At 35.1% G+C, this 243,793-nt stretch overlaps 4 protein-coding genes across 10 annotated transcripts; all 4 read left to right on the top strand.

The window, feature by feature from the left end:
- The first annotated feature begins 877 nt into the window (after window positions 1-877).
- On the top strand, window positions 878-136,931 carry Vps13 (vacuolar protein sorting 13C). Of its 2 annotated transcripts, XM_071588676.1 has the most exons (58): window positions 878-1,368; window positions 1,613-1,699; window positions 8,899-9,090; window positions 9,648-9,874; window positions 10,449-10,587; window positions 17,491-17,604; window positions 19,466-19,592; window positions 20,824-21,052; window positions 21,146-21,266; window positions 21,546-21,807; window positions 22,512-22,790; window positions 22,885-23,037; window positions 24,109-24,283; window positions 27,589-27,769; window positions 29,487-29,563; window positions 32,350-32,497; window positions 36,434-36,690; window positions 38,010-38,250; window positions 39,713-39,945; window positions 43,250-43,396; window positions 44,504-44,638; window positions 45,433-45,602; window positions 49,886-50,039; window positions 52,983-53,145; window positions 56,201-56,352; window positions 56,803-57,049; window positions 58,434-58,690; window positions 60,444-60,566; window positions 64,032-64,134; window positions 68,467-68,616; window positions 69,159-69,352; window positions 73,655-73,795; window positions 77,705-77,812; window positions 78,489-78,668; window positions 82,567-82,716; window positions 84,313-84,495; window positions 86,203-86,363; window positions 86,950-87,061; window positions 87,814-88,038; window positions 88,326-88,541; window positions 89,930-90,133; window positions 94,068-94,346; window positions 94,427-94,575; window positions 99,717-99,828; window positions 100,771-100,994; window positions 103,127-103,280; window positions 107,349-107,565; window positions 109,764-109,939; window positions 112,755-112,874; window positions 115,395-115,516; window positions 117,097-117,292; window positions 119,817-119,934; window positions 120,674-120,795; window positions 120,883-121,052; window positions 124,081-124,195; window positions 127,208-127,339; window positions 131,109-131,264; window positions 136,128-136,931. In XM_071588676.1, exons 1-58 carry the CDS (start codon window positions 1,269-1,271, stop codon window positions 136,170-136,172), a joined length of 9,624 nt encoding a protein of 3,207 aa, XP_071444777.1. In that variant the 5' UTR covers window positions 878-1,268; the 3' UTR covers window positions 136,173-136,931. The 2 variants fall into 2 exon arrangements, with proteins under 2 accessions (XP_071444777.1, XP_071444778.1); XM_071588677.1 differs by lacking the exons at window positions 36,434-36,690; window positions 38,010-38,250 and having other exon boundaries at window positions 879-1,368.
- Window positions 136,932-141,004: 4,073 nt separating this feature from the next.
- orb (polyadenylation element binding protein orb) lies at window positions 141,005-184,085 on the top strand. Of its 3 annotated transcripts, none has more exons than XM_071587834.1 (13): window positions 141,005-141,143; window positions 147,482-147,629; window positions 151,822-152,003; window positions 153,292-153,428; window positions 153,907-154,072; window positions 160,236-160,421; window positions 168,967-169,228; window positions 173,080-173,156; window positions 175,161-175,316; window positions 178,084-178,173; window positions 178,966-179,131; window positions 183,063-183,190; window positions 183,315-184,085. In XM_071587834.1, exons 1-13 carry the CDS (start codon window positions 141,126-141,128, stop codon window positions 183,513-183,515), a joined length of 1,917 nt encoding a protein of 638 aa, XP_071443935.1. In that variant the 5' UTR covers window positions 141,005-141,125; the 3' UTR covers window positions 183,516-184,085. The 3 variants fall into 3 exon arrangements, with proteins under 3 accessions (XP_071443935.1, XP_071443934.1, XP_071443936.1); XM_071587833.1 differs by having other exon boundaries at window positions 153,289-153,428; XM_071587835.1 differs by having other exon boundaries at window positions 141,005-141,147; window positions 153,289-153,428.
- Window positions 184,086-186,504: 2,419 nt separating this feature from the next.
- On the top strand, window positions 186,505-191,389 carry LOC139690517 (thiamine pyrophosphokinase 1). 2 transcript variants are annotated; one of them, XM_071587978.1, is made up of 5 exons: window positions 186,505-186,979; window positions 187,093-187,266; window positions 187,341-187,594; window positions 187,670-187,940; window positions 191,152-191,389. In XM_071587978.1, the coding sequence occupies exons 2-5, from the start codon at window positions 187,122-187,124 to the stop codon at window positions 191,268-191,270; spliced, it is 789 nt and encodes a 262-aa protein (XP_071444079.1). In that variant the 5' UTR covers window positions 186,505-186,979; window positions 187,093-187,121; the 3' UTR covers window positions 191,271-191,389. The 2 variants fall into 2 exon arrangements, with proteins under 2 accessions (XP_071444079.1, XP_071444078.1); XM_071587977.1 differs by lacking the exon at window positions 186,505-186,979 and having other exon boundaries at window positions 186,997-187,266.
- Window positions 191,390-197,177: 5,788 nt separating this feature from the next.
- LOC139690245 (D-ribitol-5-phosphate cytidylyltransferase-like) lies at window positions 197,178-227,725 on the top strand. Of its 3 annotated transcripts, XM_071587581.1 has the most exons (8): window positions 197,178-197,247; window positions 197,335-197,394; window positions 198,066-198,161; window positions 207,562-207,766; window positions 211,765-212,015; window positions 215,244-215,394; window positions 216,283-216,551; window positions 220,054-227,725. In XM_071587581.1, the coding sequence occupies exons 3-8, from the start codon at window positions 198,069-198,071 to the stop codon at window positions 220,255-220,257; spliced, it is 1,173 nt and encodes a 390-aa protein (XP_071443682.1). In that variant the 5' UTR covers window positions 197,178-197,247; window positions 197,335-197,394; window positions 198,066-198,068; the 3' UTR covers window positions 220,258-227,725. The 3 variants fall into 3 exon arrangements, with proteins under 3 accessions (XP_071443682.1, XP_071443681.1, XP_071443683.1); XM_071587580.1 differs by lacking the exons at window positions 197,178-197,247; window positions 197,335-197,394 and adding an exon at window positions 197,605-197,645; XM_071587582.1 differs by lacking the exons at window positions 197,178-197,247; window positions 197,335-197,394 and having other exon boundaries at window positions 197,922-198,161.
- Window positions 227,726-243,793: the final 16,068 nt, after the last annotated feature.

Below are 243,793 nucleotides of genomic sequence, written 5' to 3'. Positions count from 1 at the left end.
ATTTACTAGTGAGCTATCGGGCTTTCTACAAATTTGCCTTTTAGTGTAACTTCCGAATCTCAAAATTGCATTGCAATGCAAATAATATATTCCCTCAGTTATAAATTCAACATGCATTTACAGCAAAGGAGTATACATGATCATTTATCTTTATTTAGTTATTTCCTCGAATTCAAACTGCACATACGTCTGTCAATTTTACCGAAAGAAAGTACTTGAGAACATTGATCATCAAAACATTACGTTGTTCGGACAACTTATTCACTGGCAATCAGTTACTCTAATGACATGTATTTTGCGTACCAATAAACAGAGTTTTTAACAATGGGAGCTTTATTTTGATAGAAGCGACCTAAGTCATAGGAGCCAAAGTGCTCAACAAGCACTAGTAAATAACTGTTGAATTAGTTTATGTGAATAAAATCTCTAAGCTTGGAGTAAAATAAATTTGTTGACAGTCTTGGAACATGCTAATGATGTCATTTAAATATGAAGGTGCGACTACGACTACTTACTGAATAATCGGTGTGTTTTTCCATTACCTACATAATTACTGGCATCTGACCTATACGTTTCCTAAGTTAAACTAACCAATATAAATCCGTCTATACTTATACCCCCCAATAAGAAAGATATTACATAATGAAAACAAACTCCCTAAAAGTGAATTGTAAATCTAAGCCCTGAAAGTATGATTTTAAAGTTTTATTTATCTGATGAAAATGACTACATAGAACAATTATATTAAATTTATATTATCATTCTGGCCCCGCGTTTTGCACATTCACGCCATGTTCGGCATTGTGGACACATTTCGAAACGGAATGCGGGAAAAAATAAATGTAATAATGCGTATGTTGTTTTCCTATCAGTGTATTCTGCTTTGCTTTTGTTGGCTGGTACGATTATAGATTAAAGGAGCCTTTCTTATCTCTTGGCCTGTTTATTTTCGATTTGATGTCAGCCACAGTCACGATCAAATTTAAAAACTGGGTGTGGTGACTGTAATTTAAATCGATTCATTAGACACATTGTAATACATAGTTACGTTTTCAAGTGCCAAAATTCTCTGTCATAAAATAATGAAAAGTGATGAACCGATAAAATAACTTGAATCTGTAAAAAAACGCCGTCATATGTGTTGTAGAATAACATGAGGATGACCTGCCCGCTCACATGAATATGAGTAGAGGATTGGGAATTACGTCATTTTTATCATTAGAAATTGCATCCAGATAGTCGTAGTAGGTAGCTGTTAAGGAACGAAAATGGTTTTTGAGTCAATCGTTGCAGATTTACTGAACAGATTTCTTGGGGACTATGTAGAAAATTTAGATGGGTCACAGCTCAAAATTGGAATATGGGGAGGTAAGTTTACCACCCAAACTAGAATGTGTTTGGGTCTACGTACGTATCAAGTAGTTACTCAAATATAAATTCAATATTTAACAGTGATTTTCGTGATAATAAATTTAAATGTATGTAACAGCACTGTGGTGGGTTAAAAATAAATATTTAGTTCCTTACCGTTTGTAAATATTTCTGTTCACAAATTATTTTATTGAAGAATCCTTGTACAGTGTATTTACTGTAACTATTATATTATTTTTAGGTGACGTGGTCCTTCATGATCTAATTCTAAAACAAAATGCATTGGATCAATTCGATCTACCCGTGAAGACGGTATCAGGAAGATTGGGTGAGTATATCAGTCGCTATTAATAAATAGAAATAAAATCTTGAGCCCCATTGCCACGAGGGCTTCTAGATAACAAAAGCAGGGTTTGGCGTTGAGAATGTCGCAGCTTTCATTAATTATAGTGCATGGAAAAGTGCCCAGTGAATATTGTTATTATCCAAGTTGATGGTATTTAAAATCAGGACCGTGCCTTAGGTAACATTACTGGATTTTATCCAAGGCTTTTCTTTATGGAATTCATGTCATAACGTAACCTTATATGATAGGAAAGCACTAAAGAGAAGTGGTGGTAAATGCCAATTTTTAAAGGAATTCGATATAGTGGCATTTTGGAATAAAAAATGCTTTTGGCGGGTGTTGAAATAGGTTTTTACGATGTTAGAAATAGGTTTTTAGGCTGTTAGATCCTTATAGCGTCCTGCTTACCTTCAAGCTTAAGCTATACAGAGGTACATAAAAAATGTATACCTACTCTAGTGCTTTTCGAGTATTTGATTTTGTAATCCCTTACAATAGGTAAACACAAACAAGAGACGGCAGTATTGGAAAAGGCAATTAAACTTTTTTTCTGTTACCATTTAGTATTATAGGCCATTGAGGATATAAATAACGTCTTTTACTGAATCAATTATTATCAATATCTGTGGTAATTTTAGTTCATGTGAATGGCCTTTTTCATTCTTAGTGAGTGGTTTTGTCGAAACGCAATCTGGCCAAGCTAGTATATTTTCATCCTTATCCATTCATTCCGGTATGTTTGTCATCCGTAGCATCATCCAATCCATGATGTTGTCAGCTTTTTTACACTTCCTTGATCACATAATTTCGCCATGGTCCTTAACAGTGAAAAGGAAAAAAGAACTGATGACAGTTTCTCAAGCATTTTTCCATCCGGGCCTTTATCTTCCAATTTTTCAGCTTGCTCATGAAAAATTTCAATGGATCCATGATATTTATGATATTATTCCTTCCTTGTGCCTGAGAGTCATTCATTTGGCTGTTCAAACAAGTGAGCAATATAATCCAGGCACATGGTATATTTCTCATTATCCAGCAACAACTCTTACCTGGAACTTAAAAATTAATGTGAATTCATCTCTGAGCTCAAATAATTGCTTAATAAAATTTCTTCTTGAAAGCCATCGATCATATTTCCCTGGAGAAGAAGCAAGAAAGATGGACTGCATCCATGCTGATGCCGGACTGAAAAGTTATGAGTTGAGAACTCCACCTTGGGTCAATACACATCTAATCAAATGATCTCAGTGCTTCACCATTTACAGTTTTTACTAAACTCCAAATTCTGATTGTATCTTTCGTGAAAATGATTCTTACTTTTTTAGATTTCTTTCACCGATCATTTTCTAGCTCCAGCTGTGAAAATTTATTAAAAAGTGAGGATTGGTATAGAATAGTTCGTAAATATTAATAATTTGGACCCTCATTTAGTTAGAAAGCTGATCAAAGTTGAATTTTATGCATCTTGAAATGGACCAGAACTTCATAATTGGTTTTCCTTTATGTCTATTTAATTTTGTTCATGCTTCTTTACACTCACATTGCCTCTAATCTAAGCTTATCCTCTTGCCTCAATGACCAAGTTTCTGAACCATATAAAAGTATGTTTCAGTTTCAAGTTTTCATTACTCTTTTTCAATATTTTCTTTAAAGTGCCTGTTATCTACCCTTGTCTCTTTATTTATTATTTTTAAGTAATATACTGGTTAAGGTAGGTTTTGCATAGACACAACTGCCAAATAAATATTTTGTGACTCCTAATGAAACACAATTCAGAACCTACTCTACATCATGCCCTTTATCTCTGTGTACTTCCTTCTTCCCTTCATCCCATCCAACATCCCTATCCTATCCTGCCCTTTCCTCGTTTGCTTAATATTCTCCCCTCTATTACACTCTATAACATCCCACTGCCGATCAATTAGCCCTTCATCCATTTTTCCTGCCTCCTTAGGATTTCTCCCAGCTAACCCCTCTCCTCGCCCACCATACTTAGTACTTCCTCATTAGATTTCCTTTCGGTCTACCTTATTTTCTCCATCCTTCTCCACACCCACATTTCAAAAGCCTCGAATCTACGTCTATCCTCCTGCTTCAGTGACCACGTTTGTGCGCTGTACATAGCTACGCTCCATATCAAAGTTTTTACGAGTCTTTCCTTAACATCCTTGTTCAACTTCCCTGCCATCAACTCCCTCCACCTTGTGAAAGCCTCTTTCCCTAGTGCAATTCTTCTTCTTACGTCCCTACTACTTTGACCATGTTGGTCCAAAACACTTGCGAGATAAGTAAAATGTTCTAATTGCTCTATTTTTTGCCCTCATATTTTAATGTCTAGCTTAGGCTTTTTACTATCTGGAAAATAGTGTAACCTTTGTTTTATTTATATTGATTCTCACCCCTTATCTATCACACTGAATTTCCTACTCGCTCATCCTTTAATTGACTGACTAAGTAGAGCTTTGTCAACAGCAAACCTGACTGATTTTTACGAATTCCCCTCCGACTTTCATTCCTACCTCCAGTTCTTCATATGTCTCTTAAATCATTTCCTCCAAATCCTGTCTCTTTGTAAAAGTGTTTTTACCTAATGCAATTGTGTATTTTATGTCTGTGCTACTCTACCTACCCTCCTCCAATACACTTCCTAAATAGATATTTTCTGTTGTATCTGTTTTGGTTTATGTCCTCCAAATTTAATTTTTATCTTAGCCTTCCTATGTTTTGAGAATCCTAACACCTCATTTTCTTATTATCAATTCTCATCCCATACCTATCGTACAGATTCTGCAATGTGCTGAGTAATGATTGTAGCCTCTTGGCTGGCTGACTAAATAATGGTTGTTTAGCTGCAAATTGATTTGATTAGTGACATACCTACTTTCACTTCTACCTCCAGCCCTTCCCATGCCTCCCTTGCCATTTCCCCTGCACATGTTGATTGAAAAGAATGGGTGATAATGAAATTCTCTGTCTTACTGTCCAACCTTGCAATCCCCATTCCAGCTCTCCATTCGCTATACTCACCTGAGCCATCTGAGGCATATATAGATTCCGATATGACATCTACCTCTCTTGTCTACTCTCCTATCTATCATCTGTAAAATGTTAATTAATGGTGCCCACTTTATTCTGTGGAATGCGATCACAAAATCTACAAAGCATACAAATAATCCTCTATGTTTCTTTCTACTATTACCTAATTATTAGTAGCGTATCACATGTACCATTCTCTTTCTGAACCCAAACTGATCTTAACCCAAATACTCATTTGCATGCTTCTCTATCTTTTTGTTGTTAATCCTTAGTGATACCTTTTCCATGTGTGAAATGTTAACTTATAGTCCTCACATGTTGCTGCTTTTCCCTGTTTGGAATGGGTATGAATATTGATCTAGTAAATCTGGCCAAATTCCTTCCTCATAAATGTTACGAATGATCCCACAGAAACTCCTCCTACCTTTTCCTTATTTCTTGTGTAATTCTGTGGTAATGTTATCTATTGCCACAGCCTTCTTCAATTCCATATCCTTTAATGCTTTTTCCATCTTACTTAAGTGTTTTTTGTCCTGATCTACCCTTATTGACATCTTCTCAAATCTAGCCTAATGTCTTTACCATATAGTTCATATTTATATTCTTTCCATCTTATCAAAACCTCTTGTTCAACTAATATTTTACCTGCTGAATCTCTAACTGTTTAAATGGAATTTTTTTCTTACACCCTGACACTTCTTTCTTATTACCATGTGGCTCATCCATTTTGCCTTGTCTCTGTAAACTCTCCATATCCCAAAATTGCTCTTTTCATCTTGCTTAGTACGATGTATAAGTTTTTCACATGATTTTGTTGTTTAATTCTTTTTCTTCTCCATAGTTCTGTATTCATGTTCATTTGTTTCCTTCTTTCATTCATTTTCCTAATTATTTCTTTTGTAATCCAAGGCTTCTTAACCCTTTTTTGTTTATCATTCCTGTTGTTTCATAGCCCACTTTCTTTATTCCTTGTTTGAGATGTTCACACCTTTCTGATATCATACTTGAACCCTTCTCCTTACTGCATTTATATGATCACTCATGGAGACGTAAGGCCTTACTGACATGCAGGTACTTCCTAAAAGAAAGCTTCTGATTTCACTGAAATGTCCCAAAACTTCTGCCACACAAAGTTTTTTATGTAGTTATAATATTTCCTCCAATTGCAGGAGACTCAAATGGAATATAAGGCATGCGTCATCTTATTCCTTGCTCCATTTACATCTGTATGTGTGCTGGACAGTGGCCAGTCTTCAGTCCCATTTTTTTTCTAAGTTGTTTCTTGTCATAGGTTGAAAATTTATTTGAAGCACCAGGGCTTGATCTGTCAATAAAAACCCCATATGCAACTTTGGCTTAGTAAGACATGCAGAAATAATGTAGAGACCTTGTGAATCTGATTGTATATCATTCTCTTTTAGGATTCAGCTTAATAAAAGGATAACCCTGCCATAGTTTATGGATAAATAGAGAATTCTGAAGATTGTCTTTAAATATAATAATGACTTTGTCACTGTTGTTATGTTGTAGTTTATTATTATTGGTATCCCACCATTTAAGGTAAGTTTTGGATGGAAAATGACTGAAAACACATTTCTTTGCCACTGCTAACAGAATACATCCTGAAATTTGACAATGCAATAAACCTAACTTCAATCTGCAAACTTCCCCCCTTCATTCCATCCAACAATTCTATCCTTTTCTTATCCATTCCTGGCTTGTCTAATGTTTTCCTCTAAATCATAGTGTTCAGCATCCGAACACTTATCAAAATGGTCTGCATCTACCTTTCTTGTCTCCTTGGGCTTTGTGCCAACTGTTCCCTTTCCTTTGCCGCCCTGCCTAAAATTTCCTTATTTTTTTCCTTTTCATCAATCTTACCTTTTCCATCTTTCTCCACACCCACACTTCAAAAGCCTCCAATGTTCTTTTATCATCTTGCTTCAATGATCTTATCCTCTCACCCAACAAAATCCTGCTTCATATCAAAGGTTTGATAAGTCTTTTCTTAGCATCCTTACCCCTATGTCCCTATCATCAACTCCTTACTCATTGTGAAAGCTAATTTGTCTATACAATTTTATCCTTACGTCATTAATAATTTTACCATATTGGTCCAGTACTCTGCCAAGATAGGTAAACTACTTACCTGCCCTAGTTTTTGCCCTCCTATTATAATGATTATCTTAGCCTTCCTCTGTCTCAAAAACCTTATTAATTTTATTTTGTTTACATTCATTCACATCCCATACCTATCACACTAGTTATCTAAGGTTCTCAGCAATGACTAACCTTTGCACTGAATGGCTAACTAAAACTTGATATCTGCAAACCTAAATGATTCCATGAATTCCCCACTGACTTACATTCCAATTTTCAGTTCCTCCTAATCCATTTTACCACATCTGCTGCATTTAAAAGTATGAGTGATAATTGACATTCTTGTCTTACTCCACTTCCTAACTCTGACCACTCTGACCACTCTGACTTTTCATCTACCCCTCACACCTGAGAATTCTTAGACATGTATATGTTCCAAAAGTACCACTTTAGCAGTCTGATAAATGGCATGTAGAGTTCTATGGTCCTCGCATATGGATGAATTTTCATTTTTTTAAGGATGGGAAGTAAAACTTATAAGATGAAATCTTCTGGCCAAATTCTTACCTCATAAATGGGCCCATAAAAAATATTCCTTCCACATTTCATAAACCTTCAAGTATTTCCACAGGAATATTATCCATCCCCATGGCCCCCATCCCCATTTGATTTCAATTCCCTTAATGCCGTCTATATCTCATTACCAATTATGTATGGACCTAAGAAATGCCCTTTCCATATCATATTCTCTATTTCTAAGCTTCCTGGCCTAAAATCTTTACCATGAACTCATTGATTCTGTATGTATTCTTTCCACCTCCCTTGAATATTTCCAGGTTCAATTAATAATTTTTTGGTGTTACTTTGTTGGTATTTATGGATTTTCCCATCTTACTTCCTAACAATGCTTTCTCCATCCTGTACAGCACACCAATTTTATCCTTCCTCTGTCTACTTTTCTTATCCTTGCACTGCATCTTCCTCCATGCTACTTTTTTGCCATATTAGTCTCTCGCCTCAGTTTATTTTTTATTTCTTTGTACTTTCTTCTGTCTAATTCTGTGCTTGCTTCACTTTGCAAAGATTTCATGAGATGATGGCTGTACAAGCCTTGACTCTTCCACTGCCAGCCATGGCACACAGCCCAGTGGATTCAGTCCCCTAGTTGCCAGGACCCATACTCAAATATGTCCCTTGTTGTTTCATGTGATAATCAATTGAGGTTATTTCTTGCTATCTTCCACACAAGTGTTTTTATTGTGACACCATCACTCAAATGGTCACCCCACTGAGATACAGGTGCTGCACAGACTAGCTTTTGTCTGGCTCGTACCTTTCGATCTATGTTGCATGGGAAATCCTTCTAGGAGTAATTCATTGCTTCCACCACTCTAGGGTCATCTGGATGCATATCCATCAAAATATTATTATAAAATGTAAATCTATCGACTTAGGTATAGATTACTTTGGGTCAAGGTCATGCAGCAAATTAGTAATGCATTGATGAAAATTTGTAAATGCATCCCTTTCATTTGGTACACCTGTCGGTGAACAACCTCCACATAAACATTAGCTGATTTTCTATGCACCAGATACTTCTGAGAATTCATTCTTTGCTATGGAGAAATAATGGAAATTGCCGATTTCACATGCTATACAGCTTAATGATGTGATATATGGCATTAATGTCAAACTATCAGGCTGTCGTTTTATTATTCCTTTTGTTTTTGTTGACTCTTATCATGCATAAAACCTGTCAATTATATAAATTATTTTTAAATGAGTTTCCATATTACTGCCTCTCACCGGCTAGTAATGAAAATTTATCTTACCATCTAGTTTTATATACAGGAGCGGCAACAATTCTTCCTTTTTTTAAACACAAAATACTTTAAAAAGAAAGTTATGTGGCTGCACCCTATAAATATGTACCCATTGAACATTTTGAGTGAAATTTAGACATGGTGGGAATAAAAACCGAAAGAATATAATGTTTGTGAAATTAGATTAGTATTAATTTTCATGGTTAATATTGTATTTTAAAGGTAAATTGACTTTGAAGATACCATGGAAGAACTTGTACACGGCTCCTGTGGAAGCTTGCATTGAAAGACTCTTCTTATTGGTCGTTCCAAATAATGATATCAAGTATGATCCTGTTAAAGAAGAAAAATATATGCAGGAAGCCAAACAAAAGGAGCTGGAAAGAATTGATAAAGCTAAGCAGGCTAGCAAAGGTAACAAAAATAGCAATGGTAAACAAAAAATTTTCAATGTTGTATCTACTCTGTATTATATCTTTGGTACATACTAGTATGCTGAACTGAGTGATTCATCAACCAACTGCAATCCTGTAAAAATCATCCTCTGCCCCCACAATTATTACTTGAATTAAAGTTGAGAAAAGCTCAAAACGTTCCAGTGACTGAAAAATGATTTGTACATTGCAGAAAATTATTCAGTTATGTGCTATATGGTTGTATCCTTTAAAGCTGGGAAATGTTCCAGTCTGAATTTTACATTGGAACTAGCGGATAATGTGAAATATGTTGCACCTAGAGCTTATTGTTCAAGCAGAACTAATGTATATTTTTTTGGTGAAGTCACTCTATCCACAAAGGACTGCTCTAGGTTAATGAGCTATGTTAATTTTGTGCCGTTACATAATGTTATTGTAGCATCTATGCTTATTAAATTACTGTTTTGTGGGTTGAATGAGTAAAATAATGTACATTTGTGATATTTCACTGCTTGTGTACTGACTCATTGAATGATATTTCTCTCTGCAAACAAGCTCTACCAGATAAGGCAAATGATACATTTGTGGAAAAGTTGGCTACACAAATTATCAGAAATTTACAAATCAAAATTCAAGATATTCATTTACGATATGAGGATAGAGTGACATGCCCAACTCAACCATTTTCAGCGGGATTTACTCTTCATTTATTATCCATGCAAACCACCGATGCTAACTGGAAGCCTTATATTGTTCAGGAGACTGAACCAAAATTTTACAAGGTAGGTGATGAATTTAATTTATTCTATCTGGGAGAGGTGTTCATTGTTTAGTTGTAAAAGAAAATTTTTAAGCATTTTGCTGCATGTTTGGATACAATCACCACATTTTTAGTTATATTGATTAATTATTATTCATTCTGAGTGCAGGACATTCTAAGTATGATGAGACTAAAAATTTTCAAACATGCATTTATTTTTTACTTTAATTCAGGGTAACCTAAACTAAGGTGAATTAAAGGGGCTGAAGGGTGTACTCTAGAAGGAGCATTTGATAGCAAAATTGTTCTTAGGCCACCCTGGTAGTGAGAATACCTTAGATAGAAAATACCAAGAGTGTGTAATCCCTTATTGGTAGTCTGTTAAAAAAATGGCACTTCCAACCCTAAAAAATAATGCTCCTGAATCCAATTCTATCCCCATGTTTTTCATCATGAAAATTTGCAGTCCTTTTTTTATGAGATTCACTCCTTAATTATTTAATGAATAATTGAAGTGGATGAATAATCGATTATTGCATACTGGGAACTCATTTGGCAACCTCTAATTAATTGTTTTGGGTGCATTGGCATTTCAGTTTGTTGAACTTATTGGCTTTGCCGTTTATTGGAATTGCCACACACGGTCATTCATGAATTTATTGGAAGACGACAGAATGAACTTCTTTCAAAAGGGAATTGCCTCCAGAAATTATCAACCAGAAGGATACTCATACTGTAAGTATTTGCTACTGATTGTTTTACTTTTATATACAAAGTCACTGATAAGTTATTCATGATTGTGTCTCTTACATCCTTCTTTATTTGTTGTCAAGAAGTTGCTATTTATGTCTGACTATAATATGAAGCTAAATCAACATATTCCAACTTTTGATCTTTAAAAGTTAGTGTGTGATGGTGTTTATCCAAGTCCTTTTGACGTAATCCTTTCCTGGGCTGTTTAAATATGATTACCAGTTGTTAAAATATACCCCACCTTCAAAGAGTTTATTCTGGTGGAGAGCTTGAACTTGAATGATGTGTCCATTTGAATACTTCTTCCTTCTGTTGTTATGTTAACTACCTGAAGGTTAATTAAACACTCAATTCCAACATGTTTTTACTTAGAGATCATTTCCATTATATTCAAAATTTAAGGCAGCTCTAAATTTTATAGTTTTGTTTAGATTCTCAATCTCTCTATTAACTGATGGTTGGTGTCCCAGCAATGAGCACTAATACTAGTTTTGACACATGCATTTGTCAGTGCTCAAGCTGAAATCTGGTTTATTTTTTTCATTATTTAAAAGGGAAATGAGCTCATAATGAGCTGGATGTGCATTGTTATTCAATATATGACAAAATATTTGCTCTGATTTAAAAGAGGCAACACCAAGAATTTTAGATCTTCTTAAGAAGAACAGGTAGTTGAAAATGTAAATAAAAAGAATATTTCCCAAAATGGAGTGTATTTGCAATTATATTTTTATTAAAACATACATATTGTTGAAGTGGGTGCTTATGAGGGGTAAAATACCTCGAGAAAAAACACTTCTTCTCAGTAAATTTATACTGTTAATTGCAGCAGTATTTTTCAACCAGTGTTTGGCCTGGACTTGATGTTCCATAAATTCTTGTAAGGTTTTCCATAATGCCCACTGATAAGTGGCTTGAAGGGTAACAAAAATGAATTAAATGAACACTTCTAATCACGGAGCCAATGGGGCCGTTAAATATGTACTCTATTTCAATGAATCTGCTTAAGAAAAAGATATTCTTATGATGAGGCTTATTCATGTTTTTGCTGTTTTTATTCAGTTTGTGTAATTTATGAGCAAGTTTATGTGCATATGTTGTCTGTTGTTTTAAGTTTAAATGGCAGAATTTGTAAACATGAAGTTATGAAGACCTGATTCGATAACTTGGCGTACACATGACATCAATTGTGATATTTGTCACCACGACGAATACTGAGCTGATTTTTTTTAAACTGCCATGGAGAAATCAAGATTTCCAAGACATTTTGGTAATAGTTTTTTAAAAATACATTTTGCTATTTTCTTGATTATGTATCACAAGTCATCATAATTCGTCTTTCAGCCTGAAAATTGGTTGACTGCATCCTCCATTCTTCCCTATTACGTACTAGTTGTACAACATGATAGCTTTCCATATTATATGCCATCCATGGTGGATTAGTACTGAAGATGCTATATTAAGCAATAAATTTGAAACTTTACTAGTAAATATATGTTAATATAATGGGCAATAATGAACAAATTTCTAGACTTTAAAAAATGGACCAAATCATTTGCAGAATAACTCTTAGCCATGTGCAAATCAAGCACAATAGACTTATCTTTATAACTGGTCAAACTTCAAAACCTTGTATTCTCCACCAATGTATCCCTTTCCATTGTGTTCCGGCATGAATCAGGAAGACAAAGTCATCTGGGTTACAGTTTACTGGGTGTGGATGTCTCATGTTAAATTATTCTTACACTGTGAAATTGTTGCATTGTAATGCACATTTAGCGGATGACTCCATGAAAAGTTATTGTTTTGGCATTTACCGAAGTTTCATGGTATTTCTCTTAACTTTTTGTAGTTTGCTCACATATTAGTATGTTTTTTATCACTGGTATTAAGTGCCCACTCATGGATTAATACGTGTTCATTTAGTCTTCAGGTTTTCATGCCCCTGGGGATTTTTCAGAACTATTAGGAGCTATTGCTTTGATTCTCAACAGTATAGAAGCTTTCCACGTTGTTTTTGTGAAAGTTCAAGTTGTTTTTGAGAGATATCATATTTATTTAAACTGTGAAATTTATCCCTAATGCAATTATGGCTGTATAGAATAGAAGGTGAATGAGCAAAAATGATATTTTAAATGACGTTTTTGCTGATAGTTTGTCTGATGCACCAAATCATGAAGGAACTCATTGAAGTGCTGAAGAAAGTAATGACAAAATCAGGAGAGACAGTAATGAAGATGTAATATTTATCAAGAAAACTGTTTGTTCTCTACCTTTGCAGTATTTCAGTGATTCTGAAGTTTATGACAGTAATGATAACTAATGCAACAAGTGTTGATGTTTATTTTTGTTGGGAAATGACATTATTCCTGCTTTAGAAACATTTTCTGGCACACCAGGTGTGAAAATTACCCTGCATGATCCAATAAATGAGTAACTAAGTTTGTTTACTCGGGTGACCTCCTTTCAATGGTGGCGGAGGAATCAAATCGCTTTCATGATAAATGCAAATTACTCATAAGTGCAAAGAATCTCCTTAAAGTTTGAAGTGGCATGATATAACCATTGGAGAAATGAAAATATTTTTAGGATTGGTTATCTGTATAGGGTAGGTGCATGAAAACAGAATAAGTGATTGCTGGACAATTGTGATTATTACACAATTATAATTTTATGTTATTGTACGCCATCTTTCATAACATTCACATATGCTTTTATAAATAAATCCCTGTGCTATTTATCTAAATAGTTTAGTGAGGAGTTGCAAAATACAAAAGGGTTATTCAAAAGGAAACATGTAACTATCTATTACATAACCAGACCACTGGTGAATTGAAAGGCTGCAATATCTGGGAAGTAGATGGCTTCTTAAATAATCTCCTTAAAGAGAATGTATTAATTACTCAACCATTAGCTGCAATCATAAATGATTGCCTGATAGTGGGAGTTTTCTCCAGATTTTTTAAAGTGTCTCAAAGTAATTAGATTGGAATTGGTGGTCTACTATTTAAAGTAGGTTTTGAATGAACTGAGACTTGATACTCTTGTACTTTTTAACATTGCCTAACAAAGCACAACCTGACACCCCACACTGTTGTTCAACTCTGTGTGCATTTTATCTCCCTTCATTCTGGCCAATATGCCTATCTTTTTTCTACCCCTAACTTGCTTGCCTAGCATCCTCCCCTCCATCGCAGCCTTCAGCATTCCATGGCCAATCAAAATGCTGTACATCTTCCTTTCATGCCCTCTTTGGATTTCTCACAACCTTTCTCCTTCCCCCCCCCCCCCCCCCCATCATGCCTAGTACTACTTTTTTGTTTTATTCCAAAGTGGTACCAGTCTTTAAAATGAAAGATGGAGACAACCCCTAGGCTATCTATTGTAGATACTCCTAAACTCTTTGAAACCATTATGAAAGAACATCTCTACAAAAATGTTAATACCAATGGCTTATTTTATCCTTCTCAATATGGCCTTCGATCTGGTAAATTGATAATGTTGGCTGTATTGTCTGTTATTAATAATATAATAACTGCCTTTAAAGATCATGAGAATGTTTACCTGATGTAATGTGACCTTTTAAAGCATTTGACTGTGTACCTTATATAATATAATTTAAAAAATTATAATATTCTGTGTTAACCCTCAGAATGGATTGATTAAATCTCATGTGTCATGTAGAAAGCAGTTTGTTAATTTAGGTGGTACATAATCAAAAACATGTGCAGTGCCCAATGTTGTCCCACAAGATTGTTTTGGTGCCAATGCTATTTCTTCAGATGGTCAATGGCATGGCATGTAACATTCCCTGTAAATCAGTGCTATTTGCTGATGACACTACTTTTACCCTTATGGATAAAAAAATAAAGTTGACCAAGGGTCTTTTATACATTACTCTTGACAATCTAAAAAATGGTTCTCTGATAATAATCCCTTCCTAAACAAGGACAAAACCCAATATCTGTTGTTCACCTTGTCTGAAAAAGGTATTTTAACATAGCCAACCAGTTCGACTATTAGGTATCATCATCATCAAGACTCTAAACTAAGCCGAAGTGATCATGTGTGTGTTGAATTATCTTGTGTCATAATCATATTCATGAAATTTAAACATTGCTGTCTAGGGCATTCATTGTCAAAGCATACTATGTATTTTTCAGTGCCATCTCTGATATGAATTGAAGCTAAAGGGAAATTCCTCTGATGTCAAACTTATCTTTCTGCAAAAGGAATCTATCAGAATAATCAGTAATGCAGCTTCAACACTGCAAACCACTGTACATTGATAATTGTATTGTGACAGTTAACAATATATATATATATAATATCTTCGAAATGGAACGCTCTTCGGCGACACACAAATATATAAAAAACACAGATGTAGATTTTTAGAATATAGAGACACAAAGAAAGGACACTCACAATTTGTTATTTTACGTTTCGACAGCACGGCTGTCGTCTTCAGAATGGCGTTCTCGGGGAAGAGCGGAGAGGATGTGCGGGGGAGAGGTGGGGGAAGGAGAGGTAAAGGGACCAATAGGAAATGAACAAGGGGGTGGGGGGGATATGTAGGCAGCCAATTGATGCATTCAGTGGGCTTGGTTCAGCCCGGGCGGTTTGAATGATTGGGCCACCCAGATATGCGCCATCTCGCGGGTTCTCACTTCTATTATACTCGCAGATTTGGGAAGGATTTCAATAACCGAAACAGAGAAGCAGTCGTCAAAAGATTGGTTGTGGGAAGCGGTGTGAGTAGGGATGGGGTAATTAAGAAAGGTGGGAGATTTGGTGGAATATCGGTGGTTATTCATGCGGAGGGAAAGTGCGGTCGTGCATTCGCCCACGTAGAAGGCAGGGCAGAAGTTACAGGAGAGGCGATATATAATATTTTTTGAGGTACAGGTGGCGAGTGGTTGGGAGTTGGTACTGAGTGAGGGGGAGGGTCTTAAAAGATGACAGCATTTGCAGCGTGGGCGGTTGCATGGTGCGGATAGGGGCGGGGGAGAGACGGGGGTGCTTGAAGTTGGATTTGTGGACTTAAAGATGTCTCGCAGGTTCGACGGGCGTTTAAATGAAACAGAGGGACAGTGTGGGAACAAAAGTGATGTGGACTGAGTGTTATTGATAATTGGGAAGAGGTCACGGATTAATCAAAAAATATTATATATCGCCTCTCCTGTAACTTCTGCCCTGCCTTCTACGTGGGCGAATGCACGACCGCACTTTCCCTCCGCATGAATAACCACCGATATTCCACCAAATCTCCCACCTTTCTTAATTACCCCATCCCTACTCACACCGCTTCCCACAACCAATCTTTTGACGACTGCTTCTCTGTTTCGGTTATTGAAATCCTTCCCAAATCTGCGAGTATAATAGAAGTGAGAACCCGCGAGATGGCGCATATCTGGGTGGCCCAATCATTCAAACCGCCCGGGCTGAACCAAGCCCACTGAATGCATCAATTGGCTGCCTACATATCCCCCCCACCCCCTTGTTCATTTCCTATTGGTCCCTTTACCTCTCCTTCCCCCACCTCTCCCCCGCACATCCTCTCCGCTCTTCCCCGAGAACGCCATTCTGAAGACGACAGCCGTGCTGTCGAAACGTAAAATAACAAATTGTGAGTGTCCTTTCTTTGTGTCTCTATATTCTAAAAATCTACAACTGTGTTTTTTACATATTTATATATATATATATATATATATATATATATATATATATATATATATAGACACAAAGAAAAATATATATATATATATATTATATAGCCATAGCCATAGCTTAAAATCGCTGGTGGCATGAATAGCTGTGGTTCTTCAGGAACTATACCAACGTAAAGGTTTCTCTTTTTCCCTTAATCACGGAAAGAATTTTAAAGAATGCTTACACCTTTACAATCGAGGTCTTATGGCATTAAGCCACTCCACTCCAATCTATATATATATATATATATATATTATATTATATATATATATTATATTATATATATATATATATATTATATTATATTTATATATTATATATATATATATATATATTATATTATATATATATTATATATATTATATATATTATATATATATATATATATATATATATATATATATATATATATATATATATATTATATATATATATACACACACACACACACACACTTGGTATGGTGGGCGAAGAGAGGGGTTTGTTGGGAGCAATCCTATGGAGGCAGGAAAAGTGGATGAAGGGGGTGTTGACTGGCGGTGGGATGTTGAAGACTGATAGAGGGTAGAATGTTGGGCAAAAGAGGAAAAGGAAGGAACAGGATAGGGATGTTGGAAAGGATGAAGGGAGGAAGAAAGCACTCAGAGATGAAGAGGGACCTGATATAGAGTAGGATGATGGATTTTGTGTTTTGTTAGGAGTAATAAAAATATTTGTTTGGTAGTTGTGTACATCCAAAAACCTACCTTAACCGGTAGATTACCTTAAAAAAAATTATATATATATATATATATATATATATATATATATATATATATATATATATATATATATAAATAAAATAACATGAACAAAACTGTTGGTAATCTCTTGACCAAGTCCAAATTAGAGCACCAGCATTTCAAAATTCAAAACCTAACGTTATTATTGGTTCCTGTCCAAGCCTTGTTTACTCTATCAATGAATTTCTTGAGGCTGTCACAATTGACTCGTAATCATTTAAAAGGTACATAGGTAATCTATTTTGTGTTTTTAATATTTTTGATCATATCTATTGTGGTATGTAACCATCTAATGATGAGTAGAGATTATGATTATGCATTCATACTTTCATCTATTGTACATGTTCTCATTCATACTGCTTTAAATAATTGTTTAAATTCAATTGCTTGACAGTGCTTGGACCCATAGACTCTTCTGCTCAGCTGTCTTTGGTCCCAAGGCCAGAAGTAAAAAATTATGAAGAGCCGAAAGTTCTGCTATCATTGAACATGCAAGAATTGGTATTAGGTAAGTAAGTTTATGCATTATTAAATGTACATTTATCAAGTTTATCTGACATTAATAATAAAGGAGCGAATTGCATGTTACCAAATGTATGATGCCTTATAACACTTAATTCATTGTATTATAGTTGCATAAATATGCAGAGCTTCCATAAGGTCATTTTAAAAAATAGTTGTTCATTACTTTGGAACGAGCTGTATAAAAGTTGCATGTTTCACACTGGATCCTAAAAAGTAATTAATTTCATTGCTAGAGTTGCTTTTGTTATTGTGAATTTATCAATTCCTTTTGAATGTACTAGTGCAGGGCTTAGAGAAAACTTTCTTCTTTTAAACTTTCTTTGGGCTAGTCTCATTTTCATAAAATGAAGAGAGGTTTCCATAATCAGCATTAAAATGGAAAATAGAACAATATACAAGGGTCATCCGGAAAGTAGTACCCGTTCGTGAAATAAAGACACAAAAGTAAATATTAACAAACATAAAAAATTTTATTTGAAAGAGGATACTTTAAACTACTTCTCAACATAATCTCCAAGCAAATTAAGGCATTGGTCATAACGTGTGACAAGTTTCTGTATTCCTGCTGCATAGTCCTTCGCCGCCAGCTCATTGAGATACGCGAGGGACCCATCTTGCACAAATTTTTGCATAATGCAGATGGTGTTTAACAATTTCATGAACAATTGTTCGAGAAACATTGGGAAAATGCTCACAGATGTCATCAATTGTGACGCGCCGATCGTTCCTCACGAATTCGTCAACTGAGCTCACCAGTTGGTCTGTAATGACAGACGGTCTCCCCGAACGCTCATCGTCGTGTGTGTTCCCCCTCCCCATGTTGAAGTTGCGACACCACCGCCGAACAGACGACTCGTCCATTACATTGTCTCCATACACCTCCTTTAATTGGCGATGAATATCACATGGGCGACCGTTTCTTGCATTGAGGAATTTAATCACTGCCCTCACTTCACAACTGGCGGCGTTCTCAATTTTTTTAAACATTGTAAACAATCACAGAAACAACACAGGCAATGCTAGCGTCACGCAACTTGGCTCAGAGAAGGCAGACAAGCCACTGAAGCTATCTGACCTCGTCCAGCGGCTACTCGCGTCATCAGCACTTCATGCGGCACGAACGGGTACTACTTTCCGGATGACCCTCGTATTTTTGCACAAACTTTAATGTTTTTTAAGTGGTATTTTTCAATTGGCTTTTCTAGGTTTTTTTTAAGTTTTTTCAATTTGTATCTTAAGGGATATCTGTATATACTAAAGTCTTTCTGTACCTAATTCTCTTATTCATTTCGGAGAAACGAGATCAATGTAGAATAGTATGTTCATGTCCATTTAGGTTTTATATAATTTAGTATAATGGTCAATTGGTTCATATTTTTCAATCAAGAGGTCATTTATTTTTCAATGGCTTGACCCACAGGGACCACTGGTAGTTTAATCCTAATTTATTGCTAGAGAAAGGAGTGTTATTTTTCAAATAAACGGATATTCATTATTTATTTAAGAAATTGGAATGCATCAGCTTCACAAGTGGGGTGCACGGAAAATATCTTACCTTTGTTAATTAGTATAATATACTTCTGTTACTTTAATTTTTCCCCTTTTATAAGACCTAATATTAGCCTGTTTAGTCCTATGTAGTTCTAAAACACAAAACACAAATTTTGAAGAATAATAATAAATTAAATTCTAATGTTAGGAATTGAAATTGTAAAATCCATAAAATTTACCATTAAAACATTGTATATAATTCTTCTCCATTAACAAAGGTATGATTATAAATTTTAATGGTTTTAAAGTATTGCTTTGGAATAAGTTCATTAGTAATCTCCTCTATTTCTCAGGTATAAGCAAGCACCAGTATTATGATCTGGTTCAAGTTTTGGATGCCTTTAATAGAATGAATGCTGCAACTCGCTACAGAAAGTATCGCCCAAATGTTTTCGGTTACAGGGGGCACTACAAAGAGTGGTAAGAATCAGCCTTCCTTTTTTTACTTTAGATTGATAAAAGTTTTAATTATTCATAGTTTATTAAACCTAGTTATTATATCAGCATGCAAAATGTGTTCCCGTTAATTATTTGGAAGGGCAGTACTCTTCTATTGTTCTTTTTTAAGGTGTTTGCTATTCCTGAGCTGATGTAGAGGATTTTAATGAAAAAGTAATAATTATTAAATACATATTAGCAAGCCACAATTGTAAACTTGCTAGCTTATTCTTGTACTATATGCCATGGCACCAGCAGATTTCTCCTCTTGCCCCTCCATCCTTTAATTAACAGTAGGGCACCCCCTCCAAACAGATGATGGCCAATGGGCAAATAAAGATAATTCAGCAAAGGCAATTTGGTATCAATGATGTTTCCTTTTCTGCTGAGAACCAATGAAGATATTTTGAATAGACAATGAAGGGAATGGGAGTCTTCTTTGCCCTCACATATGCCACCAAATGAAAGAACTTAGTCTGGCTGACCTTGAGACCAATACATGGAAAACAATGGAGCTGGGCCCAAGTGACCCCAAGACCTGTGGGGCTGGGGAGTGGTTCCATATATCTGTTCTTTCCAAAATCTTTGTGCAGGGCACTGTTTTTCAGACCTTCACTTTTGCTAGATAAGAGGGTTTTCTTTCAAGTTTTTGCCGAGTGGATCAGAAAGCCAGATTGTTAAATCATCATCAACTCTTGATTTAAAACAAGTTGTTACTGAGGTAACATTTTTAGGAGGTTCTGTACATAGCTGGGTTGATAATAGACCTTGGACATTTGCTAACTCATGCTCTCTTATTAATGAGTGAAATTGTAACATTTTACTTAACCCTAAGGTAAGATGGACGAATGATAAATATCTTATGCACAACTAGATGCATATTTATTGTAGGTTTTTTATTTTTCTTCTTGCATGGACAGACGTATTTTTGATGTTAGGCATTACTGTACAGGTATATGCTCTCTGTCCACATCTACCTATAATGTAAACCTTTCTCCATACTAAATAACATATTTTCATACTTTATAACTGCCTTTTACTGTCTAGAGATAAACTGGATAGAGTTTCTCTTTTTTAACCAGCTCATGAATAGATGGAAGATTTATAATTGTTGTGCACATGAGTGTCCTCTTTGCACAATGCTTACTTACTTTTTAAAGAGTCCAAACAAGCACTCTTCTTTATGCATATGAATTTAATTTTTCATTTATAGGTGGCGCTTTGCTTATAACTGTGTTCTTGAGGAAGAACTCAGGAGGCGATGGAATAACTGGGATTGGAAGCATATGAAAAATCATCGTTCCCTATGCCTGCGTTATGCTGAAGCATACACTACTATGTTGACATCTCCAAATGCAAAAACCAAACAAATAATTACTGAATGTGAAGCACTTCTTGATGTGTTTAATATTACTCTCATAAGGCAAAAGACAGAATTGGAGGTAGTCCTCTTTTATTTTATTGTTTATAATGTCTGCTCATGAAATTATAAAAAGTTTTGTGTCTCATTGCAATTTTTACTATTTTTCTTCTAGGTTGGAAGAAAAAGATCAAAAGAGACTGAAAATAAAGCTTCTCAAGGTTGGTTTTCTTCATGGTGGGGAGGAAAAGGCAAGAATGATACGGCCAAGCAAGATAGTTCTTCAAATGATGTTGGTGTGTTATTTTTATTTTGTCCATAGTTTAGGAGGTAGTAAACATTTTCAAATCAATTAAAGTAAATCATAATTATTAAATTATGAACTATTATGACTCATTTAAAATAAATGTTCAAATATGGATCAGTAACAAGAAAATGTTTTTATTTGTTTATCTCCACATAAAAAAAATAATATCCTTTTTAAACTTAAAATCATGTACTAAAGTTTGCCATATATTTGGTTATGATTTAATGATATATTATACTAATTGAGTCCTGTTCTACTTGATTTTCAGTGTCAAGGTTTGAAAATGCGATGACTCCAGAGGAAAGGGCCAAGCTTTTTAGTGCTATTGGCTATACTGAAGGTGCTTCAACCCCAGAAAATGTACCTCCAAGTTTTGTGGAGAACAAGGTTGACTTCACCCTAAAGAGGCTTGTTCTGGAAGTGCGTGACTGGACAGATGATGGACATGCTCCAATTGTTATCCCAATTTTGCATGCTCGTATGACAGATGTGCAATTCCATGTACAGCAAAGGCATACCACTGCTTTCAGGTTGGTATAATTTTTCGTGTGAGCTGGAAATTGCATGTATGAAATTTTAATATATTTTAAATTTACCTTGTTTTTTTTACTAACAGTCATATATCTTTTCACGACATATACAAAAAAAATATCAACATTCCATTTTATAATGAATGATTCTCCATTATTTTATCCGTTGGAAATTGGCAATCCTTTCTGAGCACTAATTTATGATCTGAATCCAAATACTCTCAGGAAACTAAACTAATTTTTCTGTTCCAAATTCTGCATCTTAACATAATGTGATCTAACTGGTAACTCCCAGAATCTCATGGAATTTTCCTTTTTATTGTGGCATTCAGCGCAAATGTTAGTTATAATTAAGACATTTTTCATGCCCAGCTCTAATTATTTTCTCCTTATGTTCATTCCTTTTGTCTAAACCTTTCTCACTTAACTTATTCCAGCTCTCTCTTTCACTACTTTACCATTCTAATCTCCCATCAATATCATGTGTTTCTTCCAGAAACATGTAATAATATTCTGTTTCAATAATAAGATTGAAATATAGATATATTTTTTCTGATAATGTAGAAAATCTTGTACTTAAGTTATAATTTACCCTTTAATACATTCTAATAGTTTGATTGAACCCATCTGATAAATACTTATGTCTTTATTTTGTTATCTTTGTGTTGAGGGAATACCATTATGAAATTATTTTAATTTGACAGGTTTGTTGCTGGCATAAGTCAATTGGAAGTGGCTGGACGTCCTCCTCCTGGAAGTGATGGTATAAGTCCCCTGCTAGTGGCTAGTGATGTTTCAACATCAGCAACCAGAGATTCTAGTTTTGAACTCCTTCATATTTTGTTTGAGACGGAACCGTTGGATGGAGATTGTGATCAACGCTTGAAAGTGCAGACAGCTCCTCTGCAGATTGTTTATGATGCCTTAACTGTTGAGTCTGTACTGTCAGTATTTCGTCCCCCAGAAGGTGTGGCTGTGGAAAGGTTTGTCATTGATCTTAAATTCTAATATGGATGAATTAGTGCTATATACTCTGTTAATATAACTACATAACTATTTTCTTTATTTCCAATTCAGATTGAGAGCAGCTGCAATGTCTGGTTTAGAAGATTTCAAAGAAAGGTCTTCAACTGGATTGCAATATGCCATTGAGAATCATAAAAAGCTTGACCTTGAAGTAGATTTCATGTCATCAAGGATCCTTGTGCCACAGAAGGGGATTCTCACAAAGTTAGTGTCACATTTTGATTGCATGTTATAAATTAGTTCGTTAAAATTAAAATATTTTTTACTTCTTTCGTATTAATCATTGATCACCAGTAATAATCCATCTTCCTATGGCATACACCCTCCCAGTACTGTGAATTTATGAAGATCACTTGAGTCACAAGCATGGGAGGTATGATTTTTATAAGGAATGATAATCTCTGTGCTCTGTAATTTTGTAAAATCAAGCACCAACCTGCGGCATGGAATAAAGATGATCATTTTGTGCCCAGTACAGTAGAAGCAGTGTGCAAACAGTAGAAGGCTGTGCTGATTTAAATGTTAATCTCTGTGATGAGTGAAATTTTCCTCAACCATCCCCACTACTCATTGCTTGACTGGTTCTGCCACAACAATGACCCCATTTCGCATCACTGTCATTCACTTTATCCCCAACATTCCAAATATCCCACCTCAACAAAGTGCCTCTTGACACCTAAGAGCACTACCAACTCTCCATAGGTTACGTTATTATGCTGAGCCCAACCAGTAAATTTTCCCCCTTCTCATCTGTACTGTGTTCTCATTGGTTTACATCCAAGAACATCATGTTTTATCAAATTATGTCTAACCTTTGAATTGACCCCTCGTCCTCATACTTTGTATACCTATACTTTAATCTTTCAGGCTTCAATTAGTGGAATTGATGTCTGTATGAAATGAGTTTGCAAGTCTTTTGATTAGGAGTGATTGGATTATTTTTAATGAAATCCAGGCAAAATAAAACTCTTAATCTGTATATCTACCCTAACCAAATTCTTCAAACCTAACCAAAATTTTGAATGTAATGATGCCATGAAGTGGTTACCTTAAAAAATATTTTCTCCGGCATAATACCAATTTTGTTGCAGTTGTTTTTTAATGAATATTCAAAACTGCTACCAAGTGAAGCTGAAAGCTGTACAATTTATAAGATGTTAACATTATTCTCTATGACTGATAGAATGGTCCTCTATTATTTATTTCCACAAGCTGGAAGGTCTATTAGATTGACTAATTGTCTTAGAGGGTAACATAGTCATTTTGATATTTCAGGGATTGTGCCCTTTTGGTGATTGTCCTTGGAAAATTTGGCATCAAGACTGTGGCTCAGAAGAAAAGGATAACTGTATCAGAATTATGGCGTTCTGGTGCTGACGAAAAAGAAATTTTTGAGCAAATGATGAAGTACTCTTATGACCATTTCAGTTTTCAACTCAGTAATATGCAGGTCAGTAATAATTGCTCATGAATATTAACCAAGTTCTATTAAGCCTAAACCTTTGCCTGTACTACTTGAAATGTTTCCCTAGTGTAGCACATCATTTACCTGTTTATTACATGTCAAATTCAATTAATATTGTTGCGGGTGCAACATAGAAAAATTCATTTGACTTGACATCCAGACCAAATAAAAGAAATTCTTTGAGGGGAATGCCATACATTAGGATATTAACCTGTGCACCGTACTACATGGCTTAAGTTTACTACATAAGTCTATGGTGGCCTTTATTCAGATGTACAAATAAGAAAGAGTGTTATCTATAGAAGTGCTTGTGAAGCTGTGTGTAATTGTGCTCTGACGATATATTCTAATGTGTCAGACACTGATGTTGGGTGTCCAACAGGGACGCTATTAAAATTTTAATTGAAAAATGAGATATGCTGTATTCAAATGCACTGACTGCATTTTTCTCCCAAAATTGCATCTCAAAGCATGATGTTTACATTAGTTGAATTGATATTGACAATGGCAAACGTGCTATTACCAAAAACTCTTTCCTTATCATAATGACTGATTGCTTTATCTTTTAATTATGAGTTCGTATGAGTTGAATGTAAAATAGAGTGGGGTAATATTAATAGGTGTTCACAATATGATGAATTCACTTTGCGACAGAAAACTCATACGAACATTTTCAAATTATTATCATATGGGATTTACTGTTCTCCCATAGCTTTTTCTCTACATTTCATACCACTATAATTAAATATATTGCTTTGATGGCTGTATTTTTGACCCAATGAACTCCACACATAAATTTGTGTGCCAAACACAGCCGTGGAAAATAGGAACTTGGTTTTTGAGCATTGAAATAAAGGCAGTACTCGAGCATTGGCAGAAAATTAGTTTTTGTGAGAACATTTGTAAGCAACTTTTATATATGCCTAGAGTTTGTGGGAAAAGTACTCATAATGTTAATGACTCTTTAATATCAAAAATTATCTATGAATAGCAATACTGTATCACTCCTGTTCATTTAGAAATATCCTGTGGTAGAAGAATCAATATATGATTTAGAAATCAAGCAATTTTTGAATCCTGCGGAGGAACATATTAATGAATATAAATGGTAGTATTAGTTTAAGGAAAGTGGAATGACAGCTGAAGTCATGTTTGCTCAATGAATAGAAGGAGGACCTTTTTTACTGATCATTAATCTTAGGCATTCATGTGATTGCTGCCTCTGGTGGAACTGGTGGTCAGCATAAACACGTTCACCCTTGCTCGTGGTACTTGAGGATCTAGGAATGATTCTGGATGTGTGCCATTTAACGTTAATATACCTCTTATTTTTATACCTTGCCAGACACAAATCACCAAAGTATTGAGAAAACTAATCTCTCTTGAAAAACATTGGTTGGAGAATAAAATTACGTTTCAGACAATGCCATAAAAAGTCAGATGAATGAAAGTAAAGGTGAGTGCTTGATGATCTTGAACTGGGATGCCCATCATCCTTAAGCCTGGAGACAGAGGAAAAAGGAGTCAAAAGAATTACCATCTTCTGAGTACCTTATGAGTTGGTTGAGTTGACAGAGGAAGAAACTTGACGTCTTGTTAGATGCACACCCTCATTCTTTAAAGTAGCTTCAGGGTAGAAAACTGTGCTTGATTTACAGGTTTATATTTTGTTTAATATAATATGTTTAGCCTGGCTGCATTAAAGACTGGCACAAGTATCTGTCACTGCAAACGGTAGGATTGTATGTTATTATTAAGTCGTTATGAGCTCTTGGACGGCCATTAAGATTTAGAGAATGTAAAGGCTAATTAAAAACCATGGGAGAGAATTAAACACTAAGAGAAACTACAATGTTGAGAAAATGGTTGGCAGTGGTAGTGGTGAGGAGGAAGTTGATAGTCTCATGTCATTATGACAGAGGACATAAGGAATTGCTTACTGCATAGGTCACAGTAAATGAATTGTCAAAAACCATCCTGACTTTGAAAGAAATCATAATGTGCCATTGGAGATATAATGTATGTAATTGTTCCAAAGAAAAAATTGCTTTATCATTTCTTGTGTTTTATTTACATTTCCCCAATTTAAACATTAAAAATATTTGTGGAATCCTTTGTTTTAAATGTAATCGTACTATAGAAAGCTCAGCATCAGATAATGCAATCTATGGTCTATACAGAAATTAGGGCACTTGTGGTAGGCTTTCCCCATGTTGCTATCACCACTGTAATTTTGGAAAGTCAGCAGTCCTTGAGAATGAACTTGTGCCAAGCAGATGAAAATAAAAACATTTCAAGGATGAGTTTTTCACATTTGCACACTAATGTTTATGCATACTCAATTAGGGCAGCTTACTCACTTAAAGTTTTCCACATTCCACTAAATGTCAACACTTTCTTATTACTCAGTGTTACTCTATTTTATTGTCTGCACTGGTAATATTTTTTTAATTCTACTAGAGTTCCCACTTACAGTTTATTTTATGAGTGCCTGCAATTTCATGACAATGAAACATCTCATTCAGTGTGGGGAAGATAGCAGGGGACTACAGAGGGTAGGCAAGTTTCAAAGTTGAGGTAATAACGTTTAACTTTAAAGCCATAAAAATCAGTCAAGCCTGTAAAAAATGCGGTAATAGGTTCTTTTCATTGTATTAAAATAAAAATGTATGGCTCCAATTTGGAATTATTAAGATTTTCAAGTCTGTAATCATGACTGAGATTTGGTTTGATTACTTTTAAATATTGTTGTTCGTTTTGGGAAGAGGCATCTGCTAAACATGTCACAATGCATAATAAAAGGACAAGCATAACTTATTGAAAATGTGGGGCAAATTATCCCAAACTTAGTTGAGCGGAATAGCTTAGTAGCAAGTCTGGATATCTATAGTGATTTGTGCTAAAAAGTTAAGATGTTAGTAGTCATTAATTATGGAGTAAGCATTATGTCAGGCACTACCCAAGTTAATGCACTTTATCTTTTGTTGTTGTTAATGTGTAGTTTGTATAATTCAAAGTACATATATGTATTTTTTTAAATCAAATGGATCAACGTGAATGAATTACAGGAAATCAATATATTGCTGATTTCACTTAATAATCAGTCATATAGAATGGATTAATAATATAAAGCAAATACTCACTCTATATCTAATGCATTTCCCAATTTGTTGAACTTTTCCCTGATCTGTGACTTGATTTTAAAACATTTTTGTCTGACTAACAGTTTCAATTTACAATCCTTAAGTATTTATTAATGTAGGCATTTAGACTATGTTCTTCATTTTTAGGTTCTAATGGTACGTGGAAAGGAAGATTGGGAAAGTGTTTTGGGTGGAAATTCATCTCTGCATCTTTTACATCCATTGGCCTTAGAAGTTCAGATTTCTTTGTGCCTAATAGCAGATGATCCACGATTGCCTCAGGTGAAAGTGAAAGTACTACTTCCCCCTGTCCATGTTCGGTTTTCAGGTGAGAATTTTTTGACTTAACTGTCTTATCAGTGTACATGTAAGGATGTTTAGAAGTTGATGTTCAAGCTTAAATATATTAGCAGATTTAAAAATGTTAAGCTTTAAGTTTAATGAAGTTAACACTCAAATCTTATCAAATGGGTTGATTGAAATCTTGAATTCATTTTATGCTGGTTTGTTGAGGGTTTAACAGACTGCAGAGGCACTTTGGGTTGATAATTGGTTATCAGGAATATACATGGGTGGTCTGAAAAGTTTCCAACCAAACTAAGATACAAGACGTTTTTTCTGAAATTTTTGAGGTCTGAAACTTTTCACACCACCCATGTATGTGTTGTCCCTGAACTGGGAAAGTTAAAATCGTAATTCAGCTGAATTCATTGAAAATTCCTTTCTTAGTAAATTGGCTAAAAATTGAACGTTGTCTAAAAAAAGGGATTTATTGGGGATGAACTGAATACTGGAAATAAAATTTTGATTTCAGATTATGCTGATGGTAGTGTGGTGAGCTTAATATCTTGTGCAACTCCCTAGGCTTTGTCATATTGGCTGTTTGCTTCATCTGCACCATGTGCAACGTTGTGTGTGATAATATTTTGTTGAACTGCATTGATGAATCAAGTTGACATATTTGTGAACTGTAAATGAAGACATTTGGTTTTATAGGAAGAACATGAGGTTAATGAAACTTCAAAATTTCTTCTGAACATCAGCTTGATTGTCTTAATATGATAGTGATTAGTTTAAGCCTGTGAATATTTTTCTGATGAAGTCTGGCTCATATAAGTGTTATTGTCATTCGTTCTTATGTAAATGAAGGAAAATAAATATAAGAAAAAATTCCCATGTAGCCAGTTATCCTCCGTTAAGCTGTGGAACAATTCAACCCAATATTAATTATCTTTATGAATGTGAACTAAAAGTTCACATTCTACAGGTTTTTAGTTAATTTTGGTTTCTTGAGCTTGAATATAATCTATAGTCTGCTTTCAAAAGAAGATCATGAGTGCTAACTGGTTCTTTTTGCTTGTGAACCAGTAAAATACTGCTTACCCCTCATTGCGTCCCTCTCATGTCTTCTCCCTCTTACCTCCAGCCTTCTTCATTCATACCTTGTAACTTCATTCATACCAACAGTAACCATGGAATTTCTGTCTTTGATGCTATTAATGATAAAGTAGTCCAGGATTTTAGACTAAAAAACTCCTATTTCAAAAAACTATTTTTTTGCCATGTTGAATGCTCCTTCCGTAGAATTATATTTAAAAAATCCAGTATATCCTTGATTTTACTGTTCTCTATGTTAAAAGGTGAGAATGCAAAATAATGCTCTTTAGAAAACCCAGTGTTTTGATATTCTGGTGTCCTCATATAGGTATGTGATAGTTAAAAAAATATTCTGTGAGAAATGTCAATACGAGTATTTATTTATTTCACATTAATCCTAAAACAGCATTTCAGTCTTTACATCGGACTTTTAGCAATAAAATTACAAAGACAATTACAAACACCCTAGCCTTTGGTGAAGGAAAACCCACCTAAGTGGTATTGAACCCAGGACCTCTGGGTTGGCAGGCAAAGATGTCACCCTGCCACCACTGGGTTCAGGGTTCTACCTTCTGGACTACCACATCCCCTTTAGTTCTAAATTTTGGAATAAGTTATTATTAAGTATTTTTAGATGAAGAATTGAAGTGCATCTCCTTTTCTTGCAGATGAACGCCTTGTAAGCCTTGCAAACTTATTTCAGAATCTACCATTGCCCGGACAAGAACAGAAAACAGGAAATATGGTTTGAACTCTTTAACTTTCTTTTAAATTTTTGTTAATATAGAAGTGCTATCTGTAGAATAGTGTATTGCTTGAATTTCAGATAGCAATGAATGTAAGAGGGTTGGGTTTTTAAGCTGTCTCTTTAGGAAAAAAATCTTTTGGTACATAGGAAATGTGCAGAAAGTTTACAGTAAAAATATTAAGTATGCAGATTTTATCTAAAAGTTGATAGATTCAACATGATAGACATGGTTTTCTGCAAAATGAACGTCTCTACTGCGTAGCAAAAATTGAGATTAACATGAATAATGCTTGTACAAATTCTTTCTAAATGACAATAAGCAAAAACAACCTAAGGAGATACAGTACGGTAAATTTCACAGTGATTAATTTTTTCACATTCACCCCAGGTCAGTCCCCTGGTGCTAATGTGGTACAGATAGGAGACTGTAGTATGGATTGGTTGAAATTTATGAGCCATTGTATCTTCAATGGAAAATTCACTCACATAAGTACTTCAATTTTATAAATCCATGCTTCCGGATATTCACGAAGTGAAAGGCTTTGATAAAACGAGCTAGCTTGGGTGGTAACTTCTATCACCATCTTTGTGTTGAAGAATATCACCTTTTGGGATGACAGAATCATTAGGGTTGTATTAAGTGAAGTCATATATCTGATGAAGTCTCGTCAGTGTTAATGAGAGGTATAGAAATGCCTCTTAGTATAATGCTATGTTTGGTTTACATGAACTTGATCCTTTTGGTCATTATCACAGTGGAATTAAGTTTGTATTCAATTTCACATTAAATAATAGTTACACATCTCACTCATTCTGTGCAGGTTATGTTCCTGGAATTGTATTCTTTGGGCTTGAAAATAAGCTCTTAATTTTTTATTCCTTGTAAATGAAAAAAATAACATTCTTACATTCAGGCCAATACTATTTATTTAATAAGTGATATCCATTCAATATAGCTGACGGAAAGGGCTTCTGTAAATGAAAAACATTGATTACATTGGTCAGGAATGGTACTCAACCTCCAATAGTTTTTTGATACTCCCATTGATTCAATTTTTAATCAGTCGTTGTAATATAGGTAATTTCTAGAAATAATATGCTAACACTTTCAAGTACAGGATTTTATTTATTTGTGAAGCATCAAAGTTTGCACATTTTTTTCCTACCAATCTCAATTTTACGGTTAACTCAATGTTTATATAATGGTTCACTTATCACCTCTAAAACATTAGTTTTCTCCATATTTTCTTAGTCCAAAGTTAAGTTGATGTTAACTACTGCCTCATAGTGTAATGACTTCTAAATTTGGAAATTGTAGTGCTAGATCAATAAATATTGACTCATTGGTTTCTCATAGGTGTCTTACTGTAGATTTCTTTTGTACATTGGTCAAATATCTAGCGTATGTTTTTGATAAGTGATCAGTACATTCATAAGATATTCAGTGCTTATTATTTTTATTTTCTGAGGATTTTAGTTATTATGCAGAAGCATCCAAAAAAATAATGAAAAAACTACAAAATTTTCAGACTTTGAGAAAATATTATGTAGTACCCATTAAAAAAATGCAAGAAGTCCTGAATGTGTATAATTAATGCTTCCCTAAATTTTCTAATTGTAAACCATTCTCTTTTGTTGTTGCACAAATCCAAAACTTAACACATTAAAGAATTATTTAAACATCTCCTGAAGGATTAACAACTAGGAAGTGTGATAGTTTATGGTTCATGAGGAAATAACTTCATAGTGATGTGAAATTAATAATTTTCATCACTGCCATGATACGTTTCAAATAGTTAATATGTATTGAAATGCGTATTAGCAGATGACTCCGTTAAAAGTTACTGTTGTGGCATCTCCCGCAGTTTTTTGGAATTTGTCGAAGGTAAAACTGTCCAAGTGTTTAAAGTTGGCTTTAACCCTGTGGACTGTGGCAGGTTATGCACGACTATGAATGCCTGTGACATCGTGTGTATGATATTTCATCAGAACATCTTGTTCCTTTTAAGTCCTCAAAATTTCAGGGTTTGAGAGGATGCCTCGATAGCTTAACTGGCTAAAGCACTTGGCCGGACATCAAGGGATCTGGGTTCTGATCCCAGTCAAGGCGAATGATTTTTACACTCTGAAATTGTTGCATAGTTTTAGTTAATTTTTCATTCAAATGACTGTTTCATTCATTTTTAAAGCACTCTTCTTTTTGTGCATTGAGGCCCTCAATGGGGTGATTACAATTGACTTGTTCCATTAAGTAAGCATGCAAATGTATGTAATTTTGACTGTTTGGATTGTGAAGTAGCTGTACAAATTATACATAGACAAATATAAGTTAGCATGCATCTATGGCCTCAAAGTCTGTCAAGTTATACGCTGTAATATGTGAGAATTGCTTGGTGTGTACTGATTTCAAAATTCATGGAAGATCAAAAAAGTAAATTTCTTAGTGATTTCATTTTTGATTTCCTATAGTTTTTCATTTAAAAAGAAACACAGTTGCATGTATGTGTCATTGGAAATTATGATGTCATTCATTGGCAGAAATACAAGCTTGAGAAGTCAGAATTGAAAAAGTTTTTGTCTTAGGAGTTTAGAATCACTTACATGAGTATTAGTTGAAGGAAATCAGTTTACCTGGAAATGTTGTTTTAATGATGATTTGGCAAATTGTTCAGCTAATATATTGTCTAAATTATCTCTTAGGAGTACTGGACCAAGGAGGGATATTTTGTCTTGTTGGTATATTTTATTTTATCAAATCACAAGTAGTATTCATTGCATTACAGGAAGCCCCTTCACTAGCTTCTAGTGTTCAGAGTCTTGCTTATGGTGAATTAGGTCCTGGCTCTAAAGCTATTGCTTGTATACAATTACCTGTTGCCTCTGAGTCAGTTCGCCAGACTACACTCTTGCATCTAAGCTTTGAAGCAAATGGTGAGTACTGCTTGATTATAGCATATTAGCATATTTGAACTAATCAACATCAGTGCCAGAATGGAGGTTAATATATTTAACTCACTTAAGTTGTATTTGTCATTAATTGGTTTGATCACCATCTTTGCTAAGCAATTAAATTAGCATAAGTGAGAGAAACTATATTGACATACTTTTCACCCATACCAAGTTGAAAGAACCTTTTAATATATTTAAATGTTTACTAGCACCGAATTACATCAGCAATCACCTTGACCGATTTTATTTCAAATATTGTCTTTGATAGTTTCGTATCAATAAAATGTAGCATCATATAACCACCTCTATGCAGTTTATTGTTTGATTTGTGAGTTTTAAAGTACTTAGTATGCTACTTATATTTTTAACTACTTAATAGGTTTCTATTATAAATGTTCATTGATAGTATGGAAATAAAAGTCTATTAGGAGTCACCTTTCTTGCTGGGGTCGCGTTAGTTCAGGGGTAGATCGTTGAACCACTGACCAGTGGACCCCGGTTCAATTCCCGGGCAAGCCTCTCTGAGCACCTGCAGCTCCGTCCATTCAGGTATCAGATCTTCCTGGGAAACCATAACCGGCACGGGGAAAGGATCTGGCCTCCCTACCCTGATTGTGAATTTCACATGCCGTTGGGCTTAGTGCTGGGTGAACTCTACCATCACCTACCAAACCGACCTTTGGGTTGATTACTGTGTGATTCGGGTTGATTACTATGGTTTTTATTCTTGCTGATGATTGAAAAAATCTGGTAGATTTGAACACTTCAATGAGGGGGTGGTGGTAGGCCAGAGGGAGTGTGTCTGCCTGTGGAGTCGAAGGTCGCTGGTTTGAATCCTGTGACCGGCGAAAATTTTTCAGCTAAGAAAAAATTTTTTAATGGTTTTATGGAATGAGGCAACCACACTAACAGAAAAACCACAACAATGATATTTCAGAATGAGAAAAATAGGCTCATAAAATACGCATAGAAAAAAACTACCCTGAACCCATGGTGAAATGCAGCAGTTTCACCATTAGGCACTGGTGGGGTAGACCGAGTGGTTCGGCCCGGCATCAGGTGCCACAACTGCAGGCGAGAGTGAAGTTCAAGGTATTGGCCGCAGTACTGCCATGTGGAAGGCAACGGGAAACCACCACATTATTCTCCCAAGAATATGCAGACTTGCATTCAAATATAATAGAATGGATAGCTGCAGTATACCAATCTTAGGATTGGAATACTGATGATGATGATGTAGAGTAAGCGTAGAAAATTACCGTGTGTTTTTCAATCATCATGAGTATTCCACAAAGTCACAGTGCATAAAATTGATTCTAACCATTGCTGCTGGCTGACATGCTTTTTGAATTTTGTAATGAGAATGCAATCCACAATGCACTGAATGCTGAATCATCCTAATTAAAAGCACCATTGGGTTTCATTACCCTCACTCCCCCAAGTTTTCACTTTACCTTCTTGTTCAATTAATGATGTAACGAGGTGAATTTATCTCCTTTCCAAGTGTGCCAGATTTTCACCCTTGTTCTTGTGAATGTAAGAGACCTAGGCAGAAGAAGGGTGATGTGAATTAAAAACATAAAACTAATTATTTATCTTATCCTCTTCACATTAGCTCAAGGGAATAATTTATTTTTATCAAACTTCAATTATTTCTCCTAATCTGAGCAGAATAAGAATACACATTGCTTTTGTAGTATATTCCTTGAGAATTTACAAGCTATAGTGGTATTAATATCTACATCCCTTTAACTTTTCTTTATTAATGTTGTTTTGAAGTTTTGATGGTGATTATTTTTGGTCAACCTCTAATCCATGCTTCTTTTCTTTCAAATTTTGTTGTTTAATATCATTAGATGATAACCGCAGGAAATGAAATTCTCAATATTGGTCTTGGTAGATCAGAGGTGTTGAAATGCAAAGGAAGTAGATTTTTAATTCTGTATTAAGAAAGCAAGCTGCACCAAGTCATAGCTTATATCATAAATTATACATAGCCTGTACTTCTACAGTACAGGAGGTTGCTGAAAAAATTATGTGGCTTAAAAACTTAATAATAGTTTTAGTTAGGCTAGTCAGAAGCAGAGTATACACATATCCAGTTCAAATGCAGTTGTAATGTTACACTAAGTAAAATCATTACCCAATTATTTTATATCACATGAGTCATATACTTATTAATATTTTTCGGTGTTGGAAGTACAGAACTGTGATTAAAGATATAATGAAATTCCACTTGAATCCTTAGGTTTTTAGGTAAGTTCTTATTTTTATATTAGATGACAAAGGTAGATTTTAAATTTCAGAACTATTATTATTTGTTATTCTACTGATACAGGTAGGTTTTGGATGGGCACAGGCTACACTACTGTACAAAGATGATTCCCTTGTCTCTCCTAAAAAAACACAATGTGGCATCCAACACTACAATTAACCCCTCGTCATCTCTGTATACTTCCTTCCTCTCTTCATTCCGTCTAACATGCCTATTCTATTTTTACTCCGTCCTGTTTGCGTAACATTCTACCCTCTGCTAATGCAGTCTTCAACATCCGATTGCTGTTCAAAATGCTGTGTCCATCGGTCTCCTTTGGATTTCTCCCAATAATCCCCTCTCCTTTCCCACCATGCCTAGATTTCCTTGTTTGTTTTCCTTCATTTTGTTTACAATTTTTTCACCTATTTTCACATTTCATCTATTCCATCCCTCTCCACCCCCACATTTCGAAAACCTCCAATCTGTGACTATTATCTTGCTTCATGTTTCCTTGCTGTATTGTACTATCAATTATAATGTGTAAAATTTTATGAGAAATATATGTGAATACGTATGACATGGCAATAACTGTTAGCCCTCTCCCTGATTTCTGATTTTGAGAACATAATGAAATTAAGAGAGTTAAATGAAATACATTGAAGTATTGAGGACAAGGTGATATAAGAAAGAAATTCTTCAGTATATACGAGGGTCATCCGGAAAGTAGTACCCGTTCGTGAAATAAAGACACAAAAGTAAATATTAACAAACATAAAAAATTTTATTTGAAAGAGGATACTTTAAACTACTTCTCAACATAATCTCCAAGCAAATTAAGGCATTTGTCATAACGTGTGACAAGTTTCTGTATTCCTGCTGCATAGTCCTTCGCCGCCAGCTCATTGAGATACGCGAGGGACCCATCTTGCACAAATTTTTGCATAATGCAGATGGTGTTTAACAATTTCATGAACAATTGTTCGAGAAACATTGGGAAAATGCTCACAGATGTCATCAATTGTGACGCGCCGATCGTTCCTCACGAATTCGTCAACTGAGCTCACCAGTTGGTCTGTAATGACAGACGGTCTCCCCGAACGCTCATCGTCGTGTGTGTTCCCCCTCCCCATGTTGAAGTTGCGACACCACCGCCGAACAGACGACTCGTCCATTACATTGTCTCCATACACCTCCTTTAATTGGCGATGAATATCACATGGGCGAACGTTTCTTGCATTGAGGAATTTAATCACTGCCCTCACTTCACAACTGGCGGCGTTCTCAATTTTTTTAAACATTGTAAACAATCACAGAAACAACACAGGCAATGCTAGCGTCACGCAACTTGGCTCAGAGAAGGCAGACAAGCCACTGAAGCTATCTGACCTTGTCCAGCGGCTACTCGCGTCGTCAGCACTTCATGCGGCACGAACGGGTACTACTTTCCGGATGACCCTCGTATTTTATCAATTACAAATTGATATTTTTTTACTTTTTAATGACTCATGAATAAATCAAGTATTTCAGTAATTGAATTTCATGAATTAAAAATTATTATAAAGTATCAAATGTAGGAACTTTCCCTAACATTGTTGTAGATATATCAAACGATTAGCAATGTAGTTGCAATTAAAAATTATTCTTACATGATAATATTCCAGAAATCTCTATCAGCTTGGGGAGAGAGAATGATGATTTGGACTCCTACATAGTCAAATTTTGTGTAAATTCAATGGAGGCTAAGATATGGCAGCGAACATTTGAGCTTAGTGCATCACTTCATATTGGAAATATATCCCTTAAGTTGGGTGATTTGGCAAGAAAGAAACCAATTGATGTTCTGATTGGTTTGATGGCCAATGCAAAAGATCTACCAGAGAACCAGAGTCATCACCATCTCACACTTGATTATGTGCAGGTCTGTTTAAAAGCATTGTATCTTAAATGTGTAATAGCATACACTTTCACTTTAAAATTATGGCGGTTGATGATTACAAAATTTATTTAGTCTACTTCTTAATTTTGCTTCTGCAATGTGATTGCAGTCATAATTTGGCTTTCATTTGTTTTTTAATATTTTAAAATACTACCTCTCATTGCATGTTACTCTTAATGTCTTGTTCAGTATGTATTTTACCCTGAGTTTGTTATTGCCTAATATCCCCTAGATAACTGCCTTCATGTTAAATGTTCTTAGTGATAATTCATCCATTTCTCATAGGTTCTTAACTTAATTACAGAAGTATGTTTAAATCTGCACTACAGTAGCAGAAGATGTTGTCTTCTACCATCATTAGATATTTTAAGTTTATATTGGCATAAATAGAAGTGACATTTCATAATAATTTGCATTGCACTTTTAAATAAGATTGTTTAGAAAGAACTCTTGGTATTTGGAAAATGATACATGCTATAGAATGATAAGATTAGTGCCTTTTACTTTTTAAATTTCTGTAAAATAAGTCAATTCTCTCAAGTTTATGGAGTGGTGCCTTCAAGATCAGAGTACCATATTTAATGCAGTAAAATGGGTCCTGTAAGATTTTCATTTCTACATTTATTGCTGTGCCTCACAAATTTTTTGTTGTCTTAGATGATGACACCTATTCTTGTACTTAAACAAAATGACCCAACTTAGAATGCTTGCTGTTCTGTTATGTGTCATCTGTTCTGTATTATGCAACTGTAAAGTATGTGGCACAAGAAATGTGTGACAGTAGTTTCACCCTGCGTTTGCAATCACAGTCCATTGAACTTTTTATTTATTTATATTTAAAGAGGGAGTTCAATTACAGGCATTTTCTAGTTTATTGGATGGTAGAATCCTGGATTACTTGAAACGGAAATATTAAAGAGTAATACTTTAGAGTGCATGTCTTAGAAAAAATTACCCTGCCATTATTATTTTTCCGAATTGTAATTAGGACACCCCTAACTTGCCCAATGTGGTATTTCCATTGTTGCATGCAATACATTTGAGTATATCTGCTTGATCCATCTGCAAAATCTGAAAAGCCTAAATGGCTCCTTTATACCTCTAGTTGAATGATCCACCATACATTTTTTAAATTTATCTCTTCTCTGCAGTGAGAGTTGTTCAATATAGCAATAGGTATATGTATGGACAGTAAGATAACAGTTTGATGTATTTTTGAATCATTGGCATTGACCATGTGCGTTTTAGCATTTAAAAGCTAAGTAGCACTTAGGATTTTTATAGATATTTATATTTACTAGGTGGATAAGAAGTCACCGGATTTTAAAACCAAATGGCAGTCAGTGGAACGTTCAGTGAATATTCATCATGCAGGAATTTTCCTGGCTGTTCATGCTGAAGCCATCATGGCACTAAAGGAGTTCGGGGAAAATTTAATGGAAAGAATCAATAAACAACAGCCACAAAAGAAGACACTCAATGAGTTGAGTTTACTTGTTCCAAGTCGTGCCGCATCAACATTAAATTTAAATTTACCCCCTGGTAATGTATTCCTACCTTTTTATTATAAGTTAATTCCTCTGTATTCCTTCCCATTTCATTGGTGGCACTGATCAATTGTCATGTCCTTCATCCATTTCTCTGTAATTCATTCATTCATTAGACTTACAGTCAGTGAGTAATTATTTTGTATGACATTTTTTTCAAATTCTCAAGCGATCTATTAAAGCTAATATGTGATGAAAAAAGTGCAATGAAAGTTTTCAGATGTTTATATAATTGCTCATTTAGCATTTTAAATTGAGTCTGCTATCTCTGAATTGTGTGCATAGCGTGTTAAGTATGATAGTAGGAAGTTTCCTGTTGTGATTTCTGAATGTTTCCTTCCACAATGCCAAAAACACTACAGTGTGTGCTGAAAAGTAATGCTGGTCATGGCGAATGGTTTTTACACTTTGCAATTTCTGCATTTCAATTTGAAATTTAAGGATCACGTCAAAAATTTAAAATAAATAATTTTTTTAAGACTAAGCAATGCAAAATGAATTCACTAGGTCATAAATGACAAGATTAGTGCCCATACTTTCATTTTATAAAGATTTTTGTAAAAACCCATTTTATTCATTTCATAAGAGCTCTCCAATAATCTTCCTTGACCATCTTTTTTTTTTACTGTCCAGATGAAAACAATTGAGGTTTATTATTATATTATACCTCTGCATAAGTGGTTCTTAATTCTCCTGTGTATGCACTTACTATGGGGAGCTATCTTGCAGGTGAATAAAGCTTGCTGTACTTCTTTCTAGGATGAGCACTGATAGACATACATTAAGGACTGACATGATGGTTTAACCACTTTGTCTTAACCCTTGAAGTCCTTCATTGAACATTTCTGAAATGATGCTGTTATTAAGATGACGTTGAAAAAATTTTGTTTTTATATTTTGAGTGAAATTGTTTGCATCATAGTGAATATACTAAGTGATTTTTTGTTTCAAACAAAAATAAGTCATAGAAACTCCTTTCTTCATGTTACACTGGTGTGGAAATCATTGCACTTTTGAGTCCCACGCATTGATTTTCCTGCAGAAATTGTTTCAAATATTTCATAAATTCTTTAATGCATGATTATTGCATTTTCTCAAATTGCAGCAGAATGAGTGATTCATACTAACTGCATTTGTCAAGCATTTTCAGGCATTATGAGTGTAAAATGTTTAGAAAAACACTTAAAAAATGTTGATCAATTTAGAAGAATGAAAAAACATTTACACAGTATCAAAGTGTGTGATGACTAAGTAGCAGCTGTGAAAAATGTTCCAATTAAATTGTGTACAAACTGAAACTTAAAATAGTTTTACTGTAAGGGGTTCAATTGTTTCATCGCATAACATTGCCCATTTTTTAAAATGAATGCATTATTTATAAATAGTATGAAGATTTTCTCTCCATGTGAAATTTTATGCCCATATTTACTGTTGCATATCTGTTATATTTTTTTCAGTTAAAAAGAAGCGACGTAGTAGAAACCCTGACTTGGTTCAGCTAAAAGTTGATATAAACTTTGAAGAGTTTGGAATCGGCTGTCATGTCGCGGCTGATGATGGGGCTCTAATGAGTTTTAAAATGAAAAGTCTCAAAGGGTCTGTTGTAATGAAAGAAACTTATACCAAATGCATGGCTTCACTGGGTAGTATTCATACCTATGATTTCAGGCCCAATACAATCCATAAAGAGGTAAGGCAATTTTATTTATGTTAATCAGTCACTATCACTCTCATTAGCTATTAGTGATAACTTATGAAATTTTTCAATTGAGAAGTAATAAAATATGTTACAAGGGTATTGGGCTGAACCTTGTGAACATTTATCTCGAGGCATGAGACAAACTTTGTAAATTCACAAAATTTTATTAATACGGTACTGCCAGTTTCATCGCATAGGTGACATTTTCAGATACAATTCTCCAGAAGGACATGTGCCAATATATACGCGTGAGGCTCCGAGAAAAAGGAAGGGGGGAATTGTGGTGGTGCGGTGCCTAACGTACAAGCTTCCCACTCTGAGGTTCCAGGTTCTAATCCTGGAAGCAACAGATATTTTTCAGTGGTATCCCGATCCCTACTTGAGGTGCTTTGCGGAGAGCACTTTGAGTGAGTACGATGTCCGTTGAATGGAACGTTAAGCTGTGGACCCCTTAGCACCTTTCGTTAAGAGTAGGCTAATGCCAATGCTGGGTTTCTCTCAACCCACTCATCTTTCTCATCCATTCCTAATGGTGCGAATGACCTCAGCTGTGAGTCGCCTCCCCTAAAAACTCCTACTACGAGAAAGGACAGGGGGGAGGGGGAGAGGTGAGGGGTGATTGGTCATGGCTCCAAGGAGGAATGGGGGAATGAGGATGGGAGGGTAAGGTGGGTGGGATAAGCTTGAAGGAGGGGTGTGGAAGTTGTTGGGTTGAACATAATGTCATTAGTAGGGCTGCGTAGGTATTGGGAGGAATTCCTACGTGGAACTAGAAGGGAGTAGTTAGGTGGTTGGAATGGTCTGGTTAGAGCCACTAATGTTTTAGTTTGAGGGAGATATGAAGTAAGGGAGCGGGTAAGAGAAAAAGGGTTGGTCGGCCAACTTGTCCTTAGTGTGGGCCTTCTAAATCTCCAATTGTTTGAGCGCATCCATCCTCCGCCCATTTCTCTCCTCATGTAGAATTTTCAGGATGAAGTCACTGGAGTGGCCCGCCAGTGACTTCAAGGTGGCTTCACCTCAGCTGTCATTCAGTTAGTAGAAATTATTGAGCTAAGCAGTGGTGTAGTCACTTAGCAGTGCAGATAATCCCTGAGTTACAGATACCTTCCTGAGGACTTGAGTTCAGTGACCTAGATTTCTTACCTCTGCAACAGGTGATAGGATTAGGCTGTGGCTATTGAGACCTCTGGGAGGTCATCTCAAAGTGGACAGTTTGGCCAGATCGCAACAGATAGCTCTGAAACTTACAAGATTTAGTGCAGTCAACTCTCGATTATCCATGTCTGGATTATCTGTTTTGCAGAAATATCCATACTCTTCCCAGTGCCTCGATATTTATGACATTTCAATTGTAAAGACAATTAAATCCTTACAAACTTTAAGATACATTTTTTTTTCAAAATATTCAAATTTGAAATACCTCAGCTTTCTTAAAAATTTTTAATTTCTCAAAATAAAACATTGTCTGGAGTATTTAATGTTTTGATTTTAACATTTTGAACTATCCGTACTTCCCCTTTTTCATTCCCCTCCAACTCATTAGCCCCGAGAATTTCATATTCTCCTCAATAAGATGAGCAAAAATATAATTTTACTATACAACAAATAAGTCAACACTGTCTACATTGCATTAGTATAACTGATATAATATGGCAAATATGAATCCATATCAGCGATCATTTTTTAAAATTCATCCTTTGTCAGTCATTTGTTTTTTCCTTGCTACATGATTGGTTTAGCTTTCTAAGGAAAATACATTCCGTCACTCACTAGAAGATAGTTGGGTTCTTGTATATCTATGATTCTATCCTTATAAAATGGCTGAAACCGTGTACTTTCCATTGCTAAATGTGAATTAATCATAAGGAATAAAAGTAGTTTCTGTATATATATTATGTACTTCACGTTAGTCCAGGGGGTAGAGCGTTGGACTACTGACCTTAGGGTCCCGGGTTCGATTCCCGGGCAAGTCTCTGGGCACCTGCAGCTCCACTCAAGCTATGTGATTTTTTCGGGTACCAGATCTTCCTGGGAAACCATAACTGGCACAGGGAAAGGAACTGGCCACCCTACCCTGATGTGTGAATTTCACACGCCGTCGGCCTTAGTACTGGGTGAACTCTACCATCACCTACCAAAGCAACCTTCGGGTTGATTACTGTTTTTAAAGAATTTATAGATTACATTAATCCAAAAAAATGCAATGAATTATGTTTGTGATATCATTGTCTGATGTCCATATTGACGTCTTGTAGCCAAACAGCTAGCTCACAAGTGGTTTCTTTTATCAGAGTATTATAGGTGTCAGCAATTTTTTAGGACTTTAACCTCTCTGGCCAGTAAAGGAGGGGGAGAGATATGCTGAAGTTGGCCTTCATCTCTCCCTCAAATTGCACTCTCAGAGAGTGGTGTAATAGATAAATATCATTAACCTTGCGAGCGGGCCCAATTTTTTATGAAAACATTAATGATGGCACATTTCAGTAAAAGTAGGGAAGAACAGTGAATGAAACAGGCAATATGCTACAATCAACAATTATTCTTGAAACATGACCTGTTCATATTTTTTTAAAATTAAGGGTTCAAATGGAAAGAGTGATGAAAGGTTGAATGTCCTTGCACTTACAATGAAAAGACAAAATGTTCGACTTACAAAATATGCAAAAAACTCATATTAAGATAGGAAGAAAGTGTAGGCTCCCTTTACAAAAAATTTTGCATTGAGAAAGTAGATGAGGTAAAAATATGCAAGCTGGAAGGTTGATAGGTGCCTATAATATGTGGGGATAAGATTTTATATTATGCATATGAAAACACAGTTGTGTCTTATAATTGTTGACTGTTAAAATTAGAAAATTACAGTGTGTCATAAAAAAAGGTGTGTTAATGTTGTATGTGTGGAATGTCTTATGCCACATTTCTGTATGCTTTTATGCATGATATCTTTCAAATTAAATTATAGATATGTAAAGTGAGCCCTTGCTTTCCTGTGGATAAGCAAAGCATTATTTCTCCTGTTCTGGTAAAATCTCATTTTCCCTATTTGATTAGACTGATAAACACATCATTACACTCACTATGAAAATAAAAAGAAATACAATAATGGCTCCTTAAACCAGTTTGCCTTTTTATCTTATCCCCCTATTCTCGAGCCTCACAATAATTTTGTTCCTTTATTCCACCATTTTCACCCTTTGTTCATACATATTCTCTGCCCTAGTATGGCTTTATCATGATTTCTATATTATTATTTTCACACTGAGAGATATTTGATTGTACAAATCATTTTTTTTAGGTACTGCGGCCCTTGGCTGAGAAAACATTAGCACTTGACTTGGTAATGTGGGAAAAGGGATTTGGTCACTCAGAGGATCTTAAAGTTAGTGTTCTCCTTGGCCGTGTTCAGTTTGTATTTCTGAACAGATTTATCAGTACTCTAATGGTAAGTTACGTATGATGTTATTTATTCTTATTTTTTTTTAAATAACTTAACTATAATGTCAATGAGTGAGTGATATAGCAGAAATTGTTGGGGCATCGGACATTGATACTTATTTATGCATATAGGGTGGTAATATAATATTAGGTGATTGGCTTATGACATATCTGGTTGGTTCAACATTACCATAATTAATACGGCAGCAGTGCTTAGATGTAATTGATATGTCTGACGTTTTCTCTAAAGGAATGAGACTCAATGACCATTTAGTGGGGAATATTAAGGTTATTTGCCCTATGCACTGTAGCATTAATCCTAGACTCCCTGACTAATGCTGCCACAAATTAAAATTTATTTATAGCATGTATTTTTATTTTTAAAATGTATGCATAAGGGTAATCACAAAATTAAGGTCTCCATGTTTTTAGAAATGGAAAGAAATGTTTATTTTCAATAATTCATGCATCATTGTAGAGCTTGAACATTCCTCTGTTTTTGTATACATTTACCGATTCGATCTATGCATTTTGTAGACAATGGGAAAGTGGCAGGATTAATATGGAGGGAATAAATTAGTTTTAGATTTTGATACAATTTGAGTATTAATTAGTTTTGGGAAACAATTGCTTGGAGGGAATTTTTAAATATGATATTATCTGGGAGAATGTAGTGAACCCTATTGATGTCACCTGAATAAATTGAATTATGACTAACTTGCCTTCATCATGAAGTTTTCTCGAGTGTTCCATTGGGTCAGGGGTTCCATATTGGCTGACGTTTCAATGCCCGACTGATGCTTCGTCCCCAGGGTAGATGAAGATCTACCCTGAGTTTCGATGCACAAGTCGGGCATCGAAATGTCGGCCAATATGGGGAACCCCTGACCCGGTGAAAGACCCGAATAAACTTCATAAAGCAAATATGCCGGGAAAGAACCAGATCTTACTTTGCCTTCATCAGCTGATATTTGTTTTACTGTCGGTTTCTAATAGTTTGTAGTTGAAATTAATGTTTAGGTAATGCTATTTTTTTCTTTTATTCTGTATGCATGGGAATAAGAAACAATTTATGATGATATTCATTAGTTAATGACGACTTTCTTCATGATAGAGTTTCATAAATAACTTCCAATCGACAAAAGAAGCAATAGTTCAAGCCTCTGCCAATGCAGCTGAAGCAGCAAAGCAGAATATGAAGGAAGCCTATAATCAAGCCATGCGGATTTCATTGGATGTAAAAGTAGAAGTAAGCACTTATTTCATACCTTACATTTTGTTTTATTGTTTGATATTAGTGTTTTGTAGAAAGTAGTAATGTAAAGGGTAGCATGTCAAAAAGGACAATTTAAAGTGAGACATTACTAAGAGATGCAACATTAAAAATTTTATAATGTGGAAATTATTGTAGAAAATTGATTGAAAATATCTTTTTAAATATTAAAAAATTGTGAATGCATGTCCTTTTGGATACATATCATGAACAAAAAATTTATTATTATATTAATTAAAGGTATCATTTAGAAGGCAGGTCATTGAACAAATATCGTTTGTCAAGGGCTTTCTAAACAAAGATGTCTGTAACTGTAATTCACACTTAATGGTAACTATCCAAACTACTCGACCAGTCTAATATTCTTTAAAGAGATGTAAAGCTTCAGAAGATTGTTCACGTAACCAATACCAAAGGAAGAAATTAAAAATAAGTATCAAAATATATGTATAAAATATTTTATATTGATTTTTTTATTCTTTGTGTTCATTGTACTTGAGAAAATACTTGTAAAATCCAGTGATAGTTTTTTGTTTTACTTTTTAATTTTGATACCTCTGGTGGCACACAAACCTCATGGGCTCAGATGCTCTTTCATTTGCTATCCAATTTCTCATTTGTTAAAATACTAGAATTTAAAAATGCTCTTTTCATCTGACCAAACTCAAATCTTCACTTTTGGGTTAATAAGTGGGCATATCAGGCACTGGACTAATTATGCCTGACCCTGGACTTTTTTTTTCTGTGGTACATGAAATTTTCTATTATAGGCCCCATTCATAATAATTCCAACTAAATCTACAAGCAAAGATGCCATCATTCTTGACATGGGAGTGTTGACCATTAAAAATACTTTTCGCACGCTTGCTGTTGAGGACGAGCGTAGCCCAGCTACATTGGATGAAATTTTAATAGACTTGCAACAGTTGAAATTAATGAGGTAAGCACTATCTAGTAATAGTATCTTGCTAATCCCCTCAGGTAAAGGAGTTTAATTAGAGTATGTAAATGGCATGTTGTTGTTTGCAATATGCTGAAATTAGTTTTCCTTTAGTGATGAATAAAAGATATTTGCAACCATGTTTCCTAGAATATGGTTTGCAAACATACTTTTTATTTCACTAAAGAGTCATGTTAACAGGTGCATGGGCAGAATGAAGCATTAGCAGAATAAACATTCATTCAATATTGTGCAAAATAAGCCATTTCCCTAAATCTTTCCCCTCCCCCTTTTCAATAGTCTTTTTGAGTTAGCTACTTGATTGCTGAGTTGAAAAAAAATTCAGAGTGGGATAATCATCATTGTCAATATTGAAATTTAGGTAATAAATATATTTGCTGAGTTATCACCATAACTGTAGGAATGAATGTGATACATAATGATTATGTATCCTTCGCAGTGTAAGTATATGTAGCATCATATTCTTTGTCTGTGCAATGTGGATAAGTACATACATTTCCTTTTAAAAGAAAAAGGAATAAATTTTTGGTGTGCAGTCTCTGGTTGCTTTTACTCAGCTGCTCAAACTTGGAATAGTCAGTATTGGCATCCTCATCTAAAAGTCCTATTTCTTCAACTTCCTTCCTCTGTTGGGTAATTTCCTTTTCTTCCATTCATTTCATAAAATTATCAAGAGTCATTTCAAATGATATGGAATTCCCTTGAATTACAAAAAATTCTCATACCAGCACTTGATTAAATCAGAGCCTATGGTCTCAAAAGATGCAGTAATCTCACTGGAGGGCACAAAACATTTGTGTAAATGCATGGATTTATCTTGGACTGCCAGAGTACTAAATGGAAATAATAATACTTTATTCATTTTGAAAAATGGTACAACCACATTAAATGTCGTCAATATAAATATTATTTAACATATAAATATAAGTTCTTAAATGTGATGAAGATTGTAACAAAAGAATTCATTCTATGAGTACAGTGAGTGAGTAAGTAACGAGGTACACACCCTATTCTTGAAACTCGGGATACCGTCTGATTTCAACTGAGTAGGCAGATAGTTATACAGTTGTATGTTCACATTATGAAATGTATTGTAAGTTGATGACAATCTACATTAAATAGTATTTATATTCACTTTACCCTTTGTGGTGTAGTTTTGGATGTGAGAACTTAATTGGTAAGTTCCTAAATTAACGTTCACTTGTATCAGAGCCTTCAAGATACATAAACTAAATACAGTCATTATTCCATACCTAAAAAAAAGGTTTGCAGGAATCACGTGGTGGTATATTAGCAAGAGAGCGGATAGCTCTCTAATGCAGTGGCAAGATTTGTTTAACATGTAGGGAATGACCCCTTAACTCAACACCATTATTCAAATGACATTGAAAGAAGGTATGGTAAAGTGTTAAACAATACTCATTTGAAATGAGAAAGTTGAGCTTTCTCAATATATAAACAGCTTGACTCAGTTTATTGCAGATCTGATTGATGTAGGTCTCCCAGTTAAGGTTTATATCAATATAAAGTCCTATATTTTAGTGGTTTCAATTTCATTTATTTTGTTTTAAGACTCCATAAAATATGCTGGGTAACTTGCAGCATTTAAATGTAAATTTTTAGTATCCAACCATTCCTTAGCCTGTCTTCGGGCATTACTGCATAGTGCCTTCTTCTATAAGTTGACATTTTTGTACAAAAGTAAAGTCATCAGCATATAAAACAGATTTATATTTCATATTAAAGGGCAAACCTTTGATCGTGATGACAAACAGTATTGAGCTAAGCACAAAGCCCTGTGGGACACCAAATTTTACTTAAAGAGCCACAGATTGACAGCCATCAAGTTCAACCAATTTTTGGTGATCATCCAAATATGACTTCATTAGTTTCAGTGCAATGCCCTTAACATCATAATATTCTAGCTTTGATAGTAATATTGAATGATTAACACAGTCAAAAGCCTTACTAAGATCTCATAGAGTCAAAGAGACTGATTCCCTCTCTTCAAATGCTTAAATGACATAATTAACTATGGACTCTGCAGCCATAATAGTAGATTCCTCATATCGAAAGCCATACTGTGATTTGGAAAAGAGATTACTTGACTCAAAAAAATTACATATTTAATCTTTCATATAGTTTCAAAAATTTGTCCAAAAACGGGGACTATGGAAATGGGAGAGTAGTTAGTTCAATCATCTTTATCACCTTTCTTATAAACAAGTACTATTTTGGAATATTTTAGAGCTGCTGGAAAATCTGTCTCAAAACATAAGTTGATTAACATAGCTAATACTTCCGCAATGAACACAATAATGTCCTTTATTAAGGAATTAGACAGACCATAAATATCCTTGCTGTTTGGTTTTTTAAATTTTTTAGTCAATATAACATCAAATGGGGTGGAAAAATTCCATTTAAAATTTAAATTACTTGGGAGAAGATTTTGCAAAATGTTGCCAATATTGGCATCTTCAACTTTTTCAGAGAAGAAATTGTCTTTTAAGAAACTGCTTTTAAGAAAAAATTGTTTACAGTATCTGGGGTGAAAGGAAGATTTTCTTTTCCATTACCATGACCAACTTCTTCATTGATTACTCTCTATGCTGCCTTTTGTTTATTTTTTGCATTGAAAAGAAAACCCTTAAATGCTTTATTTTTGTCACACCTAACCGAATTATAATAATCTCTCTTGTATTTCAAGTAAGCATCTTTGTAATGCAGGCTTTCACTGATTTTGTAAGAGTGGTTGTAACTAAGTAAATCATTCAACTCCTCAGTATACTAAGTCTAGTTCCAGTTAATTACAGAAATGTTCGAATACACCATGAGGGAGGGATACACAGAAGCAATGATCAGATGTAAGTCCTTCAGTATGATCACAAATATTTCTAAGTGCAATTCCATACAGTATTTGTCTAAATCAATTACTTCAAAAGGCATACCTTTCAAGGCATAAATATGGGCATCACCATTTTTGGATACAGATCGGCAGTAGAATGATACTAAGCTATAATCACTAATGCTGTACAGTAAATTTATTCTTTGTTAGTCAATGTTCATTGAGACATTGTAGAATATTGTAGTTACCATATTAAATATGCTGCTTCTGTCTCAGATATTTTATTTCTTATTTGAAAGAAGGGCTAAGAAGAATCACTCCTCTTCCTGTTTGCGTTCCAAGAAGGTCTGAGTTATCTGAGGAATTTGGCATGATGTAATACATGATGTAATATCTTCTTCACCTGTGATTACAGGAAAAAAAGTTGAATGTTGAGAAAATATTTATGGGTTAAATACTGGGAAAATGTTAAGAGAGGCTTGGGGAAAAGTTGGGACTCTTTCAGGTCGATTTTTCCATTTTACGAAATCTGCATCTCTGTCTTGAAAAGAAAGATGGCCCTGCCTGAGGTTGGCTATTTTTTTGGGTTTCAGAGCTGATTACAAAGTTTTGAAATCATGGCAGGTATTCCATAAACCTTGATAATTAATTACTATGTAATGCATTTGTAAAATTTAATGCACTTGACAAGAAATGAAACCATAATTGATCTTGTGTTGATTTTGTTAGACCTTGAAATAACTTTGAAAATGAATTGCCCAAGTGTTTTATGTATTGCATCGTGTTACTGCCTTTTTTTAAGAGATGTTAAAAAATTTCAGTTTCATGTTTTCCAGATATTTCCATTGTGTTATGGATATATCTTCTGTATCATAAAACTAAGTGGCATGTATGCATATTTGTCTTGCATCAATTTCAGAGCCAGTCATATAATTTTCTATTATGTATTTATCAAAATACTGAATTCCTAATTGCATCATTTTACTTTTTGATTTCAAATAAAGCATTGATTTTTTCAGGAATAACAACTTTTACCTATCAATTCTTAATGTTTTATGAATCGAAGTCATGTGTTATTAGATGCCGGGGAATAGGAGGAATCCAGGTATAATTGATTCATTCAGATGATAAGTGCCTACCAGTGAAAAAAATGATAAAGTCATCATTTTTTATGAAATATCTCCAAAAAATTTTGATATACGTTCTGGATAACCCAATGAAGTCTGCAATTTTTGGTTTCCATTTTGTTTTTGATTTGAACTCTGATTAACTACTCTTTCATATTTAAATAAAATTAATTTAAGTGGCAGGAATGTGGACTCTTTTGAGCATCACTTTAAAGCTAAATTAGAAAGAAAGGAATTACCCTAATTCTCTTCCCAGGTTTTTCAATACTTTTTCACTTAATTTTTTACAGAGTTAAACTTGCTGATGAAGGTGTTGGTGTGAGTGAAGAATGGGATTTACTTGATCCAATCAGTTTTGGATTTCGTCTGCAAAGAAATCTGTCTTCATCATGGTACAAAGATGAACCAGAATTGGAAATATCTGGGCACTTGGGATCAATTTTGGTATGTTCATTTTATTTTTTCATTTATTAAAAACCCTTAAGATATAATCGAATCAGATATTTCAAGAAAGGTAAAGCAGATATTATAAATTCATTTTCTATTTTATTCATGCTGTGAAGATATAAGATGTTATGATTTATTTAAATATTATTTTGAATAAATATTTAATTTAATGTTGTAATATTGTCAATTCTATGGCTATGAAATTTACATCGAGATAATGAACATTAATTCTATGCAAATATGGTCATCCGTTTTGCTCATCCATGCTTCCTCACTTGTTTTTCCTAACCCTACAACAATACATGTGTTTTTAAAGTGCCAAGTATGCCTGACTATGACATGAAAATTTGATGCCAACTTCCTCCTATCTTCTCGTGTTGTCCATTTGTGTGTGTCTATGTTTGAGTATGTGTGCTGTTTCCTTTAATCTTTCTCCTCCCTTTTCATCCCCTCCAACCTCTTTCCAGAAGGATGTTAGATTAGAATAAATGACTGTCTCCTAACAACATTCTTGCTGCTGAATACATTCTCAAATGAGATGTTATTCTCCAAGTATTTGTGCACGAACTTACTCAAACATTGGTTTAATTAATGGAGCTTTGTCCACCTAAGGACAGGTTCAGGGTTCTTACCCGGGAAGTGTCATATTTTTTTTCAAGTATACATCTACATCTACTTAATACCCCGCAAGGGCGTGTGGCGGGGGGTGCTAGGACACCACCCGTAATTTAGAAAAGAAAAAGAACAAAAAAACCGCATGCAATAACGACAAAATCATATATAAAAAAAAACATGGCATACATTCATGCATGAACACTTACACCCCACACACATGCAAACACTCAAACTACCAACTAACATACACATGCACCTGAAAGTATACCTAACATCTCTATAGTGTTAAATTTTGTTCCGACTTGTAAATTCAACGTTTTTAATATTTCTAAAGTGACTTCGGTTTCTTGCTATTATGATTTCTGATTGTTTGGGGAAAGAATGAGTATTTGTACCTATCTGTCTTGGAATCTATCTCCCTTAGTTTATCTTTGTGGTCTGATCTACCTAAGTAGTGTGGGGCCATTATAATTCCTTCAGTGTCATAGTTAAACTCGTTTATTCTGAACCTTTCTAAAAGTCTAAGCCTCGCTTGTTCTCTCCGCACTTCAAGTGGTTCCCAGCCTAAATCCCCTAAGAGACCTGTCACACTTGTGTCCTTATCATAACAATTTTTAACGAATCTAGCGGATTTTCTCTGGACTTTATCTAATTCTTTTTGCCAAATTTTCTCCCACGGATCCCAAATACTTGCGGCATATTCCAAATGAGGTCTAACTAGAGCAAAATAACACCTCTCTTTAACTTTTTCATTACATTTCCCCACCACCCATTTTATGAAGCCAAGTTTCTTTAAAGCTGATCCGCATATTGTCCTGATATGTGCTCCCCATGAAAGGCGTAGTGTTAGAACAACCCCCAAATATTTAACTTGATTTGCTGTAGTCAATACTGAACCCTCTATTTTGTAGTTTATATCCTGTTCCTCACTTCCTTTATTCCAAAATTTCAAAACTGCACATTTATCTATATTAAGATTTATCTATATTTAGATTTATTATATTAAGATAAGAAGTATATTTATTCGTTCTTTAAATTTATCCATGTTTCCTAACCTGATATCCCTTGCCTATACCTAATGTGTTTTGGAAGCATCAATTGTATCTTTCTAGGGCTTGAATACATGTCTATGGACATTTATTGAAGCCTTGATTTTAAAATTTGTTGTCTCAGGCGTAACTTTGTGGAATTTGCATAACATATTGAAATGTAATGAAATAATTGACTTTGTAATTCCACACACTTTATAAAGAACACGTCTTAAGTAATGCACAAAGTTCGCTTATAACTGGAACTGGGATGGATTTCCGGATGAGGATGTCTTCGGCAAGGTTCACCGCTTCCATGGGTGGCACGTTGATTTTAGTTCTGTCAAATTTATTCTTCGTTGGCATATCACATTTGTACTCTCCACCTTAAAAATTCATGATTGTTATTAATATTGAAAATAAATTGTTTACAGGGTCTGTACAATAAGTATCAGGACTGGTTCCAAAAACTAAAATTTATTTCAGTTATCATTACAGTTACTTAATAATCTTCAAAATGCATTGCTCCTGCATCGATACACTTGATTTGGCATTTCTTCAACTCCTCAAAAGCCCGCAGGAAGTCAGTTTCCGGAATACTGTTCAGAGCCTTTGTTGACGTTTTGTCAACTGATATCCTTTGAGCTCCTTTTGAGCTATCCTTTAAGGTAATAACATTGTCAAGAAAATCTTCGTCTTCCTGGACGCAGTCCAAAATTTCCTCCGGCGACAGTTTTTGTTCTTCGTTCAAGGCTTCGCACACTTTCATCATCGCAAGATTCTCTGTTACAATGGTGTGGATGGTTCCAACTGAAAGGCTGGTCTCCTCACTGACAAGGGCGATGGTTAAACGCCTGTCCGAGTCCAAAACTTTTTTCACTTTGGCTACCTGAGCATCAGTTCGAGCGGTCGTCGGGCATCCGTGCGGCTTAAGGCATCACCCCCATAAGCCTGTTTAATGAGTTCAAGGGTCTCCAACGCAGATTTCCCGAGTTTAACGCAAAACTTCACCGCGTAGCGTTGCTCGGCGGTGCGCTCCATGCTGGCGCGACGACACCACAAACAACCACATGTCGCAAAAATACACCTCCTGTCTCAATGCATACCTGGAGGCGACTGAATCAAAGGGCACCTGAGTGGTGGGGTACCCCTCTACCTAGCCGACCAGTTGGACCCCCATCCACCGCTGCAGCAAACTTTGAAAGTTGAGGCTACAGCCAACCAGTCACGATATTTATTGTACGGACCCTGTATGCTCACTTCCCTGTTTAACTGGTATAAAATATTTTTTTATCAGATAACTATATGTGAAGGGGACATGAATGTGATTAGAAGAATTTCTAGTGAAAATTTAAGTGAAACGGATGTCGTGTGCCAGAATGAAACAAATCCTGCAGTGGAGAATACAAGCATTGAGCAGTCCGAAGAAACTGCCCCTATTCGCCCAGGAACTTTACAAGGTAATTATGAATAAACATGCTTTAATAGAAATCTGTACCTCCCTCAGGTGTTATATAATATGAATTATAACAGGAAGTTCAAGGTAGAATGGTTTGTAAGTCAATTGTTAGCTGATTCATTTCAGCTGAAGCCTGTCAGAGAGATATGCATCTGGTTGCATTTTGGCATTGCCATTTTACCATATTTTCATGCTTGTGGTAGTGCCGGAAGGAAACAAAAGAGTATGACTGTGTGTTCACTGTGCACCCTTTTGATGGGAGATGAACAAATGACAGATGGCTCTACAACTTGCAGTGGCAGTCAGCATCATGAATGGTGGCATAGTCTACAGCATCACAAAACTGGATGCATGAAAATGTAGCTTAACATCATTGTAAATCCTGATTGTGTTATCATTAAGTTTTAACTTAGTTCACCTAAATAATGCATCATATGGTAACTTTTTGAAGTATACTCATTACACTGAGTAAATCTTTTATTTCAAAGATGGATGCTAAAATATGTGGTGGAAATCGGGACAGGATTTTTGTGATCACTATAATTCATGAGTATATGCCAGCATAGATCGCCAAGGTTGCTTTTTTACATCAATGTAAAAAAATATTGGATGGACTCTGTATGAATCAATGAAATACGCAGGCTGTCCAGGAGGTAACCTCCATTATGCTATAAAAAATACCCTGGAATAGATACAGAAAATTTATTATTTTCATCTCAAAACTACATATCTCTACCATTTTATATTTATTCACCAAACAGATTTAAACGTTTGTCATATTTTAAAAATCCTTTAGCATAAAATTCTGTCACCTGTGATAGCAGCCAACTGGTGATGGCATCTTGAAGTTCCTTGTCGAGATGAGCACAATTCATGTAGTGGTCCGACTTTTCAGTCGTTTTTCCATGCAACAGAGTTGTAAAAATCTTTGGAAAACTTTCTAAAGATATCAGTTATCATAATACTTCATTTTCACGAACTTTTTGTCAATATTCAGGTGGAGTTCATTGTTCACCACAGAGGGGTGGCCACTGCTGTCATCATTGTGGACATTTATACTTAAATGAAAGACAACACTGATGCAAAACTCTGTCACTCATCACATTTGATCCATACAAAACACAAATTTTCCAATGAATACCAACAGCTTTGAAGTTTTCTATCAGTAAAAACCTTATCACTGAACAAACTTCACATTTGGCAGAAATTTCAGTTGGATTGTTCATTTTGACTTGATATTGTAAAAAAATAACAAGCGGCATGACCTTCCAACCACTGCGGCTCAAGGGGTACTGACCTAGTGTGTGTGTCAATACAGTGACTATTTGGCTCCCTCCTCTAGTTCTCACACTACATGAAAATCGAGGTTACCTTCTGGATCCGAAGATCTGGGCCTTCATGCATCCAATTTGCTTCGTAAAATACCTCTTAATGCTCCTGGACATAACTGATCAATGGTTAGCATTATTCATCAATTCAACTTTCTTCTGCATGATAATGTTTAATATAACTTATTTGTCTAATTTTTTAGGGAAGTTAGTGTTGGAATTGTCAGTTGCTAGTATTCAGCAAAATTTTCTTTCTAAAAAAATTCCCATCACAGTCTACACATTTGTGATTCCATGTTTTCATGTAATTCAACTTCAATACTGAAAGGGGACAAGACATTAAGATAGCTATTTATGGTAAAGCTACAGTCCCTCCCATGAACCTTGACATAGTGGGAAGGTTTAAATTCCAATGACTCCTTGAGGTGTTTTGCAGAGTAATGATAATTGTCCCAATCACCTATGCCCAATAGGTCAAAGTGTATGAGGCAATGAAATGTAGTACAGGTAGCATCTGTTCCTTGGTGAAGTGACTGCCAAGGCATCTGACCTGAAATCGGGTGGCCATGTGAATAATGGAGTCGCATTAAAAACACGAATGAGGAAGGCAATGGAAAACCACCTCAATTGTTTCCCCAAGCAATCAATCTTGGACATAAACATAAGAATAATGATTCCTGGCAGCTATGAGAATTGGCTTGCTGTATTATGTTGTGCCCTGCAGCAGGAAAGGTAAAGCTTGAATGATGATGAGAACAATGGGAGTGATATAGAGTCACTCATATCAGTAGGGAGGATAGTGAGAATTCAATAGCTGTTGTCTGGGCAAAAAATAAAGGTGAATGGTAGTGAATATGGAGCATGGACTGAAAGGATATTATAAATATAGAGAAACATTATCACAATAATTTAGTTGATGCTCAGTTGGTGTAGATGTTGACAAGTAATCACCAATCCCCATCATGGCTAATGTACAGGCTTGCCAGAACAAGGGCCTGGCTTTAAATCTTTGCAGTGGGTAGATTTTTCCATGATATCAATGGTTTCACTTGTCCATTTGAGAATAGAGCCAGCAGATACACTTGTGATGCTGGTATATTTTAGAGATACTGAGGATAATTGGGGATTGGAAGAGCAGCATGTAATCGATTAACTCATGGACGCAAGGAATATTATAGAATTACATCAGGAAATAAATGATTTTGCAGAATTATTACAATGTTGCATTAAGGAATTGAGAAATGAAAATTTTATTGAACTGGAAGACCCAAGTATATTGTTCAAAGTTGTAAATTTTTGCAATGTTGCATAATGAGAGCTGGCTGGACTCTAAGAATATTGCATAAATTTGGAGTATGTTAATTTGACGTTTTACTGTATTTTTATTGACCTACTATGAAATTTGAGGAATAAATGCTGTTAACCAGATTTTTTTAAATATAATAAAATAATAATAAAAACAACAGAACAAGTGAAAATATTGCCCTGCTTGTCTTGGTAAGGCAAGTCCAATATTTGAGATACAGAGACTCCATGCATTATCAAATCCTCAAATTTCTCATGCTTTGATAAACACAGATCATTTATATGCAAAAATGACACTCGCACACAGTAGTATTAAAATCATTTTTTTAGGTACTTTAGGCTACATGCTTTAAATACATATGGTGTTCTTATTTTGTTATTAAATTTCATTGATTTGAATTTAGTTGATTATTCTATCTCTAGGAATAACAGCTGTAGAAGCGGGAGGAGATTTGACTGCAACAGAAAATCTAGGTGATTCTGGAGATACTTCACCAATTCCTTTATTGTCAATGAGATTGGCAATAGTGATGGATAGCCTTAAAATTGATCTACTTAGAGGAGAGAACAAACAGGTGAGAACCATTTGTAATGCAACATGTAGAAATAGATTTTTATCCTATTCAACTCTCTGATTGACATTATATGTTTGATATTCCCTTAGCACTCCCATTTAAATTTAATCAATAATGTCAATTGCATAGTTTTTACTGGTGTGAAACTTGCAATACATTTAATGAGGATAGCCTATGTTTTATTTAATGTTACCATCTCATGTGTGCCTTCTTGAAAAATTAGAAGTTGTTCGTAACAGTTGCATCATCCACCAATTTCAAGACACACGTTTCAACTTTTACACTATCTGGAAATTACATGGCATCGTATAGGAAGACATCTTGCAATAATCTAATAATCTTGAAGTTCTTGTGTTGAATTTTTAAATGAAATGCATTGGTAATGAAGAATAATTGATAATTTCAGGTAAGGTGGTCAAGTATAGTGATCTTTTTTCTTCTCCAATTCAGGAAGGTTCAGAAAATGGTCTTGCTTCATTAGAATTTGGCGTAATGTCTATTCGTGGCTGTGTATTTTCTGACTCTTCAGCATCCCTTTCCTTGAGGCTCATGCACTGTCTGATGGAGGACTCTCGCAAAGAGAGAGGTGCTATTGTCCGCCTGCTGTGTGCAGGTGCTTCTTTTCAACGAATTGCCAGTGAAATGCCAAAAGGCGTGATTGACATTACAGTTCGTAAGAAGAGTGATGATATATTCGGTATGCAATTATTTGATTTTCCTATATTCCTAGAGTGATGATATATTCGGTTTGCAATTATTTGATTTTCCTATATTCCTAAAATATTAATTATGAAATGAAAGTGTAATGAAATCATAATTATGCCATGTTATTGTATTAGAAATGATCTAATTTTGTCAATTCATTAAGAATTTTGATATTTGGGATTCTGTCAATTTTATGGGTTATCGCTGGTGTCTTGAAGGAGCAGTGATTTTCTGAACTGAATTAACATGACAAAATTTTTAAATTGAGAGCTCAAATACCATGAGAGATAAATTTTATTTACCAAAGCATGAGTTTTACAATGTGCAAATGAGCAGCCATTAATGTGTTTCTTCTTAGTCACATTGATGTTCATACAAGGTCTGTCCCAAAGGTAGTAGGATTTATTTTTTCTCGGATCGACGGATGGACAGGTGGCGATATCTCTGGCTGGGTTTGAGGGAGGAGAGTCTGAGGAAAAGCTGTAGGTCAGTGGAAGTTGGCTCCCAGCCTTTGTGGAGTGTAGATCATTCATTTGCGAAACCTTTATAATGTGACCTCGATATGCTCCGTCATGAACCAGTTATTGGAAGTGCTACCCCATCAAATTTTGCGTGAAACTGGGAAATAGACTCATGGCATGCTCAATGCAGCTAATATTGATAATGCCATGAGTAGATCGGGTTTTTTTGAGTGGTAAAAGTTGTTTCAGTAGGGTAGAGAAGATATCAAAGACTCCTAACATTCAGGACGCCCTTCAACCTCAAGAAGTGACGAAAATATTTCCTGAGTCAAGGCTTTGGTGGACAGAGATTGCAGATTAAGTGTTTGCATATTTTCTGATGAACTTGAAATTCCTAAAAGTTATGTAGATCGACTTGTGACTGAAAACATGGGCATGAGAAAGGGTGTTCAAAGTTGGTGCTGTGAGTGCTATCGAACAAACAACAGGAAACTCGCATGGGGATCCAGAGGAGTAAGGATCCAAATTTTTTAGATAATGTCCCATCAGACTTCTTCTCTTCCCCTGGCTCAAATCCATACTGAAAGGCTGTCACCATGGCTCAGTGGAAGTGTTACCATTCTCAGTGGAAGTGTTAGCATTCTGGTCACCGCCTTCCCGCAGGAGTACAAGGCGTGAAAAACCCACTGACAGTAGGGTGGACGTGCAAGGGTGTTACTTCAAAGACTTCTGAGTGAAAGTATCAATTCTGGCCGTACATTTTTTTTAAATTGACTCAGTGTTACTACTTTTGGGACAGCCTTGTATGTTTGCTTAATGTCAGAATATTTTTTAATGGCCTTGGCAAATGTAGCAATGTTATTAACTCTTTTTGAGTTTCACATTTTGATAAAAACTTAATTTGTATTCTTTCAGCCGATGTTCGCATCTTCGGTTTTGAAATGGTGGTCTGCCTACCATATCTGGCTGAGGTGGGTGCCTTTTTTGCGGGTTCAGAGAAAAAGCAAGAAGAATTGCCAGCTCCAGATTTAGCAAATATTTCACAAACAACTCCTCCTAAAGCACAAGAACCTAGCACAGGATCAATTCACCTTAACCTGAAAATTGAAAGGCCTGATATTGTTTTGATTGCAGACACCAGCAATATTGACACTGAAGCTCTAATATTACAGGTTAGCAATTTTGCAATCACATATTCCATGTAGTTCATAGATTGTTTAATTTATTGACTTTCTTACTGAATTTTGGTTATAGACATGGCAAAACTTGATGCCACGCTCTTGCATAAAACCAGACATGATGTAGGGGAAGGGTGCATGGAAGGTATTATTAGGCGGAGGGGAGAGGAGAAGCAATGGAAGGAAGAGTTGCAAAAGTACTCCGCAATGGAGGATGTGTAGTGCATTATAATATTCCTCCTGCTCACATCAACATTTACTAGCATAAACTAAATGTTATTCCTTTGATAAATGAAACAGTTTCTGGCGTCACTTGGTGGAAATTCTTCATATTGAAATTAAATTTAAAATACTTCGCCTTTCCACATAAACCTATGTGGAAAGGCGAAGTATTTTAAATTTAATTTCAGTTATTCCTTTGCATAATTTCATATGCTATTTTATAGTTTTTATTGTTTCCCTTTGTATCCATTACTGCCTTAGGGTATGTAGATAATTAATTTATTGCATGAGATTTACTTGAATCGTAACTCATTACAATGCAATTTATATTTTCACTTTCAAAACTTAGTAAATGTTTCCAATTCAATATTACTCTCATGCTGTGTGTTGGTCTTGCCCTTATTTTTCTCTAAAATTTCTGCTTAGCTCCCTTCTCTGCCATTTATATATTTTAATAAAAAATTTAGTTTTTAAATATTGCCAACCAAAAATTCCCCTCACAAATGGAGGATGTTGATAGAACATTCTAAAAAAAGGAGTATGAAGGATGATAGAAAGAAAAGATGCAAATGATGGCAGATGAAAAAGATATAAAAAAATAGAAATAATTCGGAAAAGAATTGTTAAGTAAGCATTAGAAAAAAATTGAAGTGAAGGAAGATGCACACAAGTCTAGCATGCAAATTGTATTTATGGTAAGGAGAGTGGTGTATCATGGTTCTCTTTCAGGTATTAGTGATCTGTATAGCAAATAGTCTTGCATAAGAAGAAACTTCCTTTAAGTTCTGCCATGATGAGTCATGAAACATCTGGTCTTATTTTCTGCAATACCTATGTTCAAAAATGTATGGAAGACATTTAAAAAAAATATTGGAAATGATGTTAGTCTACAAATTTTCATAGCAAATAGCTATTAGATATTTAGATATTATTTGGTAACTTCTTGAATAGCTATTTATTTTTCACAACAATATTCCAATTCCTCCGAAATTCACAACTTATTTTTGCTAGGGCAATAGTTGACATGAAATAATAATGAATATAATTCTAATAGATACAGCATTGATTGACTAAACTTACTATAAATTTTTCTTTGGTAAGTAATGTTGTAGGCTCTCCAACTTAATGACTTCTCCTCCCTCAAGGAAAGGAGGGCTCACCTATTAATTATAACTTACCGTCAGTTGTAAACATATTTTTAATTAATCTCTTATGTTGAGTCAGTGGATTTGGTAAATGAATGAGAAGTCCAGCTCATGTAAGGTGGGTTTTGAAAGCTGTAGCAGTAGCCTCTTGCAAGAGGGGTTGTAAGAGGTGGAGGTTATACCACAGAAGATAAGTAAATGATGAAAATCCCTTCCCTTCTATAATTTTCAAATATCTTGGTTATTTAAACAAGTCAGCAGCAAGAGTAAATGATTTTTAAGTTAATAATTCAAGTAGTGATTTAACACATATTGGTTGATGATACCAAAAGTATCTCATTCATTATTTTTCAAATGCGATGACGTTTCTGCTTTTTTAGGGTGAAAGTGAGCTGAAATATAGAGCAAATGCTGACCACTGGACTTTAAGTGGATCTGTGGAAGATTTGAAACTACTTTCCTGTCAGTATAATCCTCATCATGGAGGAAGGTCAGCTGTTGAGGTATGTATAAAAATGATCCTCATTGTATTGTAAATATTAGCAAATAAATTTTTCAAGAAAACATTTTGGTGCCTACCTCTATGAAAAGTTAGCATAGATATCTATAGCTGACAAATAGTTTAGTGACCAGAAAATGCAGGTAATGTATGCTATATTTTTATCAGAAAGAATTGTACTGGTTGAGTGAAATCCTCTTGGGTTTTCCGCTGGCTTAGTGTTTCCATTGCTGCCGACATTTCAAAAACCGAATCTGTCATTGTCCCAGGGTTTCTGAATGCCATTTTGCCAATTTTAGTCTGGTACATATATGTTTTTCTTGGGATCAGGTGTCTCCTGATTGGTCTGTGGACCAACTTTCATCCTAAGTACCACCGGCCAAAGTTAGGCACCAGCTGGTCAACGTGAAGGACTCGATTATCCTCAAGACCCCTGGGGTATATCAGATACCCTGTGACTGTGGTGAGGTTTATGTAGGTGAAACCGCACAATTGAAACTCAAATGAAAGTACACAAAAGGTACCTGAGATTGGGACAATTGGAAAAATCAGCTTTCACTGAACACAGCTTCAGCCAAGATCATGCCTTTAAATGGGATGAGGCATAAATACTTTGCCCCTTGCATTGATATGGGATCAGTTGGTCAAAGAGGCTATTGAGATCTGCCTTAAAAAGAAGAATTTGAATAAGAATTCAGTTTTTCAATTATGTAACACCGCGAGGCCTAGTCTAAAATGCATATCAGGAAGCAGGAAAAATGCTTGGCCAATCAGGAGATGCCATGATGAAAGTTGGTCTGCAGGCCAGTCATGAGATGCCTTATTCCAGGAAAACATATACTATATATGGGGCAAAAATTGATGGAATATCATTCAGTAGCCCTGAAGATGATGATTGAGTTGATTTTCGAAACGTGAACAGCAATGGTGACACTAACCCGTGGAATACCAGAGAGGATTTCACTCAACAGATACACTGGGAAAGCACAAGATCTTTCATATCGTAAAGGTATTTTTCAATCTCCCCATAAACTATGACCTTGATGCGGTAGGAGGGTTTGTGCGTTCTGCTGACCCCCAGCACTGTGGTGCTGGCTGTAGCAATGGTAATTAGTCCTACCAGGGTCACCTATGGCAGTTAAGTCGAAGGGTAGGAGCCTGATGAAAGAGAGTCCCTCAGTAAGGGGGCTGCCAAGGCACAGGAGGGGTGGATGATGCCCTAAGTCGCACAAGAGTTTTTGAGTGGCACAAAATGTTTAAGGAAGGCCAGGAGTTCGTCAAAGATGAGCACCGCATCAGATGCCCGATGACCGCTCGAACCGATGCTCAGCTGGCCTAAGTGAAAAAGGTTTTGGACTCTGAAAGGCATTTAACCATCGCCCTTGTCAGTGAATAGACCAGCCTTTCAGTCGGAACCTTCCACACCATTGTAACAGAGAATCTTGCGATGAGGAAAGTGTTCGAAGCTGGTGCCGGAAGTCTTGAACGAGGAACAAAAATTGCCGCGGGTGGAAATTTTGCAAGAAATTTTGGACTGCGTCCAGGAAGACGAAGATTTTCTTGACAATGTTATTACCTCAAAGGATAGCTCAAAAGGAGCTCAAAGGATATCGGTTCGACTCCATTGAGGCTTTTCATGTGGTGACGACAAAGGCTCTCAACAGTATTCCGGAAACTGATTTCCTGTGGGCTTTTGACGAGTGATAGACGCGCCAAACTAAGTGTATCAATGCAGAAAGAATGTGTTTTGAAGATTATTAAGTAATTGTAATGATAACTGCTATAAATTTTGATTTTTGGAACCAGTCCCGATACTTATTGTACAGACCCTGTATATCATTACAAACTTGTTGAGGGAATGATGAAATTTAGCATCAAACTCAAGAGTGTTGTCCCCCCACAGCTCTTCTGTGAGGCACGTCAAGAATTCCTCAATGTTTGTAGGATTAGAAAATCGTTGACTGATATGAGTAGGCTCACTAGAGCCAAGGACATCCAACTTCAGTCCAATGTCAAGAGTAAAGTGGTCCGAGAGTTGATGAAGGACAGTCTCACATGCAATCACGTTCATTGGTAACTTACATACAACCAGGTCAAGAAGAGTAGATGAGTGTGAGGATACTCTTGTTGGGTCCTTATTAACTACTGGTAAGCCAAAGAAATTAAATAGAGTTACTAATTCATCACACTGTGCAGAAGTATGAAACAAATCAGTGTTGAAATCACCAAAAATTATTAGGTTGCTAATTTTACTGTTAAATATAATCTGAATAGAATCACTAAGGCTATTTAGAAGTGCTGAAACACGGACTGGGCGATATATCGGCAAGTAGTAAACCTAAGCAAGTTTTTTTCAACCTTAGTATCACGGCAGCACACTCATATACTGTTCATATACTGCTCGTATACTGAAGTGACTGTTTAACTCACGTTGACATAGCACTAAAACATGTCTCCAAACTTCCGCTTCTCAAAATACACTGGATGTATGAAACAACCTCAAACCTGTGCATGCGTATTGAGGGGAATGTTACATCCACATACCACCAGGTGTACTTCTGAAGGTAATTTTGTTTGTGCTCTACAAACATGTGTGCATTAGTTTTAAGCCTACCCTCATATACGTAAAAGCTGAACCAATGAAGTTGGTTACTATTCAGGTCTAAATATTAGCCATAATAAAAAGTAAAAATAACCACCATAGAGAGGAAGAAATAGGGCATAAAGCCAATTAGAGGGAATAACTGCGAGTTTCCCTTGAGGAAATATTTCATAGTGATAGGCAAAAGAAGGGATAGCAGGTAGGTAGGGGAATATGGTTTAGGAAAAAGGATAAGCTTTTATCAACGCATTCACTGAATTAATAAGGTGGGAATCTGGCTGGAAGATTTGATGAGGTCAATGTTAGTTAACATCTCAAAAAAGGGTAAGAGAGCTGTATGTGATGACTTTAAAAATTACCTTTAATTTCACTTGAAGCTAAGGTGGCACTTTAAATCATCAATAAGGGGATGAAGAGGAGAGCCAATAATTATTCACAGGATGATTAATTTAGGTTCAAGAAAGTGAGAGCTATCCATGATGCCATAGCAGTAATGAGGTTACAATTAGAAAGGCAACATAAGAAGGAAGCTTATTCTCCCCATTTGTTCTCCCCTACATCTGTTCATCAGTTTGATATTTATTTCATTTTTATCACATGATTAATGCAATACTCATTTTTCCTCAATGTGTGCATATGCAAAATAATAAAATACCATTGAAATACCTTCCATTACTAAATTTTTATTTTAGTATAGGAAAGGCATTTTGGTTTAACCCAGTTAAAATTTGTGTGTTTGTTAGTATGTTTGACATTTTCTTAAGGCATTTCATATTTATGGATATTTTTTCCTAATTTGCTTTTGAAAATGAATACAATAAATCAAATAAACCTTTGTTTTTTCTCTATTTTTTGTTCATAACTTAGGTTCTGAGTCCTTGTCAGCTTACTTTGGCTGGATCGACCCCTGAGGGAACAGGTCCCCAGGTGGAAGTCATTATATCTGACCTAAGGCTTACCGTGTTTCCTGGTGAGTAGGCTGATGCCAAGTATTATCAATTCTTAGATAATCTGATAATCTCTTCTACACGATCTTCATTATTGATTTTGAAATTACAGCGTTGGACCTTATTGTAAATGTATATCATGTCTGCGTCTTAATGCTATTTTGGGATGCACGACAAGTGATAATTTTCCTTTTTTCATTGCAAACGAACTTCTTGGCTATCTCCCAGTATTACTTTTAGGCATTTCAGATACCCAGTTCCATGTGAATTGAAAGTTTCTTGTTGCATTATTCTAATGGGCATTCACTTATGTCTTGCAAAGCTTTTTTTAGCTGTTTTTGGATTATCATTTTGGGAGAAACCCCGGTTTTTTGTATCATCTTTCATTTTGTTTAGAAATTTATTTCAAGTGTTTACCTATCTAGTGTAATTCTTTAAAATAGATAGAAATATTTATGTGGGTATAATGAGCGTAATGCACAAAAATGATAGCAGGAAAGTGCTGAGTGCTGTCAGTAAAAGCCTTTTGTATCAAAAATACTCTTGGTTTTATGTTTAAGTACCTAAAATTTATCCTTGCTATATTTGTGTGATGTTTGTGTGGCCTAGTCCATAAAATGTAACAATTTTTCAATTCAATTCAAAGTCAATTCCAATTTGCTGTATTTTTAAATGCAGTAATGTCGAGAATCACTCCTATTCTTTTTTTACCAAGATTATATTAACACACAGCAATCATAGCTAATATTTTATTTTATTCTTTTTGATAAAACTGTAAGGCATACCTTGTAGCAACCACCTATCATTTGTTATAAAATAGAAAATAATTTCCTGTAGTTGCACATAGTATAGTTTATATTATCTCAGCTTAAAAGTAAGGCATTTCCTCTTCATATTACTGCAAATAGTACTAATCTGCACTGTACATCGTAACATAAAATAGTGACTCATCAAAGGGAATAAAAGTGGCAATGCCCAATCGAACTCCATCAATGCAAGCATAGGTCACTGTTTTCTTATATGTATTTATAAAGTGGAATAATATTGTGATAATAAAATAGGGAAATAGACATAATTTATGAGGGTGGTTTGAAATACTTATGGTGAAATGAAACCTAAACAATTTTTTTGGATAAACCATTTTATTTTTCAAGAGCCTCCATTTAGGCTCACACATTTTTTCCAATGCTTCTCCAATTTGTTGATTCCTTCCGAATAATGTGATTGTCCCAACTTTGCAAAATAGGCATTTGCTTTCGTATAGTAAAATCTCCTTCCCACCAGGCACCTCCTCACATTGGAGTACAGGTAGTTGTCCAAGGGAACCAAGTTGGGAGTATATGGGGATGAGGAATGAGATGGGTTTGTAACTCCATCAATTTTGTGGCTACAGCTGCAAAGGAGTAAGTTAGTACATTGTTTTGATGGGAAAGTTCTTTATTGTGGGCCAATCGTGGATATTTTTCCTGCAGCTAAGTATTCAAATGGTCTAATAATGAAGTTAATGAAGATTATTCTTTGCAAATCCCAAAAATCAGTCTCCATAATTTTCTCAGCTTAAGGAATGATCTTAAACATCTTTAATGCAGACTCCCTTCTGGCAGCCAATTGATTGGAGCATTCCTTTTAGAAGGGCCATCTTTTTCTTGAGTTTGACAACAAGCAGAGAAATTTGTCAAGGAAATGGGCATTCAAACATTCCAGACATGTTTGAGATGGCTTGATAACTTTAAAAATCAAACATAGATTGCTGAAAAGAACATTAGATCATTTCCATAGAGAGTGTAAATGTTTGTGAGGCTGACTCTAACGATGACCAAGATTTAGTGCTACCAGAACTCTTAAAAGTGTATAGTGCAGATAATGTGTTCATGCAGACAAAATGGGTCTTTTTTCAAATATTTACCTGAAAAGGCATTGACATTTAAGGGTGAAAAATGTCATGTGGGAAAAGGAAGCAATTAAAGGGCAATTGTGATGCTAGGGGCTAACATGAGTGGAACAGAAAATCTGAGGCTTCTCATTATCGGCAGAATGGTGAAGCCAAAGTCCTTTCCAGGAATTAAATAAGGGATGTGGAAGAAAGTTGAGTTTTCATTGTGCCATAGCACCTTCTGCAACTGAGGCAATGAAAGCTTTGACAGCATTTTACAGCTATGTTCTTGGTCACCCATCGTTAAATGTCAAAATTTTAATGCCATTGGATTGATAGAAACTTTTGTGGAAATAGGGAAGTTGCAAATTATGAAATAAACACCATAATGAACTATTTAAAATTTCTAAGTTTGACTTAAAAATCTTTCTATCACATTTTTATTTCTTATTTATACTTTCTGATTTTTATATACCCTTACTTCATTACACTTTTAGCTACTATGACTGCAGAATTTTGCCATTTGGTCGGTGATTTTTTTGTGGATCATTGAAAAGATAGCCAACCAAGAATTTTTTCATAGTTAAAATTTTATACTTGCATTTATTGTAAATGGGAACAATTTTTGCTCTATTTAATTGAAATGTTTTCTGTAATAAAACGTAAAATATCAACATGCTACGGCATGTCCATATTGTGAACTCTAATTGCTTTGATAGATTTATGTATTCTTGTAGTTGAAATTTTTAAAACTCAAACCAACTTTCAAACCAAGGCTGTTTGATTTATCGAAATAAACTGTTTATGTTGTTACACTCTGAAGAACTTACTTTTTGGTAGAACAAATGTTGATGTAGCCAATAAATGCTCTTGATAATTGAAACAGGCGATAAATATAGTTAACAAATTTGAGAGGATATGCAATGTTCCATTTCCTAATTTGACCTTGCCGATATAAAAAAAATAAGGAAAGAGTGTATTATATTCTACTTCAAAGGGAGGGGAGAAAATCCCTGCCTAGAAGGTATTTTTACAGAAACCATCCAGATCCTATAATGTCACTAATTTGCATTTTCCGAGGGGACTGGGCTAGGTGTATCGCAGACACTCAGTAAAATTTAATTAATATAAAAATGAGGTGTCAAAGTACACCTCATACTGTCATAATTTGTTTTTTTTTAGCTGTAAAATAATTGAAATCCTTTAATGCCACAATCGTTGATAAAATATTAACAAATTCCACAGTATCAAATATGCATAATTTGTGGGTAACCGGATATATTCCGTTGATAAATGAGGGAAGATTAATGTAGAAAAAACATGTAACTGAAGAATTTTTCTCTGTGGCTGTCATGTAAGAACAACCATATCAGCAGAAAAGAAAAGATTTGAATCCTTAGAAATGTGGTGCTACAGGGGAATGAGAAAGATGAAGAGGATGAACGAGCCAATGAAGGGGTTCTGAAAGGTAATAAGAAGAAAGAAGGCCTATTCTGAAAACATATTTAGAAGAAACAGTCTGCTGAAGAAGGTTGTTAAGGGAAAAGTAAGCAGGAAGAACTACATAGTAAAATCCTAGAATAGCTACCAGAAACAAGAATTGAAGGTTTCAGAGAAATAAATAGGTTTTCCTCTGGGTGAACTGAGAGAAGAGCTGAAACAAGCCAGATCATGGCCTGCGATAATGGTGATTATCTGAGTATTCAACATAGCTCAAAATATGATGTGCAAGAGAAAGATGCAAAACATAGCTTATTTGAAGAGGACTGTCTATGTTTTTATAAAAGTGGATCCCATCCCTGTTGTAGAGAAGATGTAACTTAAGTAAAATTCAAATTAAATTAGGGGAAGAAAAAAGAATGAAAAAGACAGTGTGTTGTAATGAATATATGTTCCGAAAACATTAGTGCATTCAATTCATTACTTACATTGATTGAAATCAGCAACTGTGGGCCAATTTTTGTTTGTGGTAAAATAGAACCATAGGTCATAGTTTTCTTACCAATAAATATTGAATTATGCAATACTTTTTACCGAGGACAGCAGTCTGGAAGTAGAAGTGTTTTTTTTTCTAAATATGATCTTCAAATCTTCTGTGCTGAATTTGTATGTTCTACAAAATGTGTAGATCATACTGACTCGGGTGTATTATTTTTTTATCTATATAATTTATTTTGAACCTCTGTTTTTGAAGTCTTCTATGTATTTTTAACTCCTGAGCTCAACCTAACTCAGCTATTAGGTTATAATTAATGTGTTTCAAATAATTGTTAGTACAGGAATTTATATATATACATAGGTACTTTATAATAACCTGACCCTAGAGTGTAGATTCTTATCCAATATAAATAATTTGAATTCTTTTTTAGAATAAATTAATTACATGTATTTGTAATAGTCTTAAGCTATTGTTCTGTAAAATTAGATAGGAATATTTTTATAGCAAAATGGAATTTGATTGACTTTTCTTTCAATGTCACAGGGACCATTGCTCTTCTTTCCAAAGTTAGTACATCACTTACAGTATCACAAGAAGATCCAGAGTTAGAAGGGCATGCAAAAGAGAAAGATTACGGTGATATTTGGTGTCCAAAAAAGTTCAAAGTGGAAGACTATTGGTTCTTAAAAACTGGTGAGTGCAATTTCATAGAGATAGGGTATGATTTAGCCTATGGAACGAATATTTGAGAATATGAATCATTCGCTTGACCCAATTTAGGCATAATAGAATTTATGTGAGTTTTACCTAACACCTCAATTAACTTTTGCTTATTTATATATGAATTTTTGATTTTTTCTATGTTTCTATATTTCATGTAATTCTTTGAATAAATATTACTATTAATTTTAATTCAATAAAGAATCATTCATATTAAAATGAGTATGTAAATGCAACATTTCAGTAAAATACCCTATGTCCATGTTCTGTTTTTAGTAAGTTGTTTCTCGGATAATAGTATAATAAGTGAATAAAAATGAGATGAAGTAAGGGCTATGGTATGATATTATGCTTAACTCGCATCCCAGTAAGTTGGTGCTGTATTGCAGTCATAAGTTTCCTGACATTTAAATGTTACTCTGGTCATTCTGTTTCAAGTTATTGCCATTTGAAAATTATAATATAAACTCATTAAACAGGAATTTAATTTTTACAAACATGATCTATATTTTCAGAGTATGGTGAAGATGCGGTTTTGCAAGCTGAAAAAAATATTCAGACATCCCCAGGCTCTGTTAAAAGTGAGCTGATTTTAGTCTCAGTGCCTTCTATCCAGATTGCCTTTGAAGCTGGGGTCGGTGGACGTGCCATTCCTTTACTCCTCATTCAAATGTCTCATCAAGGAAAAATATGTGATTGGAGTTCAAGGGTTTGTTATTTTGACTATATATTTACTTATATTATTTAATTTATAAAAAAGTTGAAGAAATTGAAAAAGCATACCATTTGTCTCTAATTAAAAATAATGCCCTAACTTTCTTTCTCATGAAGTCCAATTTTACACACATCTACAGTGACTACAATATTTTTTGTCTCCTTATGTTTTGTTTTATGTTGTAGAAAACTTCACAATAATGATTCTTATTATTTAATGTTAAGTAGAAAATATTTTTACTTTAGAATTAAGTTCCATTTAATACAGAAGTGCTATGATACCTTATGCTGGGAGGGATCGTGGGCTTATATTCTTTTAATTTATGTACAATGATTCTTTACAGAAATAATGACATGCCAATATTTTCTTTTATTAACAGGTCCTATATAGGTGACAATTATCACATGAGTTTGCTTGTAATTTTTTAATATACAAAATGGTGTAAATGAAAACCAAAAAAATGTTCATGTTGAGTTATTTTTTGCCAACTGGTGGAGCTATTAATCTCTTTAGCCCAAAAAATCGCTTCTGTTGATTTGATGATTTGTTAAAGTTGAAAATTTATAGATTTTTTCCTTATAAATTTGAAATGTTGATTTGTTTAACATTTTGATAAAAAGAGGATAGAGATTTGCCCTAGAAAATTCATCTTGATTTGATTAACAATGGAACTCGATTCTTTTGTTACCTATCACATAACCAGAACATCCCCATTTCCTTCAAGGAGATTTCTGTGACATGCATGCTAACCAGAGTTGCATGTCACTGTGATTTGTATGACATTGAAATACAGGGGTGGGATTCAGCTTTTGAGCCCTTTGGTTAGCACTGCGCAATGAAATCAATTTTTCTCTATAGTTATGTTTTCTTTTTAACTGCCTAATCAGTATTTAAGTACTCTTTGACTTCTCGTACCATATTATTATATTCTCTTTATCACTCTGAAATCCCACAGGATTGTTTTGCTTGCACACCAAAATTTTATGTGTATGCATTTAATGTATTGCACTTGAGCAGTGTGTGAATCGAGTAAGCCAAATTAATGTGGAGAATAAAGTATTGCATAAGTGAACTTAGTATGACATCTAAGGACTTAAAATGTTTGTCTCTCATGATAACTCGTAACTTCCTTTGTGGGGGTGTAGAAATAGGTTTTAATTGACCACTTTAAACCTCTTGATTACCTATTCCTTTATTCCATTACATCTCCAGTACATACTTCATTTGATCATTACTTGGTGTGTTTTTATCATATCTCAAGAAAGTTATAATAATTGAATTATAGTGTTGTAAGTGTTCTACTTTTAAGTAAAGTGGAACCTCATACAACAGGCATAATTTGTTCTGTAGTCCTTCTTGCAAAGTTAAACATGACAGCATTAAGTGATGCAATTTTTCCTAAATAATTTAATGTAAAATACAATAATGCATTCCATGCAGAAAAAATTATTACATGCAAGGTTTATTCAAAGGAAATTATATATTATTGTTTGGGATCATGAATTTTAAAAACTGCTGAGGGTCAGTCTTCAGAAAAACCTGCAATGAATCTTACCCATTAATCAAGATGACATTGAGCGCTAGAACATGATTACCCTACCACAGCTGTTTCAATTATGAGAATATTGTAATATCTTAAATGCAATTAAGTTCATGCAGGAAAAATTAAATCGCTCTGAGACCTTGAATTGTTGCAGGGGAAAACTGAGTAAAACATGTTAACTGTGCACAAATACCGATAATATGAAATAAATTATTATGCATAGATAGCCTTGGGCAATGTCTACAAAATGCATAAAAACTCACTGTCTGGGCATTACAGTCAAAGAAATTCACAGATGATATGACAAAGTAAGGCTTAAGGCCATCAGGAAATCAGGGAAAGTCTGATGTTTTAAGAATCCCAGAGGTCTGCCCTGCGATTTTTCAGCTTGCAAGAAAGCATGAAGTCCATGTTTGCAGAACCCCATAATTTTTAAAGCTACACATTTTACTATTTTATGGCACTGCATTTAGGTATAGAGTAAACGAGCCTTCATGAAATATCATACTCAATTCAATGAGTCATAATTTTAATTTGTTCAATGATTTCAATGATGATTAATAAAATGTAAGAGTGCCATACTGCTGACAAATAAATGAATAAAACTTGAATTAAGAAAAGACTCCTAAGTAAGACACTAGTATTTTTATACAGCAACTTTTAAGTTATCATCCGGCAGCTTTGCTCTTGGATAGTCTTGATTACACATGTGCACTTTTTCATTTATAGGTCACCCATTTGAGATGACCACTTCAGGGGTGCAATTTTTGCAAAATCTAAATTAATATGGGGAAAAAATCAAAATTTTTCTTTTATGTTGAGGTCTAGGCTTCCAAGTGGAAATCAAACTGATAAATGTCTAACTGCAATTTTTTCAGAAGGATCACAGTGAATAGTGACAGAATCATGGGAGTATAAATGCATAAGTACTGTAAGCTTATTATTTGGCAAGCCCAACGACAATCCAATTTTAAAATAAAACCCATCACAAGTTGAAGGTGCTTAATATGTAATAGATAGGCAATACCTCTTGAGTACGTGGATTTGATGTTAGAGTATTAACCAGTACGAATTGGTTTTGCAGGCTTGATGATTCAAATAAAACCAAAAAATCCTGAACAGGCAGGAAAGTGATGAAAGGAGGTGGAGTGAACTTAAAAAAAGATCCTAGAACCCTACAACTTCGAGCATGTCCTTGTACTTGTTAGTCAATGAAATCTAAATAATCTGAGATGACATAAGACCAAGGTCAATAGTTTTTCTGATTAAGAGTTAGATGGCATCCTTTAGTTGCTTGTGAAGAAAGCATAGACCTTCAAATGGTGAATTTTCTTTGTCTCCCTCAAGAAAAAAAGTAAATGCTCAAAATTCGCTGTGCCATTATAGTCATAGCTCTGGGGTAAATGACATTGCAACAAACTACATCTCAGACAATCTTCCAAATAATATCCTTATCAAAGGGTGTTTATTTTCCTATGCCTTAAAACTTTGTAATATTGTAGGTACTCATATATGTCGTATAATGTAGCACCTTATTAATAGATATCTTTACGTCTGTCATTTAATATACGTGGTCTGGATAATAAATGCGCGAACTAGTGCAATCTGGCGGCCATGACGCAGACTATAGCCTTGCCCACTGGTGGCGCTAGTTGCCTGAGACCCAATGAGCCACTTGTGCTTGGCGGATCGTCCAGCTGTGCATATGGTGCCAGTTATGTTAGTTTCTTTTGTCCTTGTTTTTACTACTTGTCGAAAATGGAAATTGACAAAATCATGGAGCAACGAATCAGCATCAAGTTTTTTGGTAAAGTGCAGTAGAAGTTATAAAGAAATTACACAAAATGTTGACAGCTGTTTACGGTGATAATGCTCTGAAGAAAACATCCATTTTCAAGTGGATTAAGCGTTTTAAAGAAGGCCGACAAGATACCACTGCATAATAATGATGGATGATTCAAGGCCGAGACGGCTTTCAACCACCTGTGTTGACGACAACATTGATTGTATGCGATCTCTTGTCCTTACCAATCATCGGAAAACTATCCGAATGATAGCTGATGAACTGAATTTAGGAAAATCAACAATGCAAACTATTTTAACTGAACATGATGGATGGATCCTTAACCATGACAATGCACCTGCACATTCAGCATTAATTGTTTGCCAGTTTCTGGCAAAAAAATCAATCACCATCCTTAATCATCCTCCTTATATGCCAGATCTGGCCCCCTGCACCTTTTCCCTATTCCTATTATATGGCCTCAGTTCGCATATTTATTGGACAGGGTAGTATTAAGGAACTGCCAAATTAGTGTTAATTCGGTGAGGGTACTCAAATCCCATAAGATATCTTAAGAAGGACAGGTACAATCATTATGTTAGTATTCAATTGTGTGAGCCATGAATTTCTTTTCAGAGCTCATAGTTTTAAAATTTATCATAATGCAAATTTGTCTTGAAGTGGTAACTGACTAACAATTTTTCAATGTCTAATTATTGCTGCAAAAATGATGGGGTATAATAAAAAAATCAATAGTTTAAATGAGTAATCTATAGTTTGCTGTACTTAAATATTTTTTGTCAATAAAAAAAATAAGATTTAGAATATTGGGAATTTAAGGTTATTTGAACATATTAATCCTTTAATGCCACAAATTTTTCATATACATTTTTAGTAATAGGGCATGAAATTCCTAATTTAAAAATGCTGTTAAATACAATTCCTCTAAAGACAAATTTTTTTATTCCAGTTGCGGATCGAGAGCTCCTTGTCTTTACGAATGGATTATTATAATGGAGGTCTTGCTGTGTGGGAACCAATCATTGAGACTGTTGAAATTGTGCAAAGTGATGGCAGTATTAAGCGTGAACCATGGGAATTATTTCTTGAGGTAAGAATTATAGTATTTTGCTTCCCTGATAATTGTTTCTTGGCAGTGACTGTGAAATTACAAAAAAATTATGCTTGAAAACTAAAATAGAGTTCAAGTGGTGGAGACATCGGAACTATTGTTTTATGAATTTGGAGCCATAATTTCAGCCCTTGTTTAAATGTTTTGGCAGTTAATAAATCTCGTAAAAATTAAAAAAAAAAATGGAATGGGCCAGATAGATGTTGGTGGCACCTACACTGAGCTCGAGGAGCATAGATATACACAAAGGTGAGGATGTGGTCTTCTGAAGGGTAAGGGTCGGTAGTGATGCATGAAAGGTATTTAAGGAAGCATGTTAAAGGAAAATGGGAAGAAGATATAAAAAGAGGGAGATTCAAAGCAATGTATTGAATAAGCCATCTTAATTAGACAAAGAATGATCACCAAATGACTGCAACAAATCTTGGGGAAGTAAGATGGAAAAATAAAGAAATAGGTGGGAGGATAAGTAGAGAAGGGGACATAGGGAGGTAGGGATGGGTAAAATCCACGAGGATAATAGGAGGAGACAATAGGGCTTAGCTCTGAATTTAACTTATTTTGGATTTGCACATGAAAATGCATTCCTAGGGTTCAAGAAGATGGTCATAGGGACTCTTATGGAGATGTAAGTTGGCAAAAGATATGAAGTAGTTGAATTCAATAAAATGTCACCACTCTCTTTTTTGTAGTACTCCCCTTTTTTCCCTTTCACCTTGCTTCCCTCGATCTGCTGTACAGTAATTTGGTATTTGTTCTTTGTGTGATGAAGATGGCCTTTCCATTGAAGGTGTTGCACCTCTCTTTTTCTCTCTCCTCTCCCTCTTTCTTTGATTCTTCCTTGAATAACTTTCATCCCTCACTACTCACCTTAAACTTCCATCATACCGCATCTCAACCTTGATGACCACCTGTTATCTTGCGCCACTCAAATTTTGTGAAGTGCCACCAACATCCAGCTGGTGTCCTGCAGGTTCCAATCATGAAAAGATTCTCCATTGAGTAATCGAGCACTGTGCATAAAAATTTCACTGTTTAATCCTCTCCCATCCCTTATCCCCATCCGCTTCTCATCATTGTTATTGGCAATTGAAATTTCTCCACAAATAATGTTCCCATTAGCTAGAATCAGAGGTTCTTTTTAACATTTCCATAATTGATTAAATTTATTATTTATATCCCTGAAACAAGACATATTTTAATTTTAAATCTTACAGAACCCACTACCAGTTAAAAGTGGATACAATGAAAGTACAACATAATGATTGCTCTTAGTTCTGAAATGATCAATTGCCATATTGTAATTATTGGTCACTAATTTGCTGATTCCTTCGATTTTTGCAATAGCATTGCCATTGCTATGGGCATATTATTTTTAAAATTGAGAAAACGTCAATGAAGATTTTCCTATATTGCATTATTTTTGTGGGCCTTTAGGTGCATTATTTATGTCATAAATGTAGAGTACAAGGTCTATTCGAAAAGTATCATGACTTATGTGTTTTTTCAAAAATTATTTATTTATTCATGAATATCTATTTTGTCCCCTTCAAAGTAATCCCCATTAGATATTATACACTTGTGCCAGGTTTTTTCCAATCCTCAAAGCACTTCAAAAAATCATTTTTTGTGATCTTGTTCAGCTCCTCTTTCGATGCAGTCTTTATCTTGTAGCATAGCGTTGCATATCATCATCCTTTCATGGGCCTCTTCAGTTTAGGGAACAAGAAAAAGTCACTGGGGGCCAGGTCTGGGGAATACGGTGGCTGCGGCATCATTAGTGTGTTGTTTTTGGCCAAAAATTCGCCACCTGCTCTAGTTTTGACCCTGCTATTGTAGTGATAAGTTTAGTCTTCCTCTATTTTGAAAATCACATATCCTTTGTTATGTTTACATTGATTCTTATCTTATACTTATCTCACTGATTTTATAATATGCTTAGTAATGATTGTAACCCCTTGGCTGACTGGTTAACTAAAGCTTTATGATGAGCAAACCTAAGTGATTTTATGAATTCCTCGCCCAACTTTCTATTCCTATTTACAGTTCTTCTCATGCCTCTTTTACCATTTCCTCCAGGTATATGTTGAAAAGTACTGGTGGTAATTGACACCTGTCTTACCTATTTTCCTAACATTTACCTGCATGGCAATACTTTGATTCAAATAATTTTTGTGTCACTTTGGTAAATATTTTTTAAAAGGATATCAGTATATTAGTATATAGCTTGGATTACCTCAATTAGAGAACTATTTTTATATCTACTGAGGTTGTTTTTGTAACTAAAACCTAACACTTTAATCAAACGACATTGCATAAGATCTTGGACCCTCTGCAGTGGATATTATGTTCTTATAAGAGGTGATAATTTTGAAAACAACCTTACTGGTAAATATAAAATTGGGCCCAGAGTAAATGTTTTTTTATTATTACTTGTTTTGTTTGTAGACTCAGTAACTAGTAAAACTAAAAATGAAAAAAACCAAAGAGATCCATCACTGAGGTAAATACTGTCTTCAAAGAGTCCTCATGGGATCCATTAGTATAGGTAATCCAGGGTATGTTTTAATACCCTGCATTCTTTTAAACAATATTTATTATTGTGAAATTTTTTTTAATTTCATGTTATTTTGTGAAAGCTCAAACAGCTAAATTAAAGGGCATTCATGTTACCTTATGTAGGGGTAAATAATAATAATAATATTTATTGATCTTTTAGATGGTAAGATACATCACAATTGATCTCATCAAACCAATCCAAATTACTGGAAAATAATTCTCCTTAAGCATATATTGGAAAACAACTTTAATAGACAATATCAAGTTATGTGTAGTTCTCTATAGTTTTATAGTTATGTAATAAATCATCAATAAAATATAAAGCATGAGCTGCAAGCCAGGCACATTGAACAGATTTTACTCTAGAAATTGACTATTGTAGAGGGGCATAGTAATGCCCTTGAAAAGTTAAGTATAGATTTGAATGATACTTAAATGTATAGGCTTTACCAATCCTACAGGGCATATCCATTGTACATGGCTTCTAAAAAAGGTATTGGGAAAAGTTTCTGGAAAAATAAATTTATTCCAGGTATTGCTAAAATGCCTCAAAATTCTTGAAAGTGCACCCCTTGAGTGTTGGCACACTTTTCCAGTGGCTTTTCCACGCCTCAAAGGCTCCATGGTAGGTGGATTTTGGAAGATCCTTTAGAGTAGGTGTGCAAGCTTCTTTGGCAGCACTTGGGGTCCCATGGTGGTGTCCTTTGAGGGAGGATTTCGCTTTTGAGAATAGGAAATAGTCTGCTGGGTCCAAGTCAGGACTGTAAGGGGGTTAGGGAATCGTTGTGTCACGTTGCAGAAGGTCTTTGTAAGCAGACACTCAACTCTGCTCTTAGTCATCCATCAAGACCTTTGGGATGAGTTTAGCGCAGATCTTTCACAGCCCCAAATTTTCAGTGACAATGGTGTGCACTGTTATCTTATCAATGCCAATATGATCTGTGATCATGTACACACTTAACCAGAGTTCTGAATGTTTAGTGTGTGTTTAAGGTCAACCCCCCCCCCCCCCACCTCCAAGCCTGCATGGTGCAACGTACTGTCACATCAGGAAAAAATTGTTCCCGATACTTTCTATATAAATTTTGCATTGCAATCTCTATTATGTCAGTTGGTTGTTAAATTCAGATGTTTAGCAGATCATATCCTCTTCTGAATATGAACCTATATTTATCTTTAGAATAATGTTAACATACCAATCTCCTAAATATAAATATTTTCAGTATTCCTTGAAGTTATTCATTTTGTATTCTCAGAGTGATTCAGTTAAGATTGTCAGAATATTTAAAATTTACATATTATATAAAATTTTTATTTTTTTTGCCGCAGGTTGAAAGTGGAGGAGAGGAAGCTGCACAGGTGCTGAGTCCTAATTCAGATGATTTAGAAGAAGTTAAACTGCCACAGCCTCATCTTAACGTTGTATTTTCTTCCAAGGTAAAGTTATTCTCACTCTTCCATTTATTTGTTTATTTATTTTTTGAATAAGTTCTTTCTTTGCAATCTTCTATTAAGCAGATTTTCTTGTATGAAATTATGCCACTAAAACCTAAGTTACTATGAATAAGATATTTGGAGTGTCTTAGGCAATTTTATATAAGAAGTAATAACAAAATCTCCTGCACTAAAACAGTTGTGCATATTTCAGCCATGCACATATGAAGAATTGAAGAAAAAGCCCTCATTTACTCATAATTCATTTCTATAATTGACCACTTGTCAGGTGATATCCACAATCACTGACGGAGCTTCTGTGGTAAGTAGGGCTCATCATAAGAAACCTCATAACACACACACTAGTAAATTCTGCACATATGTACTTAGGTTTCCCATGATAGTTAGCAGCCTATTGAACAAAATATTGGAGAGAATCATCTGCAAGAATGACCAAAACCACGCACTCCTGGGGAAAGCTCATTGGTTAATCAAGGCCACCATGTGAGATTTCATGTAATCCATTCACTTAGGTACCTAAAGATGGGATAGAAATCATCTTTAAAAATTTCCTCACACAAACATAAATCCTGTTTAAAGAATATAAAGTATTCAGGGTAAATAATGTTTTTTTTAATTTATGATCATGAATGTTTTATACTGTGTCATCTCATTTTAGGAAAACTTGGAAGTATCTGTTACCAAGACCTGCCTAGATGTGGTGAACATATTGGGGACAGCTTTTCAAAATGCCATTCAAGAGAGTACCACTCAAACTTCAAGACCTCATGCTCCTTACCTGGTGCAAAATGATCTAGGAGTGCCTATAAATCTCAAAATGAAAGAAACTAATTTTATGGTAAGTAATGTTTATAAAAAAGAGCTACTCATTATAAAGTGACTTTGAGGAACTGAAGTGAGAAATTAAACTTAAGGTTAATGTTGAGGAAAATGATGGTTAATACTAACCTTTGTCACCACAAAAGCTCAAAGGAGCTCACATGGGGTGGAAGGGGGCCCTCAAGGGAGATCTACTTGCATGCAAATCTGCCCGTGACTCTAATCATGGGATGTATGGTGAGGATGCATTCTTTGTGGTATGAGATGAATCCAAAACACTGACATCTCTTGCTGAAAAGAACCTGCAGGACTATTCCAACCACCTGCGAAAATCTCGTGGTCAGATGAGTACATTACTGGTTGAACCTCTTTCCTCAAAAATTTTTGATATTCCAGCTCCTGATGTGGTTGCCAACCCCATTGCATCAAATCAAATGGACAGGAATGAATTGAGTAGGCTGTGTTTTGAACTTGACAACATGAAGAACAATCCAGCAGTTTGTTTTTTATTGACTTACGACATAATATACAATACATATTAAATAAAAACAATACTGTGGAATATTTTCTGTTTTCAAGTTCAAGAGGGAGTTCCACACAATAAAGCCTGAAACTATATCCTACTGACTCTTAACTTAAAAGGACAATTGATGAGCACCATAGCCTGCAATGAATGGTAACTCAAACCAAGAAATATGCACCTGAAGACTTTTCAGATGGAAACACAGCTATCCAAGATGAATGGCCTTGTAGATAAGGCACTGACTCAGACTTCTGGCCTCTGAGCAGTCAACTGTGTGGTTGGGACTGTGGGTAAAAACATTTGTATCCTCCCACAGTAGCACCTTTCCAAAGGGTGAAACCAAAGTCATGCAGGTGAAACAATTGATGAGAATCGTGTGATTGTGTTGTGGAAGACAACATCTGAGTGCAGTTTCACACCTTTGGTAAAGTGTGTAGCTTGCTCCCTAAGGATCCATCATCTCACACTGATCAAGCATGCGTAGCTCATTATCAAGCACCATGAAGTACGATCAGATTAATGGCCCTGATGGTAGTGAAGAGGCAGCTTGTCAAATAGATTAAGGCGATGACAGAAGATTTTACCTTCTTTTACTATAAAAAAAATTATATTTCAGCTATGTATTATATAAATCCCTGATCCCTAAATCATTGTTTAAATTGGGTGTTAGTATGGAATCAATGAATTGGAAGCCAAGTTAATCTTTTATTTGAACATTTCTGCAATCAACTGGAACTAGTACTATCCGTATTCTTGACTCTGAAAGCCAATGTCATAATTTGTGGAGATCTCAACATAACACTAAAAACTAGCGATTGTCTGGTTGTTGAAAATCTTTTGCTTTCTTATAATTTGTGCTGGGTAAGCAAACAGCCTACTCAACTTTCCACCTGCCTAGATAATGTAGTGATCAATTGTGCTGTCTGAACTGTAGAGTATAAGTGTTATTGACTACCTCCTGTCTGACCATTAAGGTATAAGTTTCACTTTTAAGACTCAAATAACTCAAAAGATATTCCCTAATAGAGGTAAAACCATAATCATGAGGCCCATAACAATAGAAAGCGTAGAGATTTTTCAACTGCTTTTATCTTGTATCAATTGGCATGGTATTTGCACAGACTCAGTAGATCAAACTTGTTTCCCCAGTTTTTAATGGTAATTTCCAACACATTTTTGAACATTGCTATCCTGAAAAGATACTGAACTGTAAGATCTCTAAAAGTGCAAATAAACTGAGGTCTACTGAGGAGTTGAATGATTTACTTAGTTACTACCACTCTTACAAAATCAGTGGAAGCCTGCATTACAAAGATGCTTACTTGAAATACAAAAGAGATTATTATAATTCGGTTAGGTGTGAAAAAGATAGACCTTATAAGGATTTTATTTTGAATGCAAAAAATAAACAAAATCAGCTTGTAGAGTAGTCAATGAAGAAGTTGGTCATGGTAATGGAAAAGGAAATCTTCCTTTCACCCCAGATACTGTAAACAATTTTTTCTTAAAAGCAGTTTCTTAAAAGACAATTTCTTCTCTGAAAAAGTTGACGATGCCAATATTGGCAACATTTTGCAAAATTTTCTCCCAAGTAATTTAAATTTTAAATGGAATTTTTCCACCCCATTTGATGTTATATTGACTAAAAAATTTAAAAAACCAAACAGCAAGGATATTTATGGTCTGTCTAATTCCTTAATAAAGGACATTATTGTGTTCATTGCGGAAGTATTAGCTATGTTAATCAACTTATGTTTTGAGACAGATTTTCCAACAGCTCTAAAATATTCCAAAATAGTACTTGTTTATAAGAAAGGTGATAAAGATGATTGAACTAACTACTGTCCCATTTCCATAGTCCCCGTTTTTGGTCAAATTTTTGAAACTATATGAAAGATTAAATATGTAATTTTTTTGAGTCAAGTAATCTCTTTTCCAAATCACAGTATGGCTTTCGATATGAGGAATCTACTATTATGGCTGCAGAGTCCATAGTTAATTATGTCATTTAAGCATTTGAAGAGAGGGAATCAGTCTCTTTGACTCTATGAGATCTTAGTAAGGCTTTTGACTGTGTTAATCATTCAATATTACTATCAAAGCTAGAATATTATGATGTTAAGGGCATTGCACTGAAACTAATGAAGTCATATTTGGATGATCACCAACAATTGGTTGAACTTGATGGCTGTCAATCTGTGGCTCTTTAAGTAAAATTTGGTGTCCCACAGGGCTTTGTGCTTAGCTCAATACTGTTTGTCATCACGATCAAAGGTTTGCCCTTTAATATGAAATATAAATCTGTTTTATATGCTGATGACTTTACTTTTGTACAAAAATGTCAACTTATAGAAGAAGGCACTATGCAGTAATGCCCGAAGACAGGCTAAGGAATGGTTGGATACTAAAAATTTACATTTAAATGCTGCAAGTTACCCAGCATATTGTATGGAGTCTTAAAACAAAATAAATGAAATTGAAACCACTAAAATATAGGAATTTATATTGATATAAACCTTAACTGGGAGACCTACATCAATCAGATCTGCAATAAACTGAGTCAAGCTGTTTATATATTGAGAAAGCTCAACTTTCTCATTTCAAATGAGTATTGTTTAACACTTTACCATACCTTCTTTCAATGTCATTTGAATAATGGTGTTTAGTTATGGGGTCATTCCCCACATGTTAAACAAATTTCGCTGCTACAAAAGAGAGCTATTTGCTCTCTTGCTATTATACCACCATTTGATTCCTGTGAACCTTTTTATTAGGTATGGAATCATGACTGTATTTAGTTTATATATCCTTAAGGCTCTGATTCATGTGAAAGTTAATCTAGAAACCTACCAATTAAGATCTAACATCCATAACTACTCCACGAGAGGTAAATCAAATCTAAATACTATTTAATGTAGATTGTCATCAACTTATAAAAACTTTCATAATATGAACATACGACTGTATAAGTATCGGCCTGCTCAGTTGAAATCAGATGGTATCCAGAGTTTCAAGAATAGGGTATATACCTGGTTATTTGCTCACCCACTGTACTCACTACATGAATTCTTTTGTGACAATCTTCATCACATTTAAGAACTTATATTTATATGTTAAATAATATTTATATTGTCGACATTTAATATGGTTGTACCATTTTTCAAAATGAATAAATTATTATTATTATTAAATTTAAATTGCCTATTGAATTATCGCTCATATATTTTTATGGGGAGCCATTGGACCCCATTCTCAAGAATAGAATTTGGTGAGTTAGGTCATGTACTCCATGTACTGTACTCCATGGGCATTAGTATAAATATTTTAACTATATTAATTTTTTTAATGCTAGTCTTTCAAGCATTAATGACATTTATAATCATTCTAATTTCAGGTTTGTATGACTGGTAATGATGGAAATGGCAAGGATAATATACGTGAGATATGCTTGCAGTCTGGGGCTCAGGTACAGTTGGGAAAAATCCAGGCCAAAAACGATAAGGGTAATCTCTTAAATGCTGGAGAGGAGCTTCTGTCATTGGAGGTGACTATTTGGCTTGCGTAGTTAGTATGTAATTTATTAATTAAAATAAAAAATATTAATCTACATAAGTGTATGTGTATTTGTAGATTTGTATACTGTATTCATTACCGATTATTAAGTGTTCATTACCAAAAATAACTCAATTATCAAAAAAGTATGTTCTCCATGTTATCTAAATTTGAGGGAATGGATACGATAATGAACAGTGAATATAAGGTTTTTGGTAAGGTAGAAAAACGCTGTTATGAAGAAAAAAATGGTTGAATAAACTAGGACTCAAGCCTGGACTTATTTCAAATATATTTTTGTGACCATGAAGCTATTTCATCAATATTATCAATGTTAGATAGAGCAGTAATTTATTTAACCAAGTACCAGGCTTTTTCTGGGCAGTCAATATTGTTTCATGTGCTAGGAGAAGAGATGGACGGATAAACATAGAGGAAGGAATAATTTGAAAACGAGCACTAAGAGTGCTGGAGTGTGGTATGTTTAAAGGCAAGCATGGCCCACAGTAATAAATCACCTGAGTTGATCAAATATGTGCATCATGTATAAAAAATGCCTAACAAATGAGAGTTATATCATTTGGATTTTACTACTTTCATTCTTTTTATGAATGTGTCTGACCAAAATGCTATTCTTGCATTCTTAAATAGGTTTATTCCAAAATACTGAATTGAAAGACAAAATTATTTCATGTTTATTAAATTTGAAAGCTTATTTTTTTTTTTAATAACTGATCGTAACACTTTTCTACTGGATAAAATTTTATTTTACGACCGGGTTTGGATTTATTATATCATCATCAGGTAAACCTGGTCGTAAATAAAATTTTATCAAGTGGAAAAGTGCTACGATCAGTTATTCATTATGTTCGACTTCCACCATATTATGCCTAAAGCTACTCAATTTGTTCTAATTTTTTTGTTGCTCTTCAATGCCTTCATTTTATTTTTGCCTTTGTTTCTATTTCTAATTATTTTTTTGTTAGATTGAGAAATATTTCTTGTAAAATTGCTTATTCTTTTGTATTTTATGTAATGAGAAATAAAGGACACATTTGCTAAAAATGTGTGCTAATGGCATTTAGTCTCTGTTGCATAATTAAATGCAGCTTCTGGTGACTTATGTATTACTCTCTGATGGAATATTTACATTCAAATCCTGGATTTGATGAGCTTTGCAATGATTTCCTAGTCATATACAAATATTTAGGTGTCATTCAAAGGGCACTTAACCTCTAAGGGTGCAGTACTTAATGAGCTCCATAGGATGTTGAACTGAGGACCTGTAGAAACTTTCATTACTAGCAGCTTAATGCTGCCTATCTTCAGTCCTCACTCTTCATATCTTAAAAAAAATTCTCTATCCTGAATCACTCACCTGTCAATAATGATTATGAAAATAATGAAAGTTCTCAGCCACCCCTTCACTTATGTGTCTTGAAGTAAGATTAGGATTTTAAGAATGTTTTTCCTTGATACCAATGCTATCATGTTTCCTTAGATATTAGGAATTTTTGGCAGTATATGAAAATTTGCATGCCATGTATCTGGTCGGTAAAGAAATTTGATTTTTGCATCTTGCTTTCAGATCTTGACAGAAGCCTCAGCACCTAGTGGTGGTCCTGGCAATTGGAAAGTGGACTTGCCCATAGCAAGAGTTGAAAGGAGACATTTCTCCCTTCGAAGACACCAAGGAGAGCCTTGGTCTCTGATATCTGAAGTTACTGTGGAGGATGGTCACAAGGTTGTGACTCTTAGAAGTGCTGTTCAGGTAAATTCTGACTGAGGAAATAAAAAAAAGCATGAGCACCTAGTTTGTACCTGTATTTGAAGTATTTCAGGATATTATTTCATTTTGGATTTAGATCAGTCCTCAGGAGTAGTAATGCGACCAATAATTTGCATTCTTGTTCATCTATACACAAGAGTACTCATATCAATCATCTCACCCTACCGTTCAGACGTTCAATGATAGAATATTTTCCATAGTTCAATGATAATGGCCATAAAAGGGAGAGACATTTTTTACACTATTCAAAGGTACATACAATAACTATTAGGGTGAACAAATTTTGTGGAAGTCAAGGTTAGTGCTAGTTTATAAATTCTCATAAAACAAAAGGTCAGCTTTTTAACTCTAAATTTTGCTTGATTTTGAATTAACAAATTTTGTAAATCAGGATAATTTATATTGATACATTTGTTACATGTTGATAAATACTTCATGAAATTGTGTTAAGTATGAACTAAGGATGTTATGCAGTGGAGTACGAAACATCCAATGTCTGATTGCCTGATGGGTGACTGTCCATTTAATCCATTGGAAGAGTTTTTCCAGCCATTCTCAAGTTATTTTCATAACTTAAGTAGTAGCGTTGTGTTATGATGCATCTTCTAAAACATTACTTTGGCGTGGCTTGGTTGAGTGACTGCATATGCTTCTTTTAACTGACTCTCCTGTTTTAATTTCCTTGGGAATATTTTAAAGATTGGGTGGCCAATGTAACTGTAAAAATTATTTATAAATCATTGACTGGATGCTCATGGAATTTTCAAAGTGTAGTGCACGAAGGCATGGACTGAAGTCATCTGCACCTAAGATTTTGGAGAAGGGGTGTTCAGTGACCTTGTTTTGTTAGGTTTGTAGGAATTGAGAATTCATATGGAGAGAATGAGTTGAACTAGGACCTCTGAAAGGCCATTTCAAGTTGGTATTTGCGAACAACCTTCTGAACTCTGTAGCACTCTGTTCTCTTGAGCTGCTAAATTTTTCATGGATTGTTGCCTTCTTTACGGGGAGTGGTAGTGTGTGATAATGGATAGCATCAGAAAACTATTGTGTATTCATTTCATAGCAATTTATAACTACCCTTATTCTGAGATGTAAGTCCAAATCAGTGGGGTTGTTTTCTCTAGTTGATATATCTATTAATTTTTTAGCAATGAGCACACTAATTCCAACAAATTATTTGAAACACATGTTACCTGACTGATGTAATAGGGTGAGAGCATAGAATTGGTATGAATTTTGTTTCCACTGACATTACACGCATAAATTTTCACTGATTTTTCTACTTAAAATGAGGCATGGGAACTGTGTCAAATTAATGTGCATAATTTTAACTAATGTAATTTTTATGGAATGGTGAATGGAATAAATGATTGGATGAAAGAAATTAGGATAAAAATCCAATAAAAAACTTGCTAAAGGATACACATAATATGTCCATAAATTATTGCCTAAATGTTCCAGAATGGTAGCCTATCTAATTATCTATCATTTTCGGTTATCTGCTGGTACCTTGTCCTTAATTAACTTAGACTGTGCTCCATTGTATGTGAATTAATTATTTGACATGCCATTGTGAGCAGATATACTATGTAATGAAGTGTAGATCAAAAAGCTGAAAAACCAGAAACCATTGGTTCTTTTGACATTGTCTTTGTTTTATAATTGGTTGTGACAATTTTTTTCAAGGTTATCAATGAACTTCGAGAACCTGTGGAAGTATATTACATGACACCAAGAGGAAATGAAGTTGAGAGAATTGGTGGACCATTAGCTGCAAAAGGTGTCCTTAATCTTCCACTTCGTGCTGTTTATTCTCCCACTGCGGAGCTTTTCTTCCGTGTTCAGAAGTAAGAAAACCTGCTCCAAATATTTACAAGGTTCTCATTATAATTTATTGGTATATATTAGGATTTTCAAGGAAAAGGTAATTTATGCCTTAATCTTGTAAATTAGGCCATTTATGCCTTAATTTTTATGTTACATTCATGGTGTGTGTCCAAAAATCAGTTTTTTTCCACTGCAGGTATTAAAAAAATTGTAAAAAATAATTAAAAATCTGAGAGACCTGATGTTTTACTTGTAACTGCTGTTCATAATAAATATTATTTCTTTTGAATTTCATCACTGTGGAATAGTAGAAAGTTTGTAAGAATGCAAAAGTAACTGAACTCATTAATATTAACAAGCAAAACTAGGATCCTGCAGAACTTGATAGAGTGACAAAAATCACTCAGTGGTTAAATTTCATTGGAAAAAATTTTTCCCTTGTTTTCTTTGAAACAAAAAGTAAAATCTCACCCCTGACAGGAATTTAAATTTTATATTTTTTCCTTGAATAATTTAAATTAAATTTTGAATGGTCTTCTAAAATTGGATATATTTTGGTCATTTCATACATGATGCTATTGTTATATTTGTGCATTTCTCTTGTAGCTCCACAGTTTCAATTGTCCCATTTGTTTGGAAAGAACTTCAAAAGGTTTCAAACTTCTCTTCTATATTGCGCTGTGATCCCAAGGAAGGTGGATCTCCTGTGTACCTTCAGGTAATATGTTAAAACTACTTCACTCTTAATGTATTTACTTAAAAAAGTATATGAGATAAATCTCTCAGAAATAGTGTTTGGTTGTCAATGTTACTTAACCACCAAATATAGGCTCACAGCTATATTAGTTCTTTAAAAAGTTAATTGAAGGAAATAATTTGAAGGGGTAAGGTTCCTTGCTCTTATTTCTTCATTTTTCCAGTGGGTCAATTTTTCTTATTATACACTATCATGTGTGTAATTATGGGGCTTCAAACTGGCAAATAGATATTTCGCACTGAAACAATTTTTCAACTGCCGACTCATACGTGTGTTAGTGTGATTATTTTATTTTATCTTAAAAAAGTGGCTATATCTGGATATGTCTTATGCCCCACTATGCTGAAATTCCTGAAAATGCAGCTATTTAGATAAATGTAAAATTATTTTCTGATTGGTGTTTTTAAGTTGAAGCTCTTCTAAATAAATCTACAGATATTAAATTGAAAATTATAAACTATACTGAACAATTAATTAAAATCCCTGGGCATAATACCAGGGAAGGGACATAATTAAAATTATGCCGATGAAAAATGTTTTTGAGCATTTTTAATGGAATGAATTCAGGAGCTTGAGAAACCATTGTTTTAAATAATAAGTACCAGGAGAATTCGCTACCAAGGTTCCATTTCTACAATTCTACTTTGTCATGGTTTTATAAGCTTCCTACCCTGGGGCATAAGCATAAAACAGAAATTTTTCTTTGATGGCAGGTAATTGGTGAGACTGAGAGAATACCTCATGGTAAAAGTGGGAAACATACCCTTGCCAGCATTTGTCATCGCGTGTATCTTCGGCCGACTGTAATATTGAGGAACTTGTTGCCAATTGATGTAACTATTACTCAGCATGGTGTCTTTGGAGATCATAACCTGAAAGCTGGTGAAGATCTAAATCTACCCTCAGCTTGTCCTGGAGCATGTTCCCTTGTTGTTAAGGTAAGTTAAAATCAGCGCATGAATGAAGTCAGCTGAAGTTACTCATTTTGCAGCTAGAGGAGAATAAGTCTTTTACAGGTTTTAAGATATTTCCATATTTTTAATATAATGTATCAAATGTAATCCAAATATTTTTATCCTTGATTATCCAGAACCTCAAAACCTATCACATTGGACAAAACAAATTCTTTTTACTTGGAAATTTTCATTCAAAAGTTTAATTTGGCCTCTCATATTAATAATTATTGTCATGACTGCTTTAAGAAGGATTATTTACTATATTTTAGATATCTGACTACTTGGAAAGAGAGTGGTCATATCAGGAAGAAATAATGCTCAATCAGCCTGAAATATCAGTTTGGACATTTAAATCCTATGATGCAATGAAAGATGCAACGTTGGACCTGGGAGTTCATGCAGGGAAATCAGGTGGAACATTAGAACTAAGTCTCTTTTCACCATGCTGGATGGTCAACAAGACAGGATATCTACTTACATACAGGGTAAGAGTATTATATTCAATCTGAATATTGTTTATTGGTAGTGTAAGTTATTAGTTTATGATTTTCAGGCAGTGATTAAAGATTATGAATGCAAAATACAACAATTACTGGTCAATACCCTCTAACATATAAGCACATATAACAGAATGAAAATACAATGGTTAATAGACTATGGAGATGGTTACACTTTCTAGAGGTTCTCCAAGAAACATTCAGCGCAGCGAAAATTTTCACATTGCTCTTAAATATCAATTCTTTAGATATATAGATTTTGGAAAGTGGTTAACATTTTTATTCCCTCTACTAAAGTTCTGTATCACAAGATCTTTGCCTTTTGTGAGTGACATGAATGTTGTTGGTACTTCTTGTGCCACATGGGTGGATATCCACATTAGTATGAAGCTTATGAAAGTTATTTTCAAAAGAATGATCTGCTGATGCAACAGTTATCATTCTGATATATTCTAAATTTTTGCATAAAAAAGTGATTTAAAATTAAATCTAACAAGGTTTTCCATAAATGCATCTTAATTCATCTCCCCTCTACATATGAAAATGTTAAGAACCAGGTGGCATGCAGTCTCTTCTACAAATAGATGATAACTCACTTAATTTGGAATACAGGCTCATTGAAATATCAGCCATTTATTTCACGTATAAAAACCTTTATTTTTTTAATCCATCATCTTAATTCTAAAAAACCTCATTCCATGAGAACCTGTTATTGATATAGTAAGAATATTCCTTCTCTGATGACTAATCAAATAAACAAGAAAATCCATAAAAAGTTTCAAAGAGTCCTTTTACCTCAGAGGAAATGGCTATTTTGACAATTCAGTGGACTATCACATCATAAAATGAAGTGGCAATACTTTCAGTACACTTGAAAGTCCATCTTCCCCTCAGATAACAAGTTAAATACCATTTTCAGTATGTACTAAGAAAGAGTAACTTTATTATGTAATGCTGTTGATAAAAAAATAGATTTTAATAGATGAAGGATAGAATAGGATAAAATGAAGGGATATGTTTCACCACAGACAGGGAATCACTTAAGCGATTTGCTGCCGAATGGAGAGCCGATGGTTCACATCTTGGGAAATATCTTTTTTACCAGTGGTTGATTTTTATGATTGTATCAGTACCAGGACTTTTTGAGAAACCTAGATGCAAGACAGGGAAGGTATCCCAAGCCTTATTATCAAGACTTTATTCTTAAATAAAATAATTTGTCCTGTCAACAATCACAAGAATTAGTATAGCCTTATTTTCCTATAGTGTTAAAGGGTATGTACTTCCTGTGCTTTCATTGATGTCATTGATAATATTGTTGAAATTGTACATATGTTGCCAACATGAATAATGGTGTGCATTATATATTTATGCAGGCAGCAGACGATCAAACAAATGTCCTTTATCACCCAGCTGATTTAAAGAGCCCAATCTTATTTGGTGCTAAAGGAAAAGCATTCTTTGGAAAGAAAAAGATTTCTGTGCGCCTTGAAGATGGTGAATGGTCATCATCCTTTTCATTGGATGCAGTTGGAAGCTCAGGTGTTGTGTCTTGTAATACATCACATTTGGTTCGTCAGGTAAAGTTAGCACATCAATTATTAAATGGGAATAATTTTCAAATATGTCCTAAATATCTGCATAATTACATTGTAATTACTATGGTTTTTTTTTAATAAACTGATTTCACTTGTGTTACACCATCAATAAATGGTCCAGTAGATAAATTAGAGGCTAGTTCATTGATTCATTACAAGATCATGGTTAAAATTCCAGGAAAGGATTATCATGCATTTAAAAGGTGAATTCTGGTGAATTTAAGGTGGTGTTATGATTCCTTTTAAGTCCATTCCTGCGGCCACTCGATTCTTTGAGATAATTTTGGAAATTTTAGTCTGTTATTTGCAACTTTTTATCTTCTGCAAAACTGAAGTCCATTCTCATTTTTTATTTAATGCTAATGTGTTGCCCCATTTTTCATTTTTTTTTTAGTTCTTTAATTTTTTTATATTGCCTTTTCCGCTGTCAAAAATCATTAAAAGTAGTAAAAAATGATGAAATTGACTGTGATGACATCTATAACTTCCAAGGAGTAGAGTGAAAATTAAATATTCACAAAATATAGCAGTGTCATTTCTATTGGTATTTATTATTATTATTTTATTTATTAATTTTTTGGAGTATTGTCAGAATTTACTCATTTCTTTAAGAATGTGTGCAATCAAATGATATCCAGCAAGCAAAAGAGTGTAGTCAGAAAGAGACCTTTAATTGCATATGACTCATGGGGTTTACTATGTCTTTCTTGAACTGAGGGATGTATTAATTGGCAGATGTTACAGTAGTTAGATTACAGATGTACATATGTAATTGTGTATGAGAAATAAGATAGAAACTAATAAATGATTAGCTATAAACCTTATGAAATGGCTAATAATTAGCAGTGTCTGATTAATAGTATTTACTAACATTTTTCAAGCTGTAGGAGATATCATGATTGTGATAGTTTTGTGGGAGTGGGGAAGATATAATTGCTTTATAAATACAATTTCATTGTTTATAGAATTGGTGGCATTTTTTGCCAAAGAGTTTTCATAAGTTCTTGTGTAGGTAATGAAACAATCAATTAATCACTAAAAATAAAAATAATAATTATTATTATTACTTTTTATTTGCCCAGAGATCACAATACAAAAATACCAGGTGGGTGGTGTATGTACATGATATAAGGCACATCAAAAAGGAGCAATGACACTGGCTCAATTAAGATACATAAAAGAAATGTTGCTCACAGTTACATAATATTTGGCACAAACCCATGAACATTGGCTGTGACATGCACATGATATATCAATTAAGAAAAATCATTGATTACCAACATGAATCGAACCATGACCATAAACTAAAAGTATGAACTTAATGGTCAGGAATATTGTTGAGATATTCGTCAAACGAGTAGAACATAATACACTGTGTATATATTTTTAATTTATGCCTGAATGCAGCAGTTCCTTTTGTATCCTTGATACTTTTGTGTAGTTTGTTATATAATCTGATGCCCATTTCATTGGGTCCTAATTTCAATGCTTTAGTTCTTATATTCTCATAATGGATGTCATTCCTTACTCTGGTGTAATGATGATGATAGGCAGAGTTAAGAGGATAGTTGCCAATGTTATTTTTTATATATAGAATTAAAAACATAATGTAGATGCACGGGAGTGGTAGCAAATTTATTCATGGAAAATAGGCCTTGGTGGAGCATTGTGAGATTTCCTGGTGATGATTCTAATAGCTCTCTTTTGCATTTTAAAGATGGTTTGAGAAATAGCAGCTGATCCCCATAATATTATACTGTAGGTTATATTTGAATAAATTTCCCCATAGTATAAATTGAGTGGTACAGTTTTACTTGTAGTTTCATACAGGTGTCTTTTATATTCGTATCCCAAGAAATATTTGCACACAGAGAAATACCTAGAAATTTACATTCCGTCACATGCTCAATTGATTGGTCATTAATTTTTACCAGCCGATCATCTGGCATGTTCTTATTACGTGTAAAGTATACTATTTTACTTTTATTTACATTTAAGTCTAGAAGGTTGTCTGTACACCACTTGTTTATTGCAAGTGTGACATACTTTGATTTATCCATAAGGCTGGGATATGTTTGTGTTGATATTATTACATTAGTGTCGTCAGCATACAACACTGGTATTATTTCTTCATAATTCTGTAAGCAGTTAGGTAGGGTATTGAGGTATATCAGGAAAAGGAGTGGCCCAAGGGTTGAGCCTGGTGGAAACCCTTTGTTAACTTGGTATGCTTCAGATGAATATTTTGACCCATCAACTGATAACACTGCTTTCTGAGTGCAATTGTGCATATAGGACTTCATCCAATTTTGAGGAATTCCTCTAATTCCTATTCTTTTGAGTTTAATTAGTAGTCTATGGTATTAAGGGAGTTGCACTGAAACTAATGAAGTCATATTTGGATGATCGCCACCAATTGGTTGAACTTGATGGCTGTCGGTCTGCAGCTCTTAAAGTAAAATGTGGTGTACCACAGGGCTCTGTGCTTGGCCCAGTACTTTTCATTATCATGATTAATGATTTGCCCTGTAATATGAAACCTAGATCTGTTTTATATGCTGATGACATACTTTTGTGCAAAAGTGTCAACATCTAGAAGATGCAAAGTTACGATCTAGTGCTACCCAAAAACAGGCTAAGGAATGGTTTGATGTTAATCATTTACAATTAAATACTAACAAAACTCAGCATATTGTGTGCAGTCTTAAATCAAAAATAACTGATATTGAAACTGCTAAAATACTAGGAATTTATATTGATACAAAACTTAATTGGGAGACTCACATCAGTCAGACCTGTAATAAACTTAGTAAAGCTGTTTATATGTGAAGAAAGCTCAACTTTATCATTTCAAATGAGTATCGTTTAACACTTTACCATGCCTTCTTTCAATGTCATTTGAATTATGGTGTTGAGTTATGGGGTCATTCCCCTCATGTTAAACAAATTTTGCTGCTGCAAAAGAGAGCTATTCGCTCTCTTGCTAATATACCACCACGTGATTCCTGCAAACCTTTTTTTATTAGGTATAGAATCATGACTGTATTTTGTTTGTATATCTTTAAGGCTCTGATTCATGTGAAAGTTAATCTAGAAACTTACCAATTAAGATCCAACCTCCATAACTATTCCACAAGAGGTAAATCGAATCTAAATACTACTTATTGTAGATTGTCATCAACTTACAACACATTTCACAATATGAACATACGACTGTATAACTATCTGCCTACTCAGTTGAAATCAGATGGTATCCAGAGTTTCAAGAATAGGGTATATACCTGGTTACTTGCTCACCCACTATACTCATTGGATGAATTCTTTTGTGACAATTTTCATCACATTTAAGAAAGTATGTTTATATGTTAAATAATACTTATATTGACGACATTTAATATGGTTGTACCATTTTTAAAATGAATAAAGTATTATTATTATTATTATTGTGGTTTACATCATCAAAGGCCTTTGTTAAGTCGAAAAACATTCGAAGAGTTTTGCGTTTAGCATCTAATTAATTAAGTATGCTGTAGATTGCCTGACATATGGCAGTTGTGGTAGACCTTTCAGATCTAAATCCATGCTGAGAATTTGAAAGTAGTAGGGTTTTTTGAGATAAGATGCTATTAATCTTAATTGAATTAATCTAAATTAATCTTAAATTAATTAATTTTAATTTAATATTACACTAGTACAAATTGATTAACTTTGAGGTTCTACTGTTTGTATGTTTGTACATATTTGTACGAACATATGTTTGTATATGTTTTTTTGTATATTTTTTCTTGTACATTTTATTTATTTGTGATACTGATAGTATGTTCATACATATTTCATGTCACCTGCAAAAGTTTGATATCATCATCATTATATTGCTACGTAACAGCATATTTGTTCCACTTTCATTTTAAAACAGTTGGGTGTACATGTCCAGTTGACTGGTTGCTCCCTTACCAAGCGAGTCACTTTCATGCCTCGAATTGTCCTTATGAACATAGCCAGTTACGATATGGAATGTCGTGAAGAAGATCGCACTGCTGATCCATGGGTAAAGGTACCTGCTGAGGGCTGCTGTGCATTTTGGCCATGTGATCCAAATGGAAAAGTTGTTGTTCGAGTGGCTGGGACAAGATTACATACAGCTCCTTTTCCAATTGATTTAGTTAAACCTACTTTACTGCGTTTGTCTAATAAGGTAAGGCGGTTTTCAAACTGTATTGCATTCCTTATGTTTTTGAATCTTTTCATTTTATGATATTTTTATGTTCTTTGTAGTATGGAGGTGTGCAGGTGGAAACACAAACCACAGAAGGGGCAACTTATATAACTTTTGGCCCATATGTGCCTGGTCTTGCTCCAGCTCTTATATTAAATCATCTTAGTAGGCCAGTGGAGTTATGGGAAAAAGATAGGAATGATATATGGTCAGTGATTTGCTTAGTTTTTTTCACATAGATAGTAAAAGTAGTTGGCTTTTAGAGTTTAAATATTTTAAAATGAAATATAATATGCTCAGTGAATCAGAAATATTAGTTCATCTGAAAAGAATTCAAGGGATGTTTGATAAATAGTGGTCATAAAATTGTTCATTCACTCAATTTATTGTGCAAAAATTTAATACTATTAAATTTTGTTTGTCTAATGTGATTTGTATACATAATATAAGTTTCGCTTGTTTGACCTCAGTATTGCATCAGTGACATGTTGTAAATTGAAACATGCAGTCCAACTGTACCTCCTCCTGATGATGAAAAACTTCCCATGAAGGTGTTTCCTCTAACTGAGAAACAGGAAAAAGTCACATTCATCCAGGTGTAAATTTTAGGGAAGATTAGGATTACACTTTACATTGATTTTTGTGAGATAATAGAGATTTCATTGTGGATATTGAGGAACCTACTGAGCACAAACTCATCTCTAGTGCAAATTTTCCGTTGCCAATTTACATGTGGGGAAAAACAAAATTTTGAGTATTTGTGCATGTGCTTTTTCCCATATTCAACAATCTTCTTTCACGATGGCAGCACCAGCGTTAATATTAACTTCCTCTGGGTCCACTATCCATTGAAATTGATAAACTTCCCTCTTTCAATATTTTCACCATCTTCTAGCTGTGCTGTAGGGGAGAACAAACTCTCCAAAAGCCTGCTGTAATACTAGATCATCCCTGACTGATGATTTATTCTGGCAAAAGCAAAATTTCATTGCATTGATTTCTCACCGTGTAGTACCTCCATCCTTGCTCTAGGCAAACTGAAAATGTTTCAATTCGCAATAGCTGCTTCCTATACAATACTGGATTCATACCATTGAAACTTTTATTAGATATATAATACTCATTACACTAACATTATGGTATAAAATTAAATTTTTAAAAGTAAATTATGAGAATAAAAATGTTATGATCACTCTTTATTGAACAGCCCCTATTTGTCATCTTTTTTTAGTTGAAATGTGGAAATATTTCTCTTATTTACATGACTTTTGTGCTATTTTTCTTTTCTATTTTCCAAACGCGTTTCTCAATAAAATTGATTAATTGAGTATGAGGTATATAAATTGAATTGTTTTTTGTATTGAGTATTTTTTCTGCATATGTCAATTTAAAAATTATTTTCCCCAAGATTCTATTTTCTCAGTAGTTCTATATTGTATCAGCTCAATGCTAATTTCTTTTTATTCATTGTTAATCCAACCTTTAATTGCCAATCGCCACTTAACTGCCAATTTTAAAGCAAATATTTTTCTGTGTAGATTTGTTATCATGGTGTTCACATAATTTTTTCTCAATATTTAACATTCCACAAAGTTCACCTATGGTTCTATATAATACCATTTTGGATGTTTCATTTGTTACATGTTATTGCTGATGTTTTACTCATTAAGAAAATCCTGATCCTCAATGTCAGTATTCTATTATGTTGCAGCATATCTCAATATACACTAGTTTATAATCATGCTTTGGTTATTAGGTCTTTAATCTTTTAGTAGGAGTTCTCATTTTTTTTCCTTTACTAGAGTTACTTTTGGTAGTCAATATTATGTCTGTATCACAAAAAGCCATAATAATTTACCAACTTTGGGTATATATCAGTCAGTATATTCAATATATTAGTGAGTATTTATTTGCAATTTGTATTTTAGTGGAGAATTATGAACTAACGGGGTTAGGTGAGGGGAAGTGTGTGCTCAGTGTATGGATATTAAGAAATAGAGATAAAGAAATTTGCTTATAGGAATAGAAATTAATGATTATAAAAGAACTAAATGAATCAGAGGTGTACATTTAAAATGAATGTGATGAATTCCTGATACAATGAATGCTCAAATATTTATTCAGTAAAATTCCACTATTATGAGCTCTGCTAAAAGTCATAAAAGTTACTTATTATAACACTCAGTATAGCAGATGTGTGACTTATTTCTTAACTATTTTCTACAATCTTAGTGCCAGTAGTGAATGAAGAAAGCTTTTGGGTATTTGGAACAATCCAATTATAAATACTGTATTCCCGGCCCATTAGATCCACCCTGACATTTCATATTAGAACTTTGAAAAATGCTTGAATCAGACAGAAAAGATAAAGAGTATTTTGATGTTAACACAATATGAAGAAAATTGAATTGTTACATTAAAACATTAACAGCTAGCTCTATATCGACATTGATTCATAGTAGAATCTCATAAATTCATTGTCACTGGGCAAAAACTTCTTTCAGCTGACTTGTTTCCATTTTCTAGCGTAATTCATGAATTCAAGATAAAATGCAATCTGTATGACAATCTTCTCTCTTATAATCCCATGAGATTATTACCTTTTGAACTTTTAATGCGATGCTTAGTTTCTGTTATAATTTTGATATTATCGACATTTGTGTCAAAATAAACGATTTCTATGCCTTTACGACGTACTCCTACAACTTAAGTTTGAATGCCGGTAGACTCAGAGTTTATCAGGAAATTTACAATGAATGTATCATTAGGAGAGGGGTTACATCCCACTTAAACCAATGAATATTAAGTTTTGCAGCAGCACCACTTGTGAGACGAAACTAAATGCACTAAATTTTGTAAATTTAAGAATGATTTGGGAAGTAAAAGATTTAGTATTTTCCGGGCATATCAGCTGCGTAAATTCCTCTCGGGTCCTCCTCCGGGTTATATCGTCCATCTCGACCGAATGATTTGGGGATATTTTTATAAAGTACTTCCAATGAAATATTAAAACTCTGTTGCTTCTTACTGATTCAAAACTGATATCATCGAAATTTGTAATGAAGGCATCCATTTTCTATGCTTGGTATGGGAAAAAATACTTGATGGTAAGAATTTTTCTGGTGAATCAGCTTGCGTTTTATAGCTTCAAGTTATACCAGTATACCCTCGGTCCATAAAATGAAGGCTAATTTTAGCCTACAGTGGAAGTACAAAAATTGCATACGAGGGTAATTCCAAAAGTACCTAACCCAACAAAGAAATCATAAAAATTTTCGAATAAAATGTATTTATTTATCAACATAATATGCTTTCAGCTCTATACACTTTTCCCAGCGATGCACAATAAGTTCGATACTCTTTTTATAATAAGAACTGTCTTCCTCCTCAAAATAGCTATTAACTGCCGACATCACTTCTCCACAGTTGGAAAATCTTTGACCACTGAGCCATTTTTTCAAGTTTGCGAGCAGAAAATAATCGGAGGAGGCAAAATCTGGCAAACAGGGTGCATGAGGTAGCAATTGAAACTTTAATTCATGAATTTTGGCCATTGCAATAAAGGATTTGTGAGCTGGTGCATTGTCTTGATGAAACAACATTTCCTTCTTAGCCAAATGTGGCCGCTTTTGCTTGATTTCTTCTCTCAAACATTGCAATAAGTCACATAATACTTGCCGTTAATATTTTTTCAAGATAGTTAATGAAAATTATCCCACTCATATCCCCAAAAAGCGATGCCATGACCTTGCCTACAGATGAAACAGTCTTCGCCTTCTTTGGAGGCAGTTCTCCCTTTTGAATCCGTTGTTTTGATTGCTCTTTTGTCTCAGGTGTGAAGTAATGGTCCCATGTTTCATCCACGGTTAGGAAACGATGCAAAAATTCTGCTTTGTTGCTGTGAAACTTTGCTAAACACTTAATTGAAACATCTTCACGACACTGGTTTCGCTCGTGTGAGCAAACGCGGCACCCATCTTGCACACAGCTTTCTCATGTCCAAATTTTCAGTTAATATGCGTTGTGCCGCACTTTTTGAAATGCCTACTATGCCTGCTAGCTCGTGCACTTTCAGTCAACCAGTCACCAGTCAATCATCCAGTATCACTTTGTGGATTTTCTTCACCGTTTCTGGAGTTGTCACCTCATTTGGTCGACCAATGCGATGCTCGTCTTGACAGCTCATATGGCCTCAATTAAACTCAGCTACCCAATATTTAACTGTTGTAAACAAAGGAGCAGACTCACCCAGAGTAGAATCCAGTTCAGCTTTTATTTTGGTTGGGCTGAGGCCTTTCAAATATTAGTATTGTATCACATAATGATGACCAATTTTCTCCATTTTCACAAATTCACTGAAAACGTTCATTATTGATGCCTGCCAAACAAATACTAATCAAGGTAGTGTCTTTAAACTTGAAACATATGCTTTATAGGTTGCATACTTTCTAATTACAGTGATATCAACTACCGCCATCTATAGGTGAAGCCGGGTAATGCCGGGACCACCCTCGTATCATTACTACCTCAAAAGTTATTCATTTTATTGAAAAATATTATTTCATCATCAACAATGTCATTCAATTGTAAAAAATATGTATGACATCACTATAAGTATGTACTCTTGGACAGCATTCCATGGAGTGTCAGTGATTAGTGTTCACCGGATACCTGCATTATACTATTATAATATTTTATGTTGATACATAATGGGGTCACTTAGTGGAAGGTACAAGAGAGGAAGTTTGAAAGTTTATGGGCGAAGAGTTTCTGTTTTTGTGACTTACACGAAGATCATTGGAGGAGAGGGAGTTGGGGTAGCCACAGGAATTTTAGAGAAGAGTGTTGAGAGTGGATGGGAGAGAATTCCGTTTTCACTACATTCTTCATCCACCATTGACCTATAACTCTGACACTAGCAGCAAAATCTAACCCCCCTTCATTCTCTTTTTACCATTTTCTACGAGCTATGGTCCTTTTGAGCCATGGAGATAAGAAGCCTTCAATGTCTACTTAATTAAAACAAGTGTTAAGCGACTTCTGGGACTTAGTTTGGAATGTAACTATAAAGAAACTAATGTTAACACTGCTATTTCATTAGGAAAATTTCCAAAGATATTATTTGCCAAATTCAATTTGCTTTCCCTTTTGGAAGGTTACAACTGGCAGTGTCTAATTTATGTCTATGTCTTTTCTTGGTTCTCTTAAATGGATAATTACATGGCATTTTCACATTTTTCTTTGTTGATGATTATGGAGATTAAGGCTTTTATTTTTGTTTTTTTTTCCAATAGATTTCAAACATCAACTTAGAAATTATGATGAAATAATAAAATATTCTTTTCACAGGTCAGTGAAGCCTGGAGAAGCATCTCTTTTCACATGGTCTGATCCATCTGGTGAAAGAATGCTTTGCTGGAAGAATGCAAATGGGAAGGACGTTTCAGATAGTCTGATAGAGGTTAGTTACTCCTGGTGAAATGCCACTTTTAATAATGTGCCCGTGTCTTCTGAAACATTAGTATGTTAATCGCATAATGATCAAAGATATGGAAATTGAAATTTAGTTTTTCTTGCTGCTATATGGTATTAAAGAGACAAATTATGATTACCATATGGAATGTACCATGCACCTCCATGTAGGATGTGCACTTCATTGTTGAGCATCAAAATGAAGGGGAAATAATCTGAAATACCCAAAAATTTACTAAACTGATCACTTATAGAAATAAAAGTATTTTAACCCCTGACATAACAAACTTTCTGATAACTTCTTATAAATCACTTCATCAATGTCAAAATCAGCCAACAAATGAATAAATCATTGCTGCAATCCAGCATATGCCAATTCACAGCCATTTTCATCGATACCTTCTGCATAATTAAATGTTGTCAATCTGCTTATGTACTTGGTTGACCATTGCTCAACAATTGGATGGCAGGCAGAGTTACCCCTTGATTGTATGCTTACTTTGATAATTTTTTATTGGAATGGTTAATGACTGTCAAGAAGTTTATTATATTGATGGTGATCAAAAATGATTTACTCTGTTTCAAAACTTTGTAAATGCAAAAAAAGTTATTCTTCAAAAATTGCCTTGCAGATATACATGAATATTAGAGCCGATTATTTTCTATGTGACTTTACTAATGGACTGCAGTAATTAAATTAAATCCCTTTTCATTCTTCATAAAATAAAAAGCAATAAATAGTTTTCTCTTAATGACTGTTGATTTCCTATAGATGTAGACTCATATATTCAGTGCTTCTTACATTTGGATACATATTGTACTTGTTTTTCTTGTGACCATTGAAATATTCCATTTAATTTATTTTTCAATATTTATTAAGCCTTCATTCTTGTTCAAATCGTTTAACCTTTGGGCTTAATTCCCCCTGTAGGATTCTCTTAGTGAACTAGGCAACGAAGGGTTTATCGTCTCTTTCCTTGATGGCATGCAGAGAGTGCTATTACTCACAGAAGATGCTGTACTTGCACAAGAGGCTCGAATGTTTGGGGAACTGGAACCACCTTCCATGTCTCTCTCTGTATCTTTTCATGGATTGGGATTGTCACTCATTGATGATTCAAAGGCATTGGAGGTTCTACATGCAGGAATAGTCAGGTATTGCAATTTTTCTGTATTCATTTTTGGTATTCACACTTAATTGTTTTGATTTATCTACTATTGGTAAGATAGGTACATAGTATTAAATTCAGTTCATATTACATGAAAATTACCAGTCATAATATAAATTTTAAGGTTTGTTTAAAACTTGAAACTATGTCCTATGTTTTTAATATGCACTAGAGCAAACCAAGCAGCATCTCAAATATTGTGTAATTTATTGGTTTAGGTAGGTTTTTGATGAATCTAGGGAGTAAGCAATGCTAGATATCTAGGCCCTGCATTCAATGCCCTCAAAGCACACACTGCAACAAACCATTTTAACTCCACATTCTTTCTACTGCCTTTCGTTTTCCTTCACTTTTTCTCCTCTGCCTCGCTTACCTAAAATTTTCTCCTCTTTCACAGTTTTTAACATTCTATTGCCACTCAAAGTGCCCTCTATTCACTTTTCTTGTGTTTTAATTTCTCTCAAGAACTTTCTTTCATTGCATAAATTTTCTCCTCTTTCACAGTTTTTAACATTCTATTGCCACTCAAAGTGCCCTCTATTCACTTTTCTTGTGTTTTAATTTCTCTCAAGAACTTTCTTTCATTGCATGTTTTAATTTTCCTTCTTTTCTTTAGGTATGCTGGTTGATATTGTAAGCAAATTTGACATGTATGTGTGTTCCTCATTTCTTGTAAAGATTTCAACTCTCTGAGATTAGTTTGACAAGTGAGAGGTTATCCAGTTCATGGAAACTCCTAAAATATTTAATTTTGAACACTTTTGAAGCAGTGTGTGAACAAGCATGGCAAATGCTTTCGTGTGATCTATAGTTAAAGAAAGAACCTCTGAATCGTGATTATTGTGCACAGCAATTCCTCATATTCTGCCATTATACTTTCAGATGACATTAGGTGACAAATATAATTAGACAAGAGCTACATTAAGGTCCTAAATAAGTATTGCTACAATTTCAAAATGCATTTCAATACTAAGTTGAGATACATCTAATTCCTTGTATTGGTACTAGCCATCAACATTTATGCAAACACCACCATTTCTTTTATGTTAAGAGCTCTAAGCAACTATTTTATGGCCAATCTTATGTACAAGGTTTGTATAAAAAGTATCAGGAAAAATTTCAGAAAAATAGATTAATTTCAGGTGTTGCTACAATGCCTCAAAATTCGTCTAAGTACATCCCTTGAGTATCAACACACTTTTGCCAGTGGCTTTTCCATGCCTCGAAGGCTGCCTGGTAGGTGGATTTTAGAAGGTCCTTAAGGGTACATGTGCAAATTTCTTTGACAGCACTTAGGGTCCCATGGTGGTGTCCTTCGAGGGAGGATTTCACTTTTGGAATTAGGAAATAGTCTGCTAGTGCCAAGGCTGGGCTATAAGGTGGTAGGGGAATAGTCTCAATGCTGTCTTTCAGGAAGAACTTGTGTCAAGGAATAACTAAAGTTTGTTACATGCTTTCATCTTCAAACACTTTGCAAATCATACCCAACGTCTCTGTATCTAATTTCCTCAGTACACACAAAATTTGAGTGTGTACCACTGCTCAATTGTTCACTGCATTTTGCAATTGCACTGAGTCACTCGACAGGGGTCCACTAAAAGCACGATATAAGCCTGATTGAATACTGGCAGGTGATTAATGCTTGACACTTGTTGAAGGTCAGATCCCCTACCACGGAGCCTGTGCAGTGCAAGCGCACTGTGGCATGCAGTCACGTCAGGAAAAAATTGTTCCTGATGCGGTTTATCTAAACCATCTATACCCCACTTTTCCTTGAGACTGCTCTCATGTACGTAGGATGCCATATTTTTATTTCATAGCATGCAACCCAAGCTCATTAAATTAAATCCCCAGATGCTGAAGGTTTAGATATCAAATGCAAAATTCATTACAGTGATCAGACTTAATTATTGCGAGCGGATATTGTGTCACTACCATGTAGTCATCTGTACTTTGCTTTGACTATATCATTATGAGTCCTTGTTACGCTGGTAGATGCCTGTGCCTCACATTTTAATGCTGTTAGCTTTGTGGACTATTTGCATTAAAAGTATGGATTTACATGATAAGTAATAATAGTGGAGTAACTGAAAACACATGTTATTTTTCTTTGTGCAGTTCTGGTGTCATTTGGGAGGCACAGAAATCTGTTGGTAAACGTTTCCGGTCTTTGTCGAGTAAGGAGTCAGCTCTATTGGAGAAAGGTTATCTCCTTAGTCAATCACAACAGCAGACAGAAGAGAAACCAATGCAACTTGATGCAAAAACTGTGGTATGTATTACTAATTGTTAGTTAAAAACTAACTAGAATAATTTGTTTTATTTTGGTTTCCATGAATAATAATTGTCTAAAAATGTATATATACTGAAATGGTAAAATAACTGTAAGGGAAAAGTGGCAATATCATTGATCCATAATTCTTAAGGAAGCAATACTTAATGAATTGTGTAATAATATGAAGTTTTCAAAGAAAACCTATCTACTTACTATAAAACGTGCAGCCAGTCGCCTTGAGTTTAGAGGCTTTCGTAGGCAGAATTAAGATCTTTTTCCTAAAAAGTAAGAAACTGTTCTCTTGTGCTCATGAATTGAGCAGAGATATGCCTCCAGAAATTTTTACAAACAAGGGATTTGTGAATAGAATAAAATTAAGTACTTTCTGGATATCTAATAGAGCTTCACCTCCATTAAACAATGTTTTCCCGGAAACCATTACTTATAAATGATGCATCAGAGGTATGGACAAAACTTAGTAAAAGGTTCACTGAAGGAAGAGGAATATGATTGTTTTTTTATGCTTAACCACCACCAATCACAGTAATTACACTTGAAGGTTGGTTATTGGTTGGTTTGGTGGTTGGTGATAAAGCTATCAATTTGTGGTTTGGGTAGAACTCATCGATTACCAAATCCATTGGAGTGTGAAATTCTATCCAAGGTGTATGGGGCCAGTTTATTTCTCTTTACTGCTTGTACTTTCCCAGAAAATATGTTACCCAAAAAATCGCACAGCTTAGGTGAACCTGTTTTATTATTGCTCCATTTTTGTAAAACCTTTTTTTTTTCATTGTTATTCTAATGAATATTCCTTTTGTTGTAATCGGCTCCTTTTAGTTCTGGTTAATTATTCAATAAGCATAGACAATTTACCTGTTTTGGGAGAAATGTTTTATTTTGTGATACATTTATAGTCATCATGATTTTCTCATCAGTGCAGGGAACTTTATTATGTTCATTAGCAGTGTGTATATGTTCAACATTTTTTGGTTCCGGTGCTGATTTAGTTCTCAAAGATAATGCTAAATTAAATAGTTTGGGTTCTGATACATTGCAGAATTATATCAGATAAGAAAGTTGTTGGTGGTCACTCATAGTTCTGTTGAATAAGATGTTATATATTATTTTGTAGCTACTCACGTTACAGTATAACTCTCCTAAGGTTTAGAATATTCTTTTTACACAGTTTCTATTGTTCAGGAACAACTACATATTTTAATAAATCTAGTATCAACTTTCAAAGAACAAGTTAGGGACCAGATATTTACCCTTTATTTGTTTTTACATTCACTTCACCCATTTTATAAAAATGCTGTCAATTATAACATCAATTTGGATGTACCAAGGACCTACTGTGCAATACTTTTGCTATGAGGAAACTCATGAAAAATATTTTTATAATTTCATTCTTAAGTAAAAGAATCTTTCCAACTCAGATGACCCAGAAAAGTGTATCTCTTTTGAGAAAGTGAAAAATCAGTGAAACCATCTCTCCCACCAGGTCCAAGGAAGATGTTTAATGCTGTACAGATATAGATATCATTGAAATAAATTTCATGAATTATACCCAAAACCTACCTTAACCTGTCGATTACCTATAATAATAATAATAATAGAAACTTTAACTAAAGCAAGTCTTATGTCACTTAGGAAACGGTGACTCATTGAACAAGTAAAAAGTAACACCTTTAAAGTACAAATAAAATGAAAATTGTGTAGTCTGGAGGGAGCAAGATGGATTTTAGAAGGAGACTTATGTTCCTTCTTGAATAAGTTCGACCAAATCCCAGGGTTGGAAAGAAAAGAATCAAATTTGCAAAAATAAGGCTGTGGATAGTTAAAGTAATGATCAAATAATAGCCCTTTTCCACTAGAGAAAAAATTTTACTGACCAGGTTTTAATGCTCCACATCATCTTTCAACCGGAAGATGATTCAGTACATAAAAACCTGGTCTGTACAAAAAATTTTATTTTTTGAAAAAATCGCTGTTATTTGATCATCATGTTCCAATTCCATCATATGAGGGTAATTAAAAAGATTCTGAATCACCACCAGATGTCAGCGCTAGTGCAACAAGTTTCCTTCATAGTAATAGGTAATCCTTTATGAGTAAACATGTAATGTATCAGTGCTCTGGGATGAGATCTGTGGTGCGGATAACTCTCTGTTGTTGTTCCCGTGTAGTGATTTGTGAAGATGGGAAAAATTGAGATTTGAGCAGTGGTTAAATACTTCGTAAAAAATGTTATGAAAGCAAAGGAATTTCATTCTGACTTTCAGAAAACTCTGGGGATTCCTGCTTCTTCATATTCAACTGTTGCCAAGTGGACAAACTAGTTAAAGTTTGGTCAGGACAGCTTAGATAATAATCTGTGTAGTGGTCGGCCATGTTGTGCCTCTACCCAAGAAATTATTTTAAAATTGGATAAAGTGGTCATGAAGGATCACCAATTGAAAGTGCAAGAAATTGCTGAAGCTGTTAGGATGTCACCCGAACAGGCATATCACATTTTAAGAGAGAAATCATGTATTAGAAAATTAATTAAAAAATGGGTGCTGTGACTCTTGATGCAGGATCACAAGCGCATCAGAAAATGGAAATTTCCAAACAATGTTTGACCCGTTTTAAGATCAACTAATGCTAACCTCTTGGACCAACTATATCAAAAGATATAAGAAAAAAGTCCAGATTTGACAAGAAAGAAAGTCATTTTTCATCAAAACAATTGTACACCCACACCTGCATTTTCGCCTGATTTGGCTCCATCAGATTTCCATCTCTTTCCCAAGCTAAAAATTTTCCCCGATGGACAGAGATTTTCTTCAAACAAAGAACTAACAGCTGAAGTAGACTGGCATTTTGCAGGCCTGAAGGAATCTAATTTTCAAGATGAGATCAAGGCATTGGACATCGCTGGACCAAGTGCATTAGTTTGCAGGGAGAAAACATTGATAATTTAAAAAAGTTCACAGAGTTGCTTATTTCTATTCATTCTGAGAACTTTTCAAATTGCCCTCATATTACACCTGAAACCAAAAAATTTGCAGTGAACATGAACCCAAACGCCACCTTCTCTTTCAGGTACCATTCTGAAGATGCAAGTGAAGAAATTTTTTTCATTTCTTAAAACTAGATCATTAGATCTCTGCTATTGTTGGATGGCTCTGTCATTGGCAGAAATGTGATGTCAATTGGGGAAATATTAGTGTCATGGCAAAGTTATCCAATGCCAGCAGTGGAAAAAGATTTCTTATTGACCTAAATATATATTCTATGTGGAGACTTCTGTAATGAGCAACTATGTAATAGTAGGTTTGCACTATTTTACCAAATACTACCAATGGATTTTCTGGACTTAAAATCAGCTACAAAGAAAGCAGGTTTGAAGTTCTGACCATGTTGCTATATTGTTCTGCTAAAATAAAACATGAACCCAAATGCTTCTTTCTCTTGTAATCAGGGAAAGTACAATTTCATTCATTTAGTCATTGATCATTCATAGGTCAATTTGCCCTGCAACCAGGCAATCCTCTTTTCTGAGATTCTCTTCTGCCCCACCTCCATCATTGCTAAGGTGTAATTCAAATATCTCTTCCTTGATCAGGGTGTTATATTCTTTCCCAATGCACTTCCTTGTAAAAGTTTTCTAATCAGTCTGTTATGTCTCATAACTTGTTCTAAATATGTAAATTTGTTCAAATAAAATTAACTGGTCTGCTTGGCATAAAAAAAATTTAATTTTAGAAAAAACTTATTTTTATAAAATTATAGGCATCGTTTAAGTATTACTTTTTTATAACAGAGTCACAACCTAACCCCTGAAAACATGGTAAATTCAGGGACCAGTGTGTAGCTCTTAAAAATGCTCATTTAAGTTATGTTTGAATGTTAATTCTTAATTTTTTCAGTATAGTATCTGTGTATGATATTTGATCCTGAAATATATCTTGCAGGTCTCAAATAATTTTCACTTAATCCTAAATATATGTTATGTGCCTCAAAAAATATAATGAGTGGCTTGAAATAATATAGTTTTTAATGGCGGTACATTTTGTGCAGGTTGATTATCGTCTGATGGTGATGGAGCGACCACATAAACGCAATTTGCGTCGATCCTTTCTAACTGGGCTATGGCTGGAAATGCAGACTTCTCCTCATGGTCGTAAAATACATGCAAAAATCAATCGCTTGCAAGTGGACTGCCAGCTTTCAGACTCAGTCTTTCCTACCATTTTTGCTCCTGTTCCTCCACCTAAGTCAATTGCCACTGACTCAGGTAATTTTACTTATTGAGATATTGTGATTAAATTCTCATCTTGTATATCCCAAAATGATTCACAATTGCCAAAGTCATTTTCTTGGTTCAAAGTGTTTTCTCATGATTGAGGTAACTTCACAGGGCATCCATTCTTGAAGAGGTGTATAGATACTGTTTGAAATGACATAACATTTTTTATTGCTAATTTTATATACATAGAAGAATTAATGTCTGTGAATGATATTAGTTTTAAACTCTTTAGTTAATGCTACAGTAATGTATCAATCAAGATATTAGTTAGAAATAAGCTTTATAGAGAAAGTAAATCTTGTGGTTAATTACAATGTTTTGTATTTGATGGTTTTAGGCTCAACTTTGTTGAAGTTCATGCTCAGGGACCGAAGAACATTGTATTTTTCCACTGTTCTTTATTTGGTTACTACTAGTTTCAACACTAATATATCATCATAAGGTACCTTAAGAAAGAACAGTGGAAAAATACCTTGTGTTCTTCATTCCATGAGTCACAATGTTTTCTGAAACAAGAGAAACACCATCCATGGTTTGTCCCTGAATTATGTCTATAATGAATTGTATCATTATGGCAATAACTTAGTAATGGGCTACTTTTTTAATTATAGCATAACTAGAAGAATAAATATTAGCATTAAAACCAATCTATGTGAATGCACTTCAATTTTAATCAATTTATTGATTGACATTAAAATTTAAATGAATAATCACTTATTCATTACTGTCATACTAAACTAGCTCTATTCTTGAATCACAACTACAACTTATATGATCACCATTATGATGGTAGTTGTAGAAGTGATATTTTAGAAATAATTTATGTTGAAGCATAACTTTAATCTTCAAAATACTCTAAAAGTGATTGAAAAACTACTGTTACCAAGGGGTGTTCTAATTATGTGATGTGTTTATTTTGATATCCTTAAAATGTACAATACAATCCCTCTCCTTGCCAGGGGCCCTGTGTTTCATCATTCATTATAAGATATGAAAGTTGGGTAGATGTCCAGCTTCAGACCAAAGTCTGGTAATGCCCCTCTTCCTCATCAACCCCTTACCTCCACGAAAAACACCAGGAGAGCCTTAGTAAAACTATCGCTTATCTTATGATCCCTGAATACAATGGGAAGCATGTTGTTTAGTTTCTCAAAAGGACTTCTAGAGGAGAGTTGGCACTTTTTCTGTGTGCTCATCTGATATGGGTCATCCTCCTCTCAGGTCCCTCAACACAAAGTGGCAACTCAAAGTCCCCCAAAACCTATCTAATTCAATGTATTGCGATAAAAACATATAATTCATCCATAAAATTGTCAGTGAGTTGAATATTGCATAGCTTAAAGCATGTATACACTGGCACATATATAGAATTTATCTACCAGCACTGTAAAGAGAACTTCAGCGGACAGCAGAGATTCTTTTGATCAGCTGTTCAGTTAGGATAAAAATTAAAATAATGTTCACATCATTGGATAAATAAACCTAGTGGAAGTAGAATTCATGCAAAAAATGGGGAAAATAATGAAATTGGTTTATTATGAGGAGTATGTTTATGTGAAGTGTAATACATATTTTTTTTTAATAATCGATAGGTACATGCACAGAATGTGTGAATGCAGAGTTTTAAGATTTTGGCTTTGGAATATGAGTCAGTGCTTTATAATTGATGAAATTAAGCATTTTTGAAACATTGCCTTTGTTAAGGGGTTGTCACTGTAAATATAACAAAATAGTTCTCATAATGCAGTGGTAGGTTTGTTCAAAAAATTTTAATTGTATTTGATGTTGTGGGTAAGTCAATTACACATCATTCATATCCGAAATGACTAAGAAAACTTTACAGGTATTAAAATAAATTTTGATGTAGCTTAAAGAATTATACCAAATTTTTAATCTAATCACATTGATTCAGTAAAAAAATTTCGTCTAATGTCATATCTTTTCATTCATATAATCAATATCAAGAAAGAGTGGAGTCTTGAAATTTCATTGTTTTCACTGTTATTGTCCTACAGCAACAGCACATAGTTTCTTTTTTCTGTGTATCTCATAGTAATTATCTTTATTTATTTTATTAGCTATATTACCCTATATTTCAATAAGAATATCTTAACAGATATTGTAATTTGGAAACATTTTTTTAATTGCCTCTGTTAATGGAATATTAATGTGCATATTTTTTTCAGCTCCCAAGCCATTTGTTGAATTGAGTATAGTCCAGCATATCAATGAGCATACTCCTGTGCAGCAATTCAAATACTTTAAAGTATTGGTGCAAGAATTTCACGTTAAACTTGATATTGGATTCCTCAATGCCTTATTTGCTGTATTTTCCCCTGATGGAGGATTGGGTGTGTATGATGTAAGTATATAAATCTTCTGGAAGGGTGTATACAGTAGCATCTTGATAGGTAGTGAGCATAGGTAGCAAGAAGTGGTGAAAACTAGTAATTTTTATAATGCCAATCAATGTACCCAAAATGTATTTTGTAAGTTGAATATTTTTACTGCATTCATGATAGGTAATCTTATGCACAATTTTTTTTTAAAACCAGTGGTGTGAGAAATAGGTGTCAAAACTGCTATGAGATGATACTATGGGATTTTTAATGGGGGAAATTCCTGTTTTTTGGCCAAATGTTTAAAGATATATCATTACTGATGAAAACACCAATGATTAAAATTAATAAACAAAAGCAACAATTATCTGTGATGCTTCAGCTGCATGCCCATGGAACACTTACAGCATATATTCTTACTGATGTTACAGTGAAACCTTGTACGATGAGCATAATTCGTTCTGTAATCTTTCTCATAAAGCAATACCATCATTAAGAGAAACAATTTTACCCATATAAATTGATGTAATAACGATAATACCTTTCATGACAACAAAATAAATTATTTACAAGTTTTATTCAAAGAAATTATAGATTCATTGTTTAGGATTGTGGATCATCTTCATATTTTCTTCTATGACGGAATGAACCAACCTGGAAGTTAAATTCAATTTGTAGAAAACAAAAAAGTCAAAATATTTAGTTTATTATTTATGATACATTCCTAATTATTTGTTCTGGAAAACTGTGAGGAAACATTTGTTTTTGCCAATGCTTCAAAGTTTTGTGAAAATGCAACTCAGCATTATCATCAATTAAATTTCTAGCACACACAGCCACTACCTATGATGCATACAGAGCATCACCTTATCCCTAAGGTGATGATTCATATGCATCATGGGATGCAACAATTTCCCATGCTTTCCGATAATCTCCACATCACATTTAACATGCTCTGCTGAATTTAACACTTCTTGAAGTCTCATGGAGTTATTAAATGGTAAGCAAACAGGATATAATTTTCAAGCTGCTGCTTGCATTGGCACAAAATAGCAGCTTAAGATGACCTTTGGGCTAGCTTGTGGCTAGGCAAATATTCTCCTCCGCTTTTACTTGTAGAAATATAGATTCTCTTCAGCATCTTTTTCCAGGAGAGACCTGGCTCATCACAATTAAAAACCTGTTGAATCAGGTCAACCTCAGCATCTATGAGCTTCTTGAAGTTACTGATGAAGCACTCTGCTGTATTTTTGTATTTATTTAGTACCATGTGAGCCACCACTAAGGTGCGTGGCAGGGTGTGATTACATATCAGACTACCCTTGACTGAAAACACCTTTCTTTCGTAGCGAGGTTGGATAGATGTTATTTTATTCTGATACCTTATCGTTCATGGGAAAAAGACAACTCGAGTCAGAACTTGCTGCTTCACAATGCCATGGATGTCAGTTCTTCTCTTAAACTTCTCAAATCGTACATGGCTTCCCTTAAATACTTATGACTGTTGATGATCCTGGCATCTTCCTAGCAAGTTCAGCAAATATCACTTTTGCCTTCTCACAAATGATATTCTCATTAATAGTGTTGCATTGCAATTACTCTTTGTTTATCAAAATGAGAAGCAACCTTTCAACAATGTTGAGAATCCATAACCGCTATGTATATATTCTTGTCAGTCCCCTTGCAACATCTCTCTCCTTAATTTTGTCCTTGTCTTGAGGATAGTACAAATCATTGATGTTGACCAATTGTGTGTGTGTGCTAGATCAGCCGCACTCATACCTTGCTCTTGCATTGCAGTGATTTTACCTTTCATTTATATTGTTATTTTTATTCTTTATTTGCCTTTTTGTGGATTTTTCTTGAGGGAATTTTCAAACTATGATCCAAATATTAATAAATTATGTGCAAAAAAAATTACAAATAAAATTTCTGAACACTATTTTAGAAAAATGCACCAGCAACACTGAGATGATAGTCGAGCCAGTGTTAAACATAACCTTAAGTCACAGGTTTGTGACCATTCCTGGAATTACCCTCTACTAGTTAGTATTTATTTCTATCTTGTGTACATTTAAAATTGTCTTCAATTTTTGGCAGGATTTTTCCTCACATTTACAATACTGTCCCTTAAAATAGTAATTGCACTTCTGCAATTCATTAAATGGCATTTCATGAAAAGTAAAGTTTTTATCATTATAGCATAAAAGTTTCCGATTCAATTCCAAGTAAAAGATATAATTATTGCTGGAATAATATCTGAGAATTGATGCATTATACCACCAATTTCAATTCAGTTTTTATGACTCTCTTTATCAAATTTTTTGTTCCAGCCATCCGCAAGGTTAGCTTAGGAAATAATGTTGAATTAAAATAAGCCGAGAAATGAAGATTTTGTTCAAAGTCATCTCTTTGTTCCTTTGAAATACATGTCACAATAATGTTTTTCGGATGATTTGTTGTGTGTACATTTCATTAAATTTTGCATTAATTATTGTATGTTCTTTTATTATCTACAGTCTCACCAAGAATTTTTATAATGTAGTGACTGTAGCACATTGTATACAGTATAAAAATTACTCCTTTTGTAAAACTTCCATGCCATCCTTTTCCCTTTGTTTGAGACTCCAAGGCTAATAGGTTATTTTTCACAGATACCGAACTTCAATAACAACTTTCACTCTGCATTATTATTGTGTCTATTTCAATAACTGTCTTCTTTAAATTAAATTTCATTAAGCTTTCACAACTAACTTAAATAGGTTTAACTTAAAATACTTTCGTCAATTCAGTTGTATTAGTCACATGCTAACATTTGAATGACCATTCTTTTTACAGCCTACCAGTTTCAATAACGATTTATCTCTACTGAAGGAACCTCTACTTGCCTATGTCACCTTGAGGTCATCAGAGGATCAAAAGAATTATTATGACTACCTGCACTTTTCTCCATTAAAGGTATTGACAGATATTTTATATTCATTGCTTGATAAAACGAGGTCTGTTCAAAAAGTATCGCAAATTTTGAATTTCCGCGGGTTAGGTATATTTGATTTTTGATTTTTTTGATGTGTTATGTAGATGCTTATGTTTTTCACTTTTGCCAGAAAGTTTGGCCATTTTGAATGTTCCGTTTATGTTTGACAGCTGTTTTGCTGGGACGTGTTTTGGCTTGTCTTTGATTTTTGCCTGTTTCAAAAAATGGATCAAAGAATCTTTATCAAATTTTGTGTGAAAAACAAAATTAAGTGCGCAGACGCATTCCGAATGTTGACTGTGGCATATGAAGAAGCTACCTTGGACCAAAGCAATGGTTATCGGTGGCACAAAATGTTCTCAGAGGGCCGAGAAGATGTGAACAATGAAGAGCGTGCCAGATGCCCGAGCGCTTCACAGCAGACGAAAACATTGATGAAGTTACCATTAGAGAAGTTGCTGAGGACGTAAACATATCAATTGGCACATGCCATTCAATTTTTACCAATGATTTGGCAGGGATCAAGATGGTGAGGTGGCCATAGTACCGGCTTCCCACCCAGAGGGCACAGGTTTAAATCCCAGCGGTGTTGAATATTTTTCAGTGGTATCTCGGTCCCTACTTGAGGTGCTATGTGGAGGGCACTTTGAGTGAGTATGCTGTCCGTCGGATGGTACGTTAAGCTGTGGACCCCTTGGCGCTTTTCGTTAAGAGTAGGCTAATGCCGACACCGGGTTTCTCTCCACCCTTCATCCTTTCCTGTCCATCCCCTACGGCGCAAATGACCTCAGCTGTCAGTCGCCTCCCCTAAATACTACTACTACTAATACCAATGATTTGGGCATGACATGGGTCTCCATGAAATTCGTACCAAAGTTGCATAATTTCAAACAAAAACAGTAACGCTTACAGTAAAACCAGTAGTAAAAACAGTAACATTAACATAGCTAATGAAGTGTTGGACTCTGTCCGCAATGCCTCGAATTTGCTCCATAGGGTCATAACTGGTGACGAATCATGTTATAGTTTGTGGTTATGATGTGGGAACTAAAGCTCAATCACCCTAATGGAAGCTGCATCATGAGCCAAGACCGAAAAAAGCACGCCAAGTGCGGTCGAATGTGAAAGTTTTGCTTACAGTTTTCTTCGATTGCAGGGGCGTGGTGCATCATGAGTTCTTGTCACAAGGTAGAATGGTAAATAAGGAATATTACATGCGAGTTATGCACAATTTGCGCAAAGCAATCCGCCACAAACGCCCGGATTCGTGGAAGAACAAAAATTGGGTTTTGCACCATGACAACGCCCCTGCTCACACATCGTTACTTGTGCGCAAATTTTTGGCCAAAAACAACACACTAATGATGCCGCAGCCACCGTATTCCCCAGACCTGGCCCCAGTGACTTTTTCTTGTTCCCGAAACTGAAGAGGTCCATGAAAGGACGACACTACGCTATGATAGAAGTGATAAAACTGCATCGAAGGAGGAGCTGAACAAGATCACAAAAAATGATTTTTTGAAGTGCTTCGAGGATTGGAAAAAACGTTGACACAAGTGTTCAATATGCAATGGGGATTACTTTGAAGGGGACAAAATAGATATTCATGAATAAATAAATAATATTTGAAAAAACACAAAAGTTGATATACTTTTTGAACAGACCTTGTAATGCATATTATTACACTCCAGAATTCATCTTCATTGTCATGGAAAGTGTCTTCTCTTACGGGAGTCAATTTCCTGCATGCTCATTGATTATGCCTAAGATTTACGGAGGGAATTATGCAATGTCTCACTCATTAATCTGGGGATGGAGTTGGTGCGGAGGCTAGTATACTGGCTCTCTACCCTGAGGGTTCAAATCCTGGAGACGGAAGATATTTATCAGTGATATCCCGATCCTTGAGATGCTTTGTGGAGAGGACTTGGAGTGAGTGCGCTGTCCGTCGGATGGGGCGTTTAACTGCGGACTCCTTGGTGCCCTTTGATAAGAGTAGGCAAATGCTGATGCCGGGTTTCTCTCTACCCTTCCTCCTTTCCCATCCGTCCACAATGGTGCAAATGACCTTAGCACTTCATTTTCTCCCCTAAAACTACTACTACTTATTAATCTACACTGTTTTGATGGCCAAGTAAGAGCCAAAATATTTTATATGTATATTATTTCTTAAATACCTAATAAAACTTCATATCTGTCAGGAAATTGTACAGAAGCCTTCTATTCTCAGGAATTTTAAAAGCATATAAGCTATATTTTTATTCGTAACATCTTACTACATTATGAAAAGTATTGTAGAATTAAATAAACATTTACACTCTGGACAAGTTGCTTTTCCTTTAATCTCAACTCTTTCAGCTCTTTAACATGTACTTGATGATGAAATGACTAATTTGAATTTGAAACTGGAAGTCTGAATTGAGTTTTCTTGCCTGGCATGCTATTAAACTAGTTTTACTATCAGAAATTTAACCTAAAATGCTCTATGTATTTTTTGCCAGATGCATCTGAGCTTCTCCCTTAGCCAAAGTGGAGGAAGCACTGGATTCCAATCATCTTTCCTAAACATCCTTCTTCAGAGTGTTGGAGTAACCCTCACCGATGTTCAAGATGTAGTTTTCAAGTATGTAAAGTATTTCCTACGGATGTTGTAGTAGGTGATAATTAGAGATGGGAATGCACAACTCTATACTTAAGATGTTTGAATGACTGGTTTTGGTTACATATGTTAGCAGCCTCATGTTTATGGAAAGTAAGGGGAGCAGTATGGACACATTAAAGTGTTGTGAATTTCTTAATGGCTTTTAAGTGAAGGAAAGTGGTCACGGTCATTATGTCTCATATCTCATATTTTCCAGGTAAATTTATTTAAGTGTGACAGATAGCTGGCATTGGAAATTTGTTGGATTGAAAGGGTGAAGCTCCATTGACCTGGCATTATTGTGACCAAGCTTTTTTTGTCTGTTTAAATTTTGCAGAGTTAAATGCAATGACCCATTTGTGATTCCCTGGCATTTCATAACAGTCCCTGCATATTTTTTATGAGATCTACACTACACAATGAGTTTTGAATATGATTGTGCTATAGTCTGATAAACATTCTTATTAAGTGGAATTTTCTATTTCTATGGCAACTTTCTGGACAGTGAAATCTTTCATGAGGCTATAGCTAGATTTGTGATATCTGCTAGTATTTATTTCATTCTGTACAATGATATTTCTGTTAATCACAATAGCAAAATTTTGCCTTCAAATGCTTCATAGTTGCGTAGAAGGGATCTAAGACATCAGGCAACATTTTCTGATCTTACACCAATACTTCCATTGTAGCACATGACCTCCAGAGACATGCTCAGATTTTCTAGTGCGCATTTTAAACAAATATTTCATCCTAAATGTCGATATGTCTTGCTTGTTACTGATGGTGATATTGCCATATTATTGCAGTTGTGATAAATGGATAGTAGGGGTTATCAGAGATGATCTTAAATTGCTGTTTACAAATGTTTTAAATTGCCTGAAAGGTGGAAATATTAGGTACTGGCTTGAATAAGAACTTGAAAGTCGTAGTTTTTCAGTATGTATTTGTAAACATGAATATTTTGAGTTTTGGTGACACCTGAGTCAATATGAGTTGATGTATCACCCCCTTCAGTGAGCATAGTCTTCTTGTCATTTATATCAGCAGACTGTACTCTCAAGATCAATCCCTTGCCTTGTATATGTTTCATGTGCAGTGAATTTTAAAAATATTTATCCTTAATTTCTCCTGTGGAAACACTGGATTATAAAATTAAAATTAAGAGCAATAAAAAAGTTAATCCTAGAATTCATGACAAATAAATTGAATACTACTTAAGCATCAAGAAAAAAACAGAAAGTGGGTGATTCAAAATGGGCACAGAGTTTTCTGTTTCTTCTGAGTGTCCTTAATGTTCTGTTTTTTACTTTTAAAAAATTATTTGCTGCTTACCACAGAGCCCAAATAGCATTTGTGTAAAATTTATGTATCAAAATGATGCATTGTCAAATAATAATTCCATAAAAATACATAAGAAATTGGCCGGGATTTCTCATTCACTTATGTGAAGTTATGCAAAAGGATACATTAATTCAAGATTCTACTGTAATAATTTTTTCAGTTGAACTAAATTATTATATTTTAATGCCTTCACACTTAATTATTGTGTTAATTTCATCCAGGCTGGCCTACTTTGAGAGGAAGGGTGTTTTCCTGAATCGCCGCCAGTGGGTGCAAGAAGCTTCTATGCACTACATTGGGCAATCTTTGAAGCAGCTTTATGTGCTTGTTCTTGGATTAGATGTTATTGGCAATCCATTTGGTTTGGTTCTTGGTTTCACAAGAGGTGTGGAGGATCTCTTTTATGAACCATTCCAGGTGAGTATTACGCTATAAATGTGGTTCTTGAGTTGTTAAACTACCAGTGTCTAAACATATATACAATAATGGACAATGCATTTGGTTCCATTTTTTCAATTCCGTGTTGCATCATGTCATGAAATCATGATTTAGCATTGAAAAGTTGATTGGGTTTTGATTCATGTATCTGAAAAAATGTCTGTCACATGATATCTTTCTCACAAGATCTGAGTCAGTTCATGGTCTTGTGTATTAGTGATGCAGTGAGCATTGTCTGGTGTTTGCAATATTGTATTGTGTAACACAGATCAGGATTCTAATTATCTTGGATATCACTTCATATTCTGGAGTCTCTACAGGCTTTAATGCTACATGTGATCCTGTTGATTTGACACAATGCCAGTAATTTTTGTGATTATGGAAAGTAATTTACTAAAACATAACAAGTGGTGAGATTTTTGTCGAATTGCCTTTGATTTCTACAAAGGAAAATGTTTGGGAAGTGGAAAATTTTATTAAAACAATCTAAAATTCATGTGGTAATATACTTGTATGTTAGGAAGCAATGCCTGTACTTAGTGGAATCTTCTTATCAAAAACGAGGCTAAGGTGAAAACTTCTCGGCCTGATAAACCCATGGCCACGGAAGAAAGGGTGCAAAGCATCTTGTACAAAGATTAATGGATGCAAAAGCTCTGTGTAAGGTGGGTGTTGCATTTGCTGAATGCCGATCAAAAGCAAATGCGCAAACGATTTTCGCGGCAATATTTGGACCAATTCAAGAGGGAACTGACTGATTTTGTGTGGCGATTTGTTACCATGGATGAGACATGAGTCCACCACTACGTGCCAGAAACGAAACAGCATTCAAAGCAGTTGGTGGAAGCTGGTGGTTAAGCACCAAGGAAAGCAGAGTTGATCGCATCTCCCGGAAAGGTCATGGCCAGTGGGTTTTAGGATGCCAAAGGGATCCTGTCAATTGATTACCTTGAAAAAGGTAGAATAATTACAAGCAAATATTACTCCAACCTTCTTGATGAGCTGGATGCCAAAATTTGCAAGCAGAGGCTTGGCTGGAAGAAGGAAAAAAATCATCTTTCACCTGGACAACCTGCTGTCACCTGCTCACAAAGTTTGGGTGGTGATGGGAAAACTACATGATTTGGAGTATTAGTTGCTCAGTCATCCCCCCTATTCTACTGATTTAGTACCCTCAGACTTCCATCTGTTCCCAAACTTGAAGAAATTTGTTTCTGGGAATCTTTTTGCATATAATGAAGAAGTTGAGATGGCTGTTGATGGATATTTTCCCAGCCTTCCAGACTCTCACTTCCAGGAAGGAATACTGGTGTTGAAGAAATATTGGACCAAGTGTGTTGAAGTCAAGGGATATTATGTAGAAAAATAAAATCATTTTTTAACTGAAAATAGCAGTCTTTCAATGTCAGGCTGAGAACTTTTCACCGTACCCTTGTAGGGATTAGTTAACACAGAAATTATTTTTCCATGACTTTGGATTTATCCAGGTTATCACTCATAGTTAAATGAAAAACATATTCTGATGAAGTTCTACAAAGAGCGGCTTTTACTGGTCAGCTATCTTTTACTGACCAATAATTGTCTGCACCAATGTTTTTGTTGCTGAAAGCCACAATACTTAGTGCATATTTTTCCCCCAACAGAACCAATAAACTGCCCCATGGAAATCTGTGTCTGCAGTAACTCTGGCTTCCAAAATATTACCCTTTCATAATAAAAGAATGCTCTTTGTAGTATATCATAAAGTCATTTAATATGTTTTACATAATTTTTATTAATTAATAATGGAGATTTGTGTACCATGGATCACAAAGTATAAAAATAAGAACTAGTGTAGTACCACGGCCCTGTAACATTCAGAAGTAATAACTCTAGGGGAAAAACGAATAACTAATTGGGAATCCTATGGCACTGGACGAAAAAGTTAAGTTGGACAAATTCATTACAACAAAGTCATCTGTTAAGGTAACTGCTAAGATTTTTGTATTTGAAACAGATTTGTTATTCAGTGTATCAAGGGTAATAGATGTAATTATGAGGGAAGGTGACAAGCATCTGAGAACATTTGTGCCATTAGATATGGTTGGGTAATTTGGTAGAGGTAATACAGGTATATTCAGGGAAATGTGAGAAGGGTGGAGAGAAATTTTACCACCACTGGGATTCAAACCTGAGCCCTCGGGAGTGAGAAGCCAATGCTCCAACCACCGCAGCAGGATTTTTTAAGTAAGGTCGTTTTGCATCATATCCCAATTCTTGTAGCCTGGCCATAGATTTAATGAGCTACCTGTATAACAGTGGTTAAACCAAATGTACAGAATTAATAACTAAATATGATTATATCTTTATATTGGACCTGTGAGTTGGCCGCTTCTTAACAACAGAATGGATAAAGCAAGCGTTAATATGTTCTCCATTAGCTACTTAGGAGAAATTATAGTGTAATAAATTCATTTAAATTAATATTAAAGATTTTAATTGTTGAATCTCTCATTATTCTCAGGGTGCAGTTGAGGGACCAGGAGAGTTTGCTGAAGGTTTAGTATTAGGAGTACGCAGTCTGTTTGGCCATACAGTAGGTGGATGTGCTGGTGCAGCATCCAGAATAGCTGGGACTTTAGGTAATTGGTGCATGTATTATGAGAAATTTTATTCATTTGCTGAGAGTTAACATGAAATCACAGTCAAAAATGTCTTCACATTATAAGACTTTGAGTCATTTTCAACTTCAAGGAGGATAGCTTCAGCCCGAAGTAACTGGGAAAAGCTATAGTATTTGAAAGGAAAGAGATAAATCTTAGAACTTACATAATTTCCCAGAATTTTATAAAATATTGATTCAAAAATTGCAATAGTAATTAGTTTTCAATATACATGTTTAGTAAAGCTTTAAAAACTTTTTGTGGGGTCCACAATGATTTTTCAGTGCAATCTTTTCTCATTGAATTTCCCTGTTAAATTTCCCTTTCCAAAATCCACTGGCCCATGTTCTTAACAGTTTACCAACTGCATTTTTTTTTTCAACTTTAGGGGTTTTCCAGAATGTTATCTCCATAGTTGATGGGGGATACCAATAAAGTTACATCCTGTATATTAGAGAGTTAAAATTTACATTAAAAAAGTATTTTGGTATATCATCTTTGATGTTATTTTCATTCAAGATTATCGATTTTGTTTACCTGATTTATCACAGCAATGTATTATTTGGTCATTTTATGGATACTTACTTTCACTTTTTTGTAGAATTATTTTTTCTGTCAACTTAAAACGTTAAGATGGTAGGTGGCCATCATTAATCCATGTCCCCTTCTGTAGTTGATTGAGATTGGAACATATTACATATCATGTTTTTACATTTAGGTAAAGGCATTGCTGCATTAAGCTTTGATCCTGAGTTCCAACGTCGTAGGCAAGAGCAAATGGGTCGCAAACCTGCCAATATTCAGGAAGGCCTGGCTCGTGGGGGCAGAGGTCTGGTAACTGTGAGTATCAGTGTCAAAGGACCCTTCCCAATATTCACTGTATATCTCTTGAATAGTTACTGTATTTTTTGATGCTCTCATTCGCAGGGTGTTGTGGATGGAGTCTCTGGAGTGATTCTAAAACCAATCAGTGGTGCCAAAGAGGAAGGATTTGGAGGATTTTTAAAAGGAGTAGGGAAAGGAGTGGTAGGTCTCGTAGCCAGACCAACTGCAGGCTTTGTGGATTTTGCCGGTGGATCTTTGGATGCTGTCAGGCAGTAAGTAATTTGAAAAATCATACATACTAGGTTAGTAATGAAACCTGATGTGGTCAAAACTGTTTAGTGTATTGGCATTGGTTAATTATATGGTAAGTATGTAGTATGGTCTCTTTTCTTATGCCTGAAAGCAAGCACATTCTTAAAATTAGAGGTATCTTGATGTGGGTGAAAAAGAAACTTTGCACTTCCACGATAAAGATTCAATATTTCACGACCATGGTTTCAATGGTAGTGAAATATTAAATCTTTATTGTGGAAGTGTAAAGTTTCTTTTTACCCTCACAATGAAGGAATTCCACAAAGTTAAACGTGAAACTGTTATGTTGAGAGGTTTCTTATTTACTATATTCATGAGATAATTTTTATATGCAAAGGGAAAATCCATTCTTATGAAACTAAATTAGTGACCCCAACCATATCATTAGGCTAATAGCAGTGAACTATCACTACAATAAGAATTTTCCAATCTTCACGTCTGTTTAAATGATGATTCCCTGTGAATTAAAATTATCCTATTCACGTATAATTAAAAATAAATTATTATCTTTAATTTATATCTTGCATTCTGCCAAGTGTCAATTAATGGAGGAAATGATGGTTAAGATCAAATGAGCCTTGAGGGATGGTTGGGTTATTTGGTAGGGTTAGCATTTTCAGGGAATGGAGGAAGGGTGGAGAGAAACCTGCCATCTTCCTTTGTCTACCCTCACCATAATGCATCATGGGAACCACAGTTTAACGACCCATCTGATGGATGGCATGCTAAACTTGAACTGGTCTCTGCACATTAACCCAATTAGTAATCGGGATTCCACTGAAAAAAATCCTTACACCTTTGGTATTCAAATCCAGACCCTCGGGGTGAAAAGCCAGTCCACTAGCCAACGCACAGATCTGTTCCTCATTCTGTTAAGATTTTATCCAGGCGGTGCCCATACAGGAAGGATGGCCAAATAAATGCTTGAATACAGCTTTAATACTGTAATCCTATTTAATTTTTAGCTGGCATAGTAGAAGGAAATGAGATGAAGCTGTGAGGTCAGACCAGATTTGGTTTCAAATTGTTTTAATCCCCACCCTTTGTAAGAATAATTAGGCATTTGACCTCAGAGTTTGCCTTTAGAGTGCAGGAAAAGCTATCCCAGCATTTTTAATGCCATTTGAAGTATTGATTAGCAAACTTACCAACGCCTCAGTGCTCTGGAAAGAGATCTGTGCTGCAGAAGACTCTGTTGTTGTTCCCGCGTAGTGATTTGTGAAGATCGGAAAAATTGAGATTTGAGCAGTGGTTAAATACTTAGTAAAGAATGTAATGAAAGCAAAGAAAATTCATTCTGACTTTCAGAAAACTCGGGGGGTTCTGCTCCTTCATATTCAACTGTTGCCAAGTGGACAAACTAGTTTAAGTTTGGTTAGGACAGCTTAGATGATGATCTGTGTAGTGGTCGGCTGAGTTGTGCCACTACCCAAGAAATTATTTTAAAATTGGATTAAGTGTTCATGGAGGATCACCAACTGAAAGTGCGAGAAATCGCTGAAGCTGTAGGGATGTCATCTGAACAGGCATATCACATTTTGACAGAGGAATCATGTATTAAAAAATTAATTAAAAAATGGGTGCTGCGACTCTTAATGGAGAATCACAAAGGCATCAGAAAATGGAAATTTCCAAACAATGTTTGATCCATTTTAAGAGCAATCAAAAATGATTTCTGTAATGGTTTGTGACCACATATGAAACTTGGGTCAACTACTATACCCCCATGACCCCCATGGTAGTACTATACCCCCATGGTAGTCAAAGCAGTGGAAACATGTTGATTCAGCACCACCAAAGAAAGCAAAGGCAATATGGTCAGACGGAAAGGTGATGGCTTCCGTTTACTGGGTTGCGAAAAGGATTCAGCTACTAGATTATCTTCTCGCTGATCAAACAATTACTGGACAATATTACGCTAACCTCTTGGACTAACTATAGCAAACGATACATGAAAAAAGTCAAGGTTTGACAAGAAAGAAAGTCATCTTTCATCAAGACAATGTATGCCCACACACAAGTGTGGGTGCCATGGCAAAAACACATGAACTAAGATACGAATATTTGCCACACCCGTCGTATTAGCCTGATTTGGCTCCATTAGGTTTCCATCTTTTTCCCAAGCTCAAAATTTTCTCCGTTGGATGGAGATTCTCTTCGAACAAAGAACTATCAGCCAAAGTGGACTGGTATTTTGCAGGCCTGAAGGAATTTAATTTTCGAGATGGGATCAATACATTGGAACATCACTGAACCAGGTGCATTAGTGTACGGTGAGACTACATTGAAAAATAAAAAAGTTTCACTAAGTAATTAGTTTATTACTATTCGACCCTGAGAACTTTTCTAATTGCCCTTTTACCATGCCTTTTAAGTATGACATTTCTCATGACGAAAGATGGTGGGGGCTATTATTATCATTACAACTGTATTCTTTATCTTTGCATGCACATGCAACAGTTATGAATGCAATTGTTCAGTATTAAAAGTTGATTGGTGTCCAAATTATTTTGTTTCTCTTCCAGGCAACAAAGTATAGTTTGAGAGACTTGCCCATGAGACAAAATCATTATTATAACTAATATTGAAGTATTTTAAAACCTTTTATTGGCATTTTAGGACTGTGTTGTAACATGCTTACAGAATGTTGCAAGATGATATTGTTTATGAATTTTATGTAGCTAATTAATTAGCCATTGAGTCACACCAAGAAGTGACCATTCTGGAGGTGAGTATCTCACAACAGAAAATTCATTTGTCTACACTGGAAAGTATCACCAGATCTCTCAATTTTCTGGCTGAGTGCTTAAGTCAGTTATCTAATGAGGATTCTTCTTATGCTGTGAATTTTGTAAGAACACTCACAAGTGATTTCATCACCGTTACTTTTGATTTTGGATTTCTCACAGTTTCTTTAAACCACTCCTGATGTTAACTGTGATGCTTGGGAAAAAATCATACTTGCAAATTCTCTGTTTTTATTTAAAGTGCGGCAGAAGTTTCAGAACAAGTTGCCAGGTTAAGGCTACCAAGGTTCCTAATTCCAGGAAGCCAAGTACGACCATTTGCAGCTCAAGAGGCTGAAGGAGACAGATTATTGAAGGTGAGAAAGAGTTCACAAGTCTAACTTTTATGACTAATGATATTGTAAGTCTGAATTCAGGGTATAGTATTTCATGATGCCAGAAATAACCTTTAATTTGTAGATATTTTGTGATATGCTGCATGCATTTACAGAGCAATTACTAGAGGAATGACCATGAGGGAAATAAGTGTGAAAAGGGTAGAAATGGGGAGAGGGAAAGGAAAATTAGGGTTAGTGTAGTATATAATAGATAAACAGAGATAATTGATAAGAGAATAGTTTAGCATGCCCAAAGTAATTTCTTGTGGTCTATGTGTTCCTGCAGCCAGAATTTATTAGAAACAAATCTTTTTGACACCAGCTGTCAACTCAGTTATAGAATATTCACTTGATGTTGCCTTTTCACTTCTTGATATTTTTAAAGGAAGGATTTCAATGCAATCTCAATTAGAGTCTGATGCTTCTCAAAATGGTACAATTTAATTATTTAAAACAAACCAAATTAAAAAGAAATGTTTAATTTAAAGCTGGGAGAATTCCGAAACCAAGAACCTATGACTTAGGTTTTTAGTATGAATAAATCAAATACATCTGCCATGAACTTCAAAGTCATGATCTGGTCCTGTAACTTGACAGGGTATTGTTAATTTAAATTTTTTCCATTGCAATCATATGCCATTGTAGGTGTTTACTGCTAAGATACATATTTATATAACAAAGGTTTAATATTTCTGTTATTTATTTCTCTCAAGAAAAACTGATAGCATATAGTTGCTTGGTCAGAGGTCAAAATGAAATAATATCAGTTATAAAAAAACAGATGCAGTATTTTTAGCTTCAATAACTGTACATATTATCAATTTGTGTTTGCCTTTTGTAGCATAATGACATATGTTAATTAAATTAATGTAGAGCTCCTCTCTTAATTAGAGAAGAGAGCTCATCGTCCATGACCCAGCCAAAGCCATTCTATGTACTCATATTTACTGTATGGGTACAAACATTCTTGTTTTTTCCATATTTGTTCACTCCATCATTGGATTAGGTAGATTTAAAAGAAGTCAAAGTTACTATGCTATTGGTATTCTCATCGGGAGGGTAGATAGAGGAAGAATTGACAGTCTCTTGAAGTACGGTTTGTATGAGGTAGAGGTTATAAACACTCATAGAAGGGTAATAAAAAACTTTTTAAGGTGTAAAGTACTTGCTCTACTTCTAAACCACTTTTGATGGACCAACCAAAATGTGTCCAGGTGTAGGCAGAAACAATGCTAACAGCAATTGTCGACTATGGTTCTCATAGTGCTCACTCTTTAAGGAGTGAATTGGAGGGAAAGAGAATCACTGTAATGCATTTTGTACTCCAAAGTTCAACATCTTCCCTCCCCTCATATCTAACAAAGAAAGATAAGATGTATATCCACTTACCGAAAGACCCAAAGGAAGAACCTGTTGTATAAATTAGGAATTCATAATAATTCAACACATTATTTGAAGATACTGCACTCGTAGTGGTGTTTTGATTTTTAGGTTACTCCAAAGACTTAATTCATTCATTTATTCATCTTAACATAATATAAAATAATTTCGTATGATTTCCATTCTCAATTTCATCATATCAGGCACATGATTGATTAAATAACTCAAAAACCCAGAATAGATATTCTCCAGTACCTTCCCAATAAGCTCACTTTGTTCATAGACATTTGCTGCTATTTATTTATTTTATTCATTTATTTAATGTCTTTATTGGGGCAAGATTGAGACATCGAAGTTTCTCCTTCCACCTAGCCCCTACACATTACAATGAAGACGATTACAAACATCCCTGTCCTAAAATTTGTTGTCTCTGGCGTAACTTAATGGAATTAGCATACAATTGAAATGAAATGAAATTATTGACTTCGTAATTTCACACACTTAATATTTAAAAACATAACCCAGGTGACCTGATGATGACATTCAACGTCGAAACCTGGGTCTTGTTTTAAATAAAGTGTGTGGAATTACAAATTCAGTAAACTCATTTCATTTTAATATCCATGCCCAAGGTGGAGTAAAATTCACCTAGGCGGGAATTGAACGTGCAACCTCTGGGTTGGCAGTCAAGGACATTAACCTGTCGCCACCAGGGCCAGCTGTTAGTAGAAATGGAAATCCAACTTTGCAAAAGTGATTAGAAATTGTGTGTGCAGTTGCAAATCTCCAGATGGCACGAAACAAATACAAGGATTCCCAAAGAGTCACGGACCTATTTTGGTAATATGTTTTAATATAAGACTGATATTGCTGGAGTATTAACTTTAAATAGTGGCACTTAAGATTTTCAATGTATCCCAATCGTATAGCTGCAAAACTGTTGTCATACTTAGCAGCAAAAAGATCAATCTAATTGAATTCAGACATTCCATGTAGGGATATGCAGATCTGTTGTCAAAAATTTACAGCTGTGCTTCTGCTGTGAAAAGTTCCTGTCCAATGCTTTAACCCTATACTTAAAAATTTTTCCAGCCGTCCAAGCCTTTTTATTTGTGTACATAGCACTGGAAATTTCCAACAGTTTTTTAACATTCCCATTCTAATTCCAAAGTGCCCACCTATTAATGCAGGATCAGAAATTGAAGCATCCTGGGCCCTTGCTTGTTTAAACAAGATGATAAGTGTTGTGTCCAAATCCCCGGGAGCCTCATTCAAGCACCTTGTCATGGCCTCTCTTATGTTATCCTGTGTTCCAAAATCTATTTTTGGGACAAAAAGGAGTCAGGCAGTGAGACATCGATGCTCAAGGGTGACTGGGGCAGCATGGTCACCTTGTGGTTGGCCAGGTACTCCGTCAAGAGGAAGGTGGTGTGGGATGGCATGTTGTCATGGTGCAGCCTCCAGTTTGCAAAGATCTCCTTCCTGACCCATTCTAAAATGATAAACTAGTTCTCAAGTTTAGTGCATTAGTAATATTTAAAATCATTAAGATGATGCTTTATGCATTTAGCATGATTGAAATTTATTTACAGAATCTTTTTTTGTTTTCAGGAATTGGAGAGAGGAAAGTTTTCATCCACCGATACTTATGTATTTCATGCACGACTGGGCCAGGCGGTAGTTTTACTAACAGACCAGAGAGTACTTATGCTTCATCATAATGATGTGTTTGGTCACTGGCAGGTGAGTTATTTTGTGAAATTTGTGTTTTAACTAATTTTTATTCTTTAGGTTGCTCAGAATAATCATATAAAATAAAACATAAAATTCTTGTTGTAGACAACTGCTTGTATTTCATTGTGAACAGAAATTTTTGGTAGATGACTTCAAAATATCAGAGATGATACGTAGCCTCAAGTAAATTTATTGTGAAATGTAGCTGCTAGGGAAACAACTAAAGTTGCAATTATTATGAAAGGTGTATAAGATGTTGCGGTGAATGATCCCAAAATCTAGATCATTAGCCAGTTAGTCATAATATGTTGGCTAATGACCTGACTTTGCTAATGATCATTGTATGGTTTTGGAAAATATTTGAAGCATTAAACTCTTATAGTCTGCATAGGAATGTAAAATTTTACTTTAATGAATTGTAAGTAATTTTGTTATGAAATTGGGATTCCACTTTAAAACATATAAAAAAGACAAACCTTTAATTGTTTAATTGTTTTGCTGGAATGGGTTATTCTTGCTTTGCCACCAGTACATACAAACTCATGTATCCCCATGCACTCAAAAAGTTTTCTCCACTTAAAATGCCCTTCTGGGTCTGCTGCTGGCTATCTTGATCAATGGGATCATGAGGATGGAGCATTGCTACGAAATTACATCTGCCGCCATTATTACTCTTATTAGTACTTTTTAAGCTAGGTGTTCTACTGATCATCGCAACATTTCTTAGCTGCTTCTGACGAGATATCCCCTGATACGCTACTAAACATTAAACTGACCTTCTATTCTACCTCCTTTCATTCCATCCAATTTGCTTGTCCTTTTCACCCCCCTACCTCAACTGCCTAACATTCTCCTCTTTATCACAGCCTTCAATATTCCACCACCTTAAAATGCTGTTCAACCAGTTTGCCTGCCTCCTTTGGATTTTTCCGAGCAACCCTCTCTGCTCCCCCACTATACCAGGGACTTTTTTCTTTGTTTTCCTTTCTACACTGCCGTAATGGCTCAGGCATCTTCAGTTAAAGTGCATCATCAGGTAAAGTTCAGTGAAGTAATTCCAATCAAGGCCAATAATTATTTAGTGACCTTATTACTACTATGGTATCATGTGTGCATCTCCCCTTTATGATTTAAACTGTTCATTTGCTCTTCTCTCCATCCTCTTATTGATGATCCTAAGTGGCACTTTAACTGCATTTGAAATCAAGTTAATTGTTGTATAGTCCTCACATAAGGCTGCCTTTCCCTTTTGGGACAAGAACAAATACTGGCCTGATGAAATCTTTGGGCCAAATTCTTCCCTCATAAATGCTATGAAATGGCCCATACAAATTCTTCCTCCCACATTTTCTTAAAATCTTAGTAGTTCCAAGGGAATTTTATCTAGACCCACAACCTTATTTGATTTCAATTCCCTAGGTTCCCTTTCTTTCTCCCCATCAAGTACACCAAAGCCAAACCATACCTATCTACATCATATATTCCTTCTATTTTTAAGTTTGCTGGCCTAACATCCTGAATATTTCCTCTGTGTATTCTTTCCATCTAGGTTGAATCTTTCCTGATTCAATTAATAATTTTCCTTATGAGACTTTGTTAGTTTACATGGATTTTCCTTTCTTACTTCCTGACAGTGTTTTCTTTTTCCAATACAGAGCACCAATTACAACCCTCCTTTTTTAACATTTCTTGTCCTCACACTTTGTCTTCCACCATGCTTCTTCCAGAGTGTAGATTAAAGGGGAAGGTTGACTTAACCTCAACCAGCACATATCTCAGATTGCTCAGGTACAAGTAGAGGATGAAGAGTCAGGATTGACAGTATTAGGTAGAGATCATCTGTCCCCTATAACATATATGTAGAAGAAATGGTAAGAGAGGCATGGGCTGAACCTGAGATAGGAATTAAAGTCAGCGGACAATTCATAAAATCGGCTTTTTAGAAAATCAATCACTTGGCCATGAGCACTACTTTGCTGCTGTTGTCAAATTCTAACTCGTGTTTGTGGTCACCTAGTTCACCAAAATATTGAGATAAAGTTCTTAAAATCAATATTTGCTATTGAATTGACACCTTACAAAATCAAGCTTTAGTTAGCCAGTCAGCCAAGGAGTTGCAAATATTGCTGAATGCATTATAAAGTTGGTCTGAAATGCATGGGATGAGAAATGTAAACTACAATAAGGTGGTATTGTTTTCGAGAAAGAGGAAAGCTAAGTTAAAAATTGAAACTGAAAGTCATAAACTAAAGGTGGAATATTTCCCTCTCATAAGTGTTTTGGATCGAAATGGTCAAACTAGTGTGGACATTTGATAGCAAAGCAACTTTCTCAAAGAGAGAATTGATGACAGGGATGTTGATTAATAATAAATGAAGATTTGAAGCAAAGACTAATTTAAACTTTGAAATGAAGCGTGATTTTGTATAGAACAGAAAAATGGTATTTGAAGCAAGATGATAAGCATAGTGGAGGCTTTTTAAGTATGGATAAGGAGAAGGATAGAAAAAGTGAGATGGGCAAGAAGGAAAACAAATGAGGATGTACTAGGCAGTGTGTAGGAGGAGAGGGAATCGTTGTGAGAAAACCAAAGGAGGTAGGAAAGATAGATGTTGGGATGGGATGTTGAAAACTGTGATGTAAGGTAGAAGATTATGCAATCAAGGAAAGACTAGGAGTAGGATAGGCATACTGGATGGAAGGAGGAGAAAGAAGTATGAATAAAATGTACCTTAAACATTAGAATGCCATTAGTAATAATGATTCAGTGAAACACTCACCCTGAATGTTGCATCAAAGCATCAAGTTTTTCAACTTGGATTTCCTAATTAGAAATGGTTTGAACTCTCATTGTACGAGGGTCATCCGGAAAGTAGTACCCGTTCGTGAAATAAAGACACAAAAGTAAATATTAACAAACATAAAAAATTTTATTTGAAAGAGGATACTTTAAACTACTTCTCAACATAATCTCCAAGCAAATTAAGGCATTTGTCATAACGTGTGACAAGTTTCTGTATTCCTGCTGCATAGTCCTTCGCCGCCAGCTCATTGAGATACGCGAGGGACCCATCTTGCACAAATTTTTGCATAATGCAGATGGTGTTTAATAATTTCATGAACAATTGTTCGAGAAACATTGGGAAAATGCTCACAGATGTCATCAATTGTGACGCGCCGATCGTTCCTCACGAATTCGTCAACTGAGCTCACCAGTTGGTCTGTAATGACAGATGGTCTCCCCGAACGCTCATCGTCGTGTGTGTTCCCCCTCCCCATGTTGAAGTTGCGACACCACCGCCGAACAGACGACTCGTCCATTACATTGTCTCCATACACCTCCTTTAATTGGCGATGAATATCACATGGGCGAACGTTTCTTGCATTGAGGAATTTAATCACTGCCCTCACTTCACAACTGGCGGCGTTCTCAATTTTTTTAAACATTGTAAACAATCACAGAAACAACACAGGCAATGCTAGTGTCACGCAACTTGGCTCAGAGAAGGCAGACAAGCCACTGAAGCTATCTGACCTCGTCCAGCGGCTACTCGCGTCGTCAGCACTTCATGCGGCACGAACGGGTACTACTTTCCGGATGACCCTCGTATTATATTAGTAGTAGTTTTTAGGGGAGGCGACCGACAGCTAAGGTCATTTGCGCCATAGGGGATGGACTACTACTACTTGTATTATATTTCTTGTTGAAAGTTGATGTAGGGTATTTTGTGAAACTTTGAGTTTCTTAGTGCTTTAACTCATAATATTTAATCATCAGCTTGATTGGGGTCACACTTGGTCTGAGATGGGTGATCCACCTCATCTTGTTGATGGAGGCATAGCAATTGCTACTCCAAGAAGGAAGGTCCTGGGCCTATTTGGTGGAGGGGAGCATGGAAGATTATTAAGCATTCGAGATGACCGACTGAAAAATGTGAGTATTCTTCTCAATAATTTAACACCTGTTTTGTCAGTTTTCATTTTTTAATTTATTTGGGGAAGTCATTGAATGATGATCTTTCTCATTGCTCCGGATTTTTTATTCTTCTCCCCATTTTATTTGGGGTCATGTCTAACTTTATTTTAGCTGATCAATATTTTGTAGAACTCCACAAATCCAAATCTTGTTAAGAGGGGAATCCCAAAGTTGAGGTCTCCAATTTTTTTAGAAATAGAAAGAAACGTTGATTTTCAATGATGGATCAACATTTTAAAGCTTGAACATTTCACTATTTTTCATCATAATCGCCATTTCAATCAATGCATTTTTGTAGGCACTGGGCCAGGTTTGCATACCCATGTCATTCCAGCTCTCCACCATGTCATTGTGGAAGTGTTGGGCCTAGATCGCTCACCTCGTGATCATCACTGAAGGCCTTCTGGCCAAATGTTCTTTCTACTTTGGAAACAACTGGAGGTCACTGGGTGCTAAGTTAGGGTGTGATGATGTCTCATCCAAACTGCTGCAGCGGAGTATGATGTTTTGACAGGTGATGTGGAGGCAAGAATTGTCATGAAGAAGGTTTATGCCCTTGTTCAACATTATTCTTTTCCAGTTTTGAATAACCCATCTGAGGTAATGTCTCTCAATACCTGTCAGTGGTGCCAGGAGCCGTGAAGTTGACCATCAATAGCCTGTTTCAATCCCATTACACAGTTGCCATGATTTTGTTGGCAAAATGTTTGAATTTTTGTGACTTGGGTGAAGAGAAATGCCGCCGTTCATGTATTGCTGTTTGATCTCGGGTGTGAAGTGGGACATCTCAGTTTCATCACATGTATCTAACAATGATAAGGTGAAAGATGACGTGACATGGGAATATAAAAACTGGCCCAGTGCTTACAAAAATCCATTGACTGAAATGGCAATTATGTAGAAAAATAGAGGACTGTTCAAGCTTTAAAATGATGTATTAATAATTGTAAATCAGTTTTTATTTCTATTTCTAAAAACATTGGAGACCTCAATTTTGGGCTTACCCTCAACATGTATTCAAAATTTCAATGAATCAAATATGGATGCAGCTATAATTAAATTTGAAGTGAGATATTTCAGACTTTTAAAATATGTATTATACATTACACCAAGTATAAATAGAGTGGCACCAACATGTACAAAAAATGGAAGTACTTTTGCTAATATTAGATGCCGCATCCGTTGTATCCTAAAAGAATTTCTCTGCATTTATTATGTTACTTTAAGTATATGCATTGAAACCTCACTTCATTTTTTTGTTGTGAGTTCTGGAAATAACAAAGGATAGGAATGATGAATGTAGAAGCCCGCATTAAATTAATAAAACTGACATTTTTAAAATGGTATATATTTCTTAAATGAAAGTGTATGCATTGGTTTTGTAATTTTTTTCACTGCTGAATTCAATTCGCATTACTTCTTTGTAAAAAATTCATTAAATTTTCATTTTTTTAAGTCACAAATTCTTGGTGTTGTTACTTTATGGATAGAACTATAAACTTTCATTGCTGCCTACGTTCATTTCGTCACTTTTAATGATGTTGGGAGCATATGTGAATGTTCTTGCAGTTTAAAACACAAGCAGCACCACTTTGCCCATCTCCATAACCATCTTCCACTTCACGGCCCATTTCTTCCTCACACTATATGTCACAAGTTGTACCTGGCTTGTAGGTATCAAAGTCCTCACCATTGGTGAGTGCTTCTGATGCACTACCAGAACCCAGTCTTCATCTTGCAGGAAATTTTCCTCATTAATTCCTTCATCTCTTGACTTCCCTCCAATCTTCTCCATACAGTCACTCCTTGAAAAACAGTTTGCAATTGTAGACAGAGTTTCTGGTGGTATACAAACTGTAACATGACTAGCCCGCAGAATCTCAATTTTGAATTGACCTCTCTACCCGCATCCATCAAATTAAATAACCTCCTTACTGGCTGCTTCCTGCTCACCTACTTGATACACTTATCATCCCAAAATTAAGGGAAGTTGCCATTTAAGGAATAAAACCTACCTTTGCATTCCTCAAATAGGATGTGTCAAGAGGATGTGTGGTGCTGTTGGCTGCTATTAGAGAATTTTTCATCTTGTGCATGCATTGAAGTTAGAGCTTACAGGGAGTTCCTGAAAATCTTCAACTTAAGTCACAATGTAGAGAAAATAGGTCACAGGTGACTTTTTCACCTCCAAGACCTAACCAAGCAAGTTGAATTACTGAAACAAAAGCCTTGGTGAATCAAAAATAAATGCTCAAGCCTTTGGATGTATTATCAAAGGCAGTTAAAACAGAAAGGATAATCTGATATAGGGCAGTCAAAATTGAATTATTTCTGATAACATATTGGAACTTAGAGAGAAGATGATTAAATTATGAACAAGGTATTAGGACAAAAGACCTTTTCAAATAGCGCACTTAAATCCACATATATAGTACCAATACATATGCAGAGCAACAGAAATAATCTATCTAACTATCGTCCGATTGCCAAGCTCTCAATTATAGCAAAAGTCTTAGAATCATTGGTTGTAGATCAGCTTACTCCTATCTTTAATATTATCACTATTCCCGACCAGCATGGTTTCACTAAAAGAAGTTCAACTCTCATTAATGTTTTGGTTTTTCAAAAGTATCATATAGAGGGTATGGAAAAAAGCTTACAAACAGATGTCATTTATACTGACTTCAATAAGGCTGTTGATATTTTAGTCATGAGCTTCTTAGAAAGTTAGATGCATTGGGAATGAGTGGTACCTTACTTGACTGGGTGGAAAGTTATTTGACGAGCAGAGAAGTTGAAGTAAAAATTAATGTATCTAATAGTAATTGTTTCTATCCATCATTAGGCATTCCCCAAGGATCCCATCTGGGTCCACCATTATTTAACCTATTTATAAATGATATTATAATGGCATTAGACCCAATTCCTTTTCTTTTGTATGATGATGTCTTAAAAAATTTCTGAACCGTTCAATCAATTGATGATCACCTAACTCTGCAAAACTGCCTTTATAGGCTTCAAAACTGGGTTGAGCATAACTATCTAACTTTAAATTTAAAAAAATGTTATTCTGTAACATTCTGCTGGAAAAGGAGTCTACAGCATTATGAATATAGACTAAGCAATTATCTTATGGTCTGATTAACAAATATAAGAGCCCTCGGAGTTATATTTGACTCACAGTTAACATTTAATCAACATTATAACTACGTTAAATCTAAAGCATACAAATCGCTTGGATTTATCTTCCAATGCTGTAAAAACTTAAAACATAGACCCATATAAAGTTTTTATAGTTATCATGAAATGCTACCTCTACTAAATCTTCCCTCCTTGCATAAATGTAGAAAAATTAATAACATAACTTTTCGTTACAAATTACTGCATAACAAGATTTATTCCTTAGCACTCCTAAGCGCAATATCTTTCAGAGTACCTTCACATAATACTAGGTATGAAGCACTCTTTGAAATTAGATATCATGCACAAAACTACACTTACTACTCGCCTAAAAGCCAGAGTATGAGAGATGCCCCTCAATTGTGACTATATTGACCTACTTTCTATTTCACCAGGATCCCTTAAAACGTGTTATCAAAAATATCCAAAGAATTTTATAATGCTAATTATTGCTATGTGGATATCTGTACCTGTCAATAAGATGTTCTTAATGCCCATAAGAAAAATTTTCTTAATCCATGCCATAAGGTCTAGTTAATAACTGCCACTAACATATATCATTTTGTACCATCATCTGGCCTTTAACAAATACTCTATTTATAATATTCTATTTCCATTTTTAAATTTGAATATTATTTAATATTGATATTTTGTCTACTTTAATTAACCTAACTAGGTGTGTTTGCGAACCTTTATACCATCTGAAAATGTCTTTCATGCATTGCAAATTAAAATTATTCTTAAATTTTAAATTATATTTTGATTCTCAATAACAAGTATGTAACTTTATGGAATTTGTACCCATTTGTAAATGTTTTTTATGTCTGTGCGACCAATATATGTTTTTTGCCTTTCTTTGTGTAAAAGGATCATTCCCATTAAATAAATAAATTAATTCAAGACAGATAAAGGCTGGTAAGAATTCTAATCAAGAGTTGCTTTTATATATTGGGAAATATTTTTATAATATGGAATAATTTTAGCAATGATGATGGGGGATAGAACTATGGTATTTCCCTGAGAATTTCTTGTTTAAAAAGAGAATTGGAGGATTTGATTCTGTTAAATTAATTGATGTTCATTCTAGGAATGATTTAACCTTGATTTTTTATCCTAGTGCTTTATACTCTAATTTATTACATGTTGAAAGAAATAATGAATTGCCCTCAGTAGAACTTGGAGAGTAATTATTGATATGAAATTTGATGCAAATAAATGATTCGCCAAAGAAAGTAGCAACATGAAGCAGATCTGAGGTGTTATTTATGACAGAATCAGTTGGATCTGGGAGTTGTTCGCAGTATATTTTGATTCACATTAACTCTCAAAATTTCTTCTGATATCTGATGCACTATTTTTCTATAACTATGCAAGTTAACTATTTTTTCATTAGCAAATAGTATTACTATAGTAGTTATTAACAATTGAATGATCATTAATCTTCACAGCATTAGGAAGGTCATTGTAATAAAATTACTGTAACACATAGCTAATAACTATATGTATTTTATTAGTGCATGGCTAGCAACAAATATTTTTGGAGTAAAGTGACAAGTAGAAGCACATGGGTTCTTATTTTTTTGTCACATCTTGTGTAATTATTATGCTCAACTCTCTAATGCTAGATTTTTTTCTATGCAGGTGCTTCTAACAAAAATGGAAGAACTGTATAATAATGCCAACTGAACAATTATCATAAAAACTTTTAGGATGCAGCCATATGGAAACAAAAGTACCTCAAGTCTGATGATTGATTATTCGAAATGTTAGCTTACAACTTAATATGTGCCTTTTGTATGCATTAACCTAAGTATTTTGCTGTACTTAAATGAGAATTGTTGTATCTATCCAATGCCACATGCAAATGAATATGCATCCAATATTTTGAGATATTGATCAGCAGTAATTTACATTACTCATTACATAGCTAGGCTTCAAATCATCAAAATCAGACTCACTAATATATATATATATATATGTGTATACTCGTAATACCTATCTTTATACATTTGCATAGACCTCTGTGCTTTTCACATTTCTTCTATATTGTACCTAGCTGTTAAACTATTCATCAATATTTTTGGTCAGTAACTTGAGAAAATCTTTTTGAATGGCACATGAAAAAATTTAAACAAATTACTGCTGCTTTTGATATATTTGTGTTTTGATTCAAATTAGCAAATTTACACTGCCAAGCAATTGTTTAAAAAAATGTTTATTTTGGTATTCCTTAAAATTGATAAGTGAATTTTTTGATGATATTTACTTTGTGGCAGGCTACTGTAATGTGCAGCTGCTATTCCATTGGAATACATTCACATATTGTCAACAAATTTTGTGTATGACCATTTATTGAATTATATTTTACTATTCTATTGTTTACGTGCTTACTTATACATGTTCAGTGATGCTTTGAAAGCTTATGTAAAAATTGTTATTGTTCAATAAGAGTAATAAAAACTAATTTGTTTTAATATGTGTGATCTTCCTACATTGAAACACATTTTAACATTATTGGTCATTAATGGTCCCCCAAGTTGTTAGTGGTTGTATTGTCTATTTTGAAATGGATTAGAGGAGTGAAACAACCGTGTCCTTACGGTCTAATCTATACTTCTGAAAGAATCCAAAATGAGGAAAAACAAATTCTTTTACTTTTTTTGCTCATTTTATTATTTTTAATCTTGAAATGAACATTTTGCTCTGCAATAAGTAAAAAATTGACAGTATATGGGGGCTGTCTGGAAAGTATGCAGCCATGCAATATTTTTTAACAAAATAGCCTACCTATAACAAAAAGGCCTTAGGCCCTTTCAAAGTACAACCCTTGGGACCTCACACACTTACACCCATATCTCTTCCACTTTTCAAAATAATCAGCAAAGTCCTTTTTTAGAACAGTCATGCTGCCCTGTCATATTCTCCTTTATCTCGTCAACCCACTGTTGGGGAGACAGGGCTTTTATTTCAGGGTCATAGCCATAGACTCATGACTCATCTCCAGTTATGATCTTATTTTAGAAAGCCTGGGCCATCGTTTGCAGTTTGGAGCAAGTCCCCAGGAACTGCAGCCCAAAACTCTTGTTGTTGACAAGTTAAAAGAGAATGGGACTAGGCAGCTGATGACCATTCCGAAAAAGGGCTTTGCCAATTGTTTTGAAAAGTAGAAGAGACTAGGATAAGTGTGTGAGGCCCCGAGGGGAGTACTTTGAAGGGGACTGAGGCCTCATTGTTCTGGGTAGGCTATTTTTCTCAAAATATTGCATGGCTGAATCCTTCCCAGACAGATCTTGTTTATATAATTTACCTATTGCTTGAAGTGTATCTAACTTAAGTTTCTTAAATACAGCTTTATTAGGTAATAGGGTAATGCAGGCTCTCACAATGAACTGGTTCCCTGACTTTGACATAGGCTTCTTTTCCATGTGGATAGGCTATATGCATGCATGTGTAATGATGACTAACAGTTGACAGTTTTTTTAAATTGAGGTAAGTATAGGAAATGGTAGTCAAAGCAGTATGCAATTTTGTGCTCCTAGGATTATTTACTGAATTTGACTGTTTCTAAAATCTAGAGTAGAATACAAAAACTACTGCAAAAATCATGTTTGGAGCTGGTGTTTTACATTTGTATCCCTGGCCACAAAAAATAAGAGCAATTTTCACAGTAGCTCATGTGATTGTTAGGACTCCTTCATTATTGTTTTATGGTGATTTAAAAAGAATGAGAATTATGAAAATACCATTAATGGTGTAGTTTTTTAGCTGTAATTATTTTACCACTTCATTCAATAAATTTAAAACTAGAAATGATGCATGCATCTGAGATTGACAATCTTACTTAATTTGGATTATCTATGAAACTATACTTACATTTGAATTTGGCAGCAGAGCAATGAAATATAATATTACATAGTGAATTCCAAGTAGGAATTTAAAGTTAAAAAACTAATATCACAGAATCAATAAATAACACCAGACTTTTAGTAAATCCTCATTATTAATTGTTTGTGTGCATTTATTATGATGATTACACTTATGGTAAGAAGATAATATGTTAAATCTCAAAGTGGAATAGATCGACCACCAGGGTGACTTGAGCCACCATGCTTTAGTTTACTTTTTAAGGGCTCATACTGAATAATTCAGGTCTAGCTTAGTGGAATTGTTTCATAATGAATAATGTTAAAACTTCGTAACTTTCTATGAAAAATAAGCTTTAATGCGACCTAAGTTTTACTGCGGGCCTGAAGATGCTACCTTGCAGTGAAACCTAGGTCGCAATAAAGCTTATTTTACATGAGGAGTTATAATGTTTTATTTGAACATTATTCAAGGGCCCTTATTGCCTGAAGTACATGACAGCTGGACAGTTTTCTATTTTTTTTCTTAATTTTCTTTTCCTAACTTTTTTAGTGTAGTGGTTACAAATAGGAATATGCAAATAGTGCAGGCTTGCTCTATGAGCAATGATTTACATGACTATGCTTATAGACCCATGCAAAGTAGTGTTCATGTTCATTCTGAATTAAAAAAAAGAGCTGAATGGAGGTATATCATTGTTTTGTCATCATTCTGATGACAAATATTAACGAAAATATTTGGACCCTCAAGTAAGAATAATGAATGGAGGAGATATAACGCAGATCTGAACTACTTAATTGAACATGTTATGTCATGATTTGTGGTACCTTGGGCAATAGAGTAGTTGGACCTCATTGTGAGAAAAGTGGAAGACTGGATGATCAGATAAATGCTTCATTATACAAGAGTTACGAGCAGGCCAAAGCTTAGATAATGTTACTGCAAGTCTGTGAATAATGAACATGAAAGGATGGAGGAGAAGAACAAAGTTAAGGAAGATTGAAAACTAATTTCAGAGGAGCCCAAGGTCTGTAATACAAAGAGAAAGACTTCATCCGAATATGCATACGCTGATGTGCATTTTACCATGAAGGGGAATGGAAATGTGCCAAAAGCACTTACTGAATTACCATTTACACATGTCAAATGATATGATGTGCTCATACATCCATGGTTGGCATTTTTGATGCATCTTGTTAGTGCCATTTCCAAGTATTTTAATAATCTGGTGCAGATCGAAACTGATTTGAAGATAAAGGCTTCTTTACATCTCGCACCTCACGAAATCTAATTGGAATCTGATAATTGCGCTGTATACCAATCCTTGTGGTTGAAATCCAGTATCTTGGATTCAATACACCCCAGTTAAAGAGTGCATGAAGTAACACCTGCATGGAATTCTGCTGTTAGTTTTATTTACAATATAATAAAGATATGAGCGCATTTGTTGCTATTTTAACTTTAATAAATGGGTAATATGTTGAGTTGTGTCATAAATTTGGTTTGGCTTCACCTTTCGTCGTTTGACCTCGGATGCCAATAGCAAATATAGCCCGACAGGCGAAAAGAAGTAACTTTCAGGATCTAACTTTCTGCCCACTTCATCCTAGTTTTCCAGGATATAGATATCGCGCTGTCTATGAAATAAAGATAGAAAACCAGAAGCAATGCTATTCCCGAAGTAAGGGAACGAACGATAGTAAACGGTAACGTTCGCGCAATAAGTTTTTCATGCAGATTTATTGGCACAATATAATGCCGCTTTTCATTTAGACAGGAGCTTTATAGCCACATTATGAAAATACAACACAGTTAAACCAACAAAATTTTATCACCTTCCCCATTTCGCATTAGAGCAACTCAAAATTTGTTTGGGTACGGTCATCATTTAGACTTAAGACGTGCAATATTTCGAATAGTTAAACGCCAGAACTATCTAAGCATTTCATTGACAAAAGGTTAATTAAACATTTTCTTTAAGGTAATTCACAATTTCAAAAAATTATTTTGTAGATAGCATAGGGGAGGGTAGGGCATCACAATGTCAAAACAATTAAGAAGTTAACTGGAAAATTTAAGTCATAATTCGGGCAGCTCGGCGTCAGAAATGAGACTCGGAATCGTGTCTAATAACAATTGTCGTTAATTATATCATAATCGCACAAACAATCATGTTATACCCAACTAGTTATATGGGCCGTCCACTTTCGGGCTAGAATTACCTTACACAGATTTTTCTAGTAATAGTGTATTTCCTATCATGCCTGATCGAATGCTAATGGAAAGAAGCTAGGCTCAAACAATACTTTAGTAGTTACTGATGGTGTTGCCACCATGCACCGTTGTCCTTACAGCGCCATAGGCCAGCACGGAACGTTTTCTATCTAACCAAAAAGTGAGTTCTTATGATCAATAAATTATGTTGAACTATGCAAAATTTTTAACGTATATATAACCAGGCATTTTGAAAGGAATGATTCAAGCATAAGATTTTTAAATATTAAGGAATTAATTTTGTAAATTCCTAGAAGCGCACGTGACTGTGGTGACCAATCTGATTGGTTCTTCTCGAGTTACGAAGTTGACTGTAGAATTGGTTGCTCCCTCGGGATGCCCTGCAGACTTAGTGATGTTGGATTGGCGTTCGTGGAAGGGTGAACTGTGTGCACGTATGTGAAGGATCAAGTATATATTTTCCAAAATATTCCAGTGATTTTATTTTTTTAGTCGCGGGAGAGGACGCAGCCGTTAAATTTGTTTCAAATAGTTGCTCTGATGCCCACTTATCAACAGGTAAGTAAGTATAATTATTTTCCGTTTCCTGTACGTTTTAAGTAAATGGTTCCGTTATCACCCCGTATTACTTCTTTTAGACCTGTCTTAATCATTTCAAGTCAGAAACCACTGTATATCCAATCAGTTTCCCATTTGACAAGTTCAGCCATTGGGTACCCCAGTGGATCTATGGTAACAGCCAATAAATTCATCCTTAACGTTGACAGAACATTGGTTTTCCAGAACCGTTATTTCATTTCAAAGACCAGAAAAATCCGGTGCGCATTTTATATAGCTGAGGATGTTAAAGTTCACTCGACTAGTCGTACGGTTATGGAAGCCTAGTCTGCGCTAAATAATAAAAGCTGTGACGTATAAGTTTGATGTTGATAGTTGCCCAGCTCATTTGAATCTGTTACATTTATAGAAGTTATATAGCATGTTCACGTTATCTCCTAAGTATAATGCCGCGTTTGGTGGTGGCTATGTTAAGAGGAAATTATTCAACTTAAACATCTCATTTCAATTATCTAGGAAAGCTTAACTTGTTTTAAACTACCCCCTCCCTTTTTTGAGCATTGCCCATTAACATTGCATTTTCATGGTATTGCCTTTTCGATGCATGTTCATTAGTGTCTTAATTACTGTTTTGCACACTCATTTTTTCTAACGGAACAATCGCGGCATCCTGTTGAAGTAACATAGTTTTAAAACCTTTTTATATGAGTGTTTCTGGTGACAATTTGAGTTTATGTATGTGGTACATCCACGGAAATGAGAATTTCATTCCCAAGTTCTATTGATAGCAAAAATGCTCCACAGTAAATGAATATATACAATGGTAGTTATCACTAAGGTATATTACTCGAGACATTTAAGGAGTTTTTGGGCTTTCGACTTTGATTGAAATGTTGTAGCATGAAAATTACGAACTTTCTTGTATTAATATATAAAATTTATGCGTAATCTTTTAATAATATTCTTTTGTGAAAGCGTTATGTCGGGAAAAAATTCTAGTAGTACTTTATTATGCTATATTGTCTTTCATTTCCCTGAGTTGCCTGTTCTTTATAGCTTGTGGTTTGAGGTAGCATGTCGTGTGGTACTTACTTACGTTGTTCTAGGATTTTGTAACAGTATGTTATTCATGGTCATATGCAGTAAATAATTTGCTTTTTAATGCAAAGCTGTTCATTTCGTCTTATGTTTGTTCAGTTGTCAGATAACCAGTGTGCTTACTCAGTTTGCTCATCACTCATTGTTGGCGCCACACTAAAATTGTATCCCCTGAGATGAATATAGGCTGCAGGAAGAGGAGGAACTGTTGCAGTGCCTATGACTGCTTAATCAGTCATCCATGGTGAGAATGGAAGCAGTTTAACCAGTCATCTGCACTGAAAGGGTTCATTGAAATGTCATCTGGAAATACCCTTGGGAAATGGCAAGGGCATATGTCATTTATCACATTCCTATAATTACAGAGTAGATATTTGGATATTTGTTACACTTGATCACCAATTGAAATACTCGATTGAAATAATTCCTTAATTAATTACAATACCTTGGAGTGAATTTCCAGGTGCATAGATTTGCTGCGAGTGTATTCACCCTGAGTATTGATAAGAGGCTGGATTTTGTTTCATTATTATTCCGTCCTGTGGTGAAACCCTGTGTTTTGGAGACTATATTTTTAGGAGTTCTGGCTTCTCTTTTGCGATAGACGTTGTGAGGCTATGTAACCAACATTATGGAAGAACAACATAATGGATATTCACTAATGTTGCTTCAAAGATTTGTCAGAAGATCCTTATACTCCAGTGGGCACTAGCTTTTAAGACTGTTGCCTTTTGCGTGGTGCAGATTGGTGAATGTTATTGTTCATATGCTGTGCTCAACTCAGTGTGTTCCTTTTATAATGTGACAGACATTCTTAATTTATATCAAGTATTATTATGGAAATGAAATCATGGTGTCAGTATGCTGGAATAACTAAGTACCATCTTACAGGAATATTTGTTTATGAATACTATGATTAGTTTTTATTGAATGCTATGGTGCAAATATCTATTTCAAAACCAATCCTGCTCTGGGCTGAAACTGCGCTGAACAGGTTAAAACTGGTTTACATCTGCCTTCAAGTGACCTGCAATGCTTTTTTTTTTCAAAATATGAGCCAATGGTGAACTGAAACTCCATTGCCTCATTCCCTTGGTACTCCCTGCCAGAGGACTAAGACATCGAAACTGAAGTCAAATTATCTTAGCTCACTCCTACATTTCCCTTGTCTCACGTTTTTTGCCTTAATAGTAGTAATAGTTTTGGGGGAGGCGACTGACATCTAAGGTCATTTGCACCATTAGGGATGAATGGGAAAGGAAGAGTGTAGAGAATACCGGCATTGGCATTAGCCTCTCTTGTCAAAAGGTGCCAAGGGGTCTGCACCAAGGTTCGTCTCATCAGATGGACGTTGTACTCACCCCAAGTGCTCTCCACAAAGCACGTGAAGTAGGGATCAGGATACCCCTAAAAAATATTTTTTGGATTCAAACCTGGGCTCTCAGTGAGAAACCTGTATGTTAGCCACCACATCAACCCGATTCCCTTTGCCTTAATTTTATCCCATTTATATGTTATCTTTCATTAATAGAATAAATAATACAATTGCTGTGGTAGTAAATTCGTAAAGGCAAAGCTCAAGTAAGAAAATTTAGGTGTTTTAAATTTTTTTTTAACACCTTCAGCTACGGGGTGCATTCCAAAAGTAAAGCAGTTATTTTTTTTTAAAGTAATTTATTGAACAGATTTGTACACACTCTTAAAATTCTTCAAAATTCTGTCCTTGGGCCTGTACATAATCTAGTGACTCTGCCGTGACCAGCACACGCCCTGGTAGGCATCTTTGGGGCATCTTCCTACAAGGTCTTCGTCACAGCTATTTAGATCTATTTTATGGATGAAAAACTGGTTCCTTCCAATTGAGGGAACAAAAAGAAGTTGGCCTGGGCAGCGTCAGGACTATAGGGGTGGGGGCAGCATTGGCACCTGGTGTTTGGCCAGGAATTTGCGAACTCGTAGATCATTGTGGCAAGCCACATTGTCGTAATGGGAGTTGCCAGGTGGCGGAGATGTCTTTTCTCGTCCTGATGACCCTTTTTCAGAGTCTTTCCAGCACATCCACCTAGTAGGGAGCGTTTATTGTCTGTCCTTGAGGAACAAGCTCCTAATAGACCACTCATTTACTGTCAAAAAAGACAATGAGCATTATTTTCACTTTTGATTTGTTCATTGTTGCCTTTTTGGGCTTGGGGACTGGTCAGTGTACCACTCAAGAGCTTTGGAGTTTTGTTTCTGGGTCATATTCAAAAACCCCGGTGTTGGTATTTCCGCTCGGTTGGTCTTTTGGTTATCAAACAATAACTTGGGCACAAGCTTGGCGCACACTTTCCTCATCGCTAAATTTTCTGTAACAATGTGAATCAACAGTAGACCACAAGTTTATTTCATTGGCAACCATCTGATGCTCAATCAACGGATAGTCCAACAAATGCTGAACATGAGCCACATTGATGTTCGTTTTGCTGATGAACAGTTGCCTAGAGCATTGTTCATCATGAAACTCTTCCTGGCCCTCCTTAAAGGCCTTTAACCACCTCGAAACTTGTGAGTAGTACAGAGCAATGTCCCCGTAAACCTCGCGAATCATTTTGTTAGTGTCCTCAAGAGATTTTTTCAGTTTAGCACAAAATGTAATTGCGTTACATTGCTCGACTGTCGATTCCATTTTTTTCATGACATGGTCGGTGAGCAGAGGTTTTCAATAACTGATGTCCTGCCACTTCAACAGCTTGGAGAGCACAGCGACCAGTTTTGCGGCAAAGCATAGCATCCCCATCTACCGAAAGTGGTTCGATCCCAATCCAACCAATAGGAGCAGTGTAGGAAATTCAATTGCATTACTTTCGGAACGTACCATGTATGGAACAGTGTTTCATGGGTAAAATGGTTGTCTAAAATGAGCAGATTTACTTTATTACTAATTTTTTATGCTATTTTGATTAGAAGGTAATAATTTGCTTGTTTGCTTTTATCATAGATTGTTCAATTGCCATGCATTCACAGGATGTTGAATGTACTTTTTAACATTAGGATATGCATCATAACATGCATATGCTGTGATGGAAGAACAACATAATCTTATTTAAATCAACAGTTAAATTAGAACACATGTGATAGTGCTAATATGTATATCAATGTTTGTGTTACAGTGGTGAGCAATAAGTTGCTGGACTGAAAATTATGCAATGATCCTTATGCTAGAGTAGATGGACAATACATATAGAATTCTTTGTCAATTTTCTTAAAATATTCTGGGACATTCAAATGTTCAAAAAGCAAGTATAGTAGTATTTATGTATAGGATTATTGCCAAATTGTGATTGATTGTGCGATTTCTCCATTTAAAGGAAAGCTATGGTACAAAAAACTTTATTAACACAAATTACATAATGTTAAATGTGATATTAACTAACTTCCACAGCTGTTGACAGTTTATCAATGCTTAAAAAGTTGTCTGTCAATAAATTTGTTGCTGTTTATTTTTTACACCTATTAAAGTAACTGACTATGAGAGTTCAGTTGAAATGAAAGCTGTAGTTAAAATGGCAAGGCAAAATTAACCTACTGAACTAGTGAGTTTAAATGGCAAGGGAGATGTTAACATTCCCAGTCAATGACTGTCTGGCCTGCAAGCTGTCACAGGGACTGATTGCTACAATATGGTGCTAATCTTCAGCACTAACTGCAATAAAAAACACTCCAAAGATTTTGATGCAACATATAAAAAGTGAAGTCACATTTTAAAATGTTTAATTTAAGGTGCTTAATGTTGATTGTGTGAGAGGAAGTTGCTTTGAAAATGTAAGCATGAATAATCCTGAATTCAATTTTTAAGTTTTGTTGTTTTCCAAAAGTGCAGACCCCAGGTTCCAATAGAATCCTTTACTAAATAGTGGCTACCTATGTTGTCCTCTAGCACACACATATATTAGTTAGACATTAGACATTAATAGTTGTCTATGTATTTATGTACTCATCCAGTGGAGCTGACTTTTCCCAAAAGACTGTTGAGGTAGATGTCTGTGCCCCTACCAGGTAGACATTTGGGCATCTTATCTTGTGTTTTCTTCTATCACAAAATCCTGACTGATCCACCCTTATACTCATGGTTGTATTTCTGCTTGATCATTTTTATTTGTATAACTGATGAATTACACCTAGTGCCAAAGTCCTTGTTACAAAGTCAATATGTAGTGTTGATAGTTTATCTGCCTCATATGCTTATACCCTTGCTGTTAATAATTATACAAAGGGGAATATCCAATTCCGAAAATCATGTGAATCCTTAATCACCTCAATCCTATCAGTTGTGTAATTCTAAATCAGGCACTTGACAATGTAGAATAAACAAAAGTAAGCCCAAAGGTTAAATCTTGACAATAAACCTTGACCTAATGTTGCCTTTCACCGCATGTGGATTTGCAGCTGTTGACTTAAAATATTTCTGCGAGTGCAGATTCTTTCTGTGGTAATGAGGAACAGACATGAAGCTATCAAATACTGTTTGATGTCTTAATGCTACATGAAAAACACTAGTAAACCCCAAAATTAATTTATCTAATTAACTAGATTTACATATGAAAATGAAAATTTGAAAGGCCTTTATATTTTATAGATGTGGAAGCTATTATTTGTTTATGTGCAGTACATTAAATTCATAAAGCAATCATTTCAACATGAAGATTTTTGCAATAATGTATCGGATGCATCGTCTTCAAATTAACTGAACCATCATTGTCAAAGACATCTGAAGATTGCCAGATGTTCTTCTGACAAATCATCGTAAACTTGAGATGCTTAAGTTCCTTAGTGGAATCATTTGAAAACAATTATACCTGGGAAACACATGGAAATGCAATGCTTAGCTATAAATAGAGCCCCTAATATCATCAATATGGCTGCCTATGAAAGAAAAGGGACCTATTATTTAAATTCACTTTAAAATAAACATTCAATTTTCTTCCAAAGATACTGCAACAGTAACTTTGGACGGAGTCATTCACTAATGTGCATTTCAATGCAACAATGATTTTTACACTCTGAACTTGTTGCATTCAATTTTTTTATTGTGGAACCTTACTTTTTCTGTATTACTTGTGCCAAATGAACACTTTGTTTTTAACACATTCCCTGATTCTATTTCAATGTTTTTATGTGTGTGTTACTTTTTTCTGTGTATTGCCTACTTCATGCTCATCAAAATGGATTTAAAAAATAGATAATAGAATTTAACAATATAGGTTGGAACAGTGGAAGGTGTGCAGACACCGCCACCTACTCCAGTCCCCACATCACTAAATCACCAATCTGAAATACTCCGGCAGATTGATATGTTGCTGCATGAAGGTCATGCCGACTCGGTCACTCTTGCAGGAAAGCCATCTCCAGGTATGCTACAGGGTAAAGTGGTGGTTGATGGAGAATTAGGTTCTCTGGTTCTGTACCCAAGGCTGGGTGAATTATTTTGTTTAGATTCATTGACTGCTTTGTACTTAAAATGTCGATAATGTTGTCTGTTGATAATATGCATGAATGGTTTTATTTTATAGTTAAAAAAACTATAAGATTATTATGTACCAATTTTCAATTATATACAATAGTTAAATTTTTCATTTCAATTTAAATTGTGTGCAGAAAACTATCCAGATTTCTTACTTCTCTCATGTATCCCCTACTTATTAATCTCATACCAGGTGTAAAAGTATGAAATGTGGATTTTTTCAAAAAAATTCAGAATGATGAAAAGAACTTTATTCGAAGTATGCTCCATTACTAGTTACACATTTTTCCCATCTTTCCGGCAATTTGCGGATACATCGCCAGTAAATCTTCCCCTTTTGCCACGAACAATTCATCAATCTTTTTTTTTCTCATCTTCGCATGAACCAAAGTGTTGCTCAGCAAGTGCATGACTCATTGAAGCAAACAAGTGGTAATTGGAAGGAGCCAAGTCTGGTGGTAAGTCATATGGGATAGAACTTTTCAGCTAAGTGCTTCCCCTGTGTTGCGAACTGGTTTTGCCGGATGTGATAGAGCATTGCCATGAAGAAAAATGACCCTGCGTTGCCTCTTATGGTATTCTGATCTTTTTCAAGCAGTAAACTGTTCAATGTGGACAATTGTTGTTGGTAGCATTCAGTATTTACTGTTTCACCAGGTTTTAACGGCTCATAAGAGACCACGCCCTGCTGGTCTCACCAAGCAGAGAGCATAGTCTTTCTGCCAAAGCGATTCAGCCTTGTGGTTGATGTGGATGGGGCACCTGGGTCTACCCATGCCTTTTTGTGCTTGAGGTTCTCAAAATATGTCCACTTTTCATCCCCAGTGATGATACGATGCAAAAACAACTTCCTTTTGTATTGTTTCACATGTTTTTGCAAAATTTCACATGTTTTTGAGAGGCAGATTAAGAAGTGCGCCTGTCCATATGCCTGTCATTCAACTCATGTGGAACCCATCTGCTGGTCTTCTGAATCTTTCCCATCTCTCGTAGGCGATTGGAAACAGCTTGTTGACTAATACTCAATTGCTCTAAGAGTTGTTTTTATTTTTGTGAATCATCATCTTCCGACTATGCATGCGATTCTGTATCTTTGTACCTTTTTGGTGGTTTTCTGTGTTCCTTGTCTGCAACATTGAAGTACTCACTTTTGAAATGCCAAAACTATCATTCCCACGCATCTTGTTTCTCAAAGTAATCTGTATGATTCAGCATGAGTTTTCTTCAAATGAAATTAATGTTGTCTGTGATTGCTTTTTTTTTGCTTAAATTTTTACATACTGAACACAGAACCAAGCAAACACTTTTTTAATTTATTTCTCATGCAAGTCTGACACTTATTATGGAAAGGATCAACCCCAGCCATACTCTTACAAATGAACGAAGGATGGGTGAGAAAAAATTAGAGAGGAAAAAGAAATAAATAAATAATAAATAAATCAAATTAAATAAAAATAAAATGATATGGGGAGGGGGGGTTAAAACAGAAAGCGATTAAACCAAAATATGAGAACAAAAGATGCTCTAGCTAAGGTGTACTAGATAGCATTGACCGCTCCTATATATTTTATTTTTATTTAATTTGAATATATTTTTTATTATCTATTTATTTGTTTATTTTATTTATTTGTTTTTCCTCTCTAATTTCTCTCACCCATCCTTTGCCCATTTGTAAGAGTATGGCGGGTACTTCTTCCCATTATATTCATATGGCTGTAGTTACTGTTCGCTTCATACATAGTCTGATACTTGTTGATGGCACAACAAAAATGGCCTAAATGTCAAATATTTATACCGCAAACCGCATTGGTGCACCATCTGTTGTCTGAAATCCTCATTTTGTACTTGTACACCAGGTATGTACCTATGCCTTTCAAATTGGTGGTTAATGAAGGTAGCCAACTCTGTAGCAATCCTATGAAAGGAATTAAAGCAATTGGAGTTAACTTCATTGCTAGAAGCTTTCAAGTTATTAAATTGTAAGAAATGTTCTGTGGCCACATAAATTACTACCTCTGAGAATTTAAATATACATTTTTTATAAAATTCAAATTTGCATTATAATTCCGATTAAGTGAAATATATCTAGTATAATCTGATTTGTACTCCTGATCCAAATCACCCTCTGACCATCTGCTATGTTCTTGCTGACATCTTAATTTCAAATACATAAATGTGGTAAGTTATAGAACTATTAGTCACTAACTGCACTTGAACCAAGATTCAGTAGATTTAAAATCAAATAGATTGTTCATTGAGATTTTCATGTCCACCTTGCAGCAAAAAAGACAAAATACATAACATAGCTATCTAGTCAAGCTGTTCTGAAATCCAGGCATGTAAGTTTTGTCACAACAGCAAAGTTACAACCTACTGTGATTCTGAGTATTGGCGACCATATCTGGAGACCTAGAGTCTGTCATAGGTACTAATGAAAACTAGTTTCATCTCAGTTGGTCGAAATACTCATGTTCAAATGTAGTAGTAGTAGTAATGTTCAAAGTCAACGGAATTGCATGGCAGTTGTTGAAATTATCTTAACGAGAATAAATCAGACAGCTTGCAAGAGGCAGGAAGAGTATCTGTAAATGAAAATACCATTAGAGTAAAATAAATTAAAGTGGAAATAATCCCCTCATATTTTATGAGAATTTATGATGTTAATTAAAAATTCCTGACGTGTGACGTTTTATAATTGTAGTCAGGTCCATTTTAACTTTTATCAGCCTTTGCGGTCGTCAATGTATTTTCTATGTGCCACTAGTAATACAGAAACATATTGGTTCTTTTAAGGTACCTGGATTGTTCAATAATTCCTTAGAAAATACAAGAGATGTAATTTTGTCGATTTTATGGTGGAAATGAAACAACATTAATAGCTGTAATTTACAACATTATGTACATGAAGAAAAGTTAACGCACAGAATAAATTTTATCAAGAAATCCTCATTATTTCTTAGTAGTTATTACTTAATAACAAATTTTGTATGCATGTTGTCATTTTTAATAAAATATGCAGTAAACTCTCTCTAATCTTGTCTCCTAGATAATGTGGAGAAGTTAAGCATCAAGAATATTACAGTATTGCTCCATCTTTTGACCAGTTATTTTTCTGATAAACATTATTTACCTACTGTTAGCTATGACTGGTATCCCTGGAATGAAACCAATCCTACATGTGGATAATACAGACATTCTTTCTTCTAATTCATTTGTTAACCTGCTTCAACAGTCAAGAATAGTATCAGATCACATAAAAAAATGGAGCAGTGATAATCTCCTTAATATACAAAATAGTAAAATGATACACTTAAACCACAAAAAGGTTGATAAAATTGACAAGCAAATGCTAATTTTAAATCCATAGAGCGAGTCTCTACAATAAAATTGTTTGGTTTCCAATTCAGCTCAAATATCCCTTGGGAAGAACAAATTGCATCTGTATCACCTCAATATGTAGGGAGACAGTGTTGATATGAGAATGAGTAGGAATAAACAGAAGGAATGCTTCGCAGGAAGGAAGATGGCTTTTGCCTTCATGGTCCTCTGACTATTTTCTATTCTTGACATTCTAGTCTAGTTGGGTGCCCATACTTTGCGTACAAATGTTTACAAAATCTGTGGCATTTAGGTTAGTACTAGTGTACGAATTATTCGTTTCTTGTAAAAGTTGTTTAATCATAATATAAAATGTACTATGGGAAATTAATCTATCATTAAATTTTTGTTTTTCCCATTACAATGTGGTGAAACCTGAATCGAAAACCTATATTTTTACTCGGTTACATCCAATTTGCTGATGCCTAATGAACAGTCCTCACTTAATGGCATTTTCTGTGTGGAATACAGAAAATTAACGTTATCAATATGGGTAAAATCTGGTGGTGTGAATGAGAGGATGAGCCAAATCCAAGCAATGACTTTTTATTTCTGCAATTGAGGGTATTTATCTTAACGGCTTAAATGTTTTAGGGCATGTTGCTAAATAATTTGTAATATTTTTTTAGTGTTTGATAATAAATAATGCTTTGTATTCCTAATCCTTACTTCCCATCGTAATTTTTGACTTCTTTATTGCAGATGATCAAGGAAAGTCTATTTCAGATCTTCTTGGACTCAATATTCCTAGGGGAACTTCCTTGGGTGGAGAAGAGGCTGTCAATGAATTAGTATCTTCCTTCAATAGCCATAATTCATCTTACCGTCAAGGCAGCCCTTTGGCCGGGAGTCATGGGAACAGTTATTCAGGATTCCAGTATAAGGTAAAGATATATAACCAAAGTTCTGCTGGTGCAATAATGGGATATCATCTAGCTGTCATTTAAAGAATAAGTATTATTTCTCATTATTGTTCTTTACATAACACACTCTTGATGCAAAATTAATTAAGATGCTCATGTTTCTCCCCAGTATAAAATAACCAGCATACTATATCAGTAGATATACCATCTTTAGGATGCCATGCCATCCCACCAATATGCCCCGAAAACATTCTATCTAGGATAGTATAATGTAATATGGAATTTGATTTGAACTTTGAGGTTTAATAATATTTGGATTACTTAAAATGGTAACTCCTGTAAGAAGTAAACAAAAACCACGACCACATTTTTTTATTTATTATCTCTTTTTTAAGTGAGTGAAAGTCAAATACCTATCGGCTATATTTAAAGGAGTTAACTACTTACAGTAAACATTTTTGTAATAAAGGTTAGAAAAGTTTTATTAGTATAAACATTATATGCCACTGCTTTCAATTCATGAAATGAAGGATAAGGTATGTGAGGCTACCAGTAAGGGTCGGCCTCTTCATGTTTGTCTTCATGAAATTGTGAACATCAAAAAAATTTCAAATTTTGAATGCTTTACTGCTAGAAATGGCAAAATCGTATAATTTTCTAAAATCATTTTCAAATCTCAAAAATGTAGGCCTTTTTTGTTTTAGCTCAAAATTTGGCCAAATACTGTAACCACAACATTTGGAATCTATCCTTATGCATTATACAATCATCCATGGAAGGAATTAGCCTTATGAATTATACAATCGTCTATTTTTACAACTATGGGATATTATATGTATTTAGTAAATTTTTTGGTTAAAAAGTAATTGGTTGTCTTGTAATTTCTTTGTACTTTTATCAGGAAATTCAACTCTTACTCATTATCTCTTTGCCAATTCGAATTCCTTTTCCAATGCAATAATAAATCAACCTTGATTTCACTCAACAATTACAGAAAGTTAGGTTTTCCAGTGTATAGAAAGTTATAACCAATAAAATGTAGAAAATTAATTTTTCTACAACTAGTATAATTCCAAAAGCTAACAATGAGTTTGTTGGAGGTTGAAATATGATGTCTAATAAAAGGTATCAGTCTGAATCTACTGTTATCAATAAATGTGCCACAGGCAGTAAGAGCTTTGTGATATCAATTAATGTTGCATGCATTGGCTGGATGAGAGCTATGAGTTGTTTTTTTGATTTGGACCTATGAAGACATTACCTCATGAAATTTTCTGGGCCTTGATATATTTATGGTCTCTTTCAGCAGGTCCAGCAAGATGAATTTCAGGAGACTTCATCTCCCATTCATATACTACAGAGAAATCTGGAATGCCTTTCTCTGTCCACTCCACCTTCTCCACCCTCGGTTGGCTTTAGTGGTTACCGCGGCTCTCCACCTTTCAGGTTAGTATATACGTGTATTGACAGAAATAATATCGATAAACTTACTACTAAACACCATCAGTTATTACAACAAAAATTTTGCAGTAGTCATTTTCTAGGTATGAATTATTTAACTTATATTACAAGTTAGTCAAAGAGAGCATCCTCTGGGATGATGATGGTGGGTCATCCTATAGATATATTAAAATAAATTATATTCAAGGATGTTCCCTAGTCCACTTTCATAAAAATTAATAGTTTTTAGTATAATTTTTTGTCAAATGTATGTTATTTCAAATAATAGTTGCATTTTAGCTGATTAGATGTTGACTGGGAATGCTCAAATAACCATGAAAAACAAAATTTTATATCAAATTAGACACTATAATTTCTCAAACATGTTTTCAAACTTGTTAATATGAGTTTTTGCTCTGTATAAACTACATTTTAATGTAGACAATAATCCTATACAATCTATAATGTTACTCTTTATTTTCAGTGACTGTGACAGTCCTACATTGGAGCAAATACTCTTGATGAATAGATATGGCAGTTGCTCTCGGTCTTCCTCTCCCACAGATTCTGATACCAGTATAAATGGAGCGTACACTGGAGATGGAGTTGGAATAGGCAGTGGGGAAGGAGGAAATGTTGGTGAAATTGTGGTAATTTTATTTTACAGTTAATTATAAATGCTCTTTTACTAAGCTCCAACGATTAATGTCTTTCACCATTATTGTCGTCAGAATTTCAAGTACTGTGAAGATTATAAATGCTTTTTCCTTAAATGATAAATTTTACTTCATGTAGCATGTGTAGTGTACATTTCCTTTTCACACTAATTAGTTTCACATGCACTATAGAGTTAGGATATAGCACAAGGATTGGTAAATAATTATTAATCTTTTCCTGGAACTCTGTGTGAGATGTTTTGGGGGAAGGGAAAGATGTTAGTGCAAATATAGTGCTACCATAGTGCAAACGAGGAAGATAACTTTGTATGTGACATCCCTGCCATGCAATGCAGGTACCTAGTGGCACAAAGTTAAATACAAAATAGCTAAATACCAGCATACTAGTATCATGGAGTATTCCAGAAAGTTATTAGATTCCTGCCGGTAGGCTTTCTTAGGTGTGATCCCCTGGAGTTAAAGGGAGAAACAATACCCTCTCTGTTTCAAAACCCCGTCTTGAAATGCAATCATTGGGTAGATGGGCTAAAAAGTCTTTTTACAATCACTTCAATACACAACTACTGTATAATTAGTTTGAGGTTGTGCAAAAATATATTTATAGGCATAAAAGTCAGTTAGTGAAAGTTAATTAAAGAACAATTAAAAATTTAAAAACCTGAATAAAAATTAAGAAATGTTATTAAATGTTATTAAAAGTTATTTTTTATATGACTACTAAGATAAAGGTGAGATAGGCAAAATTCAGGAAAGAATAAATTGAAGATTTTGAGGATTAAATGCGTGAAATGAAATCTGGAGTTGGGGCTTCAAGATTATATTTCTGTAAGTAAATTGTCACAATTTCAAAGCGTAAAAATCCTTCAAGTAGTAGTAGTGTTAAGGGAGGTGACCAACATCCAAGGTCATTTGCGGCATTAGGGATGGACAGGAAAAGATGAAGTGGGGATAGAAACCTGGTGTCAGCATTACCCTACTCTAAACAAGAGGCGCCAAAGGGCCTGCAGCTTAATGCCCCATCCTACGGATGGTGTATTCACTCAAAGTGCCGTCCATAAAGCACTTCCAAGTAGGGATTGGGATACCACCAAAAAGTATCTACCATCTCCAGGATTTGAACCCGGGCCCTCAAGGTGGAGAGACAGTATGCTAGCTAGACCAACCTGATCCCCCCTAAAAAACAGGTATCCTTCTACTTGACCAGTATTCGAACCTGAATCTCTTGATATATGGTCTAGTGCTTCATTTAATTAAGCTACTAAGGTGTCCTTCTACCCTCCAAAATTTTAGGGGCTTTAAAGGAACAAGTTATTTTGATGGAATAATGAGCATTACACCACAGACCACAATGTTAAAGACATTAAAGCATTTAAGCAAAGGTGTTTTAGCTTTGACAAATATTAAGAAACTCAGGAAGATGCCACAACAGTAACTTGAGCAGTTGGTTTGGCTTTTCAAGGTGAGATCTTTACCCTAAATCAGGTTTGATACCAATACCAAAAAGGGAAAAGCAAGTAGTATGTAAGAACTGTCAGAAGTTTTATGTCACCCTCTGTGGAATTATTTCTTTAAATCATCTCACGAGGAAAGAGAATAGAGTGAAAGAGTACATAACAGCAATCAAGTTTGGATTTAGAAAGAGGATGTTCATTCGATATCACAGGAATAATGAGGTCAGTGGTGCAAAGGAACATTGAGTATAATCAAGATGTAATGCTATGCTCTAGTGATTTCGAGGAATTCATTAGTATAAACAAGGCATAGTTAATGAATTTTCCAAAAATAGGATTAAATTGGAAGGTAAGATGACTTATCCAGAACCTTAACAAGTCTCAATAACTTCACAGGTGAAGACAGCAAATGGAGAGTCAGAGTGGGCAGCGTTAAGCCGGGGAGGAAGACAGAAATGTCCATTATCATCTTTTCTATTTAATATACATTGAAATCCCATATTTCCATTACCGGAATTCAATATTCATGGTATTTTCACAATGTCAGTTTCACTCTTGGTGCTGTATTTAAAAAATCACGTTATAAAATAGTTATAGAAGTTCTTCAAACTTAATAAAAAACTTTTTTTACTTTGTTTCATTCATATGCTCCTAAAAAAAGAATGGAGAGCAGTAACATAAATGATTTTAGCCAAGAATTGGAATATGGCCGGTAGTACAGAGTTCCACGAGTGACGGAAATTGAAACTACTTACGGAAAAACTACTTCTACTCATAATCTCAGTCGGCCTGAAAACACTTCATGCTATGAAATTAATACATAGTACTACAAGGAGTTGGTTTAATAATTTATGCATTGTAAGAACACTGAGTGAAACTTCATTTTCACTTTGTGGAAAAGGAATGAAAATTACTTCTTACCCAAAAATGATGAAGTGTGAAAAATTCAAGAACTAGTGGCTGACAACTGGGTTCATGTGCACTGCAGCAATGCAACAGATACAACAGTTATGGGCTCCTTTATATTTTAAAAGTATTGCACCGTGATTTATCATGTCAAAAATAATTTTTTCTTTAAAATGTTTTGAAATGGGACAGCTATTAGACAACTATAGCCCAAAAGGTGATTTCAATGGAGATGAGTCAGGGTTATTTTTCAATGTATTTCCTGCAAAAACACTGTGCTTCAGAGGGGAGGTGCTGAGCAAACAGATACAAGCCTTATTAATAGTAAATCTCAAAATATGAATGACTTCTGAGATATTTAGGGTTGAGCTTCATGCTCTGGATGCTAAAATGAAATTTCAGAACTGGAAAAATATGATAATTATTGATGTCTGGCCCAATCACCGAATGGACACTTGATTAATGTACAGTTACAATATTTTCCTGCAAATTGTACCAGTGAGCTTCAATCACAATGTGTAGGTATAATTCTCTCATCTAAGATGTGTAATGATAGTACAGAAATTCATATCTCCGTATGGTTGTAGTAGGAATATGAAGGCAATCAAATTTAATGTACTGTTCCAAGAAACTGCAAGAGATGCCGCAACAGTAACTTTTAATGGAGTCATCCGCTAATGTACATTTCAATGCAACAATTTCAGTATGCAGAAATCATCCTGGTCAAAGGGAATGATTTTTACTCTCTGAAATTGCATTGAATGTATTGGATGCTTTACACTACATATCATGTCCTTGGAAGCAATTAAGGATTCTACATGCTTTAGGAAGGCATGGTTTTATGTTGTGATGAATATCCAGTTGGAGTTAATTGTGATGATGTTGGTCCTGTGGATAATGACTTCAGTAAATAAGCATTTAAAGTGTAAATTCTCCTTTTCCTGCATTTTGCACTTTTTTCTGGGGTCCTTAGAAAAGTGAAAATAAAGGATTTTACTGTATATACAAAGGAAGTGGCGGGGAAGGCATGGAAAGGGTTGGAGAAGGGGGTGATAGTACATGTGGAACTTATCAATTCAATTATAAGTGTATTTGTCAAGACTCAAATGTTTGCCAGTTGGCAGATTGTTCAAATCATTCTTTATAGTGAATTACAATCAGTTTGATCAGTATCGGATTGAAATTAATCTAAAGAAATGAAGGTAGTGGTATTTCGTATAAATAGAAAAGTTAATAAACACTCTGTTTACACATTTTTATATAATATTCACATTTGAGGATCAATTACTATAACAGGAAAACGATTTAGTGAATGTTTTTAATGGACAATAGTATAGACATTAATAAAAACTATCCTATAAGGATGCTTTACAAAGGATGAGTTGATAGCCGGCGCCTTAAGATATAGAATACACTAGTGAAAATCTTAAAATGGAGCATAGTTATGGCTATGAATCATTGGTGTTGAGGCAAGAGGATAAGAATGTTAAAAGTTTTTAAGATGTGCTTTATAAGAATGGAGAAAATATGGATTGATCAAAAAAATATTGTTCCAGGCATAGTAGAGGAAGGGGGGAGGTTATTAGTAGAAATTCAAAGAAAAGACAAGACTAGTGGATGCAGGAGATATTGAGAGGCAATAGGTAGCTGAAAGTGGTAATGTGAGAATACTTGGGAACGGCGGTGAAGAGAGGAAAGGATAGGCATTTTGGATGGAATTAAGGGAGTTAGAAAGTATGGAGTGCTAAATAATAAAAACCATAAACACAGTATTCCACCTGAAGGTTGGTTTGGTAGGTGATGGTAGAGTTCACACAGTGCTAAGCCTGATGGTGTGTGAAATTCACAAATCAGGGTAGGGGACAGTTCCTTTCCCTGTGTTGGTTATGGTTTCCCAGGAATATCTGTTCCCAAAAAAATCACTGAGCTTGGGTGGAGCTCCAGGTGCCCAGAGAGGCTTCCCGGAGAATCGAACCGGGGCCCTCCAGTCAGTAGTCCAATGCTCTACCCCTGGACTACCGCAGCCCACTTATGATGTGACACCATCACTTAAATTGCCACATCACTGGGTTCAGATGCCTTTGCAACTGCTTCACTGAGGAACAGATGCTCTATGGACTACCTTTTGTCTGACTTCTGATTGTTTACCTATCTGGTATGACTGACCCTTCAAAGAGGAGTCTTTGCGTTCATCGGCACAGACTCCATGAGTCATAGGACCACGAAAGTCCTTCCACCACATCAAGGCTGTAGTCCAGGAGGAGGAAATGGTGAAGTGTGTATTTAATGAAAATCATAATATAGTCAGAATTCAAAGTATGCATTGCAAGAAATTTGCATTGTAAAGGCTTATTAAAAGGAACCTCACAATCCCAATGTCAAATGAAGTGTAATTCATCTGAATTTTGGAGGCATAGCATTTTATCCTTTATGCCTTAACTCCAGTGGCTCTAGTTTCATCAGCAGATCTGAGTAAGTGGAAAATAGGAAAAAAACTTTGTTTCATAAATTTTAATACCCAAAAAGCATTAATTTTTCAATTAAATATCTGTTAAAACCCATACATTGACAAACTGAATCTCATAACAGGAATGTAATTGTATTAGAATAATCATTACATTTTTAGATATCTAATGCTGATTATTTCCATTGAATTATGAGATCTTGTGCTAAACAATAAATATAAATTTGAAATCATTGGTCAATGAAATGCTCAACCTTCAATGACAGCAGTATACTTCTGGCGACTGCCATCACACTCAAAGTATTTTTCATTTGACAATTTGAATCATATCTGCTTAATGCAGCAGAAGTTCTACCTGAAAGTGATCAATAATAACTCAATAGATAAAATACCCTCTCAGCCTGTTGTTGCGAAACAAAGTTTTTCAATTACCTTTTCAAATTTTTCATTTTTGTTTTCAAATTAGAATTGACTGGTTTTTGTGTTTTCAAAGCAATGATCTTTGAATTGTGTGTGTGTGTGTGTAAAATGACATTCCTTAGAATCTTTTATTGGTTCTACGGAATATGGTGTCACTAGCTATGCTAGTTAAAAAATGTGGAAAAATGTCTGATGTTTAAAATAGTTATATTAAAAATATTCTATTTTGACACCTCATTTTTCATCAATCTTTGAATTGAGGTGGTTTAACACCATTTATTCTATCCTGAAAGTTCACCAGAACCTATGACACTCAATTCATATCTTTGATCAACATCAGATTTGCTTCTGATCTAACAAGGAGTGACCCTACAGCAGTGGCATTTAAACCAAAGTTATATGGTAGTAGTTATCAGGGTAGGCGACTGACAGCAGAGGTCATTTGCCCCTTAAGGTATGGGTGGGTAATTATACAGGGTTAGGATTTTCAGGGAATGGGGAAGAAGGGTGCAAAAAACCCTGGAATTGGTATTAGCTTACTCTTAATTAGAGACACCAGGAGATGTACAATTTAATGTCCCATCTCACACAGGGTTCTCTGCATGCTTTTTCCCCATTCCCTGAGAAATGTAACCCGGTGTAATTACCCACCCTGTTATTCTCCTCCAGAAGGGACACAACGCATAACATTCTAAGGAGGGATTGATCAGGATGCCTGTGATAAATTTTGTCCCCACTAGGATTCCAAGTTATGTCCTAGGGATAGGGAGCCAGTTCATCAATCACCACACCAACCAGATCCCACAGAAGTTATATATATTCAACTATGTTATAACTAATTAATGGTTGTCATTTCAAATTTTTAATTTAATTAAATTTTTGTATTTGGCTCCAGAGTTGTCTTTCAAGCTCCTTGGACCACAGCTGTGAGCATTCTGGCATTGGAATCCTGGCCAGCACACACATTCTAGGAACATCACCTGGAATTCCCAGACATCGAGCACAAATGCATATGCCAGGCTCTCAGATGATTGAAGAGACAAGAGGCTCAAACTCAGATTATTTTTGGGATTCACGTCAGGTAAGTAGATTTGACCTGAAAGGGCTGTTTTTTCCCCAAGTCTTTTTGAACCCATAGTGGTAGTTATATTTGGGGGAGCAACTGACAGTTAAGTTTATTTGTGGCTTTAAGGATAATTGGGTAATTTGTTAAGAGTATGATTTTCAGCGAGTTGGGGAAGTGAGGATGTATCCCCTCAGTCTATGCATACATTGCAATTTTTTAAGACTGGTTCAATACCATTTGTTTTAGAAGTCTGTGATTATCTTAGGGAAATACAATCTCTTAAAAAACCTTAACTCATTTAAAATAATGCTCTATTTCGACCCAGCAAGGGCCTCCTGGTATTAGATGATTGAGAGATATTTGTTAAATGTTTAGCACTAAATGTGACCTTCATTCTTCAGCCAGTAGATAAAGGAATGGTTGCATCTATGAAAGATCATTACTGTCAGGAATTAATAAACTGCTTGGGGAAGAAGATGAAAATATTTCAGTTTGGAAGAGAGTCACTTATCAGCATTGATTTGCGTGGCTAAGGTGTCGAAAAAGGCAAAGGGATTGACTGTGGAGATACTTTTCAAGGGACAAATGTGGTTTTTCTTCACGTGGGAACAATCAATCTTCGAAGCTCAAGATCACCTGATGAAGCAATGGGAGCTTATCAGGTGCACAAAGAAACATTTCTCAAAATCAGTTATAGTGGTAAACAGTATTTTACGTTGATGAGATTTCGACCTTAGTTATATTCAAAATGTAAATGATAATCTCAGATAGGCTTGAGGTGCTCTTAAGGTTGTATTCTGTCACGTTAACAAATGCATTAGTGATTGCTGCTTAGCTCACGATGGCCTGCATTTAAATCGCAAAGTGGCATATCTGTTAGGTAAGGCAATTGAAAATGTAGCAAATATTTGTGCATACAAGGGAAATGGAAAACAGAGGTGGCCCATGTCAGTATAACCAGTACCCCCAATCAAAATATAAAAAAGATAGTTGGTTGCACAAAAAATTGCTCTGTGAAGCTTTACATCAAAGCATTCAATACATATCGAATAAAAAGCTGGAAATTGAGATCCTATTAAAGGAAAAGAGGCTGGATTTTCTTGGTATAACGGAGCTTTGCCTAAAAGATAATGAAATGAAAAGTTTAAAGCTGAGGGATTATTTCCTATCAATCATTTCTGTAGGGAAAAAAACAAAGGTGGTGGTGTTGCATTTTTGCCAAAACAAGTTTTGAATCCGTAACCGGAGCCTGTAAAAACTTCAAAACAGAAACGACGAGGAAAAGTGATTTGAAATAACCTTGTCCAAATGGCTCAAGACAAATGAAACTTATTTTGTTATTGGTCTGTACCGATCTCCAAGTGCACTAGTCGATGATTTCCTCAACAAAATGGATTAAATACTTGGGAAAGTCATCAAGAAAAATAATAAAATTATCATTGCTGGGGACCTGAATATAAAATCTCATGTCTCAAAAGATAACATCTCTACTCAGAAGCTAAAAGAAATACTTCTCTGCTATAGTGTTCAGCTAACTATTTATACCCCAACCAGAGAGTCATATCACTCAAAAACTGTTATTGACAACATAGCTACAAATCTAGCCTAGCATAACTTCAAATCTAGCCTAGCATAACTTCAAATCTCTAGTTTTAGAAACTATTATCTCAGACCATCATGCTCAAATTATTGAATTTAATGCTCATACTTTAACAGATAGAAGTGAGAGAAACACAGATGCAGTATGCACACGTATATACTCACAGGAAAATATGAATTTATAAAATTGGGAATTGAAGTGTGTTGACTGGGCAGCAATACTAAATGTTAATCTTGTTACAAGAAAGTTAAAAAAATTTCAATTAATTATTAAGTACTACTGGGATATTTGTTTCCCATAGAAAAAGCTAGCGATAAAAAATAAATCGGCAACTAAAGGATATAACTGGATAGCAAATGAGGTTCTGACTGCTAGAAGTAGACTTAACTACTTAACTACGACTAGTAAAGTGGATGCCTGTCTGATACCCTTAAGAAATAAACTGAAGTCCAAGTGTAAGATGCTGCTTAGGAAAGCAAAAAATCACAATGTCAAACAAATTATTTTGAAATCTACCGATCAAACAAAAGCATTGTGGTCTGTTGTAAGTAATGAGAATTCCAGTAAAATATCAGAGCCCGGAAATATAAATGCTTCTCTATAACAATTGATGGAAAAGAAATCTGTGATCCTCAAAATATGGCAAACGAATTCAATAATATCTTTGTAGATATCATTGGCAAAACAACAGCACAGAAAAACATTCTAAGTGATAGGATGGAAAAAGTAATATACGTAAGTGAATCAATTTACCTAAATCCCACCTCAGAAAATGAAGTTAGAAATGTAATCAAGAAACTAAAAAACAAAAAATCCAGTGGGCATGATGGCATGTCAAATTATCTAATAAAACTTTGTCAAGAATCCTTCACTTTACCTATTACCAATATAGCTAAAGAATTGTTTCTAACTGGGCAATTTCCTGAAGAATTAAAAATAACCAAAGTTATTCCACTGCATAAAAAGGGAGCCAGACCAAATGAATAATTACAGGCCAATCTCACTAATGTCATGTATTTCAAAAATTGATGGAAGGAAGACTATTACAATTCCTAACAAAAAATAAAGTAGTTTCTCAGTCACAGCATGGTTTCACAAAAAATAAGAGTAGAAACTGCTTGCAGTGATTATGTAAATAAAATTGCCCAAGCTTTAAGTGATAAAAAGCATGTTATACGGGTAAATATGGATCTATCAGAATCCTTTGGTTCTCTAAAATCTAGCATTCCTTTAACTAAACTAGGACGTTATGGTATTTGGGGAGTAGCTCATCTCCGGCTTACATCTTTTTTGGAAAAAAGGAAATAGTATGTAGAAATTGTCAGAAAAAATGGTGTTACCTACAAATCAACTGTCGTAAAGACATGGGAAGGACGACCCGACTTTGGGTAAGAGTGAAGCCAGCAAGACACTCTGCGATCCTCAGCCGTTTATTAGAGGGGTCAGATTGGTAATGTTGACTCGATCAAGCACCGGAACGGGTAAGGCAGGGAACTTACAGGGGAAAGGAAGTATTCGGGCGGGAATCATCCGCAGACGTGCTGGCAGCCGACTGATGAACGCGGGGCTTCGTCGATGGCGGTGGCCTAGCGGGGAGTCCGATGTCGGTGGTCTAGCGGGGAGTCCCTCGGATACTCCGATGCGGCGGCGACCAACGGGCGAACACAGGGTCTCGGCAGCAGGTTATATCAGTAGACTGACCCTCTATCGCGTCGGTCCGGATCGCCTCCCTGGTCCTCTCTTTCTCCGCCCCCGCACCACACTGCCGACCCAAGCTGGTCCGCGCGCGGCGGCACCCCTCCCTAGGGCCTTCCCCGTGACGTTGGTCACTGGCCCGGTAGCCCCTCCTCCCACCTGGGATTCCCTCCCTGGAGGCGTAGGAAGGATCATTGCCCCCGAGGCCCTTTGGCGGTGCCCAAGAACCGCTAGGGTTATAGAAACCCTTCCTACGACCTCGCCGAGGCTTTCCCGCTTTAGGTCTTCCGGGCCTTTCCCGTGACGTCAAAGAGTCCGTCGCCTATCACAGGCATTGTCTGGTCATGCCCCAAAAGCTTACAACGGCGAGAACAGAGCCCTCACCACATCACCCTCGCGGAAAAATAAACCCCCAGGTATTAGGGGTTGGCGCCAGCCCCTCTCTTTGCGGTCTGGGCACGACCCTGCTGTTTATAGGTGTCCAGGTGCCCGAAACCACACAACACGTGGCGGAGTAATAGGGAAGGGGGAAGGGAAGAGAGGGAGTTTGGTGCACTGACCTACCAACATTTCCAAAGGTTACAATACAATACAACTTACAAACAAATAAATAAGTACACTTGGTGAATTCAAGGCAGGTAGTTCACATAGCAAGATACGAAATTCTCATGGTTCATGAATGTTTAACACGAATGTCTGAAATCTATATACAATTCTAAATATTGTCTTAATAACTAAAAGAGGAAATTTTACATTTTCTTACATATAGGGATGCTTGTCGACTCTGAAAAATATCTTACACACTAAAACAGAATTTTTACATTTTCAGATATTTGACCAACCTTAAAAATGTCTTAATTATTGTAAACAGAATTTTTCACATCCCGACACTCAAATACTATTTCACGCCTTGAAAATGGACACCCTTATTAAATACAGAAATATCACCTTCGTTGACCCGTATTTCAATTCACAATCACAAAAAGGAAGAGGTCACCTTTTCGTTCACACGTTTTAAGTTCACATCACAGATCACTAAAACAGAAGTCACTTCATCGTTCCCGCTGTCTTGTCCTGCGCGGGGTCTTCCCTGAGATGCCCCGAGCGCGGTCGTAGGTTGTACCGGTGTCGGGGAAGGGAATGCTTCTCTAATTGGGCGGTCGACGTAGGCGTCTTCGGATCGTTAGGGTTTGGCGAAAGGGATGAGGGACAAGGTTCTTGCAGATCTGGGGTATGATGTGATATGTGGGTATCGTTCGCAGGTGTTCCCTCGAGGAACCTTGGTGGAGTACTGGGTACGGGATCTGGGGGTAAGGGAAGAATATTGCGCAGATGTGCAATGAATCTACGACCACTCTGGAGATTTTCGATGTCTAGCGTCACCGGGCTTCTCACTCTAGTGACTTTGTACGGCCCGATCCACCTGGATTCCAACTTCCTAACGCGGGGCTTCGTCGATGGCGGTGGCCTAGCGGGGAGTCCGATGTCGGTGGTCTAGCGGGGAGTCCCTCGGATACTCCGATGCGGCGGCGACCAACGGGCGAACACAGGGTCTCGGCAGCAGGTTATATCAGTAGACTGACCCTCTATCGCGTCGGTCCGGATCGCCTCCCTGGTCCTCTCTTTCTCCGCCCCCGCACCACACTGCCGACCCAAGCTGGTCCGCGCGCGGCGGCACCCCTCCCTAGGGCCTTCCCCGTGACGTTGGTCACTGGCCCGGTAGCCCCTCCTCCCACCTGGGATTCCCTCCCTGGAGGCGTAGGAAGGATCATTGCCCCCGAGGCCCTTTGGCGGTGCCCAAGAACCGCTAGGGTTATAGAAACCCTTCCTACGACCTCGCCGAGGCTTTCCCGCTTTAGGTCTTCCGGGCCTTTCCCGTGACGTCAAAGAGTCCGTCGCCTATCACAGGCATTGTCTGGTCATGCCCCAAAAGCTTACAACGGCGAGAACAGAGCCCTCACCACACAACAATGAAAACTACTAAATATGGTGTTCCACAAGGTTCCATATTTGGTCCTTTACTTTCCCTGGTGTATATGAATGACATTGAAAAAGCCATAATCTCTCCAGAGAATAATAACATGGTGCTCTATGCAGATGATATGTCTAACAGCAGGTCATACAAAATCATCTCAATTAGAAATAGATATGTATGCTATGGTGAATTCAGTTGCTCAATGGCTGAATGTAAATAATTTACAACTAAATGCAAGAAAAACAGTTTACTTGGTATTTAGTAATAGAGACCTTCAGTCAAATATTTCTGTAGAAATAAGAAACCAATTGATATCAGAGTTAGAACATACCGCCTTATTGGGTTTAGAAATAGACAACAAGTTAAGCTGGAGGTTTCAAATGGAAAAATGTGTTAAAAAATTATGTTCAGCCCTATTCCTTTTAAAAAATCTTGCCAACTATTGTAATACAGAAATATTAATCCCAGTGTACCATGGTATATTTGAGTCCATAGCTCGATATGGCATCGCTGCTGGGGGAGCTCAGCACATGGAAACATCAATGGAATACTCACTCTTCAAAAACCGGCATTAAGGGTTAGATTTAAACCAAATACAAGAAAATCCTGCCTGGAGTACTTCAAGTGTCACAAAATCATGACTATTCCCTGTATCTGTATGTATAATGTGATTTTGTATGCCTGCACCAAAACCCCTTCCCTGGTCAGAAATAGGGATGTTCACAAGTGCGACACCAAGGTTAAAGATAATCTTCATAATGGCCATTGACTAGTAGCAGTACTACAAAAAACCCTAGAAGTTTCAGGAAGCTCTTTAATTGACTTCCTGAAGAGTTAAAACGAATACTCCCCCAAGAAAATAAATTTTTTTTAAATGTTACAATATTTCTTTGTAAATAATGTTTTTTATAGCATCCAAGAGTACATAGAAAGAGCCAATGTAGGGAATTCCATTTTTTAAGTCTTTAATACTCATATATTTCACATACATTATTATTCCTATGAATTTGTATATATGTTAATTTGCCTATAAATGTAATTGAATCTTAACGAAGCCCATACAATTATGTATTGTTCTATGGCAAATAAATCTATCTATCTATCTGATCAAGTACATGTTCAATAAGCTAGACAACCTTCCATTTTAAATATATTTACAGTTTAGGGGTTTAATTCCAAAACAAGGATGTAAAAACGATATGTGAATAAAATTTATCTTAATGCCCTACCATTGGAACTTGTAGACAAACAAGATGCAATAATTCAAACAAAATTACATGTAGAACTTTACTTTTAGAGATAACCAGAAAACATGAACCTTCCAGGAGAGATGAAAAGCCAATATGCACACCTTAGACTTTGATAAAGCCAATTTGTGAATTTTAGTTCACATAATAGTCAATGGGCTTTGGGTTAGCTGTAATTTTTTTAGCATTCAAGTTCAGATAATTGACATGCTAAGTGCTGAGTAACAGCAGTGTCAAGACTAGTCCTAGGTTCAATCTCTGGTGATAACATTTTATTTTTCCAGCCTCTGTGGTGGCGAGGTAACGTCCTCGTCTGCCAATCTAAGGGTCGCGGTTTCGATTCCTACCTGGGTGGGTTTTCATCCACCTAGGGCTTCGGTGTTTGTAATTGTCTCCCATTGTTTTCACTGTTAATAGTCTGATGTAAAGGCCAAAGAGAGATGTTTTCGCACTAAGGCTAAATAAATAAATAGTTAATCGTAATTAGGTGATGTCAGGATGAAATAACCCTCTTCAGCATATAACAGGATACATGTATGTTGAATTGGAGACCTCAATAGGAATATTGTTAATATATGACAGAAATGGTACAGGGAGTAGCGCAGAACCTTGTGGAACACCCTGCATTAGTTTAATAGGAAAAACACCCAGGTTCTATTTCCAGAATCTGATACTTTTAAAGGGATGTCAATAACTACTAAATAAAATTACGTGTAATTAAGGTCAGTCAACATTGTTATTTTTAGTGATTTAAAAAACTGCTCCCATTGAAAACCAAAGCCAATGCTTTGTACATTCTAGATTGTCAAACCAGCAATTAATTACTATTAATAGTTCTTTATATTATTAAATAATGCTTGAATAGCTATTTATCTTTGAGGACACATTTTAATGAACTGATTTATGTAGCATAAACAGAAAAAAAGCTTTTTTTTTGTATTTACTTATTGCTCTGCATGAGATCTGAGTGAGAAATGTTTTGTTTGCTGGTTGCTAAATGCTGTCTAGTACTTGCATGCCCTCTGACACCTTTTTACCCCTACATTGTTTAATCTGAACATATTTTTCTGTGGTTATGTTGACAATTTTGAATTGCTCTGTAATCATCTACATTTAATATCAATCGTAAAATGTCATGGGCTTTTACGGAAAGTGTAAAACTAAAAGTAATTAAAGATACTGAAGAAAATCATGCTTTAGAATAAAGGTACTTATGATGGAATCTTGAATAAGGAAATGGAGGAAGAGAATGGTTTCCTTACTTAAGGAAAAAAGATGTTTTAGGAGCAAAGCTTACTGTTATCCCATTTTTGACTAAGAGTGTGCATATGGTATAGATGGCATATCAGATGATTCAGTATTGACAAAAGGCGGAAAATTCATTGCAGCCTTCCAAAATGTTAGCCTCTGATTCCAAGGGTGGGTGATCATGTTTCTGTCGGCATTCCAAGAAGAAGGAAGTTAAATATATGCGATTGTGAAAGAAGATGCATTCAAGTTTGTGATTGGGGTGGGACTCATGTTATATGACACAAGTACTAGATTGCAGAATTGTGGTCATAACAAAGCATTTCCTATGAAGTTAGAAATATCATGCTGATAGAAACCATGCTCTTGTTCTATTTGCAGTTTAGATATTGAATTGTGATACAATTATCAGGGATTACTAAAAGTTGCTTTACATTTATAAGTGAAGGAAACTGGCACAAATTATGGAACTTTAAATTGTTGTGCACGAACTGGGCCATGAGCAATGAGGTTGTACTGTAAATGAAATAGTTGCAGTCCTCCCTGAAATGTTTTCACTAAAAATCATCTTTGGGCATTATATTCAAAGTGAAGTGAACTATGATTACCTGAACAATAATGGGTAATTAGTGTTGAGTCAAAATTAGTCAGCTCACTATTTTTCTAAGGTGCAGTTGAGCCACTGTAAGCATAATAATTCCTGAGATTTAGCATAATGCATTATCAACAATTTTCCTTCACATTATAATTTAAAGGTCTTCTTTGTATTGAGTTATAAGCATGAATTTTGTTCAGGCAACATCACCACTTCAGTCGCTGAGATACTTGCAGTCTTTAGCTTGCACTCCACCAAGACAGTATTGTGGATCCCCAATTATAGAACAGTATCCAGTGACACCACATTCACATCGTGGCTGCGCTCAGATGGCAAGGCGCCAAGTAAGCAGTCGAGATAACTCTCTGAGATGGCCTTGCTCATCACCTTTTCCAGTTTCCTTCAGCAGCTATGAAGTAGGAACACTAGAGAGAGCAGCTCTGGTTCACCGAGGTGCCGCAGGTATGTTCTTGGTCTGAATTGGTATCCTACGTTAAGGGAATGTAAAAGTTGGCTGCTTGCTTGGGAAGAAACTTATTAAAATTGCTAACGGCAGTTGATGAGCATTTTTACATTTAAACTTTTTTTAACTAAGAAAATACAGTAGAGGTCCTGGGTTTAAATCCTGGAGGCAGCAGATACTTTTATTCCTAATTGAGGTGCTTTGTGGAAAGCTCTTTGAGTGAGTATACCATCCGTGGGATGGGATATTTAAACTGTGGACCCCTTTTTGCCTTTTGTTAAGAGTAAGCTAATGCTGATGCCGGGGTTGTCTCCACCCTTCCCATCCATCCCTAATGGTGCAAATTACCTCAGCTTTTGGTCGCATTCCAGAAATGTACTATTACTAATTTCTTAACAGCTGTCAATTTAAAAAATAAAAAGACATTCCAGGCGTGATGTGGTGGAATATTGTAATAAATAAAAATTGGCAATTTTCCACAAAATAAAATTTATTAATGCGACCTGTCTCGATGTAACTACATCATCTTTAGGTAACAGTCATCACTCAGAGTCCTGTATATATGCTGGAAAGCAAGTAAGGGGAGGGTAGTGGAAAAGAGGCGAAGAGGGAGGAAAGGTGAAAGGTAGCATGGACAACTATGTATGTGAGGGGGGGAAGGGAAGGGGGTGGGGAAGACAAAGTAAACAGGTGCAAAGTCCTTCAACATCCGGAGAGAACGTTGTAGCTGGATGGAGGGGGATTTCCCATTGGGGTTGTGCCTAACGGAGCGGCGCCAAATTTCTAGGGCTGCGGAGAAAGCGGGTGAATTCGGGAGATTCCCCCCCCCCCCACAGTCGTTGACTGGGCGATGGTATCAATGCACAAAGAGTAAACTGGTGATTAAGGGTTGCAATCACTTTAATGTTGTGGTTCCAAGGGGCATGCCTAAGCAAGGGTTAGTGGAAAAGTGGAGGAGGGAAATTTCACACTTTTAAATTGCTGATGAGGAGGGGTGGTCCTGCAACGTAGAACCTTCCCAACTGGTCAGTGATAAAGGAGGGTGGGGAGTTAGGGCTTCCCACCTAGGTCGGGAAAGAATGGTCTCCGTATGCAGTTGGGAGAGGGGGTAATTCCTATGAGTAGGGATAAGGGATCTTATATCCTATGAATGTCGTGGGAAGGAGATGAAGAGGAGGGGGAGGGTGAAGATAAAAATTGGGCTTCATTGATGAGCTCCTAGTCCTTGTGATGTATGATTTCTAGTTGTTCCATGGCATCTAGCTTCTTTCCTTTATCCAGGTTGTGAAGCACTTTGAAGTCGAAGCCACAGAAATGGTTGGAATCAAGTAGATGTTTGGCAAATAAAGAATTAGTATGACCTGTAATATAGCCTTTCCTGTGTTCCTTAATACGTGTTGCAATACTCCTGCCTGTCTGACCAATGTAAATTGCTGCACACTCACACTGAATTTCGTATAGACCATTTTTTTTATTGCATTCTTTAATATATTTGGTCAAGCATAAGGCTTTGGACAGAGTAGTGGGGGTATAAAATGTAATGCGGAATTTTTCTTTTGGAAATCTGTTGGTGATTTTGTAGGTCACAGAGTTATGGAACGGAAGTTTGCCCCACTTCCGTTCTAAAGCAGTAGTGACAGAAAGGGAGATGTTTAATTTCAATGCCTTTTCTTCTGTTTTTTCTTCAGTTAGTTGTCTATTATGTTGAAATGGTAACCTCTCTTAAAGGCTATGTGCTTGATTGTCTTGAGCTCTTGTTCAAAGTTGGATTTGGAAAAGGGGATACTGATTAATCTTTGCATCATGGAATTGAAGCTAGCTAGTTTGTGGGTGGTGGGGTGGCAGGAGTTTAAGGGTATCACTTGATCTGTATAAGTGGCTTTTCTCAATATTGAAAAAATATGTATGTGGTCTATAATTTCAGTTGTTAGATCAAGGAAATTGATTTAATTATCCACTCCCGATTCCATGGTTAAAGTTATTGATTGGTGAATGGAGTTAATAAATTGTAAAAGTCGTCAGAAGTTGTTAAATTTATTATCTCTTAGGATCTTATTCTCTAAATTATCCATGAATACTTCTGCAATGAGTGGGGAAAAGGGTGACCCCATTGCCAGTCCATCCTTTTGTTTGTAGTAGGGGCCACAAAATGAAAAGTAATTTTGGTCTACACAAATTTTAATAAGTGCAATTAATTCTTTAATGAGGGGTTGGTTCACATTGGCATTGATTAATATATTTTCAGCGTAAAATAAAGTTTCATGCATCGGAATAGAAGTAAAAAGGTTGCACTACTCAAGCGATACTAACTTAGCGTTGGGTGGTAAGGTGAAGGGCAGAAGACATTCAGTTAAAGAAATGGAGTTTTCTATTGAGAATCTGGGCTTGAAGCTTGAGATTTGCCGTTAAATCGAGCTTAATTTCATTGCTAGCTTTTGCACTGGAGCACTGACACTTGACAAGACTGGTCTAATGGTACGTCTTTTTTATGGAGTTTAGGTAAACCCTAAAGTCTTGGGGGCAAAGGGTTCATGGTTGTCAAAAAGAATTTTTCTTCATCATTGAATATGTGAACACAGGAAGCGATGGACTCTGTAACACGCTTGATTTGATAATTGGGAGTACATCAAAGGCATTTGTGGATATGAACTTTAGGCACTCACTGATATATACGTCCTTGTCTAGAATAATAGTGCAGCTTCCTTTGCAGTTTGTTTGAAATTTATTTTTTAAGATTGTTCATTATTTATTATCAACCTTGCTGCTTGCAGATTTCAGTGAGTTTCTCCTAAAAATTCTTTTAAAAGATGAAATTTTTGAATGAGTGAGATAAGATAGTATCAAATAATAAGAGAAATAGTGTAATATTTAATAGCAACTAGATTAAGTATAGAAACAGGATGCATTAAAAACAGCTATATTCTTCTGGGGAAAAAATGTTTGAAAATTTCCTTGTGTAGTAACATGGGACCTGAAAATTGTTTCTATGGCCCGGACTGTTGTATCCTGTGATGTTTGGTTCGTGAGGACGTTCTGCACCTCTGTATCCTGTTAGTACATAAGTCTATCAATGGAGACAATGAAATATAAGGGACTTGATATATGGCCTGTCATCCAATGCATTTCACAGATGAAGTGGATACAGTGTACCCAGCGCTATCTGGATCAGTTCTACCTAAGTCTTTAATATACATTGTTTAAATATATTTTTTGCTTCAAACTTGCATGAATTTTACTCAGCTATAACTGTATGTCTTAAGGGATATTGAAGGTGTACATTGCCTTAAAGCATACTGGAAAATCAGACAAAATATACCAGGGTGAATTTGACATAGCTCATTATGTCTACAAATTCTTCATTATTGCTAGAAATCTCTTAAAGAGCAATGTTTTTTGAAGTCAATGCATAAATTTGGGTTTTCTTTCACCAGAGTTGTTCTGAAGTGTAAAACGTTTTTTCTTCAATATTTCTTGCCCATCTTGTTTTTCATGTAATGGAATGAAAAAATACTAATATTTCATCGTCAGAAGTCCATCGCTTTCATCCCAGAATCATCATACCCTCAAGATTTAGCTTCAAAGTTTGTCTCTAAAGATATTTAGCCTATGTTAAGATATTGCTATTAATTTTTAAATTATTATGTATGTTATTTTGAGCTATTGCTAAATTTCTGGTTCCTTTTGTTTCTCTGGTTTTGTTGTGATTGTGATTTGAATTTTCATCTTTTTTCACATTGAATCTAACTTGACAAATAGGTTTGTCATTTTGTGAATTTTAAATTGGTTTTTAACTGTTTAAGATTGAGCGATTTAATTGGGGATAAAATGTTTAAAATTGATCTCTAAATAGCTGTCAGCCATGCAGCCTGCACATGGAGTGGAGTTCTTCCTCCCAGAGACAATAGAAATCCTGTGTATTCATGTAAGGTGAGTATACTAAATTTCATATAGCATTTGTTATTAAGGTGTTTAACAGTATTTCTTGGCCTTAGTGGTGCACTTATTTTACTTCAGAATATGCTCTAAAATTAGCATGTCTTATGGACCAGGGGTAAATAGGTATAACTTTGACCTATAAGTGCAAGCCAATTTGCCATAAAGATTCATATTATTGAATAATTTTTCCTGCTTTAAGCATAGAAAATGGTTGGCGTTTAGTAACGAACAAAGGTTAATAATGTCAAATGTTACAAATGTCAATAATATTTTTTGGTATTGAGTTAGTAATGTGCAACAAAGTTTAATTATTTCATTGAAAGTATATCCTTAAAAAAATCCAATAAAATTTTAAATGTATTCAATGAAGTGCTTTTAGTTAGGTTACACATGTGGGGCTGCCGAGAAACGTAATACATGTTGGGATGATTGGGATGAAACCTCCTGGCTAATATGTACATACCTTGTATTTCTTAAATACAAATTGTGATAGTATCAAAATAATGACAGAAACTGAGTCACATAAAGAAATAAAATAACTCCATGGGGTTATAAGAGAGGAGATTGCAGATTGCATATAAATTACATTTAAACTTTAATTTGGAATCATGCTTCAGAAAATGGAAAGAAGGCAGCTTGAAAGGAGAAAAAATTTAAATGATAAGTTACTAAATATATGGATATAGTGGGTCGCAGTAGTCCAGGGGGTAGAGCGTTGGATTACTGACCTGAGGGTCCCAGGTTTGATTCCCAGGCAAGTCTGGGCACCTGCAGCTCCTCCCAAGCTATGTGATTTTTCAGGTACCAGATCTTCCTGGGAAACCATAACCGGCTCAGGAAAAGGAGCCCCCCACCCTGATGTGCGAATTTCAGACACCGTATATGGCTTAGTACTGGGTGAACTCTACCATCACCTACCAAACAGACCTTTGGGTTAATTACTGTGTTATTGGTTTTTTATATAGATATATCAATTTGAAAACTAAAGATGCGAGTGGACCCCAAGTTACTAATTGGATATATTCTTGAAAATTTCCATAGGTTGGATTTGTGTGCAACTCAGATCCATGAAGAAGAGCTCATTACTTTACACCTGTGATAATATTGTCAATACGTATGCAATGAGTCCCTAATAAAACTTTCCTATCTCTCCAAAAAAAGTTCTATTTAAGAGACTTTAGTACTCCTGTTACAATTTGTCATGAATTTCATGCCAATTAAACAATTATAAATTACAATGACTCTCCTCCTTTTCATCTTCTTATCAAACACTGCAGTGCAATGAAAGTACTGCCTGGGGCAGACTGTGGTACCTTCCTGTCGTAGTAAATTTAAATTTTTGTTTTTCTTGCACATGTTATTCCCCTTTAAGTTGCTGAACCCAAAGGTACACCAGTATGCAGTAGTTTCATAATGTCTTTTTAATTCTTTTAGTTCTATTTGCAGAATGTTTTGGAGATGCATATAGTTTACCATATGATTTTAGAAATATTTTTTTATATTGCTACTAATTTATTGTAGTGATACTTCCGTAAATCAGTTTCTATTTCTAAAAGCATCAGGCCACTCATAACTCATCAACTTAATGAAGCTTGCTTGTATTTTAATATCCATAGAAGACATTTTTATGTATGGAATGATGTGGAATTGCACAACTCTGGGACTACCTGTAGAATCATTTTATTTAAAGTTCAGTTTGCTGATTCTCTCATACAATTAAGGTGGTGGTGATTGATATTTCCTCTTTTAACTGTCATTGTGGTGGTCATTTTCATCTGAAGAGATAAAATGTGACACCAACTTTCATATTTATCCATGTTGGAAAACTCATATTTTTCTTGTTATTTACAAGATTTTTTAACTTTTATTTTCTTTAAGAGTCACATCCATATTTTTTAGCCTGCAATTTGAGAATAGAGTACTTATATGTGAGTAAATATATAAATTACTCTTGGTTATTTTAGATACTGTATTTATTTTTATTATATTTTATAGGTTTTCTTAGGTGGAGTCCCATGGGATATAACAGAATCTGCCCTAATTCAAACATTTCGCTCATTTGGATCTATCAAAGTTGAATGGCCAAGAAAAGAATATTCAACATCTCAGCCAAAAGGCTATGTATATATTGTGTTTGATTCTGAAAGCCAGGTAAGATGTTATATTAGGTGTTATACTTATTGTGCTTTAAAAGTAAGTTCACAGTGAGCCATAGGAGGTCATTGCATTTGAATTCTATGTGAAGTTTCAATTATTTAGTGTGTGTTTTCTTCCTAACTTTCAGAAAATCTGATAATTTTTATTATGACACAGTTTGAAAATGCATTGGAAACTAAAACACATTTTCTAATGACAAATCATTAATTTCTATGCCAAGATATGGTTATGTATTTAAATTTGTCTATTTACTGTAGATACCTAAAAACTGAAAAATGTTGAAATATTAAGTAATACAAAGTGCATTCAAGTTTTAAGCTCTCCCAGTTTCTTCTGAGGACTGGTAGTAGATAGAAGGATGTGATTGAGCCAAAAATACATTGGACATTTCTATGAGTACAGGAGATCTGCACCATGCAGTGTACAGAGTTCATATAGCTGCTGCTAGGGTGAAAGTGTTGTAATAAATTAAATGGCATAATTTAGTGTTCAAGGACAAGGTGTCATCAGTTTCTCCTGCTGCATGGTTTAACATAATCAAAATTCATTGTCATTCATGTGAGACATGAAGATGGTGTTATAGCTATGAAAATGCTATAGAGTGCTCCAATTCAAAGAAGGAAAAATCTTATATGACAACAAACCCAAGAAACTTTGGCCACACACCCATCTGTTTTTTCAGTGAGTACAAGGGAGCCTAAAGAATCACTCTTGGGGTGATGGAATTATAGCTCAGTGTTTAGACAAATGTGTGCATCTACAGGAAGATTATGTTGAAAAGTAATAAAGTTTCATCTTTCTGGTGTATGTAGTTTGTCAGAAAAAATAGAAAATTTTAGGACTTGAACCTACCTGGTAAAATAAATCAAAATGTAAGAAATAGAAGGAAGCAGGGTTGTCTATTGAGTGGGGTGCTTGGCTATCCAGGGATAATGCATTCCGCTGAATTTACAGTGGAACCTCACTTAATGCATGGTGAGTAATTTGCTTAACGAGCAATAATATTTGTCCCAAATATGACCCTCTTAATGAGTGACTTTTCACGTAACAAGTGAGGAGGAGGGGGGAATTCCCTGAATGATTATGCTCCTGCTACTTCAGTTAGTGTTTAGCACACGTTCGACTAGCACCTTAGTGTTGCTAGTGATCACGCATTTTTCAAAACTTCTCTTCAGGCATATTAATTACATTATTTTTGTGCTAAGTGTAATTGTATTTTGGGTATAGTTTTAAAAATATCCCTTTAGAAAAATTGGCTTGAAGACAGCCAATAGAGAATAAAAGTAATGGTAGAAATGAAAATTGAAATCATTGAAAATAGGGAAAATGTGTGCGGCTGGCCTAGCGCACACGTCAACAAATGGTTGGCACCAAAAATTTTCTTTTTCTTTAAGAACAAGGACAAGACATAGTAAAATCAAAGAGATGACAAAAGAGGATGACAAGAACATGTATGCAATCATTAAGTTTCCTCAAAAATGTTGAAAAGTTGCTCTCTTATGGATAAAGGAGAGGCAATTGTACTGTGATGCCATTAACGACAATATCACTTGTGATAAGGAAAAATTTATTTTTGCCAAACTAGTTAATTAGATGCCAGGTTCATCAACAGCTGAAGAAATATCTAAGGGAAGCCATGTGTGGTTTGAAGATTTAACAAGACATTTTAAGAACCAGCGTCCATGTTGTGAGGCATAGTAAAGCAGCAAATTCAGACTCAAAGGCAGCAGAGAACCTCATCAGGGACTTCAGCAGCTCTTAGAATGTGAGGGCTACTTGCCCCAACAGGTTTTAAATTGTGATGACGTGAATCTCTTCTGAAAGATGATGAAAAAGTGAAACCAATGTGTGTACTTATAACTGTGGAGGAGAATGTTTAGCCTGACCACAAGCTAATGAAAGGCCATATTGCGCTGCTATTTTGTGCTTATGCAAGCAGCAGTGTGAAAATAAAACCCCTGCTTGTCTACCATTCAGAAATGCAATGAGCCTTGAAGAGGACCAGGCTAAATGTGATGTGGCAGTCATGGGAAACTGTTGCATCACACTTTAAGAATAATCATCCTAATAGGGTAGTGGCTATGTGCACTGCATATTTATTTAATGATATTTCTGTCATATTTTCACAATTTGGAAGTGTTAGCAAAAGCAAATAATTCTTAACAGCTGTCTAGTAAAAAAGAATCAGGAATGTATCATAAATGATTAACTTAATAGTTTGATTCTTTTTTGTTTTCTGCAAATTTAATTCACATTCCAGGTTGGTTCATTCCACGATAAATGATGATTCATGATCCTAAACATTTTGTAATTTTCTTTTAAAAAACCTTTTACATTATTTATTTTTTTTAGGGTGGAAGGCATTGTCGTATTTTACTTCAATTTACATGGTAAATATGTTCTGTGAACAAGTGTTTTGATTTATGATTAAAGTTCTGAAATGGATTATTCAGTGGTGCAAGGTTCCTCTGTACTTTCTCAATACACTCTCTCAAGTGCAATATTTGGAAATTAGTGAATATTTGTTTCAATAAAAAGTATTGTTTATTTCATTTAATTAATAAGATATGAGATCATTAGAAATGTAAAATTAGATTATTTAAGCTGCCATTGTTCTAGCAAAAATGCCAACATTAAGTAATTTTTTGGGGCTCTTACAAATGTCTACCATGGTAATTAATCTCTATTTTCCTCCTACCTCACTGTAATTTCATTGAATTTCTGAATTGTTGCAGCATTGAAAATTTGTTAAATTTTCCAGGTGAAGGCGCTTCTTCAAGCATGCTCACATTATGTGAGTCAAGGTAACTGGTTCTTCAAGTTATCATCTAACAGAATGAAGTCCAAGCAGGTAAGTTAGTTGGTCTTTGATTTTTAAGGTAAATATCTGCTTTTCTCGACTTTTATTTTCTTATTTGTCGCCTTTGTTTATCCCTGGCTCTGTTCTATTCTCTTTTCAATATTGCTTCTTTCATAAGTAAGAAGACTGCTGCTTATTGTTTCTTTTCACTATTTCTAGCAGTTTAACCAGCTGTTCCAACATTTTTAACACAGATAAATTTCATTTGTGAAAATATTGAACTTTCTCACCTTCTTGCCCTGTGAAGAGCAGGGCTTCTACCTCCCTGAGTAGCACTCCAACTCTTTTAAACTGACATGCTCCAGGAAGCTTTCGCCTAGTAGTATAGTTTTGGCATGATCCAAGTTCAAAACGTTTTCAGTGGTGCTAATAGGCATGATCAAGTTGTCATAAGATTTTGGTGCACCTTGAAGAAGCATGGCTGCAACAAAATGTTTTTGTTTACCAATCCCTTCCACCTTGTGTACCAGCATACAAGAAGGGGATTGTAAAATCACTATGCATGTTCTTTCTTTAATAAGGTCATATACAAATGAAAAGTTTTTTTGTATGTTTGCTGTCATTCCATAGTTTTTACGCATGCATGTTTAATTCCTCTTCTCAGAGCAAGTGCTAGTTAAACTTTGCTGAATCATTACTAAAATCATCTGCCAATTTCAAAGCCATGGAATTAGTAATTGCAATTGCAACCTTTGAGTGTATCTTTCACATTATGTACTTTTTATAATTTCTTCAACCCCCCAAGAAGTTATCAGTCCATTGTTATTCTTCTCTTTATTTCAGGTCCAAGTTATACCATGGATTGTAAGCGACAGCAATTATTTGATGCTGAAATCAATAAAACTAGATCCTCAAAAAACAGTTTTTGTTGGTGCACTTCATGGCATGTTAAATGCCGAAGGCTTGGCAAATATTATGAATGATTTATTTGATGGTGTAGTTCACGCAGGTATGTAAATCAGTAAGTTTTAATTAAGTAATTAGTAATGTTTTTTATGAAATTATCATTGTTTAGGGCTCTATAAATTGTTCCTCAAGTTACAATGTATTTATGCTCCTAAGTTCTTCATTATCATACAATATTTCATCCTGTACCCATTAAAACCTGCCTCTTACTGATTCTTGGTGTCATCTCCCCATTATATTACTTTGGATATCAGGGAGGGGAGTGAGATTTCAGGGGCTGATGTGCTATTATATTATGGAAGGATATTGTGGCACCCCAGAGCATGACAGAATACAAAGTGCAGAATACATGATAGAATACCTTATGCTGGGCTCACCCTCTTGATTTTGAAGGAAAATCAAATTTTGATTTTTCAACCTCTACAAGCTCTTTCTTTCCCAATTTCTCACTTTTATTTTAGGTACAAATATCTCTTTGAGGTCAAAACTTAAATAATATTTTGTAATAGTAAGCCACACTCCCCTTTTATTAGTTGACTTGTGGAAGAAGGATTGCTTCTACCAATTTTAATATTAACCTTAGTCTTACTTAAATTGCTATTGTTAAAATTCAATATTATGCAAGGATTTTCTGACTGGTATTTTCGTAAGTTTTTTCCTGAATCTAATCCAGGTTTGGGTAGGCTTCTGAGGTTATAGTGCTTGAAAGCTATTTGACCCAGATGTGCTTTCATCAGCCCTTGCGTTGTTTCATCTACTGACAAATTCTATCCTGAGGCAAAGAGTTCTCGGGCTTTGAATTAAGAAATTTGAAATGGAGCACTGAGCACACCCATCTTGATATAGCAGCTGGTGGTGGACAAAAACACAACAACCGAAACATTTACAGAAAGCAAACAAGATTTCTTTTGATTCATCATCAAAGACAACCTACATACATGTTTGAGGATTTATACCCTGTTTGAGAGAATTCCTAGGAAAGCGTTCAGCTATTTCATGTTGACATCATTTTAGTTTATCTGTCTGTTTATTTAGCTATATCACCAAGCAGAACATATATGAAAAATAATTGAAGAAAATTATTCGTTATTTGTTTTATCTGCTGGATGTTGAAAACAAACAGCTATCAGAAACCTTATTCTGCTGAAGTCTTTAACTTTTGCATGGCATATTTTCACTGATTCAATGTTTTCTACATCAACACCAACCGGTTCACTCAACTGTCAAATATCAGCCAGTCAGTATCAGTAAGAAAGATCCTCGCTTGAAAATTCATGAGTCACTCAATACCATTGCTCAGCGTCCATTGGTCATTCGACCATATTTTTTAGGTTGTATTTCATTTGTAAAAATAACTTTCAAGTGTAAAACCATTGGAGGAGCTTACGATGAGATAAAACTATTTTTTTCCAAAATTTAAATTATGGACTGATAAAATGCATAACTTAAGAGCATACCAAAGAATGAAGTTACTATTACAGTTGAAGATTGTAAAAATGTGTACACTGAAGAACAAATAGTAAGAAGTCAACACCCATAGCCAAACAAACAAACCCTCAAACTAGGTGGTAGAACACAGCATCCTATCACTTATTCAATCAGTATGAAAAAACCCTGTTCATCCAGTAATATCACCAGCACGGTTTACTCACTGCCCAAAGTCTGAATCTGCTCTTTTCACATTCACCTCAATTTGCTTAATGTTATGTTGCTGGTGATTGCCAGTGCTTCTGGAAGTAGGAAAAGCTCTTTTTGTGGATATACCGTTGAATATTCAGGCAAGAATGCTTATGGGCAATTCTGGAAAAAGTACACACAACTTTATATAGTGACAAGAGGTAGCTTATTGTCTACAGATAAAAAGGGAAATTCACTAATTAAGATAAATCTCATAGTTAGTTATGGGAGATATCATTTACAAGTTTCAACTAATGAGGGTTGTCTGAAAAGTTTCATCTAAACATGAAGATGGCAGCACTCTTCAACGAAAGTTGGGTGAGTGCCTTTCAACCCTGCAAAGGTGGTGAAAGTTACTCGCCAAAATTTCAGTCATTTTGGACACTGTTGCTGTTTGACAATAGTTCGAATGAGTCATTTTGAGGGTTTTTGTGAAAATGGAAAAAAATTGAGCTTTGAGTTGTCATCGAATATTTGTTTTTGAAAGGCATTATTAAAGAAAAGTTGGACGCTATGTGTGGGAACTTGGCAGCATCATTTACAACCATGACATTTTTGGAGACTGAATTTAAATGTGCCCATAGTAGCTTGGCTAGTGAGTGTTCGGAATGGCCAAAAACTGACAACCACCGATAGCATTGAAAAAGTTCACCTAATGGTACTGGACAACTGTTGAATTAAGGTTAGATAGAGGGTCTATGGGCATATTGAATGAATGCATTTATGATATACTGATTGGAGAATTGGGCATGCCTAAGCTATCTGTGCTCCTGGGTGCCATGTTTGCTCACTTTGGATAACAAATGCATGTGAACGAACATTTCCGAGGCCCTTTTGGAGCGGTTCGAAGTGAAGTGAGTCCTGTTATGCATCGATCCATTACTCTAGATGAAACCTTGATCCACTACTACACAGAGATGAAAGAACAGTCAAAACAGTGGACTGCAAAGTGTGAACCTGCTCTAAAAAGGCGAAGAAAGTTCCATCAGCCTGGAAGGTGATAGTAACTTTTTTTTGGTGTAGTCACAGAATTGTGTTCATCAATTATCTTCAAAAAGGTGGAACAATAATGGGAGAGTATTATGAAACATTATTAGACAATGCTGAAGGCAGAAGTAGTAAAATAAGCAACTGCGTCTATTTGAATTGGTTAATCACTCATGGTAATCACCAGATCTGACCCTCTGTGATTTTTTTCTGGTTACCTAACCTTAAAAGTTTCATTTGGAGGACAGATTTTTCTCAGATGAGGAGGTTGTCGCATACACGACCACCTATTTTGCTGTTAAAGAAATTTGCAATTTGAAAGGGTTACAAAAAAGCACTATTGGAAAAAGTATGATGACTTAAAAGGAGGCTATGCTGAAAAATAAAAATATTTGTAGAAAAAAAGTCACATTTATTTCTTAGGTTGGAAACGTTTTAGACTACCTTCATACTATGGAATTAATGCAGATGATTTTCCTGCCCTTAAAGTTTGGAATCCAATTATAAAAAAATTAAAAAGAAACCGTGGTGGGCTCCTTGACACATCAATAGAATATGATAATATTTGCATCATGGTTAACCCAACAAATGGGAGAAAAGTGTTAAATGAATTGCTATTCATATACTAACCAACTTTGATAAAAAAATTCCATTCAGGTGTATTTTTGAATGAGCTACTCTTTAATCCAGAGAAACTACATAGTTCGGCAAAATGGTTATATAAGCAGAATCACCTGGTGGTGTGTAAGCATTAAAAGTTAACCGAAAAATCATCTTGACTGAGATTTGAACCTAAATCTTTTATGATTGAGTACCATAAAAAGTTAAGCTACTAAGGCATCCATTTATACCGTAATGGTTGTAAATCCATAAGTTTTGATGAATTATCATACACAATGCCTCTAAGTAATTTTAGTCATGTGTCACTCAATCATGAGTTTAGTCAATTTTAAACACACAGGAGCTAACAGTCAACAAATTCAAAGGGATTTCATTATATTTTGTAATAGTAACTCCAGCATAGTGACCTCGTGGTGCGCACAGATCTTATAATTTCGCAGGGTGAAAAGTCATGCCTCTTGAATAGGATTCAAGCACATTCCTAAATTTCCGGCGTTGTGCGTAAGCCACAATATCCTCATAAATACTTCAGAAATATTGCATTTATTTTACTGAATCCTTTCACAAATTACAGATGTATTGTGCTCTATTTGTAGATATCCTAAAGTTTTGATTTTGTTCTTAATATCTTCAATGTCCTTGCTTGAACCTGGGTATGTTCATTATACTTAAAATGAATTTATTTATAGGAATTGACACAGATAAGTACAAATATCCAATTGGATCTGGCCGTGTGACTTTTAAAGACTTTTCATCATACATGAAGGCTGTCAGTGCTGCTTTTATTGAAATAAAAACTCCAGATTTCACTAAAAAGGTAAGCCTTTTCTGGGATGAATATTAAAGCCCTGTTAACAGGATAAATTAGAATCAAGTTCAAATTATTGTGTAAAAATGACATTTAAATAGAAGATAATATTGGGTTAAATGGTACATTTCAGGTGCAAGTTGATCCATATCTTGAAGACTCCCCTTGCTCTCTGTGTGGCCTTCATCAAGGTCCATATTTTTGTAGGGAAGTATCCTGTTTCCGTTACTTCTGCCGAACATGTTGGCAAGTTCATCATCTTGAGCCAATGTCTCGTTCACATAGACCTTTAATGAGAAATTCGAAGACTGGAGTAGCAGTTCCTGTTATATGAGCTTATTTTGTGATTGTATTATGACTATGAGTGAGTGTAGTGCCCTACCAAGGCATATTCTCCAATTATTCATGCACCTTGAATAAAATATTGCAATGGAGAAGTTGACAGTATTTAAGCACTATGTATGAACATCGTGCATTTTTGTTATCATGATGACCTTCTATGTATGTGTGTATCAATACATTTTATATCAACATTGTTAAGGAAGAGTTTTGAGTTACTTTTAATGATAAAACACATTTTGATTTGATAGAAAATATTTATTTTGTTAAATTTTTTGCCATTTTGTTTTCGTAATTCTTGGCATCATTTTAATTTATGGGTAGCCTTGTTACTGGTAGTAAATTCCCAATGATAATTAGGTCTTAAAAATGTTGAAACTAAACATATTATTCTTTATTTAATGTTGAAGTATACTTTTATTTATGTAAAAAGGATAAGACATTTCCTTGTTGAATTGGTTAAAATTTATAATAAAAAAGAGACTGACTATATTTTTTCACTTTAAAGGCATACACTATTATTATTCAAGTTTGTCTTTAGAGTAAATAATTATTTTGCAGTTTTGAAATCATGACAGTGTAGCAATCTTACTGGTAAATGATTTTTGGATATTGAAAATAAAATTTATGCTATTTTTGCAATACTGGTGTTTTATATTATTTCATCAAATATTGGGAAGATAATGACAATCATAAGCTTAGGATTAGCTTCCATCTTCCATGAAGTGAATTAAACTAGCAGAAGGTGGATTAAACAAGCAATCGGAGGTGGATTCAATTAGCAGAAGGTCCTGTGGATCCACTGAATGAAATAATATATGCAGCCAAAACTTGACACACACACAAATATTTTCACAATTTTTTACTCTTTCACACTTATTCATTGCCTCCTTTGATGTGTTACCACAGTGAAAATGAAATTTAAATAGAAGATAATACTGGGTTAAATGATACATTTCAGGTGCAAGTTGATAGTGGTACGACATATATGCTGAATTCAGACTGGTTTATATTGATAAGAACCTGAACACAGTATGATAATATATGCTTTTGTTTTTGGAACTACTATTAATGCCAAGTTAACTAATTAGAGGTGGGCTTAACAGAGCCCAGTTGTACAGGCCTTACAAGGAACTAAAAGAATGAAAATATATGTGCGACAGTAATTCTTAATAAGCCATTTCTTCCAGAGTCCATAACTTATCCTTCCCCTGTTTCCTTAACCTTCAAGTAGTTCTGTGAATATTTGACCTTGCACATGAAGCATATCTTACCTAACCCAAATTTTTCTCTTCAAAAATATATACTATCTATTCTAATTCAGTGTTGGGGTGGTCTTATTTCTGCCTGCCACTGCTGTCTGAGATTAATTTGTCATCATTCAAAGCAGATCAATACTTATTATTAGGTCTCAAGAATCGGTGGATTATCAAATTGAAATTAACATGCCAGAAAATAATCATACCAACTTTTGAGTTGCAGATTGCCTTTGAGTACACACTTGGAGCTTAATGAAATATAGGAGATCACTCCATCTAGTTCAACTTCATGTCATGATTTGAGTCAATTGAATCAGTAATATTAATCCAAAACCAACCAAAAATTACGTTATAAAATAAAGAGTCATTTGCAGAGGAAAAGTCCTTGTGGAAATATTTCATTTATCTTGTTTTCTCATGTCCTTCAACGTCAATTTTCTGTTCGCCCAACAGCTGTGGCTGGTCAAGTAGAAGTAAATTTCATTCAGAATAGCCACATTCCTTTGTAAAGCAATTCTAGATCAGTTGTGGTAATCGCTACAATAATGAGGGCATTTTACAACAAATTGGCTAACCCAAATTATGAAAATCGCCCCTATAAAATATGTTAAATACCCACTAGGTCTAATTTCTACACTGTTTGATAGCCCACATTTTGTACCCACTTATATTCGTTAATGATGAGAGGGTTGGGTCCATTCAAAGGAGGAAGGGGAATGAAACCAACACCGAAATGGGAGTTCTATAGGAGTTATCTCTTATGTTAGTCATTTTAGCGGCATTCAAATCAGTAGACGGTAGAAAAACATTTTTTGGTGTTTTCAGACACCAGTTTTGTGTTCCTTACTTCTAACACCATTGTAATTTTACGTATTCTACAAGTTCCATATACAGATACAAAGTTGGAAAAGTTATTTTATAATTTGTTTCCTGTATTTCATGAATTACTGGATTCCATATCTTTCAATTCCATACTGAAATGTATTTTTACTGCTTAATGAAAAATATGTTATTTCATCACAGGACAACCTGTTTCATCTACAGGTATTACTGCAATATTAAAATAGTAATAGGGTCACCGTTTTTACGTTGTAATTCAATTGCGATTCCGTAGTGGCCGAATGAGGTAAATTAGTACGTTACCTACAGTTAGTGTTCTGAGTACACATCGCTTAGTACTTAGTTCAAAGAGTGCCCAAGAAGAAGGCTGAAAACGAAACTGTCAACTAAAAAAATCTGCTCTAAAGGGAATTTAGCTAAATATCCAATAGTCTTATCTTGGACCGTAGGGTGTGCTATCGTTTAATTATTTTTCTCTTGGCCTGGAGAAGAATAACATTACAGCTATTCTTCCATGAGTAATTTATCGTCATCATATTCATGGTCCAATTAAATTGAAGTGACAGTAAAACCTACAACGGAATTTATTGCATTCTCGAATATCTTGGAAATTTCAAGTAAACCATTGCGACGCAAGAAAAGAATTTGGATTCTTATCGCGATAATACCGATATCGGACAAATCATCTCGATGAAGATTAAACAAAACTGTTCCCGTTCTGTCAACTGCAAATAGCCAACGACTACACACCGCCCGGCGAGGCTATGAAGTTTTCAGTCACACCAACTAACCCAGTTTTGCACCAAGTAACTAAGTAAATCTCCTAAACCCTTGCATTAATCTCCATAAATTGGTCATAATATACTCTGTAATGCTCCCTTTAATCACTAGAAATTGCAATACAGATATTGATTACGTAGAAATGATATACTAGACTTAAAAAAGATAACTAAACTTAAGTTAGCCCAAGCAGCAATTCGTCTTTTATAGCGAAAGGAAATCCTTATAGACAATATCTCCTAAACTAGAACACTTTTTTTTCTCGAAAGTTTACGCAAATCCAAAGCAATTCTTCCTCTTCCTGTAGGGACAAGCTTAGCCCATGCTCATTGCCTAACGTAGGAACCAGGGCCCATTATCGTCACCAGAGTCGTCCTTTCGCACCAAAAATCAGAAAGTACTAAACAATATCTCCTAAACTGGAACGTTTTTTCTGGAAAACCACTTGACACTCCTTCCTCTATCACCCAAGTTAGTGTAAGTTGGTATGGCTGAAAAATTCATAGCCTCGCGGGGCGGCATGTAGTCTTGGGTAGCTCTTCGTTTGCTTAGTTCAGTTAACTGACGTTCTTTTACAATGGTTGGCAGAACGTTTGTTTATTCCATGTGCTTTTGTTTGTGATACTTGCTGCGTATGCAGGATGAAGAAAGCTGTAGTATATTTAAGAGAATTCCCCCTCAATTTTTCTTAAGGTACGCTGGGAATCGATACGGCGCTTTAAATGAGTACAAATACGGGAAAGCGCTTCCAATGGAAGCCTTGGATTATTTACCGCCCAAATGATTCCAATTCAAAATTTGTACTCGTTATTCTCAATCGCCCCATCACACATAATAAAGAAGTTGTCATGTCGTTGTGGCAGAGAGGTATGTTTTATGGGTAATTTTAGGCCTTTCCTTTAGCTACACCGATTACCATTGATGAAAATTTGTCTTTACAGCAAATTTGAAAGTTTTAGTAGATGGAGGGGCCAATCAGTGGTATGACTTCCTCAAAGACCATGGAATATCTCCAAATGACAGTTCATTTGCGCCGGATTTTATAACCGGGGACTTTGATTCTATTTCTCAGAATGTATTAAACCACTTTAAAGTGCAAGGAGCAAGTGTAATTCATACTCCTAACCAAGACGAGACGGACTTTACTAAGGCACTTAGATTTTTAGGCGAATCTTGCAAAGAAGAAATTTCAAAGGTAAATATGTTGTAAGGTGCATATCTTAGTAATAATCCTATCTCATTTCTAAAATAATGAACATTTTTCTTTCAGGTGGAAGCGGTAGTATCCATAGTGGAAACTTGTGGACGGTTTGACCAAATCATGGCTAATATCAATAGTTTATTTAAAGCAAGTAGGTTGATAGACACTCCAGTTTATCAACTAAGTGCGGATAGTCTCACTTGGATATTATGGCCAGGTAGGCACGAGATTGAAGTATGCGCTTCAGCAGAGGAAGGACAATCCCAGAAGTGGTGTAGCCTCATTCCCATTGGTAGTTGCTGTAGTCAAGTGACAACAACAGGCCTTAAATGGAATTTAGGTTTGTTTTCTGTTTTATTTCATGGCATTCAATGACAAACTAATTCAAATTAATTCATATTTTCAAAACAAACTTTTTAAGAGAACCTAGAGAGTGATTATGCATAGCACTGATGAATAGCATGCATTTGTTGTAATTGTGCTGGCATTCAATTTCTGTACATCTGCAAGGTAAATTGTTTTCTTTCTCTTAGCAATGGTGTTTCCATCCAATCAATCGAGACTTTATTAAACTCACTGTGTTCATATTAATTTCCTTTCTTCGGCCAAAACTCATTTTAATCCCAATTTTTAATTCATTCACACAAGTTTAGGGGATGAAAGAATCAATTTGTGCTACAGACTAGCAGAGTCATTAGTTTAATTTCAATCAAAATATAATAATTTTATTCTAGGAATAAAATGTATGCTTGACAATGCCATAGTTGGTACAATATGGTAATTGATAAAATTAAGTTAAAGCATATGGGATGGTATCTCACGTTAAACACCATATCTTGATTAACCTTCATTCAACAAAAGAAATAGAATCCATATACAAATAGTCATTTGAATGCATGGGAGACCCCACACCAGGTGAAGCATGGTTGTTTATCAAGTGTTGACTGTGAATGCATAAATTATTTTAAAATCTAGTTTCTTTTCCATCATAAAGTATTTGATGGAAATAGATGTTTTTTTTTTCTAAATTTATAATGTGGAAAAGAAAACATATTAGTAAATTGTTATATCCTATGCTTTATGTCACATTAAAATAGCATAGCAAGGGCATACTATATCACTCATGTTTGAAACAAATGTTGTTTACATAATCCTCTGCTAATAAAGACTAATAATACATTGTCATCATGCAATAAATTATCTAATTGTTGCTATGCAATGCTCTAGGTGTTCTTCTTTGCTTCTGTGCCATATATAATTGATTATGAAATAAAAATTAATTTTTCAATCTGATTTGTCTATAATCCTGTGAATAGCCTTTTTACGCTCTAACTTACTTATAAGAAGTAATAATTAGATTAAATGAGAAATAGGAACAAACAAATAATTTTACCAACATAATTTTAGATTTTAAAATGTTATGCAGATCACATGTTTTAATAGACTTGATTATTATTTCACGGTGACATTCAATTTATTCAAATGCATAATGAGTTTGTACTTATCAGCTATCCATTTACTGTAGCTTTTTATTCACATGTTCACTATTATTTCTACCATTCAGTTTTGATGTTTATATGTTGAATAAAAACTAATTTATGTGGAATAGGTAAAATAGATACTCATACTTTCTCACTACCAAGATTGTGAGCCTATGGCTGCGTGGAGGTTGGTTTGGGGAGTTTTGGAAACTCTTTTACTCAAAATACCAAAACTTTAAATTGATCTGGAATGCCAAAAATGCTTAGTGAATAACTGATAGTAGCACTTTTCCATTTTATAAAATTTTCATCAAACGACCAGGTTTGAATGTATTACATCATCATCAGGTAACAAATCGAAGTTGTTTGCTGTCTTATATACATTTAAGATTCTGGAAGGAGGGGAGAGGACGTGGTAGGAAATGAGTAGGGGAGGGAGGGAGTGGGGGGAAAAGGGGGAAAGACAAGGGAGACGTTTGACAGGATAGCGGACAAACGGAGTTTCGACCTAGTGAATGACAGTACATATTGTCTTTGGGTGAGATGTGGTCAACTTGGGTGTTTAGCGGCAGTCACCAATAACCCATCGGCAGCCAGGACGATGCCAGTAGGGTAAGGCGAGGCATTGGAGGCGAAGGGGATTCGGCCCTTCTGGAAGGGTGGCCGTGGAATACCCCACACTTACCTCACACACTGGGGGGGGACACTCAAGGACGGGGGCAGTTGTGTGTCACGCGTGGTCAATATTTACCAATGAAAGTTGATGGAAAGGAGGGGGGAGGAGGAAGTGAACTCACACTGTATTGCAGTGGTGTGTATGCAATACAGTGTTAGTGTAAAGCCATATGCATGGGCCAAACAGGTAGGAATTTCTCCACACGAATCAAAGAACACAAGAAGTGCACGATCTTAGGCAACACCACATCAATGATCGCCACCCCCGTCCTTGAGTGTCCCCCCGCAGTGTGTGAGGTAAGTGTGGGATATTCCGCGGCCACCCTTCCAGAAGAGCCTAATCCCCTTCACCTCCAACCCTTCGCCCACCTAATGGCATCATCCCGGCTGACAATGGGTTATTGGTGACTGCGGCCATTCACCCAAGCGGACCACATCGCACCCTTAGACTATGTGTACTGTTGTTAACAAGATCAAAACGCTGTTTTTCCGCTATCCTTTGTAAATGTCTCCCTTGTCATGCTTAACCATGCTTAACTAGTTCATTTAAACTTTTTTTTGCAAGTCATTACTGTATTTTTCAGCTTGACAACTCAATCAGAACTTATCCTATCCCATTTTTGTTTGCTCTGATGTATTAACCATGCATAAGCATCTGCTGGAGTGGGATTGAAGTGATTTCTCTTCACAGAGGAGAAATTCTGTGCTGAGACTTTGACTGGACACTTCACACGTCTCACTATGCAATAATGATGTTACAACTACCGCATATATTCAGTCCATAAAAAATAAATTACTTACGAGGCTTTGTTGTATGTTGTTTTTGGTCATATTGTTAAGTACCTCATTTTTACCTGAATTCCACACCATTTGTGGTGGAATAACTGGAGTTAAGAGTAAATTTAAGAGGAAGGGCAATCAGGGTCACCTTCCATCACATGAGCCAGTTAAAAGTGTCGAAAATTGCATTTATAAGAATTGGATCAACTTTTATGTGTATTCTTTCTCCAAGTTCATAATTATCATACATACATTCACTCATATCAGCATGTTTACACAATTTATTTTTACATATTGTTCCTCATTATAGGAATATTCAAGTTTTGAAAATATCAACTGTGCAAATAAAACTGAATTATATGAATTGTACTTGTCTTTATGATAATCAATGGCTACAAACAAATCAGCAGCAATGAGATCACTAATGCAAATAGACTACTATGTCAATATGTTTTTTGTAGCAGTCTCTATCTTATGCATGAATTTTTCTTGTTTTTGTGGTGATCACCTGATGTCATGTAAACAGAAAGAAGTGATTTCTTCTATTTTTTGCTTAATTACCAGTGAAAAAATTGAACAAACTCTAATCTTGAAATGTCATTTCTTGTCTTGTAGATTCACAAGCACTTGAATTTGGAGAATTGGTGAGCACATCCAACACTTATGCTCCTGGTGAAAATATTGTCAGTGTCGATACCAATGGACCTCTAATTTGGTGTATGCAGACTTTGTGAGGTATACTCTAACAAAGCAAATGAAGTTGAACAGTATATTTTATGTGGTTATTTAAGGTATTTTTGTTATTAATGGTTTGGTTATATTGTAGTATTTTTTAATTATTAAAGAATGATTTTGGTATAAAATTGACTATCTTTTAATCCATTTAATATTATTAATCATCTGTATTATATACTAGGGTAATCCCAAAAGTACGTGACACAACAAAGAAAACACAAAAAGTTTGGTAAAAAATGTATTTGTTTTTCAACATAATCTCCTTTCAGTTCTATACACTTTTCCCAGTGATTTTGAATAAGTGCGATACCCTTTTTATAATAAGAACTGCCTTGCTCCTCAAAATAGCCATTGACTGCCGGCATCACTTCTTCACAGTTTGAAAATCTTTGACCATTGAGCCTTTTTTTCAAGTTTGTGAACAGAAAATAATCCAAGGGGGCTAAATCTGGAGAATAGGGTGCATTAGATAGCAATTCAAACTTTAATTAATGAGTTTTAGCCATTACAATAACGGATTTGTGAGCTGGTGCATTGTCTTCATGAAACATCACTTCTTTCTAAGCCAAATGTGGCTGCTTTTGCTTGATTTCTTCGCTCAGACGTTGCAATAAGTGGGCATAATACTCACTGTTGGTAGTTTTTCCTTATTTAAGATAGCCAATGAAAATTATCCCTCACACATCCCAAAAAACCGACGCCATGACCTTGCCTGCAGATGAAACGGTCTTGGCCTTCTTTGGAGCTGGTTCTCCCTTTTGAATCCATTGTTTTGATAGTTCCTTTGTCTCGGGTGTGAAGTAATGGACCCATGTATCATCCATTGTTATAAAACTGTGCAAAAATCCTGCTTTGTTGCTGTGAAACTTTGCTAAACAATCAATTGAAGCATCTTCATGACACTGGTTTTGCTCGAGTGTGAGCAAACGTGGAACCCATCTTGCAAACATCTTTCTCATGTGCAAAATTTCAGTTAATATGCAATGTACCGCACTTTTTGAAATGCCTACTATGTCTGGTAGCTGGTGCACTTTCAGGCGACGATCATCCAGTATCACTTTGTGGATTTTCTTTGCCATTTCCGGAGTCGTCACCTCATTTGGTCGACCAATGTGATGCTCATCTTGACAGCTCATTCGGCCTCATTTAAACTCTGCTATCCAATATTTTACTGTTGTAAATGAAGGAGCAGACTCACCCTGAGTAGAATCCAGTTCAGCTTTTATATTGGTTTGGCTGAGGCCTTTCAAATAAAATTATTGTATCCCATAACGATGACCAATTGTCTCCATTTTCACGAATTCACGATAAATGTTCAATATTGATGACTGCCAAACAAATTCTAAACAACGTGGTGTCTTCAAACTTGAAAAATATGCTTTATAGATTGCATACTTTCTAATACAGTAATATTTTTAAAACAACTACCGCCATCTCTAGGTCAGGCCGGGTACTACAGGGCCTTCCCATGTACTGTGAACTAACAAGAGCAAATTTTATGCAGGGATCAAATTTTGAGGTCTTTGGCTGAATTGACTGCCAGTTTTAGTGCTTTTGATACGTTGATTGCCTTGTTAGATTTTCTCAGTGATGTTACCATTTAGTTCTTATATTATTGACAATTTTTACCCCAATGTCGTATTCATGAGTAGACATATTAGAGGTAGTCCAGTTGATATTTAAATGCCGGTATTTATATTCACACTGCTGGCTGGAATTTTTCTGGACATTTAATTTCGAATTTGCAAGTACTTACTTTTTAGGCTCTGTATTAGTCAAATTTAGAGGTATTTTGAAAACATAAAAGGCATAATAGTGTACTAAAAATGCATTTTAATTATATTTTGGTTTCAGTATTACAAAGGCACCTTATTTTACCTTCGTTTGCAGAAGTCTGCCCTGATGAGAACATTTTTTTCAAGAACCTTGACTAATTTACTTGTAGTTCACTCTAAATGTTTGAGTCAAAACAGGTATTGTTTTTTTCGACTGATGCATTTCTTCCATAGCCATTACATTTCACTTTAAGCATTCATTCTGAATTTAGCCCAAAGCCATTAGTCAACTACTCAAAATCTTATAATATACAAAAAATTTCATATTTTCCAACAATTGACATCTTCTGCTAAAGATGGACAAGAGAGGAGTGAGAATGGGCTTTTCAGTCATTTGCACAGGTGTTAAGACCTGTACATCATTTAATCTACTACTTCACAAAATTGAAATAAACTTGTCAATGCAGCCACAATATGACTCAATGTGATATGAATAGGACTAAATGTGACTAATTGCTAATGAAATTATTGTGCTATTGCACACAATTATCCAAAATTTGGTGTATTTTAATTGAACTTGTATATTCTAAAGTCATCTATTTGCCAAGATGATGATCAATCTATGTAAGTAATTATAGTAATTGCAGCTGTTTCATATGCTTCTGAAAACAGCTGAAAATAAAGGATTTTCATTAGTAGGCCAATAGGGGTGAAGGAATACAAAAGTGAAGGTGACATAATTAGATTTCAAGAAAGCTTTCAACAAAGTCCCCCACAGCAAATTGACATACAAGCTAAAATATGAAGCATTTTATGAGAAAATGACCACCTGGATTAGGGACCTCATATCTTATTGTAAACAGAAAGTAGTCATCAATAGGTTGATGTCATTAGAGGCAGATGCACAAAACTTCAGGTATTCCCCAAGGAAGTAGAGAGAAAATCCACTAAATTTGTGAACAATTTCTAATAGAAGAGTGTAAATGTGACGGATTTTTATTGTTGTTGATATTCTGCTGGTTGAGATAAGTATTTAATGGATACAGCTTCTACAATGATATATTTACTTACCACTCCTAACAAAACACAATCTAGTGGTACAGTACAGTCCCTCCTCAATTCTGCCTATTTCCTTTCCCCCTTCACTCTGTCCAACATGCCTATCCTCTTCCTATCCCTGCCTCATTTGCTTCATATCCTCCCCTATATAACATCTTCAACATCCCATTGTCAATCAAAATGCTCTGCATACAACTTTCCTGCCTCCTTCTGATTTATCCCAGCAACCCACTCTCGTCTCCTGCCATACCTAGCACCTCTGGGTTTTTTTTCCTCTTTTCTGTTCACTTTACCTTTTGCATCCTTCTGCACACCCACATTTCAAAAGCCTATGGCCAAAAAACTATGGCCATTATCTTGCCTCAATGGCTATGTTCCCGCACCATTCAAAACCATACTCCATATCAAAGTTTTGACAAACCATTTCTTAACATCCTTAGCTGATGTCCTTGCCATCAATTGCCTCTTCTTCGTGAAAGCATCTTTGCATAGTGCAATTCTTCTTCTTAGGTCTGTACTACTTTGACTGTCTTGGTCCAAAAATCTTCCTTTGTATGTAAACTGTTCCACCAGGTCAAATTTATGAGCACTTACTTTTTTATTTAACTTAGCCTTCCTCTTTCTCAAAAACTGGATATCCTTTGTTTTGTTTACATTTAATCTCATTCCATACCCATTGCACTGACTTTCCAATGTGCTCAGCAAATTTTGCAGCCCCTTGGCTGACTGGATAACTAAAGCCTGATAATCAGCCTAACTGATTTTATCAATTTTCATTCCTATCTCTAGTTCTTCCCATGCCTCTTTTACCATTTCCTCCTTATATACATTGAAAAGCACTTGTGGTATCACCCCTCTCTTACTCCTCTTCCTAACACTTTCCATCTGACACTCACACCTGAGCAGGCTTAGAGGAACAGGTCGCAGATGTCTCCATTACCTCCAATCTACTCATATTCTTTGTAATGCATTCATTAACTTTATCAATTCAATTTACTCTACAAAATTCTTTCTTGAAATCTATGAAACAGACAAGTACATCCTGATATTATTCTTTGTTCCTCTCTATTAGTAACCTCATTATCAATATGGCATCACACGTGCCCCTTCCCTTTCTGAACCCAAATTTATCACCCCTAAGGCCACGTTTATCCTGTTCTCTATCCTCTTATTGATGAACCAGAGAAACAGCTGTTCGGAGGCTACCATCTCATTCTTTTGAATACCAACTTTGCATTCCTATTCTTTTCCTCCCATGTCCAGTTGCTTTCCACCCCACTTCCTAGGCATTTAAACCTCACTACTTGCTTAATTTCTACTCCATTTATGCCAAAACTAATACTCATTATTTTCTTTACATGACTTGATTTTCGTTTGTCATATCCCACATCTTCTGATCTATGTCAATCTTTTATATTTCTTTTTTGTGTTTGAGAATCTTTCAAAATCACTTGCAATATCATCCCCATGCTCGGTACGTTTTATTCTTTCATGGCAGCAGTGGAAGGACCAGGAGGAGAAGAAAGGTATACTGGACTAGCTGAAAAGAAGGGTGGGGTGCAGGATTTTAAAGAAACAGATTTAGAGAGACTATGAAGCATGGCCAATTATTTCATGAAGGAAATTAATATTGATAGAATTGAGCTCTTCCACTAGGAGTATTGAATAAATGAATGTTAGATGGATGGCATAATTTCTTAGCAAGCAAGCAAAATTTTATTGCACAAATGAGGTTGCATGTGTGCATACAACAGTGGAAACAAATTTATTAAGACTGTGCTTCTATGAATTTTCATGTTCCTCAGATTGTTTGTGGAACATTTTCAAGTATTTATTGCTGGTATCTTACATAGGAGCAGTTGATTTACTATGTTTGCCTCTTCTGCCATATATAAGAAATCTAATTGGATTTCCATTAGAAGATGGACTTGCATGCTTGCGGACTTATCCTCCTTCTCCACCCAATGCGGATGCTATAACCATACTTTCCACAGGGAAAACATATAATCGCAAAGGAAAAATAAATAAATCCTTCATTGAAAAAAGTACATTCTGATCTGAAGACCGAGGTTTTTAGCTTTGCATGGACTATTAACACCGTCTCGTTTTTAAAAATACCACACACCCAGTATGCATTGTTCTGTGACCACAATGTGTTGCAGGGATGACATAGTTTCTAAAAAAATAAATGTCCATTTTAGTTTCCTCTTTGGATTAACAATCAATATATACCCTGTTTTTCGTGTCACAGTGTATACGTAGAGAGTATAAAATTAAATAGTTTCATGTAAATTCCTTATAGAGAAACGACTGTTTTGTTCTACAAAATTTTCCAACTAATTTGGTGATGAATTTATCCCCCACACCCTTTTTATGTCATACTTCACCTCAATGAGTCTAAGATTATGACGCTGACTTTGGTATAATATACAGCTATGTTCTCAGAAGTAAAATAAAGATGGAACTCAAATAAAAATACATTTTAATGTTACTTCATTAGATTAATATAAATGTTACCGACAATTATCATTTTTTACCATAACGGTGATAAGATAACGAAGTCAACAAGGTGTCGTGATTTTCCGCAATATTAAATTTGCCCGCGTAAGATATATTGGAGGTATCTTGAGAATATTATTTAGACCCTGAAGATTGGCTAGCCAATCTACAGCGGGCGGAAGGAAGGCTGTTATGCTTCTATTTAAGGAAGGAAGGCTGCAAATGTATGCAGAATTAACACTATGACTACAGGATATTACCTTCAATGATTGAAGGAACTACAGGTATCCACTGAAACGGTTTCCTTCTCAAATATCTAAGAGTATTAGCATGCACCAGTTGAAGTATTTTATTTAAGGCAACTCTGCAATTAATACAATTGCGATCGTCAATAAAAAAGCGCGAGTATGAGTTCGTAATTTAGTGTGGCACCTGCAACCTAAGAGAATTAAGCGACCTTAATTAAACATTTAGCATTGCTTCATGAAATTAGTGCAAAACTTATGCACCGTATGCGAAAGAATTTTTCAGAAGTCCCAAGAGCTTACTACGCTTTTCTCGAGTCATCACGATCAATAATTCCATCATACGCTTTCATTAAGGAGCAAGTAGTACCTACCATTCGTAACACTTCCCATATCACGTAAAATAAAAAAATTCAAAATGATTCGTTATAAGATTTAATTAAACTTCATACAAAAAAGAATTAATCCAGAAACTTTATTTCTAGCGAATGAATTTAGGCCGCATGAAATGTTGAAAAAAATCCTACTAAAATTCGTGGAAAGAGGTAAAAGAAGACTGGTTGAACATTTTTTAATACGTCGAGAATATATATAAAATTTTGGAAACAACTCTTTGTTTATTTAAAATACAAATGAATAGATTTTTATGCGCGTTTAAAAGTTAACAACAGACAGCCCCGCCATGAACCAACCCACTCATTTACAAATCCTCGAAAGCGTCGATATTTCGATAGATCGAAATCTCGATGTGTAGTGTGGTAACAGAAAATAGAGGCAAAGTATAAAATTATTGCAGGTAATAATATAATTGGCGTGAATTTGTGTAAATTCACATATCCTGATGAGATTCTTGATATGGTCTTGCTTGTGCATAATAATTTAAATGGGAATACCAGTCACCAACCTTGTATTTTAGAGGTGCCGAAGGCGGCAGATAAACACTTCACTTTTCATAAAATCAATGAACTTAGTTTGTGAAATCGAAACGAAATATTTATTCTGCCTACACATATAATGTTATATTCGGCGCCAATGAGTGGTAATAAATCATTAAGAGGCTTAAGACTGTTATTCTTATGTGATAAATGCAAGTGTGTTCACGTTTGAGGTTACTCTTTATGATCACAAGAACTGGATTGTGATGAAAAGTACTACGCCGTGGGAGTCAGTGACCAGTTAATAGAAGTTTTAATCAATCCTGTCTTCGTATTTTTAGAAAATGATCAACTTTGAGGTGGGTGTCATACTACCATCAGCAGGGTCAAGTGAGAGGCTGGACACAACTACACCAAAGCAATATTGTAAAATACTGGTAAGTTCATTCCTCTCTCATTTTTTATATATCATTTAAATTATATCGGCCTCCAAAATATTTTCTCGACCAAAAGAATACTTCTAGTTTTCTTTGTTGCCGTAGATAATGTTTTTTCATATTAATCTTGTCAGTGTTTGTTTACAAATGTCTTGTAGGTAGGTGCGAGGTCATCAATAAAATTGTGCAGTAATCATTTAACTAAGGAGGATGTGTAACTTTCCTAAACTTATGTTGTTGCCTTTCATTGCTGCTCTTTATTGTGTAAAGATTATTGTCATCATTTTTGTCGTTGAATAAAAGTATTTGGGCCTCTGTCTTGTTCAATGAAAAACATTCATATTTTTGAAAAAGGTGTATGGTAATTTTTGTTTTGCATTGTTAACAGAAATTTTCAAATAACTTTTTCACCCACAACTGACTCAGATTCAGCAATACAATAAAAAACTTGGTTCACAGTATAATTACATGCTGTTTTATGCATACATTGTTACAACTGCATTATTTTAATTCTATTCTCCGTTAAATACTTGTTAATTGCATCTGTGAACATGGTTTGAGTAAGATAATTTTGTTGGAACATTTTTGAAGTTGATTCACATGCATTTAAAATTTGTGAGTTTAGACAGCAAATTAAGTGTTTCCTATATTCATTATTTTTTACGTGGAAATCCAAATTTTATTAGGCTTCATTTACGTCTATTAAAAGGTTTAAAACTTGATGGTGGATGGCTCCAGATCTGTAATTTTCTTATTCTCTCTAGGGTTTGAATTACGTTTAAAAGAAATAATCTCTAACCAATGAAGTAAACATTTCCTTAGTGGTGCATGTTGATAAATATTATTTCACTATAAATGCATTTTCGTATTTTATTATATCTAAATCAGGAAGAGGTTTGGAATGATTACAATCAGGGTAAATAGTAATACTTTTTATTGGGTCCTCTATTTACATGTATATAAGATAGTATGCAAAAACAGCACATACACTACTTGAGGAGGATACAAATACAAACATAACAACTGCATTTATTCATCAGTGGAATGCAATTTACTGTGTACAATATATTTGTGTAGTTATGGTTAAAACTGCCGAGAGGTAGAAATTTAACTTATCCCGTGGTAGGCAATTAGAAAGTGTAACCCCAAAATAGGTTGGGTTTTTGCTAAAAAGGCTTAAATTATGAGCAACCACCCTTAAAGCTTTGGAGGCTGTGGTGTTGTATTCATGGACTTCACCATTTATTTCTATTCCAAATAGTCTACTTTGCTGACAAATAAAAGCAATTGCAAAAAAATGTATAGTCATAGAAAGTGAATATTCTGAAATATTTGGAGTGAGCCTGACAGCTATTTTTCTTGAGATGTTACCCAGAATCTTAATGGCCCATTTTCGGAGCCTGAAAAACTTAATGAAGTGTTTTGAATGACCCCAACCATAATTCCATATTTCAGCTGACTATGCATGTATGGATAATACACCTATGTGCAGTGGTGCTACTAGTGAGTGTGTTAACCCTTCTCAAGAGGTAGCATCTGAAAACCACTTTAGGAGATAGTTTGTCAATAAGGGTTTCTCAGGACTAAGACTTATGCTCATACAATCCCAAGAATTTGGTTTCAGAGGAGCAGCTTAAATTGAACCTTATTGATTTAAGAAGAGAAGTAGTAATTATTTTACTTTGGTGGGTGGGTAATTAAAAGTTCATGCACATTGCTACTACATGTTAATGTAATTTCAATATCTAGCAATTTATTTTTCAGTAAGCATGTCCAGTATTTCACATCATCGCCATTTCAACAATTTTCATGTTGAAATCAATGATGCGTATTTACAATATTGTCAAATTCCAAAGAAACTGCGGGAGATGCCGCAACAGTAACTTTTAACGGAGTCATCCACTGATGTGCATTTCAATGCAACAATTTCAGAGTGTAAAAATCATTCGCCTTGACTGGGATCCCAGTCAAGGCGAATGATTTTTACACTCTGAAATTGTTGCATTGAAATACAATATTGTCTTTAACGATTTCACTTCCCATCTTTGGCTGGGTTAATGGACTTAACTTGCCAAGTTTTCTCATGATTTACCTCAATCAACTAAACATGACTTTCTCAGTGTAAGTATTTTTAATGTAATTACTCTCCCTACATGATTACTTTAGTTGAAAATATTGTATGGGGCCTCTAATAACACTACTGCTTTACAAGCTAGTTACCTGCTGGTATCCACTTTTTACTAAACTATTATTCTCACAAGAGGAATTTTGAAAGAGTAATTAATGAATATGGATTGAGCAAACACAGGAATTACTTTTCCCTTGCCATTAGGGTCTTTCCGAGGAGGCCTTGATTTAAGTCATACTGATTCTTTAATGGCTGGGTTAATATTGAGGGCAGTGTGTTGACCCACTAGTGCAAAGGTTAGAGTCCTCGGGGCACCTTAGATATTGATGCTTCATATTTTAAAGCTATTAAATTTTGGAGAAAAAGTCACACTCCTGATTTCCCTACTGATAAAGACAACATTGTTGTAATTGATAGTTTTGATTAACATTAATCTAGAGATTTAATTGACCTAAGTTGCACAAATTGATGAAAAGATTTAAGTGCTGATAATTTGTTGAAGCTTTCAAAATTTCTTAAGTTAAGTCTAATTATTCAAGATAAATATTTTTATATGCAGAATATCTGATAATTTATTCACACAGGCTACAAATTAAGGTCATTTTCATGTTAGGTCCAAACATTATTTAGAGTTATTATTAACTCATCTGGGCAATTTTTTGTGGAATGCCTCCATATGAATAGTGTAGTGAAAGCCAAACTTTGTATTTTCCATCCTATTTTGTTGTCACGACTGTAGTTTCAATATCTTAGCATCTGTGTCAAGGGTAAAAACTTACAAAAAGTACCTCAGAGGTAGGCTTTAAAAAGTGAATGTGGAGGGGGATAAGTTTAGAGTGCAATGGTGGGGCAAGGCTTATGAGCACTATTGAAGGTTGGAGAGATTTGATGATTTGAATAACTAGGGAAGAGTGAGTCCTTCCCACTCTTCTTTCCATTGACTTTCACTCTTAGGAAACCTTACCTCCTTCTCTTAATTGCACCACACAATTTGGTCTAATTCAGCATTCCCTTGTTATTCCAGTCCCCAGCCTCCAATCATCAATACTAATCATTCCCCCCCCCCCCCCTCCCATACTCCTTCTGCCACCACTTTATGTAAAATCATCCACTTTTTAAAGGCTGTCTCTGAGGTACTTTTTGTAACTTGTTGCTCTTGACAATCATAATCTCTATACATCATGTGATTATGATGTAAAATAGATATTATCAATATTTTTAAAAACACAAAACAGAATACCATTATGCATATTTATGTACATTTTACTTGAATACAAAGCCATTTTTGTGAGTCTCAATTAATTAATTTATGTAATAGGAAGGCTTGGTTGATATAGTTTGGCTTTGAATATTGAAATACTGGTGCTATATGTGGTATATGTTGGTGCTGTAAACTGGATCTTGTCAAGAGATTATTCAAATTTTCTTTTGCATCACATAAGCTCATATAAATATATAGGATGTAAACTGTCACAATATCATTAGCAATCAATGTAGTGAAGTTTGCAGTGATTTCTGGAATCTGTATTGCCAATTATTCTGACAGCTTTCTTTTGTAGAAGTATAGATTTGACACCTAAGGGATTGCCCTATAGTGTCGTTCCATATGACAGATTGCAGTGGAAAAATTCATGGTATACTTGAACAAGTATTGCCATCATTAGCAGTGTTTATAATTTCCTAAATGGGAATATGAATTGAGATAATTTAACACACACATTGTTTACATGATCATCCCAGCTTATTTTGGGTGAAGGATGAAACCTGGTCATTTGGTAGGCTGCTTATTTTCCACTACCTTTTTGGACTAGTTGAAAACAACTGTTTGGTTTGTCTTTGTTTAGGAAAATATTATTGGCTGGTAACCATTTTTGGGATTGATCCAAGCGTAATATCTGATAGAGTCTTGGTCAAGTTTATATATTTATCCCAATGGATGAAAGTAGTGTAAGGTGGTATACTTCAATAATACCCAATTGACCATGAGAAGATGTAGCAGTGGTCTTGAGACTGAACCTTGTAGAATCCCATGGGGTGCAGCGCAAGCTTTTGATTGTGCTCCACCAACTCAACATATTGTTTTATATTCAACAAATAGGATTATATGAATTCATTCTAAGAGTTTATCACACCATAATATGCCAATGATTTGCATATTATTACATAAGATATGTAGTAAAATACTTTAGAGAGATCACATAATGTTAGATAAACATTCTCTTGATCTTCAAAATCAGTTTAAATTGCATCAAAAAAAACTTGGTAATTCCAAATATGAAGTAAACTTAAATGTGACTTAGGTTTCACTGCAATACACCTCAGTGAAACCTAGCCCACATTAAAGTCTATTTTATATGTGGCATTGCACAGTGTTATTTTGATGTTATTCATAATGAAGCAATGGCATAAAATTATGCCTGAAATGGTTCATTAAATTCAAAAGCAGTCATTATTTAATCAGTAACAAACTCTGCATTCATGTTTTGATTTACCAAATCAAAAACCTTAACAAGAAAAGGGAAAGTTATTGTTGGTTTTAAAATATTCATGGAGCTGTTCTTTAGTAATAGTGTCAAAGAGCTTAGGAATATGTGCAATAGATATTGGGCGATAGTTGGCTGGGTTGTTTCTAGCCTCCCTTTTAAAAACAGGTATTGCTCTATTTTGCTTTAAATGGTCTGGGAAAACATCCTCTATTAGGCACTCATTTGTGATTGTAGCTAATGGCTTAGCAATAAATGCTTGAAAAACTCGAAAAATTTTATTTGAGAAGCCATTTATGTCCCTACTATTTGAGCCTTTGAATTTACCATTGCTGCTAATGCCAATTATGCTTAGGCATTAAAACCATGGTCAGGGCAATAAAATAATCAGTGGAACAATCCAAATTTTGGTTTACATTATACCATTCACGGTGTATTTTATTCTTCTACTGTACCTAGTCCTAAGTAAGATTTAGATATTGAAGTAATAGGTGATGGGCATTCATTATAAATACGCACATTATATATAAGTTGTTATTGGGAAGGTATTACTTTGATCTTATTTTCAATCAAAAAGTAATCGATTAGAAATCTTTATATAAATCTGAATCCCTGCTCTATTTTAATTTGGACTTGTCATGAGGTATCTGTACCTTAATTTAGAATACTAATGTAGCCCAGAACAGCAAAAAATAAGTAGTTTTTGGGGTGTTCTTGGTTACTTTGAGAAATCCCCAAGAAAAAAATTCTAATTTTGTTTCCTGGGTTCAATTTGGAAAATTTCCAATTTTCTTTGTCAAATTGCATGGGTAAAAATTTTTTTAAAAGATCTGGGAAGAATGCCGCAGAAGAATTTTTTGCATTCTAAGACTGACAGGATGTACTGGCTAAACTGGATCTGTCAACTTGAAAGTCCTTTGTTTGAAATAAATTCCTTAATTTTTCCTAAAATACATGCTGTGCACAGCTTTTCAAGATATAGATAACTGTTAATTAACTATTTAGCATCAAAAAATTGACAAAACATACATTTGCAACTTTTTGACCCAAACAGGAAATTTTGTTGAAAGAACCTTGAATTTTATTGAAATGGAAATATGAAATATTAGATTGATTTTCAGTGGTGAGTAACCATGCCTATGTATCATTAGCTTTTTGAAACTCCTCTGCGAAATCATATACCAAAAGTCAATGCAAGAGTATTTGATAGCCAAGTCTTCTGTAGAGTATCTGGGTAAGCTGTGCACTATTTATAGTAATCGATTCTCGAAAGCTGCATGCTCTATCGTGAGCATTTGTATGGGAAGTGATTGTATTTGAAGTGCATGAAAGAAGTGGTAGCCACATTTGTTTCCTTCTGTCTCTCCGAGCCCAACTCCTGTGTTATAACACTATGGGAAGATTTCCATTATTAAGTTGATAGTAAATTTAAATAGAAGCCAATTTCCCTTCACATATTCATACACCAATGACAATGTGTCAAGCCATAAAATGCAAAGATAGCAATTTCCAGCGTTTATCAAAGAAATAGTGCATAGTTGAAAAATGATGGTGAAAAATTAAAGTCCTCCGTTTGTTCCCTTATACGTTAATGAATTGTGACTTCTGTTCGAGGTGGCTTTGGCAGATTCATAGAAAAACATTATTTTTTCCACAAAATGGAATAAAAAATAGTATCACTTACTTTAAAAAATCCTAAGACTTATTACATCATTTTAAAATAAATTCTAATTCATAGTTGTTCATATTATCAAAATTTGATCTTTCTTTGCGAAAATAAATCACTTAAAGCTCATAACTCAGCTTAAAGCTCATAACTTTGTATGGAATAGTCAGCTAAATACTTGATGGGTTTCTTTAAATGTTTCCTAAATGAGTTGTCATCCTAATGTTTTTTCTTCGTTCTCTGGATTTCTCTTTCTTTTCTTAACTGTTGTAATTGTAATGCTAAGCATGCCTCTTAGTTAAAAGCTTAGGTGAACTTACAAGTAGGTAATAAATAACTCAATAGTTGATTATGCTAACAAGTGAGGAATTGCAGTACCTAGAAAAGGAGTCTCTCAAAGAATGACAATAGAAATGTAGGTGTAAATAACAAGAATATATCAAATGTGCTTGAATTTTTTTTATTTAATCCCTTAAAGCCTTAAAGGCCCCTATCATTGCTCCCTTAATGCCTCATCCAATACTTCTAATTGAGGAAATAGACTTAAAAATTCTTCTGAATGAATTAGTGGTGGTTAATATGAATATCACAGTGGGTATATGAAAATTCGTAGTTTACAAAATTATTATCCTTTACCATCAAAATCATCTTAATTATTGTCACAAGATGTCTGCAGATTCAATTGTTCCCGGCTTAACTTTGTGGAAGTTCATGTTCATTAAATGAGGAATAGAATGTATATTTCCACTGTTCTTTATTTACGTACTACTAGTTTCAATGCTTAGGCATCATCATCAGGTACAAATTAATCAAGTCGTGGTCCATTTATATATCATTCATGAGGTAGAGGAGGGGTGGGTGAGAGAGGGAGAAGGAGGGAAAAAAAGGGAGGTTGCGATCGGCGTTGATGGGAAGGGGGAGAGGGGTTTTAAGCGTCAGGGAAGGTGATTGGTGGGTTTACAGTGAGGGGGGGGTGGTTTGATGGGTCTTTCTGTGAAGGAAAGGGGTAATTCCAGGATTGGGGACGTAGACAATATCTTTGCTATATGGACAGGCACTGGTAGAGAGAAATTTTATGAACAACCTAAATTCCCAATGCGAAAGTATCAGTTTCACTTATGAGAAAGAACAAAATAATGAATTTAATTTTCTTGATATCACAGTGTCGAGAAAGGGATGGGACTTTGAATTTGCAATTTTCCGGAAAAGTACCACCAAAGACCACATCATCCCCTTCAACTCCCACCATCACATTTGGTACAAGCTTTCCACTTTTTATTTCCTGCTAAACAGACTGTTGGCCATTCCTCTTTCCAAAAGTAATTTTTGTTCAAGAACTCAAAACGATTAAAGATTTAGCAAAAATGACGACAAAGGAAATTTAATTGAAAAAATACTGCAAAGAGAACATTCCTTTAAAGCATGCAATCTTTTCTTCAAACGAATTAATGTGGAGGAAATACGTTACAAATGGTGTAAACTCCCTTATTATGGATTGTTTTCACAAAAGATAGCCAACCTCTTTCCTAGGGAAAAATTTTGAAAAGCTTTTTACAATACGAATAACTTAAAATCATTCTTGAATACTACAAAAGAAAGTAGGAAAACAAAATAAAAGTGGCGTTTATGAGTTAACTTGTAGGGACTGTAGCGCTGGTATACATAGGCCAAACGGGAGATCATTAAAAACATGGGCAGAGGAACATAAATGCTGTTTTAGGAATTGTGACCTCAAGCAATCTCACTTCGCCAAGCATCTATGGGAAAAAATCATGGGAGTGATTTCAACCCGGAACTCTTTCACAAGATGGAAAAAGGAGTGAGGATGGACAAGTGGGAAGAGCTGGAAATTAGGAAGAATTTAAAAACGGGCACTGGTTAACGATTTATTGTTTGAATACCTCTCCCCAATCCTGAAAGTACCCCTTTCCTTCACAGAAAGACCCAACACCCCCCCCCCTTCACTGTGAACCCACCAATTACCTTTCCTGACGCTGAAAACCCCTCTCCCCCTTCCCATCAACGCTGATCGCTACCCCACTTTTTTCCCCTCCTTCTCCCCCTTCTCTCACTCACCCCTCCTCTCCCTCATGAATGATATATAAATGGACCGCAACTTGATTAATTTGTACCTGGTGATGACGCCTAAGCATTGAATTAGTTGTTCATAAATAAAGGACTGTGGAAATATACATTGTGTACTTCATTTAATGATCTCAGCAGTTGTGAAGCATTCTGAAGTTTCATTTTCATGGGCTAAAGATTCTTTATTTTCCATTATTCTTCGCATTCGTAACTGCCTGTAAAATTTGGTGTTGTTAAAATTAAATACCATATTCTAGTTTTTGTTCCTTTTTCAAATAACTTATATCATTAAAAAAGTTTTAATAACATGCTTGGACTATAGCAAGAAGTGGATGACCTGTATTATTACAGTTGGCATTCAACTTTGCTGAGGCTAGATCAAAATCATTGTTGATAATTGTCATGTTGAATGAGCAGTTCATGTGGAAATTGAAGATAGAAGACTTTTTAGAAGTCAGAAATAAAATCATGATTGGCATCCTGTTGATTATTCAATCAAGTTGAAGTGTTTTTTCTTGAAGGAATTGGAAAACCACTTAAAAATCTCTCACCTTTAGCAAATGGATCTACCTTTTCTCAGGTGGCTCTTCCTGTTTCTCAATCCACTGCTACAATTGAGAACCATTACTCACTCACTGAGTGAAGCCATAAGCTCTTCTAGTAACTTCCAAGGCTACAAGATGACCTGGAAGTCAAGGTTTCTTAGCTTTTGAATGGCCTTTACATTAGTCATAGATGAGAATATACTTTTCCTGAAAGTGTAGAGGTGACATTGATGAGTTTATTAATGATGAATACAGCCAATGTGTTTGCAGTCACCATAATTTGTTCACCCAAACTTACATGTACCACAATCAATGAATTATACAACTGTGTGCAGTTGATAATGGCTGCCTTCTTGGTGCTACCTGTGTGATTTACCTGTACACATACAGGTACACAGATGAGCTAAGTCCTATGTATTAGTAATGTAGAATTTCACTGTTTGTTTTTTGTTATATACTGAGAAATTATGTATGTCATTTTCTTATTTTTCAGGGTAAACCTCTCTTTCTATATGCCCTGGAGGAATTCGACAGGATACCTTGGGTGAAGAGTATGGTATTAGTTGCTGACAGTGTAGAGCGTGCCCGAGGTCTTCTTGATGAATGTGGTTCTGTGGGGCGAAAAGTTGCCGTTGTTCAGGGAGAAACATCCAGACATCGTTCTATCCGTGCAGGCCTGCTAGCTCTACAGAAAAGTGGTGAGTGAGAAAACCGGTTTATCAATGTGCTTCATCTTTTGCTTACTTTGGTAGCACATATGTTATCAATAGTGCTGTAATTAAATTAGTGTGGCAGTTGCCTCAGGTGCTGTGAAATGGAGGGCAAATCAATGTTCATTTGGTGTCATCAAATGATGTATTTTTAATTGGGTGTTAGATAACAAATTGAGTAGCTCTAGGCGTGATATGGTGGAAGTCGAACATAATGAATAACTGATTGTAGCACTTTTCCACATGATAAAATTTTTGTTTTACAACTGGGTTTTGATGTATTACATTCTGATGATGATGTAATACATTGAAACTTGGTCTTAAAATAAAAATGTTATCAAGTGGAAAAGTGCTACAATCAGTTATTCATTAGGGTGTCAGATAATTTACCTTGATTTATTTTAGCATTAAAAAGTCCAAATGATTTGAAAGAATTGATATTCTACAGAATTTTCTCAGAAAATGCATGCTTCAAACTTCATGAGTGAAAAAATAGCTAGTTTAGGCATAGAGTTAGAACAAACATTTCACTGTTATTGTAATTATTTTTAACTAATAATTTCATTATTTTTGAAATCATTAGATGGTATGCAATGCATTACCTACATTACAGGTTTCCCATATTTTCGGTCTTAAGCTGTCCATGGAAGTCTGATGCTAGTGAATAAGCATTAGAAAATATTAGAGTTAGTTATGTCTTTATTAAATGATAATGCATGCTTGCTATCTCATAGTTATTTTTCTCAATATTCCCATACATTTTTCGAGTACTTAAAGTAATTCTGTAATTTTCCTACCCTTTCCAGCATTATCTTATGTAGCTATGACAATTCCTATGACCAATTTAATTAATTTTTTATTAAAGCCAGCACGTTGTGTTTATGGATAATGTGAAAATGATATCCACGTATTAGTTCATAGAACCTAAAGCTCTGAAGACATTTGACCTCAGTTGATTAATGAATCAGATTGTCTAAATATTATGAAAAGGATTGTAGAGCACCTTTGGTTGTTTTGATATGATTTAGGTAGGTGGATGACATACTATTTAACAATTTCATGTCAGGAAATGTAGCATTAGTGATTTTCTGGACAAACTGAACTTATAACATGTAAACTCATGTAGCACTTATGATCTGAGATAAGGTATTCTTATCCAAGGGTGTTTTGCTTGTAAAACCTGGAAATGTACGAGAATTTCATATTCTGAGTAAAGTAACAGGTTGCTTCCAGGAATAACCATTCTGCATGACTAATTGGTTCAGTGAATTTTATCTTGCCCTCTATCACTCCAAGAAATCTATTTTATCCCATTTGTCTTATTTTCAACTCTATGGTGTAATTTTGAATGTTCATTACTTTCCAATCCATTGCATGCAATGCATTAACACATCTCCAAATATAAATTAGGACTGTGGATATTTATCCTACATCAATTTCAGGAAACCTTAGTATATTTCTTAGGCAATTTCAAATTTATACTTTATGTTTGGAAATTAACTGTGGAAAAATCAATTTAATACGCTGATATTCATGGTGTGTTAATGGCAAAGTAAAGCAGAAATGAATTGTGTTGGTAGTATTTTCCTTAGTGCATGTATATGAATAGAAAATGTGTGATCTAGTGGGTAGAGCATTAGGCTACTGACCAGAGAGCCCTCATTCAATACTGGGTGATGCCTCTGTGTACATCCATCCGAGCTGTGAATTTTTGACACCAGATATTTCTAGGAAATGGTATGAAACACAGGCAAAGGAGTTGACCAACTACTCTGGTGTGTGATTTCCTAATGTCATTGGGTTTATTGTAGATGAGCTCTACTCTCACCTATCAAAGCTACCATTAAGTAATTTGGTTAACGTGATAAGATTAACAAACACTATGAATATGACTGTGTAGAGTATTATTTTATTTCATTATTATTAATACCTCATCTGGTTTATTTTACAACTAGTTTTAGAAGTGTAGTATGAAAGAGTGTTAGTTTTTGAATGAGTGGAAATAGTAAATTGTTGAAGACAATACTTTTGACAATATTGTTGTTATAATATATTTATGTATTGCATATTTTCACTATAAAATATATTTGGCATTTGCCTTCCTAATTAAAGCTTAATATTTGTAAATATTGTCACAAAAGAAACAATTTGATACTTAAAACTTTACCTTGGTATTGTATCTGATATAGTGACTTCAAAAACAAAATTTTTTCCTTCGGTTGTTGTCAGTAGATGCTGGTGACTTGATGTGACTGGAACATGTTAAGCATGGTGATAGTTTGTTTTGAGGTGGGAATCAGTGTACATGTACTAAAGAAAATAAAATGCAGTAAATTAAGGAACCCAATGGCTTAAAGAATCCTGCTAGTACTTATTGGCATAAATTAGTTTTATTGACTATAAACCTGTGCGATAAAATGAGGCAAGATTTAAAATTTGACATTATTCAACTTTTCTAACACTTTGTCGTTCTCACTATTAGCATGATAATCAATAGCTTTTCAGTAGTATCACTTAACCGTCTTTAATTAGTCCTGATGAGACAAGTGTTTAAAGACTATATAAAGTTTGTGCCTTGCAATCACCCCTCCAAGACTTCAAATATTTCATAGGTTAGGCTAATATGAACTGTTAGCTGCTTGCCAAGTGTAGATTAATTCTGCAAAAAGTAGGCTAATTAACATGGTCTTCTCTAGTGGCTGGGAATTATCGTATTGTGCATGCTTCTTGATAGATTAAAATTTAGTTTTCTCATTATCCCTGTTCAATGGAGAATCTGGGATCTTATCCAAAAATTTTTTTTTGACTCTGAAGGAAACATTTACAGAGTCAATGAGGGTTGTTGTTTTTATCTGCTCTGTCAGCCATGCTCAGAAATCAATGTGAATGTATTTTTATTGGCATAACAGAATGATTACTGGAAGCAATATTTTCACAAATAGTTTCCAAGATGTGAGGTAGTTCAGTTGGAGGAATGCTGGGCTATTGTCTCAAGGCCCTGGGTTCAATGGGTGATATCTCTGGGCATCCTCAGTTTCGCCAAAGCTCTGATTTTTAGGTAACAGATCTTCCTGGGAAACCATGGGTGGCTCAAGGAAATGAACCTTGTCCTCCCTATCTTGTTGTGTAAATTTTACTTGCTGTTTGGATCAATATTAGGTGAGCTCTTCCCTGACCCTATCAAAATGAACCTTCAGGTTAATTTATCCCCAAAAGATAGAGTATAATGGTAAAAAATCAAGTTAGGATATCAATAGAAAGAATCTCAATCTTTTCTGGATATGTATTAGGTAAGGCATAAACTTAGAAGCCTAGGCATAAACCTAGAAGTCGCATTGTAGGTGCAATAAATATTATTACATAAATACACATTCTCTCAATTAATGACAAAAATTCACGTGAGAAAAACAAAAAGTGTCTGAAAGTTTAGGCAGGGCAAACTACTGGTAATGTTTCAGCGTCAGTTTTTTGGGCTTATATTAAAACTGTAGTTATGTTTAAAGCAATGCAAATGTGGGTTAGTCAAGGTTTCATTTGGATTTTTTAATTTTAAAATATCTATGTTTATTCTGATATAATTTATGCAATTGAGGTATTACAAAATATTCACTCTGATATGCTTTTAGTGAATAAAAGTGTTTCAAACCATTAGCTGATCCTGCTTTGACCGAGGTTAGTTGTTTTGAAATGTTGTTGATCTCAGGAGGAATCCAATTAGCAGATATTAATCCATTAGTGGGGCAAAAAGAATTGAGTCACTATTAACTGGAGCTAATTTTTTGCCTTTTACTTAATTTTATGTTGTGTAGATAAAAATAATAAAAGTTGAGACTATTCATTATTTTTATTTAATGTGACCATAAAATATAAGGCTGTTCTGAATATTTATAGTTCATAAATTAGAACTGTCACTAAGATTTTTGGAAGAAACTATTGTTCATTTGAAACTGTAGAAATAGTGAATAATTAAACACCACATGTTTCAGAACCAACTACAAGAGTTGTAGTGGTGCATGATGCTGTTCGACCAATGGTTCCAGCTGGTCTCCTAGAGCAGTTGGTATTAGCAGCAGAGCGATGTGGTGCTGCTGGAGCAACACGACCTCTTGTATCTACAATTGTTGCTTCCACCGGACCAGAGGGTCTTTTGGATCATTGCTTAGATCGATCCACTCATATATCTAGTGAGACACCCCAAGCATTCCGTTTAGACACATTATGTGCGGCTTATAGTAAGGTAAGAAACTTGATGTTATTTCCTTAAAACTAAAACCACATGAACTAAGCACATGTTGATAAAAGTTGTAAAACTAATGTTCCTACTTTCCCTTCTAATGAATAATGTTCAGATATCAGTCCAATAGAAAGCCAATAGTCCAATAGAAAAATGATGATAGTGTGATTTCACTAAATAGAAATGGAGTAAGTAGTTTATAGTAAGCAATTCTCAAAGATGTGGTGACAAAATTTAGTTGATGAAGTGTGTCTTGTGTGTTTTATCAGTGGTTTGATTACGTATTTTTCAAGTATACATGTTGTTGAATAACACTAACTACATGGATGATGAAAATGTTTCCATTTATTGAATTGGGATACATGAAAAGAAGTGGTGACCTATGTGTTGTCGTTGATTTGCATAGGAGTGAAAATAGTAGATTCTTCTGGGATCATTTTAAACCAATTTCCTCAAACAGCAGTCCATGGAGAGATTTTATAGATATACCACACCCAGATCAGAATGCTTCCAAAACAATACATTATCTTTAGCACAAACAGCACCACTAAAGCAGATAATTTCTCCTTAGTTAAATGCCGATATATATCTCTCATGCTTCCAATTTTCCATGTAAACACGTGAAGAGCCAAGCTTTGTGGAATATTTTGAAGAAGAAAAGAGATTATCTATTCGTTATTTTATCCATACTAAAAATCATCACCCTTATTTGTGCTGTTCAGTATTGGATAGTTGCAGTAATAAAAAATGTTTAATGAATGAATAACCCTAATATTAATTACAATGATTATTATAATAAGTAATTATTTGCCTACAACTTCTATTTATTGGAAAGTACCTAAAAGTGGCCATTTAACGTGTATAAATGGGAAAATAACTCAAAAACTGTTTAACAATATTTCTACGTATTTGTAATTTGTCAGTGTCCACGATTATGACATTTTTCAAATATACTCATGATCATTTGCGCACAAGTTTCCTGGTGTTATCCATTGTTGTTTCATAAATTATGGAATGCATAATTTATTTTTAGGTGCAGGAAACAATTTCTCTCCTATCCTTCTACCAATGCAAGTTATTGAATAAAGCACTTTCTTAGCAGCAGGACTACTAAATACTGCTAGTAACGCACGACAAAAAATATCAACAAAGTGGACCAATATGGCGAAAGGAGGGTACAATTTCGGTGACTTTGATAAAAATATTTCAGTTTATATAGCAGAGGATAATAGAAGTATCTTTGCAAAAAGTAAACCAGTGGAATGTTATGAAATTACGAATTGTAGCATGGGGAGAAATAACTAAAATATCATGCCATCAGCCGAATTTAATTTTTAATGTAGATTCAAATTTTTTATTGTTAGAAATGATCATATTACAACATAAGTAAGGACTCCTATAAGTTTTCTGTTTTACATCCTCCTTTATTTGTCCAATGTACTTGTCTCTTGATATTTTTTGTGGGATCTACTCTTCTATTATGTTTTTATCAATTGTGCCTCAAGGTATGTCCAGTCCATCCAATTCTCCTTGACTGTACAGTTCTCCATGTGGTCCTTTATTTTTTGCTCTTTTACATACTTCCTTGTTTCTCATTTGGTCTGTCCATTTAATCTTTAGAATTGATGTACATCCATTATTAATTGTACTCAAATTTTATTTAAGATTTCTTATTAAGGAGGTAGGCCAAGATTTGATTTGCCAAACACCTGAATTGTATGTGGTTGTTCATGATGGGAGAGCATTGTTTTTTCATGCATGGTTATCTAATTTAAAAATACAAAAACCAATTAAAGAAGAATTTCACTTGATCTAATGATTCATTTTCTGGAAGGTGGTGCATTTTAATGACAATACATTTGCTGCTACTGTTGTTATGTTACAGATATTATTTATTTCAAAAATGTCCTGGAAATTTTTTCTATATACCTGGAAGATTCAGGAAATTTAAAAATCCAAATTCTGTGGCAGTTTTCATTGGAATCCAAGATTTTAAAGGTCAATTCCTTTTGCTTATCACCCTGGGTGACTGCTTCACCAACATTCAAGTTGACATCTTCGGGTTCGCAGATACTTACTAGATTGTTCGTGAAACTCTCATACAGCAAAATGAATCGGTATGGAACAACCAAAAAATGTTGGAAGCCATCTTCATGCCACCTTGGTAGCATCTACAACACATGTGATATTTCTTAAAATTACCAAAGGCCCTATGGCAATACCCGCATTGCTCTAGAAGTAATCTTTGGTGTGAGAGAGTTTTCTGTCAAATAGTAACATTATGTATGCCCTAACCTTGTACTCTAAAAATTTAAATCTTTTCATTACCTTTTTCATTCTTCAATGTGCATCTGTCACTCAGTGAAAATCAATTTCTTCTTATCTGCAAAATTCAAGTTTCCTTAGAAACCTGAAATCCTCAATTAGTGTGAAGATTCCTACCTTCCATAAAATATTATTAAATGAAATCAGTTAGCATTCCCTAAGCCTTTTGGACAAATCAGTGAATAAAGCCCTTCAAATTATTGGTATATATGTATTTTGGGGCTCAGGAAGGTTTATTGACGATAGGGGTTTTTACTCTTTTTCTGACTTCAAAGTCTTAAACTGAACTGTGATTTCATTATTGCAGCTGTAGAAATAGGGATAAGGAATAATGTAAATATTTTGATAATCTGGGTTATCACATTATCTGATATTCCAATCTCAATAAGTTACCATGCTTAAATATAATCAGATGCACATTTTTCTTTTCTCATGCATATTGTATCAGAAAGTGCTTTCCTTTGGAGACAATGTTCATGTATTGCCTAGATATATAGTATGTAAATGAAACCACATGATAGCTATAGCTGAAACTTAAAGAGCATTGTAGTGAGAGATGAGACTTACTAAAAGCAAACCTTCTCCAATCCTATGAGCATCTCTTGGTTTTTCTGAGCGATTGTTGGACAACCCACATATTTATAAATAATCAGGTAAATTGTGTGACAAAACATGCTATTTGTATGTTTAATGTATTATCTTATGAAAAAGATAAAAATTAACTCATGGAAAGCATTACTAATAAAAGTTACTGTTTATCCAAAGGATTTTGATATTTTTTAGGTGAATAACTATTTGAGATTCTTGATTTGTTTGGAGCATTGCTTTATATCAATTTGTAATCTGAAATATATTTTGATTTTTTATCACATTAATTTGGATGCATGTTTTTCTTTTCTCTGATAGTGTACAGAGCATGATCTTGATCATGGCACAGAATGTCTGCAGTTAGCACTAGCATATGCTGGAGTTAGAGCACAGCTTATTGAAGGCCCACCAGATCTATGGAAGGTTACATATAAGCGTGATATTTATGCTGCTATTGGATGCCTCAGAGGTACGTGTGTTTTAGGTATTGCATTGGGTTCATATTTTACTCTTTTTTAGATTCAGAAGTCTCAGCTTCTAGTTTTCCTTTCCCTGTCTTTTTCTTCTCCTGCAAAGCTAACAAATCAAAGCCACTGACTCCCCAAACATTTAATGCAGATATAGATTCATGTTTATCTAAATGTTTGCATACTATGCTGGTATAGTAATGTTATCTTAAAGTAACTTTGTGTAAAAAATTGAATTTTTTATTTTGAAAATAATTTTAATAGGTAAATAATTAATTTTTTTGTTTAGATGACATTGCTTATTAAGAAATATTTAATGCAACATTATTTCCTCTTTTCTAGTGTTTTTTACAATTATGTATGTTATGTGTCTTAAGTTATTTGATAAATTTACTTTAGTGCAACCTGGAAAGTTTTTTCTCAAAATTCAATGTCGTTACCCACTAACATTGAGACCAGGGATGTCAGGGGGACATCTCTTGCTGGGGTGAAAATATAATCCACCAATTGGATTACCAAATGTCTAATAATTGATTAAGCTGTATTTATATGCATTGTATGGTATGCCTAATTAAGAGAAATTGACCATGGACCTCCCAGTTGCGGAAGAGGTATACTAGCCAGTTACACCAAGGCACTTAGATAAAGTAGTAATCAATCAGGAGATTTGTACAAATAAGATGTCCTTATATTGTCCATTTCATTGCGTAGTTAGCAAATTGTGTTTGCATGACAACAAATGAATTATCCTAATGTTGGTGTAGGTGACACCAGTGTGTATGACTTCATACAATTTTTTGTAACATTTCCCCTAGGATTATTGGATTTGTAATGAATTCAGTTTATGCTTTTGTAAGAGTTACACGAGTTTTTTCCCATTGTGCTTTCAGAGAATAAATGTCGAGTGTGCATAGTTGCTCCAGAGGAATGTGAAGTGGCAGATATGTTGATGGAACACTTGGCCCCCAAAGTAAGTGTCCTCCAGCGAGTGGTTGGCTTGGGTGAGGCCACAGAGGGACACTTCAATGCAGCTGTATTCTTCCATCGGCACAATATTGCACAAGGAAATGGACTATTAGATCCTGAACGCCCTAGCACGGTGGTACATGTATTTGACCATGATGCACCATCAAGTGCTGGTGCTGATGGAATGTGGCAGGTATGTATATTTCTCCTGTGTACAAGTCTTTCGAGTGTGACTAGCTAAGACATTTATCTAGCATCACTAGTATTCAGCATCCGAACATTTTATTTTTATTGGTGAAATGCTCACATTTGTGTATAAATTGATTAGGGAGTCACATGAAATCATTGGGCATACTTGTGATGTGTTATAAAATTAATGGGAGTAGCATGTTTTTAATTTTTTATCACAATAAGGTAAAGCAGTAAATGAACATTAGGGATGGCTTTAATTTGTCATTAATGAACTAGAGCTAAGCGAATAGTTCATACAAGGGTAATCCCAAAAGTACCTAACCCAACAAAGAAAACACAAAAATTTTGGGATAAAATGCATTTATTTTTCAATATAATCTCCTGCCAGCTCTATACACTTTTCCCGGCAATGTGCAATAAGTTCTATACCCTTTTCATAGTAAGAACTACTTTGCTCCTGAAAATAGCCATTAACTGCCGACATCACTTCTTCACAGTTAGAAAATCTTTGACCACCGAGCCTTTTTTTTCAAGTTTGTGAACAGAAAATAATTCAAGGGGGCTAAATCTGGAGAATAGGGTGCATGAGGTAGCAATTCAAACTTAAATGCATGAATTTTGGCCATTACAATAATGGATTTGTGAGCTGCTGGATTGTCTTGATGGAACAACACTTTCTTCTAAGCCAAATGCGGTCGCTTTTGCTTGATTTCTTCACTCAGACGTTGCAATAAGTGGGCATAATACTCAATGTTGGTAGTTTTTCCTTATTTAAGATAGCCAATGAAAATTATCCCTCACACATCCCAAAAAACCGACACTATGACCTTGCCTGCAGATGAAACGGTCTTGGCCTTCTTTGGAGCTGGTTCTCCCTTTTGAATCCATTGTTTTGATAGTTTCTTTGTCTCGGGTGTGAAGTAATGGACCCATGTATCATCCATGGTTATAAAACTGCACAAAAATTCTGCTTTGTTGCTGTGAAACTTTGCTAAACAATCAATTGAAACATCTTCATGACACTGGTTTTGCTCGAGTGTAAGCAAACGTGGAACCCATCTTGCAAACATCTTTCTCATGTGCAAAATTTCAGTTAATATGCGATGTACCGCACTTTTTGAAATGCCTACTATGTCTGGTAGCTGGTGCACTTTCAGGCAACTATCATCCAGTATCACTTTGTGGATTTTCTTTGCCATTTCCGGAGTCGTCACCTCATTTGGTCGACCAATGTGATGCTCGTCTTGACAGCTCATTCGGCCTCATTTAAACTCTGCTATCCAATATTTTACTGTTGTAAATGAAGGAGCAGACTCACCCTGAGTAGAATCCAGTTCAGCTTTTATATTGGTTTGGCTGAGGCCTTTCAAATAAAATTATTGTATCCCATAACGATGACCAATTGTCTCCATTTTCACGAATTCACGATAAATGTTCAATATTGATGACTGCCAAACAAATTCTCTACAACGTGGTGTCTTCAAACTTGAAAAATATGCTTTATAGATTGCATACCTTCTAATGCAGTGATATTTTTCAGACAACTACCTCCATCTCTAGGTCAGGCCGGGTACTTCAGTGACCTCCCTAATTGAGTTGTCACCAAACAGGGTTCATATATTCGCATATTTATCTCATTATTCAGTCTGTTTTGTTCACATAGGCCTCCGATAGAAGAAAGAACAGGAATGCATTAATATAAATGTGGGATCAAATGTGAAACCAATTGAGACAGAAATTCATAACTTTCACCCAATTATTGTTATTATTATTAGGTAATCTACCGGTTAAGGAAGGTTTTTGGATGGACATAATTACTAATTAAATAATTTGTGACATCTAGCAAAACACAACATCCTACTCTATATCAGGTCCCTCTTCAGCTTTGAGTAGTTTCTTCCTCCCTTCATCCCGTCCAACATCCCAATCCTGTTCCTTCCCTTTCCTCGTTGGCCTAACATTCTCCCCTCAATTACAGTCTTCAACATCCCGCTGCCGGTCAATACCCCCTTCATCCACTTTTCCTGCCTCCTTAGGATTTCTCCCAACAAACCCCTCTCTTCGCCAACCATACCAAGTACTTCCTCGTTTGTTTTCTTCTCTGTGCGTTTCACCTTCTGCATTCTTCTCCAAACCCACATTTCAAAAGCCTCCAGTCTATGTCTATCCTCCAATATGTTGGTGATATTTAGGGGCTATTTCTACCATCCAAAACTCTCTGAAGGTTAGCAGTATGGATTGATTTTGTAATAATTTACATAGTATACATGTCAGTATTCTGGTTTAATTATGTTTTCAGTCAATCATCATACCTTTTCCACTAATTAAGTAAATTTTTATTGCATTAACACTTAAAATATGAATGCTCATCCTTTGATTTATAGTCATCCCCTTGTTTTTTAATGTTGTTTAAACAAGGCCATCGATTAAAGCTCTATTTTCACATATTTGGGCATTGTTTTGCTGTGGTTTCTGCATTACAATTTATTTAATTTACAATCCCCCAAGTTTTCACCCTTGAAATAAGGGTTTCTGTAAATTTTATTGTATGGAAAAATGCTTCTTCATGGTGAAGTTTTCCATCTTAATTCAAATCAGAAGAAGAATAGCATGCATTATTTTCTAAGAAAATGCAATGAACAATTGTCATCTCATGGGAGATTTTTTTTCAGCTTTGAAACTAATTAACTAGTTGAAAGGAGAATGTTGACTTTTATTTGATTTTTTATTAATTAATAATTTACAAGCCAAATGAGGGTCAACTTAATTGTGCCTAAGGCTCTTTCTTATTTCACTCTTTTTTGGGTAACATTACAACATCATGAGACTCATCAAAAAACTATGCACAACTTCAGTTTTCTATGTTTGGAGTTCATGTGTTCTGTGACTCAGAAACATTGTCTCTACCTGAGAATTGTTCAAGATAAGGTAAATTCTTGTATTTTGATCCTACCAAATTCAAAATATTGCATAATTTTAAACTTAACATGCTTTTTTTGATGGGTTAATTGAAACATATCTACAATTTTGAGTGAAAGCCATTTTCTGCCCCTGTGACTTGCAAACATGTTGCTTATTTCATATTTACCTTGAAACATTGCAAACTGTTGAGGGTTGGGATATGCACAATTATGTGTACTCCTTATACAGATATTGAATTTCTGCTGTCCAATTTCTCATAAAGACAAATATTTTCTTCCAGATAGGTCACTAGCCAACTTGAAATAATATAGGATATAATAAAGATGTATCCAACGACTAACTTTGGATCGCTAGGCTTATTAGTAATGTTTCTTTACACTTTCAGTGGATAATGCAAGTGGCCCACCAACAGGGCTATATAGGGCTCTTCCCTCCAGGAGATTAGAAGAGAATACAAATCCAGACCCTGCCTCTCTATTTTGTTTGCTCCTTGATTTTTTTTGCTTATAAGAGTAACATTTATAATGTCATCTGCCTTAGAATTTTCCATTTTTGTGACCACTCTGTTAATTTAATTACAGGTTTCAGTGCAAGAAATGCACAGAGGTGCACGTCATAGGGAAGAATTATATGGAAAGGAAGGCAAGAGTGTGGCTGTGGTCCATTGGGTCACAGCAGGTAGAGAGGGTCGGCTGGTTCGTCTTGTCTCAGCCCTAATCCTTCTCTCTGCAGAGGATGACGAGGAGGATGCAGATGTTTTCTCGGGACAGACACTCTTTGTGTGATTGGTGGCTAGAGGAATGGCTTTAGGGTCACCCTTACCCACAGTAGCAGGATCAACGCATGGGAAGGGCCTGGCAGTGTTTCCCAAATTGCTAGTAGATGGGAAACTATTATGGTGTTGAAGGAGGAAGCCCCTGTGTGTTTCAGGATATCTTTTAAAGTGAGATGGGGGTATGACACTAATGCTGTCTGCTGATAGCCTCTTTGGCCTCATTTCTTACAACATTCACAGGTTTATTAGTCCTGGCACAAAAGGCTCCATCTGCCAGCTAATGGCTCTCAAAGAGGTGCCACTATATTTTTGATGATGTTTGAGAAGCACTTCAAAGGAATACTTGATTAACTCTAGAGAGTTTGACCCTTTGCTTAGTTTGCATTTAGCTTGCCTTTTTTCCATTTCAATGGGAGGGTGCAATGAATGAATGTATTTTCATGAAGTAGAAGTCAGTAGAGCACTCGGGTCTGTGTGTTGAGGTTTCATAGAAGCTGGCATCAAGAGTGTGTGTGAGTTAGATCATGAAAGCATCTGGGTATATGTATGTTGTATTCTCAGGTGCCAGCAGTCAAGATGAAATCGTTACCTGGATATAGTTAGCAGGTGATTGCTGTGGAATTGTATAAATTGACTTGAAGTTTGTCTATATCACTCTTGAGTTTTAATGGTGTTAGGAGAGGGATGTGCTTGAAGAGCAATGGACATCATCAGGCAGGTATAGGAACCAACCTCACCTCTTACTACTGCTAATTGGTGGCTCCGTTTGTAAATGTCACACTGCCTGTTAGCCCAGCCCTTTGAACACTCTGGTCATTTGAAAGAGTCAATGATTTTACATTCTAGGCTTACCACATCTTCGTAGAGGAGTTTTTATCCTCATAGACTGTGATTTCCATTTGGGTGACTTAAAATCACATAATGGTAGCCACATGCCCATGATCAATGGGACAAGCATTCCGAAGCGCACAGTATTGCGCTTGTGTTCACATAAGCTTAAATGCACTTGTGTTTACATGAGCATTGAGGTGGCTGACAGTTAACAACGAGTAGTTTCTATGACAAACTAATTACACAAGTGCAGTGATGGGCTAAATTTTTGCTGTTTCAAGCATGTTTTGTGCTGATTTGGAGACAGTTTGTGTGTGTTTTGTACTGTTGGGAAAAGGAGAAAAAAACCTCTAATGCAAGGCAGAAGAGATCCCCAGTACAAAGTATCCATTAAGGAAGAAAGTGGGAATGGATGTGAGATTTATTGTGGTGTCATTGCATTGCAAATGTGTCATGTTGCCTGAATTTCGGTAATAGAAAAATTATCATTGTTTAAACTTTTACATTAATTTTGACAATTTTAACCAAATGACAATAATTCTTATGCACTTAGTGGATGTGCTCAATAGTTGTATTCTATAGTTACATATATCTCCCAATATTGACATCCTGCTACATTTACTTTTGAAAATATCCACTAATGCAAAGTATCATGCATACCATTGATCAGTTATGAAGTGTAATTTTTTCTGACTCCTAGTTAATATGGTGCAGATCCCATTCATCTCAACTACTAATTTCCATTTCAGATGGCAAACTAGACAGAGCAGACTTAATTATGCCTTTTCTAATAATTTTACTTTTGATTCCAGTGATATGCATTATTTCAGAGCCATTCAATAAGTTAAGTTGGTAGAATCATAAAAAAGTGCATAGCTAATGAGTAGTGAGATTACATAGTACAATGTTCATATACAAACATGTTCCCGTAATATCTGCATTTATGACAGCATCTACTCTTTATGTGTTATAGCTGCATTGACATTGAAAGTGAGTGTGAGGATACGTCTGTCATGCATTGTAATGGGTGTTTGTCTCTTTGTTGTGGTTTAAATGTTTGCATTGTGTATCAAAATATTAAAAGTTAAAAAACCACTTATTATTTCACCCCTAATAACTGCCCCCAGCTAAAGGATTGTAGTGCTGAGTTATTATGTTTAAATATATTAATATTTGAATTGAATTACCTTCATCTATTGATATTTTTAGATGGACACTGGATTGAGAGCTTGAGTTGTACTGGATGTTCAAATTCATTCAATGCCGAAATGGAATCTTGTCATGAATTGGGTGTGGCCTGATGTAAAATGGTGATTGTTCTATGATGTTCCCACTTTTTGTCTACGTCTAAATGGAGACACCACCCCCTGTGGCATTGCTATACATTATGAATATGAAAGAGGTTAGCCCTAGTGAAAAATTGAGTATTATGAGCCATAGGTGTTTATCAAAAAACCATGCAAGCCTCTAAGGTCATGGTTAATTGGGTTAAAACTTGATTTTAATATGGACTGGTTGATATCCATCCGTTTACAAAACTTCTGGGTATCTGGTTAAAATCCATCCCCCACCTACCACATATTTTCATTGTGGCTTAATTTCTTATGAGTTGAAATGTTTAAACTTTTTTTTTAGCTGGTGGTTATAAGCAGGGGTCTTTATCGCCTCAGCTTCCCCATTATGCATTTTTATTTAAAACATGAACTGATGATGATGTTGAATTGGAAACACATCATTTGAAGGAAATGTATGCAACACATCTTTTGAACTCTTTATTATGATTTTCAGTATCTTAATGCATTCAAAATTGAGGTAAACTGGACTTCAATGGGAAAAGTGTACAATTAATTCAATTCAACATTATGCAAAATATACAGTTTTAATATTGAGTCTACTGCTGGCAATGGATGGAAATATTTCATTCCTGTGTAAGACATCGTATATTATTCAAAGTGAGGATTATACAGCATTTGTTGCCAGGCAAAATTATTGATAGAAATTATGGAAGAATTTCATATACTTTGGGGCTATATTTGGCAAGATGAATTTCAGTGAGATTTTTGTGCTGAAGTGTGTGGCAGCAGTCTCTTAATTGTATTTTTTTAAACCTTTTAAAAATGAAATTTTAAACTGTCATAGGCAAACTGCATATTTATGATAAAATGTACTTAATAATTTTTTAGATATTGAGGTGGTTACTAAAAGAATGCTACTATACTATACCTGAGAATAGGTGAAATGGAATTATTGGCATCGGGGATTATATATATATCATTCAAAATTTATCTGTCTAAAGTTATCAATGTACTGAATCTAAGGTGAAAAGATATCTTAACCAATTTGATTACTTATTGGCTAGCATGTTACAAACCTCTTTTGATGCCTTTCTATTGTCAGTTTACCATAATGTAACTGTTAAAAAGTACATGGATAAAATACATGACTAGCATTGATTTCAAGTATACTTCATCTGCTGAATGAAGCCCTCTGGTATGTTTTTGTGGCTCTCTGAATAAGTTTGCATCACTGCCCAGGTGGCTGCAAGCCCTGAAAAATTGAAAATGCATGCACAGGAAATTTTTTCCGTTAGTGAAAAAACTTATGAGATTTCAGCCATTCTACTCAAGGTTGTGGATGTCTCCTCATCCATTTGGTTGTGAAAAGAATGCTAAGAAAAAACAAAATCATATTGTGGGTTTCATTTCAAATGCATATGGTAATCTCTAGAACAGTGATTGTTTATGCAATATGGACGAGTAACTTAAGGTTTGAGATTTTGGGTATGTGAATGTAGCATTCTTTTTTCATGCATCAGAAGCACTGGTTTAAAGCAAAGGGTAGTGAGCTAAGTTTTTCTGTCTTGAATATATTAAGTATTTGGGCATTCCCTCACAAATTTATTTTTATGCCTTACATTTGGATTATATTGTTCCTTGACACCCAAGCATCCATTTTATGAATTTCTGATAACACAGTAACAGTATGTATGTGGCAATTTAAGCTGAATCTAAAAATTATATTTTTGTGATTTATCTATTCTTGAAGCATTCATATTACTGTGAAGTGAAAATGCATTTCAAACAATTCATCTTAATCATGTTTTGCTATCTGTATGTTGCATTATTAGTTTGATTTGTTAAACACTCAGAAATGTATTTATTATTAGTTTTGTTCTTTAGAAATTAAACCTACGGTACTCAAGTCAAAGGGATAGGTGAGGTATGCTAAAGATAAAGCAGAAAAATATGTGTTACGACTGGAAACTGGAAATAAGATTTCTGTAAACACCATTACCCTTCACTTAAAGAAAAAATCCACTTGCAACTTCCATCTTAAGGCTGAGCATTCAAATCGTGATAAATTGTCTTTCACTGTCAAAGGGGGCAATGAACTTAAAAAATTCCACAGGTTCTTATCCATACCAAGTGCATTCATTAACAGAGAGGCATTGGTATAAATTTTTGTTTCTACATGCTAATAAGGGGTTAGCAATAAGCGTTTGTGAATAAAATTTGATTCATGCTTCATAGTATTTCGCTTTTGTTTTGGAGAGAATGTCAAGTGCAACAGTTCTTATACATTCTAAGGTCTCCCAATCATACTTTGGAATTATTTCATGAAAGCTAAAATAAGGTCATTGTGGTTTAACGCACAAATTAATTGAATGAATTTCTCTCTGAGAAGTTGAATATTTATTGGCACTTGACATAAAAAGAAGAACCCTTATTTTGTGCAAAGCATTGTGCTCACTGGCAAGTTAGCAGTGGTTTGGGGTCCTGTTCTTTCTTCCTCGTGAAGATGGATTAGCTGCATTTGTTCATTTATTTTAATAAAAAACAGTCAATATTTCCCATAGGCGTATGGTCTCATTTCAATACTTAATTTGTTGCTGGGATTTTCCAATCTTAGCAAAAAGCTGTTTGCTGATAATGTTTAACAGATAAGGCTTAAAATCATTCATGATTTTATTTTATAGAAATTTTTCCATAATGTACTGAAATATTTTTATGAAATTTCAAATGTACAGTATTTGTTTTTCTAAGATTTTAGGAAGAGGGTTGCATGAAGTGCTGCCACAAATGAGTCATGCTTTTATCAGTCTCATTAAGGGCTAATATTTAGGTAAGCAGCCATAAGATGTAATGGTTTTTGCATTTCCTTACTCTATTATGTTTTGCCACTAACATGTCTTGTTGCCTAGGATGGGTAATTAGCAATTGTGACTATAATTAATTCATTCATGCAGATATTTTTGTTTCATTATTTTTTAACTTGGGTGTTGTACTTCTTTATGATTCAAGTTTTAGGGTGCCTATTCCACCAATACAAGTTTTTTTTTGTTTTGCTTATGGTCGAATTGGTATATTACTGAAGCCAAGATTTTTTATTTTGGAAAGAAATTATTATCTCAATATTAAATTTACAAAAAAGCTGACCCTTGAGTGGCTTGCTATTTGTAGTTCTGAAAAATTAGTAACCTGCCTATTTGTGCCTAATCAGTGTTCAACAATTCATAGGGAACATCTCACATGACCATTTAAATATTTCAATGGTTCTGTTTTTTAGCATGTCCCAAAACTCTGTATTTATTTTTTCCAGTTCCATCTCTATACTGGCATCCATTCACCGAAGTAGGCCCTCAAATTAAAATTCAAACATACTGTATGCATTTCAGAACTTAATTGTTGTCTATTTCATTTTACTATCATTATACTTAATGAGATTACGTACTTTATTTTTTTTGGTATGTCATGAAAATAATACTCATTAATATGTATTATTTAGTTATTTGGCCCTTTACACCCTAATGTAATTGGAAATAGATTAATAACCATGGTTATAGAGCTTGCCAATCTGTTCAATGTTCTGCTATAATTTCTCATTGCAAAATCCCTATTTTTGTAAGTATTGCTCACAAAAATGCTTAGATCATATTAGGAAAGCAAGAATTGATATTTATCTTTGAGCAGTGCTGTAATATTAACTTTGTTGTCAATACTTATGCCTTTAATGCTGAAGCATTGAGCCATGTAAGCAAATCTATAGAAAATTCTCATGCCGTGCCGGAACTGAACCTTGTGGAAGGCATCTTAATGGTTATTCAGAATGAAGTAATAACATTGCGTGCTCCTTTTAATTTTCCAAAAACTAGTGATACCATTTTTTCATCTTAACCTTTTGTATATAGCACATCAGTTACCATCCAATATGGATTTTGTGAATTTGTATCCTGAAAATTGGTTGGTGGAAAGGATTGTTTACAAGTCCATGGAACTGTAAGGTTACCACTTGTAATTATTTAAAAGAACATGATCTCTCCATACATGCTCTTTTATTAATGCATTTTTATGGCCATGAAATAATGTACATTTTTGTTACATTTTGAATTTTTAAGAGCTTGTTATGATATTTGTGGGATGTAAAATTCAAACCTAATTGTATCCTGTATTTTTTGCAGTTCTGTACATTTTCCATCAAAAATTTGATATTGTAGTGGGCAAGGTATTTTGGCCAGTTTTAAGGATCATCAGAAGTAATTTGTAATTGAAAATGGGTTATTATAAGAAATGTATCTAAAAATGTTAATACATAGTACGTTGAGGCATAAATTGAATTTTTTTATGTTAGGACATATTGTAATGTACTGTTTATTATTTTTATGCCATAATTGTGTAAAAGCCTTGTCCTAAGCACTACTATATATTTGCTGTGATTTTGTTTCCGTTGTTCCTTGTCATTAGATGTTGAATTTGCTTTAAGTATTATGTTTACAAGTGAACAATCATTATTGTATATTTCTGTTCAGTCATTCCATTTTTTTCATTGATTTGCATAAGAGAGGCAAAATGTTTTGAGATCTCACAAAAAGTAGTTTTTTGGGTTACTGTCTCCTATGGACAGAACATTATTTGGGGTGAACATTAGTTTCCAGCCCCCACCATTTAGAATTTCATGATCTGCATGAGCCACACAATTCATTTTGTTTGTTTGGGTTTTTTGAAACCCTATTAATCAATGCATACAGATTTCATGTGTAATTGGAGTAGCATTTAGCAGTGATTTATAAATAAGGAAATAGGAGTGCTATAAATGCCTATTATTCCACACCACAATAATATGTATGAGTAGTTTTGGTACATAAGAATTGCAAGACCTTAATTTTGGAATATTATGTTAGAGAAATTCACAAACAGATGAAATAATCTTCAATCTCTGGTAAATATTCAATTGTTGCCTTGCATGTAATAGTTATATTCGATTGTAAACAAATAGGTGGAAAAAATTGGTAACTAACAGCTAGAAATCAGTAAAAAAAAATGTGATCCAGTTGCTAAATTGTTAATGAATGATGTCAAAATGCCATCAAAATTGGGCATAAGTTGGGTTTTATTTATTTTGTGTTCATTTATAATAACTCTCAAGAGGGTCCAGTCTTTTGTATATTTCAATAACAGCTGTTAGCAATCCTAAAAAGCCCATTAAAAGTGTGAACTTTTTATATATGTACAAAGTTGCAGTAAATTCTTTTATTTTTAAATTTGTATTGTAATATGCAGGCAATCAAATGGTCTGTATAGTAAACCTTAGTGTTGTATTCGATAGACAAAAGAATCAATCCATTCATTAAACAGTTTTTATTGGTGCCATTTTTGTTCTTTAATTTGAAAATGAAATTAAACTGCCATTACAACGATAGTAAATGACAAGGTGCATTCATTAAATCTTGATCATTGGCTACATATCATCCTCTCTGAATGAGGTTGCTTGATCTTTTCATCATGGAGTTCATGTATGGGTATCTCACCTAAAATTGAATAGAAGGACTTTTCACAATTTCTACATGATATTTAGTGTTTTTAGATTGTTATAATTACATAATGATGCATTTTTGCCGGTAATTTAAGTTTACAAGAAATTGCAATTTTCTTTTTCTCTTAATTCATTATAGCTAACAGGGCTATATACCTTTATATGTATTTTAGGAATGACTAGGAGATATTTCTAGCTTTTCAGTTTGAAAAGTTATTGAGTAAAATTACCTACAGATTGCATTTTCTATTGGAAGTTCATGGTAACTAATCTACATTTTAAATATCCAGTGGTGTTGGTGTACACAATCTCAATAGTTTTGGCTTTTGCCAATCAGTATTTTTTCACTTTGGTCCAATTTATCCATTTAATGTGATAATGGGGTTTCTTCCTAATTTATTTTTATTATAATTACAAATAACATTTGAAAGTAAAAATTGTGGAATCTTATTTTGAAACCACATTTTTTTCAATTAACACCGCATTAAGAGAATGGCTCCAGAGAGTGGCTTACCGCCAAAAGCTACACACCTTACAAGCACTTCACTTACAAGTCCACTTTACTTATAGAGGCTTTGAATATTGCAGTAATGCTACGAACCTGTATAAGAGGAGTATGAAAACAATCCAGTAGATTCAATACTGATTATAGTAAATTAGGATAGAAAAACTAGTTTGGTATCATATTTGAAACCTCTAAAAAAATACTTCATTTTTAGTTAGTTACATAGTGTAACATTCTGTATATTTCTCACAGATCCTGTAACGTAGGGACACAATGGATGGGTATAAAAAAGTTTGCCTTAATTAAAAAGACTAGTATAATTTAAGTTATATCGGAAAGTTGTATGACTGTCGCAGTTATCTATATTCATATGCCCAAATGTCAACGTTCAATGGTACCATTTACACTGTCATGAGAGCGGCATATTATAAATTTCCAGGAGGTATTTTTCATCAAATTTCCATTCCCATCATTTTCAGTATGTTGAATGATAGGAATTGGCATCATTGCCCAGATGGGTTTGGAACCATTCACAATAAAATATAGAAATAATTAAAGACTTGTGGAAGGAAATTGAATGTTCTTTACAACATTGAGGTGTTTGAACAGTAACCATCGGCCTGCAATAGTATTAATAGTATATGAAAATCACAGGGGTAAGTCTGCAAACACTGTTTGCCAGTGACCATATGCATTGATCTTAACATTATTCACGATATGTTTTCCATGAATTTAAGGTTTGCAAAGAGCAAAGTCAAGGTGGGTGCGAACTGCAACTTATTTGACAGTGAAACAAATGGTATTATGAATAACTGATTCTGCCCTTTAGACCAAAGAGTACATTAAATATGATTGACTGATGAGAAGTGGATTGGCATCTCTTGTGGTGTGATCATACAAACAAGATTTTTTGACGAACATCATATTGGTGTGTAGGTTTTTCGATAAAGTTTTTTTACCATTTTATATGCATAGATACAGAAAATTCCAATCTTAAAAAGAGGTGTTTAGTTAATTTGTTAGATATAATTGGGATCCTGATGATTGTATCAAAGGAATACAACTTTTAGATCCCAATCAGAAAGCAATTATAAACCAAATTTTGCGAGAATGGGTCATCAAAATAAACAATGACTGCTTAAAGTCTGATCATGAGGAATGTTATCTTTCCAATGCGTAGCGTGCCTTTCTTGGGAGCAAGATCTTAATGTTGGTCGTTCAGGGATTTATGATTTAGTTATTTAGTCTAAAACTGAAATTCAGCTTTCTGAGCAAGCTTGAAAGAAAATATATGATTTTTATCATGTTCTTAAAAAAATTAGTACTTCAGTGATTTGGTTATGTTTTACATATGATGATCCAAGTTAGTGATACAAAATTATTTATAATTATTATGTAAAATTAAATACATTTAGTAGCCAAAACAGTCTCGAGTCAGACTAGTCGCATGTCTATCTGGCATTGGGGAATTTGACTCCCACCTATGGCACACATCATTTGAGATAGATAGGGTGATATTGGAGCTTAGTGTGATGCTTCAGATATTGTAGCATTTGAAAATATGGTTCTATATTGAAGCAATCTGAAATTTTTCCTTAACTTCCTTTTGACTCATTCAACTTTTAATCTAAACTAGTCAGTTCCGCTTTCAATGGGAATTGTATGGGTTGTGGGAATGGGGGTTGTACCTTCAAGAATAACAATATGGGTGTCAAAGAAGTGTTTTCTTATCTTTTACTTAAGATACAATTGAGCATTTAATGATTATCTCATTTTCATTATAATTTGGCTCATACAGCTGAATGGAGCACTCGGGGATAATTTGGTTATGTGTTGAAATTGTCATTCACTGGTACTAGTGAGTTGGGATAGCCTTGATTAACTCCCAATTCTCATACTTAGAACTCAGGATTCAATTAGGCCATGATATCAAAATTTCATCTTTGTTGAGGCTCAACAACGGCAAGTCCTTCATATATTTTGGCACAAAATTCATATTTTTTACTTGGCATTTATACAATTTGGCTTACGTGACACATTTTCAAATCTAATGTACACATATGATCTACCCACAAGCTCATAACATATAAGTGGTAGTGTACCACATCTTTTCATTTTCAAAACGTAGTTCTCAAATCCTTTAAGTATTACAAGAATCTAAGAAAGAAAAACTATTCCTCTCACTTATTCCTCGAAAATCATTAAGTTAGAATTATAAAATAGGTATACATAAAATCATAAATATTTTCATAAATCTATTTATTCGTTGATTGTTTTTTAACATGATAACTTGGTTAGCAAAGAATACCCTGCAATATTGAGGCTTAAAGACATATCTTGACTTATCTATGACATATCTTTATGCTATTTGAACAAGTGGGCATTTAAAATTAAATAAAATCTGTAATAAGTTTCTTGTGCATGAACCGGCAATTGGATATTCATAAGTTATTGCATCAAGTGATGCCCACATTTCTTGACTGCCTCTATAATTTCCAGTTTATCTGATTCTTCCAGAGATAAGGACCAAAATGTTATGGTGTTATAAAAGTATTTATATTTGATCATTCTCCTATAATAAATAGTTTTATGGGGTAACTTTGCGTAGATTTTTCATGATGAATTATGCCAAAATAAAACTTTGTAATTCCACTTTAAAAAACCTTTTTTCCAACATCAGTTTAACTGTGTTGAAACTTAGGTTGTATTAAAGAATATTTCATATGTGGAATTACACATTTTTATTTTGACGTTTATTTGATCGTTCTCACTTGACTTTAAATTGTCACATAAGAGACTCGAATTCTGGAGCTGTCAAGTTTTAAAAGAGCGCCGCGGGGTTGTTTCGTTGCAGTAGTTTTTAAAATCTCCGTGATGTGGTGCTAAGTTTCATTCAATAAACGATGACGGCAAACATTTGAACTATCTCCAATTATGTAGTGAATTGCAGACGCATAGGTTAATTTTGCTTTGTTAAATAAATCAGATCAATCCCGAGCGTACGTCTATGCTAAATAATGCGTTTATACGATAAGATAGGTTTCTAAGAGATGGGGCCCGAATAAAATCAGGGAATGGAAAATTTTTTACGCGATGATTTAGTCACTCATCCTTCAATTGACGCCAGCATTTCATCGACCACAGATAAAAATGAGTGTGGAACCTCTTTAATTAAATAACTGAAAGGAGAGTTATCCCACGGCTTAACGTAATAGTTACAATAACTAAGTATTCAATCATTTGCGTATTTATTTTGTTATTTGTAATTACTTCTTTTAGTTTTTTTAAATATTTAGATAATATTTTACTTCGTTTGGTTATCAATTTCAAATAATTATATCGTTCTCTCGCGGGAAAATAAATCATCAGGCTTAGCATTGTTTTTAATGCGCATCTTCGTTATGACACGCCGAGATTTACCACTTGAGGCGCGATTTATGGTCACTCATACTGCCGTGTTATGTACCTTGACCAGATAAGCGCTGAGAGAGACCAGGCGCGTTTTTCTCATCTCTCTCTCTCTCTGATGTGAGGCACGAACCAAAATATTTGGAAACCACAGACATATGGTAATAAATGGCAATTAAGTTGCAAGAGGGAAGTGTTTCGTTTAAAAATTCTGCAAGGGTAAAGAAAGACTTTCGTGCGACTTTAATGTGAGTGAGACCACCATGGTTGTACAACATTTATACGTTAAATGTTTTTTGTTCTTGTTCAAGGGACTCCACACCCACTTTGTGGATCATCTGTCATGTCAATGCCTTCACTCATTCAGATGCTGTTACGTATCTCTCTATACCTTCAGTTAAATCTTCTCTCCTTTCCATCCTTCTCTTCCTTTTCTACTATTCCAGCCCTTCCGGCCACAACCCACATCTGTAATTTTCCCAGGGCCGTGCAACTCCCCGTTGCCCTATTACTCTCCCTCCATTGTGGACGAAATCCACCGAAAAGACGAACAGAAATCCAATTTTCATCGGAACCTCATGAAAATTATTAATATCCATGGCAGCTTAAATGCATTATTATTAAGTAAAAAGCAGAAGACTGAAAATGAGTGAACCCATATTCGATAGGAATTTTATCACGTATATTTCCTCTATACTTTTTGGATATCCTTTTAATATCGTCCACCGGACAAAGTTTCTCATCATTAAAATAACCCATCAACGGAATTTGTCACCTTTGATGGAACGTCTCATTCAGAAGAAACAATAGATATCGATAAAATAGGCTTGAATTATGGAATCGACTGTTGATTTCGGCGTCCCAAATATTAGGGTGGTTGTAATTGTCTATCGTTATATTATTGTTAAATAGTTCGATGTAAATGCCGAAGGGCTGTTTTCGGATTATTGCGAAATAAATAAATATAAATAAATTTGCATTCCATTCGGTGCCTCACGTTAGTGCTTCTCGACTACTGCACTCCACCCACGTTTCGTAAATTCCAGAGAAACCCCGGGATGTCTGCCCCCTTGACTACTTGCATTACTTGCGTTCTTCCTTGAAACGTCTCTGCTTCCCTGGCGAGGGGGTATGTACTGTATTGTACCCTGCACCATGAACTGCATTGTAGTGGTAAAGTCTTCATTATAACTTTAAAAATTCAATATTTAAAGATTTACTTGAATACACACATTATTGCATGGTGTAGATACGCATTTATGAATGCAATTGTACGTTTGTTTATGTATAAGTACAACTACATATATATTCATTGAAGTGTGCGTAATTTTAACGTTTGTTTGCACATAAATGCAAAAATATGTATTCAAATTTTTGCATAAATGACTGCTGCCTCAGCACCTCCCGCTACACGCCCTTGCAGCACTTTGCAAAATATTACTGGAATATACTTGTAGATGTAAGATAATTGCAAGACGGATATTCCACAACAAAATTGACCCAAAAATTTACATCCCCTCTCCTCCATCTTAAGGGCTAAACGGAAGAAGGGACCTTATGGTCTCAATTTCGCCCGAATAAAGATGTCTATCTATCCCCAAGCGACCTTTTTGCCAGTTTTCTGGAGGTATTCATCCCTGATCTTACGGAGCAATCCTAAGACGTATGTAGACTAATTTTATTCTTGAAATGCGTATTCAAGTTATTCAATTATAGACATTATAAGAGTCGCTGAAAATCAATTACCATTAAATTATTGTGATGATAAACTTAAGAAAGGCTCAGTAATAATCTTTCTTTAAAAATAAAATAATTACAGAGAGATAGAATTCAAACAATGCTTATTACAATTTATAATTTTCCAAAATAACCCTCTAAGTGTTCATCATGGTTTAGGGAACAAAGTGTATTTTAAATCTTCAAAACTATTAAATAATTCATTTTTGACCTGTCATTAGTTACATTCCGGATCATTGAAGTATATGCAATACTTAGCTCGAACTTAGTGTTCATTATAATTTTTTCAGCGAACGAAAAGTATGAGTATTCACTCATATCCAATTGGTCAATCGGAATGCTGAGGGCTTACGGTATTCATCCTTTCTACTTATCTATGTGAGATTTCTATCAGTTGTTATAAGGACGATTTAAAGTTTCACATAATAAGCGACTTTAAAAGTTCATTATTTTTAGAATAAGATATCATAAGTTATTAAACCTGAAAATAATTAATAACTTTCCAGATAATTCCATGCGATTAAAAATGAGATAGTCTTGTTAGCCTACCTTGGTCTTTAACTCGATACTAATAGTGATGGCATTCATGGCGATACGGTTTTTAGCCTGGTTCCGACAACAGTTTGTGGATGCTTAGCAATTATTCCTTATCAATATTAATAATGAGACATAACACCCATCCATATTCATTGATCCTTGTGGTTAGATGAGCATATTATGACCTTAAAATTCTCCTTTTCCACGAATTACTGTTCAATTTGGTAGGACGAACCCACACAATGGTCCAATCAGGAAATTATCGGAGATCAAGCGTGGATTGTTGTGAGTGATACCGGGTCTTGCAAGGGAAAGCTGCAACATTCAAGTCGCCCGTTACCTTCATGTTGGCTAAGTTGATAATAGAAGGAGTGTAATTGAAGTTCCCAAAGTGAGCGGACGCATCTCGTTAAATATTTTGAAAAATATTACTCGAGAGGTAGACCAAGGCGTATTTGGAAGCACCCTACTTCCGCAACCTTTCAACGTCTCACCCTACGAGCAACTTATCGCACTTAATGTGCTCCACACAACTATAACTACTCAATTGGGAATCGCAATGAAACTGAAACATCTGCCACTGCCCTGATTTAAACCCCGGTCCACAGTGGAAAGCCAGCACTCATTGGGCGTTGTCATGGTGCAAAAGTCAATTTTTGTTCTTCCACAAATCCGGGCGTTTGTGGTGGATTGCTTCGCGCAAATTGCGCATAACCTGCAGGTAATATTCCTTATTTACCGTTCTACCCTGTGGCAAGAACTCATGATGCACCATGCCCCTGCAATCGAAGAAAACTGTAAGCAAAACTTTTACATTCGACCGAACTTCGCGCGCTTTTTTCGGTCTAGGCTCGTGCTGCAGCTTCCATTGGGATGATTGAGCTTTAGTTTCCACGTCATAACCATAAACCAGTTATGACCCTCTGGAGCAAATTTGAGTCATCGCAGACAGAGTCCAATACCTCATTAGCAATGCTTTCATAGCGTTGCTGTTTTTGGTCGAAATTGAGCAATTTTGGTACGAATTTCGCGGCGACCCGTGTCATAGGCACGGGTCACGGGAATGGCGCGAGCCACTCGTGCCATTCCCGTGACTCCAAACTCGATATGTTTAGGTCCTCAGCAACTTATCTAACGGTGATTCGACGATTGGCCACAGCTATTTTCTTCACTTCATCAATGTTTTCCTCTGTTGTTGACTTGCTCGGGCGTCTGGCACGCTCTTCGTCGTTCACATCTTCTCAGTCCTCTGAGAACATTTTATACCACTGATAAACGTTGCTTCGGTCCAAGGTAGCGTCTCCATATGCCACAGTCAACATTCGGAGTGCGTCCGCGCACTTAATTTCTTTTTTCAAACAAAATTTGATACAGATATTTTGGCAAAAATCGAAGGCAAGCAAAAACTCGTCCAAGCAAAGCAGCTGTCAACAATTAACTGAACATTCATATTGGCCAAAATGTTTGGCATAAGTAAGAGGCATAAGTACCTACATAACACCACAAAAAATCGGAAATAAAAAAACGTAACCCGCGAAAATTCAAAATTCGCGATACTTTTTGAACAGACCTTGTAATCATACGTTCCACAAAACTCGGAACTCTGTACTCACGTCAACATCAAAAGATCATAGCCATGCTTTTACCTTGAGTCAATCCAAATGTGCCGGCTCAAGGGGTAAAACGAGAAATTGGGCGCTATCACAGCAAAATTACTGAGTGTCAAGTTGAGTTGAAGATTTAAAATTACACCTGTCAAATTCATTCTAATCGCGATTCTTCGGCCATCACAGTGCCTGTCAGTTTCAGCCTATACGATGGAACCTCCTTCTCACCGCAAGGTTATGAATTAAAAAAATTGTGCCCTTCCCTTTTGTTCTTCATATTTCAAAAGACGCATCATCATAAGAAGCGAAGTCGATCGAGCTCTAATTAAATGGCAAAATTCCCCACGAACTGCTAAATATTTTGTTTGATTAATCTATCAAAGCTTGTATATGCTGAATTTTTCATGTAGGTTCTGTTGAACTTATATCATTTACCTTAAATAGCAGCATCATTCGAATTATAATATAAATTCAGGCGGTCGTCTCCTGTATTTTCAGTTCCAATCGTTAGCAAAGTCCACAAAGGCTCCAAGGCTCAGCCTACTCCAATGGAGTTGGCAAAATTTTGTAAATTGAAGCCAAATTTCAAAGGTCATTCTCCAGTTCGTTTGTGTTTCAATATTTTAAAGAAAATATTACGCATTATCAAATGCGTTTACTTCTGCATGCATTATCACCAAATGAATATAAATGTACAAAATCGTTAGAAATAAGATAAATCGTAAAGAATAAGACGAATATACGATAAAGGGCTCGTATTTAAAGGTCTCAGGCGTCGATTTGTGGTGAACTTATCTCATTTCGCAAATAAAATATCTTTGTATAGTACACTATAATATCTATTCACCGAACAATATTTTGGCACGTCCCCGTCATATATCAATGTGAAGAAGTAATTTAAGTTCAGCTCAAAAGATTTTTATTACGCGGGATCGCGAGGCTTTACACAGGCGGATAGTAGTCAGGGGGGTAGACGGGTCCCGGTCTCGGAATTGCTGTTGCTCTTCACATCTCGTATGCCTACGACAAATACAACGGCGACGAAGTTGGTGGAGGGAATAGTTGATAGGAAGAGAGAGTGGAGGGGACAAGTAGAACGTATTTTAAACGAATCAGACTTGGTCAAAAATATGGGGAGGAGGGACAAGGTCAAGGTTGTGGAAATACTAGAAAAGGTTAACATCTCCGAAGGAGATCAAAGGAAGATAAAGAAAAAAAAGAGGATTTGGAAGCAAACATTGATAAATCAGTAGTTTTATAAAATTGTTTTTCTTTTCGAGTGTCTAGGCATTTTTTTATTTGCATATACCCTGCAAGCCACCGCTAGGGTGTATGGCAGGGGGTGAATACACACCAGGATAATTTTACCCTACCGCGGTCGAACAATGTTATTATGATTCCCTATCGTTCGTGGAAAAAATGACATCGTAAATCGATCTGTTCTAGACTTAATTTCTCTAATTTTACTAGCATGATCTCTCCAACCGTGATACGATGGAGGTAATAATATGTTTTCAACATCACTGCTAAAGAGACCTCCCTCCAATGTATGCAAGAGCTTCGAGCTGTAATTGAACCTTCGCTTCGTGAGTGATTCCCAGCCTAGCTGCTCTTATATTTTGGATTTGCTGCTAAGTTTATCATAACAACGTTTTACAAATCTAGCTCCTCTACGCTGCACGCGATCCAATTCGGTAATTAATTCAACTACGAGAGGATCCCATACACTTGCAGTATATTCTAAATGAGGCCTAACCAATGGCAGATTACATTTCTCTTTGACCTTTTCATCACATTTACCAAGTACTCTTCTAATAAATCCTCATTTTTTGTTAGCTTGTCCACATATTCCCCGTATGCGTTTCACCTAGGAGAGATCGTGAGTGAGGGTAGCGCCTAGGTATTTAATTGAGTCTACACATTCCATTTCGGTGTTCCCAATGATGTAGGCGTTCGGGTGGGAAATGCTCTTTTTCCATAAATTTATGATTACGCTCTTTTTTACGTTTAATTCTAATTGTAAAAAGAGTGGCATTAAGGTCATCTGACAGCACTGCTGTTTCCGCAGGATCACGGATATTACGGTAAACCACTGCATAACCAGCAAATAAATATATCTTACCAGTCACTACGGAATCAATGTCGTTAATGTAAAGTAGAATAAAAGAGGTCCGATGATACATCCCTGGGGAACACCTGAAGTAACTTCTACTGCATTTGAGCTAACTCCATCAGTCACTACTCTTTTAACTCGACCATTCAAAAAGTCTTTAACCCAACCCCGGATATTTTTATCTATGCCATATTCTTCTAGCTTTGCGAGTAGTTTACTGTGAGATACTTTGTCGAAGGCTTTCTTAAAATTGTGTCCCCTAAAATAATGCTCTCTCCCGAAATAATAATATCATGAACAAAAAGTGCAAGTTGCGTCTCGCAGGATCTACTTTTTCGGAAACCGTGCTGATTTTTCATTAATAACTTCTGATTATCGAGGTGTCTCACAATCGAACTAGCAACTATATGTGCAAGGTTATGCAAAATTGCACTTAAATGTGTCCACCCACACGAGTAGCGAACGATCGTCCCATTAGGGTAATATGTTGGTGTTAAATTCAAGGGTGCCATGGGAGCTTAAACTCCTCTTACTTGAGCATATTCATGTAAATAGGGTTTTAAGATAAAAGGGGAGAAGCTGATTTAGCAAGATTATAGCGACTGAATGAATGGACTGAATTGCAAGGCTGGAAACATCAATTTTTAGTTACGTCGTAAGTTCGTCAAACTACGCCCCTTAAATTGCTCCATCTCTGATGCATATCGCCATCAGTCACCTCGTTCCTCCATTTCATATCAATAGCAGCGCTGTAAAAGCATGTTCTTTGTCGCCGAGGCTTCAAGCGTCGGAATAGAATATTAGCTACTTAAAATCTCGTATGCTGAAATTAAGGCCAGAGTGAAAGTAAACTAGCAAACATAATGCGACCATCTTCAACCTTTCTCACCTGGTTTCCCGTCGTGCTTGCTATCTACTTCTCACCTTGTTCGGCCATCCGCGCTGTGAACATCTTTGGCTTCTTTTAATTTTACAATTTATATGCCCTGCCTATAGCCACTGCTTCTAATTGCTTGAACGCGGTAGCCTTCAGCCTGCCTTATCAAGCCATAACGATTGTTGGCACGAGATATACTTTCGTTTAACTTTTCCTTAACGCAGCTTCCGGTTAAGACGTGGTTTATTGTCTCTCATAGTGATATATTGACTTTTTGGTTCCCTACTTCAATATTTCAGATGTTCTCGGCAAATTGTATCATAAGGCCAGTTTATTTTTAGTTACTGATTGTAACGTGACTTACAATGAGATCATGGGATGTGGTCCGACCTCCGACCAAATTCCCCTTTTCATTTCGATGAATCTTCGAACTATGTGGAAATCCAGGAATCCTTCAACGTAGCCACGATAGAATCAGTTTCCTATTTTGAGCTAGGAAAAATTATCTTCTATCATTTATATACAATTTTAGAAGTGTTTGTCCGTGTACTCCTGTATCTCTGAAATGGTTTGACTAAGAGATATGTGATAAACTGCCATTTGCCTCTACAGACATGGATACCCCGGAAAAATTATTTTAATTTTCGTTGAGATCCTAATCAGGAGAATAGTTTACCTTTCCATAAGTTAACGCGCTCTTTTCCATTTCTTGTGGAATAAGAATGATTTTAGTTGAGCGGTCGATTATTTAAGAAATATGCAATTAATTTGTAAAGGTATATTTTACGTGTATGGCTGCGTGCGTGCCTCTTCGACCTGAAGACGCCGGATGAAACTTCGGCGAAACTGTTGTCGGCTTCAAACAACAACGCGGTGAAAACCCGGACATGCAGAATTCTTCGTATATTTTACGTGTTCTTTATTTGCGTTACCAATGTTGCCATCACTGTTACCTCCGATTCAATTCATCTTCTTTAACTTTAGGATTGGTTTGCGACAGGCTTCTACATCTTTCTATCATCTTCCAATCCTGTTTAGTTACAAAAACCTACCACATCCCATGTACTCCATCATCTGCTTCACATTGTCCAATCTGGGTCATCCTCTGTAGTTTTTTTTTCGTTTATAGTCTCTTCTAGAATGGTGTACACCAATCCTTCTCGCCGCAGCAGATGACCAGCCCACGTGTCCCTCCTTCTTTTTAATGTCTTCCGCAGGGGCCTCTTCCCTCAATACTTCATTCTTCAATCGCCCTGTCCAACTTATCCCTCCCTCCCATCCCTATATAGCACCACGTTTCAAAGGCCCCCTTTCTTTTCTTCTCGGTTTTTCACAGTCCATGTCACGCCAACATATAGCAAGGGAGAGTATTTGTATGGAGTACACTCAATTCGAAGCCCTTAACAGACTAATTTCGAATAAATTACTGCCAATTAACTACTCGTATGATAGGTGAAAGAATAGCGTTATTCGATTTTTTAATTGTTTCAAAAGTATCCCTTTATTGCTGTTGGGACCAAAATGTTATGGATAGCAACGTAAATATTTACGACTAAGGATTAGTTTAATGTTTAATGCGCATGAAAAGGTTTGATACAGATGTAATCCTACGTGCATTTGTAAGAGGAATAATTATATTGTTTATCTGTAATGCTTGCCTCTGATTTGATTAGTATTAATTACAGATTCCTTTAAGTTAAGGAAGGATGAGCTGTATCTCCTTTATAGTAAGGGTTAGCGCTTTTCCGACCAAATATTTGAAGGGAAAGTGGGGTGTGGGAAGGACTAACAACCCCAACTACAAGTTAACACCCTCGAAGACGGAGTAGGCGGGGGTTTGAAAATAATAACATTGTAATCGAACCCTTGTTTATGTCAATTAGATGAACAAAAATAATAACCAGCCGCGTAACGGGACATCACGCAGTCGAATCTTACGAGTACAATACGCAGCTCTCACGAAATCACTACCCATCTAGAAAAGCCGGGGAAGCGGACCTCGCATAAGAAGTTTTCACTTCAAAAACTTTTATAGCTTTCTTTTAAGAAGGATAGTACCTGATCGAGAAAGAATAATTCAAATTGTTGTGATTTTATTGTATTTAAAAGGCTTAACAACACGCAGCGCTGAAAGCCGCTGAATCTATCTGACTTCTAATATCCATTATACTGTTAATCCATTATATTATTGTAAATCTAGAATGTCCTTCCATGAGTTTTAATCCTTTCATTTTTCTTGAAGCTGCTTTCTGAAAAGATAACTTGTGAATACGCTCACAGAACAAATGCAATTTCCTCTTTAACTTCTCAATGTGGAGTTTAATTTTATTATTGCAGCATTCAAGGTACCTATATTTCTTCATTATTTGAATTAAAATATTAGAAGAAGAGTAGACTAAAATGAGAAAAAAATCAAAAAAAAGTCATACAAAACAAGTAAGTCGTAAAGACAGTTTTACAGTCCCATTCATAATTTTCATTGCCAGAAAAAAATTCCAGTATCTCACTGATGATATTTTTGTACTCGTTCATGGTCTCAAATAATCGTTCCATCGGGTTAGAGAAAGGATTTGAAGCCTCTCTTTTGCACAGGTGTCTAAAGCCTGGATCATTTCGAAAAAGCCTGGTGTTTTACTGAAAAAGCTACAGGGCCCGAAAAGGGAAACAAAAATAACTTTGACAGATTAAAGAAGCAGGTTGATTTTGAAAGAACCAGAGTTAACCTATGAACAAGGAAGCGTCCACGTGTTTTTTGTCTGTAACCCTTAATGCTCCTCGACATCACAGCAACTCTATTATTAGTTTAAGCGACTATTTTATCCTTTTACAAGTCTTCCGAGGTCTCCGGCGCATAAAACAGGAGAAAAACAGGAGCATTACCTCTCCGGTCTGTGGTTAATGCGCCTGAAGTACAACCATCTTTTTTTGAGCTATATTCAAGTCGGAGAACTGTTAACAACTGACCTTTCATACAGATATGATTTCATCAATTATTATCGGCACAAAACGTCTTTTTGTCAACACTATATGAGTCATCATACCCTTTCCCCACCCTAAAAAATATTAAAATAGTAATAGGTTCTCGTTTGCTTTAAAGAAGTGGATGAACGAAAAGCGGACTGACTAATTTATTTTTAGACACCCACAAATCCAGAAATCATTCTGATATACTCGTTCACTAAAGTGCAGACTGTAGTACTTCTGTTTAGTTTTTATATGCTATAGATGGCTGTCCGTATTTAATAACCTTGCATTTATTACAAGATAGTAGGCATTGCACGAAGTTTTCCAAACACGCAACTACACAAAATAACATTATTGTCATTCATGCACCTTCAAGACCCGTAGACCCGCTAACTCAGCTTCTTACGTAATTTAGGTTCCGAATATTCTGTTTCCTTTAAACGAGAACCCATGTAACCTCTTCTAGAAACGAACTAAATAATATCGTACAATTTATTCCACAAAATATTATGCCTCACTTTAATGCGGACTTAATAACTTCGCAGTTGAACTTCTTGACGAACTTACGAGCTAATTTAGGTTTCGATCTAATGCGTTTCAGCTCGCGGGGGGCTCGGAGTTCACTGATTTCATTCTATTTCTATCCAATGTGAGAAGCAGACAGAATATCTACATCACTCAACTTTCCCTCATGAGTTAGTTTTACATCGATGAAGAAAATGACGACTAAAGTGATAGCTTTTAGGGACTTACAGTTATTCTTAGGGGCAAGTAGGGACGGCGAAAATTGAAGACACTTAGTCAAGGATACTGCTGTGAGGGACTTAATATTCATAATTCTGATGAATGTCGACTAAGGAGTTAATTTTATAAAAATCAAAGAATATGACGCACATCCATGCATGCGACGCCGCGAGGCACGATTGAAGGTTTAAATATAATTCTTACGTTTAGGAGTTGAATGCTGTAGGATACAGGAGTAACTCTAACAGGTCTTTACTGGTGATTTATATGAGGCAACAGATATGGGGGACTCCAGTTACCGAAAGCGGCAATGTCGGCGCTGAAGTTATTTATCAAAATGATCGATGCTTCGAGGATAAACATAAACCACATTGTGTAACAAATTGAGCGCAGTGCAGCGATAGTACGTGCAATTATTTGGATAAGTTCGAGTCACCACATTCGATTCCAGATATCAAAATGAGGAAAAAAGTATGTGTATTGTTTGAGGAAGTACTGAGGCATTTGTGAGAGACAAGTGGCCAAAATATTGTCGAAGGCGAGACCGTTTTAAAAGCAGGATTCGTTATGCTTGTTGGTTGCGGAAGACGGGCCGTAATGATATCTGGACAGCATGAAAGGCTACTTAGAATAAAAAAGAAAGTACTTTTTTACCAATAGCGCGGTCGCTTACAGTTATTCTTGGCTCTTATCGTCCATGAAGGAAGGAAAAATGGCATCTTAATATGTCGGTTCTACCGTCGATCTCTCTAATCTTACTGTCATGATCTCTCCTTTCGTTAGAGAATGAGTCTAATAATACATTTCCAACAACATCGCTAAAGAGACCTTTTAATTTATGCAAGATGTTCAATCTGTAATTTAACCTTCGCTCCATGAGTGAGTGATTCCCAACCTAGTTCCTGAAATAATCTAGATGCGCTACTAAGTTTATCATAACAACTTTTCACAAATCTAGCTTACGCTGCACGCGATTTAATTTGATAATCAATACAACTTCAAGAGGATCATATACATTAGCAGTACATTCTAAATGAGGCCCAACTGGCGATGGATTTCTTTTTCCTTTTCCAGCACCTTCTCGTCATATTTCCCCGATACTCTTCAAATATATTTCTGTATTTTGTAAGCTTGTTTATGTGTTCCCCGTATACGAGTATGTATCACCCTGGAGAGGTCGCGAGTAATGGTAACGCCTAAATATTTCATCGAGTATACACTTTATTTAGCCTATTTAGTTTGTTTTGGAGTAGTAGGCGTTCGTACAAGAACTACTCGTAGTGAAAAAAATCATCGTTGCCTACTTAATTTTTAAATTTAATTAAATTTTGCCATGTGGTGCATTAAGGCCATCTGCTAATGCTACTTTATGCTCAGGAATGCGGATATTTCTGTAAACGACTTCATCTTTGG

This window comes from Hetaerina americana, unplaced genomic scaffold, assembly GCF_022747635.1.
Source record: "Hetaerina americana unplaced genomic scaffold, ioHetAmer1.1.p SCAF_3, whole genome shotgun sequence".
In the NCBI taxonomy this organism is placed as follows: Eukaryota; Metazoa; Arthropoda; class Insecta; order Odonata; family Calopterygidae; genus Hetaerina; species Hetaerina americana.
This window is presented reverse-complemented; position numbering and strand designations above follow the sequence as displayed.

What these genes read in the sequence shown, in the direction of transcription:
- LOC139690245 (XM_071587581.1), top strand. Translation starts at nt 198,069, where the DNA reads ATGATCAACTTTGAGGTGGGTGTCATACTACCATCAGCAGGGTCAAGT. An exon ending in GCTAGCTCTACAGAAAAGTG is followed by an intron (nt 207,767 to 211,764) that starts GTGAGTGAGAAA and finishes CACATGTTTCAG; the next exon opens with AACCAACTACAAGAGTTGTA. An exon ending in GTGCTGATGGAATGTGGCAG is followed by an intron (nt 216,552 to 220,053) that starts GTATGTATATTT and finishes ATTTAATTACAG; the next exon opens with GTTTCAGTGCAAGAAATGCA.
- orb (XM_071587833.1), top strand. An exon ending in ACAGAATGAAGTCCAAGCAG is followed by an intron (nt 178,174 to 178,965) that starts GTAAGTTAGTTG and finishes TCTTTATTTCAG; the next exon opens with GTCCAAGTTATACCATGGAT. An exon ending in CTCCAGATTTCACTAAAAAG is followed by an intron (nt 183,191 to 183,314) that starts GTAAGCCTTTTC and finishes GGTACATTTCAG; the next exon opens with GTGCAAGTTGATCCATATCT.
- Vps13 (XM_071588676.1), top strand. Translation starts at nt 1,269, where the DNA reads ATGGTTTTTGAGTCAATCGTTGCAGATTTACTGAACAGATTTCTTGGG. An exon ending in CTCTTAGAAGTGCTGTTCAG is followed by an intron (nt 84,496 to 86,202) that starts GTAAATTCTGAC and finishes ATTTTTTTCAAG; the next exon opens with GTTATCAATGAACTTCGAGA. An exon ending in GGGGCAGAGGTCTGGTAACT is followed by an intron (nt 120,796 to 120,882) that starts GTGAGTATCAGT and finishes TCTCATTCGCAG; the next exon opens with GGTGTTGTGGATGGAGTCTC.
- LOC139690517 (XM_071587978.1), top strand. Translation starts at nt 187,122, where the DNA reads ATGAGTACAAATACGGGAAAGCGCTTCCAATGGAAGCCTTGGATTATT. An exon ending in GCAAAGAAGAAATTTCAAAG is followed by an intron (nt 187,595 to 187,669) that starts GTAAATATGTTG and finishes TTTTTCTTTCAG; the next exon opens with GTGGAAGCGGTAGTATCCAT. An exon ending in AGGCCTTAAATGGAATTTAG is followed by an intron (nt 187,941 to 191,151) that starts GTTTGTTTTCTG and finishes CTTGTCTTGTAG; the next exon opens with ATTCACAAGCACTTGAATTT.